Raw genomic sequence first — 288,358 nt, 5'->3', positions numbered from 1 at the left:
CAGTACAAGGATTCAACAAGAATTCAAAGACACAGTATGTTTTACCTCAGACCACTGACTCCTGTGTGATTATCTATTCTCTTGAAAGAAAACCCAGCACAGTCTCCACAATCCCTTGAGGGAAAAGAAAAATCTAAGAGATGAGAAAAAAATGTGATATTATCCATTAAGCTCAAAGGGGAAAAGTAGAACACATAAAAATATGATGAAAAAAACATTAAAAAATTATGTCCCAAAACATACTGCAGTACATTCTGTTCTTCCTATAGTTGCACGAGAAAATTAAAAGCATAACACTAAAACTTGCATAAACTTCTGGTTTATAGAATTTACCTTGCTTTAATTTTGGCAATAAATTCTAGTATTAACAGTTATTACTAAAAAAAACAAAAAGAGAAAAAAAAGGAAGATAACTGTAGACTGGAAGCATTGTAAAATTAAAGGGAAACCCGGTCTTTATTTTTGGAGGGTGTTAGCCAGAGAATATAGAATTAATGAACAAAACTGCTTTGCATTAGACAGCACATTTTTGCTACAAACACAAATTAAAGCATTTGTTTCTAGTGTAGAAATCCATCCTATCAATTTTTCCTCAGGCTCTGTTTTCACACTCCTCAGGGTGTCTGGCTGTTGGGAAAGAAAAAGAATTGATTTAAGACTCAGTTCTGCAACACTGTTAATTATGTGAGTGGATCTTACCCACAAGTCATCCGTATGAAGCAAACAGCAAATATACTTCTATGCATAGGAATTAGAGCTGGCTGGGAATTTTATTATTTTTTCCTTCTCTTCTCTCCCTTCCCTTCCCTTCCCTTCCCTTCCCTTCCCTTCCCTTCCCTTCCCTTCCCTTCCCTTCCCTTCCCTTCCCTTCCCTTCCCTTCCCTTCCCCCTGGAAACAACTTTTTGCTGAGATACTGCAACTTTTGACAAAATATATGAGCTTGACTTTTATCTGCTTCTTTCACATACTTGGAAAGGGATTTTCCATGCAGATTTGCACACAGAAATTTGGGATCAGAAAACTGCTTTTGTATTGCACTCACACAGTGCACACAGTCCGGCACTCTGGGGCTAACATTGCTGCCCTAGGAAAACTGGTTACATGCCATTTCAGTGGGGTCACGAATAGGAAATTTGCTATGACAAGAAGTTCTGCTTGCTCCAAAATAAAATTTTAAGTTATGGTGAAAAGTAAAATACATCCATTCCTGCTCTGGTCATTCTGTTGAATCAGCACCTGCAATATGCTTTTCCATGCCTATGTGGCAGGGACAAAACACCAGACCACCACTCTTCAGCAGCAGGTTCTTCAGTGGCTGAGACACCTTTCCAGTGACAAACCCAACTCTGTCAATTCCTTCTCCTTGCTTGGAAGGATGGTGACATTCAGTATTTAATCATATAAACAGACATTTGGTTTTCTGTTTGCTGCTGAACTGCTTGGGATTTAACCTCCCTTTTACCTGCAAAAACAGCTTCTGCACAATCAACAGAGAGATTCTATAAAACAGTAACTGTAATTGTGAGTCACAGAAAAATTCAACTTCATTGTGTATTACCATGTGCTGTCACACAACTTTATTGCAGTCCTTACTTACTGGATATTGGTCCAAAGCATGCTCAGTTTGAGATGTAGCATAACACTGACAAACCAGGTGTAACCTAATTTATCAAACATGTTTGCAGGTTCAGCTCTTAGTTCTTAGTTCACAGGACTAAGAGCACACCAGAAGCCCAAAATCTTTCTCTGCTCTTCCAGCAAGTCTTGCAGGCTGAGCTGATCCAGGTCTTGCAGCTGTGCCTAACCCAGCTAGATTAAAAATGGGAATGCTCCAGTATTGTGCTAAGTTCTACATGTGTGTATATATACATGTATGTACACATACAGACCAGTAACAGGTCTTTGGGGTTTTTTTTTCTTGAATTACCAACCCGTGCAGGAAGATTAATTTTAGTACAATTGTAATTTTTCTGTAGATATGCTCATCTTTTAATATTTTCTGTGGTTTAACTCATTAAGGTTAAAAGGTCTCTGCAACCAGATTAAATCAAGCCCTCCTACAAAGACAGATTCTTTGTGGGAAAAAAATTAAGGATTACCCTGCTGTTCCTTTTAGAAGTCAGTTCACTGTTCAATGTTATGTTAAAGGTGTGAATGGCTTTAGAGGCAAAGTACATTTCTGTAGGCCTGACACACAGTGATAAACGGAGTCCTATTCAAGAAGAAACACAACTTCATCGGCAAGGGCTTGGATCAATGCTAGTACTATCAATCCCTTGACGGGAGAAACAGGGTTGTTATGACCATCACATACATATACTTCATACAGATGAGGTTTCCTATCGATGTCTCTTGCAGAGGAAAAGGATTGGCCTAATTAAAGCTGAGGGCCTGGGAGAGATATATTCAAGTCTCCTCATCTGGGATAGATTTGCTGTGGGACTAGGCCTATGGCAAAGTCCTGTGTTTAAGATTCCCATTTATAGAAAGTGGAAAGGTAGCTTTTTCATTTCTTATAGGGATTTTGTGCAGATAAATATGTGGTACTTAAAAGCGCCATGTAAGAATGTAAAACAGAATCTGAACAACTGCCTCAAGAAGATGAGAATGATACTTATTATTTTAAAGCAAGGAAATTAAACCAGTCAAGCAGAAGTATATCATTAAACTATTCTTCTTTCCAAGGTTGTAAGTAAGCTCATTCCCCTGAAGGTGACTTGCCAGGAACGTATGCATTTTCTGTAAGATACTGATCTCTATTTTCAGTTTGTTAAATATTACTGGGAATAGAATTAAGGCATCTATGCCTGCAAATGTGGTATTCTCAATGGCTATGCAGAGAATCAACTACCTGCACCAAGAAGAAAAAAGGTAAGAGGAATGGGATTTTTCTTCCCTAGTCTAATAGCACAGACACTTAAATCCAAGCTAGTCACCCCAGGCTCCCTCTCAAGTTCATGTTGTGAATACATTCCTTCTAGCAGGTGATTCATCTCATCCTAAAGCAGACAACTGAAAATAGGTCAGACTTTTACTTCTGTTAACTGCAGCAGCAGGTTAACATGAGAAGCTTACCTGAGAAGGTCTATGCAGCGTCCCACCATGTGTCAATTTTGTGCCATTTTGTTGTGTAGACTTTTTCTCATTTCTTTTGCATGTGTTTAGAAAGTCTTTTAGCACCGTCTAAAATAACAGTTTCACAAAATATAGCAAGTTTAGAAAGAGTGGTAAATGCAAATTATACCTCACATCCAGGGAGATTAAGGCTTGTGCTGGCTATTAATTGCACTAAAATTTTCTGGAGCCTGAGTTTGTCATCTACAGCTAGGTAAAGAAGAAAGGAAGTTAAAACCCTCACTGGTCTTTTTCTTCCTTCTAAAATAGTAGAAATTCCTGTTTCCACAAAAATGTGGAGCTTCCTAAAGTCAGACTGTACATACTATGGGGGAAGAAAAGAGTATCTGTTAACCCAATGTGATTTCTTTTTATAAACATATCTTTTTATAAGTTCCTTAGAAATATATCTATGATTTACATTCAGAGGGCTCATATCTATGTATTTAGTACCTTATGTGCAATAGGAAGGCTCCTTCACCCCTCTACAACCAAAAGCACAGCTTGCCTGCTGGATCAGTCCCACATGGGATTCAAAGTCTTGCTCAAAAATTTTAGAAGCAGCAAGAAGATATCTACACAAGAATAAAGCTCCGTCATTAGTAATTAGGAGTAAGGTACATGCTGATAGTTTTAAAAAAATCAACAACACATATATTTTGCCCATGAACACCAGCATTTAAGACAGAATTTGTGCCTTAAAAAAATAACAGCTTCCAGAAGTCTAGATAAATTTTCCTAATTTGATTTCAGTGATCAATAACATGTGTTCAGTAGAGGTGTCTTGGGAAGACCTACTAAAAGAGCAGTCACATTCACCAGATAAACTCTCTCATTAGTGGTTACTTTAGAAACAATTGCTTCTGAAATGAAGGATGAGTAAAATTACATTTAAACTATTGCCTTTAATACACCAAAGAGGACCTTAAAATGAACTGAAGAGGAAAGATATCATATGATTTTGTGGCTTTTCACACAACACTAATACAAGAAAGAAAACAGAATTGTAGTTACAGAGCAGAAGTACAGATCTTGTTGTTTTTATGGTATCAAAAGGATTTTAAAAGTGTTTCTAAACCATTTTCGAATAGAAGAGAGAAAGGGAGAAAGGGAATGGATCTGATTTTTATTATCCTTGCTAAATGCCCAATTTATCCTTTTACTGTCAAACCTCTTCAATTGTTCAAGAGATCTTAGGACCCTGTGAGCTTCCAAGGAAAAGTAATGCCCCATCCTGAACTTATAAGCTGCATTAAAAAGACCATTATCACCATCTTTAGTGGCCAGATGAAAACAGCTGAATTTTATCTCTAAAACTCAGGCTACATCAGTAGGTGAGAGCTTGATATATTCCTGACACTCTGGGCAGAGGAGGCACCAGGCATGTGGAGATCATTCCCCAGGCATCCCAGATGTGCTCAGTTCTGCTTCCCATACTGACTGCAGATGCCCAGGTGCTGGCAGAGGTGATTTCTGCAAGGAGAGGCCAAGGCTGTCCCATGCCAGGCACAGACATCTGCAGGAGACCTACTCCAGGGCACAGCTGAGCCCATCAGCAATGCTGCTGGCTCCTCTCTGGTAACATGTTTCAGATGGTAAGAAGTGCTGCACAGTATCTGTGAGAGAGGAGTGAGAAAAACATGAGAAATAGCCCTGCAGATGCCAAGAAGAACGGAAGGGGATGCTCCAGATCCTCCTACAGCCCCACACTGGAGTCAATGGACATTCCTGAATGACTGCAGCTGATGTAGAGTTCATTCTGGAGCAGGGAAAGCTGTGGAGAGTAAAGAGCAGCTGGGGGGAGCTGTTATGAACTGAGCCCAAACCTGCTGCATTTCTCTACTGCTAGCTAAGAGCTGGCACCACATGGAAATTTCAGTTCATTCCTCAAACTGGCCATCACCGTTCACTAATGTAGGATTTGGTCCTTTCAGTCTTCAATGATAGAAGTAGTATTCATTGCAGCCCATGTTCACAGGCTGTGGTAAGATTATAATAGAGTACTTTGAACAAACCCTGTGCAACTGGCACAGAGGTAAAATAGTGGCTCTGCTCTATCACCAAAAGTTGTATTTTCTGAAACCCCCGACCAAGGGAGGAATGATGCATCTGACTCCATATTCTTAGAAGGCTAATTTATTATTTTAAGATACTATATTATATTAAAGTATACTAAACTAAACTATACTAAGCTATACTAAAGAGTAGAGAAAGGATACAGACAGAAGGCTAAAAGACACTAATGAAAACTTGTGACTCTCCAGAGTCCAACACAGTTTGGCCCCAGTTGGCCATTAAGTCAAAGCAATTCACAACAGAAACCAGTGAAACTATCATCTGTTGGTAAACAATGTCCAAACATATTCCAAAGCAGCAAAACACAGGAGAAGCAAATCAGATAATGATTGTTTTCATTTTTCTCTGAGGTTTCGCAGCTTCCTGGGAGAAGAATCCTGGGCAAAGACTTTTCAGAAAATATGACGGTGACAACAAAAACCTCATCCAGGCCTGTAAGTTAAAAGAATTCTCAAAGACCATTTCAGTGAAGGAATATTTTCCAGAGCTCAGGAGCACACTGCTCACATATAATTTTTCCACAGTGCTATAGAAGAGGCAATAGAGAAATATGAACTTGGGAGTTTTCCACCTTTTGTCCTCCACCAAAAGGAAATTCTGTAAGTCAGTGAGGTGAGCTTAGCAGTAGCTCCACTGGAAAATCCATAATAGAATATTTTACTCTGAAAACATGTAATTTTATCTGCAGAAAAACAAAAGCAACAGAAAAACCTTTCTTCTTGAAAAGTCTGATATTTTCACGGTGTGAAGCCACATGAGGATGCAGCAAAGGATTCAGACACAGATATCTTTTTAAGAACCCAGTGCTCTGGTCCAGTATTTCAGAAAAATTCAGTCTCATAAACATGCACACACATACACAGGCCTTGTACATTTGTTGATCTCTAATTTCTTTTTCCTCTTGACGGAGCTTATAATAAATCAGAAAGGGTAACAGGCAGAATTACCACACAAGAGAAATGAACTGGAAAAATGGATAATAGTGTTTATGTTCATAATTTACATTCCATTTGCAGCTTCATTCAGAACTGCAGCCCAGTAGCCAGTTGCAGTCTATTCAAGTGAGTCAAATAAAAGACTTTTATTATTTTTGTTGAACAATCTCTCAGTTTGCCTGTAAATAAAATTATTTTTTGTTGAAAACTATTGAATTTTCTCTAGATAATTTATCATTTGTGGCACACTCTGAGCACACTAATACAGAGAGATGCCTGGACAGAAAACTTTTATTGCAATTGGTAGGATAGCAGCATCAGCTTTGGCACTTCTCAAGTTTGCAATTATGGAAAAGACTGTTCTGAAAAAAAACCTTTCAAACTTAAAATTAATAAAACTGAAGAGGGAAAGAAAACAAAACTCAACACACACCTCCACTCTCTTAGAGAGAAAAAAAAAAAAAAGAATTCCTGGATGATTTCAGCTGGCTTTCAAAATGCACTTTGGTAATTTGTTATCAAGAAATGTGAAATACTCCTAAGTGTATACAGCACATTACCAAATAAATAGGTTTTCTGACAGCTTTTTCAGGCAAACAGATGAATTGATCTATGAAAAAACGCAATAAGTTATGTTGGCTATTAAAACATGAACAAAATATTTTTTTTCATGAAACTACATGGCAAGTTTTGATCTCAGCTGGTTCTAAAATGAAACAGTGGGGTTTTTTTTTTCAAAAAAGAGTCACAGGTGGCAAAAAAACTGCAACTGTAAAACTGTACTGCAGACAGGATTTATCATAAATTCCTGTGTTGTAGAAGCAACACACAACTCAGCACTCACAAGCTGACCAGACTTGAGGAACTTTTGTCATTTCCATTGCATTTTCTTGAGAAGTGAGACTGAAAACCCTTTTGGCCCACACATTTCCTAATGATTTCCACAGCTAAACCACAGAGGAGACAGTGCCAGGTGTCCTGCACCCTCTGCAGTTCAACTACAGTACAATTCTGGAAAATCTAATTTTTCAATTGTCGTAGGGGAAAAAAAGCCAATATTATCAATCAAAATTTCAATTTGATAAAACATACATTAATTTCTAGCATTCTAATAGAAGCATTTTAATCAGTTTCAATTTTCATCTGAAAACATCTGTGAGAAAACCTTCCTGCCCTAATTGCCAGAGAGGTTCATAGGCCCCTCAACCCATGGCCATCATTCTACCCCATACACAAGGAACAGGCACATGGACTGTAACCCTCATCCTTGCAAAACATTCCTGGTTTCTCAGGAATTCCTTGGACTTTGAAACTGCTCCTTTAATGTTCCCATTACCAGACTCATAATCCGCAGCAATGGGAATGCAGGAGGCTCTTGCTCACACAAGCCATTTTGCAATCACAACATTTCATTCCATGTCTTCTGCCTGCAGATCTCCCGCCCCTCTCTCTCCCCTTAGTTCCCTGCCCACATTTTTGTTCTTCTTCAACAATAGGCCAAGTCGCAAGTGACACCTTTTTGCTATTGAGGAGCCATTTTCTCATGAAATTTTACAGCTAAGAAAACTGTAAACTGTTACCATTCAGCCACTTAGAGCAGTGATGGGACCTAAACAGGTGTTTGATGCCCATACACTCTACACTTTCTGTTATAGGTAGCATTTTATCACAAAGGAAAGCATTTTGATTCAGCTGTAATCATGAATCTGTAGTAAAGGACTCAGTCAGGCTGTGAATGCACTACATTAGCTACAAATTATTCCTAATCTACATGCATTTCCCATCTCTGGCACTCAGTAGAGAGGGGATTTGTCATCTCTCCCACATAACTGTGCAGCTATTATATTCAAAAATGTTGCCCTTCTCCTCCAGAGACAGCCTGAAAGGTGTTCAAAAGTGTGTGAACTGAAAATGTCCAAAACTTGGCTGAGAGCTATAAACATAAATGGAGAAGGGGTTGGTTGGAGCATAGTGCTAAAATGGTCAAGTTGTGGGTTCAATCCCTGTATGGGCCATTCATCTGGGAGCTGGACTCTGTGGTCCTTTGTGGGTCCCATCCAACTCAGGGCATTCTGTGATTCTCAGGTGAGACTGCTAAAAATAAGAGTTAGGGGAACAGAACTTCATTTTCTGAGAACTCATTCTTGCAAAACATTTTCTTGCAAGCATGAACAGCAGGCCTAAAGCTAGCTCTCAGATCTCTTATTGCTCATGTGACACAGGTGGATAAGCTCAGATATTCTGCATAAAAGCCAGATCCATTTTCCTTCCCTTACACAGCAATACAAAGCTACTCATACTCCAAAAGCTGCAGCTCTGAATGATCAAATCCAGCAAATTGTCAATGGTCCTGAAGCTGCTCCACTTAATCCACTCTTCAGTAACAAAAAACTTGCCCTGGAGTGCAGCTCCCAGCTATGCAGCAGAGCCCTGTATATACTTACCTAGGGAAAATATATTGCACACAGCACATTGCTATCTCATGCTCTAATTAAAGGAATGCAAATATACCTGCAATCTTGCCCTAGAGACCCAATGATTTGCATTTTTTCCTCATAGAATAATTTTGATTTATTTGCATGACTGTAAGCTATATGAAACATGAGGTGATATCATGAACTCTTCCTCAAAATTGCTTTCAGAAACTAGAAGAACCTTTGATTTGCCCCATTACTAAGTACCTGCTATGCAATCCACAACCATCAATTTAGAGCAAAATTCTGGACCTGAGGTGAAAACTTATTTTTTCATCCATTCATCAGAAGAATGCACTTCACCATACAATTTTCTTGAGGTCAAAAAGAGCATATTTGTCAAAGCAAAGCTTTTAAAGAGATGCTTTCTACGTGTTAGTATGAATTCAAGTATTTATTTATAACATTTTAATGTTCATGTTATACATTAGGGCCAAATTAGAATCTCTTCTGTATAAGAAAGATACATCTTACACCTCTCTCCTAATTTGTATTTTTACATACAATTCTTCATAAATTGACTTCAAAATTTGACTGTAAAAAGAAGAGTTCATAATAATAGTGCATTAGCCATACTTGTGGCTTTTCAAGCCCATGTTTACAACTTTAAAATTGGTCAAACTTGGAAAGAATCTTATTTTTCCATAATACCAGAAATAAAGTTACTGCATACTGCAGTTCAAATGCAATGCACTTCAAACCAAAATTAAAGAACTTTATTTCTACTTTAGGATAACACAATTAAATATGAACAGAGTCAAGACACAAACATTTCTTCTGCATTAGTTTCACAGTAAATAATCACTTAGGAACCTGTTAAAGTAAAGAGTGCTTGTAGAAGCAAGTACAGCTAGGTGTTTAAGTTAGAGGACCAAATACAACAGGCACAGAAAACAGTCTTATCTTTTCTCTTCCCCTTTATTTCTACCTGCATGTGGCTGCATCATTTTACCTGTTCAAGCTGCACTTCTTTAGCTGATGACATTTGGATTGTGCTGGTAATTAGCTTGGGGAGGCAAAGACTAATGACCCCAATTATTGCTGGAGGCACAGCTGGAGAATCTTAAAAGCTAAAGTTTATCAGAGTGTGTGTGGGGGTGGAGGGTGTTCCAAACAGAAGAGCTTTCCTCAACATAAGATATCTAAATAGAGTTGCAGTGTTCTTGCTCTGTATTGCAAATTGAAGTCCTTCATTGGCAAAAAGAGAGGGGCTTTTTGTCTGCAATGTTATTTTATAACAAGGAGAACTTTTGAGAAGTTAAGCACTGCATTAAAAAGGCCCATGTGTATTCAAGTGCCTTTTATTTCTATAACTGTGTAGCCCTGTCAATAGAGAATTGCCACTACCAGTATCAGATCGCATTGTTATAGTGAGTTTGAAAGGCCTCTGTTGGCAGAATGAGAAATTTATGACTCACACACACAATGTGGTAGTGCAGAAAATGCAGCCTTAGTATGAAAGCAGAGTCCCTGCAAAATGGGGACGCAGGAGGTGGCATAGGTAAATACTGACATGGAGTGCCAAGAGGTGTTTTGTACAGACTGCCTCACAGCTGTGCACAGATCTTCAAAGCGTTCAGTTAAAAGCCCTCAAAACATAAGAGAACACCTGAAGCTGGACAGAACTGGTCTTTGGGGTAACTAATAGAACAAAGAAATACATGCAAGGGGTACCTCATATGTACAATAAGTATGGATATGACTTGGCAGTGAGGAGCAATGAAGAAAAAGGACAATATTGAAGTGTTAGCAAATACACAAATGGTGGATCCCAAGAGGGTCATGGGAGTAGAAACCAGGAAAATGAGCACCATATTCCTCCTGGGAAAGGGCTCCTGATACCAGTGATGCCTCCTAACACTCCTCCACACACCAAACCCCAGAATAAAGCCACTGACCTTTGGATCCAATGGAGGTGGGGAAGGGTGAGCATAACCCCAGGAAAAAGGGGTAGAAGCATCTGTTGCAAATTTAGTAGTGTCATTACTATTGTTGACATTTTTCTGTGTCAGTACTGTGATTACACTATTCTTTGTTTTACTGCACAATTACACACAAGCTAATGATGATGCTTGAATTAAGCACCTAATATTTCTGCTATATCTACACTAAATTCTTTGCTTTACAGACAGATAAAAATATATGTATGCCATATTTTCTTAAGACTTATTTACATAAGGCGTGTTTGCATTCCCCATGAATCTGTATTCTGATTCATGATCGCATGACACTACACAGTTTGTTGGATAAACACAGTGAGTGAATTCCTTACTGATAGTTGTTTGCTCCACAACTCAACTCATGATAGTTCAAATCAGCCAATTCTTGGCAACATGACGTTCTCTGTTATGGTTGCCCTGTTGGGCATTCTGCTTCTCTGACTATCCAAAATGTATGTGTTCCCTTTATAATCTCTGAAAAGAGATCCAAGGACACAGAATGTAAGGGACATCTAGAAGGAGAGGGCTTGCAGCAGCTACTCAAAACTGGCACTGTCAGTTTCTTGCAACATCCTATTTAAAGATATTGAAAGAGTTATAACAAAAGTATTACAGAAATCATTCACAGAACTTTTCTGAAGAGGAAGACAGGATTCCCTATTCTCTGAGAATATGACTTTTTTCATAAAGAAAACAAGCAGCCTTCTCATTGTCTCACAATGAAAATCTAGGTGCAATGTTATATGAGTTTGTATGGGAGTACGGTCTAGGATATTTTTACACAACGTTATCTGTTAATATCCTTCTAAGAACACTGAAGCTCACCCCTCCAGATTTCAGTCCAGCTGTATGCCTTGCCTCTGTTTCTGAAGAACTTTGTAGTGTCCCATGCAAACTGACATGGGCTAGCCCTGCCTGTTTGGGGAGCTCAGTGAGCACATGCTCTCTCCCAGGCACACTGCACTTGCAAAATTAATGCTCTTTATTTTGCTCGGAGGAGATACCACCCCAAGCCCAGGACAATGCTGAGCTCTCTGTGTGTCCTGGACCTGCCTACAAGGATCAGATGGGCACCATGTAACTCCATTTTAAAAGTCCATTGAGAAAGCTGCTTTTGGGAGAGGGTCTCTTCTATGCTCCTCAGGCTCCATTAGGGTGCAGACGTAGAGGACGGAACAATGTTCCTTGCTACATTTTTCATTCTGCTGTCAGAACTTTCCTTTAAAGTACAAAATTATTTCCATTGAGTATAATGAGAGTCTTCATGTGTGAGAGGAGTGCATAGACTGTGCACAAGTATAAGCAGCAATGGGGTATTTCACAGATAAGAGAACTTGAAGATATACTTCAGTGATATAAGGTGACATTCCACTTGGTGAAATGATAGTAATCCATTTCAAGTACCAGGAAAAAATACAGACAGCTACCTTTTTATTTTCCTTTTGGAGACAGAGTTTCTTTAAGTATTAATATACTTTTGACTCACTGAACTTGAAGCATTTTTTAGGACAAGATAGACTCCAGGCATGTTTAGCTTTGTAGTTACATACATGTTCAGTTTTACAGATCATGACCAGAGATGTCCAAACCTATCAATGAATTTAAAATACACTGTTCAGACAAGTCCTACCTCTGAGTTAACATCTCCAGGAATAAAGGCATTGCCAATAAACAAAAAAGCTGAGCTAAATATTGTACACATAATCAACAGGAAAAAAAACAAATACACACTTTAGTTTATTTCCTCTGCATTGAATTAGATTATATTGAATTCACATAAGGAGTGAATTGGAAATGTCAGAACCCGGGACATCCCTCTGGCTGTCCTGGATGGCTCAAGCCCCTGCCAGGGAGCTCAGAGACCTTGGCATAGAGCCCAAGACACCTGTGACTTTGATTTTGACCCATGGAGCAAAATTCAACCTTTATATGAAGAATTACAAGTCAAGAGAGTTTAAGTAGAATAATAGTTAGTTTGTCACAGGGTGAAAAATAGATTTTTGGGGTTTTTAGAATGAGGGCTCGGGGTCCCAAGATGGAGGAATTTGGGCATACCCTATCCTTCTTCCTTCTTCTTCCAGTCTCCATCTTCTGGGTGATGTTGGGACTTTTGGATTGGTTTAAGGTAGAAACTCACTGTCTAACATAGGTGATAGGTATTGGGAAGTTATTGTAAATAATTTACACGTAGTTTTTAGTATAAAAAGATAACATCGCCCCGAGGGCGGACAGGGTGACTCTGGCTGACCTGCTGAACAGATCTCGGCAGGCCAGAGAAAGAATTTTATAGATAAGAAAAAATAAACAGCCTTGAGAAGAATCCTGATTCCTTCTTCAACTGCTAGGCTGGGAAAAGAGACTTTCTAACACATCTCGGACTCACTCTGACCAGCAGAGATTCCGAGAAGGGAATATTTATTTACGAATAGCATATGCTGAAGTAACAAAGTTAGCTAACGTGTTCCTAGCGGTGTGTGCTCTTCCCGATGTCCCCAGCTCACCCTGTGTCACAGCCCCGTGGCCAGGGCCGCGAAGCCACGCTGTCTCCTGTTGCTGAAGCGCTCATTAGCGCAGGGGCCGGGAGCCCTGCACGCGGCAGCGCGCACTGTGCTGGACCGCCAGGCAAGGAAGAAAATGAAAGTAGTAATTTTCTTCAGCTCAGGCTTTTTTCTCCACTTTGATGTGATTTGTTAGAATGCACTTAGTAATTTGAGAGCATTCCTTTTTCCCCAGCCAGGTTCCAGCAGTACTTTCAGGGTGCCCTGGGGTGCCTGCCGCTCTCTGACATCTGTTAGAGTTGAAGGCCATCAGCTGGGTTTGCATGTCGAAAACAAATTCTCAGTGGGGTCCACAATTTCTCTGCGCTGTTGCTGTGCAGCAAAGTAGTATCTATTGATCACTGACTGTAACTGTGGTAGGTCAACAATTACTGCTGATGGGAGCTCTCCCGCGCCTCAGTGCAGCAGCACGCATTAATGTTGTTCTAAATGAGCAGGTGGAGGGGAGGGGACTTGGGTATGTGAGACAAGGAAAGGCTCTGCTTCTGGGCAGAGCTTTTATAAACAAAGAAACTTTAAAAGTACTTAAATGTATGAAAATAAAACCACGTTATCTAGTACAAAGTATCCATCTGGCACAGGAAAATAAAAAATGCCAGGAAAATTGGAGCTTGCACAAGATTAAGTGTCTACATCAAAAAGTCAGAGATGATAATGAATTATTCCTAAACTCTCTCAATACTTCATCCTACATCTGATGTTTCAAATACAAACACACACATACACAGAGGGAATTAAAGAACTAATGTATTAAAGAAATATTAAAATATTTTCTGCTTAGAAACAGAGCTATTTTAGACAGTACTTTTCCCCCTTACTTTTTTAAAGCATTACAAGACTTTGCAACTTCAATGAGTTCAATTCCACACTGTAGACAAAAATCACTGTGCTAATTGTAGGTAGGAGAGTAGCAGAGGTGATAGCCCATTTTCAAACAGCCCTACACATATTTAGACACTTAAGGAGAAAATAGCATAGAATTCAAGCCAAAAATTTGGCAATGATGTGGAATAACACATGTTGCTTTGAAACAGAGGTGAAAATACATCAATGTCAAGCTGCTTTCACTGCCCAGAGCCTTTGTATTACAGCAATTCGATTTCCCAAGCCAAGATCTTGCTTTAACCTCAGTTTCTAAGATAGAGCATGATTGGCCACTGGCACACACCTGGAAGGAGTGCTGTTTCTGAAAACTCCCTGTCAAGTCAATCACACAAATAACAAATCTGATTTCTATCATTCTACCTCTTTCAATCTGGAAAGAAACAAATAGTGGTTTAAGTATATACTTACCAATCATGCCAAATGCATTGCTGTCAGAAACAGGATCAGGAAAGCTTATCCAGTTCCCTAGGCCATCTCACACGCTGTTCTCACACACTTCTCCCAGTATGACCAAGGTCTTTATTGCTTCCTCCCAGCATCCCCTGGTTAGGAGACTCTTCTCATGCCAGGCTATGTGCCCACCAGGGCTAGGAGCTGCTAACTTCTCTCTGGGGAGGAAGGTCTGCAGCTCTGAGCTCCCAAATAAACCTGAAATCATGAAACAATGCAAATCCTTTCCTGTCAGCAGAAATGATATTTTGTCTCTGAAATGACCCATAATGTGCCTTGTTCTGGTATGTTTGGTAAAGGGGCTCAGATAATCCTGTCTTAATCTTATAAACCACTCGTGAGCAGAGCAGAGCTACTCACTCTATTGCATTCATGCTTTCATCAATTCAATTACCCATCTTGACATAAAAAGGAGACTAAGGAACAAACGCACAGACTGACAGATGTTGTTCTTTTTTGCAAACAAAAAAATCCCTTCATCCAGAGAAAAAAGCCTTTGCCACACTTACCATGACACATTAAAAATTAATTTGCTTCATAGCACCTCAACAGAGACCGGGGACGGGGGGGAAACAGGAGTTAGGCACTGGTACTCTTCCATCAACATCATCCATCAACAAGAAAGAAAGTAGGAACCAGAAACATAGGTAAACAGAAAACAAAAATAATAATTTGCTTTAAATCATAGCAAACAGGTTTAATGTTAAAGGCTGCACTTGAAATATCAGAAGTGCTCAAAAAAGAACCAGGACAAATAACTGAAAAAAATCAAATTTAATCTAAAACTTAAGAAAGTGCAAATGAGAGATGTTTGAATTTCTTACACCAGTAGGATGTAAGCAAAAGGGCTAAAGCATTTCCTCTAATTACAATGATACTCCATGGAATTAAATCGTGGCAACAGTATTGCTGCTTTCAAACAAAGGACATGATTTGAAACTTGTGATAGGAAAGAAAGTAAGGGATAGAACTACAAATGAAATGGATTGGAAAGGTTTCTGGATTCAGTCATACCCAAACAAATAGTTGATAATTACAATATTTAAGATGCTGTTTTTTCGAAAAATAACAACACTCTGCTTCCTCTGCATTGCTTAAAACTTTGAAAGCATAGCAGGGGAATAATTTTTTCTCATATATGCATCTATTTGTTTTATATTCAACAATTCTAAACAGTTATTGAGTACAGGAAAACATCTTTTCTGTATCTCTATAAAAGTTGTTTTCCCTTCCTGTCTATAAAAGGATACAACAAAATACAAGTAACTAGGGATAGAGGTCCAGTGGCATCAGTCATGGCAAATACAATTATGATCAGAAACCAAGCCAAATGCAGAAAAAGCTACTTGGAACTGTATTTTTCTCTTTCACTCCATTAATTTCTGGAGCTTCTCTCTTACAAGAATAGACTGAGAGAGTTGGACCTGTCCAGCCTCGACAAGAGACAACTGAGAGAGGACTTCATCAATGTCTATAAGTATGTGAAAGGAGGATGAGAAGAGCACGGATCCAGACTTTTCTTGGTGGTGCCAAGCCATAGGACAAGAAGCATTGGGGCAGAAACTGATGCTCAGGAAGTTCCAGCTGAGCTTGAGGAGGAACTTCTTTACTGTGCAGTAACCAATCACCGGAAGAGATTGCCCACAGAGGTTGTGGAGTCTTCCTCACTGGAGATAGTCAAGAAGCATCTGGACACAGTCTTGTGCCATGTGTTTGAGGATGGCCCCACTTGAGCAAAGAGGTTGGACCAGATGAACAACTGTGGTCCTTTCAAACCTGACCCATCCTGTGATTCTATGATTTCTGAAGCAAGTTTGCTGTATGAAGCCACAAACACTACTTTTGTGACTTCTAATTGTAATCACCTCATGCCTTCTGCTTCTAGACTATAGTACTTTCAATTCACTACTGTGTGTCCAGTATAAAAATACTTGTTTTTTTACAAAAAAATTTATCTTCTTTTTCAAACCTTAATTCTGGATGTCACAGGAATAGATCAGCTGCACTTCTATATATGTTTTCTTCCAGTACCATAAAATTATCTCTCAACAACTTCAGCTCATTTCAAAATCTACTTTCTGCCTCCTTCCAAAATTCTATATAAATCTTACTTTCTTGTACTTTGAGGCTAGGGGATGAGGAGAATGTCATTGACTGGGGTATTTTCATTGCTGCTTTTATTTCTTATTCAGTTTATTAAAGTCTCTCTTGCCCCGCTAAATAAAAAGAAAACAATATAATAATCCTGGAAACATTTTTATTGTTGTTGAGCACCTTATTCGTTCATTCAGGTTGTTTCTTCCTGGCATCCTGCAGCACGCTGCCTGCTGGTTCACCTGCTGCTCTAAATGCATCCAGGGAGAATCTGCAACAATGAAGGAAAAGCTCCAGATTCTTCTTCCTTCATGTGCAATGTGATCAGGAACACAAAATTTTAAAGTGTAGTAAATTCCCTTTTTTAGCCTCTGCTTGGAAGCTCCTTTTAAAAGTATAAACCAATCTAGTCACTTCATTAAGACCTTTAAAATATATGAATGAAGGCTATGGTGTCATATTCTCATATAATAATACTCTGATAGAACATTTATTTCTTGTATTTAGGTACAGTTTCTAGACTATTATTTCTATTTTCTTTGTCTAACATTTGATTGATTAAGGGAACTGGCAGGTTATATAAGGGTGAGCCTTTTGAGTGGTGTAAGAAATGGCTGGATTTCTCACACTTACAGTAACAGCAAAGCAGAGACAGAAAAAGATTAACAACAGTTTAATTGCTGTGTGGAAATGGGTTCTGCATGAATACCGATCTGAATTTCCCATTTAAAAATCTAATGAACACAAAAAAAAAGAATTTTTAAAACTGAATTCTTATCAATTGGGTAATTTGCATAAAATGCATTTTTAGGTCTTTGCAACATTGCAAAGAACTACCATATGGACTAATGCTGCTAATCCTGCTTCAGACCACAAACTTAATGAGACAATTTAAGTCAGGAGATAAGCTGTACTTTTCTGTTTGGTGTTGAATTTCTTTAATAACAAGGAAGAATTATCATTAGCAGCCTTTGTAAAAGTAGCAGAAATACTCCTAAGAAATCAGAAATAATTGAAATTGCATAAAGTGCATTTCATGAGGTAGAATAAAATATGTCTGGGAACAACCAAAAATTGTATTTAAATTGGATAAATTCTGCATACCTTGCTCTTTTGCAGTTTAAATTTCAGTTCAGTTCCTAATCAGTCAGATAATTTCAAATAGGAAATAATAATGGAGTTTGTTTCCATATCAGTGACTACATGCAGAGCAAATTTTGCTGAAATAATCCAATTATTCTTTCTATTTACTTTGATACCATGCTGCCTCCAAGTAATTACCAGAAAAGTTGGACAGATGTAGTTCCATAGGAATTATGCTGGTACCAGCAGTTAGCACTCAAATACCATGTAGGAACCAGCAAGTGGAACATTTAATTCTTGGATGGTGCTCCTTGTTGACATAAAGTTTTTTGCTGAGAGTTACTCAGGCTCTGGCAGTTCCTCTGGTGATCTGAGATTTTATAAAATCTCAGTATAAAATATAAGTATAAAATTCAAGTATAAAACCATTGGCTGTGGAAACCCAGAGCACCAGGAATATTTCTCTGTCTGCTCTGGGGTGCCCTGACCCCCAGGGGAGCACTGACTTTGATCCTCATTCATGGAGAAAGTTTCCTAGACTTCAAGATAGACTCGAATCCACAAAAGTGTGAAATAGATTGTAGAGAGTCGTGTAGGTGTATCACTTGGTGAGAAATTTAGGTTTTGGTATTTTTAGTATGTTGTGGACTGAAGCAAGATGGAGGGCACAAGGTTTCATCCTGGGTTTCTTCTTCATCCTTCTTCTTCCTTCTTCTTCATGGGTTTGGGTGGCATTTTGTAATTGGGCAGGAAAGTCCGCATTGTGGGCTCTTTGGGATCAGTTATTGGGTTAAAAGGGAAAATAATCTAGATGTCAGTTCTTAATTGGATAGTTTAGTCTTAAAAGACCTTGTAACAAGAGGTTGTTGGCCATTTTGTGCCTTCTAATGAGAAGCTGCCAAACTCACAGTAGTGAGACTGTTTTACTGCTAAGAAATAATAAACACCTGAGTCCCAACATGAACTACCATCTCAAGTGCCTTCAATCCTGACCCAGAGAGACCAACAACTGGTACCCCCACAACTGGCAAATGTGGTTTGTGCCAAAGGTGATCAGATACACTTCAGCAACTCCAATTCCTTGACCAGAATTTAGGGCAAATAGTCAAAAAGGATCTTTGCTGGCCCATCAGCAGGAGAGGTGTAGAGATGTCCCCTTTGTTCAGTTTGAGCTGCCACAGCTCAATTGATCCAGCGTTGTCTGTGATGGACCCGGTCCTTTGCTGGGAGGACACTGGGGATGGTGTTTGCTGCAGTGGCACACAAGCACTGCTCTCCTCTGAGCCTGACCTCTCAGCAGTACTTGACATGTTCGTCATGGCTGCTTTCAACAGAGGAAATATAAGAGAGATGTAAGAGATCCTCAGCGATTGTGAATATTTTATTTTTTACATCATGTTTACTAGTGGGACTATATTTATGTAGAACAGATAAAAGCTTTCAGATTTATTTCTATTTGGGATCCAGCATGAAAAAACAGAAGAGACTTATGTCTTATTAGTGACTTTTTTTTTCCTTTAGTTTTTCCCTTTTGGTATAATAATAAGAGGCAATACTTTTAAATGCCTTTAGAGACTGCATCTTTTTTTCATAAGCTTATGCAAGAAAACTGATTTATCAAACTAGCTAATAAGTCAGAGTTCTTCACCATTTTTTAAAAGAAAATATTGAGTTGGAAAGAAAAGGAATTACTCACCCTGCACTAAATTAGAACTTTCTGTTAAGAAAATGGAAATGGAATGTAACAATTTCTTGTATCACAGAAACCAAATTTTGTGTCATAGGTCTGAAATATCTCTCTTGCCAAATGTATAAGGGAGATATTTCTTGCTAGGCTTGTGCTGTGTACAAGGTGTTCCTAAATAATTCAAGAAAACAGTTCATGCTGAAACCTTACAAATCTACTTTTTAATTCCCTGTCCATATTTCTCAACTCAGACCAGTAATTCACCTTCTCCCTGTTGGACTGCTGTTAAAAAAGAAAGCAAAAATTGCAGCAGTGCTACTTTCACAAAGCCTTTGACTTTTTAACTCTTCAAATCGATAGGATTGATACATTTTCTTCTCCTTTGCTTTTTTATATATCCAAATATTTCTTTCAGAAACTTGGGGAAACAAATTCTTTTAGTATTGCACAAGACACAATTTTCCTAAGAGCATTTGAGAAAACCAAACCTTCTATTTTTATACATAATTATCATTAGGTATTTCCCATTGTTAGTCCAACCACAAAGGACAGTCTACACTCATGACTACTGAAAATGCAGCCTTCAGCCCCAGAGACCTTCAAGTAAAATTCTCCATAGTAAACTTCAGTGTCTACTTAATTTTGCTCCCGTATTTCTCTCCCACAAAACTGTTGGTGGAGTTTGTTTTCAGATAAAGTTGACTTCAGTTGCAGATGCAGAGATGTTGCCCTCTGTGCTGTGTGCTTATGCAAAGCAGTCATTTGCTCTTTGGTAGGAAGATTTTAGGAGTCTGACATCATATTTACTGTCCCAAAATCCGAATTGGACTCTAAAAGATCATTAAAAACATTGCCAGGAATAAATATAAAGGAAGAACAACAAAGGCATGATGAATTTGGCCTTGATGAAAACCAATAGAGGCACAGTCAGTAAGAAAAGATTTCTCATTTCCAATGAAATAAGGCCATGTATTATAAAAACCCCAAAAGCTCTGAAGTTCAAGGCCACTTTGCACAGACCAGAATCAATGTGTTAGGCCTTGGGACTCAACCCTTTACAAAAACCAAAGGAAACAGAACCATCAGTACCCTTTGCATTTCCTTCTTTGCTTTTTCTCTGTGTTGCACTTTTTACCATGTGAACCTCATTCAAAACCAGATTTCCTTGCAGACTGACTTACCCATATGGGTAAAGTGATTCTGGACACATACAGAAATTTGTAAACATTTTTTTTTTTTTTTGCAGTCATTACAAATTTCAGCCTATCAGGTTAAACTGCCTTAAAAATGCTCACATTTTCTAAAAAAAAAAAAAAAATTAATTTGTAGTCAAATGCCAAACCACAAACCCTACTCAAACCTTCCTGTGGTCTCTGGATATGCTAGTAATTACCTCAGGCTGTAAGCTGCACTGTTACTCAAAGCTAGAATTAATTTTCAGGCATTGACACCATTACAGCAGCATACATTTATGAGATCTATACTTAGTAAATCTGTTTTGATCATCTCCCATTAATGAAAGATGAGAACCTAGGACAATTTCTAGATTTTTTTTTTTTATTATTATTCAATAAGAGAAAAATGCTGGAAATATTTTACAAGCTGGTGAACCAATTAGAAACTTGAAAGCACATTCGTTTTGTAGTTTTATGGTGCATTCTTTTTTTTTTTTTTTTCCTAAATGACATTGGACTTATTAATACTAGGAATAAGTTATGATCAAAAAAACTCTACTGATACCTGTTGCACATGATCAAAAATCTTGCCTTTAAATGAAAAAAAATTGAAAAGCTTGTATTATATTAGAAAACTTTCAACATCCTTCTTCATCCTTCACAACTCCTATCAAACTCCACACTTTTGTAATGAGCCAATTCTCAAGATATCTTCTTTAGTCTTCTGGCCCATGAAGCTGCTGGCAGCCCCCTGGTGAATGTTCCCATCAGCCACCCCAGAGCCCAATGCAGCACCATTAACCCCAACTCATCTGCAGCCACCAAGACAGTGCCAAAACCTCCCATTGTTCCTCTCATTCAGTGAATTTCCATAAAAAAAAGCTTTGAACTAAAGCAGTTTATCTTAGTTTTGCACGCAAAAGGGTTTGCAAATAATCATTCATTGTTGGCTGTACTGGGTGATGTACCCAGTGATCAGCCAAGGCTTGCAGGTGGCTTAGAAACAGGAAATGGGAAGACCTATAGGACCAGGCTGACCCTGCAATCAATATAGGATTTATCTACAATTGGGCCAGTGTTATTAAAAAAGAGAAAATAAAACCTAATGAAAGATCATTGTGATAACCCATCTGTAAAATTTTAGAAACTGGATAACAGCCTGATGTAAAATGTTTTCACTCTTGTTATACCAAAGAGCAGCCAGCCCAAAAGCATTCCAAGAGCATTTATTTCATTTATATATTCCATGGACCTGTTTCACTGCTACCCAGGAACAAACTAAGCATAAACAAAAGTCCTGACAAAGAGGAACTTATTAAACAGTTAGCACATAACAACATAACATTGGTAAACTGAGAAGTTTATAATTTTATAGATCATTACCAGCTCACATGGTAACTGACATTTTTTGAATGGTGCTCTGAAACAACGTTCTTTAAATAATTTCAGTGAACTGCATAAAAACTAAAATAAACTTCTCTTCTTCCTATTCTATACAATAAAATCTCAGTTTAGTACAAATTAAAGAAATGGAGTGTAAAAATGCAATATATTGCCCTACAAGTTAAATTGGAAAGTTTTGCTAAAATATTTTTCTTCATCCACTGAAAGTATTTTCTTGTGAAGTTCTGAGATTCCTCTGCTATCCATCTCTCCCTTCATATTTACATGAAACTTTTCTGGCTATATATTGCAAAAGGAAATTGTCATTAAATGCTTTTCAAAGCACCATTGCTGAGTGTGTTGGAAGTATTTTCTGTGCTCTTTGTGAATGACAGGCTGCGCATCGCAGGCATCAGCTGCAGTTCATTAGTGCTCCAACGGCAGCAAACCAGATGAATGTTCCACAGGGCTCTTCAAAGGCACAGATAATCAGCCTGCTCTCACTGACGAAGGAAAAGATTATTCCTTCAGCTTTTTTTCAGGAAAACGACTTATCAGCCCAGGAAAAGCAGAGTGAAAAATAGATTTCTAAGAAACATGGAAGCACTTACAAGAAACTTCTCTGAAGTGAAGAGAAGTGAAACTTCTCTGAAGTGAAGAGTGGGGAAATTTTAGCTGAAAATTGCTCTGGAAAAAAAATCTGCATTTTTCCTTGATTCTTTGATTTATAATTGGTGGAGGTTTTTAGGGAAATGTAACATAGGCTCAGGAGCACACAATACCTGGAAAGAGGCTCTTTGCTAGCAGGAAGCATACTTCAAGTTTCCTCACAGGTATTCCTGTTATGCACTTTGTATTTGACTGGTATGAGGGGGTTCATTAATACTAGAAGCTCAATTTCCTCTAATGGTTTCCTGCATGACTGGATTTTCATCAACAGAAATTGAAACAGTAGATTAAAGCCTTGCATGCACCGCAGTATTTTCAGGTATGGATTGGGAAGGTAGGAGCAGGAGCCTCTTAGGTCTTGATCACCTAGAACCATTCTGAAGATCAGTTATCTTTACATGTAAGAATAGACTATTCCTTACAAAAAACAAACAAACAAAATCAACAAACAAACAAAATCAACAAACCAACAAAAAACCCTTGAAAAAGACATTTTTAAAAGGTACAGGGGAATGTTTAACAAAATGCTCAATTTGTTCTCTAAAAAAAATTTGCCAGTTTTAAACCTGACATCACAAATACTTTCAGAAAGCCTTAGAACTGGCATTGAATGTTGGAGAGGAGAGAAAACTGCTCCTCTGCCAAATCTCACTGCTAAGAGCTACAGAATGAGATGTGAACAGGTACCTACAGAAGATATAAGCATAAACATGACTGGTTTCTGCATGCATTGCCATAGTATTCCACATCTCCTGAGAGATGTCTGACAAGCTGTCCCACAGTCCAGGACACTGGCAGTACCAAAGCAAATTTGTGCAGCCACATGATACCATAAAACTAAATAGACATTGAAAGAACAGGAGCATGCCACTTCTGGTAGCATGCCCCACTGAAAAAAACAATTGGAATCCAGACATCACTTGATCTTTCTGACGGACCTCAAACCTGAGCATCTGGGCACTCCTACTATAAAATTCTCACGTCTTCTTTGCTTTTTCCTTTCAATTTAGAGAGGTAAGACATGAGGAATGTTCATAACAAACTACAAAATGCAAAGCAAAAACCTTCAGGCTGAGTAGACACTCTCCACATTTCCTTTGTTTCTAAAATCAGTTCAGATAACCTTGTGACAAGAGATTGCTCAGCTGTAGGAAGATTTAAAATTAGATATAATTAATGCACTAAAAATGTCCAAGACATTCTTGAATGGCTATCAGAGAGTGGCATATTAGACAAGACATCAAGTAAAGAGGAATGGATGAAGAATGCAGACTCTATGCAGGAAACCAGGGATCAAATCAGGTCCAAGCCCACAACATTTCTACTACTGGGTGCTTTCATCTCACACACAAAAATATGGTTGTACACACTGAAAGAGTTTCCAGCTCAAAGAATAACAGCACACAATAAAAGAAAGAACCCCTCTCCATAGATGATCACAACTTTAGGCGTATCATCTGAAACATGAAAAACAAAGCTGCATTGGATGCACATTCCTGCCAAGGAAAAATTAACTTCTACCTGGACTGAGAACTGTCAAATCTTAAGCAAAATCTATTTTTTCCTTGACAAAAGACATTATTTCTTCAAGATGGAAAGCATCTTTTTGACTGTCCTTACTCTTTTTACAATTTGCATCATTGCCTCACAGGAATAGGTAAATTCTTCATTTCTACAGCAAGCAAAACATGGCATGAATAGATCAAACATGGCTTTGACATGTTATGAACAAAAATTCGGGTAATATTTTTTTTGAGAGAAAAAGTTACAAAAAAGCAGCCAGACCACGAGTAGCTGCTGAAGTTCTTCGTGTTTTGTTATTGTAATCACGAGTCGTTGTGGCTAATCGCTCCTTTTATATCAGCAGAGCCTCGCCCGAGGCTAAGTTGTACCTTTCCCAGAAGGGTGGGAACCTTCCCGAACAGTAGAAGAGACCTGAGAAGGTGAGGGGGGCTATGCAAAGTGACTCCAAGACCACAATGCAGCATGGGTCCCCCGCTGTACGGAGAAAACCCCAAAACGACGAGCCACCTAAGAGTTGAGAGACTGGAGTGATGTCTGGACGTGAGGAGCCGAATGCTGAGCCTGCAGAGATGCGGAACACCTTCAGAGCCTCTCGCCCTGACCAAGAGAGACGACCCCGGCGATGAGACCAGGCCGACTGAGCCGGCAAAAGTACCATCTGACGGGGAATCACGCCCTAAAGGCTCCCACGAGGACTGGATTCCCCCAGCTCTGCCCCTTGTGGACAGAGCTGCGCATATCCTCCTCCTCTGAGTCGCCCGGGAAAACGACAGGGACTGCAGACCCGTCGAGCCACCCAATCCTGAGCTGATCACTTTTAATAAAGGCATTAAAAAGGAGAAGAAGTCTCCTGGCCCTTTTGTTTATTTCAGCTGGGGGCTCGTCCGGGATAGCCACGCCGCAAGAAGACTCAGGACTGGCCATCTTGGATCTTCAGAGGACAGCTGGCTACTAGGACCAGGGATCGGCTCAGGACAGCGATGCAGAGGAGCACCGGAGCACCGGACTGGTGAGAAACTCGGTGGCGGGAGTGGGAGACGTGCGCAAGTGTGTGAGTGAGACGAGGGCCGGCAGCCGGACCTTCGAAGCGAGTGGGACCCCTAAGTACTGCGTTTCCAGTTTTTCACGAGAAACCCGGCCAGGAACAGGGGGAAGCGAGTGGACTTAGTGTGAGTGAAGTCGTCTCCCAAGGGGGAATAAAGGGCCCCCCCACTCCGGGCGTGCGGAGTGAATTACTGTGTATGAGTGGCACGCACCCCAAAGTCCTGACAAAGGGAGTTCAGGCCCTTTTGTAAGTCTCGAGAAGGATTCGCGTAAGATTTGTCAGTCCCGAGAAGGATTCGGGTGTTTTCGCAAGCCCTGCAGGCAAAGTAAGTCCTGACAAAGGGAGTCAGGCACAAACCACAGCAAAGGAGGCTGTGGTTTGCTTTTAAGTCCTGATACGGTGAAGCCTAAAAATTGGCGGGTTAGGCAAACTAAAAATCAGGCAGTTGTTTTTCCTGACTGAGGGAGTCAGGCACGACCCGGATTCTTGGCCGAGGCTTCGTGTGTTCAAGTCCCGATAGATATAAGACCTGACGAAAGTTGGGCAATCAAGAGATTGGGCAGTTGTTTCAGTATAAAGTCCTGAGCATCAGGCAGAAATTTGAAGTTCAGTGGAGGAGGCTGAAGCTCCTCAAACAAGGTTTTTTGAAACTACCGGTCAGTTGAGGCACCTTTGAGACTTTTTTATTGAGATCTGAAAAATGGGATGTTGTAGTAGTAAAAAGACCGGCAAGAGACTGAGAGACATACCTCCCGGTAGTCCCTTAGGAGAACTGTTAGTGAAATGGGATTCTATAGAGGCCACGGAGGGATTAGATAAAGTGAAAATGATCCATTATTGTATGGAAGTCTGGCCGGAATTAGAGGTGCAAGGAGGATGGCCTTGGTGTGGGACAAAGGATAAGTGGATGTGCCAACTATTAAATAATTATCTGACAGCTCGAAGAGATACTGATCCTGAGCAATTATTGTATGTGGCTTGCTGGGTAAAGAGCGCTGTTGAGGATGAAGGGGTGCAAATTTGTAAGGTACAGAGGAAGAAAGAAGGGAATGAAAGAGGGGATGATAGAACTAGTAAAAGATGGGACCCCCTGGATTATTTGCCTCCTTCTGCCCCTCCACCTTATAATCCTCTTCTTCAAGCACCTCAAATGGCAGGTCCGGTTCCTCCCCCGGCTGCCATCCCACTACCACCTGCTCAAATTCCTCCTTCTACCTCTTCAGCTTCCGCTATGATAAACCCAGTATCTCCTCCAACCACTCCCTCACCACCCCCTTCAGCTCCTCCAGTTCCTTCTGCATCACCACAAGCGCCTACTCCACCTGCTGTATTCTCTACCCCTTCTCCACCTCCGCTGAATATTCACTCAGGCTCTTCTCCCCCTCCTATTGCTGTCCCTTTACCTCCTCCTAGTTGGGACACAAATGCCTCCTTGCCCGATAAACAGCCATCTGCAAATACACCCGCTGATGGGCAGAATGTTCAGGGTAACCCAGAGGTCCCTCAAAGTAGTTTGGCATCTGAAGATGGGCCATACTGCAGCACCAGATCCAAGGCCTCCAAGGCGGAGAGACTCTTTCCCCTCAGAGAGGTTCCTATGGGAGGAATAGCGGGAGGTATTGGCTTTGTGAATGCTCCCCTAACTGCTTCTGAGGTGAGAGGATTCAAGAAAGAGTTGGGGCATTTAGTGGAGGACCCAGTGGGCATAGCCAACCAAGTGGAACAATTTCTAGGTCCAAATATCTACACTTGGGGGGAGATGAATTCCATCCTGAGTATATTATTTTCCCCAGAAGAGGTCCAGATGATAAGGGCGGCTGGCATAAGAATATGGGAGAAAGATAACAGTCCAGGACCCCAGGTGCCAACAGGTGAACAGAAATTGCCACTAACGGAGCCCAGCTGGAACCCTAACCAGGAGGAGGGGAGGAAGGCCATGAGGGAATATAGGTCTTTGATGATACGGGGGATCAAAGAGTCAGTTCCCAAAGGAACTAACACCCAATTGGCATTTGGGGGTGCACAAGAGAAGGGTGAAGCTCCTGCTGCCTGGCTTAATCGCCTAAGGCGGAACTTCCAGTTGTACTCTAAAATAGACACAGACACCCCAGAAGGTCAAATGCTGCTAAAAGTCCAATTTGTTACCAAATCTTGACCTGATATAAGGAGAAAACTGGAAAAGATGGAAGATTGGCAAGAGAAGGACATTAATGAGTTATTAAGAGAAGCATTGAAGGTGTATTTAAGGAGGGAGGAAGAAAAAGCAAAGGCCAAGGCTAAGGTAATGGTTGCTGTAGCTAGAGAAAGTGCAGGGTGGGTGGGTCCACCACCAGGAGGAGGCAAGGATAGGCCAGTACTGTCAGGTGCAAGAGGGATGGAGACACCTCAAGGCCCTTTGAGAGAGCGACATTGCTATTACTGTGGAGAGCCAGGACACGTCAGGAGGTTTTGTAGAAAGCTTAGTCTCGATGCGGCAATAGCCAGGGAACAAGATAATTTAGGGAAGATCCTTAGAGGTGACGATTAGGTGGTCAGGGGCTTTACACTATAGGGGACCCAATGCAACATCTAGAAGAGCCCCTTGGTAAACTTTGAGGTGGGCCCCCTAAATGAAGAATTTGAATTTTTGAGTAGATACAGGAGCAGGTAAGTCCTGTCTCAACAAAGTAACATCTGAAGTTAGACAAAAAAACAGCTAGGTAGAAAGGGTATCCAGTAGCACCAAAACTGGCCAGTAAAACTAAACTTGTAATAAGTAATGTGAAAGTAAAAAGTACCTTTTTGTTGTCTTGTTGTGTGTGTGAGAGTGAGTCACGAAGTCAGCCTCAACTTCCCGGGCAGGTGGGAAGGGGGCAGTGCAAGTGTGTGTATGTGTGACCTGCAAACCAGACTTGTGTCCCCCGGGCGGGTGGGGGCTGTGGCCAAAGAGCGTGGGTGACCTGCAAACCAGACTAGTGCTCCTCAGGTGTGTGAGGGAGCTGTAGCTGTAAGAGCGTGAGTGACACACAGACAGCCTCACAGGTGAATGTGCACCAGAGGCAACCAGAGTCAGGGCCCTTCCAAGAGGCCCAGGGATACTGAGACCTGTGGGCCAACCCCAGGGTGAAGGGGGGCTACAGGGACCCGTGATTTTCTAGCAATAATGATCCAGTTTGTGTCTTGAGGGTGTGAAGGAATGTGTGGGAGTGAATATAGACAAATTAGAATAGAGGTGATGTCGATTGTGCATTATAGGTTTTACCACATTTCCTTAGAGAGAAGTGTATTGTGTAGAAGAATGGTGTAAGAAAAAAACCCCAAAAATTTAAGTGTAAGGGGTTGAAAGAAATATTTAGGCTCTAAGTGAAAGTAAGAAACAGAAGCAAGAGATAAATAAGATCTTAAAAATAGAACAGAAAACCAGTGAATTAAATACACAGAGATATAAGAGAATAAAAATACTTTGGGAGTTAAGTTAGATGAGAAATACAACTCCTTGCAAAATACAGAGTATGCAGAAGTTGATGAGAGAAACATGCAAGCTATGGAAAAAGAAATTAACCAATAACATTAAACAGAGAAACTGAGTTTTGATAGAATCATAACATTGCAGACCATTAATGCCTGTGTTTGAAAGCCCGTTTCAGGTACTCTTCATTACTAATTCGACTGTGCAGACCAAAAGAAAAAGGTTGGACTCACATCACTCTCACGTCCTGGCATTGGACCAGGATTCAACACCAGTTTTTTTCTCCCTCTGGCATTCTGGCATTGGACCGGACTGCACCCCATTCTCCCTCTGGCATTGGGCCAGAGTCCACACCACTCTCACCTCCGGGCACTGGACAAGGATTCATCTGCTTCACAAGCTAATTCACCTGAGTATACTGTGATTTAAAGTTGACTCTCAGAAGGAAGAGTCAAATAGACTGAACTGTGTGGGAAAAAATTGGTGTCAAGAGTTCTAATATTGCTTAAAATGTTTCAAAACTGTTCTGTGTAAACTATGTTGGTAAAAAGTTTAAGACTGTAAATAAGTAATTCTGGTTAAATTCCCCAATTTATTTCTAAAGACTCCAGGTTAATCCTCTACAGAGCACTCCCCTGGGAGGGGAAACCAAAATTGGTAGGGAACAGACCAAGAGGGGTTTAACCAGAGAAGCGGGTAGAAGGGACTCTAAAGAGCTTGGAAGTTTTTCCTCAGTAAAATTCCCCAAGAGGCAAGGCTGGGTGGGCAGGCTGTGCAAGATGACCCATACCGGACTCTTGGGAAGGGTAGTACTGATGGCTCTGATTGCTGGTGGTGCTCTGGGGAGCCCAGGAGAGCCATGCAGTGAGTGCTACTGACCCCTCTATGAGGAGGAAATGAGCTCCTTGTCCACATCAGTTCTAACCCTGATTGTGTTAACCCCTCCCAATTGGTCCTTTATCAGAAAAATAAGAGAGTGTATTGGAGAGCATACAATACTGCCACTTTTAGGCAGCCACTCCTAGGAGAGTGCCCTATAGGGGAAGCCTGGTTATGCTTTGAATGTGATGCTGCTAAAACAAGCTCAGCAGATCTAGTAAAAAGCAAAGAAAGGGGGAAAATGGTAAGAAAAATTGTTTGTTACAAGTATTTATATGAGTGTACTAGAAAGGAGATAAACCCCTTTTGGAACACATTTCAGGGGAGCCCAAAACCCCTAGGTTCGATCTCGTCTGGCAACTGCATTGCTAGAGTGATAAAACCAATTTTCTTATTACCCAAAGAAACTAGATCAAGTTTGAGAGTTCCTATATATAATGATTTGGGAGAAAATAAACAGAACCGGGAAAGTGAAATAGAAATTGAGAAAATCCAAAATTGTAAAAGCCAAATTCGGATCCCAATATCTATGTTAAACAAATTAATCCGGCTCCAGGCAGTATTAAAAATAAAGAATTCAGTTATTAGGAACATTTCAAACAAAATAAAAAGATTAGCATGTGTAAATAATGAAGAACAAACTCCTACACTTGATTCCAGTGGGTGGGAGAACCTGGAGATTTTCAAAAAGGATGTATGGGAAAAGGTAGTTTTTCTCACTGTGTGTGTATTTGGAGGATTGGTTTTTTTACTATGCTTATTTATCTGTCTTAGTAGAATAGTACTTGCCGTGCAGACCAACCTGAAGAAACCAAGGAAAGTAACAAGGTTAAGTAACCAGGATTACCAAAGTGCACAAGAGATTTATAGTAGATTCAAAACAAAAAATTGTGAGTTGATGCGAGCTTAGAACTTAAGCTCGATCAAAGAAAAAGAGGGGGGACTGTTATGAACAAAAATTCGGGTAATATTTTTTTTGAGAGAAAAAGTTACAAAAAAGCAGCCAGACCACGAGTAGCTGCTGAAGTTCTTCATGTTTTGTTATTGTAATCACAAGTCGTTGTGGCTAATCACTCCTTTTGTATCAGCAGAGCCTCGCCCGAGGCTAAGTTGTACCTTTCCCAGAAGGGTGGGAACCTTCCCGAACAGTAGAAGAGACCTGAGAAGGTGAGGGGGGCTATGCAAAGTGACTCCAAGACCACAATGCAGCATGGGTCCCCCGCTGTACGGAGAAAACCCCAAAACGACGAGCCACCTAAGAGTTGAGAGACTGGAGTGATGTCTGGACGTGAGGAGCCGAATGCTGAGCCTGCAGAGATGCGGAACACCTTCAGAGCCTCTCGCCCTGACCAAGAGAGACGACCCCGGCGATGAGACCAGGCCGACTGAGCCGGCAAAAGTACCATCTGACGGGGAATCACGCCCTAAAGGCTCCCACGAGGACTGGATTCCCCCAGCTCTGCCCCTTGTGGACAGAGCTGCGCATATCCTCCTCCTCTGAGTTGCCCGGGAAGACGACGGGGACTGCAGACCCGTCGAGCCACCCAATCCTGAGCTGATCACTTTTAATAAAGGCATTAAAAAGGAGAAGAAGTCTCCTGGCCCTTTTGTTTATTTCATGACACAATCCAAGTGAGAGGAATATTTCCTACAATATATGAATAGAATCCTTCAAAAGAAAAGAAACCCCAAACTTTTAAAAAATGTATTTAAAATTTATATCTGATAAAGCACTGCCTGAATTCAAATTACAACCAACTATTGATTTTTTTTTTTTACTTTTTCTTTTGTTGTTGCTTATTTTCTGTACATATTCCCGTACAGTTCACTAGAGAATTGAACAACACATTGCAACAATGCAGAGCACTCAGCTGAAACAGCTGAGACAATGTTAGACTCTCTGTTAGCAAGCAGCTATTTTGCGTCTAAAAATCCTGTTTATTACTAAGATTTTTTTTTTAGATCTTCCAGTGTTCTGAGCCATTGCACAAAGCAGAAGATTGAGGCATCTTTTAAGTTCCTATGGGAGTTCATACTCTTTGAGGGACTTTGTTGCATGCAATGTATGTGTAACCAAGTTAATACTGAAAATAAAGGACAAAATTTCAAGTAAATGTAGTTTTGCATTTAATTTTACTTTATTTGGCTTATATTTAAACAGCCCCAGTTTTGTCCACTTGAACAGAATAAGGTTACAGCTTATATTAATGAATATAGTAAACAGGGTCAATTACATGCACACAAACCCTTAGCTAGAGTGCTGGTGGATATGTTTGCAGGGCTTGGTGGTGTTTTTTCTATTTATGGTAAGCAGATCTGTTCCAGAGCAGAGGTTTTACCACTTGTTTCTTCTTTTTCTCAGGTCACAGGCCTAAAATGGCACACTGTGGGAGTTCAACACATTTCTTATCATACATCACAAATCTTTGTTGCCGTGAAGTTAATTTAAATATTTTAAAATAAATCTCTCTGTTCCCAGAGGTTTCCATTTTCTGTATGTATTCCACCTTCTATGGAGAACACGGCCTTAATTATCTTTCAAGATGCCACTTTAGTACCATGCAAAGCAGTGATTAATTGTACAGCACCAACAATAAAGAGAAATGCCAAGGTAAAACCATATTGCTCCTTGTGGAAGGTGTGAACCAATGATGATTTCTATGGTAGGTGGTAGATCTCACATGTAGCAGCCTGGAGGGGTCTGGTGCCCTCCCAAATGATAACTCTTGACCAAAAAAACCACAGGTATCCACTGAAAAAAACATTTCATTGATTTTCTCAACAGACTTCCCCCCAGTTTTCTTCCATACTCCATCATATGTAGTGTCTTCTCAGTGCTATTCCACTCTCTGTACTACACTTTTCCACATTTCTTTCAGTTGTGGACAGCACCCTGCCAGGTCCCTGGCTCTGACAGGGCAAATTGCACAGCTCAGGACACAGGCAGAATTTCCATAGGAGATTTCCACAGGAGAGGCTCCCTCATGCAGGAGTGATGGGCAGGCTCTGACTTTAAGCTGTCAGTCAGTGCAGGGACTGTGCCATGTGCCTGACATGTGGGCCCTTCATGAATGATCAGTGACTCCAACAGAACCCACAGTAACAATGGGTTTGATAATCCTATTGTAATTCATCACTTAATGCCAATATAAACCACAGATGGCTTAACTTTTTAACTATGGCTTCCAGCACTCAGCTGTTGTGACTGTGAATTGCTCTTTTCTTTTTCAGGAGAAGTAAGTGGGTGTGAGAGGGTGAAATTTTCATTGATCTGAGCTTCGGGACAGAGAATTTGAAGGAACATCCCACAGTGTTGTGGTTATAAAACTCACTGCTTAACAGCTTCAGGTAATATGCTCTGAGAAGATTAATTCAATTGTGATCAAATCCAACCCAAAATGCTTTCATTCTCCCATCATTTCCTGCCCTCCATTTTTCACCCTTCTAATAAACTACTGCTTGCTTCCCAGGCTCAAAAAAAAAAAAAAAAAATCAGACAGATCCCTATCAAGGCTATAAAGACAAGAACAATGATTACAAAGTTCTCAGAGGTGCTGTAGCTCTTTCCTGGAAACAAACACCTGACTTGGATCATCCTGTCCACACACACAGGAAAACAAGGCATATTTCACCACAATAATTTTAATCAGTTACAATCAAACTAATTTTGATTATAAACAGTTCACAAGGAGGTGGCAGTTTCAAAAGTCTAATTAATTACAAATACACAGTCTAAAATAATAGTAATTTGATAATCCCATGCTGCTGTAATCATTATCCAGCGTTCCTTGTTCATTTTACACTCCCACAAAACAAGTATTTCCAAGCATCCCCTTCTAATGTACAAACATAAGGAGAACAAAAATTACATGTGGGAACCTTAACTAAATGACAGTAGAAGTAATCAAGCTGAAAACCATCTGCCATTACTGGCTGTGCAGTGAAGTTTGCTCTGAATACTACAGTGTGGGAGGCTCATCTTGTGAGCAGAGAAAAAGGTATCCTGGCAAGGAGAGCCAGCGAATCCCAAACCCTCAAATGCACATCAGCCTCCTCCACCAGCAACTGCACTGTGTGGCCTAAAGCTTGCCATCCCCTGTGCTTCAGCTTCCTCAGACATGAAGACATTACCTAGTATTTATATTAGCACAGTATCCAGCAGCTTTTTCATTCAGCCACATGGAGCAGGAAGCAGGCACTTCTCAGTTAAGCAGATGATTTTTTTCTCCTCTTGCTGCTGCTTTTTATGCTGCTCAGAAGTCCTGCCAGCCCTAGGATCTTTGGAGCTGCTGCACTTTCACCTCTGATGTTTCCAGAAATTCAAGCATCTCAGGGTTCTGCTGTGACTTTTTGAAGGGAAAGAAAAAACAGGGGTAGAGCTTCTCCTCCCCTGAGAAGTCATGAAAGCCCAGCTGGGCAACTCAGCTTTGTGCATGCCTACAGGAAAAGGGGGCAAATATTACTGATGCCAAACTGTCTTGTAAGAGGAAATCTGCCAAATACTGTCTTATTCCAAAATTCCTCAGAGCTAGTGTCAGTCTCAGGCTGTGATAAGCAAGAAGTTATCTTGATTCAGAGCCTAAAAGCTACATCACATTCTCTGTAGAATGGGCAGGTAACCCCTCTCTCTTTTGCTCTTTCTCATTCTTCTGGCTTTCACTGCTGCCTTTCCTTATTCCTTCCCAATGAGAAATCAGAAGGAAAGCAGATCACTGACTTGGTTTGTCCTGCACCAGGGTCGAGGGCCAGCTGGGTAAGGTCTCATTTAAATAACAAAATGCTTCTTATAGAGAAAAAGTTCTCTATTTGCCAAAGGAGTTAAGTGACATAAAGCATGTTTTCCCAATGGGTAAACTGAGGCATGGGCTAATAACATGTAGTGTAACCTACAGACCAGGGAAAGAATCTTCAATTCCCCTCAGATTTCTTGCCTCTCTCTTACAAAGATAGGCTGTTTTCTCAGATCTGCTGTCAGAATTTGAAATGCATGGTTAGATCCTCTAAACAACTTGGATCTCACAGTTTTTAGCATAAGCATTGCATAGCACTCCCTAACTTTTGGACATCTTGCCTACAGATAATAAATGCTCCCATTGCCAGGCAGCATTTAAAGGAAATGTTGGAGACGAGCTCTTTGTTTACAGCTTTGCATTTTCATGGAAATAGACTGGCATCTTCAGAGGAAATTAGTATTGTTCCCTTGGATTACAGCATAGAGCATCTATATTTATTCACAGACTCCTGTTGAGCCCCATACCAAAGAGCTGATCCAGTGCAGCACTTCTGCCACCTCCAGTCAGCTCTTTTAACAGCAGATTTTAGGGTGTGCTTGGCAAATGCATACCCTAAAAGCAAACCCCCCTCCCTCTGTAAGGCCCCCAAATTGAGGCTGGGGCCAAGGGACAGGGGAACTGCAAAGGCTAGGGAGAATGCTCAGCTAAAAGAAAATGCTGAAGAAAAGGTGGGACTGGAAGGCAAGTCTGAAATATTACAGTTCTAGGAACAGGTTATTTCATTGTGTCTGACCATTTATCTTCATTGAAACTGAAAGGGCTGAGCATTCACCTGCTAGAGGCTTGTACTGCTCCTTTCTCATGAAAAAGTGCAAATGTCAGCACTTTCTTTCCTCAGTAGTTGAATTACTGCAGGAACGATTTTCTAATATTTTCTCTGCTCCCCTGAGGGAATATGCTGCACTGGTCTGAGATGGTGTGGTCACTGTGAGACCCTGGCCAGAGAAGGGCTGGCCAGACCCCATAATAACCAGCTGGTGGCCAAATCAGCACTTGGTGACTGTGAGTTCATCCCAATCCTCTTTTGGGGGCATCCACAGCCCTTCCTTCCCCCTCATCTCTGCATCTTTTAACCCCCCATCTCTTACCCCCCTTCCATCTGCTACTTCTTATCCCTTTGCAGTCAGGAGGCAACAGCAGAGTCCTTATTGACTTGAAGGGAATCAGGAATTCATCTTTTTCAGGTACTCTTAAGTAGACTGCTGCTTTTTGTTCTAATATCATTGATGCTATAGGTAAAATCCAAGTCAGAAATTTCTATTCTCTTCTACTCTGAGGGAAATTTCTAAAATATTTACTTCTAGGATGTTAGAGAACAATATAGCGAGAAGCTTAGTATTCAGCTATTTTCATTAAAGATTTTATCATCTGTTCTTAGCCATATCCCCAAGTTCTAATGAGGAAATGGCTTTGACACAGAGCTTTAAAAATTGTCAAAACAGCAGAGTTGGTGTTTTTGCCATTCTTGTTTGTGACTAAATACTTTCAATAGCTTTTTCAATCTCTTTTAAATATTGATCCTGAAATCTCCAAAGAGCTTAGCAGCAAAGCAAGGCTGCATCATTAAGGGCAATTGACTTACAAACACTCTAATCTCTGGAGAGAGGAAAAAAAATAAAGGATAAAATTTGAACCTAACACAGCACATGCAAGCAAATGTAAGTTTTGCTCTGTGGTGCCAAATGCATAGTGAGGCTTCTTTTTTCCAGAAGGATTAAATAGATGAACTGAGACCTAGTGTCCTGCTATCTGTCCACCACACATCCAAAATAATTTGTGGGGACAGCATGGGAACTAATAAAACTAGCCCCATATATTGAAGACTAAGAGAGAAAAAGATTCTTGGAAGATGTAAAAGATTCACTTCCATAATTTCTCCCAGCATGGAATTTAAATTTCCTACCTGTCACAAGGCAACTTCCATTGAAAACCTTTTTCTTCCTGGTTTTGTGAGAGCACTTGCATCAATTCTTGTGTTGTTTGCAACAGCTTCATTCACCTTCCCCAAGGCCTACCCCAGCAGGAGTGTTTTGGGCTTTCAGGACAGCTGCTCCATGATCCCTTGCTGGGACTTGGGTGACAATTAAGTTACATTAAACCCCAAAGTAGGAAGGTGGGAATTGGAGAAGATATGGACGTACAGTGTTTTACTTCAGGTACCTCAAGAGGCAACCGGACATTTGAACACCACTGTGGACCTTTTCCTATATGATTTATTTATTTTAAAATCTCAAGTTAGTATCACATCATTATCACTACCATATCCACAAAAACAGAAAAATATTTTAAGAAATAGGATATAATTTTGTGATCAAAGGGAAAAAAGCCTGCTTTATTTTTAAAGCAAATTTCTTGAAGTGAGATAAGGTCCTGGAGTTGCATGTCATAATTAAAAAGATTTAGTCAGAATTAAAACAAACCTAAAATCCTGGTTTTTCAATGTGGAGAAGTCACTTAGTGCAGGTACTTAAAATGATGATCCTGTAACAAACACCTTTCTAACAGCACATTCACACAATCCGTATTTTGGGCAGTAGAAAAGAAAAGCTGTGGAATGAAGCACTAGAGGTTTTCATAAGGAGATAACTCATTACCCATTTTCTACATCTCACATGTTGTTTACTGGCATTTTGTGTTATTTGGGCTAACAAGCCTGACATTTGTGCCCATGCAAATTGCCACTCTGGCCTTTGAACATCCAGTATTCAGTGTGTCCTTCTTCTGCTATTACAATTGTTTAGAAATGTGCTGGCTTTATTATTTTTTTCATGAAAAGTTGAAACTGCATCTGAGGAAAATTGTTGCCAATGCTCATCTTAGCACTGGCACCATTGGCAAAGCTGAGATCAAGCTGTGGAAACATTATGATAGATATAGTTTATGCCTTAAATACGACACTTGCTTTTTTTGCCACCATTTCATATTTCACCCAGTTTTCTGAAAGTAAATCAAGAACTGCTAGAGACTATAAACTCTCAGGACTGGAAAGAGGCCAGTTTGCTAGAAAGTGAGGCTGGTTGTTGTCGCAAAAGCTGAAGGTAGGGCTGGGATCGGTTTGTGGCACAGCTTGAGTACCTGGAATGGATACAAAAAAGTCTTGCTAGGGTCCTGGGCAGTAGAGCAGCAAGCACAGCTCTGAGGCACTTTCCTTCAGGTTACACCTCTTTCTCTGGGAATGCTCAGCAGGAGCCAGGCTAAAGTGCCACAGGCTTCAGAACATAAAATGTGGATTTGTTTCTCAACTCAGGCCTCCCAGCCTATGCTGAGGAGCAGCAGCACTCACAGCAGGAAGAGCAGCTACTGCATTACACATCTGTAAGTCATGCACAGGTATGGAGCGCGTCAGCCATGGCAGCCTTCTGCACAGCTGTGCTTTCCTCACGTGTCCAGATGCCCTGTTCTCAACATAAGGTCTCAAGTAAGGATTAGGATGAAGTCCACAGTAACTTTGGCAGCTGAAGACATCAAATACCCAATTACACAGCTAGTCAAACCCCTACTGACCCTTTTACAGTGTGGCACCATTGAACCGTTATGAATGAAAAGCTTTATCCACTCCATCAATTCTGGAAAGGTCTCAGATTTCATTGAAGCACAACTCAGAAGAAAACCTCTTATACTATACACCTACACTGGAATTTCAGAAAATTATTTAGAAAAATCATAAGGACTCTCCTGAGACTGACTCTACATTTTACAAAGGTGTTTGTATCAAAGAAATTTACTCAAAGAAATATTTCCCTATAAAAAAAATCAATGTAGATTTTTTGTCTTCCCTAACAATTGCCAGCACCTAGCCTTTGTTCCCGAAAGACAATGCTGCCCTCTTCTGGTATCCTTGATTACACACAACGTTCTAGATAAAGTTCTTCAGCAAGGTAAAAAAGCATTTTTTAAGGATGTACTACTTTTGACTGTGGGAAAATAGGCACGTCAGGTTTTGAGAAAAACAAACTAAAACGAGAAAAGTTCCACAAATAACAAACTTTGTTTTTCAGGCTGTTGATCTAAAAAGGGGTCTACTCTTAAAAGATTACTGAAAGTCAATCACAGAGAATTTGTTAGTTTTGGAGCAAAGAGTACAAAAGTAGCACTTTACAGTGTTGCCTTTATTGACTACAGCACAAAATCATACTGTGCCATTTAGTAAAGGGAAAAACTGAAGGCTGAGACAATAAGGTTAGAAAGATTTAAACGAGGTATTTAAAGCAGTTAAAACATAGAGCAGAATCTCCTTACAAGCTAACATATACAAAGCCTATGGATTGTAAAGAAAAAAAATAATGGTAAATGGCAGAAATGAAAGATTTTTAAAGAGGAATCAAAATTTGCAGCTAATTTTATTGTATAAACTGGTCTGTTTGTTTTTATTACTGTTTATTTACCAGTAACTTCCCCATACAAATTATTCCTGCTCCTGTTCCAACCCTGAAAAAAATGCTTTTTGATCACTGAGTTGATATGAAAGCTTGTTTTCATGCCTGTGCAGCTCTGTCTTGTATGCATAGCACTGACATCGCCCACGGCAGGACAAACACCTCAGTCTCTCAGGCTGACCTGTTGTCTATAGGCAAGCATACACTCATTCATGCTTGTGTGGTCAAAGCCTAGTTTTATATAGATATAGTAAAACACCACTACTGTTGTAAAAAAAAATAAAAAAGCTATTTATCATTCTCACACGACACTGTAGTGCAGAAAACAGAGCCCTGGTCTAAAAGCACAAAAATGGAGACACAGGACACAGCAAGGGGGATCAAGGTGTGGGCCACCATTGGTACTGGAGATTCTAGAGCTATGCACAGCTCTAGAACAATCAGTTTTAAAAATATGCAGACCCAAAACTCAAAACAAAACACAGTATCTAACATATGCAGATTAACACAAACAGGTAAGTTGAAGATGCAGAACAACAAATGAAGATGCAAAAAAACCATTATCCAACATACAAATGACTCCCAAGGTGATCCCAGGAGGGTAAGAAGGAACCATCAATGTGAACAAAATATTCTGCCCACAAAAGATGGCAGAGGTGCAGAATGCTGCGTTACCCTCTCTAGCTGTGGATCTAAAACTCAAGGGGAACAAAGGGAGACTGAGCATAAGTCCAAGAGGAGGAATAAAAATGAAGAGCATGTGCTACAGGTTTAATTGCATTACTGTAATATCAAGAACTGCAATTTAACTTTCATATCTCTTTGCCTGCAAGAACATTTTTGTTTGTTGTATTTTCTGAGACCCACAATGAAGGGGAGGAATGATGAATCTGACTCCATGTTCTTAGAAGGCTAATTTAGCATTTTATGATCTCTATTACATGAAAGAATACTACACTAAGCTATACTAAAGAATAGAGAAAGGATACAGACAGAAGGCTGAAAGATACTAATGAAAACTCGTGACTCTCTCATCAGAGTCTGAAACAGCTTGGCCCCAGTTGGCCATTAAGTCAAAACAATTCACAGCAGAAACCAGTGAAACAATCACCTGTTGACAAACAATGTCCAAGTACATTCCAAAGCAGCAAAACACAGGAGAAGCAAATCAGATAATGATTGTTTTCACTTTTCTCTGAGACTTCTCAACTTCCCAGGAGAAGAATCCTGGGCTAAGAGATTTTTCAGAAAATATGACAGCGACATTTGTAGAGACCATCCATTAAACACATCCATGGAAGTAGTAGAGCAGCAGGAAACCTTAATGAGTTATTTTTCAGCCAGGATAAAAAGGTTACCAAAATGGAAAGGAAATGCTTATAAAACAAAAACCAGCATTAAGTGTGTACTGACACCTATAGCTCTGCTATCTTCTCTTTATTCTCAAAACATGGGTAGTCATGAATGTATTAAGTAGTGACAGAAAAAAATTCAGTGCCTTTGCTCCTTTCTAGCATGCAAGTATTTTGCAAAATATCCTAGCAAGGTATTACATAGATTCCTTGCTTCCAGCAGAAGATAGAGCTTTAAAAAGGATGTGCCAGCTCCCTCTGCTCCCCTGACAATGCTCTTTAAAGCATCACAGAATACGAACAGAAAACTCTAGAAAGAAAATGCTGATAAGTACTGATAAATCAGAGTTAGATTCTTGCTTCCATACTGGTCATAAATGTGGTACAAGCCTTGTGGCTAAACAAGCCAGCTTTACTTGAACAGAGTAATTCAACAAGTTGACAAGTACACTGTGAAGCCACAGAAGAAAAACAGGCACTGATCAAGCCAGTAATCTAAATTTTACTGAAGTTGTTTTACTAAAACATCACAAAAACCATACACCTTAAAAGCCTCACTGCCTCACTGTTCCAGTTACACTCCAATGACCTTCTCAGAACAAGTTTATGGAAAACACCTCATACATGATTCAAGTGTTGTCAAAATAAGTAGCAGCTCATTAAAGTGAAGTTTAGTATATACACCTCTAGGAAGAACATAGAACACTCCTTTATCTTTTATAATTGATTAGTAAATCACAAAGCCTTCAGTTTTACTCAATTACATGAATGATGGAAGGTGACACTTGAGGACATGTGGATAAATATTTAATGAGCTAAAAGAGCTTTAATCAGAACACAGCACATTTGATTACATTCCCTATTTGTTTTCAAACGCGCAGGCAAAGATGCTTTTTAAAAAGTACTTCAGAGAAAAAGAATACAGGATTAAAAAAAAACCAAACAAAAAAAAATGCCATCAACAAAAAACCCAAAACAAAACAAAAAAAACCCAACACTCCAGACTTAAGTTGCCTGTACCTGAACAAGCAACAGTGCTCAGCCAAGCACAGCTGTTTAGGCTCACGGCAATGAAAACTACTCATTTCAAGTTTTTGGGAGGCAGCTGCTCAGTTTTTCCTGAATGACATGGGATTAAAAATTCACATCTTTTGAAAAGACTGCACTGGTCTTGGGTCCTTGTCCAGACCAAAGAAGATAAACCCCCCTGAAGTTCCAATTCATCACATCCTTCCTTAGAGTCATCACAATTGTAGGCTGCTTATCAGCCTACCTGACTTACCTTGAATTTTTCCTTTAATTGGCAATAAAATAAAGCTGCATCAAGAAGTGTGCAGTAGGAAGTGTGACTCACTGGTTGCTCACCACCCTTGCAGCTCTTATCTCCAAGTTTTCCTTATTTGTTTTGACCCAGATAGCTGCTCAGTTGAGGATGAAAAAAAATTCAATATTTAGGGAAAAACCAAAAAACATGGAAATGTTCTTCAGTATATAGCTCAAGTTTAGCTTCTGCATTCTCCTGAGGTAACTCCACATGACTACTTCAAAAGTAGTGCTGGGACCAAAACAGCTTTCCCCATTTCATGATTAACATCTCATCTTTCAAACTTTGCAAAAATTCACAATTTAGCGAGAATATATACTTCTGAAATTCAAGAATAGCTTTTATTAAGAGATTACTGACCTAATTATGAAACAACTTTTACCTGAATTTCCAAATAACTGAATATACTTCCACAGAAACACAGAAATTCAAGCAAGCAGAAACCACAAAAAAACATTTTATTGCAACAATGTCCCCATCATCAAGTGAGATGGCAGAAATTAAATTTTAATTAATTTTGCGTTTCTACCTTTTTATTTATGTAAATATAAATTCAAGAGTGTAAAATAAATCCACATATAAAACACAGAGGAAACATTCTCTTTCAGTGACTCCAAAAGAAACTTACATACTGAAGATTCATGACAAGTCATCCACTGTCCATTTTTCCAAGTATACAGGCATGAAAGAATGCAGAAATTTATTCTCCAAAAGCATCCTGTATAAAGTCCTTGAAGTACTTAAGTAATATTTAGTAATTTCATTCTTGAGCTCATGGATGTAGATTCCAAGAAAGGAGACAAACATCTCAAACTTCAGATTATTTAACCTCCATCTAAAATAACCCATTTAAAACAAGATTATGTTCAATTCTTATAGCTGAAGCATCACAATTACTTTATTAGTATCATTATTTTGGAAAACTATTTCCTATAAGGTTTTCCTGCTTTTAAAATAAAGTCAGAATATTTATTTCAAATACTTTTGCTTACTTATGCAGCAAATATATTGCGGAAAGTAACTCCACATGCTGGTACAACAGGCCTTCATGAAATTCCATTTAAACATTACTATGATGTACCTTAAAAACAGGGACTACAGCATGAAATGCACCAAAAAGAGTCAGTGTCATGGGACTGTGTCTGACCTTCCTTCTCCGATGCAACAAAATGCTAATGTATTTTGAAGTAAATATTGGACTGCTAGACCATACGAATACTAGTTGGTTATAAATATTTGGAATAGGAACATTTACTGCTTTAGAAATATGTGATTATTTTTTGTTCATTGTTTTACACAAAAATAAGTGTGACCAGTATTATAAAATGTATCATGGGGGATATTTCAATGGGAATGTTTTTCATTGGGTCTAACAAGCATACATTTCCTATGATTGTGGTTTTTAATATGTATCACATGCCAAGTTCTTAATAAACTTTTTACCCTCATGGTTATGTTACAACAGAATGAAGAAATTAAGATGGTAAAAGCAAAGTTAAAAATGAGAACTGCAAATAACTTCACAACTAGAAGAGGAAAAAATCACGGAAGGATTTAAATCAGCACTATTGTGGGTCCCCACAGTTGCACTGCTAGTTCTTAGGTTTCCAAAAGATGCATATGATTTTATAAATATTGTTGTGCTAAGAGCCATGCTCAGAAACAAAATATAGGCTGGCACAAGTCTACCTTCTTGGAGATGCATGTTAAGTATAAAATTCACTTACTAAAGTGCATTTGCTGAACAAATTCTAAGTTCTACTATCATAGCTATCCCAATAAGCAATACAAACTAAACTTTGTTGAAATTCTACCTCTACTTAAAAGCAGTAAATATAGATGACTGAAATCTAAATTACAATCTCGAATTACCAAACTTCTTGACTCAATGCTGTGAGCTCTAGAAATAAATGTAGTGTCCTATACTTCCCACAAATGAGGAATTGCCTCTAGTTAGAAATACTGACAGTGTAGAATGGAGTTAAGTATAAGCAGAGCTGAAGTAAGCATTGCTTCGCTTCTTATTCAACACGGTGTTTCTTTAAGGCTCTGAGAGAAGCTGTTAGTTGTCACAAGATCTTTTGGCAAAAGATAAATGCAGAAGTAGCAGGGTCATCTGACATTTCAGAACTTGTATTTTTGTATTTCACTAAAGCCAGCTCATTCAGTGTCTGTATACATTTATTGCACTTGTGTTGTTGGAATACTCTATACCAACATAGTAATAATGATTGCAACAAAGCCATAGTAAAATAAAATTTTAAAGGGTCTGATTTAGACATTAGAAGGTAAGTGTCTGCATGTTTAAAATGTTTCCCTAATAGTAATAAATACAGACAAATTGCTCATCAAGTCAGATGCATATGTTTAACCAATTATTTAGCATATATAAAATTTCACTCATCTTTTTATCAATACAAATCTGTTAGGGATCAAAAAAAGACTTACCATGCAAAATATTGATTAGTGCTGCATAATGGAATATATATTTCTATCAGAGTTAAAACAGCATTTTCAAAATTTAAAGAAAAATAGACTTTTAAAAAGGGATTCTACTGTCGAATGCAAGTCTTCCTTGTAGCAAAGACAAGATAGAGACAAGTTACCATTTATCGCTGTACTTCAGTCTTGATGAAAGACTAATAATAATTTGTCCACCTACTTCTTAATAAATGCTACATTTTCAAGAATAAAGGAACTATCAGTAGGCCTTATTTCTACTTAAAACAAGTTATTTTTCTCTGTAATAGGTCAAGTATGCTTTTAAAGATTCAGGTAATGGTAGACTCATAATTTTCTCTCTCAACAGATTTCGAGGAGGCTCTTCTGGCTTCAAGGCCTCACTGTGATCTTTTTCCTCCTCCTCTTTGTTATCATCTTCCATTCTTTCATCTTCTTCACTATCTGGAGGCTGAGGAATGAGCTGATTACCAACAAACACATAGGTGTTAATTCTGCGTCTACGACATCTCCTGCGTTTGCGTTTCGGAGGAGCCTTCTGAGCAATACCCTTGGCTTTCATCTCCTCGTTTATGAAGTTTCTAAGAGTGCGTCTGATATATATCCGAGCTAGGTCCTGGAGGTTCCTAACAGCACATGGAGCTAAAATGAAAGAAAAGTAGTAAGTTGTACTAAGTGAAATTTCCCTCTAGCAAAGAAACCCCAAACTAACTCAAAGGCAGTGAGACTAATGTTCAAAATCAATTCAATTGAAATTTTAGTAAATGATACAGTATGCAAATGATATAAGGTTAGATAGCATCACCTTGACCCTGTGGAACAGTCTAGGAAACAAAGAGGTCTTTTAACACATGTGCAAGAGAAGTAGTAAGCATGAACAGCTCACTAAAATAAATTTTAAAAATTACGCAACAAATACTGTCACTTTTTAGCACCTGGCATGTTTTGGCACCTACTGCTGCCACAGTTAAGATCCTGCTGTGGGAAAACAATTTCTACACCTGTGCCATACTTGTTTAAAGCAAGTGCCTTTCTTCTGCCTCCTCCTTCTGCTCACTTCCTACTGAATCTAACTGATGAGGGAGGGACATGTCTAATTCACAGGTGACAAACCAGATAAGCCACCTGTACATTTGCACTAGAAGAAGAATGAAAATTACTCAAGTCCTAAAGGCAGAAAACCCCAAACCAACAAGTAAAAGAAAAAGCCAAAACTTTATGTTTTCCAATGACAGCCAGGTGATGACAAAATATTGCTTGGCTGCTAGACACCAGCCCTAGATGAGCTATGGATGGCTAATTCCAAGGAAAACAAAACCAAAAAAGCACACTAGCCAAAGCTGAAGCTTGTTCAACTTTCTTACTTGTCACTTCCTTCCTGTACAGAATACCATAAAATTAACAGGGACTTCAGCAAGGAAGAAGTCACTAAAGAAGTAATCTCAAAAATTACACTTTCAGGAAATGCAGTCAGCTATAAAAGCTACTGATGTAGTTTAAAGAAGCTGTATTGTTATATACAATGACTTCACTTGCAGACTTATTAATTTATCTGAGACAAAAAGGATATTAACATTGACAATACTGATTTCAGGTCATGCCAAAGAGTGGGGGAGGAGAAAAAAAGTCCCATTTCTTTAGAATAACATCAGCTCAAAATTCAAGAACAAAACCCCATCTAATCATCCAGAACATGTTTCTAAGTTCAGGTGAAACAAATGGTGATTGCAGATTGTACGCCAATTATAACAAATGCAAGCACTTTTAATGAGAAGAACAGGATGCAAAATTTTAGGTATTTACTGTCCATGTATTTCCACTTGTCTACTACCAGTGAACTGCATCCTAACGCGTAACTACATTGATAAAATGAACCTTTTAACAACACCTCTGTAGTTCTCTACAAAAAAAGACTCTACTTTGAGAATGGCTGACAGATTTTTTTACATATTTGAGTTATTTTAGTCTATATGTAACACTACACATGTGTCAGAGAGCATCCAAGGGTTGTCCAAAGTATGGCACAGACTCTATGTTTACTTAGTAATGACATCTACAAACTCAGGCTAAACTTTACAGAAGAAGCACGTTGACTACTTTGAACTTTTAAGATAAATTATAGGCCTGTGGAGTTGAAGCAAATAGACAATGTTACTATAAAGGAGAAATTGTCTAAATTTTTTTTTTTGAGTTTCAGCACACTCCTCATTATACCCCCGCCCTTCCATGTACACCCAACAGAGCCACAAGAATACTTTTGCTTTACTTTTAACTTTTTAAATTAAACCAGATCCACATGAGCAGTGGAAAGAAGCCTATTTCACTAATCTCATTTTACAATGCGACTTCAAGCCTCTAACACTTTTTTCTTTTAAATGTGAACAATACCACATTTGGTTATTTTTTCCTCTTCTCACTAAAACTTCATTTTGAAATTTTAACACAGGAAACACCTTTCTTGTACTACCATTCAGCTCTGACTGTTCATGGTCTGCACTCCTCATTCCAAAATTTAGGAATGTTGATAGAAAATCCTCTTTTTTTCCAGGGAATTAGACTGTATAAAATCACTGCAAAGTTTGACTAGCCACCTCTGTATTTCATTGTTAGATTTAACACAATCTATGCATTATGGATGGAACAGAGGAAAAAAATACAGAGGAAAAAATTCTGACGGCTCAAACCAAGAATTAAAACAACAAAAATTAATTATTTATGCATAGGAAGAGATTGTGTAAAGGAAATTATCTTTATCCTTTGCATAAAAAAATTAAAAGTACCTATCACAGCAAGTTCACACTCAAAGTTAATAGCCAGATCAGCAGTCACAGGCAATTCAAGCTGATAGGACATCCTGGACTCCTGAAGGGCTTAGTTTCAAAGTCAAAGCATGTTAAATTTGGGCTCTTTGTTGGGTTTATTTAAATTCCTACATGCTACCATAGCCCTGTGTTCTACTCCTAGCCCTGACTACCTTGACAGAAAACTTCAACTCTACACTTTTCTTTGTCAGCTTTTTCTCCTTTCCTGTTATCATCCTATCTTACCATTTGGCAAGACGTGTACTTCTAAAGACTTTCTAAATACCTTTACTACCTTTGCTCAAAGCATTGCAGCTAGAAAGCCAATCCCAGTGACTAATAACAAACAGTTATGTCTATATCCACTGCACACAGACATAAAGCAAACTTGGGCTTATTAATATCCTGTCATACCACAGCCCCAGTTTAGACCTCTTCCTTCCATTTCAGGGGGAAGAAAAAAAAATTTTCTGGCGCACCACAAGAAAGTTAGCACTGTGAAGGATGTTAATACTAGCTGGCTATTTTATCTATACCACTGTAATAGAGAAACTGAACTTAAAAGGAAAAGGTGGCTGGAAAAGAAGCTGGAAGCATTCTATCACTTAAATTATTACCTTAAATTCAGAATATTAACTGTGAAGCAACACAGACCATGCACTAGGAGCACAAAAAATCAGTGAGCTACTGCTTTGCTAAATGGAATGTTTCTACAGCATAGCCTCTCAGTTTCCAACATCAGGCACTGTAACATGCCTGCGAGCCAAAGGGAGGGAGCACAAACTTACGCAGTCCTACAGTGTCATGTTTGCCGTTGTCATTTCTGTTTGGTTGCACTAGTGGAGCAAATGAAACAGCAAGGATATTCTTACTTTCCCATGTGTTCTGTCCTGTTCTCAAGATCTGTGTTAGCTGCAAAACAAAACCAAAATAGATCACTGGTTACAATTTTGTCATAGTCAATACTATTCAGATTGGTTTCAAACACGCTGCCTTTTTTTTTTTTCTTCAAAATTAATGAATTAACGCTGTTTTATAAACAAAAAGGACTTTGATAATCCTTGAAATATCACTTGGTCACTAGAGAACTAAATAAGGCTCCTTTGTAATGGGAAGAGATGCAGCTGGAAAACTAAGGCCTTAAGGTAAAAACTAAGGTAAGTTTTGTTTTTTCTCATTTTTCCAAAAGATCAAAGAATACTTTAGATTGGAAGCAACCTCTGGAATCCTACCCTCCTCCTTGAACAGGGTCAATTTCAAAGTTAAATCAGAAGCTTTTCTGATTAAGTGAAAAAAGACCTAGGACTGAGATTCCCCACCTGTCTAGGTAACCCACTTCAACCGTTCTTACTATGAAAGATTGTCTTCCTTATTTGCAGGCAGCAAGCTCCCTTGCTGCCAGTCTGTAATGTTCTTTCAGTATCCTCTGCACCTGTGAGGAGAACTGGACTCCTGTCTACCACATAAATTCTCCACCCCTTCAGGAAGACAACAGGAATTGAACATTTCCTTAGAGTCTTTCTGCAGGCCAGATTATCTCAGATCTTGTAGCTGCTCCTCATACTTTATATGCTCTAAGCCCCTATCCACTTGTATATAAGGTAAAAATAGTCACGGTTTAAATTTCTCTCCTAATTTGTGACTACTTTTAAGCTGAATTCTATCAATTTCAACTGACAGTATCCTAGCTGAATAAATGATGGAATTATTTATAGAACAGAATAACGCAAGCTACGCTTAAATTCCTTTGGTATTTTAAGAAAGCAGATCAAAAAAGTGAGAATTCTTTTTTGGAAGTAAAGTAACTAACATGCTTATCAACAAGAATTTTAGCAATTATCTGTATTTAGGAGGACATCAACTTAAGTCACATGATGTGCCTTCTTCAATCTCCTTATTAGTAAAACAGGGAGAGTAATACTTACCATTGAGAAGCCTTTTGAGGTCTAAGAATGGAAAGTGATAAAAGTGTGAAGTATTATTAAAATAATATGCCCCTGTCTGAATAGCATTACATCTAATATGATAAAGCAAAACTGAAAACTGCTGTGAATACAGACATATTTTTCCTTTGCTTTTTTCCTCCCTCTGCAATGTCCCACTAGTCATAACTATTTTGTATTCTTTGAAATCCATTCTCCTGGTTTAGAGGTGGTTTGTTTGTTTTGAAGTACTGACTGAAAATGTCTGTGTGGCAGGGAGATTTCAAAGCAGTTCTGGTATAACACACAGGAAATAGCATAAAACAGACTGTTAAAAGCAGGATATTGATGCTTTCCTACAAATTTAAGGGAAAAATGTTCAATGCTTCATCAAAAAGATTAGTATCTGCTAAACTGCAACAATACATCAAATCAAGATATTAGCTGAATGTTAACTTAGTCAAATATATATTCAAAAGCATTCTTCAAATTACATATTTCTCATACTAGAAGACAAAAAGGGGAAAGTGTCACTAAAGTCACCTGATCTTCTATAGGCATTACTAAAATGCCTCCAACTTTCAATAAAATTTTCATGTAGTTTTCATGGTCTTTCTGGACTCCAGCTCCACAGTAAATCCGGTCATACTGATGACTGTCTGAGGCTATTTCCAAACAATTACCAACCACAAAGGCAGGTTCACAGAACTCAAATCTAAGGAGAAGAAAAAAAGAAAGAGGGGACACATTTCAAATTAGGATTTTTAAGAAAAGCCAGTCCAGATAAAGACAGAAAAATATATTTCATATCTTCCCTTATATCATGAAGAATGATTAGCATATATCATTTAAAAGTTTGTATTAAGACATTACTCTGAAAGTAATCTGGTTTTTTTCTGCCACATCAGGGACCACTGAAGGAAAAACTCTTGCAGTTACAATTATGTACTATGCAAAACAGAGAAAGCTTCAAAACACCACCTTCCTAACTACAAGCAAGTACATTAAAGAAATCTTAAGCTATATGGTACAACTGCTACTAAAACAGTATGTTTATCAACAATAAGCTGTTGAATAAACATTGAAAAGTTTCATTTCTAGCAGCTCCCCTCAATTTTCTATCAGTTAGGGTCTATTTAAAAGCTCTTTTTTCTCTACCTCCCAATTTTCCACCTTGAGCCCAATCCACTTTTCCCCAAAAAGTAATTCAGTGGAAAAGTCTGACTTTTTTTGACCACACACAAAGCAAAAAATACAAGATTCTTTATCTCGGAAACATTTCATTTTCTTCAGAAAATGGAAGTAACACAACTGGCATTTTAGTGGACCAAAGTATATAACACAAGTTGAAAGGACTGTAGGTGCTCTCTGTCACTGCATAAAACACCAAAGGAAAAATGTACAGGGAAGTACTTTATTGCTAAAGCTGCATGAATTTGCCACAACACTGTTATTTTCTGACATTTTTTAAAGCTCTGAAGCATGTTACTGCTTTAGCTGTTAACACCATAATAAAATCTACCATTTTGTAAAAAAATTCATTGAGCGAATAAGTGTACCTCTTCCCCAAGCACTTTATATATAAAAGGAGAGGTTACAAAGTAGCTCATTGAAAGGATTTATGATTTTTTTTGAAAAAAATATTACATAAAACCTAACACCCTTGCTGTTTCACGAAAAAGTTCATAAACTTCATCTGGCAGTATTAAAGTCCAATGCATCTCGAACAGCATCCAGAAGGAATGAATTTTTCTAGCAACTACAAATATACGTAGCCACTTTACGAACTTTATGGCTGACCGTCAAAGGAAAATAATTTTTCTTTTTGCTTGGCTAGCATTAGCAAATCCCAGTACAATACCTGACAACATTCAAATCAATATTTTTTCAGTTACAGTAAAGTTGGCAGCTTTCACTGCTTAGGGATGAAGTCTGTAAGGCTTGGCTGACTTTCTCATCTAGAGTGCTGCCATTAACAAATCAGGAAATGGAAATTTTTGCTGGAAGTGTATTTTTCTATCCAAGATGGGATGCTTGATCTTGAAAATATTCCAATGCTTCTTTCTTTGACTAGCTCAGACCAAACCCATAATCTTTTTACAATTACTGCATGGTTCTCTCTCGTGCACTTCTTGAAGTCAACAGTCCATGTTTGCTCTTCCAAATCCAGAGGGAGGGGAAAAAAAAAGAAAGCTACTAACAACACTGGCCAATTGAAGATAAAAAAGGGAGATGGAAGTGGAGTAGGGATAAATTGCCTTGTTGCACAAACTGAGAAGATAAAGCTAGATGAGCCAGAATCATGGCTGAAATAATTCCAGATTAACACAGAAAGATCTAGAAATACATTTGACAAGGCAGAAAATGAAATCCAAGACACCGATCAATCTGCTGAAGGAGCAAATCTCATTCCAAAAGCACATGGGCTATCATATTCCTTCCTACATTGTCTACATTCCACATCCAGGTCAAACAGGCAGTTTTTGCTATAGTTTTCATTTCACATTACCTACACTTTAAAACAAGCATTAACACATCAATTTAATTTGAAAGACTGAGCAAAGTACTTTAAAAAGTAAAGGAGGATGGGGGAGGGGGCAGAGAGAGGGTGAAGATGGTATTTTTCCAAAAGGCATTTTTAAATCTTGACAGAGTCCTTGGTTAGTTTTAGAAAAGTGAAGATGGCCTCCCTGCCTGCCCACCCCCACAACTTTCACAAGTTCTTACCTTCTCAGAATGCTCCTTTAAAACCTACCAAATTTATTACCAGATAATCCTGTTTCCTCTTTTAGAAACCACTGTAAAAGCTCATGAATACAACAGTCATACCCTCTTAAAACAAGGAGAAATGCCAAACTATCCGAGAAATACAAGACACAAGAAAATCCCATGAAACATTCCCCAGACACAAAATATACATGAGCTGAGGACAAAAATCCACAGTAGTCTTTACTAATACAGTAAAAGCTGAAGATAATTGGTCATTTAGCTCTGCAGCTTGCAATGAGAAGGGCACAAATTCCAAATGAAGACACAGAATCAAACTTAATACACTTGTAAGAGTAAGATGGGTTAAGCACTAGAGACTAACTCTGTCTACAGGCACTTCGGATTGTCTGGACTGTGCTCCCTCCACACTATTAGCAGAGTTTTGTGAAGACACAAAGCTCATGACCACAACAGGTGCTCATTTGTTATTCCATTTACTTCAAAAAATACCTTCTTCCTCCACATAGTTTTTCAGTTAGTTTCAACCCAGTCTGTCAACAGGCGGTCCTCCTGACAGACTCATTTCTTGCAGCAAAACTAAACACTTTATGGACTAGGTTACATGTAATTTCTGAAGACACCTCTTTAGTCCATGTCAGATGACAAATGAGATCTAATCAGCTCACCTGGCTGTGCAATGCTCACCCCCAGCTGCTAGCTGCTGGTCTGCTGCTACTTCACAAACTGCCACATGTAATTCCCTGTTATCCAGAAAAGTAAAAGTAGGTGGTAGAAGAAAAGGGAGGAAAAGATGATAAACTGTCTCTGGTAACAGCAACATGCCTGTTTAAAAGCCAATTCCTCTTCATTTGTGCTTCTCACAGAATTATTCAGAAATAACTGTTTCATGTGTTAGGATATGAACAGTGACTCATACCAGATACAGCAGAAATACAAGAAAAGCATAGTGCTTTCCTGCTTGGTAGAGCATCATGGACTTTTCATGGACTAGCTGTTATAGAACAGTGAATCTTGCCCCTCCGCACTCCCATGAAACATAGAACTCTCTAGTGATGCAGCAAGACTCTTTCCCAGATCTCTAAATCTTAAGATGATTTTGATTATACACAAACCTCTGAATCAGAAAGAGCTGATAAAGATATGTAACATTTTGTTGTATTTCCAACCCAGTAATCAGAGATGGTCTTTGAACACAGACTGAAGTATAATTCTGAAAATTCTTTCTGCTAACTTGCCTACGCAATTTTTAAGAAAGTAAAATTTAAATTGGTTTTACTCAGGTACATGAGATCCCATCAATTGATCAGGAAATTATTTAAAACTTAAATACAAAGGTTCTACAAATACAAGGAAGTATTTGGTATTTAGAATACCTACCAGGCACATCACAAGCATGTTAGTCTTACAGCAGGAACGTAGTTTCAATCATATTAGGTCAAGTTCCATTTTTTAACAATCAAACCCCAATTCTTTTAGCACTAATTGTCGCTAGATCCAAAAAGTTTCTTTTATTCCTATTGCATCTGGGGTATCAAAACAGACCAGATATTACACTTCATTCTGTGTTACATGGAGCTTTTATTAATATTGATGAAAATAAAATTCTTTATTGCTTCAACACGCAGTACTGACAAACATATACTATAACTATCAAGAAGAGCTAGTATTTCACTTAAACATTTTGTTTAATTCCAAGCTGAAATGTAACTAAAAACTGCCAAATGTTCTTTAATGTTTGTTCACCTCTACCATGTGACCAGGGTGGCTTTACAGAGATTATACTGGTAACATGAAAAAAACTATTTCACACACCAGACAACAAAAAGAAGGGGAAAAAAGTGCTGGAACTATCTGGAAAAGTTTAGTCACTTCAAGTTCTTCAGTTGAATCTGCTATCTTCATTGCAAGAGAACCAACAGCAAAGAAAACAGAAATTAAGAGTTCCCATTACAGACAACATGGCAACAGAAAATCTCTGTTTAAACGAACATGTGTCACAGAATAAATTTAAGCACACACATATCACATGTAGCAATGGCCCAAGATAACCAAGCAGTTCCAAGCATGTAAGGCTTTTGCATGGAATGGGCATTTCAAGTTCAAGGCAAAGGTACTTTTCTTCCAGCTAAATTAAGAAAAAAAAAAAAGGCAAATCTGTAGAATTTAAAGTGCGTTTTTGCCTTTGCTGTAGAAACTTAAGAAAATAATCAAGTAATAGATTGTAACTGCCCATGTTTTTAAGTTAGATTCCCTATAGTTAGCAACACAACAAAATATTACTACGGTAATAAAATAAACAACCATTTAAAACATTTACAGCAAAGATCTGAGGTTAAGTTTGTTGCTCTTGTATCCATATCCACCAATCTAGTACATGTGTAATAGCAGAATACTAAATAATGAAGCTGGAGAGTGTAACACCAACCTACCATGGTAGCAGGGATTTTTTACAAGGGGATTCACTTAGGGTTGGTCCTAATACGACAACCACCCATGAACCCTACCTTTAATTACTTCAGCTCTGAATATGTACAGGGCACTTCTTGGGCCAAGCTCTTCTACCCATACAACCTCCATGACTGCAGGATGTTATGCTGATGTCTTGCGAAGATGAAACGAGGTGCAAGGAGATATACATTCTCTCCTTTTTTGTTGTTTTAAGTGGCAAAAATACTTGATTTTTTTTTTAGAAAAAAGAACAAGGTCAATAACATTGGGGAAAAATACCAAGTAATTTGAAGGAAAAAAAAAAAAAAACCCAAACCTGTCAGCATCCACAGATTTGCATCTGAAGGAAACAGTAAAATATATTATGAGATTTTAAAAAGCAATATGGGGGAACCATTAAAACTATTTTGTCTACAAGAAGAATTATTTAGTTCTTAAAACTAGCACCACTCCAGCTACATTTTACACCTCTCAACTACTACATTCACATCAAAATATCATCTGACAGTACACTTCTGCCTATCTCCATAATTACTAACCACACTCACATGTCTCAGCTTACTGTTTACAGCCCTTATAGAAAGTAAATCCACGTCAGCATGAATTTAGTATGCTTTTTTCCCATCCATACACATTTCCTTTAGTTGGTCAACTCAAAGCTCTAAAAGCCTGAATTCATATTCAGTACCATCAATCTGCTTTAAGTAATTCCTTTCCAATACAAAATTTATTTAAATTTATTTAAATTTAGGGCACAAAGGACTACCATTCAACTTTAATAATGTATAAGAAAAGGTTGGCAAATTGTTAACATTTGTCATGTGAACTACCGTGACACTACATTAGAAGAAAGAATTTCACACAAGTCTTTGTGGGGGAAGAAAAAAAAAAAACCCCAAACCAACGTATCTTAATAAATATTTCAAAACAGAATAGAAAATCCAGCATAAGAACTCATGGAATTAGCTTTACATCAAAATACCCTTAAACCATCAAACGCATTAATAACCAGACATTAAAATGAATCTGCAAAATGCAGAGTCTGAAAATATTTGATAAAACATTCAACAATTTTCCTTGCTGTGATGAGGAAGTAACACTTACTTTTGTCCCATATACTAATGCACTTTCACCCTACTTCCAATATACTGCTGACTATACTTTACAAAAATGGGAAGAGTGGAAAGAAGGAAACAGAATTTCCACCAGTTCTGGCACATTTGTTGGTGAAGAGAAACAAACCCAAAAACTGTTGCATAAAGCTATGGCAGTTGTAGAATAAGTTCCCATGCTGTCTTAAAGACAAAGACTGAAAAACTACACATCATTTAACCTAGAATGGTGTGACTTCTTTGCGCAGTTGCATTAAAAATACAATCTCAGAGGCTCCTTTATATCAAACAACAATTTCCTAAATCTTACTCCAAGCATTCCTAATACCAAACGTTTAAACACTGATGTATTTGCTGAAAGAAATCTTAAAGAAATTTTCAGAAAATTTAGTAAATTTTTCAGGTTTCAAAACTTTTCTTCTTTGAAAACAGCAGATGAATATTCATATGGCTTTATGTGATATAACATGCCACAAGAACATGCAACAGATTAATGAAATACTTTTTGATTTCTATTAAGTCTCTCTCATTTCACTTGGCTGTGAAAGTGCTTTAGATATAAAGGTAAACAATTTTTAGAGAGTATTTATTCTTTTCCCATGAAGTGAGGCAGTATCAGGCCAAGATGGCAAGCTCTTTCCACCTTTTCTCAAGCTTTTTCTCCATTGTTTATTCTATCTATCTTAAGTATTTTTCCAAGCTCTCTGAACTAGTCTTTGGTTCCTCAATAAATTAATATTCATGTATTTCTAGCTTGTTTTGTTGAGAAGTTACACACCTTTCACCCACTAGTATTGTTGGTATCTTTTGCAGGTATACTAGAAAACAAACAAATTAAAATATTAAATCTTTGAAAAAATAAAGTCTACAGTGAGAACTTAAGTCCCTTACATCCAATTACAACAGTAATTTTAATTAGCATTACAGTAATAGCCAACAGTGATGCTGGTAAAATTTCTATTAAATACTTTTGTCCTGGACATGATTTCAGCTTCTAGGCAATGCTATAGAGATAGCGGGAAATCTGTATCTCTACGTCCCTTATACTCGTCATTTTTCCATCTCTGAATAAAACTGTCCTGCTTCTTAGATATCTTGTTCATTATTTCTGATATTATCATCAGTTTCATTGAGTGGACCAAAGCACATTATCAATTACTTCTGAAGAAAAAGTCAAACATCTTAAAGTCAAAGTTCTTAAAAATACTTATGACTCATGACATTCTTCTTGGAACACAGATTTATAAAATTTAACCTTAATAATATAACTTCATTATATTATACCTAAATTTTGGTAGTAAAATGAAAAGTAATTGAAGGAATACTTTTCAGCAATTCCACAGAGAATATTAGGAAAAGTGAACGGGCATAGGGAAGCAAGAAAAAAATTGTCAGTTCAGTTTATTGTAAAAGCCCTATGATACTCATGGAAAAAGTCTAGAGAAAGATTTATCTGTTAACAAGAAAAGCATTTTCTTTCTATTTTTACTGAAGCAGAAAATTATTTTATAGGTTGAAAAAGTCGTATTTTCTACTGTGGATTTTTTGTGAAACACCTTTTATAGAAGCAATATACCAAATATTGTCATCACTTGTTTTAACGTAAGAAAATTTTTAAGTACTATCAAAACTTGCAGACATAAGAGTTTTCCAAGGGCAGTGTCCACTACACAGGATTTATTTTTTAAAGGTATTTCATTTCTTGTTGTCAGGGCAAGAATATCTATTTTTGCTACTATCAAATACTTGGAAAATGTAGGTTTAGGTCCTTCCCAGGTAAGAGTAGATTCGATTGTCTTTGGAGCCTTCTGGTTTACAAGATAAAGAACAAGAAGTAGTATTTCCCTCATACCTCTAAATAAATAAAACGACTGTGTTTCAAGCCCCTATTTTCCTTCCCTTTTTGTTTAACATAACCTCTGGCATCAAAGAATTCCACTGTCTGTGTTGCTCTGGTTAGATTAAATCTCAACAAGAATTCACTCACCACTAAAAAAGCATTATTTACACTATTTGAAATTAAGTTATCAGTAATATTTAAACTGAGAAAGTAATCAGTAAGTTTTGGAGACAGTCTCCTTTTTCCTGCTTAGATTTTTACTGCAATCACTAGCCAGCTGACCAGCAAGAAGGAGCTCTTGTTTTCTTTGTGTGTACACCAGGGAATCACCTTTCAAACCTTATTTAATTTTAAAAGTGAGCCTTTAGAAACCTACCAGTAGCCTTACATTTCAATGAAGAAAAACATTCTACTGGAAGATGTTCAACACAATCTCCTACAGGACTTCAGGAAGAAGTTTCACCCATAACAGTTATCCCAGAATTAGTACTAGGGTTCTTGTCACTTACCATTGAAGTGGATTCTTTTGATCCTGAGAAGGGTTGGTGATTTTCTTTCACAGCAGGGACTTCACCAGCTTACCCACGTTTGGGTTTTGATAGGGTGCTAGAAGATGGGCAACCTAGCCTTGCCCTGTGGCTCTCTCTCCAAGCTGGATATTCTAGGTCTAGAAGTTGAATGGGAGCAGAAAAGACAACACATTCCCCTTCAATAAACAGGTGAAGCGGGGCCTGGTACTTGAACATACGTGTTTTAGATAGAGCCTTCTTAAGGAATGATTCTTTTCCCCTTAATTGGCATGCATTCTCTGAAGGCTTCAAGAATGAAAGAGAGCCTTACATGTATTCCACACACAAAGAATTTTCTTTAGTCTATACCTAAAATCTTTGTACCTCAACCATCATGACACTTGCAGATGTTTTCAAGAAAAAACTTCTCCTTTGCTTTTACTGGCAAACACACATCAACTCCATCAAGGCAGCATTTTATCTTACAGAATGCACAACTCCACCTCCATTTAGAGGAAAACTGTTTTTATAGATTGGTGGGATATGGATACAGATACAAGTAATTACTGAAATTATTTGAAACAGGTATCTGAGAACTCTTCTTCTGATGAATAATTCCAGAGGCCAAAACTGAGATAAGACAAGCTATCAGAGACAGACAGCCCTCCCTTTAGGCTGAGTCTCAAATCCTTCTGGACATGCTAATTTTATATACTGTCAGGTTTCTGGTGAAGTACCTTACCTGAATCACAGAAAAGTAAACTTGTAATTGTACTTCAACATTATTATCAGGAATCAAAAAAGCAAGTTAAACTGTATCACACAGCACTGGAACATTCCCCCATACAAATGCCATAAAAGAAATATTCCATCTTGTTTTATTAGGCAAAAACCCACCTAAATCATCATGATCCACCTCCACACAGAAGTCAGATGCAAAACCAACTGCCTATTACTCCAAGTAAAGGAACAAAGTTACCAAGTGTTTATTTATGATCCAAGCTGAATCTCTCCATGTACCTACCCATAAGTTTAAAGTTGTGCTTTGTGTTTCAAAAGCAGAATGCTTAGAACATTCAAATCAGACTGCAGAACTCAAAACACTAAAGAAAGAATGCAGGGAAGTGGCAAAACAAAGCTTTACTGAAGTTCCCATTTGTATAACTCCATAACTGCCAGGAACACACATCATACTCTCTGTGCTCTTTATGTCCCCTGGGTACCTTGCTGGAGGCTGCTGGTCAAGTCAAAGTTATTTTTCACACACACATTCACTGAGACAACTAACTTCATTCATACCAGTCTGCCATGTAATCTATTTTCAAACAGTGAGGACTCCTGCTTGGAATACACCAGTGTTGAGCAGCAGACAGATAGCACACATCTCTTCCCTGGGTGGTCTTTCAGCCAAATACTAAGCTGACCAAAGCAGTAGTTAAGTTCAGATGGTGCAGTCCCATAACTTTGGGTAAAAATCTTTCACTTATAAACGAAGATGCAGGAAAAAGTTACTGAAACAAGAAGCAAAATCAGACTTACTGAGTCAGAAAACATTACTTTGAGAGTCAGCTTAAAATTCCAGATGTGATTTTAATACTTACATTAGAAAAAAATACAAAAGAACCCTACCACAGGAAAAAAAAACAACAACCCATACATCATCTTCATAAACAACATTAAAATATAGAAGATTTACAAAGAAAGCAATCAGCCAGAATCAGTTATGCAGACAAGTTGGGAATTCCCCCCAAAACACAAAATCCAACCAGGCAACCATTATTGTATCAGCTGAATTGCAGCTATTACACGTAGGTTTCTATAAAAAAGCACTTTCACAGAAGTGTAATTTTTCTTATGTTGGTGAGGAGAGTGCTATTCTTTGGAACACATACAACACTGACATTTACTTACATTATATTTAACAGTTTTGTTTTGTTTTTCCAAAGTTCTTGCATGTTTTGAAGTGATAACAACACCCCCAGGGTTCTGCTATTCATTTACTAAACTATCCTAACCAAATTTTGTTTCAATTATGACAAAACTTCATTGCTACTCCAATTTCCTTTAATTTCTGTACATAGCCTATCACCTGATTGGTAAGACATTCCAATCAAAACCAGTTTTATACGTCTTGTACAGACACCTACAGTAATGCACAAGGCATGTGCCAGGATTCACTAGCTAGCAGATACAGCTAACTTAACAGAGCCATTAATGCAGTATCAGCAGTGATCGCAAATTATCGTATTTCACGCACATTTTTTTAAGACACAAACTGCATCACAAAGCTGCTCACTGAATCAATTTTTATTTGTTCTAGCTTGTGTTATAGATTAACCTCGGCCAACATAAATGCTTGTATTAAAACTAAGACAATTGTAATGAAAGATATACATGGTCTCCTACATGATTTTATTTATTTTACTGGGCTAACACAGTACTAAAATAATGTAGCTAGTATTAGAATTACAAAATTTACTTCAGATACAGTTAACACTAGGATGATACTCTTCTCTTACTTAGGAGCATGAAGAGAAAGGCTTGTGGTCAGACAAGAGCTCCTGAAGTCTGGATATGGGAAAAAGTGGATTGAGCTCCAGCCAACCTAATCAAGAACATGGCAGTCATAAAGCACATTAGACAGGTAAAAGGACAGCAAAAGTTTTCTTTCCTGCCTAAAGGAGAAGAAAGAGGTGTAGAATGTGCAATTTTTAGGTTACTTCTAAAATTCTAAAGATTTCTCGCATTTCCAGAAGTTACCTTATGACCACTGTTGGAGAATTTATTGCCTGCAAGCAAAGAAGTCTTTACAAAGAACAGCCCTAGCTAGAACAGCCCTTGCTTTCTCTTTAACAGAGGCAGAGACTCCCAATACTCTTAAGGCCAACTTAAAATAATATAAAATTGCTGGGTAGGTAGAAGCAATAAGGTTCAAAGCCCTGGAATCCAGAGTTATACCCTGAAGTAAAAATGAGTAGTGCTACGAGCATAGATGAATACTCTGACGTCCACCTCTTCAGGAAGCAAACACGAAGGCAATCATAAAAAATTACTCATGTCAGATCAATGTGGGTAGATTAAACAGAAAGTTAATACTGTACAGAGAGATTATGTAAAACTACATAAAAACTGATTTAATGGATAAAATTTGCTCCATACATGCAAAGACACCCACATACCATGTCACTCTCCTAAATGCATATATGCATGTACGTGCACACACACACGTACCCGTGTATGGATACACATTGCCAAAATGCGGGGAAATCCACTTTGCTAAGCACTGCACAACAGAAATACTCCCATACTTCCAAAGAGTGCTTTCTTAAGCCTCAACTTACCTCATGAAGTAGAGCCACAAACTGTAAGTTTTAGGTTTTGATTGTGTGATGCCATTCTTCTCCCCCCTCTAAGTTCATAAGCAATGACACACTGAGTTTAAAACCAAAAATGTTATTGCAAAGCAAGTCAGACAAATTAGATACTTACTTATCAAAACTATCACTGTATTTTATGAAGCTCTCCAACTTTTCTTTGGCGTATTCTACCACATCTGAATGAAGCTCTATTCCATGATTTATCCCAAAAGGCCCTGTAAATAAAAATAGCATGGCGTGTTTTTGTGATGTTTCCTTTCTAAGCACAGCAAAACTACATGGAACAGCACTATAGTGTAAAAATATCAAAACCACATAAAACAGAAGTCTCCAAACACTGCTAGACAAACTTATTTTTTGCATCTGCATTACTGATGCTTAAAAAGGAAGGTAAAAGGCCAAAGGTTTGATAAAAGAACAGGGACTGAACTACAACAATTACAGAACAAATTTTCTTTGCAAGCATGCAGAAAATAAGCTGACTACACTGAACACAGTCTGAGCAAATTCTTTTACAAAACATTACTTACTTGGAACACAACAAATACAAATTTCAGTCTGTATTTTGGTATTTAGACTTTAAAGCTTTCTTATGGCAAACTTTTCATAGTTTCTCTATGACTAATTAGAAATTGAGAATTATATCCCTTAGCCGCATATGTTCTTCTATTTTGCAGACTGCAAAATCAGAAATTTGTTCTTAATTTAATACAAATAATTAACTTCCACCAAGAACAGTGAAATTGCCCACACATTATGTTCACTCATCACAATCCCATCACAACTGCATTGCCTTCCTGTGATCAAATCCAAGTGTAATTCCAAGTCAAACTGTGTGTCAAAAGTTAATGCTATTATTTCAGGAACAAGAAGAAATCATGAGACAGTATTATGAGAATTATCCACATCAGGAAGGAATCTGAATCAGACAGTCACATTTGCTCTAAGGATTCTAAATTTAACATGCACTCATAGCCTAGGGTCTTAAGTCATTGGAGCATAGAATTGGAAAAGGGAGAGGGAAGGAAAAGAGGGAAAGTAAACATCAATAAGATTAGACAAAACTTATATTTATATCCTCTACAGCATTCTAAATCTTTCCTAAATATTTAGCTCCATGATGTTACTCTAGTGAAACAGAATTCAATTTGTCTTTTCTAGGACAGAGATTACCAAAACAGACCTAGGGTTAGTAAGAGAGATTTTGTTTTACTGCAACAAAAATACAACATATAGCTATATACCATTAACTTGATCAATAATTGCAACTCAAGATAGTTTAGAATATTTTCTGCTGGGTGAAATAAAAGCAATCCACTAATCCACCAGGCAACCACTAGAAGTGCTTTTAAGACCCCATTGATTGCAGGCAAGAGTTAGCTATCATACAAGGGATGTTCTTAGAGCTCGTGAAAACATTTACCTTCTGCTCACATTCATTTTTACTGTAAATTCATGTTATTATTGGTCACTTAAAAAAAAGCATTGGCATAGGAAATCCCCTTTCTAGCTGTTTAATATTCTCTTGTATCATAATAGGCTGTGATGCTTCTAACAGCTCTACAGTATACAGCAGCATTCAAGGTAAGTTCTCTTTACCTAAAAATTAATAACAATTCCTTTAACCTCATAATTTAAAGTAAATTAAGAATGCATAAACATCATCTGGTCAAAAATTCTCATGTACATTCCTTCAAGTACCTAACTTTGAAAGCAACTAAAAAAATTCTACAAGCATCAGTTGCTCTAACAACCTGAAATTAAAACTATGAATGCAGAACACTACCACATCATCATACACCACAGCATTTGTAATCTAAATGGAAAGATGAGAAATGTGCTCTCTTCTCTCACTGGGAAAGTCACAGCTGGACATGTAAGCAGAGTCAGCTATTCTAAAAATGTGAAACCAACATCTCCACTACTCTCTGAACTCAACTGGCCTCTTTCAGCATAATGAGATAGCAATTCCACCCAGTCTGAACTTTGTTTATACTTTAACAGTTTCAGCAACAGTTAATTTAATCTCTGTGGATTGGTGTGCAGTTTTTTAGTATGTTGCTATACTTGGAAGCGATCACCAGTTTCAGATTATTTGATAATTTAACCTAGTCATTTTGACACTGCCAATGTGGCAGAAATATTACTCACTACATTGTCAAATGGAAAGATACTCAACTACTGTCAAAACCCACATGGTTCTGCTCCTCACTGCAGTGTACGCTGAAATAGGTTTGAAAAAAAAAGTGAGCTTTTAAAAACGAGTATGGTTTAGTTGTCAGAAAATGACATCTGTTTATTTTTCTTCGTTAAAGCAACTGTTCCTTGGTTTAAAACAAACACTTAAGTATAATTATTATATGTAACTAGTTTTATCAGAAGGAATACAGTAAGAAAATAAAGACATAAACTGCATTTATACCTTCGATGCCTCAGCCTAGAAGTCAAAACACATTACAACACTAAGACTTTGGTGACAGGATACAGCATTCAAAACATGGAAAGTCTGCTTCTCTAAGCAGCTAGGCAGTTGTGGCTCCAGGCTGCTCAAGCCCTGCTAGGGACCATCAGCACCTGAGCTGCCTTTTCGGGAACATCTGCAAGGTAAGTGTGCTCCTCAGGGGCTGTCAGACAACCTCACCCGATGTAGAAGACAAGTCTTTTCCTGTTTAATTCCCTCAACTCTGCATATACTATTCTGAAGGATAGCAATTCTGCTTAATACAGAGAGGCCAAACCCAGGAGTGTTCATCAGCCATTCAAAATTGGTTTAAGTACAGAGATACAAATGCAGTATACAGAATCAAGTGCAATAAACATAAATGTCTTTTTTTTTTTTAACCTATTAGTTAAGAAAGAATAATGAAGTAACAAAGCTTTCCACAAGACAGTATTAAACATGCACCATTAGTCACTACCCTGAAGAAACATTTTTGAGAAAAAAATGCTGCAATATTTACTAATTGTTTAAATACTGCACTTAAAATATTACAATCCAATTAAAAATATCTACTCTCAATTAGGAACATTCCCAAACAGAGAAAAGCAACACTCTACGAGAGTAGATAGCTTTACCTTATTTTTACCTGTGAATGACCATAATTCCTGTTTCCACAAAACAGTTTTTATTTATTAGTAACTCTTATATTTATTAGTATTAATTAGAACAAAAGATACTGCAGATACCAACAAATGATGTTTGTTATGCACTATTAGCCATAATTTCTTCCTTCCAATAAATAAATGACAGAAAGTAACTAATTAATTGAAAATGAACAAACTGACTCTTGACACCTTAGTTTTATATATAAATTAATGTAAAAATTAATTTATATACAAATTAATGTTTTATATATAAATTAATGTATTTATATATAATTAATGTAAGTTTTATATATAAATTAATGTATATTAGCTGTCAGCAAGATTTCTATAACCAAGGAAAAGCTGCATGCAGTATGGTCAAGAAAACAGATTCTACAAAAAATACACATCAAAATAACTACTGCTGTTTTATATAATAAAACAATTTGTAAAAAAAAATAGTTGTTGGTGCATGTGCTCTGTAATCTAAATGTGGGGCATGAGGACATTTAATGCATTTTTCTCTCTGGGTTTTGAAATTTAATTTAGGCAACAATATTTAGTTCCATCTTTTTTCATATAGGAAATGTATTTGAAAACAAGAAAAAACACAGCGCCAGTGTGTTAAAATTCTATTGAAAACCTACACACCTGATTAAACAGTCTCATCAGTCTACATCCCAAAATTTTCTAAGGCGCTGATTAAATGTATTTTAAAATAACTGTTTCCATACTGACACAGATTTATATTTCAGTTAAGTTTCTTAAAGAGAAATAAATTAATCTTTACAATTTATATTTTCCCTTCCATAAACTGAAGATCAGAACAGTAACCTACAGCAAAGGCACAAATAGAGTGCAAATGCAGATGAAAATTTTAGGCTTCAAAAATTGTTCCACTCTACCTTTCCCTTTTAAACAAAAATATGGACTGCTCCTTTCAAATGAGAATTTTAAACTACAGAATGCAGGAAGAATTGCCTCTTCTAAAACATCCAAGAAATGTCACCAAATTAGAGCACCAGTGAACTGCCTGTAGATAAACTATTTTAACAACACATCTCAAAGAGCCAGCCTTATGTATGTTCCTGTCATTGTTAAAGAAGTAAAAGTAAGGTTTTACAGGGCTTGCATAATCTTCTAAAATATTCAAACCCACTATATTTAAATAAAAACGTTCAGGTTACCTAATATTAATAATTACCTAATATTAATCCCACCATTGTACTCAAGTATCCAGTTCCACTACCCAGATTTAGAAAAGACAATCCAGGCTGAAGTTTCAGTGCTTCCATGACTTCAGAATAAATGCAAGGTGCTGACAAGTGTATATTTCCATGCTTCCAGGCCAAGTCTTTGTAAGCATTGTCCCTGTACCCTTCCAGGTAATAATCACCACGATCAATAGCTCTGAAGGCTTGCTCCACACTCTCTGTACGAATGTACTGAGCTTCTTTCAAGTTATCAATTAAGTCATCATTGTCTTCTCCAGCACTCACAGCTCCTCCCATGCTGAACTTCTGTGGTAATTCAATTAGTTTGCAAAATACATTAGGAGCAGCGTTTTCCCAAAAGTGTATGTTTGTAATGGAGTCTCAGCTGTTTTTCAGAAGGACATCACAAGTGAATTTCCTGCAAAACAAAGAAATTAACAACTATTAGCAAGCAATGCAATATTGTTAGTAGTGGATAACTTTGAAGCAGAACTAAGATGCAGGACAGCTAGTACTCAATCAAAATTCTGCCCCTCAGATTTTTAACTCAAAGCCCAGAAACATGGGCTTTATACGTCAGCAGGGGCTGTCTACATTAAGCAAACCCTTATGCTGCGTTGCTTGCTAGACACTGCAAATCCTACAGTAAGAACCCTTCACCCATGTCACACATTTGAGGGGGCACCTACAGGACAGAACTGCCTTTGGGTGAGCTCTTGTCCCACCCTGAGAGCTAAGTGTCCAACAGCAGCTTGAGCGTGTACCAACTTAGCTTGGTAATTTTGAAAGGAACTTGGTTTCCATTTGCTAAGATCACCCCATGGGGGAAACAAAGCCCAGGAAGGGATGATGTCCCAGAGATGCTTTTCAGATGTTCACTTTGGAGCTGAAACAGAATACTAGTGCAGATACAATGGCACATTGCTTTCTTCTGGAATCAAAACAAAAAAAAAGCCCTCCAAGTATCTGAGCCCCTCCTAATGCCTGCCACATTCACTAGAGGAATAAAACCTCCTTAAGTACCTGGAAATTTTTAACAGCTTGCCAGCTCATAAGTGTAATTCTACAGAGCACACTGCAATAAGTCATATTCACTTCAAAATAATTCCTTCAGATCTGTATTTTATCTGCAGTTATTTCATTATGAAACTCAAAATCCAGATACTAACATTTTTAATGTTGCATGAATTACCAGTAAAATAGCAACACAGACTAGGAGACAGGAGAATAGGAAGTTTGATGCATCATTCCTAGGTGAATAGAGTACACAGTGAATAACGTTGATAACAATCAAGCTAAAACACTGAAGTTTTAGCTGTTGCTCAGTAGTGTTTACCAAAAGCCAAGAAGTACTTTTTCATTTCCTACACTCTGCAGTGCACAGGCACACAAAACCAGGAGGGAGCATGGCCAGGACAGCTGACCTGAAATGGCCAAAGTGATATTCTATACCATAGCGTGTCATGACCAGTATATAAACTGGGGGGAGTGGAATATTGAGGGCTATTAAAGCTCTGGTCAATCAGAGGTGAAATGATGACTGTTCACCATTCAGCTGTGTGCTTCCCTCCGAGGCAAAACTAATTCCCACTAACATTCTGGAATGGAAAGAGGTAAAAAGTCATCACATGCAATTATCCAGCAAAAAAGCATTTTGATTAAAGCAGAAAAAACAGATGTTGGAATACCCTAGTGCTCCACAGCAGAGTAAGCAGGCCTGTGCATGTTCAACTGCACAGGAATATTTATTTCTGCTTGTGAAAAAACTACAGGACAACTTAGACAAAAAATGTGAAACCTGAGAGATTTTTTTAACTGTAGGTTATAAAAATAAAAAATATTCCACCCCTATTTGTTTGTCTGCACTTGCACCACACCTGAAGGTTTAATGAACCAAATTATGATACTTCAGTTAAATAATCTGCAGTGACTAAAGCAATCGTATTTGCCATATTTCACACTAAAAAGTTCATTATTATCTTGGGATATGTTTGGAAATAAATTTAACTAAAATCACAAAGATAAGGACTGAGTTTCGTAAAGACTAAATTCAGCTGCTACGTTTGAGAAATGGGAATGCTGCTTTCAGCTCTTCCTGTGGGGTGCACCCACCACCTCGCACCAGCAGATGGAGAACTCGGCTAGCCATCAGCACTGCGCCAGCAAACGCGCAGAGCCCGCCGATGGGAAAACCTAAAGCTTTAGCATTTCCATCAACAAGTGTCTTCACTGCTGTCACATACCATTTAGATGCTGTAAATAACATTTTTCTAATTTTCAATACACATGACACAGCAACAGACTTTTTTTAGGTATTTGGTAATTTGTATTCCTGGCATTATATGATGGCTCAAGTTATTGCAGTATCACAAGACTTTCTACTGATGACACCCACCAAGTGCCTCAGCTTCAATAATGGTTCTCACACAAAATCTCGAAGCCAAGAACAGAAAAAGTGTGATTGACAGCATGACATTGAGGGGAGTAGGGGAGAAGAGAAATGAAGTCTCCTCTCTAGAATGAGACACGGCAAAACAGCATGGCTATTTGGCAGTGCAGTTGAAGGCTATATATCATTCTGGACACACTGTCCCTGTATGAAGAAGGTGACATTAAGCAGATGACAGTGATGGTGTTTAGGCCAGATACCTAGCCTAGGTATCTTGGTTTGGGGTTTGCATTCCTTACTCACCTACAGTGTTCTACTCTGCACTCTCCAGGTAGGCAAAAATGCTGCTCAATGGAAAGTATTTTTGCTCAAAACCAAAAAATGCTCTAGGAAGTGAAAGAAATAGACCTTTTCACAAGAAGTGGCCTCTTGTGCTGCAGAGAAATACTTTTTGATAGTTTACTTTCCCCCAAAGCTTTTAAACACACAAAAGAAAACATCTCAGAAGCCATTTTAGCACAGCTGGAAAAAAAGGGCAAGTTAGTCAAATCTTCCTTGCGACAGCTGACCCAGGACCAAGATAAAAACAGCAGAGCATACTATGATAGAACTTTCTACACAGCTGAATGCTCATCAAAAACATCCTGTGAAGCTCCCTGATATTAAAACTGAAACACATGCAGTTCACAAAGAGCACAAGCAGCATTCTGATGCTTATTACACCAAAAAGTATAGCAACTTCCCAAGAAATATGAAGGTTTGTCCAGTTAACAAAATGCAGCTATTGCTTTTAGCCTTAGGCATCTCTGGAACACACAACCGAATAGAAATTACAATGTAGGAGTTAAAATTTCAATATAGTCTTGATAAAAAATTAACTTAGTAAAGCCAACTGTAATTAAAACAATCTTCATTTTCCATTCCATACTACTCATAATTTATTTTCAGAAGCTGGAACCCTATCTTGAAGTTTCTTATATTCACAATAAAAATGAAATGGAAACATACTTTCCAATTTCTCTAACAATCCACACAATCGTGTAACACCACCACCTCTGACCTGTTTCTGACCTACCTTGTAACCAATTTCAGTGAAATACATTAAATAATTTCTGGGTGTTTTATTGACATTTTTCCTTTTTTTTTTAAATAATGTCACATTGATTGAACATGTATTTTTTGGCTATGTGGCTAAGAAGAGATGACAATCAGAGTGCATTTTTATTCTTCACTATTTTATAAGATATGCAAAACTCTCAGCTGAAAGGTTAGTAATGAGTTATAAGGTTAGTCAAGTTTTTTGCCAGCTTTTAAAGGGACACAAGTTTTGCACGTTTCAGAATTTCTACAAATGTATTTGCACTTCAAATTAATTTCCTGGGCCACTAAGGACTTGCATACTTTCTTAAAGACAGTTTAAATACCATGCTCCAAGGTATCCAGTTAATTTGCCAGACAAAACCTCATTGACACTGCTAAATCCATATAATTCCAAGTATCTTAAAATTAACTATCTTGTATTACTGACACAGCCTGACTTCATATAGACAACTACAATGCATGCTACTTGAGCTGACTTACTTGATCCTTGCTTTGTTTCAAAGAAAACAGAATAACAAAAAAATAAATGGAATCAGCCATATTTGAAGTCTCCTCCTCACAACTAACACAATTTTCACTAATACATCATCTTGGAGAAAGATGACACTGAATCAGGAATGTGATACATTACTTTAAACTCATACATAGAATACAACCTTGCTTTGTGAACTCTCCCTCTTTCGTGTCAGAGGGAGAAGACAGCAGTAAGTTTCTGAGCAGCACATTAATATTAGAATTCAGCTGTCCAGTTTCCCAAAAAGGAATATTCTGCGACTGGCAATAGAAGGGAATTAACCACAAATGCACACACAGGCCTGAAATACTTCAATCAAGTTAACAGTTTCAGTTTACTCATAGAAAAAATCAGCAACATTGCTCTAATCAGCAGAGATTTAAAGTTCCCCAGGCTACTAATCAAGTATCAGGCCTACTCCTTCCTGTCCAGACTCAATATATAATACCCTAGCAGCAGTTATGGACTCAAGATCGTGTTTTGCCTGTCCTCATTCCATCCAATGACTCCTACAACCACAGGACTCCACTTTCAGTTTAGCTTCCCTTTTTCTCCCAAGTATAATAGTGACTCACACAAGGAAATTCAACCTCAAACTGCAGAGCTGAGCTTAGGATTTCAGCAGGAGATTTCAAACAAACAGTATGACTGATTATGATCTGAAAGGAAAAGAATAAGTCTAATATTACTTTCACCCCGAAAAGACTGGAGAAAATCAAAATATGAAGTATGTGCTGGCAGTAACTGTAGTAGGTGACTACAAAATTAAGAATAAAATGTGGGACACAGAGGTATTTTACAATGAAGTCTTCATAAACATTTTTTAAAAACTTTTACACCTATACTTGCTACTAAACTGATACTAAAGACAGCAAAAGGCTTAAGTGCTTTGGAAATCCAACTATTAGAACCTTCTCTTCCACAGCTATTTGTTTTGTCACTCCAAGCAGCTATGAAAGAAGAAAACCTATTGTTTTTTAGGATATATGATGCTACTTGGTGCATTAAGGAAAACTCTACAGAGAACACTGCACACTTTGAAGTCTATACTCAAGACTAATCTTACTTAAAAACATTCACTGCCAAACTGCTGCTCAGTGGGTCACTTCAAGAAACTCTTCAAGTTAAACAGAAACAAGTACAAAACCAAGTAGTCAGCTGTGCAGTGCACTCCACAGAAGATACTTCAAGGTTCTTTGCAATATGGTAATGGAACAAAAAATAAACCATAGGATTAGCATTAAGTCAAATGAATGTAAACAGCTACAACTACTGACTTAACCTGAATTGCATTGACCTACTTGGGCAGAAAATGTTTGTCAAGTCTGATGTAAGCTTAAGCCCTGATCTTCCTGTTTGAGCTTCCAACAGCTGTTTGTACAAGATTTCAGGTATGTGCCTGCTTTCACTCTTCCTCCACCTAGTCACCTGAACACACTGAACAGCAGACATGGTACGGCATTTCTCTCAAAAGAGGTACTGAAACTTATGGAACTCCTCAAATGTATGAGCAGTGACAAGCACATAAGCACATGATCAAATTAATTTAACCTTGGCAGCTACACAAGGGCATAATTTTGGAGTAACTTGCTGAGTAGCTACTGAACTCTTTTTTTTTTTTTTAAATATTAAGACAGTTCACAGGAACTTGAGTAAAAAAAAAAAAAATAAAGTAACAGAATTTTGTTAGTTGTTTTTGTGTTTGTTGCATTGTTTTTCGCTCTTCTTTGAACTTGGAGACATTCCTTTCCTGGTCTATACTGTCTCTTGTACTTGATTTGTTCTTCTCCTCTGAAATTCTATCTACCCTCTTCACACTGTACCAATAGTAGGAATGCTGAAAGGAACATTTTTCTATACATGCCCGACCTGTTCTCAGGTATGCCGATAAAGGCTTGAAAATTCAGTACCTTTTATTACAAAGCAAAGCAAACAATCCTACATACTTCCTGGACTAAAATTTTAATGTTCAGCTTAACCCCATATCCTGACTTAGCTCTCCTTATTGCTTAAAATCTGGCAGCCAAAAACTCCTTGCAAAGCTAAGCCTCTCCGGCTTCAGGAGCAGTTTCTTCTCAAATATGGACTTCAAATTCTAATTCAAATATAGACAACAGGTTGTACATATACCTTTATGACTGAATGAACACTAGCTCTGCCCTGAGTACTGTACAGTGTACCATCAATTGCAGACTTCAAAATAATTAATATTGATTCTCTACCCACAACAGTCCAAAACAATCCCTGTTGCTTAGCTGTAAGACAATGCACCAAAATGCTCTTGTCTCTGGGGAGCCTAAGATGACTTAATAACCTTTTAAAGTTCCACTGCAGATCTGAGCAAAAGACAGCAGTTTAACCCAATGTTTAATATGCAAAAAGATCCCCTACACTTCCTCTGATCCCACTGTCTGTGACAGAACCCGGCAGCCCTCTCCTAGCACAATCTGTAAAGGTCTCAGCTCCTGAGAGGTGTGCCTACAGCTCTGTCTATTCCCAGGCCACAACTATTTTTAGCTTGTCCAGCATAAAGGAGCCAAAGAGCTTTATCACAGGGTGGTTGGGAGAAAGGGGAAAGATGAAAAGCTTCTCTTGAGGGCCTAACAGACCCACAGAAACAGGGGGTACCAGGTAATAGCAGTTTGTTCACTGCCTAAAATATCAGGACTTCACTAGAGATGAATTGATGATGCTTAATACATACAAATGTCTGATATTCACTGAGCCTGTCTCATGCACCTGTTTTGCATATCAGAAACTGCTGTCTGTGCACATATTTCACAAATTAGCGAGCTACAGAGTGACCAGGCTGCAAAACTCATTGCCACAATACACAGCTTTGTAGAAGGATATTTAACAGAGTATTCATTTCAAGCAGGTTCATATGAGCTATAATAGGCAAATGTTACGAATCAGAAGAGCTGTAGAGTGATGTGTAAAAAGAACTGGTTCTGGTACATCTAATTCTGTTTGGCCTGAAAGGGCAAAGGCATAAAAGTGACACAACATTTCTGCAAATTTTAATATTGTGATCGCTTTCCATCTAAGACACCTTGATATATATATATATATATATATAAAGAACAATAGTGAGAGAATCAACATTTTTAAAACAAAACTTGTTTCTTTTCATAAAAGATGGTTAATAATTTAGTTTGGTTGACCAGAACATAAAAATTATTCTCTTTGGAGTAATCATCAGAGAGTCCCTAGTAATAACTGGGGGATGGGGAAGGAGAATCCTCTTTTATAATGAAATACAAAGCAGATTTTGTACAGGAAAGGAAATGTATTTTCCTCACCTTTTACCATAAAAGTTATAGTTCTTAAGCAGATCAAGTCACACGTCATATAACTTTGACTAGGCAAAATGTGGCCCATGACAATATTTTCAGTATTTCAGCCAGTACTAAAGTTCAAAAACTTACTGCACATAAACACTTCAAGTTACTTAAATAACTCACTTCTAGCAGCAACAGAACAACATACGCCTGTTGCCTTTAGCAAAAGAAAACAGAAATGAGGTCAAGTGTAAAAATAGAGGATAGTTGCATTCCTGACACTTGAAACCTCATCTTGGAGCTATGCATTTACTTCAGTCTCCACAAAGAAAAAAAACCAGGCCCAATTAAAAACAGAAATATCAATCATCTTTACCAACCTCCAAAGGAAACTAAAAGTTTTTGGTTTCTAATCTTCAGAAATGTATCTAAAAGCTTCAAAATAGCACACAATAGTCACAGCCTAAACAACTTAAATACTGTATTACCATGAAGTTTACTTTCACAGCCTGAGAATCTCAACTTTTATTGATTATTTACTATCCTCTTCTTATGAGATGCTAAACAAATACAGTTTAAGGAAAAAATATATCCCAATTCTTCTGTGCTTAATTCTTAAAAGGGCACAGTGCAATACAACAGTACCTTTTGAGAAGTTGTTTTATTAGTTAGTCCTGTGATTCTCAAGAGCGAAGAATGAGTAAAGCCTACTCCTGTTTCCTGCTTCTCCTCCTCAGAACCACAAAACAAAATTCTTTCCCTGCAATCTTCCAGAAGCATCACACTGGAATTGCCATTTTTTTTCAAATGTAACTTGTTCACTAACACTTGCACACTGAGTGAGTGTTTTATCTTGTCAAAGAAAGCAACAGATATCTACCCCACCTTCTTTTTAATTCCCAAATCCTGCATATCCAAAAGCTTTAGACTTGAAGGATCCATATCATAATTTGTCTAAGTCTCCACACATACCATAAATCCATACACAGCACAACCTATAATGATGTGACTTTATCCATAAATCTCTACCACTTAGGACTTTCAATGCTTACTTTATATAAAAGAGAGATCAACTTCCCTTTCATGGTTCTAACGAAAAGAAAGTGATGATTTATTCAAACTTCCAAAACACACTCATTAAGTACAAACTAAATCTATATTAAAATTCTACTGAAGTCTTTAGTCATCCAGGAAAAAAAAAATCAACACTTTTCTTTAAAATGTAAAAAGTTACAGCATTAAGACTGTGATCAAAATCTGTTTCACAAAGGTTCATGCAAATATTTTATTATTCTGCCTACTTTGAGGTAATGTTTCAAAGCATTGCTTTTGTAACAGTATCATTTTAATTTACACCTCTGTGGCCAGTCAGTACCTTCCACCTTAAATTTTCCACAGGGCTTGCAAATGATTAAACAGATTATCTGCCTGCACATATCATAGTTAACTTTGTTGGGTTATGTGACAGAAAGCTGTTCTGCACACAAAGGAGCAGGGGTGGATTTACAAGTGGGGGAAACATGCGAATACCCTGACCCAGCCCTACCATCAGCTCTCTCCACATTCCCACTACCACCATGCCTCTCCAAGGCATTTCCCAGATCCAAAGGTGTGACTTTTACAGAGCTACAAAAGCAGCTCTGTAAAAGCTCCCATGGAGTGCAGGGGAAAGGGATTTGGGGATGGCAGAAGTCCTGTGAGTGGATGCCTGGGAGAGGAACCAGAGGTGGGGAAAGGGAAAAATCACAGTGACCAGGGGAGAAACAAGCATGGGAAAGCCACAGCTATATGACAAGAGGGACGGATCATCTGTCAGCAGGCTGCAGGTCAGTATGTGTGTGCAGCTATGCCCTGCCTCTCCTGTCCGACTGTCAATCGCCTTTTGCAATTCTGTCTTGGGCCTCTGCTTGGAGCTCATGTGCACCTACAAGACATGGAGTCAGACCACAGGTCACAAGGGCTGGTGAGTCTGCAGTGCCAGCAAAGCAGGGCGTGAGCTTCTGCAGGTCCAGGTGCAATCACCAAGCTCGACTGGCCAGCAAAGCAGGGAGAGTGGCCTTGGGACTGGGATGGGACACACCGGCCGAGTGAGGCATCTGGAGGAACAAAGAGGGATCCAAGGTGAGCTGCTGGAGAATCTGTGGTGTTTGGGATTTGCAGCTAAACATGTGCATGTGCATAAGAGGCAATGGGGCATAAACAGACCGAAGAGTTCCAGGTAGAATGAGTGCCTAAACCCAGTAACTGGAAGGATTTGTAATACATACACACATATGTGTTTGCACACATTCAGCTTGACCATCCAGAAAGAGTAACAGGATGAGGCCACTGGTGCTGTTTGTGCTTGCCCTACTGCCATCTCCTGTGTTCGTGTGGTGGCAAATTATAGACACAGATGCTGAATACATCTGTTTGTTTGCTACTGAGAATACGTGCTTAGCCTCACAACTCACTGCACCTGAGGCCGTGGACACCTAAACTAAAAACTAGAAATTAAGCAAAACTCCTTGGAGCCCTTCTTTAAAAGCACAAACCAAAATATAAACACATTATAATTTTGAAAATGTTTCTGAATTACTGGTTTCCTTTTTCTTCAGGTATGAATCAAGTACTACTGTAAATGTGGCTCCAAAGTTATAATTTACTTACAGTACCAACAATGGCAGAAGTCATCTGGGAAGGATTTGAAGCATTTGTGAAGGCTCCAGTAATCATTCCAAGATATTCATGCAAACTCTTCAGCAAGAAATGGTAGTTGAGAACCTTTTATCATTGCCTATATAGCAGCTGTGCACTTGCACAGCTCACAATGGTCATCATCCCCACAATCTTACTGTACCAGTTTTTTTTTGCAGTCATGCAAAGCACATGGTTTTCACCTTACATAAGTGTAGTTTACAGATACAACACAAGAGGTTGCTACACTCACACAACCTGATGTAGTTACGGACAACTCCAATTTATCCAGAGCATGCCAGAATGGAGAAGGCAAATTTTACGCTGACTTTTTCTGACAACTGAATTACTTCAGAAAACATCACAGAATCTCAGGAAACTTGGCAGTAATGAGTCTTAGTCATGATGAATGCATAATTAACTGAAGCAAATAACAAGAGACTAAGGCCTATGGGATTTTATAATACTGCAGATGTCAGCTCAGCAGAAGTCAAAGAAACTCAGCAGCTTGACTTTTCTGCATCCTTCCAATTTCACTGACCTTCTGACCGCAATAATGCCAAATTTAGACTTTCTTGAAGGAGGAACACAGCAAAGCTAAACAAACTGGACTACATGGAATGAAAGGAAAACCACAGCTCATTCTCAAAAGGGTAGAGGAAACAGTTTTGAAAATAAAGAGCAGGATCACATGCCCAGCAGAAGAAGAGCCAGCAAAACCCCACCCACTGAATCCAACAAGAACTACAACAGTAAACAAGAATTTCAAGAGTCTCGGGCAAAGATTGTCAAATGAAAATCAAATCCTGTAATGGCAAACTGATGTACCAGTAGAAATACAGCATTCCTGATTACCTGAAGTTATTTATACTACAGAAATATTAGCCATTTATCAAAATTAAGCATCTCCTTTAGCAACTGCTTTGGAGTTCAGTCTTTCAACAATGCTGACTTGCATTCATTTCAATCATACCTATCAAGCAAAAACAACAGTTCTGAAAATATGATTAAGATGATAGTGGCTCCCACAATAATTTCTTTTTTTAACTTTAATATACAGATCATGATATAACAGCACAGTCATCCTGACTGGGTTGAATAGCATTACTTGGCTTTTTCTTTTATATGTCAAGAAAAGCACATGGTAATTCCCAAATATCTGCTATAAACACTTGCTATAGAAATAAAAAAAAAAATCTCAAAATAGTAATCACGTCTCATTTTCTGCCAACCACATGGTCCTAATTCCTCTTTTAATGTTAAAACAACTACTTATAGGAATCAAGCCTTTCATCTGGGATGGGGATGCCACAGGCATATCAACTGCCAACTCTGATTCACTAGCGGACTATTACTATAAACAATTCCAATTACTATCACTTCACATGCAAAAACCCCACATTGATACAGAAATCTCCTTTCGGAGAAGCAGATTTGTCTTTTTTAAATATGAACAAATAATTAGGACATGTCACCTCTGAGATGATCTCTTTGAAATCTAGTTACCTTTTATTCCTGAAGACAACTAATAATCAATTATATTTGTTTTACTTGAAGAATGGTACCAATACATGCTTTTAATAGTCACATTCCTTTTGTGTCTACAATATTACTGCATATTGCCTTTCACTACATCTTAAACTAGTATTTTAGAAAAACTCTGATTTGACTCTAACTTTTACCATTAAATCTAAAATGACATTTGTAGACATCAGCTGGAAAAAAAAAAAAATCTTCCCAGTGACAGATGCCTCCTGGAGGAACATTATCCAGTATTACAAAGTTGTCACTGTTCATCCTGAAAATAGTTTTCAAGATTGCTTAATTTGCCATTAGAAATATGCACCTATCACTTAAAACTTTAACAAGCCAGTTGTTAAAAAAAAGGAAGAAATAATTATGATTACTGACAGCTTTAGTAAGACTTATCTGTTTAGAAATCATGCAAAGAAAAGGTTTTGTAATAAAAACAGCAAGCTTCTGGTACTTGTGACGTGAGTGCTCCAACACAGACCTCTAGTGCTATTTTAGGTGCTCATGCTAACTGCTGGCTACTCGGCCGGTGCTACAGCAACAATTAGTGCTAAACAACAAAACAGAAAACTCTTCTGGCCACATCCTGCCCTTGCTTCTCTGCAACTAAGTCAGAGGAGCTGCTCTTTCCGTCTCACTTAAGACTGCTTTGAAAGGAACCCCACAGCTGGAACGGAAAAAGCAACCAGATAAAAGACATTATTGGCCAAAAGGGACCAGAAGAGCAAACCTGGAGACACTGACTTGCAACCAGTCTGTTATCACCAGGCTCTAAAAACATTCAGAACAGAGATCCTGTTTACAGTCTCTACACCACCACAGAATTGGTTGGTAGTCCACATATTCTCTGTTATATGTGTCTCTAAACACACACCATCTCCAGTAAAGCACGCATGTCATCAACCAAGACAAGGACTCTCTTCTCTAACTGCTGAGCTATCTCTAATTCAGATTTTTCCTGCCATCTTTTTTTTTGTTTGTTTTTAATATTTCAAGTAAATCCTCTCATATCTAACAGCTCCATGCTGACAATTCTAATGCCCTGCAGCACCTCCATATAAATGTCTTTCATTCAGGATTAAAAACATGTCACTATCAAACCACTCAATGAAAGCCTGTTACCTTTTAAACCTGATTTTAAGGTTTTGTTGTCAAATTCTGAATTGTTTCCTCCAAACAAGTTTTTCAACATTAATTCCAGTTGTACTCTTTTGCACCCTAGAAACACAGCAAATCCAACTCTGCTTCGCAACGGTATGCTGACCAAACACTACTGTGAGAAAATCAAGTGCAATGCTATACTTGAGAGGCATTCCAAACCTCACCAGTTATGTAACCTTAACAACACTCACAGTATCTTAAACCTCCAATTGCATGCAACTCATAGAGCTCAATACTCTGCACTTGTAAAAGCAAGATATTTACATCCTGTCTTCACTAAACAAAACAAGGCCAGAGTTTCAAAACTACTGTTCATAAAATGCACTTTCAAAGCAGCCAGCTCCAAGTATTTTTCTGCCCCAAGACAGCCCCTCTAAGAAGAGAACTTCCACAGGAATTCCCCACCCAACAACTTCACTGTATGAGAATACACCAGAACCTGCAGCCTGTGAGTTCCCATGGTGAGTCCCGATGTCACATCTAATCTCTTTTAGAGCTGTGGAGTTTGTCTTCCTTTGCTTATTTTAAGTGTTCTGTAATGACCTCTAAACCACTGCCTTTTCCTCACAATAAAGGACAATTCATACTTTTGTGCTTCAATTTAAAGAACTGATAAAATTAATTGAGAAATATGTCACATACCAATTGCAGTCACAATGTATAAGTGATAAAGACCCTACAAGTGTTCTCCAGACCTGTTTCCAACCCTACAGGTTCCAATACTTTTCTTCTTTCCAAAAATAAGTTTCTTTGGACTAACTGCTATTTTTAAAGACAATTTTACTTCAGGTTTACTTTTACTTCTTACTTTCAACATTTCCAATAAGCTTCTGATCAGAAGTAGATTCAGCAAGAACCCACACACATACATTCCATCAGTACTCCAAGCTCCTTGAAGTTAACATCACTGTCAACTTTGCAAGACTTTCTCTGAAACATGAAGTAGGCATGACATACGAGGACAAAAAGGACAGAAAACCAACACTCTTCTTCTGAATGCCAGCCAGCTGTCTTTCAGTTCTACAAATATTATATTCACCATCCTGAGCTGCTATAAATTTTATCCTTTCTTCAAGGACCAGAAGTCCAGCCCAAGTTTCTTAAGTAACACAGCAGCAGAAACTGCTTTAAGTGCTCGCATGTAGGAGGCCTGAAGGCTTTCATTAACATCCAGTGCACACAAATAAGGCCCAAAGGAATTGGAACACAGTAGTTATTTCCTGATGCTCTCATGTAATTATACCCATAATATTTGATATAACTACCACACTTCAGTCCCTATAACTCCGTAAATGATGAAGCAGAACAGTGTGAACACAGTTCTGCAAAGCAGATACATTAAGAGTACTCCATCCAAAAAATCCACACTTGTTGGAGAGGATGAAGTATGCAGATCAACTTCCAACCCTACTGGAAGATTCCTGGAGTGCCTTAGGCCAGTCACACACCTGATTATTCATTTGCAAAACATAATTGCATCTACATTCTACCCACTTTTGCTCTGAGGAGTTTACATTCTAAGTAGGTAAAACAAATGAGATTATATAAACAACGTCTGCATTCAAGAGTGCCAAGTGCTGGAGACTTCAAGGCACTTTTCTTACACAGAGAGCTAATTAATCATCAGCTCCAGAACATCACTTTCAGTTCAGCAGGGTAGAATAGCAGATCTCTGTGACATTCCTACTGAAAATGGGAACAAAGCAGGAAATGACAAGAACAGGTACATGTAACGACACCTCTCATCCAGAAAAAATGACTGTATTCTCAGGTGTTTCTCTCCATGCACCTTTAAGACTGGCATGAGCATTACCATAATGCTTAGTATTTCAGAATTGCTTTTAATGTATTTGTTCTGGGGAACTTTTGAAACGCCTGACATAAACCTTTCTGAGACACTGCATGGGGAAATTTTATTGCCCGGCTCTAAGGGCAAAAACAAGAATGATGCACTACAATGTGTTGCAGTAGGAATTCTGTGCTAACGTCTTCCAAGTTTGCCTTAAGACTTACACCTGCACTGCTATCATGCCTAGGAAGCTTACCTTCAGCTTCAGAATGCACACTTCCATCTCAAAGTGCTTCAGGTTTACAGAAACACAGCCAAGTGACTGCTCTGGTGCAGTCCACCACAGTCATGGAAACTACAACACATGCCTGCACTGAGGTCCTATTTTTAAGTCTCCTATTAGGCAGGAGCCTCTTCAAAAGGAGCTGCAGGTTGCAGCAGTCACTGACAGGCAAACATAAGACAATCAATAAAAACCACCAAACTGCCAAGATTATGATTACAAAAATGGCAAGATTTCATAATTTATCAATTATGAAATAGAATACTGCAAAATTGAAACAGGTCAGTCACATATCTAAAGCAAATAATGCCAGAGATTAGATGAACCAAATCCAGAAAGAAGGCGAATTAGAGAGGCAGGGAGATTTTTACAAAAATTCTGGAGTGAAGATCAGAGATGATGCAGGGAAGGAACCTAACCCAGCACAGACACAGTGATAAAATCTGACCATCCAGGACTACATCCAGTATTACATACTTTTTTCTGTTTCTGTGATTTCATTATATTCTCCACACTGCAGACCTCCCAACAACATCCAATTGTATTTTCTACCACTTCTGAGGGACACTGACTGTTGTAAAGAACATCTGGCTAAGTGTCCATCTCCAAAGCCCTTATTGTGGCTCTCTGACCTCACTCACATACTTCTAACATTCCTATCATTATGTTTATTCACCCAGAGTCAGTTAAAATACCAATCGATCTGTCACACATTTTTCCACCTACAAATCCAAAATACTTTTCAAACTCTCGCAACAAATCAGGCAGGAGTTCTGCAGAAGACAACTCCATTTATCCCAGCCTGATCCTTCCCAGAGATCTTCTGCCCAGAGTAAGGTAATGGTCCTGTTGGGGAAAAAAGCGTATAGCACATTATGATTCATTTGCAAGCAGAAAGGATTAAGGTTACAAAGACATTCTCACCACACATTATTGCAATTGACTAACTCTAAGCACTGGATTTTTTGTGCCTTCCATCTCGAAAAGCATGCTCTGTAACACAGAGGTCACACGGTCAAGAGGAATTTGGTATCTTCATTAATTTGCTGAAGTGCTGACTAGCCTTATTCTGGGTATTTTTTGCATGGGTCTCAACATTTGCTGCACTTTATGAGAAGAAACCTTTCATTCTTGCTAAAGCCTGCAGTTCAACTGTGCTTGACCTATTACTTGACAGGAGTAAAAAAAAAAAATACCCCCTAGGAGAACACCAACTATGTTGGCACCGGCAAGTACTGCAAGGACACAAGCATTTTCCACACACTGGAGCAGTTTAGCACTTTCATAAAGGATTTCAAACAGACGGCCCCTCACCCTTCCAAACATTTCCATTTCTGTTTTTGTTGGTTTTTGGCGGTTTGTTTTGGTGTTTTTTTGGTTTTTTTTAATGACAGAGCTGCATAAAGCAGGCCCAGGCTGCTGACCGAGTATCAAATAAATGCCAAGATTCCTTGTCCCTCGGCCCCCCCTTCTCTTCCTGCAACTTCAGAGCGAGCCGCGGACAGCTGCCGGGGCTGGGGGAGGAGGGCGCACGGAGGGCAGAGCGGACCCGCACAGGCGCTGCGGAGGCGGCCCGAGCTTCGGGCCCAAGAGGAATCCCATTAACACCGCCGCTGACCGCAGCTCGGCTCCAGACGTGACCCCAGAACGCCTCCTCCAGCTGATAACAACAAAGAAAACAGACGGGAGGAGGAGGTGGCAGCCCCGGAGCCAGTTCCTGCTCCTCCCCTTAGTCTTCTCCCAGCCAAAACAGAGACCACAATATAAACAGAGACAAAATGTGCGTTTATGGCAAAGCGGGGGGCAGCGGCAGCCCGCTCCTTTTCCTGCGGCGGCTGCCGCCAGGAATGCCCACCGACCGACTCACCCCGGATTGCGGGCGAAAAGCGAAGTTATCGCGCATTTCACACACTTTATTTATGTAAACAAAGTATCTTACGCCTGCTGCAGCCGCACCACCTCCTCCACTCCCAAAAAGAGAAATACCCTGCATTAGCCCACGGGTTTTTATTGAAACAAAATACAATGTTGTCTCACGCACCCCTCAACGATGCCTCGGCCTGGAAGACGCAGTCTCCACAAACCCACGAGGTTGTAAATACTCGACAGTGAAAAAAAAGAAACAAAACAAACAAACCAAGCCCGAAGAAATCCCCCAAACCGCAGGCTTCCCTTCTCACTGCATTTCCTCAAAGGCGCAAAGCAAACGCACAGCCGTCACACGGGGGAGGCAAGGCGCGGAGCCGCAGCGGGGGACAAGCGCTGCCCTCACCTTGCCTGCACCACCACCCCCCCGCCGGGATCTCGAGGCTGGAACCTTCTCTCTTGTCCTCGTCCTCTCACAGCTCCCAGGCCCACGGCAGCTACACCAACCACCTCTCCTCCCCCCAACTCGTTTTGGGCCAGAGATTATTCATTACGCAGACGCCGCGAGGGATGGCAAGGGTCGGGCAAAGGAGGAGGAGGAGAAGAAGGGACTGCCGAGAGCGTACGCACAGAGCCGGTCCTGTCCCTCCCTAGGGCGAGCCCTCGCCCTGTCCCGGCTGCACGAAAACAATGCCTCCCCCTCATCCCCCTTCCCCCGCGCCTGCGTGCGGGGCCCGCGGACAATGGGGAGCGGAGCGCCCGGGGAGCAAGCGAAGGGCAGGGGCCGCAGGGCAGGGGCCGGAGGGCTGCAATCTCCCCTCCCCCGCCGCAACTCACCGTCCCAGCCGCCCGACGGGGCCTCCGCGCCGCACAGCGCGGCCGGAGCGCAGTTCTGCCCACCCCCCCACAGTGCGGGACACTCACCCGTTCCGCAGCGGGCCCCGGACCCTGCGCTGGGCGGCACCGGCGAGACCCACCTGGGGGGTTGGGGGCGAGAATCGCAGGCAGGAGAGCGCTCCGGCAGGCCGCGGGCAAACGGCCGAGCGAGGGAGGGCGGCGCTGGCAGCCGCGGGCCGGGGGTGCGCGGGTCGGTTCGGCGGCCGGTGCCGGTGCGAGGGACGGGACGGGACGGGACGGGGGAGGCGGGGCCCGACAGCTGAGAGGATGTAAACAGAGCGTCACGTGACCCCGCCCCCCGCGCGCGGGGCCGCCGGGCGGGGCGAGGCGAGGGCGAGCGCTGCGCCGCTCCGAGCCCGGCCCTGATTGGCCGCTCGCCCCCCTCGCTACAGCCAATGGGCGGCCGGCGCTCGCGGCGCTCGTCACCAGTCGCCCTGGGGTCGCTGGGGGTCCGCACGCTGCCTTCCCCCCGTGTTCCGTGTGCCCGCCGCCTTCCCCGCCGGCCGGGCCGCGCTGCCGGCAATCCCGTGTCCCCTTCCCCGCCGGCCGGGCCGCGCTGCCGGCAATCCCGTGTGCCCTCCTCGCCGGCCGGGCCGCGCTGCCGGCAATCCCGTGTCCCCTTCCCCGCCGGCCGGGCCGCGCTGCCGGCAATCCCGTGTGCCCTCCTCGCCGGCCGGGCCGCGCTGCCGGCAATCCCGTGTCCCCTTCCCCGCCGGCCGGGCCGCGCTACCGGCAATCCCGTGTGCCCTCCCTGCCAGCCGGGCAGCGCTGCCGGCAATCCCGTGTGCCCTCCCCGCCGCCCGGGCCGCGCTACCGGCAGTCCCGTGTGCCCGCCCCGCCGGCCGGGCCGCGCTACCGGCAAGCCCGTGTGCCCTCCCCGCCGGCCGGGCAGCGCGGCCGGCAGTCCCGTGTGCCCTCCCCACTGGTCTCCCGTGGGCTGCTGAGGAGGGATGGCAGCACCGTATTGTTGTACGGAAGCGCCGAGCGGCGGCGGCAGCGCGGGTGGGCGGCGGGGGTCAAGCAGCCGCCCCGGAGGCCCGGATTTAAAAACATGCACAAGGTGTCCCCGGTGCCCGTCGGAAAGAGCTCCGCTTTGCGTTCTCAGCTTCCTCAGGGGACGCGGCGGCTCTGCAGGACCCTTCCGTAGGGCGGCCAGAAGGTTCCCCCCACACCACGAGAGAAGGGCAGTCGGGCTGTGTTGTCGATAGTTTGAAAAACTACAGGAAGTAAGAGAGATCGCGGGGAAAGCTCAGAGAAATCATTAGCAATGTCAGAAAGCGTCTAAAAGGGAGCTGTATAGATGCTTAAAAGGTCTAGAAGGGATGCTGCATGAAAAACAGCTGAGGTGATTTGGCTCGCTCTGCCTGGAGAAGAGACCTGGGGGGAGACCTCACAGCAGGCAGCAGCTTCCCTGGGAAGTGGAGGGGAGAGCCTGATTTCTTCCTGGTGACCAGCAAAAGGCCTACAGGAACGACATGGACATGTTGTGGTGGCTTTGGTTGGGTATTAGGAAAAGATTCGTCACCCTGAGGGTTGCTGAGGACTGGCACAGACTCCATAGAGAAGTGGTTAGGGCACTAAGTGTGACATAAGTATTTGGACAACACTCTCAATCCCATGGTGTGATTCTTGGTGTGGTCCTTTGCAGGGCCAGGGGTTTGACTTTGGTATTCCTTGTGTAGCCCTTTCAACTCAGGGTATTCTATGATTCCATGAATTTGGGAAAGGAAGGACTACTGTGGCAGGAACAAGACATAAATAAGTGGTAAGTCAAGGAAGCCTGGGGCCCCAGTGCAGACTTGAAGCCCAAGGTGATGAAGAGCATTGGGTCATTCTGAGCCCTGGTCTCAAGTGATGTTTCTGAGGCATTGTCTCATGTTTGATTTGGTTAGGAGGAATGATGTGGGATTTGGAGAGTCAGTGGAGAAGGTAGGCTTGTCTGATGTTTGGGAAAATTAAGAGTTACACAGGTGTCAGGACTTGTAGCAACTTGGCTAATCTGTTTTTGTTGCGGAAAGAAATGAGAAAAGCCTGAGGTCAGTATCAGAAAAGGGATGACTTCAGGAACACTAAGTTCATGTCCACCAAACAATCAGTCAAAAGGTGTATTATTTAAGGATTTCAGGCTAATGGATATGAAAACCTGAGTTGAGTGGGTGTTATAATAAAACTAATCTAGATAACTTGTAGACATTTACAATGATTATTTAATCTAGAGTGTTGTAAGCACTGAGTGCTTTGTGAAATGCACCTGAAAGGGAGTGCTTTGTGAAATGCACCCGAAAGGCACAAAGATTTGAGCTTTAGCCAAAGTTTGAGTAGTGGTGGAACAGGATTTCTAACTAAAAGTCCTGAGAATTGAAAGACATAAAAGTGTAGCTGGTAGGAGGCCAGAAGTATTACTCTGTTGGGGGGCAGGATTAGTTAATAGCTGGAGCACACAATGGTTGTAGATGGCAACAACTGAGGTGAGGATAACTGGCAAAAAAAAGGGGGGAGTTCCTGTTATGCCGGGACTCAGAAAGAAATACGTCTCCTGTCATTTGGACTGAGTGATTCAAATAGTGCTACAGATTGCCACCTTATTAGTGATGCCACTGATGGCTCCTTCAATGAGAAATAAAAGGGAGAATAAACACATAAATTCAATTTTTACATTGAAATATGCCTTGCATCATTGCATCAGTAAACAAATAATTTTTGCTGGCTTTGCGTATTGTAAGTTTGTTTCTATTAGGAATTTTTAGTTAGATGTGATAAGTGTGTATAATTCCCTGCCTATTGTATGTGTGATGGTTTCCTCCTCTTTCCATCACATCCTAGATATTCTTGTGCCTGAGCAGCATGTAGGCATTACCTGTCAGACGAGGTGAACTTGATGAGTATTCAGTCAGGACAGAAGTTATGGCCATGTTTTGCTCATTCACTTTTAAGAGAATTTTTCAGATAGCTTTTTTCCTCTGTTTACCATGCTTGAACTATTTTTTCCATTTGCAGTGAAGATGGACATACAATTAGGAAGGTCATTCTGCAATCTTCTTTCAGAGCTGAAAAGAAGCTGCAGCATTCTGGTCTAGGAGAAAATTTTACTCAAGCATGTATAGTTCTCCAAATCTGTACTAGCTCCTGTCCATCCATTATCAAAAAAGAAGTAAGGTGTGTGTTTTCTGATGCAGCATGTAACTTTTGCATCTTGGTGTGAAAGATATTTATTATCTCATTTTAAATTTGAGATGTGCATCATTTGGGCAAAATTTGTTTTCATTTGAATCTAAGTTAATAGTCTCAAAAAAAGCTAAAGTATTATGTGACAGGCCCATCAAAGCTCTGTATAAGCTTGCTAAGTTCAAAATCCTCATTCCCCACTTCCTACCTGAATGAAATTGAAATAACTAAACCCACTTCTTAACTGAAGCACAGTGAACATCCTTTCATCCTCATAAAACAATGAGTTAGGCTAAAGTGCCCCCCAACTTCATTATTCTGTGCAAGTTTGGGATGGTTTTATTGTATCTGCAGATTTAAGCATAATTTACTTTTTCGGTATTTTGTCCTGCTGCTTTGTTATTTTTTCATTATCATGCAGATAAATCTGAACTATGTGGAAGTCTCCAGTGAATCTTCATTCTGTGCTACTGGTGAAGGTTATAACATTCAGATATCTGATAGACAAGTACTCAAGACTGCAATTTTTTAGATAAATTTGAAATTTGCTACTGGGGTCATTAAGGTTAAGTATTTATACTTAACTGTTACTATAATGAACAGAAAATTGGATATACACAGCAATTTATAATGAAAACTGTTTCAAATGAAGATCATGTCACAAATACTGACTAGGTGTATTATTAGGCATATTTAATTTTTTATTTATGTAGAAAAAAGTTGTCCTTTAGACATATTGGCTTTCCTAACAATGGCAATAGTTTAAAAGTAGAGTTGTGCAAATTATATTCCCTCAATGCAATCTTATTGGCATAAAGCTAATAAATAATGCATCATTTGCACTGCTTATATTTTTTACACATCTCTAAATAATGGAAACCATTTATATATCATTGCATTTAAGGTACTTTGATTTGATTCAGTTTCAACTCCATGTTCTGTTATTCAATAAGCATTTCAAAATATTTTTAAATCCTACAGAAAACATACAAAGCAAGTATTAAAGTGTTTTTCTTTAACATGTCTTTTTAGACATATGTCGTTTTCTTAATCTAATAAAGCTTAAATTTGTAAAATTTTTGGTGGAGCTTAAGCTGATACTGTTTAAAATATTTTTAATGTTCTGCAATGGAATCTAATTTTAATAAAGTTGTAACAGTATAATGTTTTGTAGGATTTCTTAAGGCTTGGCTTATTCCTACCAAGTAAAGAACTTTACTTTGTTATTTAGCTCTAGAAAGTCAATGCAAGGATAAGGATATTAGAGACTTACACTTTAGCTCTATTTGTAATTGGTTATTTCATGCTGTTGTGCATACATTTGTATGTTGACACAGCTTTTTAGAAAATATTTATAACTCACTATCATTTTGAAGCAACTGTTTTCTGATTCTTTCTTTCTGATTGCTTTTTTTCCTAATTCATTTTGCATGTAATTTTTTTTCTCTAGTTTCCACAATCTTATTAGATTTCCTTTCCCCAGACAAATTTCATTCTCTACTTTTGTTTCATCTTTAATTACCAAATTATAGTTGATTTCCTATATCTGTTTAATATGCTCTCTCATGTTGATAACTTCCTGACACTTACCTTTCATCCACTGAGCTCTTTGTCCTTTTATTTTTTCTTTTGACTGCCTTCTTTCTTTTTCCTTATTTTTCGTAGATTTTCTTTCCTGACAGACTTTGACTGGTTGGATTTACAGATGTAGAACAAAAAAGATGTTCTACAGAAGTAGCAGCTCCAGTTTTCAGACGTTGTCCTCTGCTCTCTACAACAGATACCACTTCTGGCAACTGGATACAGTGAGCACATACCTCATGCTGTGTCACACATTCCATTGGCGTGGCTTGTTTCAGGAAGAGGCCCTGAAATGGAGACCTGGTGCAGTGGCTTCCCCTGTCCTGCAGCCTTGGTCTTCCTGCATTACTGTATTGTCTCAGAGGGTAAAAGTACTGTGGTAATAAAAACAACACAAGTAATGCAAAGGGAAAAAAAAAAAGTAAATGACTTCTGGAAAGCAGTTTAATTTGTCCTGAATTTTTGGCCTACCTTTCATATATTTAAAATGTTCTATTTTTGTATTCTTCGCTCCTAAATGTTTGAATGTACCTTCTGTGGCACTCATCTGTATCCCAGCAGTCATCATGCCATTTCCAGAGGTTTGTGGTAAGTGATGTTTCAGTTCTCAGGAACAGAAGTGGGTCATCCTCCAGAGAGTGCCAAGCCCAAGCTGAGTCCCTTCAGGTTGCATGAAGAACCTGAGCACACCTGTAGCTAAGCTGTAATGGACTGGTCAGGTGTAGCCTGCAGTCCCCAGGAGTGGCCAGACACCAGCCTGGCAAACCATCATCCACACGCTGTTATGTGGGCCTCTGGAGCCAGCAGCTGTGCAGCTGAGGTGTGGCCTGGCTCTGAAAGCAGTTTAGTCACATTTGTACAATGTTGCTTTGACGGGCGAGACTTGAAAGATTTCACCTGTAAAACTGGTAAGATCTACATACACAGTGTATAGGGTGTCTGCATCTTGGACCTTGTTAATCTGCAGTTTGGATAAACAAATGCAGCATTACTGTCTCGGATAAAAGTAGTTGTATGCTAATCAAGTTTTAGATAATTGCAATATTTTCCAAAGCTCCAGAGCTAGGTGATTGAAAAGAGTGCCTTTAAAAGGAGTAATTCAACCTTTATTACAGGCCTTGTCTATGTGCCAGATTCCTTCATTGACTATTCCTACTGGTCTTTAAGACTTGCCACTTTTTCTTTAAGATCTACGCATCCTTTCTAGTCTCTAGCCCCCTTCAGAGAGGCAGTTTGTTACTTGTAACTTGCTAGGGCATTTTGAGCTTTAGGGATGGAGATTTTCACTGCTGTAAATTTTCATATGCCCTCTTTGCAAATATGAATTGCATTAAGCAATTGTATAATGTTTTTAATGCTGTGCATCACAGCCATACTCCTCTGAATCACTCCAAATAAAACACATTGGGATTTGAGTTACATATATTTATTTGGGATGCCTGTAATCTTACCTGTGCATCCTACCTCTTACACCCCATTTAAGTGGCCACAACTTTTATCAACTTTGTGAAAAGAAATGTCATGCAATGGTAGCAAAACCATCTTCATTTGATGCCTGGAGTAGGCAAGAATAGCAGTGAATACCACTCCAAAAGGGGTATGCTTGCAAACAACTGGTTAGGAGAGTGCATGAGACTTTTTTCCTTGCCATGAAGTGCTCTGCTAGCGTGATATTATCACTGTCAGCCCCTCTGGAGCAACTTTTGGAAGAGCTTCTGGCAGTGGGCAAAGCATGGTGCAGAGCTAGAAGTATCTTGGTTGTCAGAACATAAGCTGAGCTCGTTTCAGATTTTAAGACGTTTAAAACACATACAAGAAAAAGAAAAATACCAAAACAATGAAACCCATATTTTAACTTAAAGATGCAAATGAGTGAATGAAATGAAGAAATAAATTAACTGGATTCTGTAGCCATAGACATTCAGCTTGTTGGCCTTCAGATTACTCTTCCAATATCTTGTGTGCCACTTCCTGTTTTTTTTCTCTGTTAAGAACAAGCCTGAGGTTGTAGCAACAGAAGGGTTCCAGTGGCCTGTAGTCACTGCCAAGTGCTCAACCAAATGTTGCTCGTAAATACAACAAACTGAGCACATCTAGATAATGATTGATGTACTACAAAATCTAGTTACACAACCAAATATTAAAAAATCTTTCAGAATTTGGTACTAAGACAAGTGCCAGTTATTTAGATTTCATGCATATTACTTTTTTTTTTCCATGACCCTTGACAGAAAAGCAAGTGTCTTCCTTCAGTATTTCTGCTTTAAACCATTTGTAACTTGTCTCAGAGGTATATTAGGATACAAAAATGAATATGTAAGCAGAAAGTGTCATATATTATCACTTCTGTCCTCCTTATTGACTGTAAACTGCAAGCACAAGACATTCTCCATGGAAATATGTTGATTTGTCTCTAGATGTAGCTGACAGTGAGTCAACAACATACTCTTTATGTCATCCTTTTCTTAAATCAATAGGGTGTTTTTCTAAATTTATCATGTTCTTTTTTTAGAAGGAACACAGTCCTTCAAACCAAGAAAAAATATATGCCACCATGGTTAATACTTTAAAGACAGTCTCTGAGCTTCCCTTGAATGAGTCATATTTAAAGGAAGTTGCTGTATTTATAGCAAATAAACAGCACACATATTATTCCGAAAACAATAAATGTTTTCACTTTATTTTTGCCTGATTTTGTTAATCAAATATGGAGCAATATGTAATTTAATTTAAATTAATTAAAATTTAACTTCTGGAGCCTCTCTTCTATATTTGGGCTGATAATACCCTGTAGGGTATTAGTGTATACAGTGTACAGTAGTAAAGTTACTGATAGTCAGCTGGCCTATGTTTCATAATTTTGGAGGCTTTTAAGATCAACTGATTACCAGATACCTAATAGTCTCCAAATACTCTATTTCTTACATGCAACTTTTATCTTTAAGTAGGAAAGATGATGAAAGCTATCTGCATGTTGAAAATGTGTCAAAAATGCTTCTAGTTCCATTTCTAACTCATTTAATATTTTTGACAAAGTGAGAAGGTTATGTTTATGTATTTTTTTCCCCTTAAAAGAATTTAAATCTCTTAATCCGTAGGATTGAGTTGTTGGAGATATATATTCGGTCTTCTATTTATTGTCTAAAAGCATCCTTTATCAACAGACTACCAAAAAAACAGGGAAAAAATAATTTATTTTATACATATTTAAAATGTATTAATATCATTGATAATATATTAATATAAAATATATTAATATATTAGTATCAATTAAGTTCATATTATATCCTCCAGTGTAAGTAATTTTTGTGAGACATGGACAAATGTTACATTATATCCAACAGGCTTGCCAAAAGGTTTGTGCTTAAGATGCAGCATGCAGGTTGCTCTCAAAAAGTTTTTTCTAACAGAAAATAACATAATCTTTTGTTTTAGCCTCCTCCAAACTCCTGATGCTTTAAAAAAATACAATTTCTATTTTTCTCAAAATTTTGAAGAGGTTTAGCACTTTTTTTTCCCCCTCTTGTTTTTGCCTTTTTGGATGATGCAGTTGGCTATTATTAAGTCTTTGATAGATGTGTAGATGGCAAGGGCACTAAAAGTGAAACTTCATACTCTGTCTGAGGAGCACATTATTTAGTAAGTTAGATGCAAATTCATTGTTAGGAGAGCTGCAAAGTATCTCTACAGCAGATCTCAACCAATTATTTAGAGTGTTTTCTTAGAGTCCCTCATCTGCAGTTGTACACCACAGGCTTAGGTATACAGTAAAAGGAATTAAATGGCCTGCCCTTTTATCTCCTGGCTCCTGGAGCAATTGAGAGCAAAGTAAAAATTTTGAGATGTTAGTTGGGTGTAAGATACCGTCACTGAAGTCAATTAATTGACTGTGGCGATGGGGAGCAATATGCATTTCTCTTTTTGGCCATGTGAGTCTCTCTTTGGCCATTTCTCCAGCTGATTTGAGTGTGGCTAAATCCAACCAATGTCACGGATATATTGTATGAAAAATCCTTTTGCTAAGATTTTTCTCCTGAGAAGCTGAGAGGCCTCAGAAATGAAATGAAAACAATGATTATCTGCTGCTGTGGAATGCAACGGGTACATATTTGATTGGTCTCATGTGGTTGTTTTTAATTAATGGCCAATCACAGTCCAATTGTCTCAGATTCTCTGGTCAGTCACAAGATTTTATCATAATTCCTATTCTTTCCTTGCTAGCCTTCTGATGAAATCCTTTCTTCTATGCTTTTAGTGTAGTTTTAATATATCATTTTCTTTTAATGTAGTATATATAATAAAATAATAAATCAGCCTTCTGAAACATGGAGTCAAGATTCTCGTCTCTTCCCATGTCGGGATTGCCTGTAAATTCAACAGGTCTTAGTCCCAGATTTGTCAACAGTCTATGTCTAAAGGATTATACATGTGTAATTGAACTTTGTCCTGCAAGATTAAGGATGGCAAACCAGATTTATTTATATAAATATATATGTTTTGTTATGATAACAATTAGACAAGAAGATCTTTATCAGAATTATTTATTACACAGTATAGGAGCTATAGCAGCTATTATAATACAGTGTATTATAAAACAATATTGAAGCAATTATATTAAAGCACTTGTATTAATTATTAAGTAGAGATTGATGTTACTCACCCACACCAGTGACTGTGGGCAAATCTCTTGCTCAGACTGAAAGGGTAACATTGAGGGACATCTCCTCTCATGGGAGGAACCTCCTCACATACACTCCTAGAAGGAATGTGTTAGAAGACTCTGCTGCTAAAATTCGGGACTGGGCTTTTATGGTATAGAGTGATTCATTGTCAGTCATATGTCTCCAGGCCAGCTGTGTCAATTCAGCAGCTTTAGATAAGCTGTTGGTAGTATCACATGTTTATTCCTTTATCTGGGTACTTTACCAGTGCTACCACATCTTCATCTCACTATCAGAATGCTTAATTTTGGGATTGATGAGTCAGACTGGTTTCAGCTTTATTCAACACCAAAAGCAGTATGATGCCACCTTCTTCATTTACCACTGGTAAATGGGGCACTGTTCCAGTTTTTTTACCCCATGCCAGGCAAAGCATCCTGCAAGTACATGAGAATATTGGAAGAAGAGTTACTAGCACATTTTGGAAAGGAGTGGCTAAAGTGAGAGAAGAATGCAAGATACTGAAGGCAAATCTTTTAACTGAGAATGCTCATAGTGAGTGGTAGATTTGAGCTGCTCCATGCTCAGCTGTTTGCATTAAATGCTGAAGACTTTCAGGGGTCTCACTTCTAAGAGAGATTCATTTTGACAGGAATAGTGGCCACTAAGTACCACCTAGCAGAAAGAGAAGGACTCCAAAGCTAAAGGGGAAGGAAGAGCTGAGAGCAGCCACAGCAGAGGATGAGTAGAGCTCTCATTGCCAGGGCACAGTCTGATCTGAGAGTGGGATAAGCAAAGGAGAGTGGTAGTAGCAACAGAGTTTATGGAGAGATCATAGAGCCAAAGCAAGACAACAAGCCAGAACACTGATGTGGGGGTGAGGGTAACATCTATAGGATAGAGCAACCTGAGCCTGAGGCTAAATGAATCTTCTCAGGCCGCAGGCAGGGCTTGTGAGTGGGCTCTCATCAGGACCATTACAGCCTCTTGGTGCACTAGACCATGACATTGACCTTCTTAACTGATCAAGTAGTCCAAATGGAGCTCTTAAAAGACATAACTTGACAGGCCAAACTTTGCAGTGAATACCTAATTACGGGGTGTAGTAACCAGATGAAGGTCGTACTGATTTTTCATGTTGAAGCTATGCCAAGTTAAAAAGCTTCTGATAGTTTCAGCAGCCTTAGGTAGGCATTTGGTCTCTTGTAAAAATTATGTCTTACTGTTGTGATAAGAAATAGGTTTATGATCTGTCTCATTTTTTTTAATTTGGCCTAATGCATTTCTCTTCATGTGCAAGACAAGGATGAGTAAGCTTGTGTTAAGCCTTGAGCAAATGCTGAAGGGCAATATTTTCCTCTTAGCGCATACTGGTAATAGTGGAAGATATTGTTAAAGCCAACTCGTTCTTGCATGCAACTACAGGACTGAACATTCTGTACTCCATAAGATCTGCATGAGTGCCTAAATCTCCACCCGTTAAGTCATGTGAAAGATTGTATCATGGTGAGACACTGGAATAAGTTGCCCAGAGAAGCTGCAGATGCCCTGAACTGTTCAGAACCACGGTGGATGGGCTTAGTGAGAAGTGTGTCTGCCCATGGCAGGGAGGTTGGACTAAGTCATCTCTAAATTCCTTTCCAGCCCAAACCCTTATATAGTTCTGTGTTTATTTTATCCTGATTCTTGGAAATTCTCAATTTTCTACTAACCTAAAGAAATAAAAAAAAAATAATAAATCAACTATTTGGCAATAAAAGAACTATAAATCTTCATAGGGGTTATATGCCTTTAACTGTATCACTCACTCTCTAATTTTTCTTACAATTACATGAAAAGAAAAAGAAGAAAGCATTGAATAAACACAGGCATGAGAGAGTGTGAAAATTACTCTGCTAAAGTCTGTGACTTCTCAAGTAAAATAACAGCCAGAAATCAATGGGGCAACAGATGAGTATGAGGGTATACTTTACATAGCCTTTCTTCTTGAGTGTGTGTTGAAACTTTTAGTGGCAAGAAAGTGTTCAGGGGACTCTAAGTGAGAAAAGAATAAATGTTTTCTGCTAACAGTATGCCATACATTATAATAGTGGCAGAATCTGGTCCTGGAACAATTAAAATCTCAGTATATTAAAGAAAAAGAACAAAATTCTTTGTTTCACATGCTAAGTTTGCAAATGTGTGACTTGATAGCCTGCTACCAAAGGAGATGAAAAGACAGTGATAGTACAAACCTCATTTTCCTCCCCCAAGGTATGAGGTGTACTTAACTGATGTGCTTTTTTTGCATTTTCTAGCATATAATTGGAATTTGCACTCTGGAAAATGTCTTACAGTGTATAGGTAACAAAATGTTATTAGAGAATGCTCACTGATTATTTCTATTGGACTTCCTGTTTTTAAAATCTGTATCTAGGTCATTTTTGGATGCTGCAGTGCTTCACATAACCATTTCCTACTGAAAAAATGGAACTCAAAGCATACTCTAGATCATAGGTAAATCTAGCAGTGGCAGGTAAACATGCCTATTTAGATTGTGCCAGCATCAACTTAGGTCAATGAAAGTTTACACTTTAGTCTCACTTTGGCTTCTAAGTAGTTGTAATTGCAGAACTCTGCAGATTTCATACTTCTGTTGTCTGAAAAGAATGTTGATGCTGTAGAATAGAAAATGAAGCTCAATAGCCTTCTTTTCTGTGAAAAGTGTAGGAAGGAACGGGCTGCCCAGAGAGGTTGTGGAGTCTCCTTGTGTGGGTATATTCAAAAGCTGTCTGGACACACGCCTAAGTAACATACTCTAACTAAATGATCTCCAGTGGTCTGCTCCAACCTTACCTGTTTGGTGAAAATAAATTAATAAATAAATAAATTTCCTTGTCTTTACCTGAATAAAGCTACTTGTATTTTTGTCATATAGTAGAGAACTGAACCCATAATGTACACAAAGTTCGTAATTATGACCTATGAATAGAATTATATCCAAATGATTTAAGTCCCTGGACCAATAAAAGTGTTTAGGCACTACCCAGCATGTAAGTAACCACATAGGTCAAATTTGTATGACAAATGAAATTATTTGGTATTCAACTGGATTCATGGGAATTCTTCAAATACACCTGTAATAAGGGTAAAATTCCATAGATATATTAAAAAAATAGGTATACAATATATACAATGGCAAAACAAAACCACAGAATTTGGGTTATTTTATCTTGCTCCATTTTGTTCATACATATCTTTTAACATTAAAAAATTAGATGAAAGCTACTGCATAGCTCTTCATATCTTTTATGATAGTATTGTCTTACAAAATTTGCCAGAATCTTTAGATGAAGTTTTAGAATATAAAAAAATATATTAAATAAAGAATAAATCAATAATAAATAATACTCCTGAACCTCAGCTGTAAAGAGGAAAGAGTAGAAGCATCTTAATTTCTGGAATATTCACAAAAAACAGATTTTAGAAAGCCACCATGGAAAATGCATCCTAGATACCTCAGAGTTGTTTTACAAATTATTTTACAGAATTATTTTACAAATGTCATACTTCCTTGGATTCTAGTTTAAGATTTTTTCTTCTCTTTTATGCCACAGAAGCAGCTTTTGACTGTTTAATCCTTCTTTACCCCAGATAATTAAACATTTCTATGAAATTTTCTGCTTGCAACTTTTGGGTACTTTGGACCTTGACTGTCAGAGTAGCTTCAGTTTCCCGTGTAATGTGGGTATGCTTCTCTTAAAAGTTCATTTAGCCAAATGACCCTGAGGCTTTTTTCATTGCCTTTCATTTGGTACCATCTGCATTATCACTGACATTATTAATTAAGTCAATGTAGTACCTTTTTTTATTCTGACTTTCTACCTGCAGCCAAGAAGGGTCATTTCAGACAATAACAGTAATTCATCTTTATTCTGGTGTTTAAATGTGAGAGATATCTTAAGACCCCTTATTTAATTCATTCACTGACCTCCTTCCAACATAAGAATTTATTTTGTCACATGTTAATTAGTTTTCCACAACAAAGACAAACTAAGTATATGGTTGTAGTGTTTGTGTGGCTATTTAAAACTAATTTAGCTGTTGCAGAAGAGTGACACCATTCATTGCAATCAGAACTGGGGAATCAAAGCACAATTGGGTACTGAGTCCAGGATGTAATAAATATTTGTTTTGTGACTCAGAGCTGCAGGTGACTGTAATGTCTGAAGACTTTTATAGGTAGAGGATGAAATACGCTCTTCATTTCATAGGGAAAAAAAAAGACATGGAAACACATAAAAGTAAAGACCCAGCATTTGAATTATGTCGCCTTTTTAGTGAGTCATGACATAAACCTTTTAGTATGCTAAGATGTGACCTGCTATAACCAGTTTCAAAAATTTCAAACCAACTTACTCAATACCTACATTTTATCGAAAACCTTAAAAACTTAAAATATAAATTAAACAAGTATTAACTCTGATAAATTTCTTTCTTGATGGTTACTATTTAAAGAACTATAAACATTCTTAGGGTTGTTTAGCGCACTTTTTTTTCCCCCCAATAGTCACAGGGATCAGTAACACCCAAAGATGGTATTATTGCAAAGTACAATAACATCCAAAATAACTTCACTATTTTCTCTGCCTAAAACAGAGTGTAGATTCTTTGGCACTGGAGGATGTCTTTACATGGGTTTATTACTGCATCTCATCTATGTAGCTCAGCTATCAGAATGTTCCCTTTTAATAGATCATTAAACTTCTGATGTCACCGTTGTAGTCTCCTTTCTCCTGACAACTCTTCTGATTTTGCACGAGTTGTTTTCAGAAGCACAGTCATTGGCTAGTGCAAAGGAAGGAGGAAGTGGCATTAATTATTGTTACTAATTTTCAGTGAGCCCTTAGAGCTGATTTTTGTTTTACAGGAAATTCTCTGAAATATCTTATTTTAGCCAGCACAGTGTTGAGAAAATGTTATTAATATTCTATATAGAGATTTGTGTTTAGTCAGCTTCCTACTGTTCTTCTGTTCCCATCTGGGATGTTAACACCAGAGAGTTTCATTTCTTTAGATAACTTTAGATAATTTTTTCTTTGCAGTGTAATTACTAGAGCAGCACTGTAATGTTCACAGAACCCACAAGCTCCCAGACCTGAAACACTAAAAAACTACTTTGGAGAACTTAAACTAAACTGGTGATATGAGTTAGATGGAGGTTCTTCCTCCTTTAGAGAGAAGTTAGGCTGTTTCCTCTAAAGACTTGGCCTTGCCAATTAATTCATATAAATACCTTTACCCATTGAGAAAATAAGGAACTGTGGTATTCATTACTTCTGCTCTCTCGTTATGTTAAATACCGAATACTTTAATGGAAGTTGACAGATAATTTTTAATACAATTAAATAACAGTGAAGTAATGATGCTTTTCATTCCCATAGCTTTGAAATGTAAAGATAATTATTTTCCCAGTTCTCTGTAGAATAGGCATACATCATTAGCCTTCGAGTACAGTGAAGTACAGCAAGGTTAAACAAATTTTTCAGAACTAGAAAAAAAATAAGGAAAACCAAGAATAGCACTCTAATTTCTTGTCATCTTGTTCTGTTCTGTTTTCACAAGATCAGCCTTTATTAAGTTGTCATCTGAAGCACCTTTAACAGGTTATACCCATGAAGAATTTAAATTAGAGGCTTTGAAAGTTTATTTAGGAAATTAACTACCAAGATAGGGGATATAAAAAGCATTGCACTGATGATGAGTTTTGTTAAGTACACAAGGTTTAAAGTCCCTGTCACGCTGCTTGCTTGGATGCTAATTTCTTGTGGGTTTCCTTTTCCTGGCTGGAGTGCTTACCAAAACAAAATCCAAAATCATTATAAGGAGAAATACCTAGGCTGTGGCACTTCTGGGTTCCCTTAAGCAGAACAAGTTTCCTGCTGTTGTCGGGAACCCGAAATACTGGTAGTGCCCTCTTGGTAGCTTTTGCACTACAAGCCTTACATTTTTCTCAAGGCGAAGGAGAGTGATCTCTGATTTATGGCATACAGGGACAGAGCTCTTGGTTTTTCTTTGGGCCCACTTTTACTTGCTTATGTCTGATTATGGGGAGTTGGACAAACAGGGACAACCAACATTTATGGTTTTTTTATTCTGCGATAGATTTTATCAGATCTTGTAGACTTCAAGGTGAAATTGCTAGAAACAAAACAGTCTCCTGGCAAAATTGTATCATAGATATCCAGTCTAGGCAGCTTTACAAGAAAAATAAGTCTTACAGTGTTTTGTTTGCTTTTGGGTTTTTTTTTTGTGTTTTTTCTTTTTCTATGGGGAAAAAAATCCAACCAAACCAAAAGCAGCTTTACTATTAAGCTGTATGGCCAGAATACCAAATAGAGTTCCCAGAGTGAGTTAAAAACTACAATCCTGACATTTCTATTTAGATTTTTCTTTAGGGAGATCACATTTGGATGAGTTCAAAAGCTGTTTTCATGAGTTTTTTGCAATTTTCTTCTACAGCAAAATTTAGCTGTTTTCACCAGGCATCACTGCAAGTTGCCAGGAAAGTGTCAGAATTCTTCTCAGTAAATCAGTTTCTACAAATCTGTCTCAGGTAGAAAAAACATTTGCAAAGAAAATGAGTCTTATGACTAAAGGAAAAAAAAAAGTAACAAATCTAGTGATGGAGAAAGAAAAATAGTGTTCTTGCTAAAGGCTATGTAATTTTATCTTTGCAATTTTTTTAAGACTAATATTTATATCCTTGTAGTAAGCTCTCCTGTTTAGTAATCTAATAATTGGTAAGAAAAAATGCTTTACAACCTTCAAAATATTTCTGTGATAGACACACATAAAAAGGTTTCTACACTCTCTGAAAGATAATTTCTTGTGTCATAAAATGTTTTGTTCCCATATTCTTACTGCCTGTTTGTCATCTTGTAGTTTAGTGAGCTCTCTAGTCCGTGCTTAAATAAGTCTGTCCAGTTGCACCTTGAACCCTGAAAACAATTGGACAAAATCAGTTCTTCCTTCAAGCCCCAAATGCCACTAGTGAGGCACACACTGCCAGAGGGGACCTCACCTTCCCATGGTGGGAGGAAGGGTCAGAGATGCCTCTCTACAGAGCTTAGTTCCTACACTGGCTCCCCAAAGCAGCATCACTGAGGAATATTCTGATTAAATACTAGAGTAATTCAGGTAAGACTTGAAATTAAAATCTTTTTTCAACTTATTTTTCCAGAGAGACTGTCATGGTAGTTCAGTTTTAGGGCTGTAAACAAGTAGTGCTGTTCTGGCACTGGCTCCAGATAGAGTTTTGTTACCAGACTGTTCATCTTACTTGCTGGATGTCTTAGCACTCTACTGTTCGAATCCTTGGCACTGTAAGGAGAGGAATGCCTGGTACTTAATGCCTACTACTTAAACATGTAGACCATGGTTGAAACATCTCCAAGATCTAGTCCGTGGTTCAAAGCAAATGATGCATTCTTAATCAATAAAGGAATTGTGATGCTGCATTTGCATCTCTCTCGTTGTTGAATAAAGCACTCTTGGGAGGATTCTTATTTTGGGAAAGAGATGTTTTAAAAGGCCTAGAAGAAATCTTGGTACAGACAAAGAAAAGAATTACAAGGTTAGACATTGCTTGGAAAGGATGCATTCTATAAGAACACAAATTAATAAAAGAAAAAAATGTGCTATAATTTGGGATTTGTTACATCTACATCTAACGTAACAGACCTGAGTCCAGAGTGTGTTGCAAAACCTCTGCTGCTGGACTCTCTTCTGTCAGAATTGATGCTGGGGTTTTCTGCAAACTTATGTGGTAACCTTTCCATTTTCCATTAATGCACAAGCCCACACTCAGAACTTGCAATTCTAGAGCTAGTCAGGCTTCTTGTCCAGGGACTTAATGAAGGTCATTCAGGATCTCTGTCTGTAAGGCACACTAAAATGTGTCACAGATGAGAAGAAATATGTAGACATTTCTGTTCATTTAGAAAAGGATTGTGTCTGCAAGCATAATGCCATTTGTTTTCTTTCTGAGATGTTTTCTTAGAGAAATGTCAAAAGGTAAAATCCTGAGGGAACCATCGTGCTATGATTTCTTTTATATTTAAAGATAGTGTTCAGGAGAAGCAGTGCACTTGTTAAAAGGGTAGGTGTTTTAATCTGAAGTGAAAAATTGAAGGCATTCTGTAAAAGACTTGAAAACAAATTCATCACTTCACACATTAGGCTATCTAGAGATGAAATTTTGGCACAGTGTTTGAGGATAAATGGCATGTCTTTTTGATCAAAGTTTTTGGAGATTAGCTGAATATTAAATATGTAAATATACTCTCTTCTAACAGGTATGTAATTGGCAAGAATGATCAAAGTATCCCTTCAAATCTCTAGTCAGATACTAAGTATGTATTTTCCTGCGTTCAGAATTTTACTTTTTTTTTTTTTTTTTTTACAAGTGCCTCTTCATCTGCTCTTCTTCAGGAAAAAAATCATTCTGACATAGAAGACTTCTTCTGAAAAGCTTAAAGAGGAGCATTTGCTATGACATACTGATCCTTTGGAAGCAGCTGATAGTGGCAAAGCCCACTCCATCACATAGGAGTCTGACAGCCCTGGAAACAGGCTGGCCAAACTGCATGAATCTGATTTTTGCATTGCTTACATCCCTGTGCTAGCAGCTGTTGTCATAGTATTAGCCTTCTGTAGTCCTCATGTAACCTCTTGAAACTTATATGGGCTTCATGCTCTGAGATTACCTGCCAAATATTTAAAAAAAGAATCATCATCACCTCTCTCTTTCTTTTCATTTTCCACCTGGGGAGAAAATAGCTTGATTAGTTTGGGTGATGATAGGAAGCTGGAGGAAATCCAATCATGATTTTTCAACGTGAAGGGTTTATTTCCTTTCATTTCATTCATTTCCATTCAGATGAAGGTAATGAGGTTATGCAGGTCTGATTTCAAAGGGCACAATTTTGAAATGATGGGTTTTGCTTAGGTACATTATAGCTTTAAATTGGTGATTTTGATGAAGTTGCATAAACTAGAGTATAATGCAGTTTCTTTCTCCCCTCCCCACCTCCCCAGAGATATGGTGGCTCAGCACTGAAGACATGCAGTGGTTTGTTTTTTGATTTGTTTTTTTTTTTCCCTCTCCCTACTAAAGCATACAAGAACAGATCTGCTGAGTAGGAAGTGCTATTTTTACATAATCACTTTTCAAACCAGAGCCTCACTGTAGACATTTTGAAGACACCAAACTAAGCATTCTAGCAGTCACTTCTCCTCCAGCTGCAAAACTGCATATAAGAAGCTGTAGTGTAGGTCATTTAATAATTTAGTAGTCTCCTCTTGATCTGTTCAGCTGTCAACTAGCTGAAGTATTTCCCAATAAGTGTTCTTCACATTTCTGGGGTTAGCCATCCAGAATTTCCTTGCTTACATACAAACAGCTTATGATTTCCATAAAATTTTTTTGAAATCATGGTATCTAAAAATAATGTAAATGTGGTTATTTTGTTTTGAAAATTCTTTTTAATTTACTGGGATTCATTGCTATAACATCTGAGCATCTAATTTATTTTCATAATCAGCCCTTTGAGACAGAGAAATTGTTATCCTCATAATTCAGATGAGAATTGTTTTGCTTAAAGCTGTCCAGGCCCTGGATAAAGGAGATGGGAAATAAAACCATCTTTCATATTTCAATCTGAATTGTTCAAATGCTAATGAAATAGCAAACATGATTAAAGTGCTTGTTTACAAGTTGTTGCAGAGGCGTCTCTTCCTTGACCGTGAGACTTCCATCCTCTCACTCCTTTTTTGTCTCCCTCCAGCTGCTGCCATTGACCTGCACTTTTTATTCTTTGCACCAGTGATAGGGGCAACATATTTTCCCCCTTCTGACTGAGGCAAAATTTCTCTTTTTTTCAGGCTTTGCTGTAACGTGGGATGACTTTTAGCAACTCCCTAAAAAACCCTCCCTAGATTGTTTTTTAAAACAATCTGTTTTTTTCAAAAAGAAAAAAAAACCCAAACTGATACATGAAAGACAAACAAAGCCACCCCAAACACATTCAGAAATCATAGCTCCAATAAGCATGTAGTAACTATAACAATTCAAAACATTTGTTGAAAGCCAACCTTTTGGCTAGAGACCATAACTTCTCAGTTAATTAATTTACTGGTTAAGATATGGATATATCCATAATCTTTCTTTATAACTTCTGCAGAAATTTTTACTTAAAAATGGCTCACTTGAGGCAAATTAACCTCTTTGCATCCCAACTGGGTTACCCTATGTTTGTGATAAACAGAGGGCATTAAAAAAAAATTGTGTCAGCAAAAGTAGTAAGAAATACAAGGTATTTTGAAAGTTTTCTGCCACTCATTCCTTCCAATATGAAGCAGAAGAGGGTTTTTTAATTCCTGAGAGCAGTCTCCTTGACTTTGATAGCTCAAATTTCAGAACACCTGTGTAAGTTTTTATAGCACCATAGCAAGGGACTGCAGGGTGCATATCCAGAAATGGGCTTTGAGCCAAGTTCTAGTTCAGTGACTTATGGGCCTGTGGGTAGAAATCAGTGGGCTTAAATCCAAAGAACTTTGTATTTATGTTAGAGACTTTCACAACTCAGATACTGTCCTTATTAACCTTGGGGTTTGAATTCATATTGCCCCATAGTTTCCAATTAATATATATAATGTTCTGATGGGCAGAACATCTGCTTTTCAGATGAATTAGCCTTTGCTTCCTAGCACAGTCCTTCCTGTTCATAGAGCAGCCTAGATAATGCTGAAAGTTGAGATCATTTTAGGCTTAGCTGGATAAGGACCTCTCTCATCTGTGACCAACAAGGTGTTTTGATGAGTTCTGGGACAACCAGAAGGAAAATGTAGAGAAAGTGTCAGTGAGTCATTTGTGTATGTGCCTCTGAGCATTTATCCTTCTCTTGGGAGGGCATTTTCCCTCTGATTCACTGAAGCAGAATGAAATAATATTTTAATTTTAGGACTGGACTTACATATAGACATTTTACTTTCAAATTGTAGAATTCTGATATAAACATTATTATAAGCTAGTAATTGGCTATGCTAGTGTTCAGGTAAGGAAGAAAACTCACCCTGGATGAACAGGCAAGTGAGTGCATCCTACCCTGTAATGATAATCTGAAATTCACTTTGAAAATGACCCAATGGGCTTTTGCAATCCAAGGAATAGATTTAAGGCACTGCACACCCTTGCCTTGTAAACACACGTGAAATAATTATTGCCTTGTAAAATAATCATTATGTTTACATTCTTACATCTGAAGTTAAGTATTTATCTACAAACCTGAAAAGCTGGATGCTTTGAATAATGTGAAGATCATTGCCTGCTATACTCTTTACATCCTTATGTAAAAATAAGTGTTGTGCCAAAGAAAATACTTTCCATTCTTACTATTTGATGATTTACCCACATCTTAGATGTTTTTCTTTTCTTACATAACAAAGTTTAATCAATGACCTCAATGATAATTCAGTATTTTTGTAAAAAGAAATGTATTATTTTACATAGTCTATTCAATAATATTTCATTTTACTGGATTTCAGAAATATAGATGTTTCCAAACTTTGTCTGATAGGTGAAATTAAAAAAAAAGATTGTTTACTCACATTTCTTTCTGTTTTAAAGAACATTCTAGAAAATTGCTGGTGTGCTACACTGAAGAAGTGGCTATTAGAGTATCTGCTAACACATAACACATATAATTATGCATTGATACAGTAGTATGTGAGCTCTCCTGTTGCATTGCTTTCCCTAAGACCCTGTTTCTACCCGAAGAACAGAAATGCAATAATATTACAAAGCAGCAAGACATTACTTGGTAAAAAAGAGTTTGTGAGATAACTTAGTTTTGAATCTTGAAATAGAAAATAAAGTTGTTTTCATGTGTGAAGCTAAGGGATCATTACAAATGCTGCTAAAATCATCAGACTGTGGAAAAAAATGCAAACATTAAGCCAATTGCAATGAAAAGCTGCACAGAAGTGTGAGAAATGCTGTTTTCTTTGTGTTCTCCTCAGTCATTTTCTTTCCGTTTTAGTGAACAGCATTAATTTTGCTTGATTTATAGAAAATTAGAATTTATAGGTATTAATTTAGAGGCTGTCTACATGTTAAGTTCTTTGAGATGAAAAAAATGTTTAGAACAAGATTGCAGACTGGTAAAATAAAAGTAGATTTTTCTAAAAAAATTTTTAAAGGACAAATATACTTCCAGCTGTGCTATATTTCTGTGACTAATAATATGCAAAAGGATGGCTTCTCAGGTGGTGGAATTCAGTATTACTTGATGCTAGTAAGGCAAAATCCACATAAACATTCACTAGAAAAAGTCTGTAGTGTGTTAGGTAAGCATTAGGAGAAATGAAACCTAAAACTATGCAATTAATATCGAAAAAATCAACATGTTCCTAAGTTTTTCATCACGTGAATTTGTTGTGAAGGGAAAATATGTCTTCATTTCTAACAGTTTAGTTTCCATCTTTGTTTACATGTGAGAACTAATTAATTTACTATTTTTCCCAATAAAGGAACTACTGAAATGACAGAGCAGTTGAGAAATACCTGAGAGATGCTGCACTTGGGATAGTTCAGTTTGTGGTAGGTTTTTGGTTAGTAATATGAAATGTCCAATATCCTAAGAAGACTGGAGGAATTATTCCCCCTGGCTTTGGAATTGTTTACCGAGCTTCATTTTCTTGAGGCGCGCCATGCCCTCTGGTGGCACACACGCTTTATGGCAAGGTAAAGCCCTGGAAAAACTGGAATTAACAGCTGAGTGTGCAGCCGCTCTTCCGCTCTGATTTTCAGCTCAGTGACAGAGCTTTTCCAGCGATCTGTGTGATAACTTTTGGCAAGTGGCTGAGGTTGGTAGGGAGGCTTTATTCAGAGCTGCCTCAAAGAGCTGCAAAGCTCCTGCAGCCCTGCCGTGAGCAAGGGTGCTGCCCTCGGAATAGGTGAGAATTCTGCCAGTGCTGAAGCAGAGTTAGAGTCAGATTGAACTCGGAATTGCTCTACCATAGGACTAGAAATAATACAAGTATCTTACTCAAAATTTAGTCCTGTGTATCTTTATTGCACATGGAGGACTATATAGCAAAGAAAGAATTTATCTTGGTAATACGCACAAGGGCCTGTCTTTAGCATTTTTTCAAAGTTCATCTCAATCTGGAGCATAGAAATTGAACAGTTCTGTTGCTGAGAGAGATAATAAATTTTTAAAATTATTTTCTAAATCTTATTAATGCTTTATACACCAATACATTTTCTTAAATTAAAATCACCTGTTGTGAATCTATATCAGTGGTTTTTTAGCACAGTTATTGGAAGCAGATGGTGTAAATATTGCTTTACCCCAACAGGTAAAAACATGGGAAGAAGAATAATCTAGCTTGTGTTTTTGTGAAGATTTCAATTTTTGTAGGAGTTGAAAAGATTATTGAAAAGATGATGAATAGAGAATGGATATAGGCAATCTCTTCCCCTATTGTTCATCCCCCCTCTCCGCCCCAACCTATTTATCTGATAACTAATACTGTCTTTCTTTGAAAAACTGTAAATAGAAATAGTAATGGAAAAAAGTAAAGAAAAATATATGAAGTGTTAAATGGAAATGGACTTCAAGCTGCAAGTAAAGGTACTATCTCTGGATGGTTTATTCCTTCAGTGTTCCAAAAGACAGTATTTCTTTTTTTTTTGCTCTATCGAAAGAATAAAAGAAACATATATGCTAGAAAAATTGATTTTTTTGACCCAAATTTTTATATATCTTTATAAATCTATTGGCTTTCTAATGGAGAAGTCACTTTCCTATGGCAAAGACCATCAACCTATTAAGTTTTTAACCTTTACACCCAAGGCAAAACACCAAGTATTACCAAGACATAGAAAGAGGAGAAAAAGAGCCCCCATCATTTACAACTTACACAATTCCAGCAGGCAGGAAAGAAGCATGGATGTATGAGACTTTTTAAAAATCAGGCATTCTGTTTTGTTCCACTCCAGCTGTATTTAAATACTACTGCTGCTGAAAGGTGTTGATATTATTCAACATAAACTGATCTAGACATCAAAGAAATTTTTGCCTTTGGTTAGATTGTTAGTGACAGTGTTGTGGGTTGCAAAGGGCTGATTGTGAAATCAGGCGAACAACAATAATTCAAAAAGTTCATTTTAATATGACAGAGCTGACTGGAGGCTCATTATAAATACCAGCTCCATATAAAGAAAGGCAGAAGGGAATTGACTTCAGTGCTTTTATTCCTGGAGATGACAGACACACACGCAAAGTGAAAATAAACAATGAATAAATAAAAGCAACTTTGCTTTGTAAAAGGTCAAACTTGTTTCACTCACAATTTTGAATTAAAATTGTTTAAAAACCCCACAATATTCAGGTTACTTCAACTTTTACATCCCTTTGACTGAGTACTGTTCCATGTATTCAGAGAACAATATTATTATTTTTCAGATCATGACTGTTCTGTTATCCTGCTCATGTCTAAGGTCTCTCAAAGAAATTCCTGTGAAAGCCCTGTTTTGTCACTTAACCTGAGATATATCAACTGGCTGAGAAAACTGTGGTCCGTTTTTAAGTGCCTGACTGTACTTCAATTTTTAAAAGCCTTAATGTAGCTCTCTGCCAGAGCAGTGAGTGTAGACAGCTTGCCCCTTACAGCACATCTTCAGGTATTTTAGGGAAGGCACAAGTTCAGTCTGACTGCTCTGAGCTGAGTAAAAACTGTATACCCCATAAGATGAGGACAAGACAGTGTACAATTTCAGAGCCAACACAAATAAATTCTCACTGTATGTTCTCTACATGTGACAACTGAATAGTTATTCTTCATACTCAATGCTGGCACAGTAACACTGGATGATGCTTTCTTCCTCATGAAAGCCTTCAGTGATTTTGTAAATGTATAAGCATCAAGTAAGAAATGTGCTGAATGCACATCCCAAGCCATTAGCTCTGGTTATTTGTGGGGATGAACACAGAGGATCTAGAACCTCCTACCTAGAAAGTGTAAAATATGTCAAGAGAGCTATTTGAAGGTGTTCACTATTACCTACAGCAGGCATGAGGCCCCAGAAATCAAAGGCATGTCTTGCAGAGTTATATGGATGCCATTTGGCATGGCAATTTGAATGGAATCTGAAAACTCAGGAAGCTACTGGGATAGCAGAACACTGACAGACTGATGGTATGGTAAATCCCTTAGTCAAAGGCGATCCTAATAAGCTCTGAAGACTCAGAAAAGGTTAGGGGAAACAGAAACTCATGGCACACATTAAAGTTCAAATGAGTAATTGTCATGTGGATTCTATTTCGTGGCTTACCAGCTTCTCAGGTTTGGAGCAGAGCATTTATTTTTTGAAAAAGCTGGTTACATTTATAGGGCATTCTGTCCCTGGATAATTTTATTGACAACAGGTATGCAGTTATATCTGTAATTGTTCAGACAGTACTGTATTGATTACCTTTCACCTTATATTGTGTACTCCTTAAAGATCAAATCACCTAGAGTACATTAAGGAGTAAACTAGCTTTTAATTGAGTGCCTTTTTATTATACTAGGTAGTTTGGATTAGTGGCACATCAGTGTGTGGAGTGTGTTTACAGCTTGCTCTATTACTGTGCTTCCATAATAACTAGAGGAAGGGGAGCTGAGGCCTTAAAAAAAATGTAAATCAGTTTAGATAGCTATTCACTCTACAGAGAACTTAATTGACTAAAATATGATTAAGTTAATGGAGTGAGGTTAGACACTAGTATAACTATAGATACTTGTTTAAAACTAAGCAGTGTGCAAATCAAATGTGTGAAACAAAGAGAAACAAGGTGCAGATTTCCCTAGACAAGAAAGTACAATGTACAATGTGAAACAAGAGAACTATAGGTGCACGCAAAAAAAAAAAAAAAAAGGGAAAATGCCCACAAATAAAAATCAGATTTATCTTAAAACAGATTAATGTCAACCAGGCCAAAAGTATTATGAAAGGAAAACTACCACTATATATAGTGCTTTATATGGTGAGTTGTATTTTAGTCACAAAATCTGAAGTGTAGGAAGACAATATTAATGTCAAAATTTGATTATTTATATTGCTACCCAAGTCCTACCCTTTGCCCCAGCCATGTTTGTTTTCTCTTCTTCATCTAGTTTTCCTGACCTATGTCATCTCACTGACCTTTGCTTGCAGGGCTCTCAGTTCATCCTAAGAGGAGAGAAGACACAAGAATTGCCAATACTTTAATCAAGGTATTGATCTGTAAGTGATCTGCGAGGGGATGTGTTTTGTCCAGGGTTAAACTTTCAGTTTCTGCAGCATCCTCAGACCAATGCTATACTCATGTGGCACCTTTTCTACCCGGGAGCTCAATAAAAGTACAATAAGGGTTTTCAGTCTGTCTTTCAGAGCTGATGTTTCTCTTTCAGCTACTAACTGTACTAGGTCCTAGCAGGTGACAGGATGGAGGAGGGAGATGAATCATTTGGATTCTGCTGCCGTGGACTGACTTATCTCTGACTTATCTGTGAAACAACTGATGTGTCCTCCCAGAGATGTAGCCAGCAGCCCCCGCTCCAGGACACTTTCTAACACGAGGCCTCTGCCTCCTCCACCTCCTGTGAGCATCAGCTTTGTCAATCCAGTGCTCCCCCACCTGAATATTGGTAAAATTATTGAGGATGCATTAATCCCCAGAGAATTTGTTTATGCAGATGTTGCAAATTATTTTTAGTCTCTTTTAGTCGCTTCTGGGCAGACCAATCACAAAAGCAGAATTGCAAAACTTACTGTTCCACTTGTGCTTCTTTATTGTTTCTCATCTGCTTGGTTCTGTGTAAACAGCACGTGCTGATGAACATATGGCTCAGGCAGAGTGAGACTAGAAGGTGGGAGAACACCCAGCAGAGCAAAGTGCTTCCTCCTCTGGAATCATCATAGAACCATAGAATGGTTTGGTTTGGAAGGGACCTTAAAGATCATCTACTTCCAGCACCCCTGCCACCTTCCAATAGACCAGGTTGCTCACAGCCCTGTCCAGCCCTGTCCTGAACACTTTCAGAGATGGAGCAGCAACAGCTTCTCTGGGCAACTTGTTCCAGTGCCTCACCACCCTCATAGTACAGAATTTCTTCCTGGTATCTCACCTAAAGCTACTTTCAGTTTAAAGCTGTTGTCCCTTCTCCTGTCACTCCATTTTCCTCTCCAGTTTTCTTGCATAGCCCCTGTAGGTTCTGAAAGGCCACAATCATCTCTCTGGATCTTATTGAGCCTCAGAAGAAGCAAATTCCTAACTAATCTCCCTAGAGTCAGAAAATCTTTTATTTCAACTTATTCACTTTTGCTTGTTTCTTTGTTTTGTCAGAAAGGAAAAGTTAACAAGCAGTACAGATAATACACTAGGGCTCCTACCTGGCAGCATTTTTTACCCTATGCACAGGATGGCTGACTGGCTCAGGAATTCCATTTTGGTACCTTACATCCTGTACAACCTGCCCCTGGTACCCTAGAAGTTCCGATTGTCTTGTATTGGCTCGGAAGTTGTGCCCTGAAACCCCTCTGCTCCAATCACACTATGTGCAACACCCACAATGGCACCCTGACATAAATACCAAACTCCCACCAATATTGTTTAGCCAGATCAGCAGGCTGGAGATTTTAGCTTCATTACAAGACCACTAGGTGGCAATTTAGTAGCCCTGTTTTAGATGTTTAATACATTTGATTTCTTTGTTGCTTTAGATACAACCTTGATGAGTGGCAAATTGAACAGCATTCTGGAAAACCTGTACTGGTTGTTCCTGCCAAATATATCAAAGTCTTTCTGCTTATCACACCTCTCCCAGAGATTCATTAAATTCAGTGAATGCCTCTGAGCACTCGGTGAACACCTCTGGCCCGGTGGCAGGAAAGGTAATTGATTATCAAGAAAAAACAAGAGTCCTCCCAGCTCTTTAATAAATTCTTGGTGTTGCAGGTTGTACAGGAGTCATAGCTGGATATGCCATGAGGAGATTGATCCTGTCCCCAGCCACAGCTATAGGACCATATAGGACATAACTATGCATACACTGAGGGCGAATTTCTGTGGCAGCACACCAAAGGCAACAGGAGAGCTACTGTGGCCTTTATCTGGATCTGCCAAATGTGTTTGCAGTGACCCCACCACTATCTCACATTGATAACTGTAGATCAGAAAGATGATATGAACCATTTTCCTAGAGATTCCAAGATCCTAAGAAGCAACTATTGTATGGTTGTCTGAGAGGACTGGATTGCTGCAGAAAGCATTTCAGGTCTGGGAGATTTAAGACTGGCATCTAAACAGAGAGAGGGGGTGAACGACCCCAGTACATGTGTATGTGAGTTTGTACAGTTATTTTCATTGCATATACTATATAGCTGATAGAAATTCTTGTGATACCACAGGGTATATACCAAAACACATAAAAAAGCTACATACAGGTAAAATATTTTGATTGCATACCTCTTCACCTTTGGGATTATAGGTTTTATTGTCCCCTTGTTCAGTGTTGAGAGTCTTTATGAATTTTACTTAGCAGTGAAGTGATGGTGAAATAACTGATCCCAGAACTTTTGTGAAAACTATTTATAGTAGCGCCCACGGTTAATGATTCAATAAGGAGGCTTACAAAGTATTTTTTCCAAGTGATCTCAAGTGACACATACTAAAAGCAGTGAGCTTTTGATGCGCTGACATTTGTTCCTGGGAAAAAAAAAAAAAGAGCAATAGCATATTGTAAAATTTCAGCCTTCAGATGCTAAAAATAGGAGGAAATGGAAGAAAAGAATTGCTTGAAGTCAGAAACCAACATAACAATATGTAGTGCTTCTGTAGCTTCAAAGCAGGCTGACTCAGAAGCTAATGTTTTGGTGGAAAAGGTCAAGAAGAAAATGGTTTATGATTTTCAGTGATCTTTATATTAAGTGACTCTTACGTTTCCAATTACTGAGCTGCTACCTGATGAAAAAAAAAAATCAACCAGTCTGTTAATATCAGAAAATATTTAAAATGAGTGCAGCTTAAAGTTGCAGGGTGTGAGGAGGGGGAACAGAAGAGATAGTAACATGGATGAAATGTAAAGAAAGGTTTTGTGAAGAGTGCTTCAATCCAGATGAAAAATAGAACAAAGAATGCTCCCAGATAACACAGCAAGAACAACCAAATTGATCAATAAATAACTGCATTCATAATAGAAAGATTGATACCAGTTTAGAATTTCTTTTTTTCTGTTTCCTTTCAACTGTGGCTTTCATTTGTAAAGGATCTGATAAAGGGATTCTCACTTAAAGTAAGAATATCTTAGCATTAAAGAGAATCAGCTGAAATGGGGGCAGAGTGAAGAAGAGAAGGTAGCTGTTTCCAAACCATCTCGGAGAAATGAAAACTGGCTTCTTATTTTATGTACAGCTTGGAAACCGCACAAATTTTCATCAATAATGAATAAGAAGTGAAAAATAGGAAAAGAAATCCCAGGATTTATTGGAATAAGAAGGTTTGAGCACCTCATCAATATATAAATATCTGAAGGGAGAGTGACAAGAGAATGAAGCCAGGCTCTTCTCAGCGATGCCAAGCAATAGGACAAGATACAATGAGCAGACACTGATGCTCAGAAATTTCCACCTGAATAGAAGAACTTCTTTACTGTGAGAGTGACCATCCAATGAAACAGGCTGCCCAGAGGGGCTGTGGAGTCTCCCTCACCAGACATAAGCAAGAACCATCCGCACACAATCCTGCGCCGTGTGCTCTAGAACGAGCCTGCTTGAGCAGGGAGGTGTGACCTGGTGACCCACTGTGGTCCCTTCCAACCTGACCCATTCTGTGATTCTGTGAACACATTAGAAACTGAGGAAGATCTTAGATTTCCCAAGTGTTATGAGTAGAAAAAGCTGCCCATTTTTTTAAAAGGTTGCAGAGTTAACGGGTTGGGCCAGTTGCTGCCAGGGTGGAGTTCTAACTGTTTGTTATTGTAATCACCTGTTGTTTCCCTTAACTACCTGTCTTTGATAGTTAAGAATTCTCCCTTTTGCCGAGTGACACCCTGCTGCTTCCTGGAGGATGGCACCCAGATGGTGAAGGGGAAGGGACATGGAGTCAACATGCAAATGACATTGGATCCAGCATGCAACAGCAGGGACCCCTCACCAAATCTAGCCAAAACCCCCTAAAACAACTTGATGAATCAATAGCAAAAAAGCAAGGGATTTCCTGATGCTCTCGTGAGGATAAAATCCACAGCTCTGCCCACAGACCCGTGGACAAAGCTGAGCTCTTCCTTCTCCTCCAAGTCACTCTGATGTAAGTATGAGCCCGTTGCTTCTCCCCACCTGTGCTGATCACTTTTAATAAAGGCATTAAAAAGGAGAAAGGTCTCCTGCTCGTGTTTATTTCACCAAGTTGTGGGGGGTTTTAAGCTTGAAACCTTCAAAGTTGTACGAGCGGTCCTGTTGCTTTTCATTCAGTGACTGATAACAGCTGCTGGTTTTGGGTTTGCTCCCAGCCCTCAGCCTGTGTTATCTGCTGGAAATCCTGGTGCCATCAGCTGAAGGAGGGAGTTTACCAGAAGGTACTGAAGCACAAGAACATGCTACTGTGAGAAATAAAACCCTGGAGATGGGAGCTCTTTTTCAGAGTGGTAATTGCTAGTTGATGTTGATGAAGTTGATAGAGTCTTAATTTGAACTGTTGGTCTGCTGTTGAATATTGAATGTTAGCGTTCTGGGACTTGCCTATGGTTACCACTGTTAAGTGTTACCATCTTACCCTGTATTTGTATCCTTTTCCCTTGGGAACCACTTCTCCTGCTCCCAGAAGGACTTGCACCTGGACTGAATTTAATGAGGGGCTGTTGGTACTATATGGACCCTCTCAAAAACAACAAACCCACACATAAACTATGATTTTAACCTGGCAGAACCACAGGAAATCACCTAACATTGAGCAGAGCCTGATTCTGTCCTGTGTTTAATAGTACTCAGTTTGGATGACACCCCTAAACTATGGGCCAATATCGTTTCTAGGCAAGCCCGTGAGGACGGAAGCCCCAGTTCTGCTGTGGAGCAAACCTTTCTATTTCCTGCTCTGTGTCCCCAAAGGCAGTGGTGGTGTGTGCGACCCCTTGGGCCCCCTCCCAGAGCTGATCACATAATAAAGGCATCCAAAAAGGAGCAGGTCTCCTTGACCGTTTATTTCACTCCGATATGTTTACATGTTCTGATGTTGGCATTTTTTCACCCGGACTCTTTCTCTGTGCCTTGCTGAGGCAGAGACTCACCGCTGGCCTTAGGCCCCGCCACAGAGCGGGGCCTGCTGCGCCCACCCTCGTCCCCATCCCGATCCCGCATCTCCCCCGGCGCTTCCTGCAGCCTAGCAGGAGACAGTCACGCCAAAGATCATCCTGTTGGGAAAGGCTGAAGGTTTGGGGTTCTTCAGCCTGGAGAAGAGAGAGCTCTGGCAGACCTTAGCGCAGCCTTCCAATGTCTCCAGGGGGTCCGTCTGGTCGTGATAAGAGAAAGGGAAGTGACTTTAAATTGCAAGAGAGCAGGTTTAGATTAGGTATCTGGAAGAAAATCTTTTTTGTGAGGATGGTGAGACAGTGGAAGAAGTTGCCCAGCTTCTCCCAGAGAAGCCCTGGATGCCCCATCCCTGGGAGTGTTCAAGGCCATGCTGGATGGGGCCTCTTGAGCAACCTGGGATAGTGGAAGGTGTCTCTGCCAATGGCAAGGGGGTTGAAACCAGATGGTCTTTAGGGTCCCTTCAAAGCCAAACCATTCTGGGATTCTATGATGTTCCCAGGTAGAGGGAAGCTGAATAGAGACTTCAAAGCTCTCTGGCAAAGGCATTCCTTATTTGACACTGCTTCTCCACATTAAGTAGTTGTTAATTATACTGGTAAAGTCTCATATTTGAAAATTTTCTACAAAAAACTCAATTAAAAGCACAAGAAGTATTTTTTGCTTGTTTACTTCCCACGTGCAAGCTGAGAAACTTCCTGTTCCATCATGAGTAGTAGCAGTAGGAGACTACGTTCTATATAATAGTCCTACACAATTCTTTCAGAGAGAATTTTTCTTTCTTTCAGAGAGAAGAATATTTTAGAATACGCCAGAGAGTACTCTAAAAATAAACATTGTCTTTAACCTTAAGAAACACTATGGAGATTTTATTTTAATCAAGTATATGGATTTTAATTCCTGGCAGCCATTTCTTTCTTTATCAACAATTAAAACAATTTCATAATACTTTCTTTTTGATAAAGTAATGATTTTCCAAACACTCATTTTTTTCCCTTTGAGACAAATTAATATATTTATTATATTATCAGCATTTCAACATGACAGGCTTTGAAGCACACTTTTTTTTAAACAGGGATTTCTGTGTTACTTGTTGCCTATATTAATTTTCCCTTTTAAATAAAAAAAACCCCAACCAATAACCTCTTTTATTCCATATCTGAAACTCATTTAAAAAAAAAAACCTCAGATGCACTGTTATCTAAATAACATACTTAAAACCTGAACTGTGAATAGAAATTAAAGGCTATAGAGTAATTTTTTCCCTCATTTTTGTGAATTATACCAGTTGTCTTCCTACTTTATAGCTCTCTTTTATCTTCCAGCAGTGACACCCCCATCTGACTTATGATCTCTCCACAGGAAGTCATTGAGTGACACAATAGAGTTAATGAATTGGTCTTTCACCTCCAAAAACCTGATCTAAATGCTAGCCTGAGATAATGAGCATGATGGAGTTCAGTAATGTCAGCAGAGTATTAACTTCTGTTTAAAGGAAGAATGAGCACTGGCAGGAAAATGGATTTTAAGAGAGATTTGGAGCAATTGCACCTGCATGCATTATGGCAACTCCAGCCTTCCTTCATTAGAGTCATATTCACATTATCCCTGTGCTATTTGAATAGAATTTGGCAGAGGTTTGTCTGCAGAGTGTATCATTTATCAGGGATCTTTCTAGATATTTAAGTTCCCTACCATTCTAATATCTGAGCACTACACCTTCAATACCTGGTGGTTCAATGTCACAATACATTTATACAGAGAATCAGAGAGCACCACTTAACCAGTCAAGGGTAATATATTTTATCACAGACATACATAATGGCAATGAAATTTCAGGAAAAAAAAAAAAAACCAAAAAAACCAAACACTACCATCTAGGAAGCACTGGGTTAACTGCAGAAGTCAGCAGGACTGCAGTGTTTATCTTTGCACCGGAGAAAGGCCAAATGCAGTGTACTTCACTGAGGATCATTATCCCTGCCTAAGAGGATTATTGGGATGTCCTGAGGCCCTTCAAAGGTAACTCTACAGAGCACCCACAGAAGTGTAACACGTTCACTCATTTTTGGAGCACTCCTTAGATGCAGCTACATCAAGAAGTCAGATGGAAAAAGAAAATTCCAAGCAGCAAACCCCAAAACTCACCACCAGGAAAAATAAGTCCAAAACAAGTAAAATTTTAACCCAACAGGAAGAGCAGAATCTATCTCTTCCCCAAATTTAGCCACACTAAATTTCTTTCCCTGTGTATGTCCTGTGTCTTTGGGAGAGACATGGTGGTATTCCTGACTGCTCCTCAAAACTATAAGGGAGAACAAGATGTTCAGAGTAGCTCTGCTGTTGCCCTAGCTGATTTATTTCCCTCAAACAACAAAATTCAAGCTTTTACCTCAAAAAACCAACAGTAAAACAACAAAACAAAACCAAAATGAACCAAACAAACAAACGACCAAACCCACAAATGCCAACCAAACCTAATCCAGACCAAACAAAAAAATCCCCACAAATCAGGTATTTGCAAACTAACCACTGAAATTTTTCAAGGCAATAGAACCCTGAGAAACCAAAGGAAGCAAAGATTTTAGAATAGTGACATAGTTGTTACCATCACATGTACACAGAAAACAACACCTTTACCTCCTAGCCAAATAAGCTTTACTTTTTTCTGAGTAGCAGCAGCATGTGAGTAACTTGTTCCCTGCACAGGAACTGGCCCCTCACACTCTTACACAGGCTGACATTTATGCACTCACCAGTTCTGTGTCTCTCTAACTTTAGGCTTCCAATCCCAGCAAAATATTTCTATTACAGCAGGCACACTGTAAACAATTTATAGGCTGGTATTCTGTTAGCTTAACCCTTACCATGTTTTTTTAGTTTCTTCTTGATTTTACCATTGGTTTGGCTTGTTTGTTTTTCCTTCACAGGTTTTGATTCACCCCTAATTACAGTCCGTAAATAGCTTTAATATAGCTTTGTCCTCCTCTTGTGCTCTCCTACCCTCCCCTCCACAGCTGCCTGCAATTCCCACCAAAAGGTTGGTTCAGACCCTCACTGTGCTCATGTTTGTATCCAAGTTTATCTGAGCCCAGACTATGCCTGTCTCTGATCAAAGGTTAATTTTAAACTTAAGCAGATGTTTGTCCCCAGAGTTTACATAGTTTATATATTTAGAAGACAAATGTTCCCTTGACTTTTGTTAGTCTATAATAAACAAGCCAAATTCTCTTTGGGTATGACTGACAGGGAGCAGGCAGTGGTGTTTGTGCTCAGTCAGTGCCAGGGGCCAGCAGAACTGCAGCAAACCTGTGCCTGAAGCCAGGCAGGTCCATGTGTGTGGATACCTGCTCAATGCTACACTTAGAGTATTTGGTCTTGTCCCTCAAGGCTTGTTTGAGCAGCAAGGATCAGCCCACATCCACCAGGTACATTATTTTCAGCCCTGGATGGCTTTGCTTTGGTCATAATACAAGTGGAGAAAATGCACCAAGATGTGTGAAGCAGGACCTGAGTCTCTTCTCGGACACAGTCCCCAGTCACAGTTTAAGAAGTTTTCTCAAACATAGCTGTTAAACAGATGAGCTCTCTTCTATTCATGGAACATTGTTCTTAATACCTTATTCTTACACCTGGTGAAGCTGAGCTAGCTTCCAATAGGTTTGAAGGTTTATTTGGGTTTGTTTCTTTTGTCTGAGGCCCAGAGCTATAGGGTTTGGTGTAGATGACTTTCCCTGGTGGTATGACCTAGAACTTGCTCCAGATGGCATGAACAGAGCACTCAGCAGGGCACTGATGTGTCAAATGCTGAGCAGGCACCACTGAAGTGCTGAATGAGGCGCACAGGAAATGTCCTGTGCACCAGGGACTGGATGTCATGTGTGGGATGTGCAGACATGCAGTCTTTAAGACCTGCAGGGCCTGACTTGAGCACAACCCAGGAATCACTGCTTTAGAGTGCATGTGTGTGGGGGAGAGGAGGAATGTAATGATGCTTGAGAAGGAGTTGTCTTGTCCTTTTTCTGCCTGCCTATTAAGTCCATTTGTTCTGTACTCCAGCTGGGAGGGAATCTCTTAGATGTACCAGTACATATTGTCACGGGGCATTTGCTCAACTATACTAAGCTTTGCTGTGAATTTGTATCATCTTAGATGTCTTTTTGAAATTATTTTCTTATTTTTATTTTTTAGAATAATTTTAAAGGTGCATTATGATAATATTTAAAGAATTTTTTCGCTATATGGGGAGTATATCACTATGCCAGAAGTTTGTCTTAATTTCTTTCAGAAGTATTTGGCAGGTCAGTGGAAAGGAAGTCTCCTTGCCCTGTCCTAGATTCAGACACTAGGTCTTCCTCTGCCTTCTGGAGTTGCCACCTTCCCCAGAAATTCATGGACATGATCAGAGAAGGGAGGATTCACAACTGAAGAACAGGGCAGACAGAAGGATAAATGAAAGATCCAGCAAGGAAATAGCACAGAAAACAGGCATGGGTGGTTTCTGAAGAGAACAACATCAAAATCATAGCCAAAACAGGAGATAAGCTAAAAAGTCACCCTTCCCTAAGAGTTGAAAAAGGGCAGTGTGGGCACTTGGAAAGTCACTGAGTTGTGAGTTTGAAACCCAGACTGGATGTGAAGGTTGCCTCTGCTATGATACTTGAGACTGAAACCCCCTCCAATTATCTTTGGTCTTCTCTTTTGGTTTTAAATTTTCTCAGATTTAAAAGTATGCTCTTCTAGCATCTGTTCAGAAATAAACTGGCTTCTAAATATATATATATATACAACTCCTTTGTTAATCTGAGAGTACTTAGTTCCAAGAAAGAAGTTTATACATATCTACCTTACATTGTGGTGTATTCAGGATGAGCATCTAAACAGTTCCAAAATAGATCTCCAGTACTTGTTGGTGACAGTAATTGCAGCCTTTCACTCTGCTCCAGAAGGAGGGAACAGGTTCAGGTTCTGCAGCTTCATCCTGCTGCTTGTTTTGCTGAAGTCATTTGTAGAGACTGTGCAGACAACAACAACTCAGAGATTTAAGAGTGGACTTCTTTACGCCTTACTTCTCTCTGAGCATTGTATATTCACAATTGGATTTCAAAATGTAGCTGCCCAGGATATCTCATGTCTGGATATGCTCAGAACAAAATGAGAAATGGCAGAGCCACATTTTACATGGTGCTGTGGTCAGGTTTATGAATCTTGCAAGCTTTCCAAATAGTATGTCATCTTAAATATTGTTGTGTAGCTTCTGCATCTTCAAACATTTGCATCTAGTTAGCTGAAAACATGCAAAGACCAGGCTTATTTTCATCTGCAGAATACCAAGTAATGTACCCTAAAGAATTCGTTTACGTGCCAAAAATATGTACACAGAAATAGTAGTTATATTTCCAAGCTTTAGGTTTGTTTTTTAGCAAGCTAACAGAAATGGCTTTGTTTTAAGATCAGCAACCATGGCTATAAAAAGGTATGATACACCAGAAACATTAAAATAGCCTTATAGAAATGCACAGTATGTCTCTGGTGATAATGCTAACAGGGTGCCTTGTGCACATAATTTTATTTGCATGACGGAATAGCAGAGTTGTGCTTCTTTTGATCATCTGCATGGTGGAAAATTGACCAGATTAATGTTCTCTTGACAAACTGAGATTTTGGATACTCTGATCAGTGGTTTAATGACCAGAGTAAACATATCCTATGTTTTTAGTTGGCAGTGAAATGGCTTTGAAGCTGTAAAACAGGAAAGAAACACAGGCTGTGTTTGTAAGATGTTGAGGATACAAATAAAAGGAAGGCAATCAGTGATTTTCAAGCATTGGTAGAATGTTTCCTATAACTCAAACTCAATGACAAACCCCAGGAAAATATATTTTTAAACTTTCTTAAGAAGTGCAGTGTGCCCTGGTCCTTAGGGGAGGAAACATGGCTCAGCAGTGCTGCCAGGTAGCAATGAGCCCTCAACCACCCAGCATTTAACAAAGAGGCAGCCATAAAGGGGTAGGTGTCTTCTCTTTCTGCTGTAAGAAAGCTACCTCTTGTTTCTTGAAAGTACTTTTCACATTTTTTCATGGATTCAAACAGAAACTTGTACAGAATTTTCTGTCCAAGTCCATTTTTGTGACATTGGAGAACTCCATAATTCATGTGGACAAACAGAAACTAGCTGTGAGGAGTCCAGAGATATTTCAGATAAACCTCATTCACATGGAAATTATTTGGAATTCCTGGAAAATGCAGGACAATTATTTTGCCAGTTTTTTGCACCTAGCCAAACTGATGAGAGCTCAAGGTGCTCATCTCAGTTCTAGGGCACAGAGTTTAGTTAATAGTGCCATTTAAAGTTTTCTAAGCAAACTGTCCTTGCTCAAAATAGGCATATCCATGTTTTCAGGATCTGGGAGGTAGAATGCAGTGAAGACTGGGTAAGAACAAGAATGTTTTCCCATAATGAACAGAAAACCTGCACTAATCTCCAGAATTATGAAACTGATGATCTCCTGAGCTACTGGCAGGAGCTAATAGAAGGTTCTGCCTCTTCAGTTTACTGTATCGGAGACATGGAGATAGTTTGGATTTATTATTACCTAGGGTTGGTGTTGTCATACTGCAACATGCATGTACTCTGGAGTTTCTGGTATCATTGTGGCCTTGATAAATGTGAATTAAAGATTTCTTATAATAATTTTACTAGATGATCTACTGGCAGTGCTAATTTTCAGTGGAGATAAAGGAAGTTTTCAATTCCTTCTAAATTTAGAGAGACAATAGATCTGAAAGAAAGACAGTAATTCTGTGGTGTAGGTTTTGAAGTTTGAAGTTGTAGAATTTGCTATTTTTAATTTACATTCAAGTAATTTAGATTCGTTTTTGAGGACAAAAAGCAGATTAGAAATCCACCATGTGGTTTAAAAAGCTTCTTTTATGTTAAATTTGACTCATGGTTACTGCTACTGGGTTTTGTTGCTCAAACTGTCTGATGAGTTTCTGAAGAAGAAATTTATTGAAAATCATTGCTTAAAACACAGTTCACCTCAGAACACCTACAAAAACAAAACAGATGAAATAAGAATTAAGAAGGAAATATAATACTAAAGAATCTAATTATACATAATAAGATAGAAAGTTATGGAGACTATATAAGGCTGTCTTTTCCAGTTATTTAGAAAGGAGAGAACATTGAAACCCAAACTATTACAACTTCAACATTTGGGGCTAGTGTTAAGGGGGGAAAATTTTAATGGAGGTTTTGAATATCTGGTGGAAAAAAAATACATCCTCTTTCTGAAAATAAACAAAGGCTACTATCTACACTTTGTGTGGTAGAACAACAGCAAGCTGCAGGACATTTAGTGAAAGAGAACCAAATAACATCATGCTTGTATGTCACATTGGTACTGGACCCCTGTCTGAAAGCTTATGGCCCCCCTGGCACCTTGGCCCAGGATGGAACAGCACCATTAACAGCAAAATAACTTCATTGCAAATAAAATTCCATGTGGTGGAACTGCTTAATTCTGACTCTGCTCCACAAAAGCAAAACACATAAAAGTAAATTTTAACTTGAGTATTCAATTTCTTCCTTACCTCCTTCACGTGGAAAAACTTGTCACTCTACTGTCCCATGAGTCAGTTTTTTCACCCTATATTTTTCATTACTGGAAAAAGAAAATGAAAGTCCTTGTCAACATTTAAGGCTTCCTTGCCTTCACTGCAGACTTCTCAATATAAAGAAAACCTTAGTCTCGAGGTATGTGTACTTGCAACAAGTGAAAAATACCAGAACAATGTTTTTAATCAGAATTTAGCCACAATGTTTGGATGCTTTCCTGCTTTACAACACTTGGTAAGGAACTAAATCAGATGGCCAAGTGAGTGACTTTGAATGTCTGTCACACATCAGAACGGGGACGTGGAATTAAGAGCAAGCTCAGGAAAAGTGCTTTTTTCCTGTGCCATTTTACAGGTGTGGCACAGGCCTTGTTTACATAGTCCAGAGGCAAGTGGGAAATGCCCCAGCTGGCAGGGACTGTTCCTTCATAGGCAGAACTAACAACTAGCACAATTGTTGTGATCAACTACATGGGAAAATCCCTGAAAATGAAGGTGAGTATTTGCATAGATCCATATACACGTTCCATTTACTTTTTAATTTTTTTTAAATATTATTTATTTAAGTGCATGCCATATGGACATTTGACTGTTTCCTGCTAACAGTATATATATGCTGCCTGTGATCATTACCCTGGAACAGGAAAATTGGAACTTAGAAAGGATTTTGTTAAAAAGCCTTTCCTAAATGACACTTTTACAGTCCACCTCTCAAAGGAGTACAGTGCCAACTTTGTTGTGAGGCAGATGGTAGTGAAAAAGGTGGATGTGACTCTGATCATTTAGCAGGGAAATTAATTTATGTGGTACTAACCAGCCTCCAAATTGGGTTTATTGGCTCATTACGGTTACTCCAAAACGCCAAAGCTTTATGTTTTAAAGAAGCTGAAGGTTATTTTCAGGATATTTGTAAGAAAGGGAGAAAGGGAGAAAGAAAGCAAGAAAGCAAGAAAGCAAGCAAGCAAGAAAGAAAGAAAGAAAAAAAGAGAGAGAGAGGAGAAAATTGACTGAATAATGAGGATCTGTATTAAAGGTAAGATGACAACTTTAATTCAAATTTCAATGAATGACTCTTCAGATCAGCCAAAGAATGTTGAAGAAATTCTCCTGTCTGGTAGGGAAATGCATCTTTATCCACCTTTCACTGTTGTAGTATGAATGTTAGATTATTAGCATTGTGCTTTTGGCACCAATACACCTCCATTGCACAAAGTACATGGAATGCACCATGGTCTAGCATTGCAACATGTAGATATTACCATCCTTTTTTTTAATAAACAAAAAATGTGAATGTCCTTATAGCAGAACAATTCTGTGTCTATTTAGTATATTAAAGCGAGTAAATTCAGAATAAATCTTGGACAGCAAAATGGAGACCATGCTTTATGTTTCACATTTTATGTCAGATGGGTAATCCTTATATTATCTCTACTTGTGGCATTCTATGGCCCACCATTATCCTAAGGACAATTAGGAGTCTTTACTACCAGCCTGCCTGAGGAAACAATAGTGCTCCTAGATCTGGTGCCTTAAACGTGATTGCTTCACTTCTTTCAAAGTAATTATTTGTGCATGTAAATTACCTACTCTGAAAAGGATTTATGTAATGCATTACAGTTTGCCCTGTAATCTGATGAGATTCGTAAAAATTCCTTAAATTTTAGTTCTGAAGTTCTATTAGGATACTGTAGTCAACTGTTATCTTTAATAATTTTTTGACATTACATGGAATTTACTACAACTGCAAGACTAATAAAACACTAGCCTGTGACTTGGTTTTAGACATCTTTCCGTATACTCGTGTTGGGAGAGACCCAAAAGGTCATCTAGTTTCAATCCCCTTTTGTGCACAGGGACACCTTTCACTAGACCAGGGACTACTGTCAGTTTGAATGCAGTACCCCATATCCTGTTACCACATGCTCTTGTGAACAGTCTCTCTCCATCTTTATTGCAGGCTCCCTTCAGACATTGGAAGGCCACAATTACTTTGCTCTGACACCTTCTCCAGGCCAAATGATCCAAATTCTCTCAGCATTTTCTCATAGGAGGAGTGTTCCATCTCTATAATCATCTTGGTGGCCTCCTCTGAACTTGCTCCAAAAGGTCCATGTCCTTCCTGTCTTGGGGATCCCAGAGCTGCATGCAGCACTGCAGGTGAGGTCTCAGCAGCACGTAGTTTTTTTTAACTGAGTAGAAATTATTTGAGTAGCATAAAATTAATTTCCTATGGATTTTTTCAAGAACAAGTGGTATTTTTGTCTTTCTAATTTTATCACAATCTTTTTTTGTTTTAACATGGAGTGTAGGTTTTAAAAATATTAGCAGTTTGTATTCAGGCGCACCTGCACAGAAGCACAAGTCGTGATGTGGGTAATACTCCCAGATTAGGGCAACTCCTTCATATCTGTTGGATAGGCTTTTTATAGATCCTACACTACAACCTGATATTTGCAGGATGCACATGATTGCACTTTCCACTTGGAACAGGAGCACTCTCATGGCTTCCTTGTTTTCATTTTGTGAGCTTATATTTATTATCAGAAAGAGAATCACAGAAAATTTTCAAAAGGAACAAGATTATGAGAGCCAGAAGCTTGGGGGCTTTGTGGCTTTTGAAGTTTGAAGGAAGGGCTACTTGTCAGGTGACTTAAGGTTCCTTTTCAGATAATGAACAAAAATTTCTGATGCTTTTTGAAAGTGGGAATGTTGCATAGAGATTCATGTGTGTCTTCTATTGCATTTCAGTCCTGTACTGGTACTCATTTTCTCCAGAACAGATTGTCTGTAATTAGTTGAAATAAATACCTGCTATGGAGTTTAGGACATCCTCCAGAAAGACTTGGCAAGAATCAAGGCTTCCCAAATCCCAAATTGAGACTTAAAATAGTCTTCCCTAATCATGGGGATATTTATATTTGACAGCTCAACCTTGTTTGACATGGAAGTTTTCAAGGCCTATGCTTCTAGTCCACTTTTCTAGATGTAAATTAAGTTTGTCTCCACTTCATCTTGTTTTTGGCAGGCTGATTGGTTTTGTCATAAAGTCTCACATGTGGGATGTACAAAAAAAGCTGTAATCACTTTATGTAGCAAGTGGACATGGTAAAAGCTGTGCCAAAGCTCAGAGTTCCAAGCATCTCTGTAGGTGCACACCTTCTTTACAGAGAACAATTCCCTCCCATGGTATTACAAAGAAGAAAGGGGTTTTTTTCCCAGTTCTGCTGCAGTCAGCAGATGAAGATCAAAGTGGTTGAAGTGATGAAGATACATTGGATTCATAAGTACAAGAACTTCCTCTCTGCTGCTTAGGCTTTCCTTTCAATTACAGCCTAATCCTTCCATAATTTATGCTGAAGACTCTCTACCTGTTCCAGTTGCCTGACTTCTTCCAAGTATCAATATGGTTGTAAACTTTTGAAAGGCCATTAGAGATGAAAGAATTCCATATAAAGCCTGATGAAGTGAAATGGAGCAAGGAAAGAGAAGGGCTTCTTGTGAAATGGTTTTCAGTAGCACTACTGGAGGGTGGAGTAGCTTCCTGTGAAAAGCTGTTGTGGTCCGATTATCTGAACAAAATGCAGTTGTGGTGTAGAAGAGGTGCATGAGCCTCTTGCAGCATCATGTTTCCCTCCTCCTTGACTGTAATTAAAGGCTGACTTTAAATGCTAAGGTCTGAGTGTCTCCAGATGCTGAGGTGGAATCTTGAGATGTCTGGTAACAAGCAACCAAAACACAGCAGATAATAGTTTACACTTTAGGGTGGAAAATAGGCAAATGAAAGGACCTGTTCCATGAAATGCTGCAGGTTTTCTGTTTCCTCTAAATCCATGGCAGTTGTAAGTGTTCACTGCCTACAAAAGATAAATGGATCTATGATATCATACTCAGAGATTCCCATGGGAACATTTTGTGGGGTAGTATAGTTGATATGACCCCAAGTGTGAATCCTCTGGACCAAAAAGTCTACGCACTCCTTCCCGATTTAACTCCTTTCCTATTCAAATGCTGATGTCCACCTGCAATACTATATTCTTATTTGATAAAAAAAAAAAAAGGAAAAATAAATAGAAAGGAACCAAACACTTTAAATGGCTTTTAAAATCCTATACGCCATATTTTTGATCATTGTAATTTTAATAGATTATCTCTTAATTGATTAACTGTAGCATTTTATAAAGCCTACATCACACTTTTCAGAGTCATCTAGTGGACAATGCTACTCCACGTTTTAAGTGACTGTTTGAAGCATATCAAAGACAGATTTTCAGAAAATGGCAACATTTTATCTATAAAGACTGAAAGACTGAGAGAATTTGAATTTTTCAGCCTGGACAAAAGAAAGCTTCAAGGTGTCATAATTGAGGCTTTCCAGGATCTAAAGGGAGCCACAAGAATGATGGAGGGAGGTGATTTACAAGAACATGTAGTGAAATGACAAGGAGCAATGGCTTCAAGATGAAAGAGGTTTGGTTTAGATTAGATATTAGGGAAAAATTCTTACTGTGAGGATGATGATGGACTGGAACAGGTTGCCCAGAGAAGCTGTCAATGGCATGGGGTCAATAACTAAATTAAGATCCTCTCCAGCTCAGGCCATTCTAGGATTCTCTGAAGTCAAATGTGTTTCTCCTCATGCTTCGTGGTGTTCCAGGTGTGGAAAAATGCAAGGAAGACATGCAGAATGAGATGGGTACCAGCTAATTGCTAATGCTATGGGGATCTCTGTGTTACATGTTAGAGCAGCTCTCTGTAGAGCCACCCTGAATCTGCCGTTGTTGGTGCAATGCAAGTGCTTGTAGGATGAGGTTTACCAGAATATCTAATTTCCACTGCTTTAAGCCCAGTTTCTGAAGTGCCTTTGGTTTGCCTTAGCATTAGAGTCTGTCACAAGACATTTTCTGGGAAGATCATGCGTTTCAGGACATCACATGATTTGAACCTGGTCCTTGTGCAGGTGCTGTGCTTCAATAACATCTGTCAGGCTACCCCTGAGGATAAAGTGCCAACTGCTATGGGAACCACACACCAAAGTGGCTCTGCAGGACCCTGTCTGGTGTCCTGAAGAGCTGCCAGTGGGACAGCCCAAAAGAGCTCAGCTAGCCCCATGCATTTTCTCCCACATAAATTCTTGGAGATCTCTACTCTTCCTGGGATCCTGCTGTACTAACAGTCAGTTCCTTGTGCTTTCAGCAATACCCCCATTAGGTCTTCCCCCATCTGAATATTGCTTGTGCCCTAGTCCCAAATCAAAGATTTTACAATAGTAGCTCTGAAGTTAATTTTGTTTCTTCAAACCCAAGAAAGAGTATTGACCATGTTTTTTTCATTGTTAGGGATGTATACTATTTAAATCCCTATACCTGAGTACTTATTTAGCTGGTATATAAGGTTGACTGTTGGCTGATATTAGAAAAGAAATGGGAGTCCACTTGTTAGTGAGGGTTTTTTGTATGTATCTTGGATTCATAAATTCTTGGCTGTCAATCACCCATTGTCTTGGTTCATTACACAAACCATTTCTTAAGGCTCACCACAGCAGGAATTGTTTTCATTTTTGTTCTGCTAATGGAACCTGATTTGGAAAAACTCAATGGAAGTCATTGAAGGAGCCTTAGCTTCAAATGAAAAATATGAAACAATTTTATTTCCCATTGGGGAAAAATGTGGGTTGGATAAGAAAAAGACAGCAAAAGAAAGAAATGGAGACAGATATAGAATCACAACTCAGTCCAGAGTGTGAGAGCCTAAAACACTGCAGGAATAGTCCAGGTAATGAACCGACAGTCTGAGAAACCCACGGGGAGCTTCCAAACATTTTGTCTTTGGAGAAGATAAAAATAATTTCCATAAGAATTATATTTATGGGCTTACAACCAACACAGAGATCATATACTATATTTTCAGCCAACTGCTTCTCCAGTGTGTCTGAATAGAAGTTGTTAAAGCCCTTCTCTTAGATAAAGGATGTTGTTCTGCAGTTCATGCAGCAGAAATATCCTTGTTTCAAGTCCTGTTGTCACCACCCTAAAAAGGATTGCTCTCTATCTTTGATGCACAGCAGTATTTCCAGGTGACACCATTACAATGTTTAGTTTTTTCAGAGTTGAGCTTGACAAATAATTTATGATGCTTCTCAAAAAATTCAGTATCTGTAGCAAAACTTTTCTTTCTTAATAAATTTCCTACAAAAGCTTCTGTGAGTTTTTTTCATATTATTTATTGTAAATATTCCTTAGAATATGGGGAGCAGGGAAAAAGCAGAACACTCATTATTTTCAATTCACTTTATGAGTAGCATTTGTTTTTAGGTTCATGGATATTCAGCACTGTGGTTATCAAAACTCCTTTTGTCAACAAATTTTTGCTTTCAGTGAATAAGTCTCAGGGAAAAAAAATGAGGAAAACACCACAATCTAAGGATTATAAAATTGTGATTAAATTGTTGCATTATTACCAGTGAAAACAAAGTACAGCATTTGGTATAACTAGGTCGTCAAGTGCTTAATCCATTAGTCTTGAGAATTCTGTGAATTAGTATGATTTTTAAAAAAAAATTATGGAATCCCTAAAAATAGCATGTAGTGTAGCCAGAACTTGAAAACTAAACTGGCAGGCCAGATGAAACTGGTGTTAAAAGCCAAGCAGTGAGCACTGAAATATTTGAATCCTTCTTTTAAAGGGGTGATTAAAAACCATGAGAAAAGAGTTTACAAAAATCTCAATCCAGACCCTCTGCACTGCTTTCTGGTCAATGTATAAGACCAAGCAGGAATTCTTTGAGGCTGAAAAAAATGGAATTTCTCCATGTCCAGCCTCACCTCTTGACTGACAAATCTGACTCTGAACTTCCTTGGTGAGGGCTCCCTTGCAGCTCGTCATAGTAGCAAGGTCCTTCAGAGTTTCTTTGGACCATGACACTCCTAACAACCCCGCAGCCATCAAGTTTCTGCATTCAGCAAAATCCAGATGGATTCAGAGTTGAGGGTATGAGATAATTAACCTCAAAATCTGTTTCCATCCTCTTACTTTGAAGTCCCATATTCACAACTGTCAGAAAGCACAGGTAGAAATACTGCTTAAAACATGAGCAAATACTTTCTGTTGCTTAATGCAACCAAGGTCATTCACTCTGGAGTACCTGCTGTAGCTGTGGAAAGATGTGTTGCCTAAGGGTTTGAACTGAAGGATGCAAAACTCAGTTATACTGATATTAATAGAATACAGCCAGATGGTGCAGTCATCAATAACCTAAAAATATCCCTGGTGCATAGTCAAAAGCAAAGTAGCATGAAAATTAAAGTTAAAAAAATGCACTCACCAATAATGTCCTAAAAACCCTTTAATCGCACCCTATGTTTGCTGAAAGGTCAATGCATAGAGACAGTGAAAGCTTTTGGCTGTGAGAAATCATTGAAAGAGAATCTTACCCCTTACCTACTTGGCTGATTTTAATGTTGTGCTCTTAAGTGAGTTAAAATAAACAGTGGCTTTAAATGACACCAAATTTTGGTTAAAAACATGCACTCATCCTTCTGTGTACCTGGCCCACTAATGAGTCAAAATTCATGTGACAAGCCTGATTCATCACTCCTGTGTGGGTTTTGATATTGTTTCTAAACCCTTCTGCAGAAAGGGCAAAATTTTACCATTATGGTACAGTCCTATTTGTGCAACTGTTGACAACTGTCTTGAGTGGTAATTAAAATAATTCTCATCAAAATCAGAATATATGTATTTATGTTTATATGTAAAGCTATGAGAGTTGAGAGTACCATAACTAATATATATATATTTGATAGCTGCTCAAGTTATTTGTGTATATATATATATATACACACATATATGCATGCATATACATGTATTTGTGAGCAGTGATCCACCCTGCCATCTGCATAGAAAGAGTACTAGACCTCAGCTGCTACATTTTTGCGTTACTGTAAACCTCTCCATCTAAGACCATGGTTAATCATTGAATTAAAGAAAGCAAAACAAGCACTAAGCAATAAGCACAAGGTTTATTTCAATGTTTATTTAAATGATAATAAGATTTTTAACATGTTTATAGAAATTTGTGAGGAAGTAGTCCACATTTAAGTCTTATCAATTAGTTAGTGCAAGCTTTAAATTCAACAATATTAACTAAGGGGAAAAAAGTCCACTCATGCATTTTTTAAAACCCTCACCTGGGATGATTTAGAGTTTTGATTTTTTTCTATACCCAGGGGAGGAAACACCACCAAAAATAAATCAATTTTCATTCTCCTAATCCCCAAAGAAAAAGGCTGATACAGTGCATTTTTATTTTGGGCACATAAGCTATTTCTCACTAACTCAAGTCTTTTTATAGTACATGTCAAAAGGCAAGTAGGATGGGTTTTGTTGGTGTTTTTCTTTCCCCCACAGGTATTCCCTAGCAATGGATTTGGGAGCCTTTGTTCTATGCAAAGTCAAAAATCTCCTGCATGCCTTCAGAGATCTACATGCACTGGCTTTGTAAAAGAAAGAGTACATGGAATTTCTCAGGGCATGTCAGCTTTTATGAAACTGAGCATTTCTTCAGTAACAAGAGAAGCAAATGGAAAAAGACATGGCAGGAGATTATACTTGTCAAGTGGAAGAAATAGCACAAGTGCCTGCCACAAAGCCACCTCAGCCCCACGACTGCCTGTACAGCTCAAAGAGATAACTCAAACCAACAGGGCTTGAAATGGTGATGTACAGGAAAGACTCGATAAACCTTCAGAGCAGGAGAAGATTTAAAGATTTTTTTCCTTGGTTTGGGGGATTTTTTTGGTTTTTTTTTTTTGGTTGGTTTTTGCTTTTTTTTTTTTTTTTTTTATTAGTTTGGTTTGGTTTTTATCTTGGCTCACTTTCCCCCCATGTTCTGCTCTGACAACCTTCTCGCAGATTTCTGTTTTCCAAAGCAGCTCTGGGCTGGGTTGCTGAGACCATGTGGACTTGTTTTGTCAGTGGTGGCTTCTTTAAGTATGGAAAAAAGTTATTTTGGAGGGAGCAGACACTGTAAAAATGGGACCCGAGATGGAGGTTGGGATGTAAAGTTTGGAGCGTGCTAGACATGGCACTACACGTAGAATACTCCCATACATGACCATAAGAAATGCCCAAATTATTAAAGAAAAAAGGCCCATTTTAAAAATGGTTGAGAGCTGCTGAGAAGAAAAACATTTGAAGGAAATGAGTAGATAATACAAAGCTACTTTTGCTCAAGAGAGCAAAAGGCAACTAAGACAACTAAGGCAAGGTCTTCTGCTCAGCCTCATGTGTCACTACACATGCATATTATAGAAATGCAGCAACATCAGAAGCATGCATAAAAATGAGATCTGTGCTGATTTTTCATTGGTGTAACCAATAATTGAATCTCGCCCAGATTTATACAATTCTGTCCAAATTACTTCTTGGAATTATACCTCCTTTCCTTAAAGCTATTCACTCCTTGAACCATTTCAGAGTAGAAAGGAACAACCCTAAATCACACTGAAAGACTAGCGACAATTAAAATGAAGGTAAAACATATAATTTTTATAAACCTTTATTTATTTTTTACACAAAAATAAGACTAGAGGTGTTGTGACTGTTCTTACAGTACAATACTTCAGCAGCTGTAAAACCTGAGACTTCTTTTTGGCATCACCCAAACAAACAATTCAAAGGGCCAAAATATCCTCATTACCAGAATCCTGTAATCAAAGGCTCACAGCACCCATGAGAGATACTCAGAAAACATTTGGATTTATATGTTAAAAAAATTAAAAGGAATACATTACAATTTTGGGGGTTTTTTTAAAGCCAATGAAAACAAATTTGTTTCAAAGCAATTCACTGAAAAAGCCTGAACACCAATATAATGTTGGGCCTGTTTTATGCTTCCCTTTTTCTCAGACAGCTGGTGATACCCTTATTTCTATGAATAATTTTTTATTTATGCTCACTTCAGGGATGACTTCTGAAGTTAGCAGTGGTACTTGGGAAGGAAAATCACTTTTGAGCATCCAGCTTTTAAGGATAAATTTTTCAAAGGCACATAAGTGACTTAGGATCCTACACTAATTTTCAAAAGTGATTTAAGCCCCCCAGCCTAGTTTCCTGACAGCCAGAAAGATTTAGGATTTGAAGGGATTTATTTAGATGGTTTTCAGCATTGTTTGGCAGAGATGCACAACACAGCTCTTCGACCGCTCACAGCTTGGAATTTCAGCACCAACTTGAGTGTCTGTTTGCAGCTTGGGATCCCTACATGGGAATTGCTAAGCTTGTAAGAAAGGGATTTTCAGCTTTTTAAGGCAAACAGCTGAGCGAGGAAGCTGCCTGAATTAGCCAATAGTGCAAGGCTGAAGAATGGGGCTTATGTGTTTTAGCAACTGATGTGATGCCAGTTTAGAGGTGGCTCCCCTCATTCAGGATCCTTGGCTGGGAGCTCTGCTGGCCATGGGCACTGCAGCCAAGTCAACTACTTAAGCAGCCTGTGCCCTAGTTGTCAGAACCTCTGCTTGTCTTGAAGGCTGTCTCTGCTCCCTTATTCTGTTATTCTCATTATCCCTCAGCTGTCAGGTAGGCTGGAGTTGAGCTTTTCTTCCATCTAGAGGTGCCCCTGTATTTGTTTTTCTGCCATGGTGCTGGGAGATAGCCAGCCTCAGGCATGCTGAGGACACTGCTGGGTGGGTAAGCCAGTCATAGAATTATATTGTTTAGATAGAAGGATATATATGTTTAGATGTCCAGGCTAAAACCCTGGTGTCAGGGCTTGCAGAATCTTTGCTTGAGGCAGGGCTCAGAGCAGCTCATTACTGTGGTGCTGAGGTTGAGATTGGGCTGATTTGAATGTCCTGGAGAGCAGCAAGTGAGAAGTTATCATTACTGATTTGCACTGATGGATTCACCGTGATCTGATTTTAAAATGTTCAGTGAAGCCTCTTCAGGTGCAGAGTTTGATTGTATGACGTGGCCCAGAGGAAGTTGTTTTTGGAAATGGGATTTATCATCATAACCTATTTATGCTGGATCCCTCAAGGTGATCAGTGTCACAGTATTGCACAGCATAAGTGACTAAATATTTCGGTATATAAGTTTTTGTGTGAATCTGAATCTTACATGCTTTAAAAAGCATGTATGTCTATCAGCATCCTCTAATACATAAATGTCCTTATAAACGTAACCCATAACTTCCCTGAAAATCTGGGTTTTTTTAATTGGAAATTGTTCCAAGCATCTGAATTGCAGTTCACAGATTTGAACATTAAATTATTATAAACATATTTTAAAAACCCTCTAAAAATAGTTTCTTATGAGATAACTCTTAAGCTATTAACTGTTAAGGCAGCTGCACTTTCTATTTCAAACTTCTTTATAATGGAACATGGCTTTATTATTTCACAGTTTGTTTTGAAGTCCTGCCACCTATTGGTTTATCAGAGCACTGATCAGGGCAGCTGGGTGTCTCCCTGCGAAACTACAAAGGAAAATGGATCTTACAGCGTGAAACCCCTAAGCACTGAGAAATCTAACAAGTGAGCAGAAGTAATTTAGCCCCTTTGCAATTGCCAGATAATTTGGTAGTGCTATATTTGCACCCCATATGGACAAGGCAATTGCTAAACCTTAGTTTCTCTCCTTTTGAATTTAGAAAAAAAAATCCTCTTCAAAGATAAAAACACTGAAGCCCTGGAATCTTATTCAAAGGATTTGCAGACTACACTAGAAAAATGTACATATGTTCATTGATGCAAAATAGTTTTTAAATATACAGATATGCATGCACTACATTTACTTGTTTTGAGCCAAATTGTGCGTAAATAACTTCTCTCATAGCTGCAAACAGATCAATCACTTTGCCTGTATTTGCAAATGCCTTCTTCTCTACCACTAATACACTGCACTGGGAGAATATCTTAGAATCCTCTTGTAGCTTATGTTAATGTTATCCTGCTACCACATTACTTTCAAGGTCCTTAGTATTATACTAACAACTAGCGATAATAAGAGTATGTGGGTAGTGAAAGCAGAGCACAGACAGAAGATAAGAGTTACATGAACAGTGCAGGCCAAAAGTCTAAGAGTAAGTATCACCTATATGGGAGCAGAAGTAAAAGATGGGTGAAAAAATGCATTTCTAGACCTTCTGGTACTGAGATATTTGAAACTTTGCTATGAAAGTGAGGATTTTTCAAGACATAGCTGAACCTGCTTTTAGCTTTAACTTTTCCTAAGGCTTTGTTCAGGAGATATTTCACTTTTGGACAGTGACCTTTGTCACCTCCACTGCCTGATTTCTGCCTGGTAGCCTTCGGGGCAAAATAAAACAAATAACCACCAGAGGAGAAGAGACTGAGGGCTAGTCAGTCAACCAGCCCTCTGCTTTCCCTGCTGGTACCAAAGCAGAGTAGGCAAAGTAGCACTGTACAGAAGAAGCAATGATCAACTTCTCACAGCTGCAACCACAGACTGTATAGAATAAGGCGTCATTGTCAACAAAGCTTGCCCTGACAGCTCAATCAAGTTGTGTTGTGCTTCTTCATGCAAAAGGGTCTGCATGAAAAAGACAAAATATTTTAAGAAAAGGGCTTAAAAATATATATCACCCACAAGAAACTTGCAATTAGTTAACGGTTCTTTAAATATTGGGGAAACTGCTTAATTCAGAAGCCTTGCTGTCTTCTGTTCATTATTTTGTGTACCCAAAAGAATTCACTAAAGTGCACTCCACATGATGACAGTGTGACAAGGGCCAATTTGTGAATAACTTGTCAACAGCTTGAATGAAACTCTAGAAATCCATAACAGGTGCTCGATAGCTATAATCGAGTGACAGATGGATTAGATACATGAAACCACAACAAACTGACTGAATGGGAGAGGGAGAGAGAACAAGGGTGAGAGTGGGGGAGGTTCATTAACTATAGAAGAGAGCAAAAATACATGAATTATTAAAGAAGCAGCATGAGCCAATTTGTGTGGATGCTTCCTGCTCATCTTCAGCAGCCCTGGGAAGAGGAGCTGCAATGCCAGCTACTACACACAGCAGCATTGGACTAATATCTTGACTCTAGGCAGGGGTGTACCAGAGCTTGGCACTGGCCTTGATTGCAGAAATCACTGTTGTATTTCAGTACACACACAAGAGCTGATTCAGCAGTGCACTTGAGTGCAGGCCTTGCTCTGAGCATGTGAATAGCTCCATTAAGGTCAGCAGAACAACTGTGTTAACTCACACCAACACGTTTAAGCCTCTTGCTGAAATTTTGTTCTCTGTTGAAGGATACAAAACACAAGGGGATGAACCCCAGCTAGTATAAATTGTTACAAGCCCCCTGGGGACTGCTGACACCAGAGTGTTGAGTGCCACTCAGGGGCACAGGCAATGATGAACCAACTCTGCAGGCTTTAAGTGAGGGTGTTGCCATCGGGGCCCAACCTGGCCCCTGCAGGTCTGTTCCTGTGCCAGCAAACCCAGAGGGCCTCTCCCCATAGCCAGAGACTGCCTGCACCCACCCCCACCTTTCCCTGGTAGGGGACCCACAACACCATCAGTGCTGGATCCCCTGTGTTTTAAGCAACCAGAGCCATTGACAGGCACCCACTGACCACACACTGCTTTGTTCCAGGTGTGTCAGAATATTACATTTAATCTCAGCAGAGAAACATTCTACTTAGTCAGTGCCCAGCCTTTGTCTTCTACCTGGCCCTGACTGCAGGCAAGAGGGGGGCTCCTGTTACCCCTCCTCATCTCTCGTCCTCTCCAATGGCTTTTCCCTTAAATTAAATTTTTTACTTTAAATTAAATCTTCCATTTCCTTATTTTCCTCCCGTGCACCCTGCTTAGTGCCACAATCCCAGATTTGCAGTTATTCTATCCAAACAATGCTTTTCCACAGCTACCTATTAAGGGAACAACCAAAACCTTGACAGCTGGTTTGCTTTTATAGAGTGACGTATCTTTTTTGTTCTGTCACAAATCTTGTTGTGTGTGCCTAATATCTTGCCTTGGAGAAAAAATTGTGACATTTTGGAACCTAGTCAGATGACAAACAAAATACAGTTCCTGAATATTTCAGGTGCAAAAACAAGACTTGCTTTTGTAAAAAAAAAAAAAAAACAAAACCAAACAGTAGAAGCTTGATTTCCATTTCTCTTCTCCATAAATGTAATGTAAACACATGGACTAAACTACTGCTTAGGAAAGGAATTTGCTGTGCAGTCATTATCATACCAGAAACCCCTCTGATAATAAAATGCAGCCATTTTGCAGTAAATGTTGGACCCCTGACACCATTTAATTTTCTTGCACTTTGGCATAATACTTGTGTTTATAATATATTCACTCCTGCCACCATCCAGGATGCTCTGTTTACCTGAGGTAAACAGAGAGTGTTCTCTCTTGCTGTGGGTAGTGATCCCCAAAACACCACACTAGCACACTCATACTCCTATGTGAACCTTGGATCAGTGAATTCAAACTGTCAGAATTAACCCAAGGAAGGCACTGTTTCATACTTGAATGCCTTTCAGCTCCTAGCAAGGAAAAAGAAAGTTGAATTTTCAAATCCAGAATATAGGGATAAGGCAGTCCTGCTGCATTCATGAAGTTCCGTTTTGCTTCATTTCAGCTCTACTTTATAGTGTTTCAGCAGCACATAGCTGCTTGCCTTGAAAGATTGCCTGAGAAGAAGATTTCACTGGTTTTTTTTTTCTCTTCTGAGCTGCAGTAATGTTCATCTAAAGATGTGACTGAGGGGCTGAAAGAGCATAAGACAGGGGGTGACGAGATGGTGGGCTCTGATAAAGGTACTCAGCTGTCACCACTACCATGGTGGTCAGTAATGATAATATAATTGCTGACACCACTGCTTAGGACAGAGCAGGCAGGCACATGTAGCAAGCAATAAAACCATATTGAAGGAAATTGCAGCTCCGTAGACAATTAATTGTGTTTCAGGATCTGGAAGAGTTTTTGTGCTTGGGTAGTTCTTAACCAATGTTTCTACATAAGCAAAACTAAGATTGGAGAAAGTTTCCTGTTTAGTAAGTGAATTTCCTCATTCCTCATTAATATCTAACTAAATGTTCCTCTCTTTTGGCTGAGAAACCTATTTTATGTATATTAGCCTTGGATCTAGCAGTGTTTCTCTGTTCCAAAGTTAAAAAACCCAATCTGATTGCATGCTCTTATGTCTATGCCTCCTTTGTAATGCACACTGTAATTATCACCATGCAGAGAATTTTGCCTGTCTACTCCACAGCTGTTTGTGGGTGAAACAGCAACTCTGTGTGAGCAAGTACACAGATGTTCAGCTATTGAATCACTTCTTTGCAATCCAGACCTGACAATAATTAGGATGTCAGCGATCTCCAAGCACCTGACCAGTGTTGGCTTTCTTATTTTGATAAATCAAATTGAACTTTGACCTGGTGGATTTTAGAGTACTGAAGCAAAAACTGATGGTTATGTAGACTGGGAGAAACTGGCAATTGCACCTTGGATCTACAAGGAGATGTTTATTTTGAACATCTCTACTTTGCCTAACCCTTTTGAGGAATATCTGTAACATAAAGAAGGCAGTCAGCTTCTTTTGCTGGAATGAACAAGTATACTAGACAATGGTTTGGGTTTGGTTTTTGATTTTTTGCATCTTTTGAGACAACCACAAATATCTGTCTGAACTCCCCAAGACTGTGTGAATAGCTGTATGACTGATTTACACTTAGGGTTTCATTGAGAGCATTCTAGAGACCACTGCAGGTCTTGCTCAAGTCTACAGCTAACAGCTAGGTGCAAGGAATGTTATTAGCCCCTCATTTCACAGATGGAAGGTGAGAAAGAAGCAGCAGCAGCTTCTTCACAGTTGTGGATTCATACACTTGTGTAACCAAATGGCAGACAAATGCCTGTGCACATCCTTCACTCCTCCATGAATAGGAGTGAGAATTTGCACATGTGCCATTTGCATGTGGTCAGCTGTTTGGAGTGTAAATGGTGTTAAACCATGCAGATTTGCTTTTCAAACTCATTCCATTAAGACACTTTGCCAAGACTTGTAGGTTATAAGTGTTAGAGCCAGGAACAGCTGCAAGAAGAGCACCTTTCCCCTTGCATTGTGAGAACAGCTGTTCAAAGAGGTGTTCTGATTGAATACTATAAACAGAAACTAGAAGCAATCTAAAATGCTTCACATTACAACTTTTGCAAAATCCAGTCATCTAGATGATTAATCTTCTAGTAGCCCGTATAAAAATGAAAAACTTTAGAAAGCCATTACTTTAGCTAAATAACTTTTCCTTTAGCTGATTTGACCTGAGGACATCAGTTTCTTCACAGGTTGATTTGGCTTAGCACTTGAGCCATTAGAGAAAAGGAATAAAAACGTCACACAAAAAAGTTTCCCACATAATTCACCATCTTCCCAGCCAACTCCTGTATGTTATTTCTGTGTCAAAATAAAGGAGGCATAAGAGCACAGTTTTTATCCAAACACTTTTCCTATTCTGTCTTCTGGACAGAAAAAAAAAAAAAAACACCAAAGAAAACTCCCAACACAACAAAGCAATATAAAACCTGCAATCAGAACACTCATTCTTTATTATCAATCTGTGTCAATGATCTAGGGTGAATCCCTGTGTAAGGACTGGGTCTAGGTTCTGAATTTTCAAAAGTTGCTTTAAAAGACCATGAAGCCAACCATAATCAACATGACCAGACCTCCTTATATTTAAACATGAAGTTAAGAGTTGTTCTTAAGCCAAAAATCCATGTGTGTATTGTAACTTCTATGTAAATTTGAGACCTGGAATAGCAATACTTGGTTGGATCCTAGATTTCAGTGTTAGAGCTATTCTGTGTTACTGAGGTATATGCCAAGGGGTGCATGATAGTGGATGATATTAGGAGATGTGTTGATCAGACTTCAGGTTGATTTTCAGCTCTTCTGCATCTTTCTGGGGTATCTTAAGTTACAGATTGGCTTTTATAATTCATATCACTTTGAAATGGACAAGAAGTCTAAAGGATGAAAGACCTGAATCAGATTTCAAAGATGTGTACTCATGCCACAGGGGAAAGAGAGAGAGTATTAAAATTTTGGAAGCCGAACGCTTGTGCCCTCAGGCCAATGCTGTACATTCAGCAGCAGGCTGTCATACCCTAATTGCCTGTACCCCTTTGTGAATCAACATCTCTGAGAAGCCAATTCTACATGAGGCTTCTTTAATATACATCTTCTCATTTGCCCCACGTATATTTCAGTTTGCCATCTGATAATTGGAATTGTGTGGGTAGCAGCCGGTACCATCTGGCTTGTTAATAAGTAGAGGATAAAAATGTCTAATGCCTTGCTCTACATAAATACAAGAATTACCCTACAAATAAACAGCTCCCTAAAACCTCAACTGATGAGAACAAAAGAAAATAGTGTGGTCTTAGCTCATTAAAAAAACACTGAGGAGAGAATGAGGGAACAGTGGGAAAGCCTCATCACTTCCCATCTGAAATTTTAGTGTAACTAAAACATATGGGAAAATAATGTAAAATTAAAAGTGATAATGCACTTTTCACACCAAAACATATTGGGCCACTATACAAATGATGCAATTAAAACTGCTGCCTTCAGGAGCCAAAACCTAAGCTGAATAAGTACGGTACAATTAAAGTTTTCGATTTAAAACCAGTGAAAGATTTATCATAATGAAGCTCAGAATAGAGTTAATATGACTTGGGGGCATCAAAGCTAAGCTATAGAAAGCCACATGTCCTACAACATGGAGTTAGAATTGGAAGACTGACATCAGCAGATTTTAGGGCACAGAAAGGCTTACAAGTTCATTTGCACGTGAATGGCCAAGACCATGCAAAATCTTGCATGTAAACAGTGTAGTATTGTAATCAGTACTTTAATTAACAGGAAGGCAGTGCAAAGCTGTCTGCATTGGGGAAATAAACTCTGATCCTGTGGGCTGGATGCGAAAGCCGTGCTGTTGTATTTGGAACCTGCTGGAACTTGTACAGCGCCTTATCTGGAGGGCTTCACGCGCGTCACGACAATGTCCCCTAATCTGGCAATAAAAAGGGCATCATGAGCGGTGGCAGCCGGGCCAGCCAGCCAGGGCTGCAGGCACGCTGTGCTCCCAAGATGGTGAAAGGAGATTTAAACCTCTTGCAGGAAAAAACCCAGCAAGGATTACCTCCAGCCTGGCCTGGGTATGGAGGGGGAAAAGGGAGGAAACGCAGCTGGATGGTGGCTACCTGGTTGGGGCTGGCAGTGCGTGGGAAGGTGCAACCAGGCGAGGGGAAAAGGCACTCAGCCAGCACCTTGGTTCCTCCTAACCACCAGCCACCTGCACCAAACCTCAGCCTGCAAAAGCAGACCTGCTGGCCTTTGTAGTTTTGCACCTCTGGGGGTTTTTCCCAGCAAGGCTCAGCCTGCCCTGCTGATATTGGGTAATACCTTTATTCTTCCAGATATAAACTCATCCCAGGGTGAACCAGAGGCCAGAGGTAGCATGTGCTTCCCCTGGAAGGAGGGTTAGTAACACTACTCCTGATGATCCCATGGAAAGCTGCAGAGGAATTTAGACAAAATGGGTAGAGACCCACATTTGGAAAACAGGCTTGTTCTGCACAAGGAGGAGCTGATGTAGTGCAGCTCCCAAGGGCCTCCCATGGTTTTCTGCCCTGTACTCTAGCCCTGTAGTTGTCACTACAGTCCTATAGTCACTGCTTGTCTACCTTCATTCTTGCTGAAATATTTACACTCACACATGAGGCTTGCACTATTTACATCCTTTGGTGCTGCACCAAGCACACAAGCACTGTTCTCTGGCCAGCCTTGCGCTAACTCTTGCTGCTACTCTGAGTTGTACGTCATGCTGATCTGGAGCTGGCCCTTGCCAAACAGAAGCTCTAACAGCTGAACCTCCCTCCTCTTCCCTCTTCTCATGAATCATAATTTTGCTCTCATAGCAATCAGCTGATTTTTCACAAAATCTGTAGGAGCTCCATTATTTCAATAAAAATACTTCTGCTTTTTTAGCCTTCGCTTCTGTTGTTTTGAAATTTAGCTTCTGCATTTTGAAAATTTAGTTTGAGACTGGCCTGCAGCACTAACTGGAAGGTATCTTCAAGGGAAACCATAAAATAAAAACCAGGGCAATTGAATGAAGACTATAATAATGTCTTATGAACAAAAAATCAAAACAGGGAGGGGGGGGTGTTATATGCCCTTACACATCTGCTCTGGCTCTTTCTCCCACACTGTACACATGTTGTACCTCATGCCCTTGTGTAAGACTGGTATTGCTCGTTCCCAATGCACTTTGGAGTGATTTTCATTTCCCAGATGTGGAAACAGAGCTAGAATCAAGTATCTTGCTCAGGGTTACCTAGAAGCCTGAGTAAGGCCCCAGTCTGGGGTTTCTGAGGTGCTGTTTTGTCTCCTGGCAGCTGGAAAACACAAGGTTGTCCCCTCACAGTCCTCAGCACTGGTGCTCCACGTGCGGTTCTTCCGCCACGTGTGTCTGGGCAGAGCTCAGCTCTTCAGTCTGTGGAGATGGCACTGCACTTCCACGGAGGGAATTCAATTTACACCCATTCTTCTCGTAAGTTTTCATGAGCTTTTTGAAACCTTCATTCTTTCCCTAAAACCTTTCTGACCATACATCAGAATTAAAGAAACCAACTCCCAATTCTAGGCACTTCCCTCTTAAAGGAGCTAACCTCATCCTGCATCTAAAGGATCAGATCAGTTTCATCTCAATAATTTTGAAATCAGTCTAGCACCTGGGTCCTGATTCAGACTTTTTTTTGTTGTTTTAGAAGTAAGCAGAGGGTGCATATAAGAGGCTACATGTTACTGTAATTAGAGAATATTGCTAGCCAGATAGCTTCAACCCAAGCCCCAGCTTCAGAGAAATGTTTGGACAGAAAATATCATCAGTTAAAGAAAGAATGAGATTAATTCCTTTGATTTTTATTTCTTAAAAATTTTATGTGAGAAGGAAAAAAAAGTTTAAAAAAAATTTAAAAAGGTGCTCACAAACAATAAACGAAGAGTTTGGTAAGGTTTAGAGCCAGGCTTGGGGCAACAAAAGTGATGTTTTCTTACATACCTGGGATGGGTACAAGTACCCACCTGGAATTTCATGATGTATTGTTTGTGCAATCAAGTATTAACGAGATTTATATATTAGATATATATAGATATATATAACAATGCTATGAAATAATATGAAAACTTAGCAGCTGGTAATTTGGATTGGCCAGAGAAGAGAATTTAGAAAAGACCCTGCTTGACAAAACCAGCTGTGCATTTAGCTTCTAAAAATTAGGTTCTTCCAAGGGATGTGAAGCTGAGCACCAAAAGCTGGTTGGAAAAAATCTTGTGCAGTTACAGTTTCAGGAGCAGACAGCAGCAACCTAAATAGTAATTGCTACCATATAACTGAAAAGTCCTCAGATTTACTTAGACAATGTCCCTGGGAACATTCGTTAAGAATGAAATGCAGTTGAAGCAATTTGTACCATGAAGTCAGACAGGAAATCAGACTAATCCCTGATGCAATTATGTGTAAGCTTGGCTGTCTAAGACTTACTAGAGCAAAAGAGACAGAAGAAAACCAAGCCAGAACGAGATATTGAAAGGTACTGAAAGTAGGTCACTGTCCTACATTACACAGAAGCTAAATGGAGCTCGATCATGCCACAGTATCCTGAGCAAGTTGAACAAAGGACTTTGTCTGATGCAGATCTCCTGACAGCATCCAAGTTACACAGCTGCATAAATCATAAAAAAAAGTTTAGGCATAGCAGAATTTCCAAGACAGGTAGAATGTATTGCACTGAATGAACACAGGAGGAAAGCAAGGAGAGGACTTGTGTCATAAATCTGTGTCACTGCATGATAACAAATTCCCATCAAGAAATCCTGTGACTTATTAAAAGTACAGTAGGACAAAGAGGCATTGAGTAGAAGAGCCATTACACTGTTAGATATATACACTAAGTCAGCAAGAGAGAAGAGATGCTTAATTAGTAAACAGAGATAAAATTACAGTAGAAAACAGAATCTGTTTTCTACAGAATCTATTGTCTACATCATAGACTCAAAACTCTTTATCACGGTTAGTTAAGAGAGAGGATAGGCTTCCTGAGCTGTCAGAACAGCAGATGTTGACTGTTCTTGCTCCCCTTCCTTCTTTTTAATATTTAAATCTTCTACTCAAATTAATTAAAAAATTGGAATTTATGTATTTTTTCTGAAGTGCTTTTCCCCCTTCTATAGGCATAGTTACAGTACAATTGTTAAAAATGGAAAGTTCAGAAGATGAAAATGGTTTGAAACATTGTTCAAGCACAATGGGTTTTGTTGTGTTGGGGTATCCCCCAACCCCCCAGCTTATATTAGTTTAATAATGAATATAGCTTAAGTGTTTATTCCTTTTTTTTTTTTTTTTTAATGGAAAAAGGCCATAATTTCAACACCAAAGAATTATCAGAGCAAGTTGTTTAAAGATGAATGTAGATAGTCTTTAGATAATAATAATTATTTCATCACTACTGTGGATATCACATTCCTATCCAAAACCACTAGGAAAAGTGGTTTTCTGCTCACAATCCTTGTCTCAGATCATTGGAAATATTTGAGATTAAGCATAGTTTTCTTAGGTCTATGTAGAGCCCAACATCCTCATAGTACTGCCTTTCCCGAATCTTATAAACAGCAGATAATCGTATTTATCATAGAACTTTGAAAATTACATGAGAAGAGTTGTCTGTCTGACAATAAGGCTTTCTAAATTTGTGATTTGAATTTAGGCAGCCAGACAAAATGAAAATATTGGCCTCAGTCTTTATCTGTTTAGCATTAAGGCACATTGCTGAGACTGACCTGTTTTCTGCTTCGTCTGTGATGTGTGAGGAGAGAGTGTCCCACTAGTGTCTCATGATATGAAGATCCACAGCAGAAGTTTATTAGTAAATTTTAAGAACCATTAAAATACTATTTAATATTAATTTTCATATGTCAAATAACTGGCTTAATAAAAAGAACCTGTTCATGGTGCCCTTGGATAAGTGTCCTAGAACAAAGCAAACTCTGAACTCCACTGGAGCAGAGCTTCCCAGGACAGGTCTGTCTTCATTCCAGCACTTCGCTGACTCTACAGCTTCAAACCTGGCAAGATTTGTGAGCATCCCAGATTCATGTGATACAAATTTTTAAATTCCCTTCTAGATAAATGCATTCCTGTAATTTTTTATGTGTCAGTCCATTTTGGTTTATCTGAAGATGTCTATTCAAATAAATAATTATCAGCTTCTTTATGGCATTTAAATGCGACTTATTTTCCAAATGAAAATCATTCTCTATATGTGGAAAGTTGGAATCTGAGACAAGAAATGCTCCTGAAGCCATTAGCATGCATCCTAAATAAAACTGTTTCCTGCATTCTCTACAACAAGCAGTGAAAAAAGAAATTCCATTAGATGGAAATATTGTCTTTCTAAAACCAGCGGATTTTTATTTCTGCTATGTCTGAGCACTTGAGCACTGCAATTCTCAGCAGAAAATTGCACTGGAACAGTGGGCAGTTCCAAATTGCTGGAAACTTTACAATGGCTTTTATGTTTAAACATCATTTAGCAGCTGTTAAAGGTCAGCACAAATCCTGTACTTTATCAGTATAAATGAAGTCTACAACTGCCAAGAAAAGAATGCATTAAATAATGCAGTGATTATCATCTCAAATCTTTTTTTCCCTTCAGAAGTGAAAGGGACCTCTTAAGCGGTTCTATTTTTCTCCTCCTTATTTCAAATTGACAAAGTAAAACACTAATTAAATTATTTATATCAGAAATTTACTTATGAGGGTGACACATTTTGTACACAAAGCAAGTGAAACATATGACACATCGTATAGTGCCAGGTGCAGTTAATAAAGTGTAATATAAGTCGGCATCTAGAGGCTAAAAAACCCAACAAACTTGCTGCAATATTTCATTATCAATTTTATTTCCTACCATACACCAAATGTACAGCACAGAACACAATTTTGTTGTTTTGATGTAAGAAATATTAATTGTATGAAGAAACAGTATACAAACTACTCCAAATTAAAAAATGCATACATCATTGCTCTTTACAAAAGGTCTAATTTACAGTATACCTCATCAATGCATTTAAACACAAAAAAAAAAAGAAAAACAGAAAGAAAAAAAAAAAAAACAGTGCACATTACAAAACACATCAAGTACGAGGGAGGAAAATAAATACAAACATACTTCACAGAACATCCTGAGCAAACAACCAAACACAGATAAATTAACCTGAAGCCATAGTAAATCATAATAATAAATACATAGGTCAGTAAGAGAATTTTTTTTTTACTTAAATAAAATATATAACAAATTTGTTAAAATATTTAGTAAATTAAACTTTAGTCTTTGTAATGAGTGAACTCATTTTGTATGCATTTAACATGTATAACAAATGTTTGCTTTTTGAGTTTTTAGCAAGAACAATAACTTTAATAGCAAATTTTTGTTTGGTGTTCTCCTATTTATATTAGACAGCACATATGGTAGCTTTTGAAAAATCAATTTAAAAATAAACACAGCTCCTAAGAACACACATTTTCCCCTGTCTAAACTAAGATTGGAGAGTTGAATCAACCCCTCAACAAAAAGCAAGCCCCACCTAAAGCAGAACAGTGACCACAGTGCATGAGAGTTGAATCACTTCTGAATAGTACTTTTGTGCAGGAACAGTAATAATATAATTGTATATGTCAAGCCTGTGAATGCCATCATATTCAATCTAAATATAAATGCGGCTAATAAAAATAAACACTTTCATTATAGCACGGAAAAATTAAACACACGCTAGATCCATGTATACATTTACACTGAGGCACATATGCACATGAGGTGTGTGTGCATACAAAAAAGGCAGTTTAGCTGGTTGTTTATACCTTTTTCTTAAAAAAAATAAATATAAAAAAAACTTCTGAAACAATGCTTAATTACTTACAATCCCTGAAATAGACATTGCCTCTGTTATAGCAACCGCTAGTTTCTGACGGATTCAGAAGTTCCACACCCAGGCTAACCGGATACCTCTGCGCAAGTGCTCGTCTGTCCACACCTCCGCCTGTCTGTCTGCTCTGTAGCACTTGGGACCCTACCAGAAGACTGGTGACAAACTCAGTATCAGCCTAGTCTCAGTGAAGGAGGATGGGAGAAACCTGTCACGGTGTTGCTACCGGTCATTCAGAGGGACAAGCGACCACTGTGGTGCCAGAGGGGTGTTGTTGCCCTCCAGACAGACCGCTGCCTTCTCAGCTGCCATTACCTTCAAACCAGTATTAAATGCCATTTCAGGGGAGATGTGTTCGACTCATTATGTACAAAGCCTTTAGCTTGGGATGTGTTTGCGTTTTTTCAATCCAAATCCTTGCAATACTGGTCACTTGCTTAAAACCTCAACGTCTCATACTAAAAAAGTACCAGTACCTACCTAATTACCCTTCTTGTTTAGAGATAATTGTCATTTCCCTCCATGAGCTAACTCTGAACAAAAGCTGCAGTGGTAAAATAAATCTGAAGTTCTCTTGAAACATTTTAAATAATCATTCTCATAGGCTAAATCACACAGCCAAGTCAAGTGCTTTGCTGATTGCTATATTTCATTATTGCTAACATATTCTTTAACACACTGTTTTCCAGCATACTGTGCTTTTAAGAGCCCAAGTTCCCCACTAGTGGGCACCATTTATCTTCTCATTCCACGCATCTTCACATCTCATGTTACTGCAAACCCATTTCTGATACAAAGCCATTATAAAAAAGCAGGATGTGAGGAAAATAAAACTAGAACCACGGTTCAGTCATTTGTTACTTTCATAGGTTTTTTTTTCTTCCTGTACAAACCCAGCAAGTTATTTAATTTACAGTATAGCTTTCAGTCTATTTAAAATCCCATTGGAAAATAAATTAATAAACACATTTGTAAAAATATGGCAGGCCGCAAAAATGCTGTTAAAAGATAAAAAAACCAACTCTTTGATTAGAAATAAATAAAAAATATAAAAAATAGTCGCACACACTTTTTACATTCACTTTACAAAAACTGAGTGCAAAAGAAGAAAAAAAAAGAAATTGTACTGAAATAAATACAATATACTAACAGAGTGCATTGCTGTTAATACAAATAGTCTGTTGTGGTTTTATTCTTTTTTTATGTCAGCTGGGAAAAAATTAGTGCAATGTTGCAATTGTAAATGCAGCATGGCAACCTACACCCCTTAGCAGTACATGAACTCCTAACAGATCCATCTGGAGTTTACTGCTGTTAAGTAATTTCTGTTGCCCAGCAGCTTTCACATCCTACACATGGATGCCCTTCACTGCCTGTTTGATACTTTCCAGCAGAGCTTTGCATTCGGGGGAATAGTCCCGTTCCAGATTGCTGTACATGTCTGTGAGTGTATTTACATATGCTTCGAAATTCTGCTCACTGATTGGCCCCTAAATGGAGACAAAACAGATTATAATTGTAGGAGGTAAAATTAAGGCTGAAAAACCCAAACACCCAACCCCAAAGCACGCCAAAGGAGTGATATGGCAACTGGGGAGAAGTCCTGAACAGGGCAGCCATCCAAATTAATGGAAGGGTTGTGGAAATTACAGGAGTTGCACATCCTGGGGACTCCAAGCAAGAAAATGAGTTGGAGATATTATGGTTAGTGTAACTTTTTTTTTTGTTTGTTTGGTTTTTTTTTGTTTTTGTTTTTGGTTTTTTTTGTGGTCTATTTGTCATTTTGTCATCTCTGGGATTGTGACTGATATTCTCCCTAACTGTCCTTTCTTAATCTTCCAGTGGCACTCTTGACATTTGGAAAGGGGACTGGAAACACGAGCACCTCTGTGGATTTGGCCTTTGTTTGAAAGTCAGATGTGAAATTCTTGAAAATATGGAGTTTGGTTTTCTCCAGAAGAATTATCTCTATGAAACAGGTTTTGATCCGGGAGCTGAGTAAATGAGGGCACTCATGAGAGTGAAGTTTTCACTCTTTGTGCAGGGTGGGTGTTCAGACAGGGAGGTTTGAGGAAAAACCCTGCCTTGCATGGTGAGGTACAGGGCAGAGATACCAGGGCTGCCTCATTCCTGAAAGGAACTGCCCCTACGGCCACACAGACTTCATGATCCTGCATCTCTGCGAAGCAAATCAGCCTAAAAGTGCTCTCTGCTAATGCAGCTCCAGTGCTCCTGCCAGTCCCTGAGCTTGCTCATCTGCTTTGAATGCTGGCAAGGCAGTCTCAAAAGAAGGTGTTAACCTGCTGGCTGTGGGCTTACCATCTGTGGCAGCTGAATGTCAGCGAGACTGGAGATAAGGGCTTGGCTTAAGCCAGCTAACTCCTTCAACAGGCTCTCGTTGTTCTGCTCTATGAGTTTGTTCTCCTCTTCTATTGTTTTCAAATTGCTCTCCATAGATGTGATCTAAAAGAGACAGGCAGGCACAAACACAGACAGACAAACCCTTGGCAGCATTGTTACTGCAGTTTGAACCCAAAATATCAGCTGGGTGGTTATGAGAGAGGCCATGATGAATCTGAAACTCAGCTATGCTTTGTTTAGGAGAGACATAATTTCTCCACAGAGCATTCAGAGCAAAGAAGAGGTTGTATTTGCTCTGAAATGAGGGACTTTGCTGCTGGTTCATGGAGAAATCTTGTAGCAGCAAGGCACTAGCGAGTGCCCCAGAGGGGGAGGAAGGAATTGAGCTTGCAGAGGAGGGTCAGTGTGGAGCAGGGATGAAGTGTGGCCTCAGGGCTGGCGGAGGAAGGAGAAAGGAGGTTGATGTTTTCATTGCTGTCCTGCTCTTACAGCATCCCTGCTGCTCAACCACAATAGCAAGGGCACGGGTATTGGGTATTAGCTGTTGTGCTGCTTTCCTGCCCTGCTCCTGGGTGAGTTCTGGGCTGGCTGGGATTAGCAACAGGCCTGGTGCTGGGAACAATGAGAAAAAAATAGAGTGGAAAGGAAACTGAGAGACTGAGCACTGTATTGCAAAGATGGTCTCTGACTAACAGAATGGAGAGGAGGGTTTTGGAAAGAGCAGGATAAAGCAGCCAAGGTAGGAAAAAAAATGGTATCTTTTCAAAGTGAGAGCTCAGGTCTGAAAGCTTAGATGTCAAAAGCAGCGCTGAAAAAACAAAACCAGCAATGGCAAGGTATGGTTCCCTCCTGCCCTGCTCTTTGTCCCAAGAGCAGACAGCTCAGCAGGGCAGAACCAAGGGCTGCCATCCCTGTGCCCCACCACAGCTCCACAGGGCACTGACCAGTGCAGTCATACCCACAATTGTCATGCCCGCCCTTCTTTATTAGTATGCACCTCTTTGCACTACCTAATTGCTTCCTGATTGTGGCCACTTTACTTCCTTTGCTCAGGCACACAGCGAAACTCTCCAGTGTGAGAAACCTCTTTTTGTGTGCCTGTTGTCCACTTCAACCCCTCCTCTGGAGGATGCTCATAGCAGTCTAACACCTGGCTGTGGTGGAGCAAAAGGAGGTAGGAGATTTATGGCTTCTGCTGTAGTTCAGTTCAGGCTTTGCTGGTCAAGCTGCCTTCACCAGAGAGAAAGTCTAGGGAGAAGAAATCTGACTGCACAAACTGGGCAATCTCCATGTAAATAGCACAGTGACCACCGGAGAGAACCAAGTGTCCTGAGACAGTGAGCCCTGCAGTGCAGTTTGGGCTGGATATCCCCTCAGCTGCTGTGGTGTGCAGCCAGATTGTTTAGATCCAGCACAGGTGGCGGAGGCTTCTACCTTGTTTAGACCATACACGCAGTGGTTATTGCAAAAACAGCAGGAGACAACACTGCTCATTCAAATGTGGTGTAAATAGAGGGGGGGTATGGTTACACTCAGTTTGGTTTAGATCTATATTCAGTTCACAAATTTATTTTTATTTCACTCCTATTCTGAAAATTCTGAAGCTTCTGCTCATGCTTTTACCCAATCTGCCCAGGTTAACTTCCCGGTGTACATGGGAGTCTGAAGGGATGACGCTCTACAGCTCACTCCATAGAACCACTATCAGCATATTAAAACCAACTTATCCTCTCCAGTATACAAAATAATGAAAGAGAATGACTCTTTTGCATAACTCCCATCAAAATCCTCTTCTACATAAGCTAGCAAAAGATATACATTCCTTACCAGCGGTTGCCTGGAGGCAAAATTCAAAGTATTTGAATAATTGACAGTGGGTGAGCTAAACTAGGAAAATTTTCTTTGGTATTCATTAAGACTTGCAGTGGGTTTGTAAGAGGAATTATCATCCCTCAAAACTCAAGTCATAGGACCTCCCTGGTTTGGTAAGCAGATGTTTGGTCAACAAAGGAAAATGGATGTTTTGTTTGGGAAGTATGTTTCATGTCTGCTTGCTAAGATTAGCTACAAACTGTCCTGAATTTGTCATTCAGCAAATCTTTAAGACAATAATTGTGGTTCATTTACAGAGAACAACAAACAAGAGCTTGGAAAAAGAAGTGCAGAGGAGACTAGCTATTTTTAAACATAACATTTACATAGCATTTAATTTATTTATTGTGCTTAAACATAGCATAGTAAAAGGTTTCACATTTATGGCATACCTGTGTTTGAAGTTTCATCATGTCAGCTTCAATTTTAAGATTGGATTCATTCAGTTCTTTTATTTCTTCATCCAAGTGTCTTATTTCTTCATCACTCTCAATACCTGTAAATAGTTGAAAATATCAACATCAGATTTAAAGTGTCCACAGGACAATGGATGTATAAGTAACCAGCTGTATTACCTGGTACTTAACCCTAGGAAAATAAGATTTTCAACAAATGATTGATCCTTATAATTTCTTTGATTTTACTATCAAAATTCTTTCCTTCCTGTTAAACATTTACATGAGCTGAAACATAGATGGGGTTATCTTAGTCCTAATTTTTTCGCACTTTCTTTTTTCGTTGCATCATGCAAGTACAAGCTGAAGGGTACAGAAAGGAAAAATTGCCCAGAAAGAGGAAAGTTTATCATAAATGTGAGGAGATTTTTATGGTGCTTGGGTGTGGGGGTTTTGTTTGTTTGTTTTGGTTTGGGGTTTTTTTTTGTTTTGCTTTTTTTTTTAAAGGAATGCAACAGCAACCCTTCTTTTTCAGAAAATACAGCAGGGCAACATCTTTTGTATTATAATTGTTCACTCATCTGTACCTGTTTCTGATTTTGCAAGAATCTCTGTGGGGGCAAGCTCCTGTGCAGAAAACTTCAATAAGCACAGCCTTCGTTATATCTAATAAATAGTGAAGTTTAAATAACAGGAAAGGGTGAAATTTTCAGAAAGCTAACAAGTATTACAGGGAAAAAAAAAAGGCAAAACAAAACAAAACCAAAAAAAACCCTAAGAAGCCAGGCTTTTTCATCCCAACAAGTTAGATAGCAAAGTAAAAAAGCTTCAGTTCTTAAATGAAAGACTTATCCTGAAATATACTGAGCTGTAGCAGCTGCTGGCAAATGCATGTGCCTATTTCTGCTTAGTATCACTCTGAGCCCAACTCTGCCTGGAGATTTGTGCCACTGTTGTTACTGCTTTAAAGCCTAGAACTGAGTCTGCTGGGGAGCCAGCATGGGAAATCTGTAAGCAGTAATGCAACTGTTTTCCTCAGCAGTTGGAGGCTAAAGACTAAATTTCCTGAATCCTGGCTCAATGCCCAACTTGCTAAAGCACATTGTATAAGAAGGGAGACTCCTACACATTTCCCCCTGCAACTCTGGTAATTATTGCTTTGCACTTAGGTTAGCTAAATTGCACAAGCACTGCATAGATATTAAACCATGTAGGAATGAAGTTGGAGAGATGAGTCAATTTCTGCCCACAATATTTCTCCCTTCCTACCTTATTCAGATAGCTAAGTCCTCCTGATCTGTAACTAATTGTTTATTAATTAAAACAATATTGAAAGGATACCCAAATAAAAAATAATGCTCTGGAACTAGAGCATATCCTCAATGTTCAGTTATCAAGATGTAAATGAGAATAATTTTATAATCTCTCATGCAAATATTTTTTGTTAGTCATGAATTTTTATTGCTAGAGACAAAGTACTGAGAATTAATGCCAGAATGGCATAAAGGGGCACAAGAATAAATGGGAGTCAGGGCCCTTCTATCTAAATAAATGTCATAATTTTTTACAGATCTCCTTACCGCCACTTGCTTTAAGCTTGATAGTCATTAATTCTTCCGAAATTTTGCCCTTTTTTATGGTTTGTGCATTCAGAGGACAACCAGACAGGCTGAAACAGATAGGAAAAAAAAAACATTAGCACCCACTTGAAAATGGCAACAATCCTTTCAGGCAATATTATCATGCACTTGGACAGACCTCTGTACCTAAGGTCGCAGCAGTATCTCCATTATAGCATGGCTTCGGGGAATGACATAACTCATAAAGAGTCATTTAGCTGTATATTCCAGCTTGAAAACTGGCACAGAAATCTCAATCTATGAGTAAACAACTCTAAAGCATATTTCAAAATAAACAAAATTGCAGTAGCAGCTACTGTTAAGCTATATGAAGATGCATTTACAGAATTCGTTAAATTCAAACACTTATAAACTGTTTTTATCAAGGGATTGTGCTCCAAAGGAGAGGAGACTGTGGTATTTAAAATGGCAAGTTTACTGTCCTAAAAAAAATTAGTTAATGGAATGATGTCCACCGTGCCCAATTATTGTATCACTTTGTTGATACATAATAATGATCAATACAATAATAACTCTGGATATACCCTATAGGCTGTAATAGCTTTTTTGAATGGTTCCATTATATAGTCAGTTTGCTTTTTAACCACTGTTCACATTAAATTACATTTTGCTATTTCAAAGCTTACAATTTCATCAGCTGGTAATTATCTGAGGCAAATTTTATAGCCCACTAAAGGGCTAAGAGGAATTGCACTGTCTTAATACTATCTTTATAAATAACAAAGAAGAAATACCCATATGCCGAAGAACTGGCAGCAGGATTTGTTTTTAGGTGTATCTGAGTAAGGAGAGAGGGAAAACTTTGTTCCACAGAAAAGTGGTTGACGTGTGTGTGCGTGTATGTGCGTGTAAAAATTTTTACAAAAAGAGAATCCTAACAGACATGGCATTTCCACATAGGAAAAAAACACCCAAAAAACAACAAAGCAGCAAAACCTAAGCTTTCATTAGCTTGGCTAAAAGCTATACAGAAAGATGCTAGTTCTTCAGTTCTAAATTTTTGCTTATTATCTCTGCCCAGAGCAGATAGCTAACTAGGAGATTGTTTGAAAGCCGTGAGTTACTTGTTAGGTTTCTAACATCCTAGAAAAGGATATAAAACAAAGTTATATCTGCTACATCATTTTAACTGATGTGATCTTGAGAGTGACCCAGTCTCATGTAGGACAGGAATCCTCTGTATTATGAATTGCTACCAGCTAAAATACAGTTTTTGCTACGTGCTTAATGAGCCACAATTTACAGTAGTGTCCTAATGAAAATACTTTTAGATGGGATGTAGGAAATAAAGTTTAGATAACACTGGACTCTGACTGAATTTATTCAAATGACCATGGGCATTTCTTGTTTTGGAGAAGTTGGCTCAAAGTGTTAAGAAGAAAGCAAAGGAGACAGAGAATGTAGACTTAAGTACTGTTAAAGACAGAAAATCAAACTTGCCAATCACTCTTTGCTTACTTTTGATTCAATATGATCAGATTATTTTTCACAGTGATAGATGGTGTTTATTGTTGTTAGTTTTATGTGTGACTTCTTCTCTGCAAGGATAATTTTCTTTGTAAGATTGTTATAACTTTGAACTTTTTTAATCCATATAAGAGCTGCATGGTTATTGTTTCTTCTTTGTGTAACTTAAGCTGCTTAAATACAAAATTTATAAGTATAACTTTTCCACTGGTAGAAAGATGAAATGAATGACTCTTGGCTAAAGCTTTTCTGGTGACATTTTCTGGTGATACTTCTCTTTCTTTGGAAGATATGCAGACATACAACTCCATATTTCCCTAGGAAAGAACTCTACTTAATTTTAAAGTGCATAACCACTATACCAATCTGAACACCTTGGAAAGTCATGCTTCAATGGGAACACAGAAAAAGACATAAAATTTAAGTCTCCCAAATTAATTCTGTTTCGTATTACTTTACCTGCAATGTTACTACTCAAAAGACTTTATCACAATTTATTCTGACTCTAAACTCACATGTTGCCAATTCAGAGTGGAATGTTAAGGAAAAATGAAAAGAGAAAACACAAAGTTATACCTTCTGTGGGTGACAAAAACATTATTAACATGACCCAGCCCGTTGCAGCCTGGCAAAGGACAGTGTGGCAGCTCCTGTTTGTTCAGTTTCCAGGATAGCGAAGACCCATTGACAGGACTCTCCTTCTGTCTCTTGGCAGCCAAAGGACAACCAGAAGCAGTGCGATGGGAAGTGTATTTACCTGATATGTGACCTTGGCCATCACAGCCTATCACTGGGCATCTACAGAAACACAGCAAAAGAACCCTCATTTTCACTGCAGAGCGCAGCCAAAGACATTCTCAAAAAATCCCGAGAAAATAATTCCAGCTGCCTTTGCGACTTTGCTTTAATGGGGTAAGACTTGGTCCCTGTTGGCACACTGTACCAGAGCATCCAAATATTGTCAAGCTGGGTTATGGGGGTTCAGCTCATACTAAAATAAGGCAATTTAAAATACAGCTGTAGAGACTAAGAAAATAAGACGTTTGTTTAAATAGTATTTTACTGGAAAAGAAAATTGAAATTCCATCATGGGCAATAAATCGCACTTCTTCAAGTGTATGGAAAGTCAACATTGTCTCATTTCTGTCTTGGTTTTTGGTATGAAGAAGAGGGTGGGTTCCTGTAACTGGAAAACATGCATGGAAATCCATGCAAATATTTGCAAAGAAAGGAGAGGGAATTTTTTGTGCTGCTCTGTCAGTGTTATGCAGTTTCACACATATCATTAGCAAGTATTAAAACTCTCCATACAACGAAGCCTTCACTTTTATATTCTGGCAGTTATCATTTACAAATTTTAATGGAATATGCATTCAAGCCAGGAATGTAGTGAATCTCTTACAGAGTTTCCAGTTTTCACTTTAAGTGAAATTTTCATTCATAGATATAGAAAAGACTTGAGACTTACAGATATTTAAGTTCTCTGGAACATATTTTTAAGGTGTCACTCTGATTTAATTAGCTGACATGTTTCACCTCAGTCAGTAATAATTTTCCTTCATTTTGCCAAAATTTTCAACCCATTGGCATAGCACTCTTTAAAATAATTGGAGCAATACAAGCAGATACAGCAATCCTTCCTCACTGTTCAGTCTCCTAGGTGATGGACTCCACCAACTCCACAAGAAGCAGAAACACTTGGCTTGGTTCCAGCTCTGGGCACTATTCTCACAGTGTTGAGATTAACTGGAGCATCTCCCTATGGTTCCTCAAGTCCTGAACTCTCCCAGGCCATTTCCCCCCTCCACCCCTGCTTCTGTACTCACTTAAGTTCAGGGTCTTCTTTTTCTTCCTTGGTAGGAGTGACTTTGATACCTCCTTTCCTGGCACGAGGGCAGCCAGACAAGCTGAAAGAAGCACACAGAGTAAGAGCCACCTCTTTCTGCTGCTGCCAGCCGAGAGCCCTGAGCACTGCAGCCCCATGTGATGGGGTGGTTGTTACCTTCTGTGGGATGCATAGTTCCCTGTCACGTGGCCAGAGCCGTCACAGCCAGGTGTTGGGCACCTGTGGAATAATACAGGAATTACAAAATATGGTCACAAAGATACAGAACAAATAATGTGTACAATCTATATTTTGTCTAGAGTGGAAGAAAGACCAGCAGAGCTTTTGCTGTTTTTTTTTTTTTTTTTAAAGTAGCAGAGTTTTAATATGGAATATGAAATATATTGTATATGATGCGTTGATTTACTTAGTTTATATCACTGTTTGCATCAAACATTTTTCCTCGTATAGAATCAACAGTACAAAGAGAAGAAAAAAGCAGCTTGATATAGATCTATCTGTAAATTTGCTCTTATGTGTTTGTTTATTATTGGTATGATGTTTTCAGGTAGAGACATAAATAAGCACTTTGCCAGTATTTACAGAAAGGGAAATGAAAGCAGAGAAGCAGTTTTACTTTTGGGCATCAATAGATGGTAGCCAGAATTTGAATTTAATAATTTGTGTATTCTAGCACTGTAAGCATACCACAGCACCATCTCTTTCTTGCTTAAGATTCAGTTGGGTCTTCAGCTGAGCAATTGGATTATGCTTATTTCTCATAGGTAAGGGGTTGCTCTGTGTATGTGAGACAAACAAGCCTTTTCAAATATGAATTTTTAATACTGAAATATCCATACAATAAAAAGAAAAAAGCCTGCTGGTTACTGTGCTTTTGCCAGCACTCTGGCAGGGTGGGCTTCTTGCTTGCTATGCCCCAAAAGCCACTTAGGTCAGTAGGTCTTTCCACTGACCTCTGTGGGGTTTGGAGCAGGACCTCACTGGTAACACCTTCCATCTCAGAAGTACAGAGATTTTATTTTTTCTGTAATTTTTCTTCTTTTTAATTTAAGGCTGTTGTATATTTGTGGCGTGGTTTGTCTTGAGGTTTTTTCAGAGAAGATTAACATACCTCAGCAAACAAAGCAGCACCAAAAAACATTTGCCTTAGAAGTTATGCCAGCCTTTTCTATGTTTCTGTATTATACAACACAAAGTTCTTATACTAAGCAACCCTAAGGGACTTTGAAATGCTATTATTTTTGCAGAGTATCAGAATTACATAAGGAGTTGTGCCAAATAATGTTGTACTGAACCATTAAGGAAAGTTGCAGGGTTCAATATGCTCTTAAGGGTCCCAGTTGTTACTGAATCTTTCCTGAGTTAAAGAGATTTGTGATTTCATCTTGTCATTGGTAGGCTGCCAGGGAAAACACCTACAAATATAATGGTAATAGCACATCTGGGTGTGCAGGTGCATCTCTTCACAGAATATTTAAAACTAGTTTTCTGTGAACAATTAATTTGTCAAAAATCTGACTTCTTTTGGACATGAGCAAATTTATGCATTTATTCAAGCAAGATTCCGCATTATTTCAAATGAAGAAAGGGGTGAATTTTTTTAAATATAATATCAAAACATTTCATGATGACACTTAGTGAACTATATTTTTGGTGGGATGAATTGCCTCACACTGACAGCAAAAGTTAAGGTGGGGGTTTGCAGAGTGCCAGGACATGCTTGACTGTGTAGAACTAAATGTTGACCTGTTAAAGTGTGGGACGAGGACTGGGCACAACGTCATGTGGAGCAGGCAGCAAGGGCAGATGTCTGGAGAGTGTGAATGCTCACAAGTAAATCCAGAACACCTGCCAAAAACTAAGGAAATTAATTTTGGCTACTTGTTTTATCAGATGATCACAGATGGAAGGGCTCCCTGCATAGACTGGAGGTGGACTTTAATTCAAGAAAAGCTCTTTGTGTGAGACATTCAGATCTGAAAGTCTGGGAGTTGTGAATATACTTATAAAGGATACTGAACTAAATTTTATATCACCCCATCTGTAGTTACCACTTCTGACAGCAGACAGATTTCCAACTGGATTGGAGTCCAAGCTATTCTGAGGTCACTGAAGATTTCAGGATGAGATATTGTCAGGACTAATGAAACTGTAAAAGGTTATTTCAGGTAGGCTACTGACAAATAAGTAAAAAGCTTCATTAGCAAGACTCCTAATCTTGACAGCTGGATTGGGTTTTCTAAATATTGATTATATCTTTGTATGGATTGTGAAATTCCAGAACACAAAATACACCAAAAAACCTATTGCCTTTCAATCAGTAATGCTGGGGAATTTCATCAGCTTCTAAGTGGTGTTTGGACTGGTGCCCCAGTTTAGGGAGTCATCCTTTATAATCAAGTCCTGTGCAGAGCCAAGAAAATAAGATTTACATCGAAGGGCCAGAGGTCTCAGGACATCAAATTAAAAGATGTCAACCCTCAGGTGGCTGTAGGTTACAAGTTCTTTCACAATTCTTCCAAATTTGTTATTCAAAAATAAATCTCTGCGATTTCATATATAAATACTTGCAAATGGGCATTGAGTACCTCCTATTTTGTCCCTTTCTCCAAGAGGATTGCTTTATCTTTAGGAAGATGAACTACAACTACAAGTAAAATTTAAATGCTGAGCTGCAGGTTTAGGAGCATTTCTGGTACATTTTCTCCCTCAAAAGCTGAAATGTTTTTGACCAGAGGTGTTGGATATGAACTGTAGTCAAGGCAAACCAATGGAGGTCAGCTGAGAAAACCATTTTCTGAAATTCTTATACTGCCTATGGAAGGCATTATAACTCAGTATAAATCAGTATCAATGTTTTATGTGGAACCCATGTAGAAAAACTGCTCAAATCTCTCATAAAAATTGATATTTAACCACTGCAAAAATGAGTATAAGGGTAGGACTGACCACCTATTCCTAAAAGCTTCTGAATTGTAAGTAAATACCTCTCTAAAGTACACATTTAAAATTATTTAAGGCTTGATAAGCAAGCTCTTTGATTAAATAGGATATCAGCCCCAATTATCCCTTTTAGCTTTAAAATCTGAGTCATCATCAAACTTATGTTTTAAGTTGACCACCTCAGATTGTTCTGAGCAGCAAGAATCCTCATATAGAAATTTTCTTGAATCTGAGTCACAGGCCCACTTTCTGAGCAGACCTTCCTTATTTCCAAACTGTGGATCACATGGAAGCCTTGTATCTTTGCTGGCATAGCGTTTCATAATTAAAGCCAAAATCTTATCTTGATTCTGGCAAATTAAACATGAATAACATTTGGAAAAAATACACAGCTTTTTCATATTCATGCCTAACTACATGAGGGTACTTTCCTGGCCTGATTCTATGAGCATTTATGCCCTCTGCTCACATAGCAATGCTACAATTAACTATTGCTGTCGCTATACCAGAACAAGGATGATTGCAGCATTTTGGAAAAAGATTTAATTTACACAAAAGCAAAGTTTTGTTCGAAATATTACCTGAACTACGTTTGCAAGAACCTAAATTAAGGTGGTACATTTGTGAAAAATAATTTTATTTAGCCTTTTTTCCTTTTGCAAATTGTCTGTGAACAGATTTTTGCTCTTTTTCTAGTTAATTGAAATTAAATGCTAACTGCGTTATGCAACATATTTCTGTCTGTGAAATGTCCATGAACTTTGACTTTGTCTTTCACAACTCACTTATTATACATGGCGTACAGTGTGCAGTTTGTCATTTAAGTCATATGCTGTTGCTCCTCTTTCCTTATGGCATGACCAAAACTCTAGAAGCTTTAGTGGAAAAATAACCATATTGGTATGCAAATTTACTTATTCACACATGAATGGGGCGGGGGGGTGATGCATGAGGAGCAACTATTCAAAATATTTGTGTGAGTGTCTTTGTATGGCAGAAAGCCAATAAAAGCAGGGACAAATATATATGACTCAGCAAATGACTTCGAATTTGTCAGCATTTTTGCAAGCCAGTTCCTTGCTAACTGTTCTGCTCTTTTAAAACAAACTAAACCTAAATTTTATACCTTTTGGGATCAGAAATGTCAAAAAATGCAGCATTGTGCCAGTGTGCCAGTTTACCTACGGGCTTTGTGAACTGCTTTGGACAGCTGCCTGTATAAATGTTCTTTCTTTGCTATTTTGCTGCATCTCCTGTACATTCAACTCCATACCATCAGTTCAGCATTTCAATTATAACTGAAGTTGTAAGGCTAGGGAATGAGACCACTAACATTGGATCTGGGGAAGCCAAACACTGCTCCAAGCCTAAATGTAGCCACTTCTGCTATTAATACTATTAGAAAAGGAAAATAGTGCCATGATCAGACTTTATTTTCTTCAATCTGGACTAGGGATGAACCTAAAGGACAGAAAGGACAGTCACGGGGTTCTCCCCTTTTTACATGCATTCATGAATTTTTCCAAGCCATCTATTATGGGATCCAATTTACAAGTTGCAGAGGGAAAGCTATGAAAGAACTCTAATTATCCTTCCTTTTTCCCCACATCCTTATTGACAAAGCCAATTCAATAACTAGATGACTGGTTGCCAGTGCCTCTCTTGACTACAGATTTTTGAAATATTCATATGTCCCTATACATCTGTCTATATAGCAAAGCCTGCACAGTCCTTTTGTAAGTGACATTTCATGGTGAGAATTATGCCAGCATAAAATCATATGACTTGATGCCTGCTTCAGTGGCATTAAACTCATAGTATAGAGTAGTGACAAATAAAAAAGGATTTGCAGGTATTCTGGTCTCATTTTTTAGATTTATTCTAACTAGATTTATTTCTTACTAAATAATTCCAATTAATTCTATCTGGATCAGTTGCCAGATCCATCTTACATATTAGATATTTTCTATTCCTTTCTGATTCAGAAATACTGAGAAAGCTGCATCTTTCCTAGTGTCCACAAGTTTTGTCCCCCCAGGCCCTGAATAATTAATGAAAATGAAGGGGTACAAGAAAAAGAAAGACAAATGGAGAAAAGTAAACTTTATTTCACTCAAAAGCTTTCAAACCAATTCACTACACTTTTCAGGGAAAAGTTTCAGAGATATTGCTGAGAGCAATTCAAATTTACAACTTCAATAACACAGGGAACATGTTTGGGGAAGATAAAGAACAATAACATTTGTGCTATTGTCAATACTTACTTGAGCTCCTGAGAGTTAGCAGCCATAAGGGATTTTAATGTCTTGTCAGCTAATGGGCACCCAGAAACACTGAAAAGAAAACCTGATGTGAAATATTTTACTAAACAAAAGCATTTATTTTTATCTAAAACACCAACATCCAGACAATTTATGATTTATATTGGTTAAAATTATACTCTCAAATATTTATTCTCAGCAAAAAGGACAAACATAAGGCTGCGGTTCTTAACTAAAAAAGTATGTAGTTTGGGACAAAGGTTTCTAGCTCCTGTAAAGCTTTGCTATGAGGGGACAGTGGTACACAGAATCCATCCTTTATGTTTCCTATATGAAGGACAGCTAAAGGATCTGGTCCACGTGGCTGGTAGAAGGCAGAAAACATTTCCATTCTGCTCCCAATGGAAATGTAGGAAATTGTTGTTTCAACACCTAGGTTGGCAGTAGGTTATTTTGAAAAAAATATCTACTTTCCTCAGGTTATAATAGCAGATTATGAATTTCAAAGCCGTTCATAAAAAGGTATGCAGAAACCTCATTTATAATCAGATGCAACAACATCTGGATAGAGACTGCTTGTACACTCAGGGAAATGCAAACTTCACTAAATGACTTTTCTGCAGGTCTCAACTGAGAAATACAGCCACAGTAATAAGCATATGCTGCTTAACTGCCTCAGTGTATTAAGTCCACACCTTCACAAATATAACAAAATCAGGAAAAAAAGCCACGTTTCTCTGTGGATTATTTTCTGCAAATTGTTTTTGAATACTTATCCATGGTTAGTGCAAAGGGGTTCAAAGATGACAAGAGCTACGAGTAGCTCTATTTCCTGTTTCAGGCTTCCTGTTGTTTCTTACCTGCGGTGTGAGGCATAGTTTCCTGTTACATGACCGCTACCATCACATCCTGGGGTTGGACAGCTGTGCAGAGAAGAAGGAATGAGAAATTAGAGTATATAAAATACACCACACAGCTCACCATACTCTGCAGTGAATTATGTAATGATCCTTAGGGCAGTCACGTTCATCATCACACACTGTCACGACGCTGCAGTAATCTAGAAAAACTTCATTCTAGTTTTTAATTATTACTTGACACACAGAGGGAAAGATTTTTTCCTATTTCTACAGTGCAAATAATTCAAACCCTTATTTTATCTGCATAGAGTTACCTTTGCATAGGTATTTTGCTTGTAAAGCGAGTTCTTAAAAAAACTATTTTATTATTGGCACAAAATATTCACAGCAGTTCATAAATGCTGGAGCTGAAGTTTCTGATCTGACCTCAAGTATAACATACTGGAGGCCAGAGAACAGTAATATTTAAAATAATTTCTTTCACTTCTGATTAAAATAAGGCACCTTATTTAGAAACATATCAATATTTATTTACTGATGCAAGTGAGAAAGATGTTTGGATTGCTTGCAGAAGAGAAAGCACGTCAATATTATACATCTGAATTTCTGAAAGAGAACAAAACTTTCTCAAGCTGTTTTTCAGATGAACTGAGAAGTGATACAAAGGTTGTTGTGGTTTGGGAATGGTACTCTTTAAATTAATGTTCCCACCAAGACTCTGTAAACCATAGGCTGCTTGCTCCCCCTCCCTTCCTCCTTCCCCCGTGGCAGGTTGGAGAGTACAATTGGAGGCACAAAAGGTGAAAGCCACATCTCGAAATAAGAACAAATCACTGGAAACAGCAATGAGATGACAAAATGATTGGTAACATCAAAAATATCCATAAGAAAGTGCACAAGATAGGCAAATGATTGCTCAGAACAGATTACCCAACCCCTGCCTTTGCCAAGTTAACGTGACTGGGAGGAAAACCTTCTCACTGGGTGAGGTTATGGAATAACCCTCAGCCATCTCACCTCCTGGCTACTGCCAAGTTTAACCCTGTCCTGGCTGGAAGCAGGTGCACATTTAACAGAACAGATATACTCATTTAAATCAAGAGATGGAGGCATGCTGGAGAAGATGTTATAGTTTCTCTTTTTCCTCAGCCATTCTTCAGCTGTACCACTGAAGTCAAGCTGGGATACAGTCCTCTGCAAAAGGGGAAAGATACCAAGAAATGCAACTTGTGCATGGATGGGAGGGTGAATTAAATACACCTTTGTACAGTACTTTGAAACACTCTAACCAACCCTGGAGAGTTGCCTTATAAAGAACTGTTTTTCTTTCATTGGAAATATGGATAGAAAGGGCAAGCAGATGCTGCACAAAAATTGTTAGCTAGTGCTCCATGCTAATGAAAAAAGGGGTGCCTGAGATGCTCACCTGGCTATTTTCTCTGAGCTGGCGGAATGCTAGGAAGTTTTTCAAATCTGTAAAAAAGCCTTAGGAAGACATCAGCCTCATTTTCACAGCCCATTTCAACCTGAGCCATGCTGTTATGGCCAACAGAATTTACATGGAAAAATAGAAAGCACATACTAGAAGGTGGGATTCATACAGTAGTTTGCTCCAACTGTGATAACCACATTCAAAATTTTTCTCTGCAAGTGCTTATGTCATTTTAAAAGCTTCCTCATGATGGAGCCAACTGTACTGAATTTTTCAGTAAAATATCTGATCTCAGTGGGATCATAGGAATGTAGTCTGGTCTCTATATTTCCTATGGATTCTTCTGATAAATTAAAACTATTCTTTATTTAATTTTTGGCACAATTACATTTTAGATACCTGCTTTTAGATACTTTTTGAACCTCTGTAAGTTCATCATTGCTCTAGTAAATACTTCGATGTTATTATTTAGGAGAGTAGAAAAGTATATTACAGGTATCTCAAAACAGGTCACTATCACAAAGGAATAAATACTACAAAAGAAAAGCCATTAGCTGTCAGCAAATAAACTCAGTGATTTTTGTATGCATTTGTTTTAGAAGAAGAGGCAAGACAACCTGACCTGTAGCAATTTAGGTCATGAACTATGACTGCAGATATAATGTGGTGAGTAGACAACATGCAGACTGCATGACATGGGGGAAAGAATGGCTCTTCACAGCAGCTTGCCCCAGGAAAATGTAAATTCTAGGGACAGAGGCAGCTCTAACAGCTTCAGTGCCACGAGTCTGGAGAGCAGGACACAAGTTGGCGTGACGTGACTTGTTCATTCATGGGTGAGCCTGCAGTTGTGGGCTATCATCACAAACACACTTGTTCACAGAGACCTGCTCTGCTTTGGGGCACAAATAAAAGTGCCATAAATGATTGCTGAGTCCTGATTGACTATTACAGTGAAAACTCTATGTTAATATCAAAATGATATTGATGTGAACCCAAAGGGATTTTGTGAAGAGCCTAGATGTGATTTTTAAAGAGTGACTTGAATTATGAGCTGCTTGGGACAAGTTTAATGAAAAATTCTAAACAGAAGCAGGCTATTTTACACAGACAGATTTAATAGAATTTATTTTTCATTCTAGATAGTAAAGATTTGGAACTTAACACAGAGCAAGTGCATCTCACTAACTGGGAAAATAAAATATCAGCCTATAGTCCCAGGCCGATATCTACAGCCGCTGGATTTTCAGCAGGACTGAATAACTTATTCCGCTTGGAAGGAAGCAGATTAAGGACTTAAACCTGTTTCCTACAGGTTGGAAATCCCCATTCTGTATTGTAATTTTTCTTTTTTTGAACGCTGCATGTTTTCTCTCTGAGAAATCCTAACTGCCTCTACACAAGTTCTAAGCAATGGGTCTATAATGACGATTGTTCAATCAAAGCTTATTTAATTATATAAGCATTAGCAGAGGCAATCTGTAGCAAGTTATGAAATGGTGTGTTTTGTAGAAGAAGTTAAGTGCAAGTGCCCACTTGTTACCTATCTATCTGAGGAATAAGGACTGGCACCCAGTACAAATTTAGTCATTAATCCGTCCAGATCCCCATGCACACTGTGCTCCAAACCTCATGTCTGCATACCCACAATGTGGAACTAACTACTGGCAGGGAATTGTGCAAGTCTCCCTGCTCAGCTCCTGCAAATCTACTTCAAAACAGAAGTCAGAACAGCAGCACAGTCAGTGTTTACCAGGGCAAGGGAAAATGCAGCATTTTTTGTGACTCACGTGATGAGTTCCTTTTTGAGATCTCTTGAGTGGAGCTTGGGTTTAGGACTGGGTATGGAGACATCTCCTGGGTACTTCTTTTCCTCCATGTTTTCTGGAGAGCTCACTGGATCTTTCTGAAATATTAAATGAGAATGTAACAAAAGGTTTCTCTCTTCAAGTCCTCCCACACATTCAAGAAACAATTAAATTTGCCATGGCAAGAAGAGAACCTCTTGAAAAGTAGGAAAAAAGTGTTAAAGAGAAATTATGGAGAGAAATTAAGAAACTTTAGTATATCATAGTTTCAGGCTCTTACAGGCAGATATTTAAGACTGTTGCGTAAATATTTCTGAAAGCAGATGCTAGTTTAAGGAGATTATACAGGAGAAATTTTTTGTATGTTTAATAAGACAGTGATAAAGGCCAAAGAAATGTACTCAGAGAAAAGAGAAGTGGTTGTTGGTAGAGCCAAACTAGACTTTGGCAGTTATATTCTTTTTATTTGCTGTCTAAGTACATTGCTGACTTTTGAACACGGTTGAAGTGGTGACCATTGCACCATAAATTACAAAATTGCAATAAGAAAATTTAAAAAGTGTTATTTACATAAGCAAATGCTAATGCAAAGCTTTTTAGATCTGTGGAATGGAATGTCCTGTTATCTTATTGAAAGAGCAGATTCTTGTTAAAATAAAAACCATAAAGAACAAAACAACTTTGAAGCTTTCTTAATAGCAAGCTGCTTTTTCTTGTAGTTCTTGATTTGTACAATTTGTAAATCTAAATCATCACTGCTACCATGCTGTTTGGTGGATGGTATGAATCATGAGCATTAGCTCCATTGGGAAGGCATTTTGGAAACTTGGAATCCTGGTAGGAAATGGAATTTTTGTTTTCTGAAAAATCTTCTTTTATAATTTCAAAATAACTTGGTTTCTACTGTTTTGAGACTTAATGCTTTCAATTATCATTGTCTTTATGAAAGACAAGTATCCCTTTCTGGAGGGATGCTCAGTAGCTATTTTATCATTCAAGAATTCTCCAAAGTCTATAGCATAAATTATCAGACCTCTATGATTCCCTTCTTGGGCTTCACTTTGGTTTTGTGATTCCATTCCAATACTCAGGTGTTTCCCAGAGATTACCATCTGTAGGAGCAGAAACTGCTGCCCATGGCTGAGAGGGAAAGGTCCCAGCCTCTCCTAAACCCACGGTGCTGGTGCCATGGATGCTCTGGGCTTGTGCAGCTGACAAATGTGCCAGGACAGAGGAGCAGGCTTGTCTGCAGAGCTGTTAACACAGAGCGCGGGGCTGAGTGGAATCTGGACTGAAAATGGAGTTTCTGCCTCCTGGGTCTTGTAAGCTCTGCAGGGGTGTTTCTTCTGATAAAGCTTCCATATGGTCCTCAATTCTGGCAGCTCATCTTTGCCTGTTTGGAGGCTGGATCCTCAATATGACTTTCTTCTGCGTTCTGCTGCTGGCTACCTACTGCCTACTCTAACTCACACTTCACATACGTATAGAAATAATGCCATATTATTGCCATATCAATTACTACTGATTTTTTCAACCACATTTGTGGGGTTAATTTGTTTGAGAATAATCTAATCTGATACAAATATAGAAAGCAAAAATACATATATTCAGCTCCACTAAACACTCACAGTAATTAATGAGTAATTATTTTAAATAAATAGAAAAACCCTCATATATTTCAGGCTTGGGGAGTTATATTTCTAAAGGAGAACTTCAGATAAGGAGCAACAGAGAAAATTAGCAACTACAGAAGGTCTTGATGTTAGCGCAGCAATAATAAATGATTGAAAGTCTTCCAGACATGGAAACTAAAATGCTAAAATGCAAAAGTGGAAAAATGGATGTCAGCTTTGTTCAAGACCCAAGAAACATCAAAGATATTTTTCCCAACTTGGGTTAAATCTTGTTCCCAGTGGCATATAGGGGTGATTTTGCCATGGGTATTTGAATTCCTGACTACTTCTATCCACAAGTTCTGACCTACCTTTCTTACAAACACATAAGTGCAAGCAGGGATCATCACTGATACGAGTTACTGTAGAACTGAAAGTTCCCCAAGGAAACAACCAAAAATGCTAATACCCTGTTGCCAGTTAGAAGGGATCAGATGTCAAAATAACTTCAAAAAACACAGATAAAATGGTTTCCACTTAATTTAATGGAGATTAAAGAAGGATGGTTTATCAGTTTCCTGTCTAACAAGTAACTCTGCCAGGCTACATCTGCATCACTGAACTGATGTGTGTTTCTAAAAATTTAAAGCATGCCTTGCCTGGATCCATGTTTCTAAACAAGCCACTTCCACTTCTTCTGAGAGCAGCCTGGATTAGGGGGTGCTGAAAAGGACCTGCTAGCACTCCACTGTGATCCTGGTCTGGGTCATGTACCTCAAGATGCACCTGCAGCACACCAGAATTGCCCTAACTGTTTGTGCTGCAGGCTGTGTTCATATTTTCATATGTGTAACTTGTGTTCTTTGTTTATAATGACAGATATTCTGATCTTCCGCTGGTGATGGACCAGAAACTTTGTGTGTGAGTGTGTGTGTGAGTTTTTCATCATGTCACTGTCTGATACCTGCTGCACAGAGCAGACTGATGGAGAATTATCTATATCCAAGGCTTGACAAAACACTACAGTATTGCAGTTCACAGCTTTATTTCACTGAGTCATTTAATAAAAGCAAGACTTCATGGTGAAGCCTGACAGGAATACACCTATAGCCACCAGTATAACTGATATAGAGGGTTTAGAATTGCAGTATTTTAATTTTCTATCTTTAAATAATTAGGTTTTTTTCAAAATCTTAATGGTGAATTTCCTGAATTGAGATATTAAGATTTCTATTTTTTTTAAATGAAGCTATTCACACACATACATACAGAAACAACAACAATTTTATACAGTTTTTTTCCTAGTATATTTCCCAGGAGTAAGGGAGATATATAGACATTTAAATGGGTGACTTTTTAGTCACCTTTAGTAATTTTCTTAGTTCCTTGAGGGATACTTGGTGTTATTCAAGCAACAGAAAATCTTCATATGTGTAGAAGCTGCAAAATCAGTACAGTGCAAAGGAAATGCAGGCAAAGGAGTACTGAAACTCTGCTTTTCTAGACCTTACATCACTACATGTGGGCCAAATGGGGTTGCATCTGTCTGAAACAAAGAAGGTCAGAAATAAAGAACAAATACTTTTTGATTCGCTGCACTTAAGGCTAAAAGTAGAGCATCATGTCTTGGCTTGTGCTCTTCTCCATCTATTTATCTTTAGAGGGAGAGATAATCCATTGGGAAAGCACCTTTAGCACTTCTCTCTTTCTGATATGTTGGGTGATGATCGTCACAGCTAGTCAAGCCCAACTGTATGCATAATTTTTCCTTTTCAATTTGAATGGATTTATAGTTAAATGCTATTAAAATCTAAAGAATTTCAGACTAAAAGAAAAATCAGAACCATCCCAATTGGTCCAAGCACTACTATTTCCTGCAAAGAGCATGTGTGTATTCATGCATGCACACTACTGAAAGAAAGCAAGCAATGATACTCCATTAATGTACAGATGGAAGTTTATATTGATTTCAGCAAAGACCAGAACATAATGGTAACATGAATAACAGATAATAGCATCTGGCACTTTTAACATTTTTAAGCCCTGAAATCTTTGGAGAACTGACAGTTGAACTAACTGACAGTTCCAGTTATTTCTCAGCGCTTTCCTTTTGGAGAGATTTTGAGCTTTTTCCAAATTCAGATTTTTTTTTTTAAGGGGGCATCTGGACAGGCTATTTTGCTGAGAGAGAGAGAGACAATATTTTCTGGAAATTACCACCAAAATTAAGCAACTGTTGTGCATATGAACCAGATAACAATGAATTAGAAATAGATATAATCAGTCATTTTCTTTGCATAAGGATAACTGCCAGTCTTTGATTTTGAAAACAGAGCCTCTGGCCCTGTCATCACTGGATGGATCAAGGCTCCCTGGGACAGCAAAATCTCACAGCAGAGATCTGGGACCAGATCTTCAATTAGGGACAAAATGCACAGTGTCAAAGCAGCAAGTGCAAGGGGCGCCAGTGCCTGAGTGCATTGGACCATTATGTCCTGTTGGGCAGTTTAGTTGCCTCCAATTCCCTGTGCCGGAAAGAGACAGGGAAACATCCAGACACCCATCCTAGCCTTGTGAAAGTCAGGCATGGACTGGGGGGGTGTGGAGGTGCTCCTGTCTTGGCTCTTTTGCTGAGCTGTGATGGCAGCAGGGAGGAGGAGTGACATGGCAGGTCCCCTGCCAAGTCTGTGGCACGCCTTGATCCCAGCAGCAGGGCAGTCCTCTCAAAGCTGGATGTGCCTGCTCATCCTGCAGCATGAATGGGAAAGGGCCTGAGCCCTCAGCTTCCTGCTTCAGGTCAAACCCTCTCCAAAACCCTGGGACACGGATTGTTCTGTCATTGGTGAGATAGAGACCATCACTAGCCCCAAAGAGGAGACAGCAAAGGGTTCAAGACAACCCAGCCTCCAAGAAATGCAAGCTTTTTCAGTGGACACATTGCAACCTTCTACCCAGTGCTGGTAGATTTTTTTCCTCATGCAACTGAATTATCTTTAAATTCCATGTGTTTTTTGAACTGGATGCCTTGATCCCCTGACCTCAATTGTAAATATCTTTACCCCATCTATGTCTTCTTGAAGTGTCAGATTTGATATTTGGACAAAAGATAATTTCATATTAATATAATTATCAAATTCTATTACTGGATATATGAAACCAAACAAGGAGTAAGTAGTTTAAAACCTTCCAACTAGGACATGTTTTAGTTTCTTTCTGAAAGCTGTAGCATAGGCTTTTATCTAATCAGCCTTTTATAGAGCTGGTGATCCCTTCGTGATTTAAGAAAAATAAAAGCAATCCATATCCTGAAAGTCAGGCTTATGAAAAAAAAGATATTAAATCGAACTTGCTAGCAAAGTAAAAGAATAGGAGAGAAAGGCCATAGTAGACTATGCTGCCTTCTTGTTTTCAAGACAGGGTAAACAGATATGAAAGAGCAAAACAGAAACAAAACCAAAATTATGACAATTGTTGATTTGGAAGTGACACTCTAGAAGATTGATCACATAAGTTGCAAGTTGGAGATCTGAGACTCAGTGACAGAAATTTATTGCAGGATGTAAAATAAAAAGTTTTCCAGTAAAAGAATATTACAAACAAGGTTTTAAGTCTGAGTTTAAATGCTTAGATGGCAAGTTATCTAGAAGTCTAAAGAGTTGGTATGGAAAAATTGTCTTTTGTTTCAGCATGAAAAAACTCTCTTGGTTTGATTTTATTTGTTGGGGTTATTTTTGTTATGTTTTTCCATTTTCCCCTGGCGATTTGGGTGTTTGTGTTACAAGACTGAGCCATTAGGAACAAAATTTAAAAAGCAGCCTCTAATGATGGTAACCTTTGTTTCCCTTACCTTAGAGACTTACAGACATTAGCAAGTAGGCTCTGAAAGCAAGATTTTCCAAAGTGAGTAGTGGGGTTTTTTTTTATATCCCATCCAAGAGACCATTAAAACCAGATCGGTGCTCACAAGCCTCTACCTGTGGAAACTGATTCCCTTTAAACTGTACTAGATGGTCCTAAAGAATATCATATGGTCTCTCATGCAAGGGAAAAAGTCACTCAGAAATTGAAAAAATACCTCTTTTTCTTCTTCTTTCCTGCCATGGGTCTTGCTGTAGTTGATTGGTGTATCCCAGCCTTCCTGTTCACAAAGTGCCTGGTAGAAGGCTGCATTTACCAGGATGCTACTTGCTTTGAAAGGAGAAGAGGAGGGAGTGGGAAGTGCTGTGCTGGAAGAAGTGAGAGGCATAACTTTGTCTTGGCTTCGATTCTTTTTCATGCTCAAATCCAGTGTGCCATTTTCATCCACTTCTATCTCAGCTCCCTGACATGCAACAGGAAATAGAGACATGTTTAGATGTGGACGTGGTAAGGCTGTAAAATAACCATGTGGTGCTTTTAAAGGATAAATATAAATGCACGCTCTTATTTAAATTTATCTGAATCTAAACCCAGCTTTTCGATTTATGTCAGTTAATGTGCAACTCTTAGGCAGACTTAAGGGTAGCTTCAGTAATGGTATCCCTGCATCTCAGCTTAAACATAGTAAGTAGAATTTAAATAAGATGCCACTAAACCATAACCTATACACCCTAAATCTAGTTTTATTTAAAAAAAGTTTAGCTTTAAATCTTCTTGATCTTTTCACTCTTACAGAGAACTATGACCCCAATTCACAGTTAAAAGCATTAATGCATTGTTTAGGTCATCAACAGCATTACTATTACATATCCTCCCTTCCCCCCACACCCTGGAAACATTACAACATCTGCATCATGGTGGGGGAGAAGGAGGGGGAAAGAAATACATCTAAAAGTAGCACAGTAGGAGAAATTTTCGCCGGGTTTTCTACATCACTTGAAATGCTCTACTGCCTTTATCATAATTTGAGTAGGCCACTAAGGCACAGGTCTGCACTGAGACCAATAGATGGGGAGGTACAGGAGGATTTTGGGGAGGTTCTCCCTAAAGGAGATATTCTGCCTGAGTTAACAAACCCTTTGCTTCCTGGGGAGTACAGCAAAGAGCAGCCTCTAACTGTGTGCAGTTTGGGGAGAGACCCAACCTCTATTTCCAGTCTGGGAGAAGCTCTCCTGCTCGCAAAATGGGGCAAAGGCTGCTTGGCTGTACAAGAACAAAGGAAGGAAACATCACTGTTTTACCTTATGCCATTTGATAACAGAAAAAAGAGGACAAACTCCTTTTCTTGCAATGGTAAAAAGCTGATGAAAGTGCAATTTACTAGTGTAAGCAAAAACAAATTTGCCTTCGTGCTATATATGCTACACTGCATATTGACATATTTTCTACCTAGGGATGAATATAAGCCTAGTCCTTGCTGTTGCCAACATTTGCTGAAGGCACCTAGGGAAAAAGATGAAATGTGGCTTCTGGAGAACTACTTAGTAGTCTAGTTCAGTGTTTTCCTGAATAATGTGGAAAGCATTCAAAGACTATGGAGATAAATAGTCATGTCAGAGATCTACGAATAGAATACTGTAATTAACACTGCTCCTTGTGATCACTACTGTTTTTAATTTGAGTCACCACAAAGCTTGGATGACACTTGGGAATTTGGGGTAGATGTGTGCAATGCTGTGTAACTGTAGGAGACAGCTGTATAAACCTAGATTTCCTACCTTGAGTAATATAATAGGAAACTCATGGTGTAAATGAATCACCCAGATGTTGTGTTGTAAATAGAAAAGAGTCAGGCACGCCCAGGGGGAAAGTTGTCTGTCTTTCTTAGACGTCTTCCTCAGAAAGACATTGGCAGGAGGAGACCCTTTCTTCTTCTGACCATTAAATATTGCTGGGGCATGATGATTAGTCAATCATCCAATTGCTAAAGATAGGGCAGTCAAACCTGTCCTTGCCTGAGGATCTTTAGAGTTGTGGTGAAAGAGGGAGCTCTTCCCCTGTGGTGAAAGTGTGACACGGCCACGCTGGCTGGACTGAGGGTGGAGCTTCCTTAATGCAGCCTGGCCTTCTACCACTGCCAGTGATGAATAATTCAAAGATAAAATGTTATTGATTAAATCTTCTGAATCAGAAGGAAAATATTGGTGGTAGATGACAATTTAAGGCCTGACAACCTCTCTTCACTCAGCCAGCATGGCTCCCTTTTGCATCCATGCAGATGCCCACCTAGGCTGAAGCACCAGCAAGCCATCTGCTTGTCCCTGGTTCAGAAACTCAGGCACCTCTTATGTTTGCTTCTCCCACACAGCCAAGTTCACATTTTCAATCACACAGCTTAAAGAGAGAAATGTTTTATTATATTTATGGGAAGTAAATACACTTCTAATATGTTCATACTAAGACGCTTTTGTTATATCTTTCTGCCCCTTTTTAGTAAATAGTTTAATCTCCTGTGATAGTTTTAAGCCCTGAATTTGACAGTGCAGCTTATCCTGGATAATAACTTAGTAACCACAACATCTTATGCCATCTGTATAATATCAAATACATTTTTATACCAGCATTAATAAACCTTAGTTACAAAAATCCAAGATATTAACTATATCAGTGCCAAGCACACACTCCAGGATCTGACAATACAGCTCTGTCATGATCGCCCCAGTGTTTTTTGGCTTTGTAGCTGATATGTAACTATAGCAATGAAACAGAGCTACAGTAATCAAGTTTAATGACCAATGTAAAGTAAAATGCTAAATATTGTAGTTGCTGACATTTTTCATACTAAAAAAACTTGGGTTAAGTCTGCACAACCAACATTCACATAAAATTCCAGACCTCTGTGACAGATGGCTTAGGAAAGGAAGCCATGTGACTGGGCTGCAGTAGTTTTATAGTGCAAAACCCATAAATAGTGCAGATTCTCTCTACTGACAAAATATCAACTACTCAGAAGGCAACAGCAACAGCAAGAAGGACCAAAACCAATCAGGGTTTCCTTCTTAATGCAACTTGACATAGAATAATACCAGAAAATCATTCTCTCTGAGAAACAGATAACAATAGCCTCCACAAGGAGCTCTGACTGATGAGCAGAACATTTACTATCATGGATATTTAAAGCTTTCTCAACACTTGCCTGAAATTCATGTAGAAGTTGAGTTGTCTAACACGTACCTAATTCCAATCAGGAAAGGCTGGGTAGCCAAAGTGTGTTTGTGAAGTAGCGTGCAGATGGAGTTTAAGTGAGCTCACAGATGCACACAACAATTAAATAAAGTCATGGGAAAAACATCCCCTTTTCCCATTGTAGAACTGATCACAGGTTCACAGCATGGCTTTTTACTCAGAATCGTATAAAAGAGTTATTGCTTTGGTGCCTTCCTAGCAAACTCCAAATGGCAGAGCAAAAAGAGGGAAGTCAGAGTTACTGCTCCAGTTTACATTCCTACTCTGATCCCACCCTCCTCTCAATATGTCTCCTTTGCTTGCTTTACCACATTTATTTTTACATCAATTTTTAAACGGAACTAAAAAGACAAAAATGGCAAATGGGAAAAAATGTTAGAGCAGTGCTCTGACATGCTGACAGAAGATGGTACTTACTATGCTTAGCTCAAGCTTGTAAAGGCTGTGTTCTCCTCACTGAAGGCAAGATCTTATTAGTGTTGACTCTAGTGCATGTGTGAACAGGCCTATATTTATCCATTTATCATGACATATTTAAAATACAGCTACTAAAACAATGTAAACTGTTCTGATTATTCCTTAAAACTGTAAGCAAAACAAAGATGAAAATGTATTTTTAGCTTCCTAACTTATGTTTGTTTTAAGCTGTGTAAATCTTTGCAGCCTGATTTTGATCTTACCCACATTTATATTTACATCGGTGTAAACCAGGAAAATATCCACTGAAACAAGGAAGAAAAATCAAGGAGCATGATAGGATACACACAGTAATTAAATTCAGGTTACTTCTTACCTACTACCTTATAAGTGACGGTCTAATCCCCCCACCTCACATTTTACAAGCAGCTGGTAAAAGGTTTCAAGAAAAAATAATTAAGGAAAAATGATGGGAGCACATTTTCTTTATTCTAGTAGCTATTCAGTGAAAAAAATAAGGTACAAAGAGTAATTTATTACCAAAAATGAAGACTTATATAAATATGAAAACCAAAACAAAAAAATGATCTCTATACTCCCCAACTGCTTTCTACAATAAAGTCAATCTTTCTTTCAGCCTTATGACATAAATATTAGGGAATATTTTCTAGTACTTAATTAGGTCCTGTCCTTAGAACTGAATTACAACAGCTAGGACAATAAAGGATGCTATTTTTTTGTGTCAAATTTCTCCTCTATTTTTTCATATGCTTTTGGACCATCTGATCAGTCATAACATTTAATACTCTCCAATGTCTCCAGTAATGATTACAAGTTAAGCTTTATCTCAACTGGATCAGAAAGTGTAAATTATTGTGTCTGCATGTATCTTATTTCAAGCCTGTGACATCAGGGACATTGTGCCATGACATATAAGAAAATTCATGTTTTCTTTGGTTGGTATCAGTCATGGAACTTAATGCTAAGCAAGTCCAAAGGAACAACATGATCAATGATTTGCACTCCTCCAGCATTTCAGTCTGATTTGGAAAGCTCAAAAGAGCTCTTAAGTTCTGGTATTGGGAGTAAATGAGACTCCTATCTTGCCATGTGTCTGAATAATATTCTTAATACAAGTCCATCCAAAATGGTTCAATCTTTCCTATTCCCAGCCAACAAAAACACTTGCACCAGGTCCTCCATTTTTCACACCTAAATTTAAGCAACTGAGTGCTTCTGCAGAAAATTAAAATATTAATTTGGGTCAAAATGAGAAAGCTTGTAACAGCCCAACAACATCTGAGACAAAAATGGAGTCACAATTTGGGCCCCAAGCAGTTCACAAATTTAAAAAAAAGCTAGCCAAGAAGGTACTTAGAGAGCAATATGCACAGCAGTATTACAGGATGGTACCTAGTGATGCTCTTGGATGATTTTTCATCCTGTATTTAGGCTTTAAGGTATTTGGAGTAAAGTACTGCCTGACAAACATGCTGAGTGCTAACTACAGTTTTTTAATAATTGATGCAATTTTCACTGTCATCAGTATCCAAGAATGGAGAGATAACACAATTTTGTTCAAAAACTAGAATTTAAACTTTAAACATTTTTAGCAAGTGTGATTTCATTTTTGCATTTTTTGTTGTTGTTTTATTTAAAGGCATAGTGTGCATATGCCATTTTGTCTAAACAGGTGGGAAAAACACCAAAACAGTCAACAAAATGTTTGGCAAGCAGTAGTGATGAGGATACAGATAAACTATCGCCTGCAGCTACCTCACTGAGACATGTGTGGTGAGGGCTGTAAACAGGGAAGATCCCTGGAAGTTATGATGATGTGGATTCTTGCACAGAGCTAGAAACTGCAGGCTAAGCCTCCTAGGGGAACCCTTCCGCTCACTTCTGTGGGAGCTGAATGAAGCTACACAAACTGCAAATCAAGTACGACCAGGAGACTGCATTGGGGTACTGACTGCATGGGAATTGCCTGGTTGGGATTGTATTCAGGGGAAATGTTTGCATACAGCAGTCCCAGGCTGTATGGCTCAGACAGTGCAACATTAATGTCGCATAAATTATTTTGGAAACTGTATCATCAAATTATCTGATGATCTTACTATTTTGTATGCAACAGTTACATGATTCATAGATAAAGTTTAAGATTAATTTTACTGCTCATTTCAGAATAAATGTATCATTTTCATGGCTTATTTTTTAAATTATTATTTTTAAACTTGGGATATTTGTCAGATCACCTTGAACATAAGGTCTCTTTGGAAATTTTTGTTGCTAGTGGTACTGTTAATGTGGATTGTGACTTCTCTATCCTTGCTACTCTTCTCTTTCTCTTCTGTTGTCTTGGACTCTCCCTTTTGAACTGATATGTAGAGAATGAGAAATACATATTTGAATATCAATTAAATTATTGACATTTGGAACTATGCTATAAAATACATTTACTTTTTCATTTAAATATTATCTGTATATACAGGAAAGGAGTGAATAACCAGAGTAAACCATCTCACTTTCTAGGAGAGGGACAATACTTTGGGGGTCAATAAATAAAATTTAAGAGACAAAAAGAAAAAGAGATACTTGGGAACACACTTGTGCTAAAAAGCATTTTGTTGTTTTCCCCACTTGTTTAAGCAAGGCAACATATGCATGCCTTGAGAAAATAAAAGAAAATGCCACTTACTTGAAATGTTTGAACTTTACCTTCTGCTTTTAAAACTTAGAAGCACAATATTTTTACATCTCTGACAATTGTGCTACTGGCAAAATATTTCCAGCAAGACTGAGAATTCCTCTGCAGTCTCACATACCCTTGTACTGCCACCACACAGCCTCCCATCTGTAAGGAACCGAGGACTGGGTTGCTGCGAGGCTGCCTGATGCTCAAACACCTTTACAAGTCAGGAGCTTTGATCTGCTGAAGTATGGACGATGCTAATCAGTTTGTCTTAGAAAAAGGAATAAAAGGGTGTTTCAAGGGGCAGGGCTGAGACACTTGATACTGTGGGGCTCTGAACACAGCCACTCCACACTGTTGTTTTCAGATGTGTTGAATGTGTGTGCTGTAGAGTAGAAAAAGGAAATATTTAACTCTGTAGTAATGTGTTGCATTATTTGAGTTCAAATACAGATAAAGTCTCAAGAGGGTTATTTTAATAATCTAAAAATTTGTAAGATATTCTAGCAATTAAACATTTATATTTGTGGCCACCACCAGCCACAAAACAATTCAGAAACACTGATGAATAGTATTTTATTGTTTATATTTTAAAATTAGCAAGTGCCTTCATTGAGGAGAGTCTGGCAACTTTATTCACAAATTTTTGGTTTGAATCCTGTATGATCAAGGTAGTAAATATCCAAAACCAAATAAAAATCTGTTTTGTGTGCTTTTGGACACCAAATCTGTTTGGGGCTTACTTGTCTGTATTTTGGCCAGAAGCTAATTCTGATTCTTCTGTCAGATGTTTTGTAGCAGTATGCCCTCCAGAAAGTCTGGCAAAAGTGGAGGCAGGCAGATAGCAAGGTAGGCAGGTGATTTTCTTTCAGTCTGGATTCCTGTCTGTGAAAAAGGAGTCAGCTATGTGCCCCAAGTGCCCCTCTGTGTCATTACTGTTATGTTCACTTCCATTCAATCCTTCCCCATGATTTGGCAACTGTGAAGCAGGTACATAGGAGAAAATCTTTGGGCTTTGCCTGGTCCCTTTACTGCTCTTCTCTGGCAACAAAGGTCTATTGCTGAGGTCAGCCAAAGGCTGCTGCAGCAATTTAATCCAACCATTGGCATCAGTTTCCATTTCCCTACTAGAAGAAGTCTCTATTAAAGACTGATAGAAGGTTTTTCTGCAGCAGATATCAAGGATAGATCTGTCATTAGGAGAGGTTCTACGAGGAGAACCTTTGGAACAGATAATGAGTTACAGGGAATACCTGTGGACACTGTAAAAATGTTTACCCTGTGGCAACTCCCAATGTTGATTTTAATGTCCAAAACTTCACACACAAGTAGAAATCAAAAGCAGCAAAGTAGGAGATACCACTCTGCAAAGGCACAAGGCTCAGCATACCTGACAAGGTGTTATGCTGGTGGCAAAATTAATGGTTCCACTCAAAAAATAATAGCTAACCTCCTAGCAGTGGTGAATAAACCCTCAACCAAAATGTATATCAACAGCTGTGGAAGACACACCTGGACAGAATGAGCCTTGTGAGGCTCAGATAACAGAGGGATAAGGCGGAGTGACACTGACTTGCAGAAAAACAGATCATCTGTCTTTTGAAGAAGCACACCTGCTATGCTGTGTTTTGACAAATGCACCTCTTTTCACTCCCCAGTGACTTCTCTTTAAGTTCCTGTAATGACACCTTCTTATCTACAAAGAGCTTTCAAAAGTTTTGTTGCAGTGGAACATGTGTGACTTTAATGTAAATAATAAACAACAGTGCTCCCACACCACTATCATCAGAAGAAAATCTCGTCTATTTTCATCAGCATTATAATACTATGTAATGGCACAGAAAATAAGGCTCACAGCTCACACAGCACCATTTGTAAATCATAAAGATCTGTGAGGAAATGCAGAGCAGAAAACAAAACACGAAAGCCACACAAACATCTACAAAATTAGGCAGCTTTCCATTATGACAGACTTGCCCAAATTATCTATCTCCAAACGCAGTGGGCCTGATTCTCCACTCTTGCCAGCAGAAAGGGGAATGTTACCAAAGTCAGTTGTTATTTCCCCCTCTCCACCTTGCCAAACTGTTAGGGGCTCCAAACACAACAGACTCCATAGGTAGTTCTGTTCCATTGCTAGGAAATATCTCCTTGATTAATCATATGATCTTTATATTTTTTTTAAGTCAGTCTCCAAAATGATCACTAATGGCAGGTTTCAGAGGGAGAAAAATTCCCTCTTAAAACAGATCTTACTCATTATGCACCACAGATTGTTGTTGGATTTCAAATAACCTTTTTCTTTTTTCCTCCCAGAAAACTCCCCCCTTGTAATTAGCGCTCAATTATGAGAAGAATTAACAACATAATTCCTGCTATTTATTTAGTTTTATCAGAACTGGTCACTGCGTTACTGATTTTTTTTTTTTCTCTCTCTCTCTGCCTCTCTTCAAAAGAGCATGCAAACAGAAGCCTCCTTTTGAGGGATTTAATGCAGTCACTAACATGAAAGACAGTTTATTCGCACAGTTCAGTAGCTAGCACACCCTCCAGGTTCTTGGACTACCCTACCTTGGCAGACAGACTCTGTGGTTTGTTGGAGAGGATCTCTGCTGCTTCCCTGCAGCGGGTGGAAAGGTTCAGGATAGCAGCAGCTGCTGCTATGTGGGTGTCTTCACTACATTGACCGTAGCTATAAGAGTTGGCATGGCAAGGGCTCTGTGTGTGGGCGCTAGCACTAGGCAGCCGATTAGAAAATTTCGCTGGATTTGAAAAATGCTTTGCTGTTGAAGAGAGATTTGATTAGCAATTGCATGTATGAAATTTTTCCCGTCAAATAGTTTCGCTTCTCAGACTACAATTTCATACATTAAAAAAAAAATATATTCCAAGACTACATTTTAAAACAATCAATTTGCTATTGCCAGTAAGGGTTTGCAGTAAAAATGGCTTCAGAAACACAATAATTTAATTTCTCCTCTAGAAATACACAGCTGTCAACAAACCTTCTGAGATTTTTTACTCATATTTTACTTATCCTTAACTCAGGCATTAAAAACAATGATGTCAAAGGAAAGACTGAGCAAGCATTAGTGTGGTATCCACCATGATTTGACCACCCCAATGGAAAAATGCAATTGTAAATGTACTCTTATAAAGGTTTCCTCTTGGAGCTCTAATGTGCAAAAAACAAAAATCAAAAATCAGATAAAAACATTACTTGTAAGGAACATTCAGTGCTATGTATTTTGTGGAAATATTTACAAATTTAAGTCTACCCTTTAATCAATAAAAATAATTTGAACATACATACGGTCTTGGTTTACAGTCTTTTGTTGGCTATATTTGGAATAATACACAGATTTATTAGGCACAGGGAGGTCAGTTGAAAATTAAGTACTAACAGGTGAACAGAAAAGCACTTTCACAAACAAAAGTGGTGTGTGTGGTTCCTTGTTTTCTTATTCATCAGCAGCATTTACTCTAAAACAGTTAGAGAGAACTCTGCTCTCTCTTCTGGACTTTGGAGCTTGAAATGGCATAAACTGTTGCAGGGAGAACACAGCACCATGATTTCAGCTCTAAAGAAGAAATAATCACTTCTTTTGTCTGCAGCCCTCACAGTGTCCTACAAAGATAAACTAAGCAAAATCCAATTTCTCAGCCTACACCCAGATACATCAAGAACATTTCTGCATATGGCCATCTGCTCATTCCCTAAAGATCTGAGCCCCAAGGCTCTGGATTCCTTTGGATGTAGAGTTTTGGCTGAGTGCTTTCCAATGCTAAGGCATAGGAGGACTCATCTTCCCTCAAACTTGGGATGCTCTGAAAGAAATGCTGGTTTATGTGCTTTGACTGGAGCTGAATGCTATATTCCATTTCTCTAAGCACTAGAAGCATCTCAGTAGAGCAATACATGAAAGCCTCATGATTCAGTCCTCCCTTTCTCTAGTGAAAATTAAAAAGGATTTATCTACCCTGCTGTAAGCACAGCGCTGTAGCACAAACAAGACAGTCTACATTTTTAACACTTACTACAATGAAATTTACATTGTGTTTAAAGATCAGAAAGTGCATTTTTTCATTACCTATCCTAAAAAAAACCAAAAAACAAACCAATCAACCAACCAACATAAAAACCACCCAAGGCTTTAAAGGGTGTATGTTTTGTTAAAAAAAAAACCCCAACAAACAAGTTTACAAATGCAGAATCCACAGAGGGCTAATGATGGGCTTTTGTCTGGCTGCATATTTACATAGGACTCTGAACCCATCACTGCATAATCAGCTTCTTATTGCCAACTTTTGTATACCTGAAGAGTTAAATCAGTCACCAGCTCTTTTACTTTCACCTTTCCATTAAAATAATAGCTGCACATTGCAATCTTTGCAAGAACAACAGGCTGTAAACTTCAGCTCTGATATACTTCATACATAAATTGCATATATATGTATTTGCATTTGTATAAAAACATTTCAATCATTTTTTTCCTTGAAATGAACCTGTGAAATAGACATACATCTGTGCAAAAGAGACAGCTAATAGGGAATATTCAATTTTACAAACAAAATTGGAAAATCTGCCACCCAAGAAGCTGGCAATGCATATATTTGCTTTCATTTAAGCAAGCCTATTTTCCAGGTCAGATAAATATCTACTTTTCATTTGCAATTTTAAATAGAGTATTTGTATATATACACACAAAACCCAGATACCTACAAACATATATGTGTGTTTTTGTGTACTCAGACACGTACACAAATAAATATAAGAATACACAAAATTTTATAAATATATAAAACAAAAATAACATTTTGTAGTATTACATGCATATTATATTATAATTAACTTATATATAAATTTATTCGTTAACAAATTTTTTTTGCTTTTCTGTTCACCTTGCTATGAATGTTTTTCTTTGTTGGAGTAAGTGGGACAAAATTTGTTTTCCTATTTTATTTTCCTTTTGGTCATTAACAAAAGAAAAGCCAATTAAAAAGTCTTTTTTTTCCACATTGTTCCAGTTCTGTTTTCTTCTGAACCCAGTCTTGGTGGAATGAAGCATTTGTTTTCCATTTCCCTCATGGGGACAGAATTATTTGTTTATTTAAAATAAAGAATATTTTATAATGGTCAATTCAACGGCAGAACCTTGCCAATGTTTCCCATGCAGATTCTGAAGAGCATCTGCAATAAACTTTCAGTGTTTGCACTGTGGTATCTCATTTTTAAAGAGTAGTGCCTCAGAAAATCTGTAAATGATGCAAGAAGAGAAATCTTGATAACAATTTGACGCATTGAATATGACTGCACTATATGTATGATTTAGTACAGAAATATGAGGTACCAAGCCAAATTTACCCCAGGCCCACAATTAATGTAGCTGGGGCTCATGCTCATCTAGGAGAAACAATACCTGTGTAGATTCACCTAAATGGTACCTGCAGTATCTTTAAAACTTAACTTGTATTTCTCTGTATTACAGTTCATTACACCTTGTGCAGACACATTCCATGGGACTTGTCTTCCATCCCATAATGATACCTCAATTTAATCAAGGAAGAAGGTAACAGGTAATACATAAAACATTCCTTTTACTCCTCTTTTCCACTGATAACTGCTTTTAAAAGAAACATCAAAAAAGTAAACTTTGTAGTGACAACATTTTGTGTTTCAAAATCCTATCTTTCACAATTTAGTGATTCTATCTAACATTCTAGACACAAGTGATTAAAGACAGTTTCTACAGACCTTTTAAGAATTCTAGAAGTTTGAAAGGAGAACAAGCAAAAAGGAAAAAAAAAATCATTGACATTTTGCCCCTTCTTCAAGAGAAAATTGAATTTTGAGCTTACATTCAAGAAACTGAGGTGTTTTTCGACCTTGTGTCACAGGTGCTGTTGTGCGTTTGCCAAAGACTTGTGCATCAAAACTGGCATAATCAAATGGGACTTTCCCAAACTTCTCCTGTTCTTTCCCTGGGGTGCCTCTGGAGGAAGTGACTGACTGTGAAGCTCTGTAACTGAACTGAGATAGCTCAGACTGCTTTGCTAAATTTGTCCTGCAGAGAAGAGGAAAAGAATGAAGGAGAAAGATGAGAATGTCTTTAAATAACCTTTTATTGAAAAATAGGATATGATTGCCTCTCATAATCCACAAGTGTGTTATCATCACATGCAAAACTTCGCAAACTAAATGATGGGGACATTAAAAAATGCAATATTCTTTAATAGCAGTTTGGGCTACTTACAAGGAAGTTACTCACTGCTATTTCCTTTAGCTCTGAAAATATGTCTGGATTTTTTTTTCTAGCTTTTAGTTTTTTTGGATCAGTATTGTTCTCACTTTACTGTGAATGAGTATGGTATAAATATAATATAAGATGACCTGAAATAATTGCTTGTGCTGTTTGGGAAGAACGAATTATTTATGGTGTGTTATTCCATTTAGTTAATGTTCAGTAACTACTTGTCTTTAGTAATTTCCTTAGGACTTTTCATATGTAGAGTTAAGGCACGTGCAGTTGGCAGACACATGGACATAATATTCTGTAATGGCTCTGAAGGAACCATTAGAGCTGATCATGTCAATAATCCACAAATTAAAGTGTCCCCAAATAGACCTGAATATAATAGGTTGTAATGGTCGTGGTGCCAATGATGTGCAAATTATGCATGTCTGTAGGGTCCATATAACTCAGACAAAATACAATTGCACTAAAAAGTGTTTCTCCTTTTTGATGTCATTGTATAAAATATAAATTAAAGTAATTAAACAAATAAACTAAAAATAAAGAAATTCTATGAATTGTTCTGATCAGGTTACTTGTTTGGAAGTAAGATTTATTAGGATATATTTGATTGCTTCTCCAAAGATACACCTCTCGTCTTTAATGTCAGCCTCATGCACAAGAACCAACAGAAAGATGGTGGTTTATTTTGAGAATCAGATAGTTTTGCAGAGCCTCATTTTGGAAAACTGGGTAACCACTGAAGCTGAAGTGGGTGAAAGATCTGAGGACCAGTCAACAGAGTTTGTGCACAGATAAGAGTTTGTTTGTTAGGAGAAACTGGTTTGTGAGGGCTCCTACCTGTGAGTCTGATCATGGCACTGCCCAGCTTTTGGAGACTCGAGCTGGTTCTTTTCCTGGGACATTGCCAGCTTTTCAGCTGCAGCAATTGGACAACCAGAAAGGCTATTGAAAAGCAAAGGTGAAGAACAGAGACAACAAGAAAAAAACATTGAAATTAATTATTGTGCAGAGGAGATCCGTGCCGTTTTTCTGTGGAAACCAGTGACTTTGATAGTCTGTGCACTTAAGGGAACTGCTGCTGCTATAGCCCAGATTCATCTGTTTTTCAATCCTTAATGCAAAACTGTGAAATCTGTGTATTTTAGGTGATATATCTGGAAACTGAATCATGTAGGAGTTTTCCACAGTTCAGCTTTGATGTTTTGTGTCTGGCAAGTCACTAGTAAATTTTTTGACAAATGACATTTACTTTATCAGCTAAACCATGCATATAAGCCTCCTGCTGATTAAAAGGAAAGTGAATTTGGGAAAAAAACCCAGGGATATATGGGAGACTGTTACCAAAGAACACATTTTATCATTTTGAGTTGTGCTAGCTTATATTTTCCTGTTTGTTTTATTAGATTAGAACATGTTTTCTTATCCTATTCATGGGTTGCTCATGATACAGCTGATGTGCTTCAAAGATGACTAGGGATTTAAAACAGGAAAAACAAAGGAAAAATATCTGCTTGTTCCTTATATATTTTTATAGAAAAGCTATTCATATGTCTGATAAAGACTTACTAATTTTTGTATTAAAAGGGTATGATAAATTTTAATTTTGGTGCAGTAACAAATGAATCAATAAACAAAACCCCCCAAAATCTCACAGAAATTCAGATCAACAAAGAGAGTTGGTTTTGAAATTCTTATGTCACAAGTTTGATTTTAAGACTGACATTATATTTTACCAATTTCAGTAGTATGATGGAATATACTGCTTCCAGCAGAAAGCAGTACTGACAAGAGCTGTGCTGACAGCAGTGGCTTGCTGGAGACAGAGAGTGGATCTCTGCCTCACCTGCAGTCCAGCTGTGATTCCCCAGCTGCCTGTCTGGAAGTCTTTTCTCAATTTTACTTTCTCTCCTACAGGCAGCATGTTAAACAGACAGGAGTGTTCCAGGCAGGAAGATGGTATTCCTGAGGGTAATAATAAGTGGAGCTTTTAAACAGATTTCAAAATACTTCACTTGAAATTTTCTGGTTTGCTAAAAGGGAATGTGCCCTGATTGGAAGTTCCTGTCAATGGCTAGCATGTAGTGGTGCAAAATAAATGGGTTTTGGTCTCCATTGTGTTTTCCAGTTGTAGCAATAATAATGTATTTTTTCATTCCTTCTCCTTGCACATGATGATTTTTCAATATGAGGACCATGATGAAATTGTAGCTTTAAATCTCGTCTATGAAAATACTAGTGGAATTTGCCATCCTCTGTGCTGCAGCCATTTTTTATGTAAAGGAATTAAACACAATTATTTGGTTATAAATAATACAGGCTGCCCTTGCAGCTCATAGATACTCTTCAGTGTAGTACATAGCATCTAATTCCAAGATGTGCCTATCAATTTACTCCCGAGTACGTGTTAGGTTTTAAGTGGACAGGAATTTTTCTGCTCTACCTTCGGTGTGTGTTGCGATTGCTGTTGACATGTCCTCTTCCAGTGCATCCTGGGGTGGGACACTTTAAAACATTTTCATGCATGGCAAGAACTAAACAGAAATTAAAAAAAAAAAGTTGATCATAAAAGGCATCAATTAAAAATACATATCTTTAAAAAAATGAACATATCCTCTTTGAACTCAGATTCTCAATTCTTTCACATTTTTATCACAAAAGAATGGGGGAAGCAAAGGACCTACAACACAGTGAATATGGTGCCTCCAGCATAAAGCAGTTTATTTCCATATTGCTGTGGTGAGGCTTCCCACATGCACAAAATTCTTTATACCAACTTCAAATGAACACAAGTGGAAGTCAGCAAAGGTGTTAAATCATTAATCCCTTTATACACCACTAACACTGGAAAAGGCAGGTGACAGAGGAGCCCTGGGCCACATAGTCCATGTTCCATGGAGCTGCAGTCCCTCTCTGTCCCAGGAAAGGAAATCTCTCAAGTACAGGAAGACTGTTTATTCATTTTATCAGATGTTTTGAGTATCTCCCTTTGAACGTTACACCTTCTGCTCATCTGAGCTGTGCTGGAACTGCCTTGGACCAATCAGTAACAGTTCCAAGCATCAGCTTACACTCTTAGCAGCGATTACAAACTCTTGCCTGTACATTTCTAATGTCCTTGGATGTGGATGACCTTTGCTAAAACTGACAGATATGTCTATGTTAAACATAAAACATATTACAGTGTTTCACAAAAGCTGACTGTTCATTCCACGGGTTTGTTCTGCCAGGAACCAAATTCTAACATTCTAACAACTTCTTTTTTTTTTTCCCCATTAGGACAGAGCATATCTAATTGGAAGTATGATAATTAACAAGGACTTGTTAATTTTAAGTTTTTAGGAAGTTAATGTTCCTAAGGACTTCCAAATGCAGCCTGTTTAATTCAGCAGATGTTTCCATGAATACAGTTTAGTACCAGATTTAAAAAAGGGGAGAGCTACAGTTAGGAAGAGGATTTTGGTAAAGTGCAAATATCCTTTTAATTTGTTGTTATGCATACCACCACAAAGAACAATCTGACTAACTAGGTTGTTTAAGTGGATAGTTTCACATTAAGTTTTTGGCTTATTATGCAGCATTTCATTGCATCATGTTGCAGGATTACACACACACACACACACACACACACACACACACACACGTGCCAATGTTATCAGAGCAGCACAGTCAGAAATAAGCAGGGAAATTCAGGCTAGACTGGGCATAAAAGGGTTAGTGTGATACTGTCACAAGACAGGGACCTGCTGTGGACCAGCACTGGGATGTACCGATGGAAATAACCTTTTGGAGCTCAGCAGCAAGGGGGATGCTAAAAACATCTCTGCATAAGCATGCCCAGGCCTCTCATCTGTTGGCAGTGAGAGCCAGCAGCCTCCGTGCGCGGCTGCGGCAAACGAGGCCTCGGCTCCGGAACAAGCAGGAGATGTCTGTGCCTTAGCAAAGGTGTGAGAGAGCAGCTTCTTGAAGATTCATGGGACTGCAGCATGCAGGTCTGCTGGCAGCTTGGGAACAGGCAGTCTGATCTTGTTCTTCCCAGGCTACCTCAGGAGCCTGCTGCTGTTTGTAAGGATAATGCTGAGGAGCACCTGAGCTGCACAAGTGTGGGAAGCAGGGCTGTGCTGTGAGATAGAGGACAAAGAAGGGGTGATGGCTTCTTTCCCAGCCTCATCCTGCTATCTCATGCTGAAAAAAGTGGATTCTTCTCCAGCATAAGCACACACTACCCACAGTACTGAGACAGGTCCAGTTGCTGTTCTGGGCTGCAGGGTGTTATACTCACTTTCTAGTGGCACTCTAACTTTATGTGGACAGCCTGAGAGACTGCGGTGGTGAGGGTACAGCCCAGTCACGTGCCCTGTGCCATCACATCCTGGGATGGGGCATTTGGTTTCTCTCTTTTCAGGCCTGGGTGAATCTGCAGAGAAATCAGATAAAGATTTTGTTTGGGTTTAGCCCCTGTCTGTGCTCAGCTGAGTGATCCTAGCTGAATGATATTCTCTATTTTATACTTCAGATTTAATTCCTGTCCAAAGTTTTAACAGGGATGTATGCAACTGAAACATCACTTCAGGTTTTCACAGTGTCCTTTAAACAATTATTTCCCTCTCCCATTATGCCATTTATGTGCTAAATTATATAGCTTTGGGATTGCAGAATCATCTATTCCATTCAGAGCCTCAAACAGGACAGAAGCCACAATCCAATAAGCCAGAAAACTGGCAGCATGAGCCAACAGCAAGATCTATAAAAGAATAAATAAAAAAAGGAGAAACAATCTTTTGCTCTGTTAATGTCAGACTCCAGGAAGCTGGGGCAACCAAATAAAAGCTGAGGTGTGAAATAAATAAACAAACAAACAAAAAGCATTTCAACCAGAAGCCATTCCTTAAATATCACAGATCTCTAGGCTGTAGGTTCTTTGTTAGGAAACTGAATACATGCCACTTTACATTTGAGAGGCAAGGCAAGCAGCTCCCTCTGGTACACATGGCAATGCTGCTTTGTGGAGCAGCCCACAAAGACACTGAAAACATGGAGCAGCCGATACCCTTTCAAAGGCGAGGTCTCAGCCCAGCCCCACTGCTACCACTCTGTAACAGCCTCCCAAATTCTGTTTCAAGCACCTAGAATTGGGCAAGAAGCACTGGTCAGAAAACCTTTATTTGATTTCCAATGCAGGATCAAAAGTCTGGGTGAGAAAGGAATGATTTCTGGTCCAGAAATTCTCTTGTGAGAAATCTGGAGGAAGTGGCCGCATAAATTGCTGAGGATGGTTTTAGCTCCATCTGTGATTGGCTGCCAACAGCATTTGGTGCTGGGGGAGAAAACAGCTGCAGCCAGCGCAGGGAGCTGCCTCTTTCAAACTAATTTTTTCTGGACTATGGGGTAGGATATGCTTAGTGACAGAATCACCAGGGACAGCTGAGGGTTAAACTTCCTGGCAAGTTTTTAGATTTAAAAAAAATAAAATAAATAAATGGGGAGGAAAGCAAATAGACTCAGCATCGTCAGGAGACCACATGCTTTTTAGAATCACTGCAAATGGAAAGTGCTGCAATAGTGAACAGAAAATAAAGAGGGACCCAGAAATATGATTTAGTGTTTTCTCCGGTAATTGGAAAGGTTTATGATGAATAGATTTTTTTCTGATCTAGCATCCAAGAGTGAAAATTAAGAGCTGATGGATTTGATGGTAGATTTTTTAGAAATAAAACCCAGTTAATTATATAAAGTGGCAAAATTATGTGCCCGATACAACATTACCTACAATCATGGTGTTTATACAACCCGAACAAAGCCTGGTATGTTTCTCCATGGGTATTACCTCTGAACTCACCTGGAAACCACAGCTAATTATAATATGAGGTAAATCAGGAAGGGATAGATTCTGCCATTCCTACATCGCTCTCTTTCCTATGTGTGCTGTGAGAAAGTCACAATGACACCAATGTGAGCCTGGCCAATACAGCTGCTCTCAGGGCAGGAAAAGATGTTTATAAAGTTCCTGCATAAGCCAATGCCATCTGAGCAAACAAAGGTTCATGTAGTACATGCATGCACAGCTTAAGACATGCTAATGAAAACAGTGCTTGAGACACAAAAATTAGATGTCTGCATTTTCTTCCTTAATACTGCAGGAAATATTTTATAGTTGCAGCTCCTAAAAATGCCTGTCAGTTCTCTTTCACACTAAATGCTTTAGATAAGTAAATTACTATAATATTTATTTATTATGTCCACAGGGACTACTCTAAAGTTACATTAGAAATACCAAAGTAAATCGTTCATCAAAAGCAGAAATGGCATCAGTGCTAGGGTGACCTCGGGATGTTTGCAAGGCCAAAAGGAAAAGTCAAAGGACAGATGAATGTATTGTTACTTACTACAGCAGAGAGTGTGCTTATAAAATGACACCTCTTGATGTTCTGTAATTATCCTCAATTGAGGAGTTTCATACAAGACAGCCCAGTTTATAAATCAAACCCAAATCTTTTAAGTCTCCACTTCTGGAAGCCTGATTAAGTGATGAAAATTGAATTATGTTCCTACACGTTTGTAGGATATCACAAACCCTCAGAAACAATAAAGATTTTGGAATTTACTGGTGTTTCTGCTGACGGCAAATGAGGCAGAAGAGCATGGCTTGTGTTTTCCTGGCTCAAAATTGCTAGATATAGAAAAATGTACTGTTGATTGATGTAATGATGATTGATACCAATATGCTAATATTATACTTATATTTAACTATACTATACAATACTTGATACTAATGAAGTAGACTGAACTCAGAAAACACATGGCTTAGGAATTAGTTGATATCTTTGGGAGAGGCCAATTTTTCACCCTATACTTGCCCTTGGGTACTGTTTTAATGCCTTGCTTTTTGACTGCTGAAACTTTGGAGGTTTGTATTAGCATCCTACAGAGGAGGAAGCAGAGGAGGAGGAAAAGGAGGAGGAGGAATGTCAGTGCCAGCTACACAGGCCTTTTAGTGCCCATTGCTGATGATTTCACATAGCAGTTTGGCAGGAAGCCAAGTACCTAGCATTTAACCTGGTTAGACGTGAGGCACTAGTGTGAAGGTACATAATTAACAAAATTACCAGCTAAATTCCAGATTCTTTACTGTTGCTATAAAACCCAGCTCAGAATCCTCTATCAGTCACGGGACAAATGCTTAAGCCAGCAAGAAGAGCCAAAAATACTTCCTTACGTTTGCTGCTAAATATCTGTCTCCCACCAATGTCAATAACTTTGGTTTGTCTCCTTTCCCCTGCTAGATGCTCCAGAAGAAACCTATCCAGTTCCTTGTAGGTGCTGTGGAACACATGCCCTTGCTCTGCCTGCAGAGCGATTGCTTGCTCTAGCAAACTCAAGTTCCCTTTTGTTTTGTCCAGCTCAACTGACACGTCTGTGGTTTCTGACAGGCACTCGTTGTTGTCTTCTTCACTTTCAGGGAAGAGATTCTGGATTCTCTTCTCGAAAGGATCAGAGTGAGGCTCCTGGGGTGCTCTTAGCTCTGTTTCTGAGTCGCAGAGTGTTTCACAAGGACCATATTCGACCTCTTCCTTCTTAATTTCTGGGACTTCCAGGATGCTGGGTTGATTACACTCTACGATATATTTCTGAGTTACATGGGGCTTTACACTAGTTTCTTCCGAGAAATTTGAAGAGCTATCCCACTCATTGTCCATAATTTCAGAGTTACTTTCATTTTCCTCAGATGAACAGTATTTTGGGTCAGAGATAGCAGTCTTTTCCTTTCCTTCAGCTGAGCTAATCAGGTAACATTCATCAGCGTCATCACTTTCTGTTTTCAATGATTGAATGCCACTATCATTTAGATTTTCTGCCACTGCTTGACTGGGTGCATCTTTTGCTACTTTTCCCATGTTCATCAAAGTTTTGGCCACGGCATCTTGATAACTGGAGTAGTTGTCTTTTCTTTGACTGGAATTTTCTTGCCCACCCAAATGAGGGGTTTCCTCAGATGATTTTGTAGTACTCTCCTCTGTATGAGAAAAATAGGTAAGAGAAATATGTAAGAATAAATATTTTTTGTATCTTGTAGAAGTGACGTGGGGACATTGACTTACCAATTGCTGTTTCATTACTCAGAAAGGTACTCTGAAATGATCGAATTTACACCAAGGATCTGTTTGAAATGACTAATTGTAGCAGGATGAAAAACCCTTCTAAAATAATATATACTTTATATGACAGTTCCAGCACTATAGGAGAAAAAATTATATCCCCATTTCTCACTGATGGTGAAAACACATATTTTCTTAGAACACATGCACACACACACAGAGAGACATATACATGTATGTAAATATCATGCTCAATATGTTGATATTACATATGTACATATCTATATAATCTGCATGCATATATATATATATATATATATATATGTACTAAGCACACAAACACATTTTAAAATTCCTCTGATCTATTTTCACTTTTATTTCATCTAAGATTCCCAAATATTTTCTCAAAACAAACCCTAATTACTTTCCCCTTCACCCTGGATCCCATGAAAGACCTTGATGGAAAAATCCTCAATACTTCACAAAGGGCAAGCTCCTGGTCACCATTGAAATTGCCACACTAAGTGATAGATCAGGTCATGCACAGGCAAACAGAAGTGGTTGTTAGGTACAGACTCATAAAGGACTTGTTAAAGACACCACTGAAATGCATCCTGTCTTTATAAACATCTTTCTTCAGAAGAAAAGCAGCAGCCAGCAGGTAATAAAGGCTGCATGTAGGAGAGGTTGTCAGTGTGGAAGACAATATGCCTTTTGTATCTCATTTAATTTTTTATAAACATTTCCTCTGACAAGGACACTCAAAAATACATCTCCATCATCTTCCTTTCTGGTAATTATCTCTCTAAAATCAACACTGGTTTTGCCAGGATCAAGTAAATATTGCCATAGTAACTAAAAGCATTTTTGGATGAAGGGAAGAATTTAGTCACAACACTAGCCCCTTCAATAATGCTGATTATAGGGTACATTCTTTTGTTGGGATCTATTCAACATAAACTGAAAAATTTAACATTTTACTTCCTAGAAAGGAGGATGAATAAACAAGCATAGACTATTTCATAAGATGTGTCTGTCCTTTCCTGAATCAGAACTCCAGGTTTAAATAATAAATTAAGCATAGCCTAAAATGCAAATGAAGTTTCTCTCAATAACACAGTGAGCTATTAAGAGAAAGTGTAAAGGGTTATGATAATTTTAAAGTATTATGAACTACAGAAAACAAATAAAAAGCATTTTCAGTGAATATGTCCAATTCATTGAACTATTCTCTCAATCCACTTAACTACCCACATGTGTACAATAATGATTTATAGACATTATACCTAATTATGCATATTTGGGCTGTGTTAGAGTGCCTAACAAAAGCTCTAGAAAGCAACAATTACCTCTGTTGCTTAGCTACATAGTTTAAAATATTCCTATTAAGTGCAGATTATTGTGGAGGGGAAAAGGGGGACAAAAATGCACATGTGCACCACAATGCATTTCACTTTACTGCTGCCAAACTGTTAGCATTTTGGGTCATTTCCAGTTTACATAATTGTTTGGTTCAACTGTTTGTTATATGTTAAAAGAAAATATTGATTAATTCTTATTCTTCTTCAGAAAATTGGACTCATGCAGGGAGGGGTGGCCTTTTGCACTGTGTGCATAAAGCTGTATTTAAAGAAGTGTCTGCAAACGCCCGTGTAACTTTTTAGCAGCTGGTCTAGTACCACACACATTGCAGTATTCTGAACAAAGTGTGCCATCTTTTCACATCTCAGCAAGTAAGAATGGTGATTTGGCTCTATGACTAACTTTAGTCAAATGGGTTTCCATTATTTGCTCTTCTGCCATTTGGAAAATAACAGAATCCCATCAGTGGGTAATTTCAAAAAGGAACAAGATCTATCTTAGAAGAAATCTCCTGCCCATCAAAAGAAAACAAACCAAAAAAAAATGTTCAATAGTAAAAGGTTTTTTCAGTTATTTTTATGTGAGAAAGATGAAAAATAATACAAGTTCATGATAATTTTTTTTCCTTAAATAGGCAGCGATTTTTAAAGCAATCTTTAAAAATTTGTTGTTGAATCAGTCTTAATGGTTCAGCTGTCCCAGCTCTGCTTTTTACATCCACAGGCTGTAAATTTACTTTTCAAATAATCAAAACTCAGCTTAGTTTACAGTTGCATCAATCCATGAACTGAATCATTAACTGATCAACTGAAAAGAATCATGAGTTCATAATAAAGTGAGCAATATTACACTAAGAAATCCCAAGTACCTACATACCCAGACCAAATGTATGCTTTCACTGAAATTTGTTTGGTAGCTGGTAAAAATTATTCAAAAGGTGTATGTTGTATTATGACTGAACAAGCAGGTTGGAATATATCATGTTGGTATCAAAGAAATATTTTCGAAATCAAGTGGGATTTTTTTTTTTGACTGAAGGGCATGGTTTCCTTACTTTTTTATCAATGGATTTGGCCCAACACTTGCCCTTTTTAAAAATTTAAAAAAAGGTAAATAACTTAACCTAAAAAAGTTAAATAACTTGGGTTTGTGCCACAGAGTCTACCTTTACACCCATCATAGCAATTTCCCTTCATCAAATTCTTCAAGATGTGCAGAGAACAGAAAAAGGGGAAGAAAAAAGATGCTACGGAGTGCAATTCTGGATGGTCAGGAACCAGGCTGAATCAACACAAAAAATTTAGCTAAAATCCAAATATCTAAAAAAAAAAAAAAAAAAAAAAAAAAAAAGTCAAAACAAGAATAACAAAACCCCAAGACATGAACCATAGAGGAACTCTTGCTCCAACAGATTCCCTTCTGATGTTAGGAGCTAGAAACTCTCCCTGCAGCCTTAACAGGCACTGAGAGGTATGGGATTTTTTCCTTGATTATTTTTTCTTAAAAATGTCACTCAAAAGACAGAGACATTGTGCATCACCTTTCTAATTAATGTTCTGTTTGAAGATGTAGCTACCTTCCAGGCTTTCACAGCAATGGGATGCAGACCTTTGGAAAAATCTCCTCCTAGGAGATTTACAAGCGACAGATGACTGAAAACTTTGCTGTTACAGAAGTGCTACAAAGGCATCCACTGATTTTAGTAGAATCAGGATTTGACTCTTTAATGTGAAAGACATTCTTCTTCCTCTTCTGTGTGTTTAATAGTAATCATATGTATAAAATTTGTGGGGCTTGTTTTGTTTTAAGGGATTTCAATTTAGGGTGGATAAATACACAAATAACTAACCTTAGTTCAGGATAAAATAATAGCACAGCCTGGTCTGGAAGGGACTTTAAAAGACCATCTAGGTCCAATCTTTTGCTGTAAAGGGATCCTACATGATATAATCTACCACCCTGTCCTTCAAAAACATTTGATAAGAAAGAACTGAGTGGAAAATAAATTATCTTTTAATTTTGATAGCAACCAGCAAGTGAATGACATTTAAGTTCATTCAGTTTACATATTATCTGTGATTACTAATTTCCCAGTGCCAGATCACATTCCTTTTATTTTAACATTTGCTGTGGGCAGGTGACGGCCAATACCTTCCTGATATCTTCTTGCTTGTATGATTAACTTGTCTGATTAACTATTTTGGCAGGAATTCTTAGACAATTATGTGAAAAAAAACTATTTGGTTTCAGACTTTTTGTTCAACTTGAATATATACATCTAAAATATTAGAAAGGAATAGTAATCAAAACATACTATGGCTATATCTTTCTGCTCCCTCATCCTTGTCCATATTTTCCAGCATACACATTGTAGAAGTTGCTATAAATTGTTGGATGTGTTTTGCTCACCAGTATTGGAATAACAAGTATAAAAGTGCTGAGTCTAATAATCGTGTTAAACAGAACATACACAGCAGTCACACGCATGAAATTGCTTTGCTAAATGTTAAAGTCAACAATGTTTTGCTAAGCATTATTTTTCCCTCCTCAGAGCTCTATATATTCCAGTGAAAATCTGCTCTTCAGAAGTGCGTGGGATGGTAGTGGGCTTAAGCCTGTCCTTTCAGAGGTAGTGGAGAAGCAGATGCTGCTCACTATCCAACCTGCTGCAGTAGTTGTCTCTGGGTGACCTGCATGGCATTTACTAGACCCCAGGAGAAGTTATTGTACAAAATAAATGGAAGTATGATGGTTAAACCTGGACAGAAAGGCACCATTCCAACTCTCTTAGAAGTCAAACATGTCTTGCATGCTGTTTCAAAATACTGGGTTTTAGTCTCCCTTCCTGTGTAATTAAAGTTCAAGTGGACTTCAAGCAACTACCTGGAGTTGAGCTGCTTTCGAGGACACTGATATCTTCCTGTAACTCTGTCCTGTCTTCATTTTCTTCTTTGCATTCCAAGCTGGGGCTGTAGTGGCGGGGTTTCATTAACAGGGACTTCCTTTTGTTGACGGGAACGCCTGATATCTGATCTTCAGCTTTTCTCTTCTTAGCCATGGAGCATTTGTAGGCACTGCAATGATCAATTGCCAGGGACAGAGAAAAAATGGGAGAAGTGAGGAGCAATATGTTTTAAAAATAGCACCATCCTATAGTTTAATTCAAAGTATAAAAGTGAAGATTGACAAAATGGGAAATCACTTGCAGTTTCAGCAAATTATGTCTAGCAGATATTTAATTTTAGCTCAGGTACTGAAAGTGCAGGCCACAGGCAAATCTTGCTTCTTTTCACTGGTGCCAAAATCTTTTTGGGAGAAGGGGAATGAAGAGTAAGACAAAACAAAAAAAAAATCCATAACCCAACAGCCTTAAGGAAAGGATAAACAAAATTGTAACCTGTGTTGATAATCCAGGAAAACAGCTATAGGGAAAATTATACCACCAGTTACCCTGAGCCTTTGGTCCTTAACCTTTACATCAGTATGAACATCCAATTACACACGTGGAGTTCAACAGCATAAAACCTGTGAGAAACACACTGTACATTGATAATGTTGTGCAACACAGTTCTGTCTTTCCATATTAGCCCTGAGCACTGGTTTCATTTAATTTACTCCAGCCATAAAAACCTGGTTTCAGCTCTACTCAGTTCTCTGAAAAGACAATGAAAAAAGGATCCTGCAAAGGGCTATTCATTTCACTTGAAGCTATTTCTATGTGATAAAAGGGGGAGCTGTTCCCTGGGAAAGGTCTTACCCAGTTCAGATGCCTAACTTTCAGATGACTGACAGGAGGAAGAATGCCAGGAATTTAGAGAGGAAGATCTTTAGCAGGTTTAATATACTTTTTCAGCTCCTAATAGCCCCATATATTGATCTGAATATTCACTTTGTTCTAAAGTTATTTTGCCAAATCTTTGTCACTGTACAAAACTCGATGGCATGTGGATGGTACAACATAAGACACTTCCCTGAAGAGGCTGGAATCTTCAGCACTCTTTTCTTAAAAATTTTTCATGTAAGTGATTTGACATAATTTTATTTTTCTCTCTCACACAGTATACTAAGGAATTTTTTGTAGTACGAATAATACTGCTCATATTATATCTGTCAGAGACGAAAAAGCTGCATATATGGATCTGTGTAATCCACTCATTGGTTTCTCCACCTCAGGTACCCCCAGGGTGCATTACAAATCTGCACGATGCCCTCAGGTGATGGATTTTGCATTTGGCTCACTGACTTAGCAGCAAGATTTGCAAGAAAAAGCCATGTATGAAGAGAACTCCTATTGGTTACACATTTTACAAGCTCAGCAGCATAAATTCATCCTTCCAAGGTATCTTATGTGCACTAAATTGGCCCAGGTTCTGATTGTTTTGGATGAAAGCATACGACTAACTTGAGCTTTTTGTTATTAAAAAAACCAAAACAAAAAAAACCCCAAGTTTTGGGTAAGCACCATTTTGTCAATCCCTCATTGCAAATATAAACGACATGTAAATACAAAGATCTGCATTTTAGGGGGAATGCTAAAATTTCATCATATACATCTCAAACACTGGATATTCTTGATCTGGAGACTAAAATGCTATGGGCATCTGGAATCCAGGAATATGGGATGGTAAGCATATGCTGTAGTTGAATAAAACATGGCTTCTGTGTTATTTCTCTATTTATGAAGAGGGACGACTTGAATGTCCTAATAGAGGTCAGAATCACAGTAGTATCAGTGTACCTCTGGAAATAATGCCCATATAACAGATATCAGAGGTGGATGCAGTGTCAAAAAATATGCATAACTTGCTTCTAAGGAAATACAGTTACTTAGTTCATATTTGTGAATGGCATTTCACACCGCTCGTGTTGTTCCAGGAAAATTGAATAAATGACAAAAGTTTGAAATCTCTTAATACACAATTGTTTTTGTCAACCAAAACCTTCACTAGGTTTGCTTTTGACGTCTCTCACTTATTTGTCAAGTTAACCTCCAGTAGATACTGTGAAAGTGTTTAGGATATGATGAGTTTCCAGTGTTTAATTACCCTTTGACAAAACTACAGCTGGTTCTTACACCAGATAATAGATTCTTTTTGGAACAGGAACAGGAGATTCGATTGGAACATGTAATATGCCCTCCTGTGCAACACAGGTCACAGAACTTCATCTATTTCTTCAGCCTTAATCCTGTAATTTGTCTGGATATTTTCAAGATTTGACTAATGTAAAGTTAAGGGAAAACATGACTATATGGTAAATTTGTTGCTGTATTCTTGCTCACTGAGTACGGTCTTTTTCTAGTAATATAATATTGCATGTCCCACACTGGGGACTGGCATAACGCTTACTCAACGTGTTGGTTTTTCACCACAGCTGGAAAAGAGAATCAAACTCAGATGCCAGCAGACCATGGCGAAGAGCAGTGTGGGGGTACTGCTGGCCCTGCCACCTGCAGATCTGCTCTGGAAGGGAGAGCACAGGAATCCCACCTGACAGAACCACCACAGTTCGCAGCAGTAAATCAAAAGCTGCTGCATCAAAGCTGGGACAGGAGGCCCACAGATCTTCTGGGAGCACCTTGGTCATGTTGGAAAATTTCTCCTCTATGAAAGAATATGATGCGTTAGCTTGTCCTTATTATATGTTTTTCCGTGCATGAGCTGTCACTCATCCAGATTTTCTCTATAGGTCCCATAATTTTTTTCAAAATACAGAAGATTCAACTTTTAGTAAAATCATTTCTGACACCATTCTGATTACAGGAAGTTGACACACATAGTTGTCCCATATTTCCTAGGAAATTCAAATTACTCTCCGTTATCCAGGAAGAGATTTTTCAGTTCTTGCTTTTGCTGATGTTCCCTTAAACTGCTGGTTTTGAGTTTTAATTGGAATCTATTAGTTTGCAGGAACCAGTTTAAAGTTCTGTCACATATCAGAAATTCCTCCCCTTTTCTATCGTACAGTGCTGAAAATGAAAAATTTGAATAAAACTAGAAAAAAATCAAAAGTGGCAGCTTTTTCAAGTTCACATGATTTACTAGGGATTTGATAATGGAAAACAGGAGTTCCAGTACTATGAAAAGAATATATTTATGCCTTTTTAAAATTCATGTCATGCTGATTTCACCTTTGTCTTTAAAAGTTTCTATTTCTCCATTTTCCTTGTATGCATTCATACATAAACTCACATGTAGGTTATCACTGATTTGTCAAGCTGTACTTTGTCAAGTGGTAAACCTATAATTTAGTTTCTCTATTACTCATCTCTTAAATTCAACATCTAATAGTTTTGTTGCTATTTATCAGTGGCCTGCTTGTTGTCATGGAACACTGATTCAGCTGTCAAGGTTATTTGGTAATCCAAGGCTCATAAAACAGGAGAAGCTCTTTTTGTTATGAGCCCAAAGCCAATACATAGTTGGGGTTTTTTTCCCAGTTTAACTGTGCTTAAATTTTATGGGTAAAAAATCATGACTGCATTATCTAGAACGAGCAAAGTTTTTATTATATCTTTTTAAAATCAATGATTCAGTTACCAAACCTGTCTTGTGTCAATTATCATAGTGTGAGCCAAGAGTTTAAAATCTATTACATTTAGGACCTGGCTGGATATATTGAAAAAAGTCCCAAGATAAATCCTCATCGATATTTCATAGCTAAATATATTTTAGGGGAATTTAATGGGCCATTCTCATTATTTCTTTTCAGATGACATATTACAGACACAGTCAGTACGGCCCATTGGATCCCCACCACAAAAAAATGTCTCAGAAGAAGAAGAGATGTTTTAAGCAGTCCTCAACACATAAAAGTTTTCTTAAAAACTTTGGTTTAGTTTTTTGTTGTTTGTTTTTTCGGGCTTTTTTTTTTTTTTTAGTTTGCTTGTTTTCTTGATTTTTTGTATATTTGGAGGTTTTCTGGGTTTTTTTTTTTGTTTGTTTGTGGTTTTTTTATTTTTTGTAATTGGTTCATCTAAGTGATGTGTTTGTCAAGCCTTCAACCTGACCTTTAACCACTTTATAGCGAGGAAGGATTTGTTGTAGTTAATCTGCTGGCAAGACTTCCAGACCTCTGAGGACATTTTTTCTTATTCACAGTAGCCTGCAGATTGGCAAAGCATGAAAACAGAGCAAAGAATTGCCATAGTTGGTAAAAGTAGAGATACATTCAGCCTGAAAACTGGTGTTTAATAATGCCTGTAATGCATGCCGTGTAAAATAATGAGACCAGAATACACCACATCTCATCTACACTTATTAGATTCAAGAGAGAAAATAAATGCTTTTGAATATTAAGGCACTTATATTTATTTTCTACTACTATGTAAGGATCCCATACCTTATGTGAGTTTGTGCAAGAAAACTTAGTGGAACTTTTTAGTTGTGGAGAAAATAATTTTAAATTCATGACATGAATTGGGTTTTGACTGTTTGCCTAATTACTGAATTAGAATGGAGACAGCATCTTATGATATGCAGAAGCATTTAACTTCACACTAGTATTGTCACAGAGAAGGTAAGTCTAACTACTCCTTAATCATATTGTGGTTAAAGATATTGCCAGATGCTTCAGACCTTAATTAGGTTTTTTTTTTATGAAACTTTCAGATGCCCTAAGACAATGTAGTCAAATACTACATTTTCCTTACAGGAAAGAAGAGTTGGTATTTGAAAATTCAGGGACACTTGCCCCTCAAAATGAAGCAGTAGCATACAAGTGTCTGTCATAGTTGGGCTTTCTTTAAGAAGTTTAAGAATCAGAAGTATCTAAGGAAGATAAATTTTGAACATCTCCCCATCTTAGTCTCTCTTTTGTATCAGTTTTTTCTCTAAACCACATACTAATTAGATTCTATCTAATTCTTTAGCATAAGGCTACACCAGTGAAAATATCTGATCACCTAAAATCACAGAATAACTTTGAGTTCCTCATAAACTGATGATGATTAGGAGAATTTACTAGCACTGGATACAGAAAGGAGATGATTTGGTCCTAGGATGGACGCACGTCCGTTCAAATTACATTGCTGATATAATTTACATCAGCCATCAATGACAGAGGTTCATGAAAGGAGCTGCAATGTCAGAGTTCAAAAAAGAGTGCTGTAGTCTCATCACTGCAATTGGAAACCGAAACAGGTGTTGCTAATTACAGTAACTTCAGATGGACAACAGACATCGGGAAGGAAGGGGGAGTGTTACTATGACACAGTGGTTTGTCTTCAGGTTAAAACAGATTTATACTCCACTTTCTTAATTAACTCTCATTGTTTGGTAAGAGTGCATGTAAATCTTGTAGCTCACTGAGAGTGAAAGTGTTGTCAGATCGGTTTCTTTAAACAGGATAACAGATAGAAAGATGGTATTAACAGTTTCAAGAAGTCAGAGTCTCCATGCAGTCTGAAAATCCACAGCACCAGTCGGGTCTGCAAGAATTTTTCCAAAGCCGGGGCCTAGGGTGGTGTTTTCAATGCCATGAAATCTCTTACTGAATGTAAAAGAATTCACACAATCTAACTGTATACAAAATCAAACCCTAGCTTCAGAAAACTAGATACAAAAGACTTTAATACACAACACATAGATTGGTCATGGATTATACACACACACACACACACACACACACACACACACACACACATATACACACACACACACATATACATATAAATATATATGTTTAAAATTATATATATTTGAATGTTTTGTAAAAGAAAGAAAAAAAAAATGCATCACTTTGGATCATGAACACTACATATACAAGGTTTATAGACACCTGGAAAGAATTATACCTAAACAGTAATTCTGCTTACTCTATCCCACTATAAAATCCATATATTTTGTGGATTTAAAATGAAGAAAATTCTCTCAAAGCATATAAAGAAAACCACTTGTGTAATAAAGAAGGATTTCTTGACCCATTCCTTTTATGTTTTTTAAGAAAGATACTTGATGTGATGCTTTTCATTAGTGAGAATGCCAGTTAAGAAAAGGCTGTAATGACTTCAATCCATTTGTCTACCCCTCAGATCTCAATCTCAGAAGGATTTGTCTTTCAGTACCTCCTCTTTTGTCTGCTGCATGGATTAATAAAAATGTTAATTCATTATGTTAGGATTTCTACTGCACTGTGTTCTGATGTTCCATCCTGCAATTAATTTTCCAACTCCAAACATCTTTCTACTCAACACGATATGAAAGTATGCTTACCAAGGTTTTTTAAGTCCATGAATTCATCCCTGAAAAGTGGAATATGATGGAGCAAGGGATAAAAGAAATCACCAACCTACCTACTTAAAATAAGTAAAAGTAAGATTTGTCAACTGTCTGGTGATGGAACGCCTGAAAAAACTGTTTGATTTGGAAGCTATTGGTAGCCACACATCGACTACCTGAAGAACCTCAAGAAGTAAGACTTTGACTGGCAGCTGAGAAAATTGCCATCAAAGTTTGAGCTAAAATTCATCAGCAGTCCGAGACCAAGTTAAATCGGAAAACAATGGTTTTCTTTCTAGCTATTTTCAATAATTTTTACAATTGCTAAAATTATCCAAACATGCAAATAAAAAGTTATGGACTTAGGTGAAAATATTAAACAAGTTCATTTGTTACCTCTAATATGAGATTTACAGATAAATTTTGAAGGCTAGTCCTGGAAAGTACCACTGAGTTCTCATCACTGACAAGAAGTTAAACACATATTTGCCTCAAACATTCATCTGGAGACGGAGTTATTGGCATTATTGGCTTCTTCTATTTTATAGAATTAACCAAGCCACACGATTATTTCAATAATTTATAACATTTGAAGTCCATGACTGAGTGTATTGTATTTTACTGATTCAGACTAGGAGATGAGAAAAATCTTGAAAAGTATTCCAGCTGGAAACTCCTCAAAAATACATTTGAGAAAGAATTCTTAAGGTAAAAAACCATTTTCTTCCATCAACATTTTAAAGCATTAAAATGGTAAGAACATACACCAATAAAATTTATTGGAAAAAATTGCTCTTCTTTTGGACAAAGAGAATGGGCTGCAATGAAACTTAGAACTTGGAGGACTTACTCCAATGGTAACTAAAAAGAATCTGACTGATTATAATTTTTAAACAGCATACAAAACACACAAAAAAATTCATGTCATCCCTTTGTAGCTCACACACTTGGCTTACATCTGTATCTGTGAAAAGGACAGAGGCTGTTCTGTGCCCTGTAACAACCATTCCAGGGTTAAAGAACCTTCTGCAACTATGGAAGTTTTATGCAATGCTCTTTTTTCTAAAATGCCAGAGTTGTGAAAAGTTCAGTCCAGGGCTGGACCAAGATGAAAGGAATGGACGTGAGATATAGATGGGGAAAAGATAAAAGGGAAATTTTTATTTATGAGCACTAATATAGAGAAAAAATATCAGTAACTTGGGGGCATTAAATGTCTTCTATATACACAAATGGAAGGTTTGGATAGAAAAAAAGGAGCAGAACTGGACAGATAATAATGTGGAGAAAATATGGTATCATAACTGAAAGCTGGCTAGAGCAAGATATTAAAAGATGTATTTTATTTTAAAAAGACATATAAGGAAAGCAAAGGAACTGTCATAGCCTTGTTGGTAAAAGAGGATTTATTAGACCCCATAAGAAGAGGCTGGGGAGAAATGGGTAATGGTGTTGAGTCGTTATGTACTGAGCTTGGAGATGTTTCAGGCAGTAAACTGAATGTTACAGGCCACCTGACCAAAAAGAGCAACTGGACTGTGAAATGATTGAGCAAATGCAAAGACACATGTAAAAACAGTGGAACAATGGTAAGTCAGCAGTAACAGAGGAAAACGACGTGCAGTTATGGTGAAATTCACCCATGCCTCAAGTTCCTGCCTCTGTGGACAAAAAGTCCAGGCTGCAAGATGTTAATGAAATGGCTTTTTATTTATCTTTTCAAATAAATACTTTTTTTATTCAGCTTATTTTGTCAGGATTCTCCAGAAAGGAAAGGCAACTCAGAGAAAGACAGCAAGGATTTACTTCTATTATTTTCTTGTTTTTATTTAATAGGCTTGTAGGATCTTAAGAATATTCAGGTCTTATGAAAAATATTACATATAAAACCCCAATTTGAAATCCCATGTCAAGGAAATGGATAACTTCTTCATTCCATAAATCAAGAGCTCCACATGGTTCAAGTTGTATGGCTGGACCCTTTTCTCGCAGGTAAGTTCTTTTTAGTAAGAGCCGGTTTAGAGAAAATTTAGTTATTATTTTGTGCAGCTCAAGAAGTTCTTAAACTCAGTAATATGAATGAATGCCCAAGATCTGGGCCAAATCCAGCCTCCCTAGCCTCTTTTTCATTTACTCACTCAATCTGTCCAGGTTCAGTAGGTCAATAAATTCCAGTGGGACCCGGGCCAAGAATTTGGCTTAGAATGGATTAAGTTTCTAGGCAAATCTACAGATCATCCACACAACCTTTGCATCCAGCAAGCCTTGCACACGAGTGGTCAGCCTGCTAGCACCAGTAAATGCTTAAATAAAAAGCATATTGGTAACTCCAGGCTGGTTAAAAAAGAAGTAAAGAAGATCAGCTTTGTGGGTGTTTGTTGGTTTTTTTTGCCAACAGAGAATGGGACTGTAAGCAATTCATTGTCAGCAGCCAGGACCTCCCTTTAATGTAGCAGGAGGTCCCATGGCTGCATTCTTTCCCTTTCCTTGCTATCTCCAGGCTGTACACAGTCTGTTTCTGCTCACTTTTGCTTGGCTGAATCAACCCTTTACATCAGTCATAGGCAGCAATTCAGCTAGCCATAATATTTAACTCATGATTGATATATATGAGGCAGAAGTTATGGGTTGGCATTTCCATCTCTGTGTGGCTTGTGGTCATCTACAGGGAAAAGATCTGCCATAAGAGGAAACGAACATTTGGGGCTGTAATGTTCTGATGCATTCTGTCAGGCAGCAGAAGGCATGAAGGCATATGCAACCCTAAATTTCTGTGTAGGTTTGGGAGGATAACATTTACTATGTGCTGATAAGCACAGAAGTTGAGATGGGGAAGACAAGGACTCATGTAATATATTAAATAGCATAAAAATTTTACTCCAAGGCAGGGAGTATTCTAAGATACAACCAGCTCTCAGGTAGAAAAACCTGAAAATAACTCTCTCAATCTAGCAGCCACAATAAAATGATGTGGATTGGACATGTATTACAAAAAACCTCTTACAGAAAAACATAAATTGAAACTAAATTATAATTACCCTTTTTAATGTTAAATGGAGGCTTTAAGTAAAAAATGTAAAACCACAATCAAATATAATAGCGAAGAGAAAAGAGACACTGAGATTGTGAATTTTGGCTAGAAATAACACAGTAGACATCAAAAAAGTCTATAATATGCTAGAAATACATCTAATGCAGTTGTTGTTAAACAGAGCTATAAAAGTCACCTATAAAGCAAATGCACATAAAGTATCAACTGAAGCAAAGTAAAATAGAAATCTGAACATGAAATCCTGTCTCTAAAAGTTCTAAATAAATCCAGGAAGAAAAGGTAGAGATCACAGTACACAGATCAAAAGGTCTGAACATGCATAGGAATTAAGTAAATTATTAGGCATAATTAACAGCTCCAACCACAGTTTTCTCAAAAGAATTATGAGACAGAGTTCTTATTTCAACCATCTTAGTGGTTATTCAGAACAGTTCACTCATTATTTAAGTCAAAGAACCGTAAGCCCCAAGGTTACCTGCAAAATTGTAAAAGTCATTACTTGTGGTCACCCAGAACTGTATTATCATTTACTGAAACAGAACAGTGGTTCTTATTACCTTATTACTTTACATTCAAAGTGACATTTAATTAAGAGCAAAAAAAAAAATCTGGTCTTCTCTATACACAAGTTGCAAACATTTTATGTAGGCCTTAAACCAGTCGCATGACTATTGAAAGAAGAAAACTTAGAGATGTTTGAATTTTGACTTTCTTTCTGTGTTTTTCTTGCTGTTAATTGTTGTCTTGGTTACTGGTTTAACAGTACTGAAAGAATAACTTGGTTCTGAACTATGAAAGCACCTGGTGCTGTAAAAAAGCCAAAAGCCTGAGGTCCATCAACTCATTCAAACTCTAGGAAAAGGAAAGGAGGAAAAGAAACAAGGTGGAGAGGCAGAGTGAAGGGAGAGGAGGGATGACAGCTCTGTAAATTTCATAGTTTGATGGCTAATTAGAGGGCAGCTGGGAGGTGAAGGAGGAAACAAGGGAGGAACTTAGACATGATAGACTATAAACTTGATTGCCATTACAATTTTCATTAATGCTTGACTTTTTTTAGTTATGGTTACTATATTGACATACAGGATATAATAATGATAGGTGAGTTCTAATACTATTTTTGTCACTACTATGACTGTGACAATATACTGTGACCATGTACTTACATTTGCCTTGCAGTAAATGGCACCGCACAGTGATTGTTCAATGTTTATGTTTGAATGTTCAATGTTTTCTATAAAACATCAACTACAAAACCATTTTTGTTTAGTGTAAAACATAGATTTCAACAGATTCTTTGAGGAGAGTAAGGTAGAGCACATCAGATAAAGTTCCTAAGGAACCTAACAATGTTGTCAGAAAAGAATAGTAAATGAACAAGATTTAATGGGAATTTAAGAAAGCATGATTCATAATAACATGATAGACTTGCTTGTACCAGAAATCATGAGGTAACAGACAGAGGTTAATATTTTCAGCACCACATAACCATTTCAATTTCTACAATGGCTAGGGTAGGAAGGAAGCTCCTTTTCCAAGCTAAAGAACAAGCAAGAGATACTCTAACTCATTCTGTTAACAGATCTTGGGAATAGCTACTCTTAAGGTTAATGCCCGTTGTTTAACTGAAGATCAGTTATCAATAGAAACAGCATGATACAGAATTTTGACTCAAGTGGAATGTTTAATCCAAAATGTCATGGAGAAATACCTTAATGCCAAGGTGGCGCAGCTCTGCCCCAGCCAGTTACCATCATGGGGAGCACTGGGGAGGAGGGCTGAAAGTGTATGCTGTCAACATCCAATCTTCAATTGCAAATAAAAGACTTTCCCTGAAGCTCAGACATGTCTGGCAGTAGCTATAACTACTGACCATCTTCATTTAACATTTACTACCAAGCCTGTTTGAATTCAGACTTACAATTTGTTTCAGCAAAGCACATTAAGGGCTACAAGGGTCTCACAGTTTCTGCCAGTGGAGAAAGATGAGACACCAGGAAATGCAAGAGTCCACCTCAGTTTCTGTTCCAAATGTGCTTATTCAGGATTATGTCAAACGTGCTTTTCCACAGCAGTTTCCAGAAAATCAGTCTCTGACCAACTCCTGTGGAAACAGAAGCCAAACCCAAAGGACGAACCTGACAGGTTTTCCAGATGCCAGCTAGGAACAAACAGATTTCTCAGTCTCTGTCTCATTTCTAAGCAATGCTGTGGGATAACACCACTGTGAAGGTGATAGCTACACAAATCAACCATAATCTCAGTTCTTACTTAGGAACACCTTGGAGCCTTTTTACGTGATTTTTCTTCATGTACTCAGTTCTTCCATCATCTGAGTACCACTTTCACCTCCTTCTCTGGTGACCTGCCATACTACTGGTTTTTTTTCACAAATACTTCTTAAAAAAATTTGCTTACTTTATAAAGTTCAGAAAAAGAGTTACCAATCAGTCCTTTCTAAATGCAGCTAGGCACGAACAGGCCTTTTCTTTCATGCCATGAGCATTTGCTGACCGGCAAACTCTACTCTATCTGCCAAAATCTCTACCTTCATTTTATTACTGGTTGAAACAGAGCTCAGTTATAATTGAATATGTTCAATTTAATCATTCTTAAAGGAAATCAGGAAAACATTTGGCAATTTAGAATAAGGAAAAACTACCAGTTACTTAAGTGTTTTTTAGCATGTTGTCACATACAACAGTATATCAATGTACCTCTTCATTACAGGAATATATTTTAGTAACACAGACTTTCCAAGATACTTCAGTTCCATTGCTTTCAGGGTTGTTTTGCTGGTTTCTTCCCCTCCTAATCAAGAGGCAGCCACAAAAGGGTGAATTGTCCAGTTACTACTTCTAACAAGGAGACATCCAGATAGCTCTGCTCTGTTAGTCCTCTCTCTGCTAAAGTATTCAAGATCCTCATAACTCTGTACATTCACAATAAACAGTTCAACTTCTCTGAATATCTGAAGTGTCTCACAACCCCTGGAACAAGAGCTCCAGATAAAAAAATGTAATTTTCCTTACTTTTGAAGAAGACATGCAACAATGCAGAAAGTAAGGGGAAGTGTAACTATTCCCACCAAACACCAATGCTGTTCTCCATGATTTGAAGCACCTTGTGGACTCTACATTAATTATCAGGGACAGAAGCCCAAACCACTTGGTTTCACCTGTATCTAACTCAGAAAAGGTACCCCTTCTATTCAGATATGGATTTAGCCAAACCCATCTATTCTTTTGCAATTCTGTGCTTGGATCAATCCAATTTGCTCTTCCTTGGCCTGACCCAGATGCCACTCCATAACCTACAGATGGTTCATTGTACTGTATCCCATCTGTTAAATAAAACACAATAATGAGAATACATCACTCCAATATTCCTCACTTTACTTTGGTTTCCATTCTAATCCTGAACACAGCTGAAGGTCCTGGTCCTTTCAGTGGTCCATGACAAAACTGTCTAAGAGAAGACCTCTTCATTCTGCTTCTCACAGAAGATGGATACAACAGAGCTTCTATGCCCAAAATGTGTCAGATTCAAACTTGAATGTATGGAACAGAGATCTCCCAGCTTCAACACTCACTTCTACCACACATTGTTGTTTGCTATGTTTAGCTTGTGTTAAAAAGATTAATCTTTTTTTAAGGTAGCTTAGCTACCAGTGGAAACACCACAGCAGTACATTCCTAAATAAAAAAATTAAATCATGTTGTTAACATATAAATGATCAAGACTTCAAGGAGTGACAGATCTGTTTTGAAAGACTTACCAAGTTTAGTGTACTATGCTTCAACACCACAGCACATACAGTAGATACTGTTAAAATAACCCTAATAAATTTGAACTAGTAACACAGAAATATTAATAGTGTTCATGTGTAAAGAAAATTCTTTCTATTTTACTGAAAGTTGGGATTCCTTAGGGCATACAGTTATATGAAATAAATGTAAGTTTGATACATAGATCATTGTGTATACCTGGAAGAAAAGTCTGCTCTCTGAAAATTCAGTGCAGTGCAGGAGAAGTTTTAGTTATTTTACTGTGGAAAAAAAATCCTAAAACCCAGCTTATCTGTTATGATAATATCTTTCTAAAAATATACAAGTTTATGCAGAAAGGTGATCTTATCTTTCAGGAGAATATGGATGATAACAGCAACATTAGCCAGTTTTCTTAGTGAAATCTTCGCTTTCTTTAAGTCAAGAGACTTTTTGGCATTGAATTCTATTAAGTAAGATTTCAATGCCTGAAATTTAGAAGAGAGAAATTTTCATGCTTTATTGAATCTAATTGGTGGTTGAAACTCTTTGTTTTGCTTTTCATTTATTTTATTCTCTACTTTTGTGAAACACAAGTTACAGAATAAGAAAAGGCTAACAAATGCTCTAGAACCAATCAATGTTATGAAATTAATAATAATACAAAATGAGCATGTAAGCTTATGTAGTGTCTTTCATGTAGAAGTATCCCAAGGCACTTCATAACAGAAACTCAATAAGAGTGCAAAAGTGCTTTGTCAGATAGGATAAACCAGGGGAAAAGAGGAAATTAATTAAGCATGGATTTAAATTTCTCAGCCAACACAGCATTTAGAACCTTGGTCAGAAAAGACAGTAGTTCCAATATCTGTATCCAGGGAACACAACAGACTATTTCAGTCTTTAATTCTTGAGGAATGTTCAATGGTTTTGTCACAATAACATGGGTATGACTAACAGGAATGCAGTCCAATGGCTGCATTTCCAAAGAGCAGTCCCTGCCTCTCTCCCTCTACCTTTTCATGGACAAGTAGATCCATAAAAGTTGATCACCTGACTTGTGTGCCAGTCACTTGACTGTGGAGGTACCCAACATGGAATTTGGTACAGCAGAAATTATAAATGCCAAGTTAAGGGCTGGATAATGCTTTTCTGTGCTGTTTAGCTCACTGTTTTAAACCAATGCCTGTTTCCTTATGGAGGAGGTCCACATCTCTGACAGAGTGATCTGCTGCACAGTAGTTCCTGAGACAGTATGTGTTTCACAGAGTAAAATAACGTTGCTTGGGAAAAACTATAGCAATCGATAATACATAAATCACAGCTTCCCTGATGTTGCAGAAACTTGCACATCCTCTATTTTTCAAACATTTTTCTCTTAGGAGCACATGGACCATCCCTTTTTTTGGATGGCTGCCTCTTCGGATTAATGCATCCTTCTGGTGCATAAATTAGCGATGCACAGAGGAAAAAAGGAGAAGCACTAAATCTCAGGAAACTGAAGCCATACAAAAAAAATGAGATTCACAGCAGAGCTGAATGAGTGACTCACCATGAATAATTTATCCAAAAAGTTAGCCTACACTTCTGTTCATGGAGTAGCTATAAGAAGCTTATAATTTCCTCAGTTTTATTATAAAACAAAACCTTAAAATATTGTATGTCTTCACTACAAATAACTTCCTGTAAATATTTCATGTCCTATTTTAAGAGATTGGGCACTTTTGGTTGGTTAAATAAATCACACAATGATGTTTCTGTTCCCAAGGTGGATGAACCCACAAGCACATATTTTGGATACCTGCTGTGATTAAGCAAGCAGCTCAGTAACGTGATGAAAAGTGAGTGTAGGGAATATAAGTTAATTTACAAAAAACTCCAAAGATTTTTTTTTTCAGTATTTACACTGAAGCTGTAGTGAATTCTAATTCTGATTAATAACTCTAGGAATTTGTAGGTACCTCTAAATGTTTTCTTTCTTGAAGAACTGGTACAGAATAATCTGCCAGTCTTTCCAGAGTTTAATCTAAGCTTTTGGATCGGTTATTAGGATTGGGTGCATGCATAGGTAAATAAAAGTAGTTATGTTGAAATTTACTAGACATTTGCAATCTGAAATATCCTGCTGTAGTTTGTGTTTTTGAGTGGGTTGACATTCTTTGTGCAAGCTTGAGAAATACTCCCTGCTGGTTCCATAAATTATGAAATTTCAACAAATACTTAAGGAAGAATGAGCCATTACTGCATTTAGAATTTACAGGGGTATCCAGACCAGTTTTATAAAAGCCATCTAGTAAAATTTGTTAATATCTCTTGGAATGTTCAGATATTGAAATGCTGTAACATATATGACAGGAAAAAGAAGACTGAAGAGCTGAAGATTCACCAGAAATTATTTTGTTTTGTGCCCTGACACAGGCTGAAAATAAAGACAACATACCAGAATCCTGGCCACTTCACACTACGCTTGATTATGCTTGCATAATTATTGCTAACATTTTGCTTTAGTTTCTTGTATATCTAAAAAGTGAATCTGCATAAATTATTGTTTTTCAGATCTATGCTACAACTTTACAAAATGCATTTGCTTGATTCTTTATTTTATGGCAGTAGCAGTGGTATAAAATTGTCAATAGCATAAGAAAATAAAACTGTAAAAATAAACTATGTAAGTTCTTACCTGAGCTCTTGAGCTATGGAGTCCACTTGAACTGTTAATAAAAGCAGGAAAGAATTAATTAGTTTACACTTCCAGATTTGTGCTTTCTGCAGCCTTGCACCTGCCTATCTGTAATGACAGAGGAGTGGCTATCAAAACACAGGTGGTTATTTCATGCTAACCACAGGATTGTAGCTACCAGTGACAAATGCTGAATGAAGGTGTAATTGTCACAGTTATTTTAGGATGCATGAAACCTGGAGTATGATGTTCAGTGGAACAATAAGGAAAATAATGGAAATATAAGTAAAGCAAAGACCCTTGTTTTTCCTGAAAATAGAATGCAAATTCTCTAATTTCCCCAATTTCAAATCAGTTTGGGGATTGCAAAGGCTGGTGTTTACAAATTCCTGCCCACACAGGAGTATACAGCATATTGACAAGGCCAACAGGTGTCTCTAAGGATTACTCATAGGGCAGAGGCAATTTTTGTTGTTTCCACTTCTGGGGAAAATGTTCCTGATATATTAATTGCTGTAAGAGTGTATGCACATGTATAAAAACATGGAGAAAAAAATCCCATAAATTTTAAAATTGTGTTATTAGCCCTTTGAGTGAAAGGATATGAAACCCCTGTTAACTACAACTGAAGTTTGCTCTGCCAGCCAAATTCTATTAACTCACAGTCCTGACCAACAGAGAATACATGCCCTAATGCTGGGATGTGAATAACTTCCCTATTCAGAGACTTTCCAAGGTCTATGTTTGGTGCTTTTGAAATATATATGAATTTTATATTAATTTCATAGATCACCAGTGAGGGTTGCATCAAAGTTTTGATATGACAATGATAAAGGTTTTTAGAAAGGTTTGCCTGTATTTATTCCCTTATATGCAGTCTGCAGTACTTCAACACTTTTCCTCTGTCTTTTCCTGAGTGAAGTTTAGCACTTTTTGCCCCTTTGATCATTTGAAAATAGAGAATTAATGCCAAACCACTCTAATCTTTCATTCTGACCATAACTTGAACCTAAAGACAAAATATTAACAATTCAAATTAGTGAGTTGGGACAACGAATAGAAGTAGTCCGTTTTGACAATATTTAGAGTCAACAATTCTCATTAAAATTAGAGTGAAGGATGGGTGCTTTGTGCCTCTGAAAATAGTCATAAGCAAAAATGTTCACAGGGTAGGCAAAACTTTGACATTTATTTTTAAGTATATCCATTTTTCACTTGTTTTCAAGAGTCACAAAAACTGTTATGAATTAAAATAAAAAGTTATTTTCCTGGAAGGGCTGTACTGCTAGTCAGTCATGTTTTCCAGATGTTGAGATCATTAAGGGCCTGTTTATCTCTCTGTACTGCATTTCCATCTGTTCCTTACAAAAAGAGAGTAATATCTGGGAACTACAACTATGTCATAACTTTGCAAATGAAACATGAGCACCAACGTTTCAAAAAACGCCATAAGATTCTCTTCTCCCACATACACCTGCAGCTTTTGATTAAAGAAAATTTACCTCTGGACCATTTACACAGCTATTTTATAGATAATTAATGGCAATAGACAGAAAAAACATTCAGGTGGCAGAGACAAAGTTTTGATATACAATTTTTTAAAGCATCCATTAAATGTTGTCAACTCAACTCACTGTGGAAAATCATTTTGGGGTTTTTTGGTTTTGTGAATTTTTTTTTGGTTTTTGGAGTTTTTTTGGTTGGTGGTGGTGGTTTTGTTTGCTTGTTTTGGATTATAAAAAGTGTAGCCTTTATCATCTTTGAAAAATAACTCAAAGAAAATAGCATCAGTAGAATTTTTTGGCTTTTCTTTATACCATAGCTAATAACATTGTGCCTCTTAATGCCAGCAATCTGTGTCCTGCCCTGATTAAAAAAAGCAGCCCTAAGGAAGCTCCAGAGTCTCTCAGTGCACATTAAGGGCTGTGCACAGGAACTATGATATTTCATGGTGTTCTGGGCACAGGGTCGTGGCGTGTGCTTGCTAACTCACCCTTGGTTCCTTTGGAGCGTGTGCGCAGCTTTTTATTTTCCCCATCTGCATCCATCTGCAATATTAACACAAGGTCTTTAATTCATACCTTTTGCCATAGAGGAAAAAAAGGGAAAAAAAACCAACACTCCAATACTTTTTTTTTTTTCACATTTCCAAAGGCCAGACAGTAATAGGAAAAAAAAGAATAATCATGCCTTATTAATCTTGTCAAAGAGATAAAAAGCCATCTGTGAATATCTAGTAAATACCTAGGAGATACCTATAATGATGCAGATTTGTTTAATAAAGTGATAGTTATGAGTGACTCTGTAAGGTTTAATTATGAGGTCTACAGGTGTTAGCTGAAGGCATAAGGTTAGAAAGAGTAATGCTGCATGAGTGCTACTTTCAGCATCCACCTCCTGAAACAAAAGGTCCCAGAAAGCTGCCGTGACTGCAGGAACCCTGCATTTTCATTGTAACTGAGGCATGACTCCATAGCTATTTTGGAACCTGCATTTCTGGCTACTTCGTCCTTAAGACATGAAACCTTCTTGCCTGACAATGCATAACGACACATAAACAGCTTTGAAATTCTTCAACACTTAATCAACTACTTCTTTAAGAAGTTTTGCTTGAAGAGACAGTGATTTATGGATTTATAGGAGATTTTGGGGGAGAATCTAGTGTCCATATTTGCATTTTATATTAAATAAAATCAAACCAAACAATCAAAAACCCCAGAACCCCCCAGAAGTCAGTTGATATCATAAGTTTTCTAACTGAAATAAGAGAATCCTTTCAAGATCAGCTGTTCTCACTACACTTTTGGCTACATCTAAACCCAAACTGGAAATATGCACCTTCTGGTCTTGGATGTGGCCCAGACACATAATTATAGGGGTAGGCTTTCAATCCAGGGATTTTATTGCAAACCCCTGAAATTCAAAGGGATTAAGATTTCATGTTGTGGTGTGGAGAACTGCAGTGACATATAGCAGATTGTACAACAGTGCAATTTTGACCATGTCCAGGGAGGCAAACTCCTTTCTAAAAGTAACACTTTATACATAAGAAAGACTCTATCACCAGGAATTTTTTCTAAGCAAAATTTTGGGAACTATGAAATTTTTCTGCAGTCTCTGAAGGAAGCTGGCTATCTGTGTTTACTTGAATCTCAGTTTCCCTGTTTGTAAAATGGTGATGATAAATATATTTTAGACAAAGCAACTCCCATGGGCTTCTGCAGATCAGTTTGCAGACATCAGTCTCTGACTTATGAAACTGTGTTGGGTGATAGGTAGACATGGAGACCAGAAATTGCCAGGCATCTCTCCCTGAAAAATGTTACAAGATAAATACTGATGTCAACAGAAGATCCTGTCAATTATTTCACTTTTTCTTTCTGAGGATCTGCTGAACTGCACTGAACTGAGGAATGATGCAAGAAGTTCTGTTTGTGCCTCTTTCCATTTATAGAGTCTGAAGATCTGAGTATGCTTTATTTTTAGCTCAATATGACTCAGATTACTGAGATGTTTCAAAGGTCTTATCTGAAAGAACATTGCAGAATATTACAAAATTGACCTGAGAAATGAAGAGTAAAGTCAGCCTTTCTAGAGGATAAAAAGCATTTCTCTAATTTCCTGGGGTTTATTTGTTTTTATATATGTTTGAACATTATAAGCAGATATTGGAATCAAAATAGCAATTTGAAAGAGAGAACACAAACATTTGAAAAGGGTATTCATGGACTTGAAGAAGTTTAATTCTAGAACACAGGTTAGTGATGTCTGAAATGAAAATATAAACTGATGGAAATGCACATCAAAGCCAGACAATTATACCGTTTCTCTGTTTAAATTTACATCTGATATTTATTATTAGCAGGGAAAAACATGAAGAGCTTCTGTTTATGTAGTGGGGCTGATGGCAGCCTTTACTTGTTACTATCCTTAAAAGCTGGAGAACGAGTTTTTGCAATGTGACTGCAATGGTAATGGGAAACATGGCTCTGTTCTCTGATGCTGAGTTGTGATTGAAGGCACTGACCTGCCATAGACTTATAATAGGGGAGCAGGTGTGGCAATGATGGACTTTAATTTCCTTTAATAAACCTTTTATGTGCCACACTTTTACTGCCATTCTATGCTCTCCAAGGTCCTGCACATAATAGGTTCATTACTTTTGATTACTATAGTCTATTGAGACAAACAACTCCAGAACACACTATATATTATGTTCAGTTAAACCAATATAGACTATTTATCCACTGCGCATTATTTCACCTGCAACTCTACGGACAAAATTAACAACAGCTCCTGTAAGCTAAAACTATTAAAACCACTGGTAGTCCTTTGTCATCATTTCATAATAAATACCACACCAATCACAGTGCTGCTCTTTTAATTATGAAACAAAAAGTGCCCACTGCTTCTACTGAACAGCAGTTACTTTGGTCTAAACTGCAGGTTGGATTGTGATGAATATTTAAAAACTGCACAAAGAGTGAAAACCAATGACAAAATCAATGCAGGTGATTTTTCAATTGATTTTCTTTCCTTGAAAAAGTTTCACACTATGAGATACCTTTTTATCAACTCAAACCTATAATTTATAAGACAGTTTAGCCTGGTGCATATACATATCAAAATAATCATCATGTCTGTATTGCACAAAAGATACCTTAACTTACAAAATAGCCCTATGCATTAACTTGAAATACAAAAGTAACTGAATAAAACTGAAATCTATAAAATGTGTCAGCAAATAAAAACCCTTGTCTTGCTCAAAATTTAAATGTCTTATCTTTGGATTTTGGTAGTCCTTTTAGAGACTGCCTAATACTGATACAAAGTGAATGAAATGTTTCACTTCTGTTTTTCATCTACATAGTGATAATTTTACATGAAATTACATCAAAGGATGGTCAGCAAGAAGCATTCAAACTTTCAAATCACCCATGGAACAACAAAAGGATTAAATTCTGAGAAATTCTAGCCAACATTTTTAGAGGTATTTGTTATGAAGGTGTTAATTTGAGACATGTATCATTACTGTTGTGACTGTAAAGGTTGGATGGATTCTGGAAGGTGCTTCATGCTGTCAAGGCTGGGGGATGGTCGCCCTCCCTCACACTACATGTGTTGTCTTGAGTCAAGAATCCATAAGGGGTAAACAGAATGGTCATGTCTGCACAAAATCCTCACATAATATCTCACTGCTAATTTTTTTTAGCCATCAGGACCATGGGGATAATGGAATGTGTGCCAGGAAAATCTTATTGGGGGTTGTAGTCCCATAATTTTTAAGGGCAAGCGTTATAAAAATGATGGCGAGTGAATAGTGGAACTTAGTCCACTTAATCTTTGTGTTTTATATCTAGATTCTCTCATTTGATGGATTTTAAACTCATCTAAACATTTTCTTTTCAAAATTAGTTGAAGCTAGCTAATGGACTCCGAAGGAATTAGTGGGAAATACACTAATTTGTCAGAAAGACAAGGACAGAGGTGCAGCAGCTCTGCAGTCCCAAATCATTAAGCAAGTAGGCTAAGAAATAACTACTTTCTGCTTCAGTTATATGCCATTTCTGTGATCTCAAAATTTACTGAAGATATTGATGTTGAATTATTTTCTGAAAACATGTTCCAACAAATCCCCAGAGGTTAATGGATGCCCTCTGCCTGACTTTGTGAATTTCCTTCTGATCTTTCTTCCACTTTTCCTTCAATGTTGATTGAGACGTAAGTGTAAGTCAACAACTAGATCACAGAGAACTGACTGGAGTCACTGACAGTACCCCAAATTCTGCTTGGCTGAAACTGTAAAAATTTACTTTTTAAGTGCTACAGGATATTCATGTTTCTCCAGATTAATTTACTGGTGCAATAGCAGCAATCATACTTTCTGAGCAAACTATTTCAGAGTTCCTGGCTGCAGGAACCAAATGGCACTTCTTTTGTTTGTACCATCCCACTGCAGTTACCAGACTCAAGAGCAGCACCTGGAAATACTTCCCTGAGTGAGAGAATCAGGATTTGGCTCTGAGTTTGGCTTTTTGTGTGCCTGGAGTCTGTCTGTGCACATGTGCGTGTACTGATGTAATAATAGGATCCAAGAATATGACAAACAGCTGAAAATAGGGCATGTGCAATAAATTATAATAATGGCAATAATAATAGTAGCAACTATTTCAGTTTATTTGCACATTTTTTATTTTGAATTTCAGAAACCGAATTGACACTACTATCTGGGTAGGATAGTTTTACGGCACATTACTGTGAAATAAACTATGGCTTAGGGAAGCCAGTGCTGCTGACATAGGTAAAAGTGAAATGCATCTCCTGGAAAGAGCCCGTGTAAGAGCTATGCAGTTTGTAATTTCCATTGTAATCTTCACACAAGCATGGCGTTCCTGGAGTGGGTTTCATACTGCTGGAGTGTCGGTCTGTTTCCTTTTGCATAACTAGCTAGAGGAATAGAAATCCCCAGTTCATCTAGAGATAAGGAGTATAAGCTTTATCATTGCACTGTGAGTTTCTGACTTGAAGTTATACCTGATTTTCAAAATTAAATTCAGGGAATCATTTCACTAGGACAAACTTTACCTGATTTTGAGAGGTCTGGAAAAAGAATCACTTTTCTCTACTCTTTTTAATTTGTGAATTACCAAAGTTAGTATTGAGACAACAGCTATATCTGTCACAAACTTAGTGAACTCAGTCAGAAGAAAAAACCTCACTGATTTTTAAAGCACACAAATCCATTCTCAATCCATTTTCCAACACAAGCCACAAACTTCAAAGATGAAGTCAGATTCTGCTAAGGACAATGAACAGGACTGTGCTATACTGTGTCCCAAGGTGACAGGACGCTATGTGTACTTGTCCCTAGAGTAAATAATTCTCCCTACAGTAAGACCCTCAGAGCAAGATTTTCAGTGGTTTTGATACTTATATTTTGATATTTCTTTTCACTAACTCATGTAAGATTTTACCACTAAAAAAGAGAATAAAGTCATAGAGAAAAAAAAATTAATAAATCTGACAGCAAGATTTCATATAGCCTGCCCAGAAGAGCAGATCATTATTTGTCTGTATGTCTATATGTGTGCTGACTAAATCTTTCTCTTAGTCTGTGATAACATTTTTAATATGAACTACTAATCTCACACTGACGGTGAGAAGTATAGTGAGAAAAAGAAATGCAGAGAACACAAATAACAGCTTCTAGAAAAAGTTATCTATTTTAATTTCTGGCCGTAAAAATAATCCAGAATCCAAATGCAATTCTTTTTTAAGAACATTGTTTGCGAAATGGTTAAAGTTTCTTACTCTTCCTTTTTTTTTCTTTTTTTTTTTTTTTTAATATGTTGATGACCAGAAACAAAAAATATTTAGAAATCTATTCCTAAAGACTATCACTAAAATTATGCCTTTTTTGGTGATTTTGACTATTCTTAACCAAGGAGTCATCGCATCTTTATTTTTGAAAATTTTGCTTTAGCTTGCTCAAAGCTGTGCCTGATTTCTCTAGGAAAAAGTTGAATGACATGGAAATAATTGGTTCAGCTCGATGAATTTCTTGGGAATTAAAATAAGTACATTTACTAAATGCAAACTTTAGAGCATGTTTATAACACATATAAATCATCAACAATTTGGCATTTTATACTGTGATTGAATGGTGTATCCGTTTGTTGAGAAGAAGATTTTTTTATATTGAATTCACTACTTGAAAATATGCAGAGACAAAATAAGCCTTAGATCAGAGGCAAGCTTGAATAGCTTTGTAATGAGGATGATTTATTTTGATTCTCACTCCTGATTTCTGAGTTGTCACTGCTGTTGTATACTTCATCCATGCAACTTTGCACAACTGGCAGTGCTGAATATAAACCAAAGCCATATGTTTATGTCCTTTTGCCAAACGACTACAGCAAATAGTTCTATTATTCCCTTAGGTAACCAATATGTGCCAAGTATTTCTATTAGTCTTCTTTACCAAGGCTTTAGAGGGCAGAGTCACAGCTTCATAAAACTGAGGGGCAACTGCCAGTTTTTAAATTCAGAGTAAAATTATATAGTATACTAAGCTGAAATGCAGCTCAGCCCAGGCTACTTTTTTGGAGGCTTTTCTTCCTAGACTAATATTTTTTCTGTAGTTCAAGGTGTTGTCACTATTTCCTGTGCTAGTATACATTAAACATAACTTTTTAGAAGAAAGAGTCAGTAAAAAATAAAAGCTTTGATGCTTTGAGGTCTTTTTAAATACACTAAAGTTTTAGCCCACCCAACTGCTATATAGTTAAAAAAGTCCCAAACCAATAAACCTTATACATATAAAAATCACCAATAAGTTATGAACCAATAATTTTAAATTTAAGCAGTGCACTGTGAAATATATTCTCATTCCTGGAGTCATATAGATTCAAAGATAGTTGTGTTACTGACAGTATGTACGGCTAAAAAAGTGTAGTTCACAAATTTAACAACTAGAATTTCTATGCATTTACAAAATTTCTCAACTCTTCTACTGTTTAGTACTGCTATACCTGACTGTTGAAGACTTTCTTAAAACAGCAAATATTATGCAAGAAAAGTAATCCTAGTGCATGAGGCACGACACATGAAACCACATAGTATTCTACTACTAATATAGAGCCATATTCTACTCAAATTAATTTTTTTAAATAAATCATCCCACCTTTGTGTGTTTCCAGGTGAAAATACGTGCAGATTCCAAAGGACCAAATTTGTCACACAGCCCAAGATGCCTTGCCTGATTTAACAGATAATCTTCAAATTCATTCTCTGGAAAAAAACAGACAAAGAAACAAAAACAAAAACAACAGAACAAACAACAAAAAAAAAGCTATACTAAATAAAACATAGACACTCTTTAGTCTTTAGAAACAAGACACTCTTTAAATCAAATGGGTAAATAATCCAGGTGCAATATTTTCTTCAGTGGTTTTACAAACATAGGGTGTAGAGGCATCAAGGGTGATTCTAAAAGGCATAATGAATATGGGTTTTTTTCTTTTCTTAAAGTAGTTTCTTTACATCATTAATGCTCTCTTGATCACTTATGAAATAAACCTGCTCTAAGAAAAAGTTTTTCGTCTCGTGTGGACAAAAATCTACCGTTTCTATATGTAAAAATCCTTAGTCAAGTATTTTAATCGCATCAGAACCCCTTTGACTGTGTGGGATTGCTCAGTTCATGATGCAAAATAAGTGAGAAGCATTCTGAAACATTTTCAAAGCAGAAGAAAACCCCTCTGTTCTATTTTTTCTGACTTCAAATATTAAAATTTAAAATTTGGCAGGCTGGGAATGTTCTCAGTTTAAGCCAAATTAAGGAAATCCTTGACATTTCTCCATGCTCAGTTTTTATTCCTTTCTACGAGGGACTTTATGCTAAATCAACAGTGACAGCGAGGGAAGTAGAGCTGCAGAAGTTCACATCTGAGTGTACAACACTGAGATCCTTGTTTTCAGAAATACTGAATATCCAAACCCTCCTAACACTTAAAGTTCTAGATACCTGCAACCTGGAAGAATCTGACAATGAGCAGTTACCCAGGGCAAGTTTTATTTAGAGGTTGTACCTAGCAGTAGTGACCAAAACATTAAAATTTTGTTATCAGTTGCAACTTCGGAGGTCTGTTTCACATATCATCCAGTGTACTTTTTAAAATAGATCTATTCATTGAAGATATTCCAATTAGGACAAAGTTTGCAAATAAAATTTGAGAACTTTAACTGTTCTCTTAATGATATCTGGTGATGTCATTTTCAAAAAAATTTGGAATGTTACTTTTCTGAACTGAACTTGCAAAGGCTAATTCTAAACAGGGAAGCTGAGTTTCTTGAGTGACTAATTTCTGCTTGTGTCCCAATAGATAGGATGCTTGTTTTATCCCATCAAGTACTTTTAATTATAATCAGTACACTTTCATCAAATAATGAAACAGGCAACAGATGTAAGATGATAAAGAAGGGAGAAAACCCTGAGCAAACCATCCCAATACCAACAGGATTTTTAAAGCTTTTTTTTAAACTACATTTTACTAGAAAGAGATGATGTTTATCCTCAAAGCCCTATTTTCCTGTTATTCTGTTTCAACATTCATAATAAAAAACCAAAACCACAAAAGAAGCCTCAAAGCCTTCTACCTTCCTCTTCCTCTTTGTTTAAAACACACTAACCTAAAACAAAAGACCTCTGAGAATAACTACAATGGTGAGAAAAGCTTTTTAAAGACTTAGACTTAACAGATTTTTGTCTAAAAATTCTAGCAACTTAAGTATTTATTAACAATATATTTTTTTCCTTTATTTTCTCAAAGATTGCCACTAAAGAACTAAATCACATAAGGGAGTAGCTGCAAACCCTTTGAGTTCCCTGATGTCAAACTCATTAGCATCCGAATAACCACACAGCAGCACATCATCTGCACAATTGCAATTTTTTACTACTTTTAATAGCATTTCTCAAAGGGCTCATTTTCAACTTTCTTCAGTGGTTAGTTGGTTCTCTGGGGACAAGGAGCTTCCTGACGCTCACAGCTTCCACTCAACAACCAGGCCGTTTGCTGTCAGCAGCATCAGCCCTCTGCCCTAACCCCATCTGCTGTCTCTCTCATCCTAAGGGACTGAGAGTTAAGACAGCACAGCTGAGATCCACTTGGAAAAGTGCACAAAGGACAAGGAAAAACATACTAAACTTTCCACATTTAGCTTTACATAATAAGCTAGTGTATTGAAAGTCCTCCTTATAAGAAAAGGAGTTTGGACTGAGATGAGTCTGGGGGGCAGGTTTTAAAATTGTACTGAAGAACTACAGGCAATTCTGGCAAAACACAAAAACCTGCACCCTTCTGCTATGTTTAAACACAGCAGAAGCTGCTAGTGGTTAGTAAGGTAAGTTTAAATGTGCTGGGTTTGATTTTTTTCACATTACAGGGTGCTGGCTGCCATTCAGCTGATTCGTGGGTGAGTATCCACATTTGAAGATTGGGTGTCTCATAAAAACTCTAGTACGATGTCATGCATCTGTCATACTACAAACAGGGTCTGCAGGATTATGCTGTGTCATGGGATGTGACATGCCCTTAATGTAACATAAACTGTGTGTCACCCCTGTCTTCACTCCAAGAAGTAAGTTACATTTCAGATATAAGTGTTGGAATCTGATAGTTGAGGTAGCAAAAAAAGGCTTGATGCTGATTTTGCAAGAATATCAAGGCCTTATACTGAATCTGTTTAGGAAGTTTTATGAGTTATGAAATTGATCATGGGCCAAATTGTGAGGTATTGCAAGTACAAAAATATACAATACCAACTGGAGAAAATAAGATCTCAGACACAAGAGCCTACAAAGTACATCTAACCAGGTTGTTGATGGCTTTGATGAGAAGACCATTGTGGATAGAAATGAGGCAGAACTAACTTATTTATTTGTCAGTCAAGGCTCTTGGTGGGGTTACTCCCCTAGGGTCCACATGTATCTTCATTTGGCCTAATCTATTCCTAGCTTGCATTAACTTATTTCTCTTTTTTAATCAAGAATTCAAAACAATTTACAGGCAGTAAATTATGCTTATGCTTCAACTGTGTCTGAACAGTATTTTTTATTCTAGAAGGTGAAGGCTACTTGCATATAAAGAAAGCTTCCATCCTTTTCAACCACCATCTCAATTCAACTATAATAATAAACTTTATAAACCCACAAAGATGGAATATATGAGTTGCTTGATTTGTCAGTGTAATTGTTCAGTGAAGTCACCTGGAGCCTTTGCAATTCATTCCTTGGTTTATAGCTATTTCCAATGCTACATGATTTTGTACTGACTCTGAAGTGCCATCCTACTGAGATCCGTGAGTCATACCAGGATACTGATGTCAATGACAGTTTAGGTCCTGATCCTCTACATCAGATGTTGGTGACAAATCCCTTCAAACAGCTATTTTGGTTGACCCATCGTCTGTGGGTAAAAGTCCACTCATTCAGGTCAGATTACCAGAGCTCCTGGGGATTTCAAAATGAGAAAAGACATATTGTACAACCAAAAAATTATCTTATCAGAAGTCCCAAGTTGTTTTCTCCATCAGAATTTCAATACTCAAAGCTGCACTATATTTGTGAAAGATTCCAAAAGCTTTTTTAAGCATAACACATTCCATTTCCAACAGGTTAATTTGATTTTCTCTCATTTACCACATCTCTGGTTGATATACTGCAAATGTGGGAACGAATCATGGCTTCAGTTTGTGATTTGTTAACTCAGAATAAAAGTAATATCTAAGAAACAAAATCCAATGTGCTCACAATTATGATCCCTGAACACTTCTTGTGGTTCTACGGTGACAGTGAATTCTCTTTCCCAAAACAAAATAATGCAGTGTATTTAGTATTTGAGAAAATAACATGTGAAAGAAAGATACCATTGCAAATAAATAAAGATAACTGTGTACTTCAGTAAGATCTTTATCCTGCACAGTCTGAAGTCTGTGACTTCACACATTAAGTTCTGCACAAGCCTTGAGGAGATCCTGAAGTACATGTAAAATGTTCAGCTCATGAGTAACTGAATTTCAACACCTACACACTCCCTGCAAGAAATCTGCAGGACTCTACTTGGAAGCATTTTCTTTTTTTGTGCATGATTTGAGCTTCAGAAAGGAGTTTCCTTGGGGCAGAGTACTCGTCTTTGTCCTTGTTTCATTTAGTACAAAGTACACAGGAAGCAGGATTATTGCTGTTTCAACAATTGCATTTTCTTTCTCAACTTTAATGCTAAACTTTTTCTTATTTTGTTCTACCCTGAGATGAACTGAAGGTCACATTAGCAGTGTGAGACAGGCTGGTAACCCAGGCAGCTGCCCTTCTAGTACCTCTAAAAAACTTCTCTTACACTTATCCTCTCTTTTAAACAGGACAGCAACTCCAAAGCCAAGATCATATTTCACCAAGCAGAGGAGTTTAACTTTCACCTGATTTAAGCAACAAACTATCCCTCAAAGATGCCAGAGGCTTTGCTGTAATTAACATAACTGCATTTAGATGCTATTCATGACCGATAATTCCAACACCTTGTGAAAAAAAAAAAAAAAGGGTGCAAGCTGTAAACATTATAAACATATTCAAATAAGCTTAACGCAATCTGCCATGCTTATTTCTGCCTAGATCATGGACCAGCGAAATGGTTAATGCAAATGGATTTATAATTTGCTTTGGGGGGCCAGTTTCTTCTCCTTATTTATTAGCCCAGCTGATGGGGCAGATTTGATGAGGCACTTCTGGAATAATTGAGTCATCACACAAAGAAGGCTGCTAGCATTCAGAGTGGTTTTATCAGCAGCAAGCAGGCCTGATTACTGACAATTACACTCTGATCCGGTGATGGAGGAGAAAGAGCCAACGAGTGGGAAATGTCCGTGTTTCTATCCAGGAATAATTTCTACATTCATTTTACATGCTAAGTGTTTCCTATCTCTGCATAATAAACTGTAAACAGGAATAGATGGCACAATGTCCCTTAATATTTCCTGGTAATGAAGACACAAATGTACAGTGAGTGCTGATAAATATAGATGAAACATAAGCTATTCTCTGAGTTGGTATTGTTACCTTTAGAATAAATGCATTTTGGTGGTAAAAGCATAATCATAGCTAATGCAAAAAAATGACAGAAGATTGAAGCTGTCCTTGTAACTACACAGAAACTTTGTAAAAGTCCTGTTAATCACGACTGCTCTAGAGGCTCATAAGCTGAAGGTGATATACTGGAAAGAACATAATTTTGTTTCTCAATAGTCAACTATGTAGGAACTCTTTTGCTTCGACACAGTGAAGGAGAGCAACAGCAGTGACCTCCATTAACACTTCAGGGATAGAGCACATCTCAGTGCTAAACTGAAAAACAATGGAGCTGGTCCTAGAAGACATCTTCACCATGATAAATTCTCATTTCCCTCTCATCAGCTTTAAGACAGTGTTCATAATGAATAATAGAGCTAGACCATAGATTTCATGAGTTGTGTTAAGCAATTCATTATTGCCTTTAGAACATTATTTTTATAGCAATTTAGATGCTGTAAAATGACAGTTATTAACAAAATTCTGCAAGCAGAACTTTGAAAAACTGTTTCTTCAGGAGAAAAAAAAACGGGAAAACATGAACACAGACATAGTGGAGAGTTGAAAAGTAATTTTGTGTTTGTTGATGGGCAATTATAGATTTCAACTAGAAAAAGTTAATGTCCTAGTCTAGGGCGAGTTTTCCTTTTTAAGAGTTGATCAGGCATGAAACACTGAATAATAAACTTTTGCATGCTTGTTTATTCCTTTTCCTCTTCTTAAACTAATTTATAGCTTCAAAAGAACTAAAAGTTATTCTCTGCTCGCTGACAGTAACTATGGCAACTATGTTTCATTAAAGTAGCCACTTAACTTCAAGGCTTGTGTTACAATGATATGCATTATTTTGAGTAAAACCACTCCATAACAACCTTATGATTTCAGAGTAATTTTAAAAGAAAGTTCAAAGAGCATGCATCGTTGACTCTGGAACAAAGGGTTTGTTTTCTTCTAAACCATGTTTACTCTTTTCCAGCCAGGATGACTTTCCCTGTGGAGTCATCTCTGTTGTGAGGCACTGCGTGGGGGGACGCTGCCGCCTCCAGCAAGAGATGGCCACGCTCTGCTCACCGAAGAGCTGCCCAGTAGCTGCAGGATTGAGGCCAGCAGGAGATGCCTGAGCACACAGATCACCAGAACCAAGATCAGAGAAATTGTGTGGGTTTAATTACTCTGTTACCGCCCTCTTCCGTGGCAGGAAGATCCTGGTCCAGTTCTGATGTTTGCTGCACTGTTTGCCTGCTGTTTAGCTGCCACTGTTGCAGTCTTTCTACTGCACCTGATTCTTCCAGCTAGTTAGGAATTGATGGGTTTCAAGGGCAGTCTTTCTATTGTACCTGATTTTTCAAGTTAGTTTGGAATTGATGGGTTAGGAATTGATGGGTTTTATGGGGTGCTGTTATGGCTGCACTGGATCTCTGTAGAAGTTCTGAAGCTGGTTAGGTTTAGTAAAAGTGGTCACTTCTCAAACACAGGCATCGTCTAAGTTCCTCTATTCATTCCCTGTGATTTTTGACTGTTCCAGCCATACATTTTTTGAAATATTGTAATAGTTGGAATTAGGACATCATAATTGTGGACAAAACCGTTGCTAAATAGGTGACTTGACATTTTCTGACATGGAATCAAAAGGAACAATAACCTAAAAACCATCTACTTTTACTAAAAGAATCTACTTTTACTGAAAGAAATATAAAACTACCACTCTAAAGAAATATAAAACTACCACTCTGCTATCCTGTGCATTCATCTTGCCCTTTCTGAGCAAGTTCTCTTCATTAGGCATGACAGGCATGTCCCAGGAAAGGGAAAGTCACACAAAGGGAAGAAGTGTGCCTTCTCTCAACATGCAAATCACATATGTTCATTAACTTCAAGAGTGCCATGTGAAGTACAATCTGCCACCATTTAAAAGACTTGTAATGACCCTAACTGCTAAAGATAATGGGGGCTTTCTTACACTATTGCATTGCCCTGACGATCTTAGGAACATGTTGAAGAGCACAGGGAAAAAACGTCCAAGAATAAAAGTACCACCTTGCAAATCAAAGTAAAAATTGACTAATACTTGTCAGATACGAAAATGTGCATGTCAAATGTTCCTTGGGACAGACTTTTTATGCAAAAAGTTTTGCTCATCATATGTTTGCTTCAGGTAAATCAAGCCAGGAAAAGCATGTTCAGTTTATTCCAACTTATGGTAAGAGGTCTGCGTCACCAGGAGTGGTGGTTCAAATTCTCTTTTCAGAGCCTTTTATGATTCTAAAGTGAGACAAAGATTATTTCCTAAAATGACACCTGTCTTCTGTCGTAGGCATAAATAGAAAGCACCATGATTGAGCAAATAACTGGGAAAAGGATTCTAGAATTCTCTTCCTGCCTCTGCCACTGATCTGTTCTGTGCCCCTCAGCAAGTCTTTTCACCTGTCAGCTAAATGAGGATAACAACATAGAGTGCTGTAAAGTGCTTCTGTGCATTTCTAAACACACTTTAATGTAGAAAATATTATTTTCATCATCATGGATTCATCAGTTCAGCAGTAGCTCATTTAACTTCCTCTGAAACGCAACTTGAAATGTTTCCTCTTTCACTACAGGCTTTTTTACAAAAAAAAACCAACAAACAAAACAAACAAAAAAACAAACAAACAAAAAACCAAACGAAACCAAACCAAACAAAAAAAAAACCAAAACAAAACAAAAAAAAAACCCAAAAAACCCCCAAAAAACCCCCAAAAAACCAAAACCCCCAAAACAAACAAACAAGCAAAAAGAAATATAAAAGGACAACAGTGAGAAGGATGGCTACTAAAAAACATATGGTGAACAGCAAAATAATTTAAAACACATTTCCTTTCTCTTCTCTCCTAATATCTTAGGCAATCTGGATATAACTGTAATCTTTACACATCAGATCCTTATCATAAAAATCTGTTTGTTTTCCTGTATAGAGAAACATTCTCAGAGAAAATATATTTAATATTTTCCTTTCAATATTTTTGCTCTCATGCTGAAAATGTCAATAAGGTGTGTGTGTATATGCATATTTATTTATGAGTGAAAATGAATATATATGTGTGTGTGAGTATAAATATATATATTTCTGGATATTTAAATTTGTTTACATGTTTTTGGCAACATTAAATTCAAATATTGCACACAAAAAAGAGCTGTATTTAATTTAAAAGAATTTGAAAGAGGAAAGTTTGTTTCAATGTGAACCTCAGATGTGTGGTAAGAAAGTTATCTGTGGTACCACTAAACAATACTGAATTAAGAATAACTCTAGAAGAATATATCAGTACTATTTGTAAGACTAATACGTATCAGTACTAATTGTAGTAATATTTTATATTGGAAAAATAATAGTAATAATTCTATTGTAGCAAACAGGACTACGGCAAGATGAAAAAATCATCCTGTGGAGAGATGTCTTACAAACTTTGTCACTTAAAGCTCAGATTCCCTAGTGCAAGCCTGGCTGCACTGAAAAGAACCAGGACACTCTGGTGGACCTCAATAGTAGAAGCTGCCTGCATGTGAAAGCACTCACACACACTCAGTGTTAATCACGCAGGTTTGCAAACACACTCCTGGTCAGGTCTGACAAAGCGAGGTGATCAAAACTATTTTGCATGTGACAGCTGTAAATAATAAACAGCAGTTTAGAAATTACAAGAGCACACTAAATGAAATTTTGTTATTTTAGGTGATAATTATTTCATTCTTGATAAGTAGGCCTTAATCAGGTGTCTGTGTGTAATAGTCTGGTTCGTTGTTTGGGGTTTGGTTAAATCATGGGCTCTGTGTCTGGAGTTGGTACCTCAAACTCCAAAATGTGTGCAGGAGAAGGGATGGGCTGAGGGGTGGTTTTTGTGCTCAGGGCACAATCCTTTTCTTCTCTTTTTATTTTCATATGCTGTGCTTACCTATTCAGGAGACAGATTTTTGCTTTCTTTGGAAGCGGTCTGATCATTTTGCATCAGAACTGTGTCCTGACACAAGAAGTTGTAGCTGTGACTTTTAAATAACTAGCCTCACTAAAGACTCCATTATGGCAACCAACAGCCTTAAATCATTTTGACAGTGCATTCTCTGCACTGTTCATGTACTTGGAGGCTGTCCTTAAAACATTGAAAGCTGGGACAGTATTCATGGTTAAGAAAAGTCCAGAAGCAGCCAAACAGGTGGGCACTTCTTTGAGAAAAGGCCTTTTTAGATAGAAGACCTTTTGTACACTGGTTCTATCCTAGGCCCCTTTCAGGGGCTACACCTGAGAGAGAAAGTGAATTATCAATGACATTTTTTTAAAGAATCAGTGGTTTAACACTAATTTCTAATCAGATCCTACAGAAAGGAACAGCTCGCATGGCAGCTGTACTTTTCCCAGGGTTAATTACCTTTCACTGCTCTCTACTAATGAGTCAGCTGTTCCTGTCATCACACAACTACACTGTGTTCATCTGTAGCTCTAGCTGTGGACAAACACAGTAGCTAGAGCCCTGTTTACATATTGGCGAGGTTTGTTGTGCAAAGAATTTGCAAAGCAATTTAAAAAAAAAAGAAATGCTTAAAACTCCTTCCAATCCCATTTTTTTTCATGGAAACAACATTGCTTTTTGGGCAAACACCACGTTCTCCACATTACTAAATGCATCAGCAGGAGTAGGAATCAAAGGATATAAAAGCTAATGAAAGGGGTTTTTTTTGCAATAATACATAACAGTTTGTATCAGGAAGATTAGATCCTTGTAGCCATCTAGCTTATTTTACCTGATTGTTGAGTGAGGATGTTTATTTATAGCTTGCTGATCTATGAACTAGAAAACTTCTTTGTAAAATATTGGTTTGAGTAGTATAAGTGATAATAGCACAAGAATTAATGCAGGTAGGGAAAGAGTTTGTATTATTTTATGTGGCAAATTTTAATGAGACAACGATTTAAGACTTTCAGTAAACTGTTCATGTTTTGTATGTAATTCCAACAGGTAATTCAGTAGCAAGTAAATAGAACACAATTTCCTGCTAAGTTGAAGAGGATGTATTTTTTATCATCATATAAGATCAAGAGTAGATCTCACTGCTGGTTATTTCAGCTTTCTTGTGGGAGGCTGCAAAGACTATGGCCAAAGACAGACATAGTGGCAGCTCTTCCAAAATTCACGTCCTGTTTGTGTCAACATTCAGAAAACGGTTTTCGTATAACTGAGGGCAGGACTCTAAACTGGTGCTGTCTTTATAAAATGATTTTATGCTGAAAATATCTGTGTGGATGTTAACCTGATCTGGGGAGATTTCCTCAGTGTAAGATCAGAAGATGTGAGCAGAGAAAGCAAATTTTCACCAGACACCAAAGGGACAACATACACACACATGTCATGTGAGTACATGCCATGTGAGAGTGAGCTCAGCTACCTGCAGTTTCATCTGCAACAGGCCTGTTCATGAAGTTATTATTTGAGGCTGAATTCCTTGCTAGCTGTCACATGAGATAATGGAAATTGACAAATTTGTGGCAGGAACATAGACATCTTAATATGAAGATGGAAGAAGAAATTTAAACTTCCAGCTTCAGGTAAACTTTGCAGGACTGACAGCTCAAAATATGGTAAATTTCCTTTTGAGAACACAAAAGCAAAGCACCATGGCATTCCACGGGATCACTTCAGTGGTCATCTAGGAAATGAGTAGTACACTTAGAGCATTATTGTAGGAAACCATTTCTTTCTGTCAGGCATCCTAGGTTGTGCCAGTGGCATTGACAGCTCAAACAACTCTGAGCAGGGAGAAAATGTGAGCTGTGTGGTTATGTTCTTTTAAAAGGCAGATATTTATTTATTGCACCATTAGAAGCAATTCTCCTGCTTGATTTTGGATTAAGTGAAAGTGAATTTCCTGAAGGTGCATTAATTTGGTTTAATGATTCACAGAAACCCCTGATCACTCAGGTCAGACCAGGGGAAACTGTTATGTAATGCTCTTTTTGTCTCAGATTCTTCCTCTGACCATATTCCTTCTTCTAACACACTGTATCTCACTCAATGTTCATGAAACAAAAAAATAAATTCCTAGGCATAGCATGACTATTCTCCATACAGTCAAAGTCTTCTCATGTTACTGGCTTTTCTTAGGTTTCCTGAGTTCTCAAGAACTTTATATTTCCTTCATCCATGGGCAGGAAATAGGGAAAAAACCCTTTCTACTTGGTGAATAAGAAAGCTTCACCTTTGGAATGAGTTTCACCTTTCCTGAGATCTGCTCTGCTTAGCTTGGATTCTGTCAGTACCCAGGCTCAATATCTCCCTACTAGAAGCTGGCTTGATGCTGTACACTGAAGGAACTGGGATGCTAGAAGGCAGCTTCTCTAAAGAGTCTCTTGAGATGATGATATTCTTATTGTGGGGATCTCTGCAGGAAATTCAGGAAGAAGGGAAAAAATTATGCCAAAAGCCATGGTGTCTTCCCTACAGTTTCTTCTCATAAACTTTACTTTTTTACTCCTAAAGTATCGTGTAAATGTAAAAGACAGGGATCATCATGCGCCTAACAAATGGACACCAAGCCCCAAATAAACAGGGAAGTAAGCCTTGTGACCTGGAGGGTGTCTGCAGTGCTGAACTTGCTGTTTGTAGGCTGGCAATCATTGATTGAAAGCAGCTTGCACTTCCTCAATATTCCAGTACTATTTCCCATGATCACAATAGAGTAGCATGTAAGTCATATTAATAACAATAAAAATAACTGGTCTTGCTAACGTTGTTGCTATAAATAACAGTGGGCCCAAAGCATTCAGGGCTAAAGCTGTTTATTCTCTCATGCTCTTCAGAATGACTTAGAGATATGTAAGAAGACAATTTCTGATAATAGACACTAAACTTTTGATTTTTGGGAAGAAAAGTCTGAGAATTTTATGTTTAAGTTTTCAGAAGAAATGTTATAACATTATAAAGGTTTATGTTTATTGAACTGCTGCCAATTTATACCACAATAAATGCCCACAAACTTGTGCATGGTTTTCATTGACTTTGAGTCAGTGGAGGTGCTACTGGAGGTGCAGAGTCACTCACCCTTTGTAAAATTCATCATTTCAAAATAAGATCAAGCTGAGCATTATCTTCCAGCAGAATTTACTCCTGTGCCTATCCTACCCTTGGGGAAAGAGTCTGAAAAGGCAAAACAGCATCAGAGACCCAGCTACTGCTCCCTGCTTCCAAGGCCCACCTGTGCCTTGTGTGGCATGGATTAGGGAAGTGCATGGCCAAATACATGCACTTCCCATAGGGACCATCCACTACATAAAGGTTAGCACAGATCTGGGGAGTTGCATGCAACTTTGAAGCCTGAAGGAATCTTGAACTGCTCACTTGGAGAATTTAACAACTTTGCCTTGATCTGAAGGAACTTTGAGAAGCTGTCCCCAGGAATTTAAAAGATGATTTTTTTTAAAATCACACGCCTATGTGTTAAAATCATGGGATGATAAATAATTCTGTAAAAAATCTAAACTTGTGTCATCAAATCTCTTGAAAAATGAAAGAAAATAGTTGAAATCTATGCAAAGTATGCACAGCATCTGAAATTTTAATCTGAAAACTTGTTTATAGTTTTTATGAAAGCATGGGGAATACTGAATCCTTATAATCACCCAGTGCAAAACCATAATCAAATCAATCTTTCTATTACTTTGAAGCTCAAGAAACAGCGTCTTGAAAGCTTGAGGAGACAGAGAAACAACCCCTAAAAGTATGTCCGGATGCTAAGTGGTGACTAACAGGAAAAAGAAAATGTCTGGAAATGCTTCTATCAGCAGTGTTTAAAAAATACAACAGATTGAAGGTATTTTTGAATTAATGGATATTGATAAATCTTCACAGTTTGATTCTCTTTATTTTTTAAGTAGTTTTGAGAAAATAAACTTTTTTAAAAAGGAAATATAATGGCTTCATAGAAGAAAACAAGGAACTGAAACCTTCCCTTTTGTAAAAATTACATTTCAGAAGCAAAATTTAGTCCTCTGAGCTGCGCAGCAGTACTCACTTCTGTTATTCTGCTCTCCTGCAATAGCTAAGTAGACAAAGATTTTCATCAACGTCATGTGAGGAGAGGAGCAAGAGGAGAGTTTTGATCTACTGGGTATCATATTATCCATATCACTCTCTTGTATGAATATTTGAGAAATATTTCTGTGTAGAGAAAATTCAAGAAGAAATCCAGTCCAATTTGTAGGCTGGATGGGAAAGACAGGATTCATCTTCATAACTTTACGTGCCTGAAAGGCAAACATGTATTTCTGAGGCAGTAACTGCTGGATGCCCAGGGTCTCTGGGTAGCCTGTAGGCAACCTGCAGGCATCTCTGAGCCTGTGTAGATGTGTGATGCATCTTACTCATTTCATACCCTTCAGGGTGAGATGAATTTCACACAAGAAATGTCTCTTTCCTCTGACTCTAAAGGGAATCTGGATGACTAGCTCAGGTCTAGCCACTTCCACTGTGCACGCTGACATTTCACCAAATGGTGATTCCTAATCAAGGAACCTACGGCCATCACGGAACAGCATCTTAAAGCTGAAATGGCATGTATGCCACGTGAGCTGTGTTGTGAAGTAGGGCTGGGAAGGCAAGAGAAATAGATGGGAAAGCATCCTCCAGGAAGGAAGGCAGTGCCAGTCCTTGTAGGAAAGAACTGGCAAACGGAGCGAAGCTGATGAGCAGATAAAAGGGAGCACTGGTAGATGGTGAAACTTACGGAAAAGGAGAGTTAGCCATAGCTTTGATGTGAGCAGTGTGGTGTCAGAGACACAGGACAACCCAGTGCCAAGAGGCAAAGGAGAAGGTCAGCATGATATGGTAAATATTTCTTATCTAGATATAGCAGAAAGAAGACAATCCAGCTCTAAGAAGAACAGAGAGAAACAGAACTCTAAGAGTTGGTATGGACTGAAACACCATCCTTTTAGGGTTTGCGTTGGACAATATTTTAGGAGGGAATTAAAGTAAATTCATCACATGGATTAATGTTTGATAAATGGAAAGGGTCTCATATGAATGAAAGTTGCTAATAGAACTTATCTATGTTTCTTTTACTATGAACTGCTGTACACCAGAGAAACCTGATGTTACCAGTGACAGTGGATTTGCATTTAATTCTTTTGTATTGCTTTGTTTTAGCCATACATTACTCCACCTGCCCTGTTTTATTTGGTATCTTCAGTTCTGAGTCAAATTTTCAACCATGTAAGCAAATAAATTGAAATCCAAATTCTTTCTCACAATTTTTGCTGGCTTTTGGGAGTTAATAAGAACCTAAGAACCAGATTTTCAAAAATTAAAATGTCATTATCATTGCTTACAACAAACATGCCCTTTTTTTTAGCATGTAAGGTGAGTGTTTAGGTAAAGAATTATTAACACAATTCTTTGCTTGATTTGTGAGTGTCAAACAGACCTAAGTCATATGCACTCAGTGAAATGCAGTGTAAAAAACAAAATGAAGAAAAATTTTACAACATTATTATTATTATTATTTTTTATTATTATTTTTATTTTTATTTTTATGTATTTACCCCAAAGGAAAAACCCTTGTTGGTGAAATTCATCATATCTAAACAAAAGTCTGGCAGCTTAAGTATATGAACGGGGGAAGGGAGACTTATTTCCTGAGTTTCAACAGATGTCATACTTAATTGGTTGTGAAATAAACCAGAGCTACTCTCGGCCTGTTTCCCTAGTTTCAGCTGTGAAGACACTTTTAAACATGTGCATTTCCCTCCTGCTTCTCATAATGAGGGTGTGGGGTGAGAATCAAACCTCCAAAAGGAGTAAAGCAGCGTGCATGTTGCATACAGGCCTTCAGATGCACTAATTAAACAGAAGTGAGAGTTGTATCTTTTGTCCCTGCAAGATACACATCAATACAGAATGAGCCAAGACAACTCTGTTGAAGGGTTACTGCCTATGCCTTCTGCTAATATTAGGAAGTCACTGGACTATCCCTTTCTGCAGACAGCTTTTCCATCTTCCTGTATTTTCCCTCAAAAACACTCTCCTAAATCATAGCATTGTCAATATACTGCAACTAGTTTAAATGGGATATTTTTTTTTATTTTTGACAAAGAGAGCACCTTAGAGGTTGGGGTTTTTTTTCCCCTTGTGGTTGTTTTCTGCTAGAAGCAGCAGAGTAACACCACATTTACCACAATGGCATCTACAAAGATTTTTTTTAAAAAGAAAGAACAGTCAAGCACAAAATAATTTGGCTACACATGGTGATGGACCCAAAAAAACTTCTCACAGACCAAAAGCCAACCATTTGGAGCTGTGGCTAACCACCAGTCAGTGGTATGCTAATATAAATAAAGTCATTTGTTTCTAAAGGGCTATGGCAAAGAATGTTAGCCATTCATGTTATGCCTTATTGGATGTAGCCTTCTAAATCAAAATGCTCTCTTGAGCTTCACAGGAAAAAGCTAAATATATGATAGGTGCTTCTCTGTGAAACTCAGTAAACAAATGAAAAAAAAAATTGGAATAATGTTTGTTAAAACATTTCAAATGGAAATGCAATGAGAATTGTGTAAAAAAGAAAAATTAAGGCCAAGGTTAAATACATTTAATTCACCTGTGGCAACCAAACTGAACAATATTTGTTCTTTTAGTTTAAACTTGGAACCCAGATCCCAGAGGTGCTAGGAGAGAGCTTTAATCCATAGAAAAAAAAATTCAAATTCCCAAAGTGTGTGATGAAAACCAGTATAATCCTTCCTGAAGTGAGAAGCAAAATAGAAAATACTTTTTTTTTCCCTATTAAAACAAGAGCAGTCAACATGATCTTTATTCTTTTAATGTTTTACAGGTCTGACTTTCGGCAGATGACCTCTCTTGTTTGTCCCTACATGTTTTCCAAAATATAAAAGTGAAATAGAGTCCCAAGGGCACTGTACTTGAAAGGTTATGAGAGTTAGAGAATTTTAACCATGCCTGCCAAATCAGCAGATGGCTTGTGATTATAATTATATGCATCAATAAAACGAATAATCTTTACAAAATTTGAATTTCTACTAAAGTAAGGGATTTAGTAAGCAGATGCAACAGAATGCATTTTGTTTAACCCTTTTTGTAGACAGTACTGCTTATCACAAAAATAATGGCAAGGTTCTCCATAGATTAGCTTGGACATACACTTGAGCAATAAATATATGTTTCTTTTGACCAAGTATCAATGCTATTTAGTGTGATTTATGTGCTCAGTTGCACTCTGTTCACTAAATGTTGAATGCTTATATATAGGATGATTCCCATCAGACCCATACTTCAAAATGGTCTTTAATTTTATAAAATGTTAGAGATGCAATGAAAATGTCATGTGCACTCATTCTCTTCATTTTTGTTGCAGTGCTCGTTCTTTCTGTTTAGGATTTGGTGACTTTCCATGCCTCTTATGGAATCTGAGTTAACCACATTATCAGTAAGGAAAATACTTTTTCCCTAAATGTGGGATATTTAAGAAAGGTGTTTTGTGTGTGTGTGTGGTTTGGTTGGGTTTTCTTTTTCAATTAAATATTTTTTTCAATCAGAGAGAATAAAACATTTTAATAGGAAAAAAAATCACTACTGTTGTTTTCTATGGCCGCCGACTTTACTTTCAAACTAATTTTTGTAACAAGATCATGTATGTTAGACTGTGTCAAACCCCTGGCTTAAGGAGGAGAAAATCACACAGTAGAAAAAATTAAGCAAAACCCTAAGCCACATTTATTTCTGGACTGCCCCATAAAAATTCTATTTGAAGACATGATACGCACATCCTTTAATTCTTCTAATATAGTAAGGAAGAAAAAATTTGAGAGCAATAAATGCATTTTCAAAAAAGTCCCTATTTGGCACACTAAAATGTGTGCCAAATACAAATACCTACAGTATTTTAACATTTATTTGATTCAAATATTAAAATGAGAGCTTTAATTTCAGGAAGTTATATATGTTTGTCTTTTTAGCTCCCCATGTATCTCTGATGCGAAGAGCGCTAAACAATATTTTCACGCTCATTAAAAAGTGGTTTTTACTTCAGAAATGACAGCGCCATTACTCTGTACCATGTAAATCCTTCTTAACATAAGGATTATTGACCTGATAGTCCATAACAGTGCCTTTGGAGCCATTACTACTTTTCTGTGCCAATCCAGATGCTGTACATGTGCTTCAACTTGGGGGCAGGAGGGGCAGCGAAAGTGCCAAAATTTCTCTTGAGATTTAGGGAACTGACCTAGTGACTCTACCACTGGAAAAAGAAGACCACTGTTTAGAAGAAATTGGGAACTCCGGTCCTCATTTGAACCAATGTTTTGGAAGAGTTCTAATGCATATTTTTACATTTAAAACCCTACAGAGCAGAGTTCAGATACATGCCTTTAAATAAAAATCTAGCTCTTTTTCACCAATGTTCCTTAGTGAAGGGAAAAGCTCAAGTATGAAACCAAACCTGAAATATGTGGTAGCAAATGTTATTTGAATCTCTTAAGCAAATCAATAAAACCCTCATCTTCAAAATGCTTTCACACCTGCTTTACTGTAGTAAAGTGAGCCATGGACCTCACCTCAGTGGAATCATTCACGTGTATGAATGTTTTTGTCAGTGTTCACCTACCCAAGAAGGCAAATCCTTTTCATTCAAAAGTAACTTTTGCTGTTGGGTTATCACCTTTTCTTCAATCGAAAATCTGTTCTTTAGAAAGGCAAGAGTGGCTAGTATCATCAAAAGTCTTCCATAAACATAAAAGAGAGCAACTTTCCTCTACTCCAAAGAAATTTGATGTAAGTACTAAAAAAATTTAAGAGGAAATTTTTTTTTTATTATTAATTAAACAGCATCTGTAATCTTAAGTACTTCAAGATAATTAAAATCCAGAAACACTGATTTTGCTTATGTAGTTTTTAATAATCCACAACTATGCGCATGATAACAATAAAGTGACCCTAACCCAGATATTTATGTACGCTTCCAAAATCAATACGTTCAGAAAAAGACTTTGGTCTAGATTCTCTCTATATATTTGTGGATACAGTAGAATATAAAGTTTATTCTGCATGTTATCTTCTGTATTTTATTTTGGAGCGACAGCATCAGGCCTTTATGAGGATTGTCAGTGACTTTGGAGATACTTGTTTGTCAGTAATATCAGATATTTTGAGATTACTGTCTTGAGAAACTATAAACATGCAAAAAAACTGAATTAGAATTGTTCAAATCAACTGCATAGTACCATAAAGTTTTTCAGATCCACATGCACAGCTCACACTCTGGAACTGCGTGCTAAGATAAAGGTAGAGGCCTCATACTGGATTGTAATGTCCAAAAAGTCGAGTGAAAAGTGGTTTCTAAAAATCTGGAGTGTTTCATAGTTTTATCAGGCAGATCAGATGAATGACATTAATAATCACAAATCAAGTTTTCTTTGTCTTTTTTCTTAGGTGTAGTAAAGAAATGACAAAGATGAGGGAAAAAAAATGAAGCTGTGAAAAACTACTGAAACTTACTGAGGCTCAACCTGTCGGATTACAGAGTGCAAGTCTGATTACAGCAGTATGATTTCTGTAATGCTGCTGTAAGTGCATTATCCCTATGAAACCATTCTTTACTTTTAACAGTATAAATAGCTGAACTTGTTAATAAGGTGAATGCTGAAATATGAAATACTCTTTACTCTTGTTGGTGTAGGTATGTAAAAAGGATACATGACTGTGTCACAGGGATATGCTAATTTTTAAAAACTGTGGGGATGCACTTGACCATCAAATATCTTGGAATATTTGAATATTTTCTGTTAAAATAAACTGAAACTTAATATCAGTTAGCATATTTTAAAGCAAAACTGTTGCAAGACTGAAGCTTGCTAAATCTCTGTTGATCTAGGTTTGAATTATAGGACTTAGAAAGCTTGCTTTTTGATGCCTGAATTCTCATATTTGCTAAGGTAACACAGGGAAAGCATTGCTGAGATGTACACAACTTTTAAAAATATGGAAAGTCAAATGGGATACACAAATTTACTTCAGTTTGGTTACTTTCTCATTATATTTTCTAAGCTGGAATTACTGGGAAACACAAAAGCAGATATAACTGCAGATATACCTAATATATAGGTGAATATAGTTTTTTGCATATGTGAACTTTTTTAATAAGTATGCACACATGTAATTGTATATATTCATATGCTCATTCCCCTTTACAAGGTATCATCAAATGTTTCTGTTATAATCTCACACCTTATCTTAGTGTCTGTAAGCTATGGTGATAATTCTATTGCCCATGCAGTAAAAAGGATGTTCCTGGGTAAGCGACATATCATAACGAACTGACTTCTGTGACCTGTGAAGAGTTTTAATTAAGTGAGCAGGTTATCCTGATATGTCTAAATACACGTATATTGACAAGCTTTTTTCCTAAATTATATAAATCCCCCAAAGCAAAGCAAAGAAAAGCAAAACAATTTAAAAAAAAAACAATAAAACCAAAACAAACAAAACAAAGAACTAAACCCCTAAAACCCAACAAAAGATCAATTATAATGCAGACTGGTATCTAAACGCCACTTCTTTAACTGTCTGTATTTGATAAATACTTCTTAAAACACATGGTTTGCAGTGGTTTTGTAGGGAAGAGAGAAGAAGCATTACTTAATGTACACAGGCATCTTGCAATAAGATCATGTTGTTTTGAAGCTAACATCCCCTGAGCCTCCAAAGTGCAAAGCAGACAGAAACATTTTAGTAATGCAAACAAGACTTTCCAGCAACTTCCTGTTGCCATTTTTCAGCAAAATAAAGGGTCCTGAGGTACGACACTGAAACACTACTAGAAAAGATTTTATCATTGGTTACACAGGCTGGCACCTGCTATTATAAGATATCAGCTGAATGTTTTGCTGTTGTGCAAGGAAAATAAGTAATGACTGTGCAACTGTTAAACAGGAATCTTCAGGTCTAATTTCAGCTCGTGTAAAAAGCAACATAGAGAAAGACATCATGTAAAAATCTTTTCTAAAAATTCCAAAATTATAGTAGCAACTTCATTTACATCTGCATACTTGTAAAAACTGTGCCAGGGATTCAGGAGTGTAAGTAGCTGTCTAGTGGATTGAAATTCGGATTCATATATATATATATAACACATCTTCAGCAGATTTTTACAAAGAAGTAAAAAGAAACTTTCTATCTGTAAAGTTCATCAGATGTAATGTACATCCCAGGCAATGATTACCGTGTGGCAGTTCCTACAAGTAATATTTAATTCATTAGACTATAACTGAAATATCCAGTTCACAAAACATACTGTTTCAGGTTACTTTCGGAATCCCAGAAACTTTTGTAAGCTGACAAATCAGACAGAAAGAAAAGGAAACAAACAAACAAGAAACAAACCCAACCATGATTCCAGAGACATTTTTTCTCCCCTTCATGAAGTGACAGGGGGGGAAAAAAAATCCCTTCATTATGACCTACTTGTCTAGAAACGGACTTCCAACCCCATGGTTAGGCTAAGATTTGCTCTACTTTCTCCCTAGGGCATAATTGTCAGACTGACTTACCGTGTGCCTTTTAGCCTTTGTTCTGCCTCTCACGCTGACATCAGGGAAGCAGTGATGTAGAATAAAGCAGGGGTGGGCTAGGTTAGTCCACTGTTTGTGTCGTTGTGTGGTGTGCAGGGACACTCTGTGATACTCTAGTGAGCTGCTAAGCTTTTTTTGTAGGCTTTGTGTCATTTACTTAACGACCAATCTCATTAGCTGCCAGGGTACAATGGGCTGATGCATTTTCTATGTACATACTCTACACAGTGACCCTCAAGGTTGCCGAAGGTCTATTTAATCAGTCAAAATGCTGAATATATTTGCAGTAAATCACAAAAAAAAAAAAAAAAAAAAACGGGACCACAGAGGTATCTCATAAGTGTTTACTCTTTCCTGGGAGTTATTTGCAGGTAATAAACTGATAGGAGTTGTAGGCAAAAGCAAGGGCAAAGAAGGGAAAAGGGCACTCACTGGGTTTGCATTGGTCACCTTTAATTTAGGGAACCTTGGGGGCCCTGCATATCGCTGTGTCTCTGCTTGTTAATTTCTCCATGCAGTTCATGCTTCAGTGTAATCATGTTATCACAATTAAACCCCTTTAAATAAGAAGAGCAGCACTAACAAAAAACCACAGCCTTTCGCACATTGGGGAGGGGATGTGTTTGTGTGTGTGTGTGTGATATTTATTTATTAACTTCCTTACTACAGGCAACCTCAGGGCTGGCATCTTTGCATTTCTAACCTCTCGTCAGTTACAAGGTAAAACCCTTTTAACTCTTATGAAAAATGAAATGCTGAAAAGCCCCATGAATCACGACAGCTGTCCATAAGTAACAGGGAGAGTTCTATTGTCCAACTTGTCCCTGGATAAAATGAATACTTTACAGCAGAGGCTGTTCAGCTTGGCTAAAGAGTATGGGGAGAAGGGGAGGAGGTCACTGGAGATTTCGCACACTAATTTAATCTGGGAAAAGGACAGGCACTGCATCTCACTTGAACAGACTGGCGGCAATCTGGGCTCCCACAGAACTATCTCCTTTTGCCTGTGCTCTATTTATTCCTTATCTCTGTTTACCAACCGCTAGGTCCCTTTCATTCACACCACGAGGCCGTTCTCCTACTATCAGTCAGCAGCTGACACTGTGGAAGAGCCTCAAAGGCAAAAAAAAGGGATCAAAACTAAACCAAAGCTGTATAAACAAAGCAACAGTAGAAGTAAATGCATAAATCCTAATTCTTAACCCAACCCACAGGGTGCGAACAGAACCTTTATAGTAAATCCAACAAACCCACCACAGTGAGCTATGGGCTACAGAGGAAATGGGAAAAGCCAAATATCATTCATGAAATCACCATCTCAAGCAGAAACATTGAAAATAGGCATTGGAAGATATTTCGCTGGTTTCAGGATAACAGGTTCATCAGTTCTCTGTATTCCCCAGCATGTAATGAGGCACAGGTTCACCTGTGTGCCTGGTATAAGAGATTTTTCCACTTGACCATCTTACTGTTTGAAAGCCTTAGCTAACTTGGCACTCACTGCTTGAGATTTAGATTAAATTAGAGGCAACCACTTTAAAAAATCTTTATCTGGAGATTGTGGTAATTTGAAAAAAATTTATAACTAGAACTTGAATGTCAATTTATTATTTAAGCATTTGTGCAATTAATTTTGCCTTTAAAATGCTGAATTTTTTAAATATCACCCTTTCTCAGTTGTTAACTTAAATTTTTCACTCATACTCTATGTTTGTAGCACTTAACATGAAACTCAGACAGGTGAAGACAAGAAAAAAAAAAGATTAAGCTTGTGACTTTAATAGAAAACTTGTGACTCTAATAGAAAAGTAAAGTAATAAACTCTGCATTTGATGTTATGGGTTTGGATTATTACAGTGATTTAACTATGCATAAGTCTATTTTCTAATTTCAGTGATCCCTTATTTTGGATTCTTAAATTGACTTAATAAGAGGCAATCTGCAAATATTCATGGAAAGACACCAATATTGTTTCACTGAAATAACCTAACTTTTAAAACATACAAATCTGTAACTCTCAAAGTAGGGATGCTCCTTCTGGAAGACGAGAGAGTTGAGAACTATTCTCAACTTTTTAAGACATAAAAATACCCATTAACTGTTAACAGTCAATATTCTGTCAACTGACTGATCAAGATAATTATAACAATTACAAAGAAAATCTTTCTCACTATCAAAGATGATCAACTAGACCTAATTTCAGTTTTGATTTTCACCTATGTGCATTATGAGCAATGAACTCTTTACTATTTGGATCCTTTTTTCCAAATGAATTAATGAATTAAATTTATCCTTTCACCAGCTGCTAGGCAGCAGATGGAACCATTTCTGAAGCCTTGTTGAATTCAATCCATAAAACTCATTTCCTAGGATTAGCAGTCCAAAGTTTCTTTTAATGTTTATATACCGCTTGGGATTTTGAATTTCATGATGTTAAACTTTCAATTTAACTATTTTTTTTTCATTTCATATCAAACAAATATGATCGTTTGGATTTCTATAGCTTTATAACCACACATTTCAGGTCACATAAGGACAAGAATTCATTTCAAAAGCAATCAAGTAATGCAAGATTGGGATCTGCATGGGGTTTTTTTTTTCTCCTTTGTTTTGTTTACATTACAGCACTACCATAGAAACCATTTGTGTTGTACTCATAGATTAATTTAGACTGGTAAAGTTTATTGTCTGTAACTTTGACAAAAAACTTTGCATAAAAATTTAATCTTACTAAGCAATTTTTGAAAGTTACTGTGATGTGAGGGTGTATTTGCTATTCACAGAAAGATGACATGCTCCTGAGTTAACTTTTTCATGTGCATCGTTTTTATAGTTGACTTCATTGTAAGGTGGGTGGTTTTTTTCTATTTCTGAGGGGGAAAATAAAAAGTAAGAAATGGTGGCAGTTTTGTAAACACTTCAGTAAAGATGTTTTTCGATGCAGTAGCAGGAAATACTAGTCAGTGCAGTACCCTGGACAGCTCCTCTTCTTTCGTTTTCAGTTTTCTCACTTCTGCTAAACACCTCTGTCACGAGAATCAGAGATCAGGGGGCTTGAACTGCAATTTCGTTCAGAAAGATCCCTATTCATAGATCTCTGAAAAATTTTAAGTTATAATTTAGCCAAAATTTCTATTAGAAACCTACAAGAGAAAAAGCAAAACAAAAATGCACCCTCTCCCGCTCAGCTTTCAAAGACATATTATATTAAAAGTCTTAAGAATAAAACATCATGATGTCAAAGTCTTCCTGTTATTCAACAAAGTAAATAAAACTTAAAAAAAAAAAAAAAAGTGATCCGTTGTTGTATATGACAGTGATTTCCGCTAATTTGGCACAAGAAATCTATATTAATCTAATAATGCAGTAAGCCAAGAAGGCCACATAATAATAATTACCATTGAGTAATTGAATATTTAGAAGGAGGAGGAAAAAAAAGGAAGACTGGTAATCTTAGCCTGCAGGCATGAAAGTACTATAACACAAAGATGATATTTACAAGTAACAATAAAATGCTCCAAACTGGGAAGTTAAGAGGCAAAGCCTATTTTTAGAAATTCCTGATTCCAAATCTGTATTATTAGTTAGTCACCTTAGAGCAGAAATATATTATTGTCTCAGAGAAAGCTTTCATCACAAATGCTGTAATTTTCCTTAAAATTTACAAAACCACTGCACAGCCAAACCAAAGAGAACACATCTACGCAATTAACTTAACTAATTTAATTGACAAAAGAGGTAGTAAATGGTCGTTGCGAATCCCACAAAGATCCTTAACTAACAAAGTTCACCCCATACAGTTTTACAGTTTAGGGATAAAATCTGGGATTTGTGCTTTTATAATCTCTTAAATGAAAAATTCACAGCACCTTGCACAAAATTGTCTTGCTATTTACATATGAAGGAAGACAAACATCTGAACTAAGTGCTTTGTTAAAGACAAAAGAAAGTCAGAGAGAGAGAGAGAGCTATTGCTGATCAGAGTGTTAAATAGACTTTCTCTAGCATCAAATGCTATTTCATAAAAATTATCCTCCTGCAAAATGTTGTCCCAGAAGGTCCATTTCATTCTTCAACCTTGCCTGATATTACTGTCATTTAACTTTCTAAAGATTTTCCTGACACATACATTCATTCTGAAGTACAGTATTCACTGTTTTAATCAGAAGCTCTCAATTCACTCTCTGAATCCCAAATAATTTAAAGGACAGAAGTGCCATGCTTTGAGAGATTCTTTTCCCCTTTGAGTAAAGTTAATAAGCATATTGATCAACAATTTTCATTTCAAAAGCATTACACATGATTTTAAAGGGTTCTAAAACATCCTGAGAAAGCTTTCTGGTCTGTAATACAGAACTGCAAATGAACCTGCATCTATCGAACAGTTCCTACAAATACACTGGTCCCACTCTCCCTCTCCCACCTCATTTTTTATCTCTCTTTTTTAAAAAGCCAGTATTTAAGTTCAGTAACTTTTCAAAATGAGAGAAAAAGAGTCCTTGTGATCATTTCTTCAAATCAAATAGCTAGAGCTGCAAATTTGCACAATTGTAAAATGTATATGAACAAAGGCTTTACTGAGGCAGTATAAATGCAATTACACCATGACATTTTATTCAGAAAGCTGTCTCAAAGCAGTTACAAGTAGCTATTTTTTAATTGAGGCCCAAAATAGCATTTAAGATAATGACCAAGCATACATTGTGGAAGAAACAGCATTAGAGTCATTAAAAAAAAAAAAAAAAAAGAAAAGTTTGCAGAAAGCATTTTAAGCATGGATTAAAACCCCTCAAACTTCTTAACACAAATCTCTCAAGATTTTAACATCAATAAATGGACAGGATTTTTTTGCTTTTCACAAGCTTAGAGCACAAACAACAAAAAAAAAAGACAGAAAGTTACTAACAGTACAAGTTGCTTAAACATCAATGGGATCATAGTGTGAAAAAGTTGTTAAACTTACTTTATTTTTGTTTCCAAAACTTATATGTTTCTCCTCCCTTGTGTGCTGAACTGTGCACTAAAGCTGTGTCTTTGAAAGGTAGTTCCCATGATATGACATCCAGCGCCTTTGACTGCCTAGAGATAAGCACCTGCGTTTGTGTCCCCTCTTTACGTCACACCTCCCTATTCAAACCTTCTCAATATGATTCACATTTGCACATCAACAGCCTCATGCGCATACACAGATTTTTTTCGGCTCTGGGCCCAAAACTTTCACTTTAATTTTCATCACATGATTGCTGTGGCATATGTCCTTCCAAACCTCCCATATATCAGTCATCATGCAAATGAGATGGAATATCACTCCTCTGCAGCAGATGGCCAGGGATGATAACAATGGCTCAACAGAGGAGATTCAATGTCCCTGACTTTATCGCCACGGCAACAACAACCTAAAATATATGTAATGGAAGTGGTGCTTATTAATTTTGCAGGCTCGAGTGTTCTGATTTTGTGAGTGAATGGGCTGAGTTAAAAAGGGGGCTGTGTCCTCCTGCCTCTAGAAGACTATCTATAAAAGCCAGGGACCTGGAAATTATTTTCAGTGACTAAGAAGGCAACAGCCTAGCAATTATTTGAGTAATTAGGTGTAATTCCTCCCTGTAGGCCTTGTACCCTCCTGTGCTTGTTTCACAGAAGCTCGTGAATTAGACAGGCACAGATACTGAAAAGAAAAGTGCCTCAAGATATAGCAGGAGAGCTTGCAGGAACTAAGCTTCAGTGATATGACACTTGGCCTCCACCAGGCTTGGTAAACACAAGCCCCAAGCCATAAGTAAATAGAGGCCCCACTCCACAAACACAGACCAATTAAAATTACAAAGGCAGCCACACTTCTGGGTGGGGCTGGGGGAAGCTTTATTCTGCCATGGTCTCACTGTGAGTTGCACACATAATGGTCTCTCAGTTCGGAGCACTGTGTACCGTATTCCATTGCTATCTGTCACTATCAAACCCCAGCACAAGACTCTCTCCGGGCTGTGAATTTCTCTCTAGGGATTGATCATGCACTTTTAAGAAAATGTTTCAAAGTGAATTTTCTGTGTGTTCTCTTCTGAATGCAGACCAGGAAGGAGAAGTAAATGCAGCAGTTTGCTATTTATCATCAACAGATTAACAGGCAGGAGCACCGAGCTCCATTTTACCCCTAAGCAAGTGAAATCTCCACAGTGTCTCTTCAACCTGTTCATGCCACAACTTTTACACACTTTAATACTTTGGGTGTGGGAGTAGCCATTTGATTCCTCAGAAATACAGTTCAGCTATTAGCTGTATGTTTAACTAAGAAAATATACTTGAAGAAACTATTTGTCTTTTGTTCTGTTCCCCAGGGAAGACCTTATAAAAATGGAGAATCCTTTGTCTCCCTCTGCAGTAGGGGGCAGGATGTTTAAGTAAAACTGATAAAACATTCTGGGAAAGGAGTGGCTCCATCACGTGTCAGAGATTTAATGCAGAATTGAGTCAAGAAAACTTGCTACCCCTTACATGAGACAATTCCTCAAAATTGGTAAGATTGTTGAAAGCAATTTTCAATGCTCTCCTAGTAGCCCACATACCCTGAGCCCTAAATCTAACACCAGAGAGGAGATAGTGAGTGGCATCTGAAGGAAAATTGAAACATCAGATGCTTTCAGAAGTGAGTGATAGAAAGCTACAGAGGCAGTGCTGGGACTGTGGAATCTTCTCCAACTGTGTCAGGGCTCAGCACCATCTCAGCACTACTCATGTTCTCTGTTAGCATTTCCATTTTTTATGAAACCTGTCTTCCAACTAAAAAAAAAACCACCAAGACAAGCATATTTCTACTGTGCACCAATGTCATAAACTTTCAGAACATTTATTTATTTATTTATCTTACAGTTGTACATCACCCAGCACTCTCACCTTCAGACCTAGTAATAGATACTACTGGAGTACAAATGTCATTAGCTCCCAAGAAAATGATTTGAAAAACACATAAATATAATGTATACCTTTTTGTTCATCTTTACCTCCCACTTTCGTATGGAGTTTGCCATTACATTTTCCAAACATAATGTTGCAGTTGGGTTTTGTATTCCTGTCTCAGGAAAGCTCAGCTGAAATGAAAACCCATAATTTTTTTTGTTTTTAATGCATACATGGGCTTTTTTGTGTCTGTGTCCATGTATGTGCACATGTGCAATTGGACTCTAGAATTGTATATGTCCATGTTCTTTATTTCTGTACATTTCATTCTCCACCTTGTTAATTTGAAATAACTCATGAATAAGGCACTGAGGTGAGATGAAGAGATAGGTTTGGTTCAAGCCTATGCAAAGCTCTGGAGCTCCTGGTAGTGGAGCAGTAGTTGGACAGAAAGCCAATTCAGAGAGTACTTCAGGAATGATGCTTTCCTGACAGCTTGTGTTATTTATGGGACTGGCCACTGTCTTCTGAACCAGATGGAGCCTTTTTTCTAGTCTTTTTTTTTCTTTATTTTTGTGATCTGCTGTGCATGGCCTTAATTGATCATGGGGATTGGCAATTAGGTCACTGTCTTTATTTTCTACAGGGTCAAGTATAAGTACCTAATTTACCTTAAAGATACAGCTCACTTAGCAAAGATATTCTTGATCCTCTTGAACATGGGAGGAACATGCAACTGGGAGGATGAGTAACATTTGTACACACAGGTTACTTTTCCCTCTATGATATCTATATAGTTGAAGTGGTAGTGCCATTGGTATTGAAAACTACATCCAAAAAAGGATTTGAAAAGTATTTGCTACATTCCACTGAGACACCTAAGTAAGAAAGATAGAATCTTTGTCATTAAATCAATCCTAATTAAAGTTCAGATTTAACACAACTTTGCATTTTGCATGGTTTGCAGTCCCATAAGTAATGGGAAACAGGCAGATTGGATTGTACTTAGCATCCATTTAAAAAAATGTACTTAGGATGTAAGTGCTTAAAACTTAGCAAAACTTTAGGTTGCAACAGTCATGCTGTTTTAATCCTCTAAGTGATAGGAGGTTCTAAACTTGCAAGTTTAAGACTAAGACTAATGAGGAAAAGGAAAAAAAGCTAAATTAGCTACTTAGGCAAAAGTGAAATACAATACAGAGTGATGGCTTTTTGCAGAAACACAAATGAAGCAAATGTGCATTGCAATATGCAGTAGTTACTATTCAGACTTGCTGTGATAAGAAATGTTGCATTCATGGTCAGGTACAAGACTTCATAACCTTCAACTGATAAATAAAATACTCTTCAAACACCATAGATAAAATTATAAATTAATGGTGGTAATACATCAGATAAACTAGACTGACCAAAGAAAACCAAAGAAAATTTCCTTGTAGACTGTACAGCAGTTCAGACTGCTATCCAAATTCAGGGAAAATATCAAAAACTGCACAGAACTTTAAATAAGTACCATGAATAGTGTATAAAACAGTACTAAAAAATTCAGTGTTTTCACCTGAATTTAGTTTATCTTCCAATTATGAAGAAGAGATTAGAACAGTGAAAAAAGGTAGAAATAGATGTACAAATAGATGCACTCTGCAGAAATAGGTGTACTCTCTGTATCTCCACATCTTACCAAATAATATTCCAGATCTACTTAGAAGAGAAAAACTTGTTTATACCTCCTCCCAAACAAAACAGAGATGCCTAAGAGACATCATGAGACAAAAAAATAGAAAGGGACAATAATTATAAAGAAACTTCAACATAACAAATGTATTTCTACTTCTGTGAGCAGCTATTAGCTCAGCAGAATCATAACTAAACACTCTTGAAAGGGAGACGTATCAAAGAAATCAGAGAGATTACATGAGACGTATTGAAAAGCAAGCAATATGGGAGATGAAGCTTGCTGCTTCACAAAGAGATAAGGGAATGAAATATTCTCTCCTAGTGCCAGTAAATTCATTGCATGGGTTGACATCATCAAGCACCAAGTGCAGAGTCATTATAGACAATAACGTTGCCAAAGTTGCCAAACCCGTGAAGAACCTGGTTGAATAAAAATAATAAATCAACCTGGAGTGAGTTATTTTAGCCAGCTTATGCTGAGGAAAGCTGGCAGATATACACATAGCATAAAAACTACAAATCATTAAGCATTCAACTTTGAAACAACATTTAGAAAATGCACTAACTATGTTTGTACAACATATTACTTCAAAGTTTCCATTCAGAGGAACAGAAAGGAGGAAGGAAAAAAGATACCTGAACTAATATTAACAGGGAAAAAGTTATCCAGTTAAAATGATATCTTGGCTCATAGGAATGTAGAAGTTTTCAGCATGTTTTCTGTGAAATATTCTATTCACTGAAATAACAGAGAGATTTCATCTTCTCTCTAGCCAATTTCTTTCTTAAATGTTTGCTCAACATTGCCCTAGAGAAAGCCAGCAAATTTTGAAGTACTCCTTTCCTGCCAATAAATTATACCACAGAATACTGAAAACAGACATTTCAGGTGAATTTTCTTGAAGTCTCCTAGTGCAGGCATGCACCCAATTCTCTTAGGCTTTCTATTAAAATGCTTAAAGGACTATGGAAAACTCTCCAAGCAAAGGATATAAAAAAGTATTCTTCATGGGGCTTATTGTTGGGATCGTACCTCGCTGAAAGCGAGATTAGAATATTGCTGGTTACAGTTGCAGTTTCATAAAATTCAGGCAGATCTAAAACTAGGCGGGGGAAATTGTCTTTTTGCAGTCTTATTTACTTTAATATATAGCCTTAATAAATAACTGAAAGCAGTTATTTAATATTCACTGAAAATTAGGTGTAGGTGATGTCAAATATGGATTAAGCCTTTCAAAAACTCTCTTAATAAGGCTAAATAGTAACAATTTTTCTCAGCTCTTGCTGCTAATTAAAAAAAGCTCTCAAACATATATTTCTCCTAATCACTGTATTATTAAATGCATAAATAAAAAGACAATAATCATATTTCTATTGTAGTAACTTTCTGTGCTAGATACTATCAGATTTTCATTTGCATTTTAGATAGCTGATCAGTTGGAAAAATTATTTTGAGTAATTTGAGTAATTGAGTAATTGAGTAATAAATTAGTAGATTTTAAGTCTTGACTCAAAAAGCAAAATTATTACATTTATGTAAACCTTATTTTAGAGAACTTTTGACTTCTAAATTATTTATCTGTTTGCTGCCACTGTATGTGCCATTCGTACCTTTCACACACTGTCACAAATTTTGTAAGAAAGTAGGGGTGTGATACCTTTAACTTCTACTGTTAACCTCAAAAAACTTCATCATGAGTATCAGCAACACCTGACTCTGGGAATATAATTATTTCTACCAGAGCAAATGAGCCCTGAAAATGTTGACGTGAAGCTCACCTAATCTAAATAGTCCTGAGAAGTGCAAAGCTCAACACAGTTGTGTAAATATCCTGATCTCTGACAACTGCGCCTTTCCCTCAAATCCCTTCATATCCTTCATTATGTGTATTTTATTAAAGCCTACCTATGGCAACTGGGAGCATTCCAATTTCTCTTTGGGAAGCATTCTTTCTCTGATTTGGACTTGTCTGCAGGCAAGCATGTCTGCTTGCTGTATTTTTGTTGCTCACATTCCACAATTTTCCAGATTAGGGAATTCAACAGGTAAACACCCATCTGTCTTGTTCCTGTCCTCATATTTCCCTAGGCTTCCAGCTGTGGTTTTCCAGAATTTTGTAGTTGATAGCCATGCCTTGGGAGAGTGCCAAGGCAACCTTTTCTGCTGCTGTCTCAGCTACATACACAAAACTTCAACACCTATTGCCAGCAATGTCTTACCTGATCCTTGACAGCTGCTTCCTCCAGGGAAATCCTGCACATCATTTTCCTTTCTCCTTTCTGCTTGTGCAAAGAACATCCTTATTCTCCAAAGAAAACCCTAATGACACTGTGGAAACAGTGATCTTAGTGTTCCTGGGGTATAAAAATTCTACACGGTGAACCAAAATTCAAAGGGGTCTCATCATTAATTATCACGATGAAAGGAGCCAGTTGAAAGAGGTATTTTTAAACATATCTTTTGTGGATATAAAGACAGAAAATATTGGCATCGTCTTCCTTCTTTAACTCGCCAGGATTTTGGCACAGGATTTTCCTTCTGCTTCTACATTTTTAGGATCTATTTTATAGATATATCCTACTAAAACCAATCTGACTTCTTCAGTAGAACCATCTTCCTAGTACACAGAATTCTATTATATTTTTAAAACCTTGTCAGATTTCACTGTTAAAATTTCTAAATTTATATTATTGGGGTTTTTTCTAATAACATTAAAATAATGGTGCTGAACTTTGAATAACTTTACTGGAATGCATACAGAAAGTCACGCCACAAGACACAAATAATCTAACAAGGAAATCTTAAACATTGCATGAAAAGGATCCAAAATCTGTGTATGCAATATTTTGAGTATATGACCACAACTGGATTTAAATTTGCATTTTATGCACCTTGTTAGGATTTTTAAATACCATTTTAATGCAATAAACAATTACAACACTTAATGTTATAACACAGTTTGTGCAAACTTTGGCTGTCCAAATCACTATAAATAGGCATATGTAAATTAATCTCTGCTTTCCAGTATCTATATACAAATATGTACTTCATATAAACTTATAAATATATATATGTAAATTTTAGGCATAATTTAATTAAACCTTCAGGGCAAAAAAAAAATTTTAACACTGAAGAAATAATTTTAATAGAATGGAAATAGTACTATAAACTTTCTCTAAACAGTTTGCATAAAAGTAAAGGGGAGCCATCAGAGGGATTTTTTTGTCTTTTATTTTTTCCTCTGTGAATCAATGAGATCTACAAGAATGCCTGGTCTTTAATCATGAAGTATTTAAAAAGCTTAAATCCAGAAAGGGATAACAACCATCTGAAAAAAGGGGGAACTATGTTTCCATGGACTAGACTTGCTTTCTTTTCTTACACACTTTGTTGAGCAGCCTACATGGCCAGAGGCTATTCTGGACCTAATCCTAGGAAATGAGCCAAGCGTGATAAATAAGGCTGAATGCTGGGAGTGGCTAGTGTAAACCACTGTGTCATTAGTCACTAGCCCTCAGTAACTAAGTATATGTTTTCTTCTGGCATTTCTAAAAGCAGTTTTTAATTTAAAGCTCAGTCATCCCCTCTGTGTTGGAAATGTCAACCAAGAATATGCAGAGAGCCCCAGACACTAACCACTTGCTCAAAAACTCCAGGTAGATCAACACATGAATTATGCTCCTCTGTGAGAGATACACCACGCTCCCAAACATGACTTGATTTTGAAAATACTGATCAGATTGCCTACTCCTCTGTCCATACAAGTCACCAGCAAAATATTATTACTGTCAGCAGCAGCAGCAGAAAAATTAGGCCCATCCCTCCTACTAGAGAAAAGCCAATGTTTTGTCTACTAAATTATTTGAAAATAATTTCAACTAATAAGGACAGATATGGCAGCAAGTGTACAAAAACTCCAAAAAACCTAAAAATTTAAATGTGTTATTTTTTTCCTTACTCACTTAAACTTTTTTACAGTTAAACAATTTGTCCTCAATTAAAAAAAAAAAAAAAGCTTAAAATAAAACCTAATCATCACACTCATCTACCCCACTAAATAAACAAAAAAATCCTCAGCTATTCTTCTTTGCTTTTGGAGAAAATACGGCAATTTGTATTCCAATTTTTTCAAGCCAAAGTTACAGGGGGCTAAAATAGGGCTTTATAATGGAAGTTGATTGCAACCCTAACTACAGAGGGGCTACTGCCTTTCCATAATAAAGAGCTGCACATTTCCAAGGAGGGGAGGAGAATACTGCTCTGCATGACTTCTTGTAATTTTGCTTCTTTAAATTATGGTTGTGTCTTGGGAACTTTCTTAGTTTTTTCTGAGCATAAAGTTTGATATTGCACTTCATGTGGTTTTAATTCTGATCCTAGCACACTGGCATTTTGCAGTTGATATGTATTAGAAATAGGGAAAATTATGAAGATTTGCACTTTTTCAGAGCTGTGATCCCAAATTATTTTGGGGTTAGTGGTTTTTGGGGTTTTTGTGTTCTTTTTTGGGGTGTTTTTGTGGGTGGCTTGGTTTTGTTTTTATTTGTATGAATCATACAAAAAGGCCATGCAGGTTAAAGCAGAAATTTAAACAAATTTGGATTTAGTTTTCTTGCTTCATATTGTCTTCTTGCTTAACGGTAGAATGATTTTTGGCTGTTTAAATTTCAGTCTGGAATGCATGCTGGCTGTTTTTCTTTTTTCTGGGCATAAAATGGGTGATACCACAGAGACAGTGTCAGGAATGTAAACTGTGACCATAATAATCAGTGCCCAGGTATGATATTATTAGCCTCAGCTTCTATTGCACAAAGGTTTGACTAGCAGTAAATGTTTTTCAGTCATCTGGATGTTTTATCACCACTAAAGGCTGCTCACAAACAACAAAGAGCAAGTAAAAGAATGAGATTATGCAAATTTAAATTGGGATTGTTTTCAAATAATCAGAAGTCATATTGGTGTGGGTTTTTTTCAGTGCGTTTAAGGGAATACAGAGGGGATGAGACATGGTGAAATGGACGTCCTCAGAGGAAAGATTTATTTGCATATCAATTCAGATATATGGTCTGGTCTCCAAAACTTTGGTGTCGATTTAAGTCCATTCTTATCTATTGCCCCATTGCTTCTATCTCTGCAAAAAGCCATGGAGCTATATTTTGTGTTATGTCTAACACTTTTAAATGTTTTCATAACGACAGGTGAGAACATCCTTCCAACTTAAAGAGCTTTGCATGCAGATTAAGGGCCTACCACACTTAAAAGCACAACTCCTGGGTAAAAAGGCTCTTTCCTTTTTGGAGACAGCAGGCACAAAAACTTCACTTGTAAAAAAAGCATAGTTGGGAAACTCTGGAGCAGAACTATAATGTACCAGTGAGGGTTGCTAAAAGATTCATGCATTTAAATTCTTTTCTGCAGTATTAAAATCCTAAGTGACTATGGAGGAAATTAGTTTAAAAATTTAATTCTCACACACATTTATTAATTGAAATGATGGAATAAAGGACTGTATTTAAAGACAAAATTTACATTTGACATTTACAAAATGTCTCCTAAAGTTACTGCCCAAGTATATAATACGTATTTTTTTGTGTATTCTTTCCCTAGAATACTCTAAAGAGTACGCTTTAATGTTAAAATTGTCCTTTCCAAATATTAATGAAAACAGCAGTATTGTTTTTCAAAAGTCTTATTCAGAACACAAAAGTGTGGCATTTCACACTTGAAAAGGGTGTTATTACATTACAAGCAGAGAAAACTGGAACCCTGCCTTTTTGAGTATCCAAGAATACCCAATACCCCTTCCTTTCTGGTTTAGGTACTCTAAGTGCAAAAAAAAAAAAAAAAGAATTATCAGGTCTTGAAGAATCTGTAAGACTTTTTTCTTCTTCAAGTCCATGTATGAATAGACATGTGAATAAACATGGGAAATTCTAGTCATAAAGCATCCAACCATACATGGAAAATATTACAATTTTGTTTTAAAGTCAGTTCTAAGTGTAGAATGCTTCAGTACTTTTTATAATGTATCTAAGCCATAAATTTATGCATATATTATAATATTAAACTTTGACTGTGTTTGTACCACACTGAATTCCCATTTCCCCACAAAAAGAGTGACCTACATGATAAGGATAAAAAATTAAGTCCCTTAAATGAAAAAATTAAGACAAATAAAAAAATTTAAAATATTTTAAAATTTCAAACAAAATGCAAAAAATAGGCAATTGAAGAAATGTAAAATAAAATCATTCAGATGATTTTATTCAAATGTGAAGCTAGTGTATCTTCCACGTTGTCAAAAAGAAGTAACAAATGTAGTACGAGTTTCTTGCCCACTGAAAATCCACGTCTTCACAGTTCAACATTGCATTAAGAAAATAAATGCAATTCTTGCAATGAGAATACAAATGCAATCCTTTGAGTCAAAATTTTTTTCCCTTTTTTTCAAATGATAGTAAGAAGTAGATATTTAAATTGCTGTGACTTTCATCTGCCTTTACTCATCTAGGTTCAGCCTAGATCTGTTTTGATCTGTTTTAATCTATTTTGATTAAAATACTGGAGTATAAACTCTGTGGACCTCTAACTCCATAGAATACATTGATATTAAATTAAAACTTTGTAAAGCCAGAATAACTACCAGAGTGTGAATGGATAAACCAATATTTTTAATTCAACTTAGTAGATGCCACTGACTAAAAACCAAAATGCAATCACAAATTTGCCAGGAACGGAAAAAAAGGAAGCATTTGATTGTTTTCCTAATTAACTTACTAAAGATATGGCTAATTTTACAATATTTTAAAGCATCCATGTGCCTTAATTTGTGTGCTTCTGTATGTCAGTTAAGGAGAGAAATTTTTCTAGGGTAAGCACTGTCATTCACAGAACAAAAATCAAGGAGTCTGTAAGTATAATGCCTTCTTCACAAAAGGTTATCTTAAATCCATGATCAGAGTTAAATATATTACACCCATAAAATACAAATTTAGACCTTTAATGTTTTACTCACTTGCTTAATTACTTATTTCTGTTGAAATTATTTTGTTCTGTTTCTTGAAGGGTGAAATTTACCATAAATAAACAGTACATCTAGGAGTTTAAACATACCAGACTCATTCATACAGAACACTAAACGTTCTGTCACCAAGAAAAAATCCTGTCACAGGGACTTTACACATTTCAGGATGTCTGACAACATTACTAGGAAAAAATTGCAGTTCATTGTGAAATGTGGATTAGGAACGGCACACAACTGCTTTGTAATGGCTAGCTTGAGTGTTATAACAAGTCTGAAATCGTGTTCCAAAAAAAAAGTCAAACAAAAAACAGCCATTTCTATTAAAAGAACAAAATAATTATGATTTAAGGGACAGTACCAAATCTTAACACTGTGTTTCAAAAATCAGCTGGGAGACACTCCTTGTTAAATAGAGCAGGTTCAATGTGCTGTGAGACTTATGATTTAGTGATTACTCACCTTTAGGTTCCTACATGGAGCCTGGCAAAGGGCTACCTGACCTTATACACTATTCAAGTAGGAATGCTGAGATCCAGTGCAGAAGTGTTACCTAACAAGCTCAGAAATTATCTTCTTTCATTAACTTTAAACCTTAAACATAGTACAATATTTTTTTGTGGCTTAAAAGTATATAAGCATCTGTTAGCAGAAGCCTTTTATTTCACATAACAAGAGAATTCTGTTTATAATGTGTCACCAGCTGCTCAGTCAAAATGGGTTCTATTAGAACTAATTTAATTTTACATAAGTTGATCTATTTGCATTCTGAGTCTCCAGTTAAATGACTAGGTACTATTTTGTAGACTGATCCCGCTTCAAGCCTCAGTGTATGGACAATGCTTAATCAGTGTGTACATCAGGAAATAAACATAATCAGCAAGTGCACTAATTAAGCCAGGAAAATTTTGCAACATGCATACACTGTATGGATTAACAAGGCAATTCATTAGAAATCTTAATTATGGAATATTATATTTTCTGTACATTTTATTTTATGATGCTTCAGATGAGTTTTCTCTAAATACAGAAGCCATCTACACTTCTCAAAGTACACAGTGAGATCCTTTTAACTCAGGCACATCTGTGTAGCCTCTAGTCTGGAAGCCTCTATGGAAAACATGCTTTGTTATCTCCAGCCAGATAACCTGATATGCTCTCTTAAACAAGCGGCTGCTAATCAGATGTTAATATGGAGATGATTTAAAAATAAATACAAAATAAAACATATAGATAAAAAATTCATTTGGTGATGTGTAGCCTCTTCTAATCCTTAAGAAGGGTTTTAAACATGTTTATTTCTGAAAAGTCAACAAATTGGCACCTAGAGCTTGAGACACAGCACTCAGGTTTTAATGCAAAAAGCTTCCATTGAACTCAGCATGCTTCAAGCTTTTAGTGTAAACTGGTGGCAAGACTCCAGTCTGAAGCAGAGATATCAAAAATGCCAAACCTGCATGGTGGTAAATATATGAGCTCCTCTTCTTTGGGTAATAACACTGCTTCCTTGACTCCCTGTCTAACAAAAGTTGCATCCATGTAAACTTCTTGATGAACGAGTTTTTCATGTGGAATAAAGGAGATTGGTCTCCTTGGAAGTACAGAGAATCAACCAGGCAGTTTGCATCAGCAGTGGTGGACTTTCTGAAAAGCACTTTATCTGTCAGACAGAAGTATTACAATATAGCTGACTTCTGAAGTTGTTCTACACCAATGGAGAAGGACTCAGAATGTTAGCATGGCTTTCTCCTGTGCAGCCAAGAAACAGGCTGTTTCAGAGCTGCACGTGGGTAAGGTCATTGTATCACTTGTAAGCCTTGCCTGTACAGCTTGCATTTTGCAGGGAAAAATGATTTTACCATGATTTTAAACTACAGTGAAGTGGCTCCTGCAGCACCTTCTGAAGATGAAAAGGGGCCCTGTTTCCACAGCAAAAGGGCACGTAAATATGCTCAGTAAATAAGAAATATTTTACCGGGTAGAAAGTTATGTATAGAAAAAGATAGAAAGTTCATCTGTCAGGGCTCCACAGCCAGACAGCCCCAAGAACATCTCCTGGAGCACTGGTACATTTGGCTCATGACTCCAATGTGCAAGTGGGAGAAACAGAAGGGTTGAAAGTCCCCTAGGACATTATTTTTAAACCTTAGGTTAGAATAGCATGCAAGGAAGTTTCTACATAGGCCCAAAACATGGATCATAGCTCTCTAACATGATGTAAGGTATCCTTCTTGTCCTTTTATTAACTCATTCTTTGCTCTGTTTTCATCTGCATCTTGAAATCACTCAAGGGAAGTGCACATACATTTTCAGCTCTGTAGATGCAATCTGCATAAACTACCAGGAGATTCATTGTTGGGAAATATTCTGGTCATCACAAGAATGGCTGAAATGAGGTTTTAAATCTTTGCCATTACCACAGCCAAGCTTATTTCTTAGAAAATAGGTGAAGCTAAATTCTAGTGTTAATTTAGTTTAGGTCTGTCTGAAGAGTATCAAATGGGCACTCTTCCATGTTATCATTTTACCACAGTACAGAACCAATTTTGTTCTTGTTTGTACTGTGGTTTCGATGCAAAATATTGGTTTAAAGTGCTAGGGTTTCCTGTCCTTGATGTCTCTCATATTAAGCAGAATAAGTCAGCTGTAACTTTAACACTAATTTACATTAAGATGAGTAAGGTCTGGGGGCTTTGACTGTAAACTTAAAAACTACTGTCAAATAAGAGTTACACTCTGGTCTGTTGCTAGCAGAAATGCCAAGCGGTGCCCATATTAGGATGGTCCCTTGGCATCTGCATGAGTCATAAACGTGTCTTTTGGCCACTGCTTCATTTATTGCTCATTATGTTTGTTGTGGACTGGTAAAGCAGATATAAATAGAAAAATGCTTACGTAGTATGACGGATAGATTATGTTTAAACATTTTCAATAGTCCGTCCAGAACCTGACAAAGTAGCTATTATTGGCATCTGAAAATTCCCATTACATAAAGAATTATTCCTGTATATTTAGGGCATGCTTACCACCTTATTTGTGGCAACAGGCATGAAAAAAACAAAAAAAACTCAACAAAAAACCCAGGGTCTAATATATTCAGTGAAAGCACTTAGTAGAGATATGAAATATTCATGTGAGGGACACTGGGCTTAACAGCACAATAAAAATGCGTTCCCAAAACAGAGGCCAGATCACTTAAATGAGATGGAAAAGGATATGTGACAGCACCAAACCCTTGTCCAGAGTTCTGGCCTAAAGGCAATGAAATAAGTGAATTGACAATCTGGGTAAAGCTTTTGTTGTTGAGAGTAATAATTCACATATTCTTTGCATGAACATGACAAGTGAAAATTACTTTTGCATCCAGTTCTCCATTCTGTCCTAAATCAGCCTATGATACAGCTAAAGTTTCTTAAAAGGACATTGGCCATCATCATAGCTGAACAATATGGAAAATAAAAGATTAAAGTTCTGAAACTTTCCTAATCCTGTAGTAATACTTCTTTTCACATAACAGATTGTATCACAATAAGTACTTATTGCTTTCTTGAGACTGCTAAATTATTATAGTGCTTGGGTTTTAATTTGAGCTTGAAAATAAAATTGGATGCCTTTTTAAAAAACTTTACTTGAAGTATAAATTAATTTGCATTAGTTTATCAGTTACAAAGTATATTTGCCTTTGAGCAATGACTTTGTCACATCATCAAGTCATGGAAAATTCAATCTGTCATAGGCTGAAGGGCCAAACTATAATAACTTCATTAGAGCATCACAAAGGGAGACACAGGAAATTATATTGACGGTAAATTATTCCTCTCAAATCTCAACAGTTAGAGGACTTTTCTAATAATATCAATTTAGAAGAATACAATCCTATGTCATTGCTGATTTCACAAAATGTAGAGGTCATACTGAGCAAGTGTGGACCAAACTATTTCTCCATTTGACTGTATGCTAAAAGTAGAGATTATTTCTGACTTTTTTCAGGACCACATTTTTACTTCTGTTATCTGAGGTCTGAGATCTCTGAAATGGTGATAAACAGAAGTTGCTTACATGTAAACAATGCAGGCTCTCAAATCATGCAAAACTCTTTTGAAATAATTGTTAACATAGGCCCCAATAAGGCCCAAAGTCTTTGTTCAGAACTATGGTATTGCTGTCTGGGTTTATATAGACCCACATTTAACAGATTTAATAATTAAATTAATAGATATCATCCTGAGCTACATGGCAAGGGGATTGCACCGTCATACAGGCAGGTGAAAATTACATTAATGCCATTGTGAATGGAAATTTTGTGGAACTGACTTCATTGAGTCCACCTGGTTTAAGCCTATGGCTCAATTTAACTCAATTTTACGTAAATCTAAATTAGTGAATTTTTCAAACACTTCAGGTTCACTGTCTCACTGAAAAAAGCATTCTGAAACCACTAATATTTCCATGTATAAATAAATATTTTGGACATATAAAATAGAGGATTTCCAGATGCCAAGAGCCGACATTTGAAAATACGGTCCTAAATGTCACATACTACCCTTGATTGATGCACACAGATCACAGCAACAACTTCACAGAGAGTTCTACACACAGATTGATGCTAAGATATGACTGTAATTAAATGAACATTAATCCATGAACAGTGTTGTTCTCCACCATAGGGCAATGATACAATCACTGTAAACTTTTTCCATCTGTCAAGTGTGCTGCAGTGTTCCTGTGCCTACACTAACATTCCTTCATGTTTATACCAGTGGTTTTTGAACACCATATTAGACTGAATTTAAAATATACCAAATAAAAATAAGTGGTGTAAAAATCCAAAACTGGCTTGGAAAGAAAGAAAGAAGCCTGTAACTTGCAAACAAATCTGCTTCCAGGCTGAACAATGAATTTCAACTAACAATATTAAAATCACTAAAATATAAATATTGTATTTATTTAAATAGTAGTCTATGGTTCCTCATATGGTAGAAAAAAAAAATCACATATTAAACTACTGACAGAAGCACCGTTGAAAGGAAGTGGTCAACCACCCGACCAACAGTGGAGAAGTGAGATCTCCAGTACTTCTCTTCCAGTCCATTAGGCTTACTCCTCAGTCTGAGGTTATATTAGTGGTACATGTGAGTTTACAAAAGATTTTACTTTTACAGGAAACATCTCAAATCAGGTTCATGGCATAGGCAAGTGCATTGAAGGAAGTAATGAAAAACAATACTCTAATACACTTCATTTGCTGATAATAATTGAGTTTAACTTAATAATATTATTTGATCATTTAAAAAGCTGGTTGAATAATGAAAATAATTACTTGCGAGTATTTTAGTATCAATTGATGGAAAAATGAGAATAGGTCACAAAATTAAATATTATTTGACTATCTATACAACTAATTGAATAATGGAAACATTTATTCCTCAATAACATATTCATCTAGTACAGAAGAAAGGAAACAAACAATTTGCAAATCAGATCTACATTAAAAGGATCTGATTAATATTGTCCAAAATTTTTGTTATTGTTACAAAGAATATGAAAGCTTACTGAAATAATATTGTCATTTACAATGACAGAATCTCAAAAGGGAAATAATTTGGCTAGAATGCACTGGTATCATTAATCCACTGTATATTTAACTTGATGAATGGAATGACATTTCAAAGCACAGAAGGAAGAATAATCTCATTTTAGGTACAGGACCAAGAACTAGATGACCTGTTTTCTTCTCCTAGTCTTATCCTCAATTATTTTCACAGGATTTTTACCTCTTTAGCTGGAAATTACTTGTTTCTGAGCTAATTACTTCTACTTAAGGTGGAGCTATGAGCTTTATTCATAGTTCAGTGAATAACTAAGTACATTTAGCTACCTTTGAGTTAGGGCAATGTAGTAACACAGGTATAATTAACTGAGGCTCAGAAGAATGGAATACTTGAAAGAAACAATATTCTTAGAAGGTATCTCACTTCAGCTTCCTCAAGGGTTCCTATGAGGTGATCTTTCACCAGTGAGTGAAATCAATGATTAAGCGTGAATAACTTTAGCAGTTATTGATGTTGCTTTTCACCTTAAAAAATGATCTGCCTGGAATGCATGAAACCAAAGTGGTTGGAAGTAAACTGTAAAACTGTGGAAACCATCTGCAACTGGTGATTAATGCAGTCTTCAAGCTCACTTAACCACTGCAGAGTGATGAATAAATCCCTTTCGTCAGGAATCTCAGTGTACTGGAAATGTCAAATTCCCAACATCCTTATCTATGAGAAAACACCAGTCCTTGGAAGGTGCAATGTGCTTTCAGTAGAGCCTTGGTAGGGGCTTGGAAAGCTTTCAGTAACTGCACCCTAGATGAGCAGAACTCAGATCTTCTATTTGAGCTTTGTTCCTAATTATTATTAGCCAGACTGTTAACAAGAAAGACTTTTCAGGGCACAGTTCTGGGTGAATTTTATAAAGGGTCTTTCCCTGATTCTCTTCAACCACTTCAATTTATTGTCTTTGTTCTCAGCTCCTGAGCAGAAAGCAAACTCTAAAGGTGCAAGATATCTGCTCTTAGCAGAAACAGGATACTGGAACCACAGCAGGAAACCAGAATTAAGAAAAGGGCAATGTTGTTGTAAAATATTAAAAATAACAGAAATTGTTTCTCAGGACTTGAGAAAGAGTGCAGTTTCATCCTTGAAGGGTCAGATGTATGTTTATTTTAATCTGGAAAGGACTGCAAAATATGTAAACATACTTAAGACTCTAAGCATAGCTCTTTTCCAAACCAAATCAAAGGGTAATACAACAAAAACCTTAAATATATTTTTTTGATTATTCAGTAGCAACTGTGTTATTTTGTATTAAGGCACAATACCAAATGTCAACAAGAAAAATCAGCTTGAAGTTAATGTTTTTAACCTTTTTTGTTGCGATGGAATTGAATTTCCCCCCACACCTTCCCTTTTCAAACAGAATTCATGCAAAACTGGCCACTTCAGTGACACATTTTGACTTTGACAGAACTGCACATATTCTGAGCAGCAACACTGGTGAGCCCTTAGCTATAAAGCTGCACATAAATTAATGACTTGAACGAGCTTGCAAAGCCAAAAACTGAATTTTAATAGGGACCTGTACTTTTTTCTGTATCTTCCTCTTCAGAGTACAATACAATACAGGTGATGAATATTTATTCAACCCTGATTATACTTGAGCTGCATTAGTGTACTTTAGATTAAAGCTCTGTTGTTTCTACTGCCAATTCTCATGCATGGTAATATTTTACATTTTAGATCTTTTGATTTACACATAAAAATATACTTACTATAATGTCTGCCTTATTAACCCTCTTTTCTGTTCTACCTTCTATTCATGGTAGTATTGTATTCATGCAGTGAGTTATTACATTTACAGACTTCCTTGTTTACTGCAAATGTAGAAATTGCTATAATTAACTATGCATTCAGTACAAAATTTAACTATTCAAACTTAAAGTAGGATCTTATTCTCCTTAAAATATTTCATTACAAAGAACATGGACATGTTTATTTTTAATTTTGAATTAGTATAAATTTGAAGCTACTGTGCAGTAAAAAGAGGTGGTGTTCGCACAAACAGCACAGGTTTCCACAAGATAGGAGCAACAGGAAGCCTGACCATGCAGCACCTCTAAATGCCAGGAATGTGGCTTACTGAAACCATAAATTTAGTAAAGCACCTGTGAAAGCCTCCCAGATGTCATCTGTACCCTTCAAGACCTTATTTCTTTTACCAGTCTTCTCATAGTACATTGGACTTATGGACTTGTTTTATAAGATACTGGAGAGAGAGGAATTTCTGAGTTACTTCTGCAGGTTGGTATGGTTGGGTGGAAGGCATGAAATAGACAGCTAGGTAGCTACTATACCACCTAATGCCCTATGAGCTGGTGCTGCAGGGAAGGTTTGCTATGGTTTTTTGTGTATTTTTTCACTGTTTTGGGGTTTTTTTTGTTTGTTTGTTTTGCTTTGTTTGTTGGTTTTTTGTTTTTGTTTTTGTTTTTTTTTTAATAAAGCAATATAGAGAGGATCAAGCATCTCTGCCAGTCATTGTCACCCAATATTCTGAATAACTTCATCATTTACACAGCTAAACCTTACAGAGTGGAGACTCATCTACAAGTCCGTCAGGGAGGGAAACACTTCTTCCCAGCCCCAAAAAACAACTAGTGCAATTGCAAAGAGTAAGCATAAATCTCACTGTAAACTGACTAAGATTAGAGCAGAGCAAAAGTATTGTCATCACTCAAGTACACTGTAAATCAAGTATTTTCCATCCATTTCAAAAAAATTGCCAGGAAAGTGGTAACATTTACCACCATAACCAAAATTTTAGGAAATGAAAAAACAAACAAATAAATAAACAACAAACAAAAAAAGAAGAAATAAAGCAAAAAAATGTCTACACTTAAAAGAACAATTATCACAGTGCACCACAGCACAAATGGAAGGAAGTAACGGTGTTAAAAGTCACAATATCTGAAAATGCAGCTATGTGAGAAATTAAATACTGTATGACATAATGAAAAAAGAGGATTGAAGAGAGAAATCAGGTAGGTCATTATTCATTATTTAGACTTCTATATTGATAACATCTATTTGTCTCTTCCTGAGAACATTTATAATGTCAGCGAATCTCTCTATAATATAGAGAAAAATAACAAATTTCCTGACCTGAGTAAATAAGAGGCAGTCAAGCAAGAGAAAGAACAAAACTGTGCCAAAGAAAATGATGAAGCAAAACAAAGGCAGACAGTAGCAATAATATAGCCACCTAAATAAAACTTAGGCGGAACTCTTGCAAGCTACTCTGACCGAGGCATTTGTAGAAGGCAATCACATTCTCAGTTATGTTTCCTACTGAGATGGTCCAGAGACAAAGAGAGGAAGCGCCTCCCTACCAAAAGGTGTATTTCAGAAGAGTGGGTTTCAGCATTCCCTCAAGAGAGCTGTCGCCTCACTGCAGCTGAGCAACTTAAGACTGCAGGTCTATTTGGACACTCAGCTTGTCTTAGAAGACCAAAAGTTAAGGATAAAAATGGCACTTGTGAAGAAGACCTTTAATATCATCAGAGACCAACCCAAGCAGTCAACTATCATCCCCCAGGAGACTATTTCCTTTATGAGAAAAAATGCAGAGTAACTAGCTTCATGGTGGTGCAACTTAGCGACAAAGAACTTCTGAAACTCATCACAAATGAAATATTAATGAGACAGTGCATATTAAAGAACTCAAGCAGTATGCACTACCAGAAATTAAATTGTTAAATATTTTGGCTAACTGCCATTTCAGTGATCATTAGACTGAAATATTTGGCTAGTAAATTCAGTATCTTTAATTTTAATCAGATTTGAGTGTTTGCAAATGATGCAGCTGTTGCTATAAAGATAATTAAATAACCAAATAGCCAACAACTTTAATTTTAGGTTTGATTTTTTTTTGAGAAAGAGATCTGAAGATTAGAGTTATTTGCAAACTCCTCAGACCTCACTGCTCTCAGCACTAAGAAAGAAATAATGTCAATGCATGAACTACATGAAATATAATTATTGTCTTAGACCAGTGGAAACAAAGTATGACAGACTTCACAAATCTCACCATCATAACAGGCATCTTTGTTCCCAGTCTCAGCAAAAAGCCAAAGGAAACCACAGAGATGTAATTACACACATCTCCTCTTACAATTGGTGCCACTATAAAAGCAAGCTGATGGCATGGTTCAGTAGGAAGGAATTCACAGTTCTGACTGTTTGCACTGACTGGTTTTGTTTATTTGTTAGTGGTCCCTTTACACCAAGTTGGGGAATTACAAATAGGATTACATCTCTTATTCTGAATATGATGACTTTACTGTGGAACATCACTGCAAATCAATATATATTCAAGGAAAATCAACTGGCTCCAAGAGAGTCACCCAAGATTTGTCTTGGCACAGAAGTTATGATAACTGGTTGTACAGGTTGCTGCTGATATTTGGCTTGGGAGAAAAATTGAGGCTTGGTCTATAATATAAGAAGAAGCAAAATATTTATAAGAAAATAATGCAAAGTGCAGCACTCTCCTCAAGTTTGTGGCATATTGCTTTGATTATACTTGCATATAATATCTTGAAAAAAGAGTACCCTAATGACTGTAGCTCAAAGGGACTATCCTGAGGGATTTCCTATCAAGGAGAACTCCAGCAAGCATTAAATCCTAGGGAAAGCAAGAGTTGCTTATGCATCTCTGGATGGCATTTCTATTCTCCAAGTACAGTTCCTTGTGCGACTTCAATAGGTATTCACATTCAGAAACAGAGTATAGTAGCTCAGAAAAGGTCAAATCCCTTAAATAAAAAATTAAAATTCTTTGGCATTCTTCATCTCCATAAAGCAGAACAAGACACAGCATGAAATATTCCAGGAAGTGTAGACATAACTTGACTCAGTAGTGATGATATTTAGATTCAAGAAAAACAAGAGGTTTTAATTAAAGACTTACCTTCAGAATTATACAGAATCTCTCACTAACACTGGCATGAAAGTCAAAAACCCATCCTAGGTGTCATCAGAGTAGCCACATTTTTTTTTTTTGTTACATTTGTATGCTAATCACATGAGAAGCAAAAATAGGCTTAGATTGGAAATCAAAGATTGGTTGTATACAGGTAATAGAGTGCTCAAATGCTTTATTTTAAGATAGAAGGCTCTTGAACCAGGCTTTATTATTGAACTAAGACTATCTATCCTTTTTGACACTTTTTAAATTAAGTTCTTCCTCTAATTTATGTTTTTGTCAGCTTTCCTCCCTTACCTGGCTTTAAACTGATTTTTTTCTCTCAAAGTAATAAACTACTTCTGAGAGGAGGGAAAAAAAATTTTAATGACCCTAGGAATTCAGATTAACAAAATGGATCATTTGTATACAGCTGCAGAATTACGAAACCTTTTGAAGTAGAAAGAGTCTTCAGCAGTACACTGCTTCTACACGTTGCCACAGCATTCGTGTTTGTACTCCCCACATTCCCAATTCTTGACATGTTTTAGCAGTACCTCATCCTTTTGGTGCAAAATTACGAGGTCAACATTAAATCAAAGGGATAATGTTAAGGTCAAGACCATCAATGTACTCTTTTATTTTTAATGCTGTGATGGATAAACCCCACTAGCCCTTGCACCAAAGCACCAAACAAAAGTCTGGATGAGCCTGCATTTGCACCACCAGTCATGTCTGACTCTTTACTGGCTTCACAGTCTGCCTCCTTATTATTGCTAATCCAACCTGCTTTCAAGCATGGTCTGCATCCCATCTGACTTCAGCAGAGATGCAGGGAGCTGGTTCAGGCAAGCAGAGCAGGGTAACAGCTGCAGCCTGATGAGTGGTGGCAGCCAGATAATCTACTGTGATGTCTTGTTGGAGAAAATTTGGGACAATATAATTTCCCCAGTTTGACATGGAAGCCTTGTCAGAGTAACATGAGGCTCTACACAGCACAACCAGCCTTCAAATGCTGTAAGAAATATTCATTTCTCTAACACAAAAATCAAGATTGCACATGCATGCTCCTAAGGTGGCTTCACATTTTCAGTAGTTTACACGTCACAGATATGAACACAGATTGCAAAATGAAATACCTATTCAAGAGGAAAATTATAGCAGCTCACATTTCTTCCCTGCTTCCTTTCTCTCTCCTTTCCTCTCTCCAGTGTGATCTTAATTTTTCCTATCAGTAGATCAGTAGATCAAAGCTACAGGCTTTTTTTAGGCTCTTTTTAAAGAAAATAAAGGCAGAATAATTTTTTTTGAAAAGGAGTTACTAATTTGAAAAATGATCTGGTTTTCCTCCATTATATGGAGTTATGTTCACAAAATCATGCAAACATCAACTTCTCATAATCCTGTTTCATTGGTATCTTACTTGGGCACATCTTGCAAGGTTCCTGGTTTAGCATGAGGAAGAATTACAGGTTTTAAAATCTCTGAATTCTTATAGAATAAGGCTTTATTAAGGCAGTTTCACTCAGACAAAAATCCATAACAACTTTAATAGAAATACTATTTCCAAGCAGGTCTCTCTGTGGATATTCACTTTCCACAGTAGAATGTACATTCAGTACAGAAAGTAAGTATACTCAATTAAAATTAAAATAGCAATTAGACAGGCTCTTAACTTGCCTTCAGAACCTCAGTGTGTCCTTTTAGCTTTGTTTAAAGTCTCTATGACTGTCTAAAACTCACACTCCCTTCCTGGATTTTTCAGCAGATCTTGATTCAAGAACATTTTTCAGATTTATTTTGTACTGATATCTGTATGCTGGTTTTGTACACCTTTTCATCAACTTTGGCCATCAGAATTTAGATAAATGTAAAACAAAACATCAGGTAAAGATTATGAATGCCCTGTGTGATTCACTATCACAAATTGTGTTTACATTCCAGATTATTTCTTAAAGCATTTGTGTGAGTACACATCCTAAAATGCAAATCCAGTACTGGTATTTTTTTACTTCCTAGTGTGGGAATGATGCTGTCTGTCTCTGGTATGGCCTCCTATAGAAACTGAACCATGAGGACAAATGGTAGAGCTGAAGCCCACAGTGATTACACAAGTGCCAACAGATCTGATGATATGAACGTAGTCTAAACTCACCATTCTGATTTCTCTGCCCAAACCCCCACAAAAATAGAGGCCTAAGTATCCAGAGAATGATCCTTAAACGCCAGACACCCAAAGATTAAGTAACCTGTGTGAAAAGTTTAATTTGAAAAAAGAAAAACATTCTGAAAGGATGCTATGTCCATTACAACTAATGAAAACTCAATGAATGAAAATCAAATGTAATTTCGGTATTTTGATCTAAAATTTAAGTAACACTCATTTGTGAAATTTGTGCAAGCTAAAAAATAATACAATCAAGTTGTCTATTTATCTATAGAGAAAAATATTGTTTATGTCTGTAAAGAAAATATTGTTTGCAGACACTGTCTAAGCTTTTCCAGCCTATATGTTTCAGATGTCTTTTACAAACATATTACTCAGATCTTCCCCATTTTGGATTTGATGATTGAGACTTCTCAGTACATAGATGCCATCATTTTGGGAGAAACAGGGACATAGAGGTAAGCTAATATCAAGTGTGACTGTACTTGTGAACAAAAAGTAGAAAGCATTGTACATTTCTAGTGGTCATCACAGTGAATAGAGAGAGTAGAGAGAAGAATGAACATATGCAACTCACTTTGTTGCTATATAGATACTAGTAACATAGATCTGTGCCCAAGTATGGAGTCAAGCCAAGGGTAGCTCTGACTTAAAATTGGATTTCTGCTACAGAAAAAGTTAGCATTTAGAAGAAAAGACTGGAAAACACTGTGGCTTCATCAGGAGTAACAGCAATTTGTATAACTAAGTGCTTAAAATGAAGGGAGCATGAAATATATTTATGCATGATAGATGCTGCTCAGTCTCCTCATGAGTGCTGATTTCTGAATGAAATCAGTATCTGATGCTACAGAAGCAATTGAATTAATACTTCTGGGGCTGAACAGATCTGTCAGAAAGAGAGACAATGCCATAGAGTGTCATTGTCTTTTCCACTTCATTATTGATTCTCTGTCAGCACACAATGCCCCTGCCTCGCTGCATGGTGCGTGCTGGTGTCATGTGCCATGTTTAACACCTGGGCTCACCATAGCTGAGGAAATGTAGCTCGACAGTCCTGGCCACTGCGTTAGCTGGACCAGAAATATCATTTATTTTCTCCTTAAAAAAAAATAGGGAGGAATAAAATAGTTTCTCTAAGATGGCTGATAGTAAATTCTACTATGAACAGCATGCTATGCTATATGCTGTATTATATTGTTTTGAACCTATATTATCTCCTGTGCAGAAAACTCCCAATTGGAGTCTTGAGGCAGATTGTGTGTCATGCTCACAGACACAAACACAAAGTGCAAAGGTGTTATTACTGATCAGCAAATATGATCTTTTACCATGGCAGGAAAAGTTACATCAAGTGTCATGCATACAGAGCGCCCAGTGAGGTCAAGAAAAATTACATGTTTGGTTATAAACAACAAAGTGTGTGCCCTGGCATTATAACATCTACTCAGCCTTGCTGTGTGACTTGGGATTTTTGCTACAAGGCAAGCAAGTGCTTTTGCAATAGGTAATAGCATATTTTCAGAGTAATATGACATGCAGTTAATACATGTACTAGGGTAGATGTTTTAAAAATGTTAAATTTTTTCCAAGCTGGATGGGCAGTACCACTAAATACCTCATACCTGAAAATTATCACAGTCAGCTTTATTTGTGTCTGTGTTACTGGGCAAAGCACATTTGAAAATAAAAGTGCATTTTGTTCAGCTCGTGCAAGTCATCACAGAGGACATCCTCATTGGCACATGAAGGAGTTGTGTTTATGCCATTGAGCTCTTGATTTGTATTCTGCTCAATATGTTTTCTCAGTTCCACAGTTATGCTTCATGTTCATGGTATTGTGATGCTTGGAATGTAGAAAAGCTGGGGTCTCATTTTTCTTTCATATATAGTATAATGGGAGTGGTGATGGCAAAGTAATTATGCTTCTGGATTGCCATCTAGGTATCATTAGTATTAGTAACAGAGATGAAATGTGTAAAGCTGCTGAAGTATTTAATGCCATCTCTTGTTAGTAATAGAAAGACAGCAGTACAGTTGCATTCAGTTTGTTCACACACGCAATTATTCCAACATAAAATGTGTGTCACAGTGCATTAAAGTAGTTCAGGATTTTCATTAAAGTTTTTCTTTTCGGTATGTTGCAAGATGATCTTAACAATTTTCTTTGTTCTCAAAGCAGCTATCTCAATTCCAATGTGAATTTCGTTTGTGTGAGAGTGTTTGCCAGAATAATAATAAAATAAAAATGGTAGAGGCCACTTGCTCTCCTGCATTAATAGGTGTCTTTAAGAACATTCATTCAATGAATCTTCCAATGTGAGATCACCTAAGTCAAGTTTGGATGTGAGGAACTGTACCAGAAAGAAGGTTTGACCCGAAGGAGTCACAATTCCCTGTCCAGCTATGCAGAAATAGGGGAAAAAAAGGCTTGCAACTTGTAAAGGCCCAATGCTGTACAATTTTGGTCAACTCTGCCATGTGGGGGGATGCAATCACAGACCTTTACTTAGAGACAAACACCTCTAGGTGGAAAAAGGTGTAGGCCAGTGGAAAAACACATGGTGCAGAGTGCAGTATTTGCTCTTCCTCCTGTTCTCAAGACACAGTCGATATCTGCAACATGACTCACGAAGTCAGAAAAGCTTTGGACTTTACAATCCTACAGTTTCACTATGTGGCTGGTCAAAATCTAGCATAATGAGTCTGGAAGGCTTTGAAGGAAACTCCTTGCAGAATCCACACTCACAATTGTAATCGGCACTTAGAAACACAGCTTGTGGGGTTTTTTACATTTTGATTTGTGTTTTTCCAAGATTTTTCATTTGTGAGTAAGTAAAAATAGTAAAAGTGGTCACTTTGATTAAGAGCTACCTTGATTTCCTTGAAAGTAAGAATTTCAGTTTTTCTTCATCAAAAGGCAAAATACACATTTATTAAAGACAGGCTTATTTGAAAAACAAACCAATCCAAACCCAACCCAAAAGATTAGTGAAATCACTTAAGTGAAGTCACTTAAACTTCAAAGCTTTTTGAATTATTATGAGCAAATACTACGTTTAATCTTGTCTTTTTTTTAAGGGGATCATTCTGCTTGATCAGAAGAAGGAAACATGATTACACACACATATCTTGTTCGTCCTACCTGTAGGAAGCTTCTTCTTTAGAGAGGCTCAAACTAATTTCACAGTGAACCATGTTTTATACAACAAAAGTGTAAGATAACCTGTTGCATACTGTTAGATGGGTTTTTAAATGTATGTTGTTAAACGAGGTACATTGATTTTTAATAAGTCAGTAACTACTTTAGATGTGATTTTGAAAGGTTTTTTGAGTTGTCATTAATTTAAAAAGTCATAAAAATTCAAACCATTAAAATCCATTTGCATTAAATTCCAAAATTGTACCAGAAATGAAGCCATAATAAAATATATGCAAGAAATCTCTGGAGAATTTTCATTCTAAGGGACTTTACAATAAACTATTTGTCAGGGTTCATGCAATTGTTTCAGAATCAATTGTTCTTAAAAGTTGAAAATAGCATGAGATATGTGTAACTGACTACGCAAGAGTAATTGATCCACTGATACATGATGTCCTTCTTTATCTATGACTACTACACCTAAAAGGACTCAAGTTTTCTATATTTTTTTTTCTGGAAACTAAAATATATCAGCAGGGTAAATCTTTTAGAGCCCTAAAACAGTACCTAACAAGGCCCTGAAGGATAAGAAACTGTTAAGTCCAAATCACTATATTAACTTTAACAGCAAAGAATGTCATTAAAACTCTATGAATTCTTATAGTTCAATATTCTCTTAGAATGCTTCCACAGAATGTAATGCCATGTTAGAGTTTCACAACTGGTCTTACAGGAATCTCAGTCTTGTTCCCAGTAATACCATAGAATCATAAAACCATAGAGTCATTAAGGTTGGAAAAGACCTCCAGGATCCTCAGGTCTAGCCTTTGACTGAACACCACCATGCCAACTAAACCATGCCACTGAGTGCCATGCCCAGTCATTTCTTGAACACTTCCAGAGATGGTGACTCCACCACCATTCTGGGCAGTCCATTCCAATGCTTAACCACCCTTATAGTGAAAAAATTCTTCCTGATGTCCAGCCAGAACATGCCCTGCCACAGCTTGAGGCCATTTCCTCTTGCTCTGTTGCTAGTTTACAGAAACATAGAATATCCTGAGGCACACCACGAATCACTCATGTGTCTGAAAGCACTGTACAAATGTTTCTTGAAATCTATCAGGCTTTATTCTGTGACCCCTTCCCTGGGGAGCCTGTTCCAGTGCCCAAATACCCTCTGGGTAAAAATTATTTTCTTGATATCCAGCCTAAACCTCTCCAACACATCTTCAGCCCATTCCCTCATGTCACTGATCACCACAGAGAAGAGATCAGTGCCTGCCACTCCTCTTTTTCTCACAAGGACGTTTTAACTGCAGTGAGGTCTCCCCTCAGTCTCCTCTTCTCCAGGCTGAGCAGACCAAGTGAACTCAGATGCTCACTGTATGGTTTCCCCTCTAGACACTTCACCATCTGCATAGCTCTTTTTTGGACAAAAAAGTTTTAAAAAATATTTAAAAGCTCTAATAGCTTTAAATATTTTTATATTGTGCTGCCCAGAGCTGCACACAGTGCAGAGTACAGTGGGGTAATCACCTCCCTTGAGGAAGGCTGGTGATGCTGTGCCTCATTCACCCCAGGACAACGTTGGTCTTCCTGATTGCCTGGAGAGGAGACTGACCCCCACCTTGCTACAAGCTCCTCTCAGGTGATTGCAGAGAGTGAAAAGGCCTCCCCTTGAGCTTCCTTTTCTCCAGGCTAAACAACTCCACATCCCTTGGCCACTCCTCACAAAACATCTGCTCCAGACCCTTCACCAGCTTCCCTGCCCTTCTCTGGACTCGCTCCAGCATCTCAATGTCTTTCTTGCAGTGAGGGGGGGCCCAGAACTGGACACAGGATTCCAGGTGTGTCCCCACCAGTGACAAGTACAAGGGGACAATCACTGAATCAGTGCCCTGCTCCTGCGGGCCACGTTATTTCTGATGCAGGCCAGGATGCCATTGACATTCTTGGCCACCTGGGCACACGCTGGCTGAGGTTCAGCCGGCTGCTGACCAGCACCCCCAGGTCCTTTTCCGCTGGGCGGCCTTCCAGCCAATCTGCCCAGCCTGTAGCATTGCACAGAGTTGTTGTAATCCAAGGTAAATTCAATTTCTTCAAAAAAACAAAGATAGGTAAGTACAAGATAGTCATCATTTAAACCAATATTACACTGCAAAAAGTAGCCTTAAAATTAAGTGCAAAAATGTGCTGCATGCAAAGTGGAGCACTCTGGCATTTGTAGCCAGAAGATTGTTGAAGGTAATAAGTAAAATGAGAAATGAAAGTTTAGGTGAAATAGATGTTATCATTATCATCACCTTTAATTAAAATCTGTTAAGAACTGTTTAGCAATAACACAAACCTAAAAACCTGGAGTATGCATTTAGATTTTCTTGGTATTCACATGAAAATTAAAAGGAAAAAAATGGTGTGAAAGATATTACTCAAAACCCCTATTGAATCACTAAAACCTAACATAAAAAGAGATTTCAGGATGTGTTTGCACTGAAGTCCAACAGACAAAAGCCATATTTTGCCCTGTGTTAATAAGGGGGAAAAAATGGTTGACTAGACATAGAATATATGCATTATCTTTGTTTAACAGGTTAGAATATTCTCCTGGCTGGAAGCTCCCTGGCATATGTGAGGGTGAATCAGGACATGTAATTCTCAGCAGTTTCACAACTTGATGGCATGCTGCCAGAAGAGCCAGCAGGTCATTGATTGTTATTGGGGAATCCCCTGACAGTTCCAACCCCCAGGAAAAGAGAGGCAAGGCTGGGCAGCCAGCCAGGACTTCACTCCTGCAAAAATCCCAAATGCCGCTCCCTGACTAGTTATGCAAGAACCATATAAACCTTTGGTACTGCTGGCACCCATGAAATTCATGATAAAACATTGAGACAACATAGAGTTTTCTTAAATTTACTTAAATTACTTAAATTAACAACAATGCTACCTCAAAGGGGCATAACAATATCTTTTAGTAAACACCTTCCATAGCATAAGTACCTTCTATAGCATAAGCATTTACTGTTATATGTTATCTGAACCCCAAAACCAAATTATTCAATTATCTGAGCACGTTCATGTTACAGTAGTACAAGTAATATAGCCAGTGGTTGTCACTCTGATCACTTCAGTGCTCTGTGATGCACCCAATGGGCATGTGAAATGCATTCCGGTAATGCAGGTGGATGTATAGGTTACTGTACATTTTGATATTCCATCCAAATAAATGAACTATTTATTCAAAGCTGGTGCCACCGATAGATTGGGCTTCTATCTTCACAGCACTGAAGTTGCTGACTGATTTTTTAGGAAAACAACTTATACACCATGGAAATACAGTGCCACAGAGTACAGAAAATAGAGTCTCTACCTAAACATCAGCAAGGACAAAGTCAATAATTATTTCAAAACATGACTGAGTGAAAAGAGCATTTCCTGGTTTGCATAACAATTAGTTTGCTCAATGACTGCAAAAGCACAAAGAATTAACCTGTCAAGGTGGGTTCTTCAGTCTAATTTCTTCTTTGTCTTGTCATTTTAACGCTTACTTTTTTGAACACATTCTGGTTTCCAGAGGTACTGAGTTCTTCATGCAGGACTCAGAATATAATGCTTCCATATAGCAAGTTTTCAAGATGCTTCTTTGGGCATTATGTGTGTGAGTTCCCACATGTGGGAATGATGAGAAAATAAATCAACTCTGTATTTATGATATCAATATTTGGGATTTTTAATTTTGTTTTTTGTAGACTAAAGCCTGTGAACATGGTGTGAGAGTCTGTCCAAAATGTCCTTCATTTTTGCCTCACAATTGCCACGAAGAGAGACCACCAAAAAATTAAAAACTGCTGAACCAGTGGGGGGAAAATCATGTGCCTCCTAGCTCACTGTTTCCACAAGTGTTGTTTGCTATATGCGACACTGAACTTGAAGGGACACCCTGCCCTTTTCTGAAAGTGGTCCTGGAATTTCTCCCCACCTCCTGGCCTGGCTGGTTTGAGCTTTGGGGTGGTCCCTCTTCCAAGAGAAGACCCCTCTCGCCTGTCCTCAACCATCTTGACAGAAAAGTAGAGACATAGGCATCTTCATCAAGGAACCGAGACAAGAAACCCCTGTGCAAGAAGGCCCCTCTCACCTTCTTCCAGAGACTGGGACTGAAACCCCCCAACTCAGCGGAGGTGTGCAGTGGGGGTAGAAAGCTGCCCAGAGCAAGCCCAGGTGCGAGCACTGGGTCATGGAAACAATGGTTCTTGCTTGCTGCCTGGCTAGACTTTGTGTACCCCTACTCTTTCCCCCTGAAATCCTTTGTTTCAGTTCTGAAATTCACTCCCCTTCCCCCAACGAAAAATAGTATAAATTGGGGTCCTAATGAGCCGTGCCTCCGAGATCTCCCCAGATGTAGCCTGGTAACTTTGTTGGCTGGACCCCCCCAAGGATAAAGCAGCACCACGTTTGGTAGCTATAACCCATCTCCCCCCCTTTTTCCTCTCTTTATCCTTATCTTCTCCTTTTTCCCCGGTTCCCCTCACCAACACATTTCTGTTGTGGTTATTTCAATAAAACTGCATTTGTTGATTGTTACTGCAAATCCCCTGTGCCTTTGTTGGTTCTTTGCACCTTGAGATCACTCCTACGAACCATCATGCTGTCTGTTCACTAGGATGGACCGTGACACATGGTAAATGAAGTATTTCTTTAGCATTGAATAAAAGCAGGAAGTGAGATGAATGGCACTCTGTAAGACTTCTTGAAATCCCTGTGTGCTTCTTTACAGTCCTGGAGAACTGTGAGAGAGATTTTCTTCTCAAGAGGTGTTAATACCATCATCTAAACCAGCCAGCTGATGGGGTCTTTCTTAGGACTTCTACACAACCTAGTGATTAATGATTTACAAACATTTAACTGTCCTCAACATTTAAATCTTCAGAGAAATGTAGAAATGCAATGGACAACAGTTACTAAACATTGAACAGCTATCAGTTGCTGTTGCTTATTTCTGGGGAAACAGACTAATTAACAATTTCTTGCAGTTAAAAATCAATACTCAGCATAAGAACATATGTTTCAGCTCAACAACTCGTTTTATTCAACTCCCTATTTTGAGTTAGTTAATAGATTTTGAGGTGATTTAACCATATTCATGCCCAAGGCTAGTGATAGGCAACCAAAGGCTGCAGAACAGCAGAAGTTTCTTCATGTGCAGGCAGATGCAGCCAGTGGAGCACAGCTAGACCTTTGGCTATTCAGAATCATAGAACCATGGCATATTTTAGGTTGGAAAATGCCTGAAAGATCACAGAACCCGACCACCAACCCAGCACTGTCAAGCTCTCCACTAAACCCTGTCCCTAAGTGAACACATCAACGCATGTTTTAAATATGTTCAGGATTAGTGACCCCACCATTTCTCTGGGCAGCCTGTTCCAATACTTCAAAACCCTTCCCATGAGAAATGTTTCCTGTTACCTAATTTAAGCCTCACATGGCACACCTTGAGGTAATTTTCTCTTGTCCTATCACTTGTTTCCTGGAGAAGAGACTGACCCTCACCAGGCTACAACCTTCTTTCAGGTGGTTGTATGGAGTGATAAGGTTTCCCCTTGAGCTTCCTTTTCTCCAAGCTAAATATCTCCGGCTCTCTCATCTGTTCACCATCGCACTTGTGCTACAAACTCTTCACCAGCTCCATTGCCCTTCTCTGGACATGCTCCAGCACCTCAATGTCCTTTTTGTAATGAGGACCCTGAACACAACATGCAGGGTGCAGTCTCACCAGTGCCAGGTATGGAGGGATGGTCACTGCCCTGGTCCTGCTGGCCACATTATTGCTGATACAGGCCCAGATGACAGTGGCCTTCTGGGCCACCTGGGCATAGCCTGGCTGGTGTTCAGCCACTGTTAACCAGCACTCCCAAGCCCTTTCCCACTGACCAGCTTTCCATCTGCTCTGCTCCCAACCTGTGGCACTGCTTTGAGTTGTTGCAATCCAAGTACAGAACTCAATACTTCTTGTTGAACTTCATATCACTCAGCCCATCAATTCAGCCTGTCCAGATCCCTCTGCAGAGCCTTCCTACACCTCAGAAGTTCAACATTCCCACCCAACTTGGTGTTGGCTGTGAACAGACTGAGGGTTCTCTTCAACCCCTCATCCATACTGTCCATAAAGATATTACACAGGCCTGTTCCCAGTACTGAGCTGGTCCCCATTTGTGACCATCTGCCAGCTGGGTGTGTCTCCACTCACCACCACTCTCTGGGCCTCTCAACCAGTGAACTGCGCACCCCTTGAAGCCACAAGCAGACAGTTTCTCCAGGAGAACGCTGTGCCAAAGGCTTTAGTAAAAGTCCAGGTTGACAACACCTAAAGCCTTTCCCTCGTCCCCTGGATTGGTCACCTGGTCATAAATGCAGATCAGGCTGGTCAGGCAGGATGTGCCTCACATGAACCTGTGCTGGCTGGGCCTGATTTCCTGGTTGTCTCATACATGGTGTGGGATGGCACTCAGGATGATCTGCTCCATGACCTTCCCTCACAGCAATGTCAGGCTGAAGGCCTGTAGTGATGTATTTCAGGGTAATGGAATCAGAAAATTTTTAAATAAACAAATCTTGCATTTAAGCTTTATATAAGCTACTTTCCTGATTTTTGCTGTTAGATCAGCATCCAAATAAATCTCCCATCATTTTATTTTAGTTGGGTATAACATGGAAAGAGTCACTACTGCCTGTACTTTTCTAAAAATGGCTAGAAATAATTCTACTTCAGGACTTAATAGATCCCTGAGGTTCTATTAAAAGCTTATTAGAAGCAAATGCAAACTCTATCTTTGAACTCATCTTCAACATCAACATCAGAACCTGCAGGTCTACTTTTTCTTCACGTAAACTATAACACCAAGATGTTTACTCTCCTTACTGCTTTAGAAATGCAGAGAAAAATCACAGTAACACACTTTGTAACGTCAGTGCTGGAACTAAGTCCCAAAAAGGAAAATATACATACCTAATTCTCAAGACTGTCCCATTCAGAAGTCAGTAAATACACACCCACACACACACACATCCCACCCCCCAACTCCTTCTCAAACCCCTCAGGTTTGCATTGAAGTGGTACCAAAACTGCTGTTGGCATCACCTTAGCAGCTGATTTCAGGCTTGAGCAAACACAGTGAAGGAGAAGTCAGACCACAATTCCAGGTACAGCTGTGGATGGTGAATCAGTCCCGTTTTATAAGACCATTTGGTCAACTAATGTAATCCACCAAGTACTAGTGAAACATCACAATAAAGAACTGGAAGTTATGCATATTTTCTGAGAATTGTCTGAATTCCTTGATAAATTGAAAAAAATAGCTTTCTGTGAGATGCAAAATCAAGCATAAACTAAACTCTCTGGTGAAATACAAGGAGAAACCTAGAAAAGCATCTTATATGAGGGGATGAACACAAAGTGATCCCCCAGAAAAAAAATGAGAACATTGAAATGCAAAATATCCTACCGACAGCTCCATGTAGCCAGCCCTATTTACAATGGTGTGCAAGCACAAAAAAAAAACATGTAGCCCACTTATGCAATTAAGGCTTGGCAATTTGATGAAAATATCATGGAACAGAATTGATGTGAATTTGAGCACCCTGCCAGCTCATTGGGATGGAATTGGCAGTCAGGAAAAGAGACGGGTGGTGTGATGTGCACGCATGAGCCTGCAAAGGCAAACTCTGGGCTCCAGGGCAATTGCCAGGAGTTGGTTATCCTGCAGAAAAACAGGGATTTTAACAATAGTTAAGCTCTCAAGGGAGGTAGGTTCTTCCAGCCTTTGGATAATTGAAGGAAAAATAGTGGGGCATAGATGTACTACCAACCTCAAATTGTCACAATCCCCTGAAAAAATTTAAAACATTGCCATTACAGAGGTAGAGGCAAATTAAGTGATTTTTCTCCTCAATGAAACTGCATTTAATTGTAAAACTTTATGCACTTCACAGTAATGTTTACCTGTCTGGCAGTTAAATGCTTCTTCAGATTAACTCAATACTAAATAAAAACAAAATGCATTACACAACAGTTAACATATGCATGATTTTCTTCAGTGATTTTAAATTTATGCTCAATGCTAAAGGATCTACTGCATGTCTAAATATTTGCAGAAATTTAGGCACATAAAGAAAAAATATAATATGGATTTATGGAATCTACTTTAGGATTTAAAGTTATAGCACTGTGTTTCAGAAAGAGCTAGGAATTCACCCCAAATACAGAATAATTATTATATTTATATAATAATATTTTCTAAAAAATCCTTCCTCCACTAGGAATGTTTTTACTCCACCATGGAGCAACAACTGACCATTTCTGTAACAGATTTGGCACAGAACAGAGAGACAATGAAAAGTTAATTATATGCAATGTAATAAATGTTTAAGCATCCTGAAAAATAGTCTTGTACTACATTTCATCTCAAAAAGGGGTCTATTTTATAAGGATATTTTTACTTGTATTCATTACTTACTGTCAGACAGCAAGCACTTACTGTCAGATCTCACATTGTGCATATTACTGTATGATAGCAGAATGGTCACAATTCTGCAAAAGCTTATAAATTCTGCCAATAACTGGACTTGCTAGTCAAACCCAATTAACTTCTAACACCAGTTTGCCTAGTAAAGCATCCACTTAGTCAGAACTCATTTGTGCTTTAAAACTGATGCATTATACATCTTTTGAAAAGTATTATTTTTTCAGCATGTCGTTGGAATTAAATATATATATATATATATATATCTGATCAGAAAAACTAAAGTTACAAAATAAAATTAAGCTGAAGGTTTAGGTTTTCCAGCATTTGAATGTGCTGTAAGTACACAGCATTTTGAAGCATCAAGCAGTTCTCAGCTTCCTGCTGTGTCCCATATAGAGTCTCCATCACTATCATCAGTCATGCATAAAATAATTGTTTTTCTGCTCTTACAATAGGACCAAGAAAACCCTGCATTCTGGTTGAAATGAAAATGAAGGCAACATGAGTAATCACATCATGATGGGTCAGCTGTTGTGTACTGAACATCCTTAAAAGCAGTTCAATAATGGTACCTTAACTAAATGTTTATTTACAAAATCACATAGGTAAAAATATACAAATAATTATTTTCTAAAAAAAGTAATATCATTTTAAAAGATATTTTGGATAAAATATTCAGAAAATCAGTGATGAAAATAAAAGGTTCTTGGCAGCGTCTATAAAAATGGTAAAAAATATTTACAAAGAAGAAAAAAACAACCAAAAAAACCAACCCAAATTTACACATCTGAGATAGCATGAATGAAGAAATTAACAATCAGAATTAAACTTTCTATTAACTACTGAATTGTGTTGTGACAAAATAGATGTATACTGAACAGTAGATATTATTTTGATTTTTTTTCTGGAGCACATTTGAAATAAACAAGTTTAATTTGAGCAATCTATTGTTGCTTAATCTCTTAGCAGAATATGATTAGCATTTATGTCAATTTTTAAATTGGTAGACTGCTTTCACTCTGGCTAGTATCTTTAAAAAGCCTTGAAGTCTGTGAATTAAAATATATTCTATTTACTTAAAAATTAAACTGAAACTCAATTAGAAATAAGATAATTTTCCATCCTTTCCACAAGCAACGGCAGATCTGGGATGCAGAATACTGTTATTACAGCATTTAGTTCTTCACACAATGGCACACTTGGACCCCATGTAAGTGCAGATCAGTAAAGATTTAATTAAATTAGAGAATTCTGTTATTGCATTACTCTGTGTTTGACTCAGGTTGGCTTTTCAATTTTTTTTTTATAATAACTCCTTGACAAAAGTATTTGGCCTTGACCCTTGAAATGCTTAAATATGTGCATTGCTTTATACACCTTAGTTGCCCCCCTTAAACTCAAGTCAATCTAAGCATGTAAGTCTTTGGAGGATAAGAGATGGACAGGTTTTTAAAAGCACCTCAGTGGTGTGAAGAAAAAAGCAAACATTGTACTGTGATATATAAATACAAAGATGGAGAGGCAGTGTACAAATAGGAGTGTCATGTTAGATTCATGAAGTCATCCTTCCACTCCACTTGGTTCTGGCTCTATCACATGGAGTTTTTGGCAGGGAGATGTGGATCAACTGGAAACAGTCCAGAGGAAAGAAACAGCAATGAATTAGGTTTGGAAAACAAGATTTGGAAATAAAGACTGAAGAAGCTGAGTTTGTTTATCTAGACAAGTGAGACATTTCAGAGGATGTAGGTTGTTTGTTGGAGTTTTGCAGGCATTATGTGAGAAAATACCCTCGGAACTTCTGCGCAGGTCATTGATCTGTAGGTTCACAGTTACAAGGCTGCATGTCTCATCTTCTAAACCCTTTATGTATTTTATGTGTGAGCTGCCCCACCCCCACAAAAATCCCACTTAGATATTCAATAGATGAGAATAGAATAAAAGTGCCCAATAGTTTTTGATTTTTCCTTTGACTGGTTGAAATGCTATAATCTATTGATTTCTCCTTTGTGGTGGAATGAATTTAAATCCCCAAATAACATCTAGAACTGTGCTTAATTTTTTCATACACATAGCTATTTTTCAGAAAGACTGGGGAGAGTGGGGGGAGCAGAGGGGATACAAACTAGTTATTTTATTTCCATTTTCTGGAATTTTTTTTTGTCATTTGAAGGAAGCTAAATGCCTCTGAGGTAACAAATTTGATCCCACTACACAACTGTGGTCAGTCACTCCCACCATATTATCTGTGGATTACTGGAGTTTAATATTCTTACTTACAGAGATTAGGAGGCAATCAGAAATGAACAGAATGAGGATGCTCATCCCTAATTATCTGTATTATGACAGAGAATCATTGTTTTAAGTTGCAAGGTTATTGCTTATGAAATCGTTGTGTATAAAATATTGATATTACAGTAATACTGTATTTTGACTGTTAGCATGGTGCATGCCGTCTGTATGAAACATAAGATCTGGCAAAACAAAAATGTTTTTCTAGGAGATTTACAAAGTGACAAGTTTTTTTATTATTTAAGCAATCCTAAAGATTGAATAAATACATATTTTTCTTGCAACAGTACTCCAAGAGTGAATGCCTCAGTAGCAATATTAATCAGGAAAAAAAATCTGTAATCTGTAGCATTTGTCATGTAATTAAAATGATAAAAAGCCGGTAAATAGGAGGAAAATGGCTGTCTGAAAGGAGTTACAAGTAGGCAGATATCCAACACATGCTCCTACAGTGGAAATCATAAAGCAAAGCTAATGCATTTATTAATTTGTAAAATTCTAAAAGCAATAGCTCCTCAAACAGTAAATGAATATGGAAATATCCCAAGAGCTCCAGCTCTTTATTTTTTCTTTTGAAATTCCTGCAGTGTGTTTGGATCCTACCTGGGTTTTGTTCAAGCCTCTATAAAATCATGATGCTCCATTTATCTTTCTTCCTTCTGTTGCTGTGTTCCTCCTTTGGTTCAGTCTATATTGTAGGACATCCCATTATCCTATAGCAGCTCACATTCCACCTTTTACACTTCATGGTAGGAAGGTGCTCAGATTCAACCTAGATTCATAAATGCTCTGAACTTCAAGACAGAGTCATACTCCCTCAAGCAACTACTGGAGAATGATCAGACTCCAAAAGGTGACTTGGAGCAGCTCATAGGACTTGCATTATGTAATCTGGGGACTACGCATTGCCTACCTGGAAAATCGAAATTTTCTTTGATATCTTATGATGTTATATTTTTTAACCAGAGAAAGAATCAAAGGGGAAAAAAAAGAGAGAGAGATTTTGAGAGACAGACAGCAAGAACAGGAAAATATTTCAGGAAATCTATGTTTCTACCTGAGTGGAGGCAAGTTGAAACCATGTCTTTTACAAGCCAGGCATTAAACAAACTTCCCAGAAAGTTTCCCTCTAAGCAACTGAATATTTAAAGATTTATACCACATTTATAACTCTAGCTTGGTGGTGATGGGTGGGAGGGTGGCAGAGTAGGTGTTCCTGAAACAGGCAGACAGAATAATTCTCCACAGGTATATTCAGACAAAATTTTTGTCTTAGCAGTTACAGCACTACCATTGCACTCTACAGAGCTAGAATGGCTATTTCTCTCATATATTAGCAAAAAAGCAGGGGATCTCTCATTTTTTCAATACCTTTTCAAGTAGATATGTTATCCCTGCTAACGATATGCTTGAGGCACAGAATTATCCAGTATCTATTCCTCAGTCAAAGTCAGCCAGAAGGACAGCCTAAACCTGGCACTACACACTCATAAGGAACTCCCTAATTTTGGGATTGTTGGGTGTTTCAGGTTGACAGTCTGCTGCACCTCCACATTCAATTCTTGATAAAGGTACTTAGGAATTTAGCTCTTGGCAGAAAGTTTGGTAGCATTAAATCCCTGGTTTAGAGTTAACGCATCCTTGAGAAATTCTGATGAACTCTAGTTATGGTCCTGCTCACACTCAATGAACCTTGTGGTGAGAGATTGTGGTTCACATGAAGGTCCAGTACAGTCTGTTATGGATATTGCCCCAATATGGTCAATGACAGAACCCCAGTTTCAAAGGCTACATAAGTCAGTTTTCAAGACCATAATTAGAAGTGATGTCATATTGAGTCGTGGGTGTATTCAACACAGATCCAGTTCAAACATTTCCTTCTCAAAGTTCTGAAATTCTTTGAAAAAGTTCTTATTAATATCTTATTATTAATTTCCTTTCTTCTGCTTAAATCCAAATGGTTTATCTGAGCTTGACTTTTGAAAATCTCACCGTAGGGGACCCTATATATCAAGGAAATATTCTATGTTTCCTTAAGATTATATTGCAAATTACAAGGCAAATTACAATATAAATGCAAACAACATATGTTATAAGCAAACAGAAAACTGTCAGAATTACAGTAATTCATGAAAATAACAGCCTATTGATCTGTTGAATCTAATCGAAGAGACTAACAATTGACTAAACATTCGGTATCACATTTAATCTTTTTATGAACAGAGCTTTCATTACCACTTATTTGCATGCACTCCATTTCAATACATACTCTATAGTTATATAAGAATGAACATTTCTAGGGAGAAAATGGAAAAAAATATATGTTTCATGCTCACTTAAATGGAATAAAGTAGAAATAAGAAGCAGGAAGCACAGACCATTGTGGGTATGTTATCATTATTGCAAAGGACTTCCCTCTTCAGACTGCACCAGAGATTTTTTTCTTACAATTTTTATTTTTATTGTTTGGTTTTGGGATTTTTTTGGGGATGTGGTTGGAATTTTTTAAGGGAGAGAAAAAGAAAAATGGTGGGCAGCAAAGAATTATAGAATTATAGTCAAGATATAAACCAAAAGAAACATTTCTGATTCTCAAGCAGTATGTTAAAGGAAGCACTAGTTTAAATAGAAGACACAGCCTTGCTGATCTGTACATGACCAAAAAGAAAAAAATCATTGCCTAGTTATGAATTTAAAAGGTTAAGGCAATATAAAGGCACCAGTTGTGTACAGAAGGAGTAAAACCTAGTACTTGTATTTTAATAAGTAGATATCTGGTTGATTACATACCTATCAATGTGCTTCTAAGATAAAAGTTATTGGGAGAATCTCAAACTGTTTTCAATTAATTAAGTCCCTCTGTCTAGCATTGGCCTAGAGATATATATTAGATGTGGATATTACATGAGGAAATAAAACAGGCTTTTTTTTTTTAACTGGCAAATAAAGCTTCAGGGAAGTCTAGTTTTACTATCACGTTTTACAAAGCACTGTTCCTTAAACTAGCCCCAGATGCACAGTTCAGGTCCATGCACCTCATCTCTCCTACTTTATGTGAGGTGATAATATCTTTTATTCACAAAGCTGCGAAAGATGTCCTTGAATGTACCAACCATAGACATTTATCTTGTTAAGCCTTGATTATAAAATTCTCCCCCAAGATCTGATGGACAGGGACCAATCCAGATCTATAAAAGTTTCATTAGCTCTGGAGAAAGTGTCTCCATCTCAGCAGCCAAAATAGCTTGTATAGAACCTCTGTGCTGGGACACTATTTATTAACCATAATGTAAAGGGCAGATTTGATCTACAGACTGTTATTAAAGATAAATTAAAACCAGGAACATGCCTGAACTGAATACAGTTATTTTTGGATGGTGGTAAAGATTAGACACCTCAGCCGTGGGTGGTGAGTCTGGGAGAAGCCCATTTAATGAGACACTGTGAACACCATTAAAAGACAATCCCTGGCTCTAAAAGCTTGTTGGAAAACAACCCCATCAACAGCACATTGTACTTTGTTGGACCTCTGCCCTCCATTTTCTATGAAGTGTTTCTGGGTGTGTATCTAACCACATATCTGGAGAAGGAACTACACTTAGAGCAGGAGAGATTGTGACGATGAGACAGACAGATGGGGGAGCACTGCACCAGGGAGATTAATGACAAGCATAACATGAAGTAATTAATCACTTGAACATACATTTCTGGGAAAAAATTTGTTAATGGCAAATTTTCAGCAGCACAGTCCAGCTTTTCCAACCTGTTTATACACTTATCATTTAAAACTAGCAATCTGGTTGCATTCATAAAGGTCACAAAAATATTTATAGTTCAGGCCTCTTCACTTCAACTGCAAGGCAACTTGGCACTGCTGTCAGGAATTCTTTCATACCAATAAGGGACTCTTAGGTGCTACAACTAGAGAAGTATGATTGTGTTAATGAAGTATCTGCAGGAGGGGGAAAAGTGCCATTTCATATAGATTATACTATAATCTTTCTGTTTAAGCCAGTGAAATAATTTCCTCATTTATTACAATAGCTGTAATTATAATAGCTGTATCATCATTAATAGCTGTATAATGGCTCTGCAGTTATTAATACTGGTACAAAATCAATTTAAATTGTCAGAACTTTTGTCATTATCCAGTAGTTATTAAGATGCCTTTTACCTACAACTTTTATTTGCCCCCTAGGAATGCTGAAGTGTTGGGCTATAGGATATAGAATGAAAGATGATAAAATCACTGAAGTAAATTCTATTTTTGCAGAAAATGTAAGAATAACTTTAGCAAGTAATTTTCGTTGCAAACTTTTTTATTACAAGCTCGCATTGGTTCAGAAAACCTGCCCATCTAGTCATCCCCAAAGAAAGAATGAATTGCTGTACTGATGGCCACACCTATGCTCTGCTGTGTTTCACTATTCTTCCTTCTCCCTTTGCAGCTTTCTCCTTTCCTGGAGCTCTTAGGGTGTTTGATTATGTTAAATGGAATCTAATGAGTAATATGCAGCCTGATTTTCTCTATGAATCAGTTAATCATTTAAGACCTGGTGTGTTATGCTTCTTGCAGAGGAGGAATTGTGCTGAATAATTCACTTATCCTATCAAGAATATTGGCTTCACCATCTCCTGTGAAACCACTGGATCCTCAAGTTTTTTACCTGTCACATGAGTTAATCAGTCTGCACAAAATATTGTTTCTCAGCGTAACTGAAAAAGAATATGTCCAGTGACTGTAAAAATGGTTCTTATTTTGGTTAAATGGTTACATTCAGTTGTATATGAAAAAATATGTTTCCAGCTATGAAAACACAGCACCATTACATACGAGGAACTCTTCTTTGAATGAAGAGCATTTAGCTGGATCACTTGAGGAACATACCATATATTTACGTGTAGGGGAAGGCTTAAAGAACTTTGGAAAAAGGAGGGCAGGAACAAACAGCCATAAAAATTAATCTAGACAAGAATTTATTCTCTGTCCATATCTGAAGAGATCCAAGGAAAGAGAATGATTATAAATAAGCTGTTAGTCAAATGGCTTTTTTTTTCTACTTGGCTGTATCCAGTACATGAGGGGCATTCTCCCAGGAAAAAGACCAGACACCTTCATACAGACAGTCCTTCCAATATCAGAACTCTATCAAAATACATAAATGTTTCCTATCATTTTCTCGTATTTAGGTTTTACTTTCAGAACCATGACTCTGATCAAAATTGACAAATAAGATTTTTTTTTAATCAGAGGTCAAGATTATTGCATTTATATTCATCCCTATTCCAAGACTGCGCAGTGAGTATGTCTCAGAAAAAATGCTATCTTAACCACATATCAAGGACAGTACAATTTTATGCTCATATGCATTAAAACAGGAACAGAAAAATGCCATGAATTGTGGGGCCTAAATTGAAGGGAAATATTATCACCAAACAGTGCTGCCTGACAACAGAGGAAAGAAGCAAGGAAGAGTGGTGCAGATCAGAGAGTTTTGCATGGGGTAGAGAAATTTGTTGGGGACTGCTATGCTGGCAATTTAATCTGTGTTTTATTTAATTCACTCTGGTTGCCTTGTCTTTTGCCTTTTGACATCCAAGATTCACAGGCCTGTAATGACATGCATTAGTTAATTAGTTAATGTTTCTAAAGCACTTTGAAAATGTAAAGCATCGTGTTGAGAACTACATATGAGAAATTGATATGAGGATACAATTTAACTGTGGAAGTGGGAAATACACTTTTCAGATATGGTATTAGGGGAGATAAATATTTTTGCATAATTAAACTAGACTATTCTGCTCCCTGTAAATATACACAAGACACATTTGTGCCATACCATGCAGCTACAGCATCACTGAGATTATATACAGAGAAAAGCACACGTTCATTGGAAAGAATGCTACAAATCCGTGAGAAAAGGTACAGAGCTTTCTGCAAAATGAGAGCAGAAAATTTTCAGAGACTACAGTCCATATACCAGGCATAGTATATGTATACATATATATATAAAAAACATAGGTATATATATATATAGAGTATGCTATATGGGCTTTATATTACCTGGGGTTTTTTTCTGTTTAGTGCTGTGAGATAGTACTTACTCATTTTGTGGTGCAGATATGGCTAAAGGGGAGGAAGAAGAAAAAGGAAATTTTTTATAGGAGGAATTTTATGTTACCTGACTGCAGTGGTCTTTAAATTATAGAGACATTTTAGGGACATCAAAAGTGAAGACCTAAGACATGGCCCTCCAAGAGGCATAATTTAAGATGTAGGCACCTGTGTTCTGGCACCTTGTACAGGAACCTGCTCTGTGCAGCAATGTGGACTTGCACATATCGCACAGTGCACTGAGGAGCCTGACTTAGATATGGAAATTGCAAATGAGGATGTGACCAGCAAGTACATGAAAAAACATGAACAGGCTCTCAGCTGGCATCAGTCATGCTGATATAGGGCAGCTCATAGTCAGTCCAGATTGGAGTACTAGAAAGTTTTGGCATTTTCATAAAGGATAGCAGCAGGTCAGGTGTTTTTACAAAAAGATTTAAGGGACCCACTAAACATTTATGTGTGTTTCTAGTACAGAAGCCATCCCATTATCATGCATTTTCCCAACCAACCATCTCTGTGTTCTAGATACACCAGGCAAGGATGAGAACAGATAAGAATTCTTTTTCATGCTATAACTAAAGATAAAAAATGCAGCTGCTGGGAAATTGGCAAACAATTTGTAGCAGTTGTAGTACAAGTGCACACCCTGTGTCAAACCACATGGGTTACCCGATCTCACGTTCTAGCTGAAGTTCCATGAAGAAAAACACAGATATGAGTCTGCATCCACAGGAAGTCGGTTCAATACAGATTCACAAGGGAAACTCTGAGCACTCTTAAAACTAACAGAAACTGATTTATCAAGAAGCGTACAGTTTTCTTTAGTTCACACTGCAAGGAGTGAGAGATATCCATTTATGAGAAATCAAAAAAGAAAGAAGCAGCAAAGTCAAAGCAAATAATATCTGCGAAATGTCAAAAACATTAAAATAGTCTTTTTCATTGCAGTGAATTATTTGG

At 37.9% G+C, this 288,358-nt stretch overlaps 2 protein-coding genes across 3 annotated transcripts; both read right to left on the bottom strand.

Annotated features, from left to right (window-relative positions):
- Nucleotides 1–41,692: 41,692 nt before the first annotated feature.
- PCMTD1 (protein-L-isoaspartate (D-aspartate) O-methyltransferase domain containing 1) lies at nt 41,693–82,434 on the bottom strand. 2 transcript variants are annotated; one of them, XM_054284607.1, is made up of 6 exons: nt 82,280–82,434; nt 64,753–65,180; nt 60,577–60,679; nt 48,992–49,163; nt 47,315–47,438; nt 41,693–44,367 (listed from the first exon to the last, which is right to left on the bottom strand). In XM_054284607.1, the coding sequence occupies exons 2-6, from the start codon at nt 65,057–65,059 to the stop codon at nt 43,997–43,999; spliced, it is 1,077 nt and encodes a 358-aa protein (XP_054140582.1). In that variant the 5' UTR covers nt 65,060–65,180; nt 82,280–82,434; the 3' UTR covers nt 41,693–43,996. The 2 variants fall into 2 exon arrangements, with proteins under 2 accessions (XP_054140582.1, XP_054140583.1); XM_054284608.1 differs by lacking the exon at nt 82,280–82,434 and adding an exon at nt 81,531–81,658.
- A 61,246-nt stretch (nt 82,435–143,680) lies between these two features.
- Nucleotides 143,681–244,084, bottom strand: ST18 (ST18 C2H2C-type zinc finger transcription factor). Its single transcript, XM_054284704.1, has 22 exons — nt 244,022–244,084; nt 218,511–218,617; nt 211,821–211,875; nt 209,828–209,858; nt 193,997–194,187; nt 188,872–189,669; nt 185,938–186,072; nt 184,099–184,189; nt 182,496–182,600; nt 181,261–181,466; nt 177,973–178,184; nt 169,264–169,509; nt 163,558–163,673; nt 160,336–160,398; nt 159,479–159,547; nt 154,428–154,490; nt 154,252–154,332; nt 153,002–153,223; nt 150,899–150,987; nt 149,316–149,419; nt 147,010–147,153; nt 143,681–146,180 (listed from the first exon to the last, which is right to left on the bottom strand). Exons 3-22 carry the CDS (start codon nt 211,873–211,875, stop codon nt 146,040–146,042), a joined length of 3,162 nt encoding a protein of 1,053 aa, XP_054140679.1. The 5' UTR covers nt 218,511–218,617; nt 244,022–244,084; the 3' UTR covers nt 143,681–146,039.
- Between the last annotated feature and the right edge of the window lie 44,274 nt (nt 244,085–288,358).

The sequence above is a fragment of the Melozone crissalis genome, unplaced genomic scaffold, assembly GCF_028551555.1.
Source record: "Melozone crissalis strain CALT ecotype California unplaced genomic scaffold, PUWL_Pcris_2 ptg000042l_1, whole genome shotgun sequence".
Classification (NCBI taxonomy): domain Eukaryota; kingdom Metazoa; phylum Chordata; class Aves; order Passeriformes; family Passerellidae; genus Melozone; species Melozone crissalis.
This window is presented reverse-complemented; position numbering and strand designations above follow the sequence as displayed.

Coding starts and splice junctions, on each gene's coding strand:
- PCMTD1 (XM_054284607.1), bottom strand. CDS start 65,059: ATGGGAGGAGCTGTGAGTGCTGGAGAAGACAATGATGACTTAATTGAT. Junction 49,164..60,576: donor TACAGTGATAGTTTTGATAA/GTAAGTATCTAA, acceptor TCTTCTCCTTAG/ATTTGAGTTCTGTGAACCTG. Junction 47,439..48,991: donor TAATGCCTATAGAAGATCAG/GTGACTTTAGTG, acceptor TTTGTTTTGCAG/CTAACACAGATCTTGAGAAC.
- ST18 (XM_054284704.1), bottom strand. CDS start 211,875: ATGGATGCAGATGGGGAAAATAAAAAGCTGCGCACACGCTCCAAAGGA. Junction 159,548..160,335: donor AACTATGCCTCACACCGCAG/GTAAGAAACAAC, acceptor TTTTCTTTTCAG/TGTTTCTGGGTGCCCATTAG. Junction 149,420..150,898: donor CAAGCTTAAAGCAAGTGGCG/GTAAGGAGATCT, acceptor AACTATTTACAG/GTATTGAGAGTGATGAAGAA.